The sequence below is a fragment of the Oncorhynchus gorbuscha genome, linkage group LG13 (assembly GCF_021184085.1).
Source record: "Oncorhynchus gorbuscha isolate QuinsamMale2020 ecotype Even-year linkage group LG13, OgorEven_v1.0, whole genome shotgun sequence".
Classification (NCBI taxonomy): Eukaryota; Metazoa; Chordata; class Actinopteri; order Salmoniformes; family Salmonidae; genus Oncorhynchus; species Oncorhynchus gorbuscha.
The window spans coordinates 9,640,600-9,889,250 of NC_060185.1; the positions used below are offsets into that span (position 1 = coordinate 9,640,600).

Genomic DNA, 248,651 nt, shown 5'->3' on the forward strand with positions numbered 1-248,651 from the left:
CATCCCTACTGCCTCTGATCTGACTGTCTCACTAAACAGAGAACATCCCTGGTCATCCCTACTGCCTCTGATCTGACTGTCTCACTAAACAGAGAACATCCCTGGTCATCCCTACTGCCTCTGATCTGACTGTCTCACTAAACAGAGAACATCCCTGGTCATCCCTACTGCCTCTGATCTGACTGTCTCACTAAACAGAGAACATCCCTGGTCATCCCTACTGCCTCTGATCTGACTGTCTCACTAAACAGAGAACATCCCTGGTCATCCCTGCTGCCTCAGATCTGACTCACTAAACACAAACACTTTATTTGTAAATGATGCCTAGGGGTTGGAGTGTGCCCCTGGCTTTGCGTACATTTTTAAAAAAACAAGAAAATGGTGCTGTCTAGTTTGTTTAACATAAGGAATTTGAAATGATTTGTACTTTTACTTTTGATATATATATATATTTTTACCTTTATTTAACTAGGCAAGTCAGTTAAGAACAAATCCTTATTTTCAATGATGGCCTAGGAACCTGGGAACAGTGGGTTAACTGCCTTTTCAGGGGCAGAACGACAGATTTGTACCTTGTCAGCTTGGGGGTTTGAACTTGCAACCTTCCGGTTACTAGTCCAGCGCTCAAACCACTAGGCTACGCTGCCTCCTCTACACTATAACCACAAGGCTACCCTGCCTCCTCTACACTCTAACCACAAGGCCACCCTGCCTCCTCTACACTCTAACCACAAGGCTACCCTGCCACCTCTACACTCTAACCACTAGGCCACCCTGCCACCTCTACACTCTAACCACTAGGCTACCCTGCCTCCTCTACACTCTAACCACTAGGCCACCCTGCCACCTCTACACTCTAACCACTAGGCTACCCTGCCTCCTCTACACTAACCACTAGGCTACCCTGCCACCTCTACACTAACCACTAGGCTATCCTGCCACCTCCACACTAACCACAAGGCTACCCTGCCTCCTCTACACTCTAACCACTAGGCCACCCTGCCGCCTCTACACTCTAACCACTAGGCCACCCTGCCGCCTCTACACTCTAACCACTAGGCCACCCTGCCGCCTCTACACTCTAACCACTAGGCCACCCTGCCGCCTCTACACTCTAACCACTAGGCCACCCTGCCGCCTCTACACTCTAACCACTAGGCCACCCTGCCGCCTCTACACTCTAACCACTAGGCCACCCTGCCGCCTCTACACTCTAACCACTAGGCCACCCTGCCGCCTCTACACTCTAACCACTAGGCCACCCTGCCGCCTCTACACTCTAACCACTAGGCCACCCTGCCGCCTCTACACTCTAACCACTAGGCCACCCTGCCGCCTCTACACTCTAACCACAAGGCCACCCTGCCTCCTCTACACTCTAACCACAAGGCTACCCTGCCGCCTCTACACTCTAACCACTAGGCCACCCTGCCGCCTCTACACTATAACCACAAGGCTACGCTGCCTCCTCTACACTCTAACCACAAGGCCACCCTGCCGCCTCTACACTCTAACCACTAGGCCACCCTGCCGCCTCTACACTCTAACCACTAGGCCACCCTGCCGCCTCTACACTCTAACCACTAGGCCACCCTGCCGCCTCTACACTCTAACCACTAGGCCACCCTGCCGCCTCTACACTCTAACCACTAGGCCACCCTGCCGCCTCTACACTCTAACCACTAGGCCACCCTGCCGCCTCTACAGTCTAACCACTAGGCTACCCTGCCGCCTCTACACTCTAACCACTAGGCTACCCTGCCGCCTCTACACTCTAACCACTAGGCTACCCTGCCGCCTCTACACTCTAACCACTAGGCTACCCTGCCGCCTCTACACTCTAACCACTAGGCTACCCTGCCGCCTCTACACTCTAACCACTAGGCTACCCTGCCGCCTCTACACTCTAACTACTAGGCTACCCTGCCCTTCCTTTTGATAATTAAGTACATTTAAAACCAAATACTTTTAGACTTCTAATCAAGTAATGTTTTACTGGGTGACTGTCACTTTTACTTGAGTCATTGAGACTGTTTCGCACAGACTGGAACATGTTCCGGGATTCTTCCACTGGCATTACACCACATCAGTCACTGGCTTTATCAATAAATGCAATGAGGATGTCGTCTCCAGTGACTGAACGTACATACCCCAACCAGAAGCCACGGGCAACATTCGCACTGAGCTAAAGGATAGAGCTGCCGCTTTCAATGAGCGGGACTCTAACCCAGAAGCTTAAAAGAAATCCTGCTATGCCCTCCGACGAACCATCAAACAGGCAAAGCGTCAATACAGGACTAAAGTATCAATACAGGACTAAGATTGAATCCTACTACACCGGTTCTGACGCTCGTCAGATGTGGCAGGGCTTGAAAACTATTACAGACTACAAAGGGAAGCACAGCTGAGAGCTGCCCAGCGACATGAGCCTACCAGACGAGCTAAACTACTTCTATGCTCGCTTCGTGGCAAGCAATACTGAGGCATGCATGAGAGCATCAACTGTTCCGGATGACTGTGAGTAAAGACCTTTAAACAGGTCAACATACACAAGGCTGCGGGGCCAGAAGGATTAACAGGACGTGTGCTCCGACCATGCGCTGACCAACTGGCAGGTGTCTTCACTGACATTTTCAAACCTCTCCCTGTCTGAGTCTGTAATACCAACGTGTCAAGCAGACCACCATGGTCCCTGTGCCCAAGCCATGACCCATGACCCATGACCCATGACCCATGGCACTCACGTCTGTAGCCATGAAGTTCTTTGAAAGGCTGATCATGGCTCACATCAAAACCATTATCCCAGAAACCTTAGACCCACTCCAATTTGCATATTACATTTAACATTTAAGTCATTTAGCAGACGCTCTTATCCAGAGCGACTTACAAATATCTGTGGATCTGTTGGTGCGGTATGCAAATTGCGCCCCCCCCAATTAAGGAGCTAACAACCACCTGTGACACACAACACTTAATGTCAATCACTAGCCATTTGTCTAACCACCAGTGTTCCCTCTAAACTGCATATAACCATATAATACATGTCAGCGGATTAACTTAAATCCAAAATTGGGTTAAAAATTGTGCTCGAATCAACGCAATATTAGCCACCGTCAGTGTACCATACCGAAAAACAAAAGGAACTATGCAAGATTTAGTATGCAAAACTAAATGTGCAAGATATTTCCTTGTAGGTAGAGCGCATTGGAGAAGGATTACATTGTATTGTCAGGCACAATTGATGCCACGTTCAAGACAACTGGGAACTCTGAAAAACACGAGGTCAAATCATGACGTCAGCGATCTTCAGGTCGGAAAGTTGGAGCTCAAAAGAGGCCAGAGTTGACAAATGTATTTTTTTCCCAGTCGGAGCTCGTTTTTTCTCCCAGAATTCCCAGTTGTTTTGACGCACTGAAGTCGAAAGTCGGAGTTCTGATTTCCCAGTTCTGAGTTCCCAGTTGTCTTGAACGCTACACAGACCAGTGCACCATAACCAATCAGAGCTGCAGAAAGCCCGTATGGCCTATATTGAAAACCACACATCTGCTGCAAACATCTGGAGGCTAAATGATAGAACAGCCATTTCCATATACAAATGTAATGGGATGCATTTCTCCTCCTTTTTGTTGTTGATGGTGGTAGGCTTCTCTGCCTACATTGTGATCAAATACCCACAGTAGCCTACTAGACCACTGTTAAAACTGTAACTTAAAGCAGATACAGTCTCAGTGTTCACAGTGAACACATGCCTGAAGTTACACACAATTTTCACAATGTTCATGTTTGCGCACAGCAGACCTGGAATGTGCTCAGTGCCTAACATTTATACCTACTCCATTATATCAGAGTTTATAAGCCTGGTCCTGTCCCTGTCCCTGTCCCTGCCCCCGGTCCCTGCCCCCGGTCCCGCACAGACAGACAGACAGACAGACAGACAGACAGACAGACAGACAGACAGACAGACAGACAGACAGACAGACAGACAGACAGACAGACAGACAGACAGACAGACAGACAGACAGACAGACAGACAGACAGACAGACAGACAGACAGACAGACAGACAGACAGACAGACAGACAGACAGACAGACAGACAGACAGACAGACAGACAGACAGACAGACAGACAGACAGACAGACAGACAGACAGACAGACAGACAGACAGACAGACAGACAGACAGACAGACAGACAGACAGACAGACAGACAGACAGACAGACAGACAGACAGACAGACAGACAGACAGACAGACAGACAGACAGACAGACACATTGAGTGCAGAGTGACCCAGCCTCCACCATGCTATTTCTCACAGTATTGTTCTTTCAGGCTGTCTCCTAAAAATCATTCACAGGGGGCTTCCTGGGGGAGGGGCTCAGACCAGCTGGACACACACACACACACACACACACACACACACACACACACACACACACACACACACACACACACACACACACACACACACACACACACACACACACACACACACACACACACACACACAGCACACACATAGTCCACACCACATTGAGTTCCAGAATGGTTACATCATTCACAGCCAGCTGCTCTAACGACCCATTGAGTTCCAGAATGGTTACTGGCCCAACGCTCTTCACCACTAAGGTTACTGGCCCAACGCTCTTAACCACTAAGGCTACTGGCCCAACGCTCTTAACCACTAAGGTTACTGGCCCAACGCTCTTAACCACTAAGGTTACTGGCCCAACGCTCTTAACCACTAAGGTTACTGGCCCAACGCTCTTAACCACTAAGGTTACTGGCCCAATGCTCTTAACCACTAAGGTTACTGGCCCAATGCTCTTAACCACTAAGGTTACTGGCCCAATGCTCTTAACCACTAAGGTTACTGGCCCAATGCTCTTAACCACTAAGGTTATTGGCCCAACGCTCTTAACCACTAAGGTTACTGGCCCAATGCTCTTAACCACTAAGGTTACTGGCCCAATGCTCTTAACCACTAAGGTTACTGGCCCAATGCTCTTAACCACTAAGGTTACTGGCCCAACGCTCTTAACCACTAAGGTTACTGGCCCAACGCTCTTAACCACTAGCCTACTCGGCACGTTACACCGGAAAATAAAACTAAGTCATGTGATATATCAGAAATTGTGTAATAGAATTATTGTCAAGCTAAAATATAGAAATATAATTATAAACAGTTTATATGGGTTTTATACCAATTCTCTGTATAAATATCCTCTAGAATGAATGTACACGTGAACAGAGTGTAAATGTCTTCATTTTTGTTTTCTTGGAAAGCTGTAACAGAATCCGCCTGGCGGGGGCGCTACAGGACGCTGTATCACTACGTTGTGTGTGGATTTATTTATTTCACATCTGGATCCATGCGGTCAGACTCTTACCAATCCACACCTTTTCCCCCTCGTGACAAATCCATATCTCCTCCAACTTGCGACTTCAGCCAATCAGACAATAGCCACGTGTCTCACCCTTTGTGCCGTGATTGGCTTGCCAGCCTGACCCATGATCTCCAAGGGAGTAAATATACCTCTGCGGTGTAGGGAAATCATGCACACTCTAGAATGCCCTTCAAGCCAATCAGAAACGAGTATTCAACAATGCCATGGTACAATTTGTTCTATTCCTTGCATTCCATAAACTGCATTTAAATGTCTGTACAACATAACCATCCTCATGCTCATCTTCGTCAGTGTGTGTAAATAAAGTCCCCTGTGTGTGTCAAGTCTCGGGTTGCTTAACTCCACTTTAACCAGGGTGAGGTAGTCATTGGGTCACAGGTCAGCAAATACGTAGAGCCCGGTCGCTCTCTTTCACGCTCCTTCGAGACGGATTGGTGACTTTGCTGACAACACTACAGTATGGTGGCCCGCAGAGACCACACAGTTCCTCACTGCCCACCTGAGGTCCAGGACGACTGCCGCAATAACCGAGAGTGCTTTTATATGATACAATATCAGTATTTGTTTCATTTACAACTTGTCCTATAATCAACTGATTTCAGCCAGTGTTTGGCTGTGGATTCACTACATGGTTTCCATGGAAACGTTGGCATGTTGGCAATAAATTTGAAATATTAATTGAATCATTCCTCTAAATCTTGCTGGCTAGCTAGCTAACAAACATACAGTGAAGATAAATTCTTCAAATTCAGCACTTTTACACAATGTCTTATCACAGCACTGGCAAACCATAGTTGACCAACTCCCCTGACCAAAATGGCCGACCTTCATCCCGGCATAAGAAGGTTCTTTACCATTCTAGCGTTCTAATTCCTAATTCTATGCTTGGTACATATAGAGAGACACTGTTAGCTCCCCAGACAGACAGACTCCCTGGCTCCAGTCTTACAACAGGGGCTTCTCTTTCTCTCACCTCTCTTTTTTAAATTCTATGGTCAAGCCATTGACGCTCCACTCCTCCTGGCTGCGTTCCCCTCCATTAGACAGAAACAAGGTGCGTTCCCCTCCATGCTCCATTAGACAGAAACAAGGTGCGTTCCCCTCCATGCTCCATTAGACAGAAACAAGGTGCGTTCCCCTCCATGCTCCATTAGACAGAAACAAGGTGCGTTCCCCTCCATGCTCCATTAGACAGAAACAAGGTGCGTTCCCCTCCATGCTCCATTAGACAGAAACAAGGTGCGTTCCCCTCCATGCTCCATTAGACAGAAACAAGGTGCGTTCCCCTCCGTTCCCCTCCATGCTCCATTAGACAGAAACAAGGTGCGTTCCCCTCCATGCTCCATTAGACAGAAACAAGGTGCGTTCCCCTCCATGCTCCATTAGACAGAAACAAGGTGCGTTCCCCTCCATGCTCCATTAGACAGAAACAAGGTGCGTTCCCCTCCAAACAGAAACAAGGTGTTCCCCTCCATGCTCCATTAGACAGAAACAAGGTGCGTTCCCCTCCATGCTCCATTAGACAGAAACAAGGTGCGTTCCATGCTCCATTCCATGCTCCATTAGACAGAAACAAGGTGCGTTCCCCTCCATGCTCCATTAGACAGAAACAAGGTGCGTTCCCCTCCATGCTCCATTAGACAGAAACAAGGTGCGTTCCCCTCCATGCTCCATTAGACAGAAACAAGGTGCGTTCCCCTCCATGCTCCATTAGACAGAAACAAGGTGCGTTCCCCTCCATGCTCCATTAGACAGAAACAAGGTGTGTTTCCCTCCATTAGACAGAAACAAGGTGCGTTCCCCTCCATGCTCCATTAGACAGAAACAAGGTGCGTTCCCCTCCATGCTCCATTAGACAGAAACAAGGTGCGTTTCCCCTCCATGCTCCATTAGACAGAAACAAGGTGTGTTCCTCCTCCATGCTCCATTAGACAGAAACAAGGTGTGTTTCCCTCCATGCTCCATTAGACAGAAACAAGGTGTGTTTCCCTCCATAGACAGAAACAAGGTGTGTTTCCCTCCATAGACAGAAACAAGATGTGTTTCCCTCCTCCATGCTCCATTAGACAGAAACAAGGTGAAACAATGTGTTTCCCCTCCATGCTCCATTAGACAGAAACAAGGTGTGTTTCCCCTCCATGCTCCATTAGACAGAAACAAGGTGCGTTCCCTCCATGCTCCATTAGACAGAAACAAGGTGCGTTCCCTCCATGCTCCATTAGACAGAAACAAGGTGTGTTTCCCTCCATTAGACAGAAACAAGCCCGTCTGGTGTTCAACCTTCCCAAGTTCTCTCACGACAGAAACAAGGTGTGCTCCTCCGTTCTCTCCACTGGCTTCCAGTTGACAGAAACTCGTTCCCCTCCATCCGCTACAAGACCATGGTGTGTTTCCCTCCTAGACAGAAACAAGGTGGTTTCCCTCCAGCTGTAGACAGAAACGTGCATTCCCCTCCATAGACCTCCAGGCTCTGATCAGGCCCTACACCCAAACAAGGGCACTGCGTTCATCCACCTCCATTGGCCTGCTCGCCTCCCTACCACTGACAGAAACAAGTACAGCTCCCCTCCATGCCCATTCAGAAACTGTTCGCTGCCCTCCCCCCATTAGACAGAACAAACTCCCTCATGATCCAGGACAGCGGAGTCAATCACCACCATTCCGGAGACACCTGAAACCCCACCTCTTTAAGGAATACCTAGGATTAGACAGAAAAGTAATCCCTCTCACCCCACCCCCTAAGTTTTAGATGCTCTATTGTTAAGTGACTGTCCCACTGGATGTCATAAGGTGAATGCACCAATTTGTAAGTCATGCTCCTAGACAGAAAAGGTGGATGCATAAGAGCGTCCTGCTCCATTAGACAGAAACAAATGACTTCCATGCTCCATTAGACAGAAACAAGGTGCGTTCCCCTCCATGCTCCATTAGACAGAAACAAGGTGCGTTCCCCTCCATGCTCCATTAGACAGAAACAAGGTGCGTTCCCCTCCATGCTCCATTAGACAGAAACAAGGTGCGTTCCCCTCCATGCTCCATTAGACAGAAACAAGGTGCGTTCCCCTCCATGCTCCATTAGACAGAAACAAGGTGCGTTCCCCTCCATGCTCCATTAGACAGAAACAAGGTGCGTTCCCCACCATAGACAGAAACAAGGTGCGTTTCCCTCCATAGACAGAAACAAGGTGTTTCCCTCCATTAGACAGAAACAAGGTGTTTCCCTCCATTAGACAGAAACAAGGTGTGTTTCCCTCCATTAGACAGAAACAAGGTGTGTTTCCCTCCATTAGACAGAAACAAGGTGTGTTTCCCTCCATAGACAGAAACAAGGTGTGTTTCCCTCCATAGACAGAAACAAGGTGTGTTTCCCTCCATAGACAGAAACAAGGTGTTTCCCTCCATAGACAGAAACAAGATGTTTCCCTCCATAGACAGAAACAAGATGTGTTTCCCTCCATTAGACAGAAACAAGGTGTGTTTCCCTCCATTAGACAGAAACAAGGTGCGTTCCCCTCCATAGATAGAAACAAGGTGTGTTTCCCTCCATTAGACAGAAACAAGGTGTTTCCCTCCATAGACAGAAACAAGGTGTGTTTCCCTCCATTAGACAGAAACAATGTGTGTTTCCCTCCATTAGACAGAAACAAGGTGCGTTCCCCTCCATAGACAGAAACAAGGTGCGTTCCCCTCCATAGACAGAAACAAGGTGCGTTCCCCTCCATAGACAGAAACAAGGTGCGTTCCCCTCCATAGATAGAAACAAGGTGTGTTTCCCTCCATAGACAGAAACAAGGTGTGTTCCCCACCATAGACAGAAACAAGGTGTGTTCCCCTCCATAGACAGAAACAAGGTGTGTTTCCCTCCATTAGACAGAAACAAGGTGTGTTTCCCTCCATTAGACAGAAACAAGGTGCGTTCCCCTCCATAGACAGAAACAAGGTGTGTTTCCCTCCATTAGACAGAAACAAGGTGTGTTTCCCTCCATTAGATGACTGTAAGTCGCTTTGGATAAAAGCGTCTGCTAAATGGCATATATTATTATTATTATTATTAGACAGAAACAAAGTGTGTTTCCCTCCATAGACAGAAACAAGGTGTGTTTCCCTCCATTAGACAGAAACAAGGTGTGTTTCCCTCCATTAGACAGAAACAAGGTGTGTTTCCCTCCATTAGACAGAAACAAGGTGTTTCCCTCCATTAGACAGAAACAAGATGTGTTTCCCTCCATAGACAGAAACAAGGTGTGTTTCCCTCCATTAGACAGAAACAAGGTGTGTTTCCCTCCATAGACAGAAACAAGGTGTGTTTCCCTCCATGCTCCATTAGACAGAAACAAGGTGTGTTTCCCTCCATAGACAGAAACAAGGAACAATTTACCAGACTACGCCATGGCTCGTCCTAATATTTCTAAATTTCATTCTTTAACTTTTTAGATTTGTGTGTTTTGTTGTGTATTGTGAGATATTACTGCACGGTTGGAGCTAGAAACACAAGCTTTTTGCTACATCCGTAATTACAAATTCTAAATAAGTGTATGTGACCAATCACAATTTGAAATTTGAACCCACATAGAGAGAGGAGAGAGGGAGAGGGAGTTGGATGGAGAGGGAGAGGGAGTTGGATGAAGAGGGAGAGGGAGGGGGAGAGGGAGTTGGATGAAGAGGGAGAGGGAGTTGGATGAAGAGGGAGAGGGAGGGGGAGAGGGAGTTGGATGAAGAGGGAGAGGGAGGGGGAGAGGGAGTTGGATGGAGAGGGAGTTGGGGAGTTGGATGGATGAAGAGGGAGAGGGAGGGGAGAGGGAGTTGGATGAAGAGGGAGAGGGAGGGGGAGAGGGAGTTGGATGAAGAGGGAGAGGAGAGGAGTTGGATGGAGAGGGAGTTGGGGAGTTGGATGAAGAGGGAGAGGGAGGGGGAGAGGGAGGGGGATGAAGAGGGAGTTGGATGAAGGGGGAGAGGGAGTTGGATGAAGAGGGAGAGGGAGAGGGGAGTTGGATGGAGAGGGAGAGGGAGGGGGAGAGGGAGTTGGATGAAGAGGGAGAGGGAGGGGGAGGGTTGGATGAAGGGGAGAGGGAGTTGGATGAAGAGGGAGAGGGAGGGGGAGAGGGAGTTGTATGAAGAGGGAGAGGGAGGGGGAGAGGGAGTTGGATGAAGAGGGAGAGGGAGGGGGAGAGGGAGTTGGATGGAGAGGGAGAGGGAGGGGGAGAGGGAGTTGGATGGAGAGGGAGAGGGAGGGGGAGAGGGAGTTGGATGGAGAGGGAGTTGGGGAGTTGGATGGAGAGGGAGAGGGAGGAGGGGGAGGGGAGTTGGATGGAGAGGGAGAGGGTGGGGGAGGGGGAGGGAGGGGGAATTGGGACTTCTGTTCTCCCTAGCGACTGAGAACAGAAAAGGGCCAATGAGCAGAGCTTACTCAGGCTCCCACAATCCCTGAGCACTCATGCGCCTCACTGGGGTTGACAACTACATATTTATTAAAGCAGTTAATGTGTGTGTGTGCGTATTTTAGTCAAATTACACCTGTTCTCTCACAGAGCCAGTGATTAATTTGATGATGTCAGTATGTCTGGGGACAGGAGCAGAGACAACACATAGTAGACAACATACTAAATCATCACAGACCAGGAGAGAAGGATGAATGTGCTGATCCAACTTCATCAACAGAGAGACATCAACAGAGAGACATCAACAGAGAGACATCAACAGAGAGACATCAACAGAGAGACATCAACAGAGAGACATCAACAGAGAGACATCAACAGAGAGACATCAACAGCACTAATATTCCCGTTCACTCCCACAATGACGAAAAAGCCGACAGTATCAATCAATGACATTTCACTGTGCTTTGTAGAAAAAGGAATTTGACACAATGTCCCTGACAGTTAATGTATTCATTTTGACACAGGGAGCTCTTCAATAAACACTGCAGGAGACTAAGAGTCTGACTGGAAATAAAATCTTTTTTTGTTTGTTGTCATGATGCCACGATCAGTGGATTAGTGCAGCAGCCTCTGTCAGCCTCTGTCAGCCTCTGTCAGCCTCTGTCAGCCTCTGCCTCTGTCAGCCTCTGTCAGCCTCTGTCAGCCTCTGTCAGCCTCTGTCTCCTCTGTCAGCCTCTGTCTCCTCTGTCAGCCTCTGTCTCCTCTGTCTCCTCTGAGACCCAGCCCCAGAGTCTCCTCTGTCTGCTCTGAGACCCAGCCCCAGAGTCTCCTCTGTCTGCTCTGAGACCCAGCCCCAGAGTCTCCTCTGTCTGCTCTGAGACCCAGCCCCAGAGTCTCCTCTGTCTGCTCTGAGACCCAGCCCCAGAGTCTCCTCTGTCTGCTCTGAGACCCAGCCCCAGAGTCTCCTCTGTCAGCCTCTGTCTGCCCAGAGTCTCCTCTGTCTGCTCTGAGACCCAGCCCCAGAGTCTCCTCTGTCAGCCTCTGTCTGCTCTGAGACCCAGCCCCAGAGTCTCCTCTGTCAGCCTCTGTCTGCTCTGAGACCCAGCCCCAGAGTCTCCTCTGTCAGCCTCTGTCTGCTCTGAGACCCAGCCCCAGAGTCTGCTCTGAGACCCAGCCCCAGAGTCTCCTCTGTCAGCCTCTGTCTGCTCTGAGACCCAGCCCCAGAGTCTGCTCTGAGACCCAGCCCCAGAGTCTCCTCTGTCAGCCTCTGTCTGCTCTGAGACCCAGCCCCAGAGTCTCCTCCTGGGGGAAGGAGGAGAGGTGGGGAGTCTCTGCCTCACCAAGGGGTGTAAGGGGGCCGGGTGAAGGGGAGGGGGGGGGGGGGGACAGGCTCAGAGCGGGAGGAGCGTTGGGGGGGGGGGGCTCTAAACATCTGATTGGCTGGACAGGCGGTCACATGTGTGGGTGACTCAGGCCAGTTGCTGTCAGAGCGAATCAGAGCGCATATTGGGGAGTGTTCAGCAGGAGCAACCTGACGGAGGTCTGTTTCCATGGCAACGACCGGGGGAACCAGGGGGCGAAGCGACTGCATGCTGGGAAAGAGAAATAGAGAGAGGCGGAGCTTGTTGTGGGGGAGAGGAGTTCCCTAGGAGATGAAGGGAATGAGGGAGGAGAGGTGGAGGGGAGGAGAGGTGGAGGTGTGGAGGGGTGTGGTGAATGGTGCCATTGAAAAATGTATGACCCCCTCACACACACTCTATATTAATGATGGGGGGGGGGGGGATCTTGATTCAAATTTTTCTGAGCTGACGTAGTTAGCAACACATAAGAGAACATCTTGAATGATGTTGAATCAGTGGATGAGATTTCCAAAGCTACTAAGAAGTGAATGATTCTGCTTCTGAATGGTTGGCTGGGAATGTTTCACATACAGGACTTCTGGCCTGGGGAGCAGGTTTGGGGTCAATTCCATTTCAATTCAGAAAGTGAGCCAAATTCCAATTTCACATTTTCCTCATTGAAAAGCAATAAAGATAATTGTAATTGGACTTTCAGTGTACTTCCTGAATTGCCTAGAATTGTAATTGAATGAACCCTGACCCCACAGGGCAGTCTTAAAACAGGGGTTTAAAGTAACTGTCCATTTGAAAATCTCACTTTTAAAAGTTCCTATTCTGTTAACTCATAAACCCAAATCATTTTGTTGACGCATCCTATACTTGTATTTGTAGCCAAAACATAAATTCAAAAACCCTTCCTCAAAGAGACTGTTTCAAACATGCTTGTTATTTCCTCATAGAGAATAACGTCGTCCTCCTGGGGAGAATGAGCTTGCTAATCAGCTGTCTACTTACATGAATACTAATGACCGGTATATGCCCACACCATTCTGTCGTTGGGGTACGCCCACACCATTCTGTCGTTGGGGTACGCCCACACCATTCCGTCGTTGGGGTACGCCCACACCATTCCGTCGTTGGGGTACACTGCCACCATTCCGTCGTTGGGGTACACTGCCACACCATTCTGTTGTTGGGGTACACTGCCACCATTCTGTCGTTGGGGTACACTGCCACCATTCTGTTGTTGGGGTACACTGCCACCATTCTGTTGTTGGGGTACACTGCCACCATTCTGTTGTTGGGGTACACTGCCACACCATTCTGTTGTTGGGGTACACTGCCACACCATTCTGTTGTTGGGGTACACTGCCCACCATTCTGTCGTTGGGGTACACTGCCACACCATTCTGTTGTTGGGGTACACTGCCACACCATTCTGTTGCCACCATTCTTGGGGTACACTGCCACCATTCTGTCCACTGCCACCATTCTGTTGTTGGGGTACACTGCCACCACGTTGGGGTACACTGCCACCATTCTGTTGTTGGGGTACACTGACCACACCATTCCACTGCCACACCATTCTGTTGTTGGGTACACCACACCATTCTGTTGTTGGGGTACCACACCATTCTGTTGTTGGGGTACACTGACCACACCATTCTGTTGTTGGGGTACACCACACCATTCTGTTGTTTGCGACCACACCATTCTGTTGTTACGACCACACCATTCTGTTGTTGGGGTACGACCACACCATGACCACACCATTCTGTTGTTGGGGTACGACCACACCATTCTGTTGTTGGGGTACGACCACACCATTCTGTTGTTGGGGTGTTGTTGGGGTACGACCACACCATTCTGTTGTTGGGGTACGACCACACCATTCTGTTGTTGGGGTACACTGCCACACCATTCTGTTGTTGGGGTACACTGCCACACCATTCTGTCGTTGGGGTACACTGCCACCATTCTGTCGTTGGGGTACACTGCCACCATTCTGTTGTTGGGGTACACTGCCACCATTCTGTTGTTGGGGTACACTGCCACCATTCTGTCGTTGGGGTACACTGCCACCATTCTGTCGTTGGGGTACACTGCCACCATTCTGTCGTTGGGGTACACTGCCACCATTCCGTCGTTGGGGTACACTGCCACCATTCCGTCGTTGGGGTACACTGCCACCATTCTGTCGTTGGGGTACACCCACACCATTCCATCGTTGGGGTACACTGCCACCATTCTGTTGTTGGGGTACACTGCCACCATTCCGTCGTTGGGGTACACTGCCACCATTCTGTTGTTGGGGTACACTGCCACCATTCCGTCGTTGGGGTACACTGCCACCATTCTGTTGTTGGGGTACGACCACACCATTCTGTTGTTGGGGTACGACCATACCATTTTTTACATTCAGCACCACTACATCATGGGAAATATATTATTTCTAACAAAGTTGAGAGCATAGTGACAGGGGAGGTTGAGAGCATAGAGACAGGGGAGGTTGAGAGCATAGAGACAGGGGAGGTTGAGAGCATAGAGACAGGGGAGGTTGAGAGCATAGAGACAGGGGAGGTTGAGAGCATAGAGACAGGGGAGGTTGAGAGCATAGAGACAGGGGAGGTTGAGAGCATAGAGACAGGGGAGGTTGAGAGCATAGAGACAGGGGAGGTTGAGCATGGGGACAGGGGAGGTTGAGAATGGAGACAGGGGAGGTTGAGAGCATAGAGACAGGGGAGGTTGAGCATAGAGACAGGGGAGGTTGAGCATAGAGACAGGGGAGGTTGAGCATGGAGACAGGGGAGGTTGAGCATAGAGACAGGGGAGGTTGAGCATGGGGACAGGGGAGGTTGAGAGCATAGAGACAGGGGAGGTTGAGAGCATAGAGACAGGGGAGGTTGAGAGCATAGAGACAGGGGAGGTTGAGAGCATAGAGACAGGGGAGGTTGAGAGCATAGAGACAGGGGAGGTTGAGAGCATAGAGACAGGGGAGGTTGAGAGCATAGAGACAGGGGAGGTTGAGAGCATAGAGACAGGGGAGGTTGAGAGCATAGAGACAGGGGAGGTTGAGAGCAGAGACAGGGGAGGTTGAGAGCAGAGACAGGGGAGGTTGAGAGCAGAGACAGGGGAGGTTGAGAGCAGAGACAGGGGAGGTTGAGAGCATAGAGACAGGGGAGGTTGAGAGCATAGAGACAGGGGATGTTGAGCATAGAGACAGGGGAGGTTGAGTATAGAGACAGGGGAGGTTGAGTATAGAGACAGGGGAGGTTGAGCATAGAGACAGGGAGGTTGAGCATAGAGACAGGGGAGGTTGAGCATAGAGACAGGGAGGTTGAGCATAGAGACAGGGAGGTTGAGCATAGAGACAGGGGAGGTTGAGCATAGAGACAGGGAGGTTGAGCATAGAGACAGGGGAGGTTGAGCATGGGGACAGGGGAAGTTGAGCATAGAGACAGGGGAGGTTGAGCATAGAGACAGGGGAGGTTGAGCATAGAGACAGGGGAGGTTGAGCATAGAGACAGGGGAGGTTGAGCATGGGGACAGGGGAAGTTGAGCATAGAGACAGGGGAGGTTGAGCATAGAGACAGGGGAGGTTGAGCATAGAGACAGGGGAGGTTGAGCATAGAGACAGGGGAGGCTGAGCATAGAGACAGGGGAGGTTGAGTATAGAGACAGACAGACAGACATAGCGCTACACACAGAGACAGACAGACAGACATAGCGCTACACACAGAGACAGACAGACAGACATAGCGCTACACACAGACAGACAGACAGACAGACAGACAGACAGACAGACATAGCGCTACACACAGACAGACAGACAGACAGACAGACAGACAGACAGACAGACAGACAGACAGACAGACAGACATAGCGCTACACACAGACAGACAGACAGACAGACAGACAGACATAGCGCTACACACAGACAGACAGACAGACAGACATAGCGCTACACACAGACAGACAGACAGACAGACATAGCGCTACACACAGACAGACAGACAGACAGACATAGCGCTACACACAGACAGACAGACAGACAGACATAGCGCTACACACAGACAGACAGACAGACAGACAGACAGACATAGCGCTACACACAGACAGACAGACAGACAGACAGACATAGCGCTACACACAGACAGACAGACAGACAGACAGACAGACAGACAGACAGACAGACAGACAGACAGACAGACAGACAGACAGACAGACAGACAGACAGACAGACAGACAGACAGACAGACAGACAGACAGACAGACAGACAGACAGACAGACAGACATAGCTCTACACACAGAGACAAACAGACAGGACAGATCCCTTTATCCAAATGCACACTGAAAAACCGCACACAAAGAGACAGACAGGACAGAATGATCCCTTTATCCACATACACACTGGACAACCACACAGACAGAATAAAAGAGAAATATACAAACAAACACAGACACACCTAAGGTGAGGATAAGAGGAGTGTCAGGATGAGGTCAGTAAAGAGAACACATTCTCTATCGCCCTCTGCTGACGACATGCTGTAGACAGACAGTCAACATGTAAGTGTCTGGATTTCAACTTGCTATTATTTTTTCACATTTATCATTGTGTTTTTGAGCTTAAGTAAGATGGCACCGACAGATTGCAGCTCTGCTTCTAGCTCTTAAGCAACTTGGCAGAATTTAGTTTTTCTGTGTGTTATTTCTTACATTATTAGCCAAGAATGGTTTTTGTGTTATTACATACAGCCATAAATAACTGTTGGATATCAGAGTGGCGGTACCTCACCAGCATTACGACCAGCATTACGACCAGCATTACGACCAGGAATACGACCAGCATTACGACCAGGAATACGACCAGCATTACGACCAGCATTTACGACCAGCATTACGACCAGCATTACGACCAGCATTACGACCAGGAATTACGACCAGGAATTACGACCAGCATTACGACCAGCATTACGACCAGCATTACAACCAGGAACACGACTTTCCTGGATTGGATCTTTTGTTTGTACCCTCCAGGGCAAATGAACTGGTCCCAGAGGCTCCAAGATGCCACCGGTGGAGAAAAGGTATTCGGAATGGTATACTTCTAGTTTGACTCAGGATGGTCCTTCCAAGTATATTACTCGTTAATGTCCAGTCTCTGGACAGTAAAGTAGACGAGCTCAGGGCGAGGATCTCGTTCCAGAAATACATCCGGGACTGTAACATACTCTGTTTCACGGAATAATGGCTCTCTTTGAATATACTGTCCCAGTCCATACAGCCAGCTGGGTTCTCAGAAGAAGGGCGTGGTGTTTGTTTCATGATTAACTACTCATGGTGTGATTGTGAAAAAATTTCAGAAACTCAAGTCCTTTTGTTCACCCAACTGACTGTATTACCTCTCCCAAGTGAATTGTCTTCGGTTATAGTCACATTCCCCCTCAAGCCGATACCCCGACGGCCATCAAGGAACTACATTGGACTTTATGTAAATTGTAAACCACACATCCATTTATTTATTGTAGCTGGAGATAAAAACAAATTTGAGGAAAAATGCTACTGAAGTTCTATCAACACATTGACTGTAGTACTCGCACTGGGAAAACACTCGACAACTGCTATTCTCTCTTCCGGGATGCCTACAAGGCCCTCCCCCGGCCTCCCTTCGGCAAATCAGATCACAACTCCCCTTTGCTCCTTCCTTCCTATAGGCAGAAACTCAAACAGGAAATACCCGTGCTAAGATCTATTCATCGCTGGTGTCTGACCAATCGGAATCCATGAAAGATTGTTTTGATCGTGCGGACTGGGATATGTTCCCGGGTAGCCTCAGAGAATATCATTGATGTATACACGGACACGGTGACTGAGTTCATCAGGAAGTGTATAGGGGATGTTGTTCCCACTGTGACGATTAAAACCTACCCAAACCAGAGACCGTGGACAGATGGCAGCACTCACACTAAACTGAAAGCGCCTACTAGCACCACATTTAACCTTGGCAAGATGACTGGGAATATGGTTGAATACAAACAGTGTAGTTATTCCCTCCGTAAGGCAATCAAACAGGAAATGACTCAGACACAATACGTATGTAGCAGGGTCTACAGACAATCACAGACGACAAAGGGAAACGCAGCCACGTCGCAGACACCGACGTCTTGCTCCCAGACCAGCTAAACACTTTCTTTGCTTTGAGGGTAACACAGTGCCATCGACGCGGCCCGTTCCCAAGGCTCTCGTTCTCCGTGGCCGACGTCAGTGAGAGAGTTAAGCGTTGCAAGGCTGCCGGGCAGAGCATGTGCAGACCAGCTGGCTGGAGTGTTTACAGACATATTCAATCTCTCCCTACCCAGTCTGCTGTCCCCACATGCTTCAAGATAGCCACCATTGTTCCTGTACCCAAGAAAGCACAGGTAACTGAACTAAATGACTATCGCCCCATAGCACTCATTTCTGTCATCATGAAGTGCTTTGAGAGGCTCGTTATCACCTCTACCTTACCTGACACCCTAGACCCTCCTCCATTTGCATATCGCCCCAATAGATACACAGACGATGAAATGGCCATTGGACAATAGGACCATGTGGAATATCTGAATAGGGCAAGAGGAATATCTATGTAAGAATGTTGTTCATTGAGTATAGCTCAGCCTTCAACATCATTCTACCCTCCAAGCTCATCATCAAGCTCAGGGCCCTGGGTCTGAACCCCGCTCTGTGCAATTGGGTCCTGGACTTCCTGACAGGCCGCCCCCATGTGGTGAAGGTTGGAAACACCACCTTCACTTCACTGATCCTCAACACAGGGGCCCCACAAGGGTGCGTGCTCAGCCCCCTCCTGTTCCCCCATGACTGCATGACCACGCACGCCTCCAACTCAATCATCAAGTTTGCAGATGACAACAGTGGTAGGCCTGATTACGAACAATGACGAGACTACAGGGAGGAGGTGAGGGCCCTGGCGGAGTGGTGCCAGGAAAATAACCTCTCCCTCAACGTCAATAAAAGGAGCTGATCATGGACTTCAGGATACAGCAGAGGGAGCACGCCCCTATCCACATCAACGGAACCGCAGTGGAGAAGGTGCAAAGCTTCAAGTTCTTCGGCGTACACATCATTGACAGTGTGGTGAAGAAGGCAAAACAGTGCCTATTCAACCTCAGGAGGCTAAAGAAATGTGGCTTGTCACCTAAAACCCTCACAAACTTCTACAGACGCACAACAGAGCATCCTGTCGGGCTGTATCCACCGCCTGGTACGGCAACAGCATCGCCCACAACCGCAGGGCTCTCCAGAAGGTGGTGTGGTCTAACGCATCACCGGGGGCACACTACATTTACTAAACGTGTATGTGACCAATAACATTTACTAAACGTGTATGTGACCAATACCATTTGCTAAACATGTATGTGACCAATAACATTTACTAAACATGTATGTGACCAATAACATTTGATTTGACCCATCCCAACTATGCATTATTGAGGAAGTGCCATTTGAGACGATTCCTCCGACGAAATTAAAACACACTCTTTAAGAACTATGCTGTTATTTCAGAGACGACGGAGGTGAATATTTATGGAGAGGTTGATGAGAGGAGGAAAACTGACTGACTGCAGAGAGCAAGCGGGAGCTCTGAATAGAGGATGCACTGATTAGATGGGAGTGGCAGGTGGGGTGAGGGGGAGGGATTAGCTGACAGGTAAATTGGGGAGGAAAAAGGTTAATTGAAGTCTCTGAAGATTGGATCAGGCCAGGGTGATTATGCTGACTGGAGGGTGGATGTGAGATGGTCTGGGGGAGGAAAAAGGTGAATTGAAGCCTCTGAAGATTGGATCAGGCCAGGGTGATTATGCTGACTGGAGGGTGGATGTGAGATGGTCTGGGGGAGGAAAAAGGTGAATTGAAGCCTCTGAAGATTGGATCAGGCCAGGGTGATTATGCTGACTGGAGGGTGGATGTGAGATGGACTGGGGGAGTAAGTGGTGGATGTGTGTGTGTGTGGTGGGTTTCCTGTGGTCAGAAAACCTCTTTAAAGTTGAATGATCCAGTAAGAGGTTTAGAGACGTGTGGAACTCTTTAAAGGGTCTTCCTCACATTAATAATTCAGTCTCACTCAGAAGCACAAGACCTGAGACCTCCCACAACCCCCACATACCGTAGACAAGAGACCTCTCATTCCAACACATCAAATTATTGGCACGTTTGAGTGGTAGGGCTCGAGCTACTGACTGGAGACCAACGTCGAAGAGTGAAGTTGGGGGAAGTGCCTCTGCGACAGACGGAAGTCCAACAGCAAGGCTCAGATCAACGTGGCGGCATTGCCATGGTTTTGTAAAACTGTTTCTTCACAACGTTGAAATAAACACGTCTGCTAGCCCCATACCCCGACACTCAGACTGAAACCATGTGTACAAACAATTAGTAAGAGAGAACACCTGAAAATCACATTTTATTTGTATGTATATATATATATATTCGCTGTATAGGTGACATGAATCGCTGTAAAGTTGGTTCCAGTTGGTCATTTCTTTGGACACGTTCGCGTGGGTCAAACAAAAACGCCTTAATGATTGGTTGACATTAGAGCGTCCCACAATGCAGGCGATGGCTGCAGGATGTATGTGGTCTAGAACAAAGTGCAGAAACATGCAATCGACTGCAGTCAAAACTTCATTACGTCACAATGATCAATGTCTAAATGATGTCACAATGATCAATGTCTAAATGATGTCACAATGATCAATGTCTAAATGATGTCACAATGATCAATGTCTAAATGACGTCACAATGATCAATGTCTAAATGACGTCACAATGATCAATGTCTAAATGACGTCACAATGATCAATGTCTAAATGATGTCACAATGACCAATGTCTAAACGATGTCACAATGATCAATGTCTAAACGATGTCACAATGATCAATGTCTAAACGATGTCACAATGATCAATGTCTAAAAGATGTCACAATGATCAATGTCTAAATGATGTCACAATGATCAATGTCTAAATGATGTCACAATGATCAATGTCTAAATGATGTCACAATGATCAATGTCTAAATGATGTCACAATGATCAATGTCTAAATTATGTCACAATGATCAATGTCTAAATTATGTCACAATGATTTTTACCCGATAATGCAACACACTTTTCAGACTTGACAAAAGTGATTCGCTCCAACGCGGATTACAAGTTGTAAACACAAGCATCTTTCTAGAACCTTGACTTTCTGACCTGAAGATCACTGAAGTCATGATTTGACCTCATAGCGCTTCCAGGACAACTGGGAACTCTTGAAAAATACGACATCTAATCATGACGTGATCTTCAGGTCAGAGATCTAGAATGAAAATTCCCCCGAGTTCCCAGTTATCTTGAATGCACTGCAATCAGAGATTTCCGAGTTCCCAGTTGTTTTGAAAACACCATTAGTACCTGTGATGCAATATGACAGAAAATAAATGTTTTATCCCATACTGTGACAACATTCACTTTATCATCGTCCACTGTAACATTAAGCATTAATGGTGACATTGAACATTCTGGCACCACTTATTGTGACATCACTCATTGTGACATCATTTTGACATCACTCACTGTGACATAATTTTGACATTGTGACATCATTTAGAAATGGATCATTGTGACGTCATTATGATTCACATTGTAACATCCACATACATTTATTATATTTCTATGACTCCCTGCATAAATAAAGGTGAATCATTCCACATATTGTGACATCTCTCATTGTGACCAAAACACACAGGTAAATGCATAGAGTTTATTTAGAATGATAGCGAATGGTGATGAAAGTGATATATGGTTTGCAGCTCAAGTTAGTACATGTCCTAATAGCAAGTGGAGGGAGGAGGTTGGAGTATAGGAATCTATTTCATCATAATAGTCAATCACACGAGACTCAGCAATCCTTCATTGTGAACTACTGTAACAGTAATCATGACCTGTGTGATGTCATCTGTCCAAATCCATCAATCTAGGAGCCAAAGACCCCTCAACACAACCACATCACCCCTATTCACCTGGCTGGAAACAATGTCCCTGCCTGGACACCCACCCTAAGAAAACAACAGCATGTCATGACACAGATACACTTCAACATAAGATACAAGTTAAACCATACTGCCAATCTAGTTCAATTCAGACATTTATAGCAATAAAAGGTGCTGTGATAATTCAGATTTATAGCAATTATAGGTGCTGTGATAATTCAGATTTATAGCAATGTGATAATTCAGATTTATAGCAATTACAGGTGCTGTGATAATTCAGATTTATAGCAATTACAGGTGCTGTGATAATTCAGATTTATAGCAATGTGATAATTCAGATTTATAGCAATTACAGGTGCTGTGATAATTCAGATTTATAGCAATGTGATAATTCAGATTTATAGCAATTACAGGTGCTGTGATAATTCAGATTTATAGCAATTACAGGTGCTGTGATAATTCAGATTTATAGCAATTACAGGTGCTGTGATAATTCAGATTTATAGCAATTACAGGTGCTGTGATAATTCAGATTTATAGCAATTACAGGTGCTGTGATAATTCAGATTTATAGCAATTACAGGTGCTGTGATAATTCAGATTTATAGCAATTACAGGTGCTGTGATAATTCAGATTTATAGCAATTACAGGTGCTGTGATAATTCTTCACATTTTACTGAACTATGTAATAATCTCAAAGAGGGAAATGTAAAAGCCAAAGATGGAACTTCATCTTTAAACATGATCTCTTAAATTGTATAGCAATTGTAATATTCAAATCCTTTCACAAATACACACGTACTTTCACAATATTCCTCAACACCCTAAAAACGACCCGAATCAAAGGACAACAAAACACCCCTCTTGTCAATCACTTCTTCATTCATCAAAATCATTAGTTTAATAATATCAGTATTGGAGACTACAGGCTAGGACAGACTATAGCAAAACTAAACATATTGATCCCTTTGGTACTAGGAAATGGTAAGATACTATCGTTAAGTTCAATTTAAACTTTAATCCATTTCTATCAAAAACAGATTCTCAACTTCTCTTAAAAATGATTGTCTTTAGTTAATTAACGTTATTCTTTAACATATCAATGTTAAGGTAGCAGAGGACTATCCAAGACCTTAGACTGATAGTTTACTCTTTAAATCAAAGTTTGACATTTTCACACAACATGGTCTAAGGTATGACAAAATGTCTGACAAAAATGGCTAAATTCTCTTTCATAAGCAGTTAGTTTCTATGCCTTGGGGAGAGAGCTGGGGAGAGAGAGAGCCTAAGGGGATTTTTCTGACAGCCCGACTAGCCAACATCTATAACTGACCTTTAGATTAACCCTAACCTTAACCAAACTCTTAACCTAATTGGAAAATTAAATATGAGTTTGCATGTCAGCCACCTCCCTTTAGTCTCCCCCCCCCCAAAGCAGAGAGAAAGCACACCCCACAGTGGGCTAAAGCATCTACTGGAGAAAATAAAGCTGCTATTCCAGTCTGCCCACGACCTGTTGACATCCCGGTTGACATCACAGGTTGTCCCCGTTCTCATGGAAACGATGCAGGTGATCTGAGTACCTGACAGACGGACAGAAGGGAGGGGATTGAAAGAAGAAGAGATGGATAGAATTAAAGGCAAGCCCAACCTGACACCACTGTTCTGCTAGCGGGGGGAGGAAGACAGAATGAAGTACTCACTTCTTAGCACAGAAGGCAGAGCAGTCTCGACCGATGCTCTCACTCCAGGCCGTCTTATACAGCACCTGAGAACACACACAAACACACGTTATGACATCAGCACCGACATCTGTGAACAGCCAGTGCGGTGGTGGGAGGTGAAAGGTTACATACCAGGAAGACCAGGCAATGCAGGAAGAGGGTGTAAAAGAAAGCAATGGTTCTGGCCATCTTGTTGGAGAGAATACCACGACCCTAAAACACACGGGTGAATTACTACCGTTTGTCACACACATGCACGTCAGTTGGCAACCCCCGTCCCTTATGGGATTAATTGACGCATAAACAAACATTAGAATAATTCACTGTGGTAATGAAATGATCATTCTTCTTCTGGTGTTCTCTGCATTGCACATCACATAAAGAGTAAACAAATGCCAGATAAAAACCTATACATAATAGTAAATAATATCCCTAGAGCAGTACACTAATATACATACAGCCCCTGTGTGTGTGTGACTCACCAGGCTGAGTGTAACCTTGTCCCAGGGGCTGAGGCTCAGGTATCTGCGCTGGCGTTCCTGGAAACACACATGAGTCTCAACAACACATACCAATACACATCAACACAGACTGACCAATACACATCAACACAGACTGACCAATACACATCAACACAGACTGACCAATACACATCAACACAGACTGACCAATACACATCAACACAGACTGACCAATACACATCAACACAGACTGACCAATACACATCAACACATACTGACCAATACACATCAACACATACTGACCAACACACATCAACACAGACTGACCAATACACATCAACACAGACTGACCAATACACATCAACACAGACTGACCAATATACTGACCAATACACATCAACACAGACTGACCAATACACATCACCACAGACTGACCAATACACATCACCACAGACTGACCAATACACATCACCACAGACTGACCAATACACATCAACACAGACTGACCAATACACATCAACACAGACTGACCAATACACATCAACACAGACTGACCAATACACATCAACACAGACTGACCAATACACATCAACACAGACTGACCAATACACATCAACACATACTGACCAATACACATCAACACATACTGACCAACACACATCAACACAGACTGACCAATACACATCAACACAGACTGACCAATACACATCAACACAGACTGACCAATATACTGACCAATACACATCAACACAGACTGACCAATACACATCACCACAGACTGACCAATACACATCACCACAGACTGACCAATACACATCACCACAGACTGACCAATACACATCAACACACACTGACCAATATACTGACCAATACACATCAACACAGACTGACCCTTACACATCACCACAGACTGACCAATACACATCACCACAGACTGACCAATACACATCACCACAGACTGACCAATACACATCACCACAGACTGACCAATACACATCAACACAGACTGACCAATACACATCACCACAGACTGACCAATACACATCAACACAGACTGACCAATACACATCAACACAGACTGACCAATACACATCAACACAGACTGACCAATACACATCAACACAGACTGACCAATACACATCAACACAGACTGACCAATATACTGACCAATACACATCAACACAGACTGACCAATACACATCAACACAGACTGACCAATACACATCAACACAGACTGACCAATACACATCAACACAGACTGACCAATATACTGACCAATACACATCAACACACACTGACCAATCTGCCTAAAGTGTGTGTGGTTGTCCTCACCCTCTTGCTGAAGGAGGCGAAGGGGTCCAGTCTCTCCTCATACTGGGAAGAGTAACGCACCGTAACCGTGTCATCACTGCCTCCAGCCTGTAGGGGGAGACAGACAGACAGGAAGTCAGTCCACCCTGCCAGGGTAGCTCTAGAGGAACCTACTCACCCTGCCAGGGTAGCTCTAGAGGAACCTACTCACCCTGCCAGGGTAGCTCTGGAGGAACTTGATCTTCTCGTAGAGTTTGATGTTGTCGGCACGCAGGCTGTCCAGCTCACTCTGCAGAGCCAGCATGGTCACCTGCACGGAACGACTCTCCTGGAGGACACAGAGAGAGGGAAGGGGGGTAAGAAAGAGGGTGGAAAAGTCTGTGTGTGTATGTGTGTATATATTAGAGGTCGACAGATTAATCTAAATGGCCGATTTCAAGTTTTCATAACAATCGGAAATGCAGATTTTACATTTTCTTTACCTTTATTTAACCAGGCAAGTCAGTTAAGAACACATTCTTATTTTCAATGACGGCCTGGGAACAGTGGGTTAACTGCCTGTTCAGGGGTAGAACGACAGATTTGTACCTTGTCAGCTCGGGGGATCCAATCTTGCAACCTTACAGTTAACTAGTCCAACGCTCTAACCACCTGCCTCTCATTGCACTCCACGAGGAGCCTGCCTGTTACGCGAATGCAGTAGAAGCCAAGGTAAGTTGCTAGCTAGCATTAAACTTATCTTATAAAAAAACAATCAATCATAATCACTAGTTAACTCCACATGGTTGATGATATTACTAGTTTATCTAGCGTGTCCTGCGTTGCATATAATCGATGAGGTGTGTATCGTTGCTCCAATGTGTACCTAACCATAAACATCAATGCCTTAAAATCAATACACAGAAGTATATATTTTTAAACCTGCATATTTAGCTTTAAGAAATCCAGGTTAGCAGGCAATATTAACCAGGTGAAATTGTGTCACTTCTCTTGCGTTCATTGCACACAGAGTCACGGTATATGCAACAGTTTGGGCCACCTGGCTCAAACTTCATTCAAACAGCACTTTTGTGCGTTTTGCCAGCAGCTCTTCGCTGTGCTTCAAGCATTGAGCTGTTTATGACTTCAAGCCTATCAACTCCCGAGATTAGCCTGGTGTAACCGATGTGAAATGGCTAGCTAGTTAGCGGGGTGGGCGCTAATAGAGTTTCAAACGTCACTCGCTCTGAGACTTGGAGTAGTTGTTCCCCTTGCTCTGCAAGGGCCGCGGCTTTTGTGGAGCGATGGGTAACGATGCTTCGAGGGTGGCTGTTGTCGATGTGTTCCTGGTTCGAGCCCAGGTAGGGGCGAGGAGAGGGATGGAAGCTATACTGTTACACTGGCAATACTAAAGTGCCTATAAGAATATCCAATAGTCAAAGGTTAATGAAATACAAATGGTATAGAGGGAAATAGTCCTATAATAACTACAACCTAAAACTTCTTACCTGGGAATATTGATAACTCATGTTAAAAGGAACCACCAGCTTTCAAATGTTCTCATGTTCTGAGCAAGGAACTTAAATGTTAGCTTTCTTACATGGCACTTTTACTTTATTCTCAAACACTTTGTTTTTGCATTATTTAAACCAAATTGAACATGTTTCATTATTTACTTGAGGCTAAATTGATTTTATTGATGTATTATATTAAGTTAAAATAAGTTAATTCAGTATTGTTGTAATTGTCATTGCAAATAAATAAATACATTTAAAAAAAAATAATAATAATATTTATTTATTAAATATATATATCTTATATATATTTATATAAATCAGCAGAATTATTCGGTATTGCCTTTTTTGGTCCTCCAAAAATCGCTATTGAAAAATCATAATCGGTCGACCTCTAGTGTGTGTGTGTATATATATATATATATATATATATATATATATATATATATATGAGTGGGACTCACAGCTTCCAGCTCCTGGTTGCGTGAGCGGAACCTCTCTCTCTGGCTGGAGATTATGGAGAGGAGAGAGTCCATCTGGCCTTGAGGCAGCTCCCCCTTGGGGGCCATACCTGGGAGGGGAGGATACCCAGCACCGTTAGACACACCCAGCACCACCCAGCACCGTTAGACACACCCAGCACCGTTATAGACACAACCAGCACCACCCAGCACCGTTAGACACACCCAGCACCACCCAGCACCGTTAGACACACCCAGCACCACCCAGCACCGTTAGACACACCCAGCACCGTTATAGACACAACCAGCACCACCCAGCACAGTTATAGACACACCCAGCACCACCCAGCACCGTTAGACACACCCAGCACCGTTATAGACACAACCAGCACCACCCAGCACCGTTATAGACACACCCAGCACCACCCAGCACCGTTAGACACACCCAGCACAGTTAGACACACCCAGCACCATTATAGACACACCCAGCACCACCCAGCACCGTTATAGACACACCCAGCACCGTTATAGACACACCCAGCACCGTTATACACACCCAGCACCGTTATACACACCCAGCACCGTTATACACACCCAGCACCGTTATACACACCGAGCACCGTTATAGACACACCCAGCACCACCCAGCACTGTTAGACACACCCAGCACCACCCAGCACCGTTATAGACACACCCAGCACCGTTATAGACACACCCAGCACCGTTATAGACACACCCAGCACCGTTATAGACACACCCAGCACCACCCAGCACCGTTATACACACCCAGCACCGTTATAGACACACCCAGCACCGTTATAGACACACCCAGCACCGTTATAGACACACCCAGCACCACCCAGCACCGTTATAGACCCGCCCAGCACCGTTATAGACCCGCCCAGCACCGTTATAGACCCGCCCAGCACCGTTATAGACACACCCAGCACCGTTATAGACACACCCAGCACCACCCAGCACCGTTATAGACACACCCAGCACCACCCAGCACCGTTATAGACACACCCAGCACCACCCAGCACCGTTATAGACCCGCCCAGCACCGTTATAGACACGCCCAGCACCGTTATAGACCCGCCCAGCACCGTTATAGACCCGCCCAGCACCGTTATAGACCCGCCCAGCACCGTTATAGACCCGCCCAGCACCGTTATAGACACACCCAGCACCGTTATAGACACACCCAGCACCGTTATAGACACACCCAGCACCGTTATAGACACACCCAGCACCGTTATAGACACACCCAGCACCGTTATAGACACACCCAGCACCACCCAGCACCGTTATACACACCCAGCACCGTTATAGACACACCCAGCACCGTTATAGACACACCCAGCACCGTTATAGACACACCCAGCACCACCCAGCACCGTTATAGACCCGCCCAGCACCGTTATAGACCCGCCCAGCACCGTTATAGACCCGCCCAGCACCGTTATAGACACACCCAGCACCGTTATAGACACACCCAGCACCACCCAGCACCGTTATAGACACACCCAGCACCACCCAGCACCGTTATAGACACACCCAGCACCACCCAGCACCGTTATAGACCCGCCCAGCACCGTTATAGACACGCCCAGCACCGTTATAGACCCGCCCAGCACCGTTATAGACCCGCCCAGCACCGTTATAGACCCGCCCAGCACCGTTATAGACCCGCCCAGCACCGTTATAGACACACCCAGCACCGTTATAGACACACCCAGCACCGTTATAGACACACCCAGCACCGTTATAGACCCACCCAGCACCGTTATAGACCCACCCAGCACCGTTATAGACCCACCCAGCACCGTTATAGACCCACCCAGCACCGTTATAGACCCACCCAGCACCGTTATAGACCCACCCAGCACCGTTATAGACCCACCCAGCACCGTTATAGACCCACCCAGCACCGTTATAGACCCACCCAGCACCGTTATAGACCCACCCAGCACCATTATAGACCCACCCAGCACCGTTATAGACCCACCCAGCACCGTTATAGACCCGCCCAGCACCACCCAGCACCGTTATAGACACACCCAGCACCTTTATAGACACACACAGCTCCTACGACATACCTGTAAACATGGCAGTGGCCTCTCTGATTGGCTCAGGGATGCTGTCAATCATGCTGGTCAGGTCAGACCCCTGGTGGAGAAAACATTAAATCAATCTTTATTTAAAGTGCATTTAAATACTTTACACTAATAAGAACAGATTAGACATGGAGTAATTTGGGGTTCAGGACCCGATTCGGACTTAAGTCAACTTCTCTCGTCTGAGAATAGGGACCTATGTGCATCCCAGTGATGGGGAGACTAACACCAGGCTCGTAGTGATGTCACAGGGTCAGGGTAGGTGAAAGGTCAGAGAGGTGAAAGACAAACCTCAGCATCAGGGCGTGACAGGGAGGACATGGTCTGGATGCTGCTCAGGTCGTGTTCCAGTTTGAGGATGAGCTCCTTCTGCTCGGCGCTGGTCCGGACTGCAGACGAGAACTCCAGCTGCAGGTCTGCGTAGCGTCCTGTGGAGGGAACACGTGGAGACAGAGGACAGCCGGTTAAACACACATCATTATAGATCATCAGTGCTTAGGCTTACAATACATTCAATGCATTCGCAGACACATATTTAATCTGTATGTTGTGGTCATATGTAGCTCCCCAGTCAGTCACTTAGCGGTTTTCAGACGGCAACAGCCGTGGGTCTCGATTACTCCACGAGACATTTTACCTAGGCTTCTGAAGAACACAGGACCAAACAGGTTCTGAAGGACACTTACCAAACAGGTTCTGAAGGACACTTACCAAACACGTTCTGAAGGACACTTACCAAACACGTTCTGAAGGACACTTACCAAACACGTTCTGAAGGACACTTACCAAACACGTTCTGAAGGACACTTACCAAACACGTTCTGAAGGACACTTACCAAAACACAGGATGGAACAGGTTCTTGTCTGAGTTCTGTCCTAACTGGCTTGTTTGTTGAAAGGACACTTTCAAAGTGAGGCTTCTGCCTAAAATGTCTCTGTCTCTGTGTGTGTGTGTCTGTCTCTCTGTGTGTGTGTCTGTCTCTCTTGCTCGCTCTCTGTTCTGTGTGAGTCTCTCCCTCTCTGTGTGCGATGTCATTAAAAAATATATTATTACATTTTTGAACCCTCAAAGTTCCAGAATGGGGTGAAAATGTCAGCCATATTGTTCAGGGAGAAATCCAAACCAGTCTGACTGGACCGAATGGTCCTAGAGGCATAATCCTGATTTAACGGTTACATTTTAGTCATTTAGCAGACGCTCTTATCCAGACCGACTTACAGGTTAAGTGCCTTACTCAAGGGCACATCGGCAGATTTCCCTTTTAGTCTGCTCGGGGATTCGAACCAGCGACCTTTCGGTTACTGGCCCAACTCTCTTAACCGCGAGGTTACCTACCGCGCCAGTTACAAGATGACCCGAGGGAAACCGGCAGAAACTTCAAACAAAGACAACACCATCTGTGTTTGTATAAAAGAGATTTACTTCAATTATGACACCTAGGGTGCATGTGAATAATCCTAATAACAACACTACATTGTTTATTACAGTGATATTGCTTCTCCATGTTGTGTAAGGGACTGTCTTACAGCGCTGAGAACAGACAACATGACAGAGAAATATTCAAGGAAACAAGCAAAACCCAAGGCAAGGTCAATGAAAGCAGGTTCAGAAAAATGTTTGGAGCAACCCAAGTGCTACCTAGGGAAACTAGGATCTCCTAGCCATCCTTTAACAACCATACAAAACACCAACCTGGTCTCAGAGCATTTCCTATTTTTCTCTATGTAAATCCGAGACACTCAAAATCTCGATGATATGTTCATTTGTGGATGTCCATCACCCATTTCGCATGATATGTGAATTACAATTCGTATTACATGTTACGAATTTGCAAAACGTACAATGTTACGAATGAACAAAACGCTAAAGTTGTCTGTGAGGAGATTCGAACATCGCAACCTTTAGGTAAGCTAGACGTTCGCGTTATATGCCCACCTGTAACATATTTTACTAAATGGAGTGTTTACTCACAGAATAATAGGAAATGCTCGAGACCGGGTTGAATACACTGAAACACAAACAAGTGACTGTGATAGGATGAGAAGACTTCAACAACAAATGGTTGCCGACTGAAAGTAACAAATTGTAACGCTTCACTCTGAACTGACAACAAACAAATGATTGATTCAAGCCACCTAAAGCATATTAAAGCTTTGTGAAGAGGTAAGGATGAACCTCCTCTCTTCATTTTGGTTTACAACTTTACTCTGATCTCAAGAGTGGGAAACGGTGTAGGGATAATTTGGGCTAGACGTTTCTCACCAAAAGTTCACTTCAACCAAAGTTTCATTTCATCTTAATGGCTGATATCATATTGATAAGAATATTAAATAGAAAGTGTCTTAGCTTGTGAATGATATGTGGATTTTGTGCAGTGAATGGACCAACCTTTTTGTTTGGTTGAGATTTTAACTTGGAGAAGAAAAAAAATATGCTTAATCTCTGTATACAACTGCTTTTTCATAAAGACCCATTAGTGTCTCTAGTTTCTGGTCAGAAATAATACCAAGAAACGTTCAAGCAGACATGGTAATCTCATTATGGGAATCCATTGTCCAAACCACAAGTAGCCAGCTAATGACTGGACAGCAGGACAACTCAAACAGGAAGTCAGTCCAGTGCAGGGTTGGGGGTCAAATCCATTTAAATTATAGTTTATTCAGGAAGCATACTGAAATTCCAATCATCTTCAATGCTTTTTAAAACATTTTTAAAATTGGGAACATTTAGAATTTGGTTTTACTTTCTGAATTGACAGGTATTTAAATGGACTTGACTCTAACCCTGGTCCAGTGCCTTTTACTAACTGGGCCATTCTACCCAGTCTCCTCATCCAGCTACCGACAGACCAGAGCCAGTAGAGACAGACAAGGTAGAAACAAACTTATTATGTTCATGTACTATATATATATATATATATATATATGAATGAGAGGTGTGAGTGTCAATAAACATCCTTAAATAGGAGAGTTCCATGAGGGGCATAGACAGGGGCCCGATAAACACAACATTCTCCAGTGTGCTGTGATGTGAGAAAGAGGAAGTGTGTATGTGTGTGTGTGTGTGTGTGTTGTGCTGTGTATACCAATGATTCTAAAAGTATTTTCCTTCTTACAAAAATCCACTTCAATAATATGTCTTTTAAAAAGTATTAGAAAACAGAGCATTGTTTTTCCTAGTCCTGATATGGAGCCCAGTGCTGCGGTCCAGACCGCCTCTACAACCACATACACTAACAACTACTACTTCAATAGAACGAACAATATCAACGTTTTACAACTTCAGGAGACACTAACATGATATACAGTCTGTTGCATCTGTACAGCGTTTTATACGACAGTGTATAGAATCATCTGAATTAGCTTTATAGAAAAATATCTGTGGATGGAAAATTCCTGAATTACCCCCCCCCCTCCTCCACCAAACAAAATAAATCCAATCAAATCAGACAATAACATCAAATTGTTCAGCTGTAAAAGACAGATTAGAATATTTATCACAAAACAACCGTTCCTCCTCTTCCCATCAGACACTGCAGGCTGAACCTCGTACAGTCTAATCTGAAAACTTGATTTAGGCTTCCAGAAAGTGACCATCCTCCTAGAGGAAACTGACTGTGTAAATAACCAACCCAAAAGACACATACAACCAAAACACACAGCAGATCCCCTTCTACACAGAATCTCTTGAATGCCACCAAAACTTGACCCTTTAAATTTTGACAGAAAAGATGTTGATAAACAAAAATAAGCTAAAAAAAGAATGACCAAAATACAAAGATGACAATCGATTGCAATATGTTCCTACAGTCTTCATGGAAAATGATTAGAGAGACCGGTCTATTGGCAGTGGCTGAGGAGAGAAACACAAGATAAATGCCTTTAACCTCTTAAGGTATAGGGGGCAGCATTTTCACTTTTGGATAAATAGCGTGCCCAATTTCATCTTCCTGCTACTCATCACCAGAATATAAGATATGCATATTATTAGTAGATTTGGATAGAAAACACTCTGAAGTTTCTAAAACTGTTTGAATCATGTCTGTGAGTATAACAGAACGTATGTAGCAGGCAAAACCCAGAGGACAAACGATCCAGATTTTTTAGCCTCCGACTGTACCCTCAGACTTGGTGCATTATATAGAGAACAAGCTGCCATTTGGAGAGAAGCTGTAGTTTCTGTAACGGCTGTCCGGCACTGGGAAGTGTGGCCCAGTCATACAGAGAGTGACGGTCAATCCCGACGACATCATACCGACAGGACATCTGACCTGACACGGACGGCACCCATTTGGTTTCCGTGACGATAGAAACCACTTATTAAATTAGGATTCCGTCAGATCAGAATAAACATCGATTCGAGATAGAAGTGGACTATGGTAAACTGCACCGACATTACAGGCAGTATGGACACCTGTCATGAAGCAGCTGTTATGCTACAATATCGTAATAGTACACTGTGCGTCTGAAATGGTGCTGTATTCAAACCATTTCTATGGTTCAGATTTATGGAGCCATCCGTGCTTGTGATATGAGCAAATATCATAAGAGTGAAAGGAGGATCTGAGAAGCACTGCTTCACAAGCCAACGAAAATGGACCTACGGCCTCCGAAATATAGTCTAATCTACATCCAGGTCAAAGGTCTCTTTAACTAAAAGCATCCGTTGAACAGCGGTCCATGGCTGATGACATCACTGCCCTGTGACTGGCTGCTGTCATGCACGGTCTCTGATGATCTCCCACTGTCTGTGTTGGAAGTGCTTAAGAGCATCAAAACACTCATGATAAAAGCAGTAGCGGTGGTTTAAGAGACAGTCCAAGCCAGGCAGGAGAAGACAACGTGTCTCTCATTAAGAGATCACAGCTGTTTTACAGCCTTCATCATAGAGAGAGTGAGAGAGAGAGGGGGAGAGATGGGGGAGAGAGAGAGGGGGAGAGATGGGAGGGGGAGAGATGGGAGGGGGAGAGATGGGAGGGAGGGGGAGAGATGGGAGGGAGGGGGAGAGATGGGAGGGATGGGGAGAGATGGAGAGAGAAGGGGGAGAGATGGAGATGGGGGAGAAATAGAGATAGATGGAGAGAGAGATGGAGAGAGAGGGGGAGAGATGGGGAGAGATGGAGAGAGAAGGGGAGAGATGGAGAGAGAAGGGGAGAGATGGGGAGAGATGGAGAGAGAAGGGGAGAGATGGAGAGAGAAGGGGTGAGATGGAGAGAGAAGGGGTGAGATGAGAGAGAAGGGGTGAGATGGAGAGAGAAGGGGTGAGATGGAGAGAGAAGGGGTGAGATGGAGAGAGAAGGGGTGAGATGGAGAGAGAAGGGGTGAGATGGAGAGAGAAGGGGTGAGATGGAGAGAGAAGGGGTGAGATGGAGAGAGAAGGGGTGAGATGGAGAGAGAAGGGGTGAGATGGAGAGAGAAGGGGTGAGATGGAGAGAGAAGGGGTGAGATGGAGAGAGAAGGGGTGAGATGGAGAGAGAAGGGGTGAGATGGAGAGAGAAGGGGTGAGATGGAGGGAGAGGGGGAGAGATGGAGAGGGGGAGAGATGGAGAGAGAAGGGGAGATGGAGAAATAGAGAGAGAGATGGAGAGAGAGGGGGAGGGGAGGGGGGAGATAGAGAGAGAGATGGAGAGAGATGAGAGGGAGGGGAGGGGGGAGATAGAGAGAGAGCACAGTAACCCTGATTCCTTTCTGAAATCCTGATTAATCAAGAAATATATATCGACTTAGAACTCTGGGAATGCTTTTGGTTTCTAACCAACGGTGAGAGGTGTGAAATGATGTCAAGAGATTGGCTAAGGAGACGCAGTATAATGAAGGGTTTTTGGTTTAGAACCAAGTCCCCTGGGTGCTGCTGGCTGTGTTGTCGCTAAGTGTTGTCGCTAAGGATTGTCGCCAGGCGTTGTAAGTCAAACACAGTATAAAGAAGCAGTGTCGTGCTGGGCTGCAGGTCATGAGTAAAGAGCCTGTGTTTGGTTTGGAACCACGTGTGAAAGGCGTACATTTCCCAGAGTTATTTGGAGTGCTGAGCTGAACAGGAGGGTTTTGCTTAGCAGCCTACAGTGAGTCTATGGATGGATCCGTTATGGCTGCTATGGATATGGGCCGTTTCTACCGATGCATAACAACCATATTACTATATCAGATCAATCAATAACTGTGTTATGATGGCTGCATAATGCTTTGGAGCTAGGCGAGGTCATACAGTCTGTAATGTATGGAGCAGACAACGTAAGGGACACGACTGTGGAAAAGAACACTTCCTTATTTCTTAAAATATATACTCTTTCAATCTCAATTCGGTTCAGAGATGATTCTCCCGGGCCGAGATCAGTCAACACTAGTTGTCATGAGTCTATTTCCTATCAACAGACACCATTTTGACAAAAGATACCCACTAACCGGAAAAGGAAACAGCAACAACAGGGTTCAGTGAATCTTCTAAAAGCCCCGACTTGTACATCAAGGACGCCTTGTATGACTGAGTTTATTGCACCGTGTTTTCAGACGGCACCGATGTAATGTGGCGCCTGTGAAATGAAGACAGCATGTTATTGCCCCAACGACACACTATCAGACATGAGCCATTGGGAGATATAGATACTCCGATCTAGGAGATAGTGCCAAGAGATACTCTCTCATCTAGGAGATAGTGTCAAGAGATACTCTCCGATCTAGGAAAGGGTTTCTTAAACTATAGGTGGGGACCCAAAGCGGGCACTGGGCAAGTGAGGTGGGTCCCGAATTATGAAAACACATCTATAAATCACATACCATGTCTTCTTAATTTGGGTCATTGTAGGATGATTTTGGTCACGGGAAGATGGTCAATTTCGCATTTGGGTCTTGAGCTGAAAAAGTGTGTAGAACCTCCTAATCTAATAGATGGTTCTTAGCGATATTCTGTGATTTTGGATATAATGCCAAGAGATAATGTAATCTTGTCTTGCAGATGTATCGATTGATTCAACACTAAAGAGCATAAGAGTCGTGAGGGAAAGAGTCAATGCCTGAGCGTGTACTGTAGATATCATATAATTGGTAGATGTCATGTAATTGGTACTGTAGATGTCATGTAATTGGTACTGTAGATGTCATGTAATTGGTACTGTAGATGTCATGTAATTGGTACTGTAGATGTCATGTAATTGGTAGATGTCATGTAATTGGTAGATATCATGTAATTGGTACTGTAGATGTCATGTAATTGGTACTGTAGATGTCATGTAATTGGTACTGTAGATGTCATGTAATTGGTACTGTAGATGTCATGTAATTGGTACTGTAGATATCATGTAATTGGTAGATATCATGTAATTGGTAGATGTCATGTAATTGGTAGATATCATGTAATTGGTACTGTAGATGTCATGTAATTGGTACTGTAGATGTCATGTAATTGGTACTGTAGATATCATGTAATTGGTAGATATCATGTAATTGGTACTGTAGATATCATATAATTGGTAGATGTCATGTAATTGGTACTGTAGATGTCATGTAATTGGTAGATATCATGTAATTGGTACTGTAGATATCATATAATTGGTAGATGTCATGTAATTGGTACTGTAGATGTCATGTAATTGGTAGATATCATGTAATTGGTACTGTAGATGTCATGTAATTGGTACTGTAGATATCATGTAATTGGTAGATATCATGTAATTGGTACTGTAGATATCATGTAATTGGTACTGTAGATATCATGTAATTGGTACTGTAGATATCATGTAATTGGTACTGTAGATATCATGTAATTGGTACTGTAGATATCATGTAATTGGTACTGTAGATATCATGTAATTGGTACTGTAGATATCATGTAATTGGTACTGTAGATATCATGTAATTGGTACTGTAGATATCATGTAATTGGTACTGTAGATATCATGTAATTGGTACTGTAGATATCATGTAATTGGTACTGTAGATATCATGTAATTGGTACTGTAGATATCATGTAATTGGTACTGTAGATATCATGTAATTGGTACTGTAGATATCATGTAATTGGTACTGTAGATATCATGTAATTGGTACTGTAGATATCATGTAATTGGTACTGTAGATATCATGTAATTGGTACTGTAGATATCATGTAATTGGTACTGTAGATATCATGTAATTGGTACTGTAGATATCATGTAATTGGTACTGTAGATATCATGTAATTGGTAGATATCATGTAATTGGTACTGTAGATATCATGTAATTGGTAGATATCATGTAATTGGTACTGTAGATGTCATGTAATTGGTACTGTAGATGTCATGTAATTGGTACTGTAGATATCATGTAATTGGTAGATATCATGTAATTGGTACTGTAGATATCATGTAATTGGTAGATATCATGTAATTGGTACTGTAGATATCATGTAATTGGTACTGTAGATATCATGTAATTGGTAGATATCATGTAATTGGTAGATATCATGTAATTGGTAGATATCATGTAATTGGTACTGTAGATGTCATGTAATTGGTACTGTAGATGTCATGTAATTGGTACTGTAGATGTCATGTAATTGGTACTGTAGATATCATGTAATTGGTAGATATCATGTAATTGGTACTGTAGATATCATGTAATTGGTACTGTAGATATCATGTAATTGGTACTGTAGATATCATGTAATTGGTACTGTAGATGTCATGTAATTGGTACTGTAGATGTCATGTAATTGGTACTGTAGATATCATGTAATTGGTACTGTAGATATCATGTAATTGGTACTGTAGATATCATGTAATTGGTAGATGTCACGTAAATGGTACTGTAGATATCATGTAATTGGTAGATATCATGTAATTGGTACTGTAGATGTCATGTAATTGATACTGTAGATGTCATGTAATTGGTACTGTAGATGTCATGTAATTGGTACTGTAGATATCATGTAATTGGTACTGTAGATATCATGTAATTGGTACTGTAGATATCATGTAATTGGTACTGTAGATATCATGTAATTGGTAGATGTCACGTAAATGGTACTGTAGATATCATGTAATTGGTACTGTAGATATCATGTAATTGGTAGATATCATATAATTGGTACTGTAGATGTCATGTAATTGGTACTGTAGATATCATGTAATTGGTAGATATCATGTAATTGGTACTGTAGATGTCATGTAATTGGTACTTGTAGATATCATGTAATTGGTAGATGTCACGTAAATGGTACTGTAGATATCATGTAATTGGTAGATATCATGTAATTGGTACTGTAGATATCATGTAATTGGTAGATATCATGTAATTGGTACTGTAGATATCATGTAATTGGTACTATAGATGTCATGTAATTGGTACTGTAGATGTCATGTAATTGGTACTGTAGATATCATGTAATTGGTACTGTAGATATCATGTAATTGGTACTGTAGATATCATGTAATTGGTACTGTAGATATCATGTAATTGGTAGATGTCACGTAAACGGTACTGTAGATATCATGTAATTGGTACTGTAGATATCATGTAATTGGTAGATGTCACGTAAATGGTACTGTAGATATCATGTAATTGGTACTGTGGATATCATGTAATTGGTAGATGTCATGTAATTGGTAGATGTCATGTAATTGGTAGATGTCATGTAATTGGTACTGTAGATGTCATGTAATTGGTACTGTAGATATCATGTAATTGGTAGATGTCATGTAAATGGTACTGTAGATGTCATGTAATTGGTACTGTAGATGTCATGTAATTGGTACTGTAGATGTCATGTAATTGGTACTGTAGATGTCATGTAATTGGTACGGTAGATGTCATGTAAATGGTACTGTAGATATCATGTAATTGGTACTGTAGATGTCATGTAATTGGTACTGTAGATATCATGTAATTGGTAGATGTCATGTAATTGGTACTGTAGATGTCATGTAATTGGTACTGTAGATGTCATGTAATTGGTACTGTAGATGTCATGTAATTGGTACTGTAGATGTCATGTAAATGGTACTGTAGATGTCATGTAAATGGTACTGTAGATGTCATGTAATTGGTACTGTAGATATCATGTAATTGGTAGATGTCATGTAAATGGTACTGTAGATGTCATGTAAATGGTACTGTAGATGTCATGTAGATGTCACGCAACGGAAAAGACACATCCAATAAACTTCACAATTCCTCAATATACAAACGTATGAGAACGAACTACATCTTGTAAATATTACACCCACGATACTGCCGGCAGTCTCAGCCCCGCCCCAAAGTCCGCGCCCTCATTATGCAATACAAACATCAAGTCAAATAATAAGCCGTTAAGATGATCGATACAGACGAATAAAAACCAAACTATATGATATGACCATACAAGGAGTCTACAGTAAAATAATATCACACTACTTCATGATGCTAATAATAATAATCCATTAAAACAGCTTATAGTGAATGGTGAGTGGCAGTTGTGCACTCTTAAGTGTGTGCAAGTACGAACGAGAAACGCCCCCCATTCAGAACATTAAAATAAAAAACACACACGACAGAGAGGCAGTGGGCTGACAGGCACTAAGAGAGGATGTTTATGGAGGGGTAAGGGAGGGACAGAGGGAGGGGTAAGGGAGAGAGGGTGGGAGAGGGAGGGACGGAGGGAGAGAGAGGGAGGGACGAGAGAGATGGGAGGGAGAGGGAGGGACGAGAGAGAGGGAGGGAGAGGGAGGGACGAGAGAGCCCCAAAGGGAGGGAGAGGGAGGGACGAGAGAGAGGGAGGGAGAGGGAGGGACGAGAGAGAGGGAGGGAGAGGGAGGGACGAGAGAGAGGGAGGGAGGGGTAAGGGAGGGAGAGAGGGGTAAGGGAGGGAGAGAGGGAGGGGTAAGGGAGGGAGGGGGGAGAGGGAGGGAGGGAGGGGTAAGGGAGGGAGAGAGGGAGGGGTAAGGGAGGGAGAGAAGGGAGGGAGAGGGAGGGGAGGGAGGGAAGGGAGGGGTAGAGGGAGGGAGGGAGGGAGAGGGGGGTAAGGGAGGGAGAGTGGGAGAGTTAAGGGAGGGAGAGAGGGGTAAGGGAGGGAGAGAAGGAGGGGTAAGGGAGGGAGAGAAGGAGGGGTAAAGGGAGGGACAAGAGATGGATGGAGGGGGGTAAGGAAGGGAGGGAAAGGGAGGGGTAAGGGAGGGAGAGAAGGAGGGGTAAGGGAGGGAGGGAGAGAAGGAGGGGTAGGGAGGGGGAGGGAGGGAGAGAAGGAGGGAGAGAGGGGAGGGAGAGAGAGAGAGGGAGGGGTAGGAGGAAGGGAGGAAAGGGAGGGGTAATGGGGAGGGAGAGAAGGAGGGGTAAGGGAGGGACGAGAGAGGGATGGAGGGGTAAGGAAGGGAGGGAAAGGGGGAGGGGGGGGGAGGGAGGGAGAGGAGGAGGGGTAAGGGAGGGAGAGAAGGAGGGGTAAGGGAGGGAGAGAAGGAGGGGTAAGGGAGGGAGAGAGGAGGAGGGGTAAGGGAGGGAGAGAAGGAGGGGTAGGAGGGGAGGGAGAGGAGGAGGGGTACGGGAGGGAGAGAAGGAGGGGTACGGGAGGGAGAGAAGGAGGGGTACGGGAGGGACGAGAGAGAGAGGGAGGGGTAAGGACGGGAGGGAAAGGGAGGGGTAAGGGAGGGAGAGAGGGGGTGAGGGAGAGAGTTTTCATAAAGGTCAAAACCACTAGGTGTACAGTACTAGCTACAGAATGTACAAACACAGCATACAGCTGCCGTACACTCATGACCCATAGCCTAGTGTGACACCGTGTGGAATGAAGGACAGGGGACTTGTAGCCTTGGAGAAGGATCTGGAGTAGGGTGTATGAAGTAGGGTGTGTGGTTAGGATGTGTGGAGCAGGGTGTATGAAGTAGGGTGTATGGAGTAGAGCAGAGTGTGTGGAGTAGAACAGGGTGTGTGGAGTAGAGCAGGGTGTGTGGAGTAGAGTAGGGTGTGTGGAGTAGAGTAGGGTGTATGAAGTAGGGTGTATGGAGTAGAGCAGGATGTGTGGAGTAGAGCAGGGTGTGTGGAGTAGAGTAGGGTGTGTAGAGTAGAGTAGGGTGTGTGGAGTAGAGTAGGGTGTGTGGAGTAGCGCAGGGTGTGTGGAGTAGAGTAGGGTGTGTGGAGTAGAGTAGGGTGTGTAGAGTAGAGCAGGGTGTATTAAGTAGGGTGTATGGAGTAGAGCAGGGTGTGTGGAGTAGAGCAGGGTGTGTGGAGTAGAGTAGGGTGTGTGGAGTAGAGCAGGGTGTGTGGAGTAGAGTAGGGTGTGTGGAGTAGAGCAAGGTGTGTGGAGTAGAGTAGGGTGTGTGGAGTAGAGCAAGGTGTGTAGAGTAGAGTAGGGTGTGTAGAGTAGAGTAGGGTGTGTAGAGTAGAGTAGGGTGTGTAGAGTAGAGCAGGGTGTGTGGAGTAGAGTAGGGTGTGTAGAGTAGAGTAGGGTGTGTAGAGTAGAGCAGGGTGTGTGGAGTAGAGTAGGGTGTGTGGAGTAGAGCAGGGTGTGTGGAGTAGAGTAGGGTGTGTAGAGTAGAGCAGGGTGTGTGGAGTAGAGTAGGGTGTGTAGAGTAGAGTAGGGTGTGTAGAGTAGAGTGTGTAGAGTAGAGTAGGGTGTGTAGAGTAGAGTAGGGTGTGAGGAGTAGAGCAGGGTGTGTGGAGTAGAGTAGGGTGTGTAGAGTAGAGTAGGGTGTGTAGAGTAGAGCAGGGTGTGTGGAGTAGAGCAGGGTGTGTAGAGTAGAGCAGGGTGTGTGGAGTAGAGTAGGGTGTGTGGAGTAGCGCAGGGTGTGTAGAGTAGAGCAGAGTGTGTAGAGTAGAGCAGGGTGTGTAGAGTAGGGTGTGTGTAGAGTAGAGTAGGGTGTGTGTGGAGTAGAGTATGGTGTGTAGAGTAGGGTGTGTAGAGTAGAGTAGGGTGTGTAGAGTAGAGTAGGGGGTGTAGAGTAGAGTAGGGGGTGTAGAGTAGAGTAGGGGTGTGTGGAGTAGAGTAGGGTGTGTAGAGTAGGGTGTGTGTGGAGTAGAGTAGGGTGTGTAGAGGGTGTGTAGAGTAGGGTGTGTAGAGTAGAGTAGGGTGTGTAGAGTAGAGTAGGGTGTGTGTAGAGTAGAGTAGGGTGTGTGTAGAGTAGAGTAGGGTGTGTAGAGTAGAGCAGGGTGTGTAGAGTAGAGCAGGGTGTGTAGAGTAGAGCAGGGTGTGTGTGGAGTAGAGTAGGGGGTGTGTGGAGTAGAGTAGGGTGTGTGGAGTAGGGTGTGTGTAGAGTTGAGTAGGGTGTGAGTAGAGTAGGGTGTGTAGAGTAGAGTAGGGTGTGTGGAGTAGAGTAGGGTGTGTAGAGCAGAGTAGGGTGTGTAGAGCAGAGTAGGGTGTGTAGAGTAGAGCAGGGTGTGTAGAGTAGAGCAGGGTGTGTAGAGTAGAGCAGGGTGTGTGGAGTGGAGCAGGGTGTGTAGAGTAGAGCAGGGTGTGTAGAGTAGAGCAGGGTGTGTGGAGTAGAGTAGGGTGTGTAGAGTAGGGTGTGTAGAGTAGGGTGTGTAGAGTAGGGTGTGTAGAGTAGGGTGTGTAGAGTAGGGTGTGTAGAGTAGGGTGTGTAGAGTAGGGTGTGTAGAGTAGGGTGTGTAGAGTAGGGTGTGTAGAGTAGGGTGTGTAGAGTAGGGTGTGTAGAGTAGAGTAGGGTGTGTGGAGTAGAGTAGGGTGTGTAGAGTAGGGTGTGTGGAGTAGAGTAGGGTGTGTGGAGTAGAGTAGGGTGTGTGGAGTAGAGTAGGGTGTGTAGAGTAGAGCAGGGTGTGTGGAGTAGAGCAGGGTGTGTGGAGTAGAGTAGGGTGTGTAGAGTAGAGTAGGGTGTGTAGAGTAGAGTAGGGTGTGTGGAGTAGAGTAGGGTGTGTAGAGTAGAGTAGGGTGTGTAGAGTAGAGTAGGGTGTGTGGAGTGGAGTAGGGTGTGTAGAGTGGGACTTTAGTATAAGCCACCTGCCTCTCTGCATGTAGACGAACACAGCATGTTGACGAACACAGCAGCCTGTGTTATTGACCAAACAGATGATAATGACATGTCTGTGTTGTTCTGTCCAATTTTCCTGATTTGGCCTGGAAATATGTTTTGTGATGAAAACATTGGCAGAGACACAACAGGTCAGAGCAGGTTGGTTATACAGTGAGGTGTACACTTACTAACCCAGAACAATGACAACATATATCACTACGTTAGCTCACTACGGCGTTTCATCATATAATCACGTTTCAACTGGGAGTTAACCAAGTTTCATTTTTTAAAGTTTCAAAATGGTAACTCTTCTCTTTTTTAGCTTTTGTAAAAACAATTCTCTAACTTGTACTCTCTAGAGTCAATAGACTGTGCAATCTCTTAGTGGCAACCAAATTGCTGTATAAAAAAAAAATCATCATTGGAGGACACTAGGGAACAAAAAAAGCTGGTTCCTCTTCCGTTGAGTGGTGCACGGGACATCCTGCCACTCAGCACCATCACATGGCTGCTAGCAGGACCACACAGGGTGTGGGTCCTTCTTCCCTCAGTAACTATGGAAACTTGGCCTTTTTAGGTTTGATTCTTCTCTTCAGCTGAATCATCTTGATCCTCAGCCACACACACACACAGACACACACAGACACACACAGACACACACTGGAGTAACAAGGTTAAAAAGCCACAGGAACCCTTAAAACAACACACATCAGTGGAGAGAGAACAAGGCAAAAGGTTTGAAACAGCCACTGGACAGTGTGGGGGAAAGAGGTGGCTGGGCTCACTACGTGAGGTCACTACGTGAGGTCACTACGTGAGGGGAGTTCTGTGGGACAGGACACCGAGTTGACAGGGGAAAAAAATGGATCTCTTCTAAATTAACACATTAAAGAATTTCTCCTCCTGTGAGTGCGTCCATCCATCCTTTAAAACAGCCCCAGCTCAGCCTGCCTTCCTGCCTGTCTGTGGTGCAAGCCCGCCAGTAACTGATGCTGTTTGGGGGTACAGCAGGCCCTGTGGCCAGCAGGACAACTAAGTGCTTTACTCAGTAACAAAACTAAACTCAGTATTGAGAGAGCCTAGGATTCAATCCTTTTTGTCTTCTCAGAGTTCATTATATCTTCTCCTACATCTTGGTTTGGGAACCACTTCTCTCCTTTCTCTCAGGAACGAGACTGTGTATAAAAATGGCCATTAAGCTTGGCTTTGGCTGTTGTCCTCTTCTGTCCAATCGGAGAAGACCAGGGTGAGGGTCAAAGGGCAGAGGTTGTGAGGTCATGAGAAGGGGCGTGAGGGGAGGGGGGTTCAGAACTCCCACTCAGATGGGTCTTCCTTGCCGGCAGCCTTCTCCAGTCTGTGGATGATATTGTTGAGGTTGGCAGCTTTCTTCTTGCGCAGGGTATTGTCCCTGGGGTTCCTAGCCGGGGTTGAGGTGTGACTGGCTGGGGCTGAGAGAGAGAGACCTGCCTCAGGGGGACCGAAGAGGCTGCTGCTGCTGGAGCCCGGCCCGGCCGAACCTGAGGTAGTGCAGTTTCTCGGGACAGGGGATCCACCTGACACCCCAGCTTCAACCCTGACCTCCATGTCCTGGTCCTCAGAGGCCTCTTTGTGCTCCTCTGGCCCTGTAGGCCTCCGGTGGCGACCCTCCACCGTGCCATCGGACTCTGTCCCGTCACAGCTGTCCCCCTCCCCTGCTTTAGCTGCTGCCGCTGACCCTGCAGCCTGAATCTCCTCTATGAAGAGCTCCCTGCGGATACGAGACCTGGGGAGGGATGGAGAACAGGGGGTTAAAGACTAGGTCTATGAAGAGCTATCTGCGGATACGAGACCTGGGGAGGGACGGAGAGCAGGTGGTTAACTTCTCTAGGGTAGGTGGCAGCATTTGAAAATTTTGGATGAAAAGCATGCCCAAATTAAACTGCCTTCTACTCGGGCCCAGAAGATAGGATATGCATATAATTAGTATAATTGGATAGAAAACACTAAAGTTTCCAAAACTGTTAAAATAATGTCTGTGAGTATAACAGAACTGATTTGGCAGGCGAAAACCTGAGGAAAATCCATTCAGGAAGTAGGATTTGTTTTGTTGTTGTAGTTTTCTATTCAATGCCATTACAGTATCCATTGATTTAGGACTCAGTTCCTGTGCCTTCCACTAGATGTCAACAGTCTTTTGAAATTGTTTCAGGCTTGTATTCTGAAAAATGAGGGATGAAGAGCAGTCTGAATGAGTGGACCCTGCCATGTCACAGAGCCTTTTCATTTAGCGCGACCGAATGCGCGCCTTTCTTGTTTACCTTTTATATTGAAGACGTTATTGTCCGGTTGAAATATTACAGATCATTTAGGCTAAAAACAACCTGAGGATTGAATATAAACATCGTTTGACATGTTTGTACGAACTTTACGGATACAAATTGGATTTTTTTTGTCTGCCTATTGTGACTGTGTTTGAGCCTGTGGATTACTGAAGAAAACACGCAAACAAAACAGAGGTTTTTGGATATAAAGAGATTCTTTATCGAACAAAAGGAACATTTATTGAATAAATGAATGTCTTCTGAGTGCAAACATATGAAGATCAAAGGTAAGGGATTCATTTTATCTCTATTTCTGACTTGTGTAACTCTTCTGCTTAGCTGGTTACTGTTTGTAATGATTTGTCTGCTGGGCTATGTTCTCAAATAATTGTATGGTATGCTTTCGCCATAAAGCGAAATCTGACACCGTGGTTGGATTCAGAAGAAGTTCATCTTTAAACCTATGTTTAATAGATTAATCTTTACTGACTTTTTATGATGAGTATTTCTTTATTTGAATATGGCGCTCTCCAATCTCACTGGATGTTGGCCAGGTGGGACGCTAGCGTCCCACATACCCTAGAGAGGTTAAAGACTAGGTCTATGAAGAGGGGAGGGACGGAAAGCAGATGGTTAAAGACTGACTCCTCAAACACAACTGGACATCATATGTCAACCAGAAGACCGTAAGTAGAAGAAGATTTGAACTAAACAGTCACCAACTCCATAGTGTGTAATATCACAGCACTGGGATTCACAGCAACAGAACAGACATGGTCTAATGAATTAGTTATAGCTCTGTTCCTATCCCACACAGGACTCTTAATTAACATACTTCACTGGTGCTATCAACTTCAAAAGAGTTAGAAGCACCACATGAAATTTAAGAGCACCAGAAAATAAGATGTATTAAATTGCGATGGAGCCAATATTGGGCCTAATTGAATTCTAGCTGCTTTTGAAGTACATGTTGTGTACCACAACCCAATATGTAACACCGTAAAGACATTGTTCTAGTTTATTATAAAAGCCGAAATGTTCATACGAATACCCGTCATTGAAATTACGTCATTTGTGGAATATCAGGTTTCTAGATTTGTAAAAAAAATGTAATTTCCATTTTTTATTTTATTTGAACCTTTATTTAAATAGGCAAGTCAGTTAAGAACAAATAATTATTTACAATGACTGCCTACCCCAAAACCCGGACGACACTGGGCCAATTGTGCGCCGCTCTATGGGACTCGCAATCAGGGCTGGTTGTGATATGTAATGTAAATCCAAGATGGCGTAGCAGTCGTACGAGTGTTTGTCTTGTCCCGTGTAAATAGTCGGATCTCCATTTTTCTCGTATATATTTCAATCTCACTTTCCACCTACGCTCTAAATATACTTTCCTGCAACCCGCCTCACCCAATGCGGTACAGATCTGCTATTTTTAAACTTCATAACTGGAACCTCCATTAGAAGCTAGCTAGCTAACTAGCTACTAGTCATTGTTAGCCGCGGCTAGCGGCCTTCACCTTTAGCTCGGACACCAGCCAGCTTTAGCTCGGTCAATACCTGCCAGTCTGCACAGCGCGATATCAACCCAGAGCATATCGGACTGCTTTTCTCCACCAGCAGCTAATTCGTGGGCTACAATTCCTCTTTGCCAATTGGCCTGGACCCTTTATTGTGGACACGGAGGCCCGCCGATCCATCGAGACTGGTCTGTGGACGTAATTGTCCGATGTGGTTTCAATAGGCTTTTCCATTGCGATGTCGCCGAAGACCCATATGCTAGCCCCGGCCCGTTTTCTGAACCCAGTGTCTCCCTCTCGTCTAACAAAGTTGCGACTTCCGAACGGCTTCCTGACTCACCTATTGCTGCTCATTGGACCCTATGATCATTTGGCTACACATGCCTCTCTCTAATGTCATTATGCCTTGGCAACCGCTTTGAATTCACTGTAGAGCCCCCGGTCCTGCTCAACATGCCTAAGATAGCTCTTTTATCACACCCCCCACACATGCGGAGACCTCACCTGGCTTAACTGGTGTCTCCAGAGATGCAAGCTTTTTCATTGTCACTCAAATGCCTAGGTTTACCTCCAGTGTACTCAAATCATACAATACCCTTGTCTGTACATTATGACCTGGATCTATTCTACCACACCCAGAAATCTGCTCCTTTTATTGTCTGTTCCCATTGCACTAGACAACCAGTTCTTTTAGCTGTACCCTTATAATACTCCTCCTCTGTTCCTCTGGCGATGCAGAGGTTAACTCAGGCACTGTAGCCCCCAGCATTACACCTATTCCCCAGGCACTCTCATTTGTTGACTTCTGTAACTGCAAAAGCCTTGGTTTCATGCATGTTGACATCAGAAGCCTCCTCCCTAAGTTTGTTTTATTCACTGCTTCAGCACACTCCGACAACCCTGATGTCCTAGCCGTGTATCCTGGTTTAGGAAGGCCACCAAAAATCCTGAAATTTCCATCCCCAACTACAACATTTCCGTCAAGATAGAACTGCCAAAGAGAGCAGAGTTGCTATCAAATGAAGAGAGGGCCTGCGGAGTTCTGTCATACTATCCAGGTCTGTGCCCAAACAGTTCGAGCTTCTACTTTTAAAAATCCACCTTTCCAGAAATAAGTCTCTCACTGTTGCCGCTTCTTATAGACCCCCTCAGCCCCCAGCTGTTCCCTGGACACCATATATGAATTGATTTCCCCCCATCTATCTTCAGAGTTCGTACTGTTAGGAGACCTAAACTGGGAAATGCTTAGCACCCCAGTCGTCCTACAATCTAAGATAGATGCCATCAATCTCACACAAATTATCAAGGAACCTACCAGGTACAATCCTAAAATTGTAAACATGGGCACCCTCATAGATTTAATCCTGACCAACTTGCCCTCTAAATACACCTCTGCTGTCTTCAACCAGAATATAAGCGATCACTGCCTCATTGCCTGCGTCTGTAATGTGTCCGAGGTAAAACGACCACCCCTCATCACTGTCAAACGCTCCCTAAAACACTTCTGTGAGCAGGTAGTTGCCTGGTAGTTCTTTAAAAGTGCTTTCCTCACCATCTTAAATAAGCATACCCCATTCAAAAAATGTAGAACTAAGAACAGATATAGCCCCTGGTTCACTCCAGACTTGACTATCCTTGACCAGCACAAAAACATCCTGTGGCGTACTGCATTAGCATCGAATAGCCCCCGCGATATGCAACTTTTCAGGGAAGTGTGGAACCAATATACACAGCCAGTTAGGAAAGCTAAGGCTAGCTTTTTCAAACAGAAGTTCGCATTCTGTAGCACTAATTCCCAAAAGTTTTTGGACACTAAAGTCCATGGAGAATAAGAGCACCTCCTCCCAGCTTCCCACTGCACTGAGACTAGGAAACACTGTCACCACCGATAAATCTACGATAATCGAGAATTTCAAATAACTTTTTTCCATGCTTTCCACCTGGCAACCCCTACCAACAGCTCTGCCCCCCCCCCCCCCCCTGCAGAAACATGCCCAAGCCCTCACCGCTTCTCCTTCACCCAAATCCAGAATTCTGCATCCCTACAAATCAGCTGGGCTAGAAAATCTGAACCCTCTCTTTCTAAAATTACCCGCCGAAATTGTTGCAACCCCTATTACCAGCCTGTTCAACCTCTCTTTCATATCGTCTGAGATCCCTAAAGATTGGAAAGCTGCTGCGGTCATCCCCCCTCTTCAAATGGGGTGACACTCTAGACCCAAACTGTTACAGACCTATATCCATCTTGCCCTGCCTCTCTAAAGTTAAACTGATCACCGACCATTTCAAATCCCACCGTACCTTCTCTGCTATGCAATCTGGTTTCTGAGCTGGTCACGGGTGCACCTCAGCCACGCTCAAGGTCCTAAACGATATCATAACTGCCATCGATAAAGGACAGTACTGTTCAGCCGTCTTCATTGACCTGGTCAAGAGTTGACTCTATCAATCACCTCATTCTTATCAGCAGACTCAACCACCTTGGTTTCTCGAATGACTGCCTCGCCTGGTTCACCAACTACTTCTCAGACAGAGTTCCATGTGTCAAATCGGAGGGTCTGTTGTCCGGACCACCTCTGGCAGTCTCTATGGGGATACCACAGGGTTCAATTCTTGGGCCGACTCTTTTCTCTGTATATATCAATGATATCGCTCTTGCTGCTGGTGATTCTCTGATACACCTCTATGCAGACGACACCATTCTGTATACATCTGGCCCTTCTTTGGACACTCTGCTATTAAACTTCTGAAGGAGCTTCAATGCCATACAACACTCCTTCCGTGTTCTCCAACTGCTCTTAAATGCAAGTAAAAATAAATGCATGCTCTAAAACCGATTGCTGCCCGCACCTGCCCGCCCGATCAGCATCCCTACTCTGGACGGTTCTGACTTAGAATATTTGGACAACTACAAATACCTAGGTGTCTGGCTAGACTGTAAACTCCACTTACAGACTCATATTAAGCATTTCCAATCCAAAATTAAATCTAGGATCGGCTTCCTATTTCACAACAAAGCCTCTTTTACTCATGCTGCCAAACATACCCTTGTAAAACTGACTATCCTACAAATCCTTGACTTCGGCGATGTCATTTACAAAATAGCCTCCAGCACTCTACTCCGGAAACTGGATGCAGTCTATCACCGTGCCATCCGTTTGGTCACCAAAGCCCCATATACTACCCACCACTGCACCTGTATGCTCTCGTTGGCTGGCCCTCGCTTCATATTCGTCACCAAACCCACTGGCTCCAGGTCATCTATAAGTCTTTGCTAGGTAAAGCGCTGCCTTATCTCAACTCACTGGTCACCATAGCAACACCCACCCATAGAACGCGCTCCAGCAGGTATATTTCACTGGTCATCCCCAAAGCCATCATCTACTTTGGCCGCCTTTCCTTCCAGTTCTCTACTGCCAATGACTGGAACGAATTGCAAAAATCACTGAAGCTGGAGTCTTATGTCTCCCTCACTAACTTTAAGCATCAGCTATCAGATCAGCTTACCGATCACTGTACCTGTACACAGCCCATCTGAAAATAGCACACACAACTACCTCATCCTCATATTTTTTCTTTCTCTTTTGCAACCCAGTATCTCTACTTGCACAACATTATCTGCACATCTATCATTCCAGTGTTTATGCTAAATTGTAATTATTTTGCCTCTATGGCCTATTTATTTCCTTACCTCCCTACTCTTCTACATTTACACACTGTACATATATTTTCCTACTGTGTTATTGACTGTATGTTTGTTTATGTGTAACTCTGTGTTGTTTTTGTCGCACTGCTTTGCTTCATCTTGGCCAGGTCGCAGTTGAAAATGAGAACTCATTCTCAGTTGCCCTACCTGGTTAACCTCTCTTGTGTAGGGGGTAGTATTTTCACCTCCGGATGAAAAGTGTGCCCAAAGTAAACTGCCTGTTACTCAGGCCCAGAAGCTAGGATATGCATATTAATGGCAGATTTGGATAGAAAACACACTAACGTTTCTAAAAATGTTCAAATAAGGCCTGAGTATAGCACCCTGATTTGGCAGGTGAAAACCTGAGGACAAACCATCCAGGGGAAAATAAATTGAAGTCATGGGATTGTCCAATGGTTTTCTATGGGACACCCTTATTATTAGGAACCTGGCTCCAGTTCCTTGGGCTTCCACTAGATGTCAACGGTCTTTAGAAATTGTTCGAGGTTTTTCTTTTGAGTAATGAAGAAGTAGCCCTATTCATTGTAAGTGTCACTCCAGGTGGACTCTACTGTTTTGGTGCACGTGAACAGGAGCGCACTCCACTTTGTTTTTTTTAGAAACCGTTTACTCAGTCTTAAATTGTATCGATTGTTTACGTTTTAGGGTACCTGAGGTTGGATTAGGAACGTTGTTTGAAATGTTTGGACCAAGTTTACAGGTAACAATTTACAGGTAAATTGACATTTTTTGGGACATAAAGAAGGACATTATCGAACAAAAGGACCATTTGTGATGTTTATGGGACATTTTGGAGTGCCAACAGAAGAAGATCTTCAAAAGGCACACGGGACAAACAACCCAAATGAGTTGTACTTTAGATCCCACACCCTAAGCTTAGCCTGATAGTGCAGTAACTGACCTGTAGTTGTGGAACCAGTTGATAACAGTGCTGGTCTTCAGGTGAAGCTGGGAGGCCAGCTCCTCAATGGTTTTGGGGGAGGGGTAGGGTTTCTCCTGGTAAGCCCTCTTCAGAGCCTCCTTCTCCTCGGGACCCAGAACCACTCGGATCTTCTTCTGGTACAGCTGAGGAGGCTGCTGGTGCTGGGGGCTGGCACTCTGGAGGAAGTCTGGCCCTGCCAGGCCACCGTCCACAGAATGGCCGTCACTCAGCGAACTGTGGCGCCTCTTCAGGTAGGCTGGGGAGAGACAGAAAAAGGATGAGATTTTGTTGTAGTTAAGCACACAGTGTACTAGTACCAACAACCACTAGGGGGCGGTAATGTCTAACTGTAGCAATACAAGGACAGAGTCAGCCTCTGAAAACACCACAGCCTTAATGTGAAAATGACAGCATGGATTTGACATTCTCTAATCTCCTACAGTACAGTACAGTACAGTACAGTACAGTACAGTACAGTACAGTACAGTACAGTACAGTACAGTACAGTACAGTACACACTGATCCAATAACAGAGAAGAGAAACCCAAATACAGCACAAGCCTACAAGGCCATGTACATGTGTCTAACTTCACCGTGATACACGACAGAGTCAACTCATGGTTTGTCTGCCTTTCCTCCTAGCTCTGCTATTGGTCAGGTCCACTCCCACAGCTCTATTCTGACCTCATCCTGCTGCCTGCACTCAGTGACCTCCAACATGTGGTTCAGCCTCTTAACTCCAGGCCTGCTGTGGGCATGCTCAATGGGACACTGACCACCTGCACAGAAACAGTTGGGGTAGCTAGGCCTGGTCACAGTAGCAGTAGCCTGGTCCCAGTAGCTAGGCCTGGTCCCAGTAGCAGTAGCCTGGTCCCAGTAGCAGTAGCCTGGTCCCAGTAGCAGTAGCCTGGTCCCAGTAGCAGTAGCCTGGTCCCAGTAGCAGTAGCCTGGTCCCAGTAGCAGTAGCCTGGTCCCAGTAGCAGTAGCCTGGTCCCAGTAGCAGTAGCCTGGTCCCAGTAGCAGTAGCCTGGTCCCAGTAGCAGTAGCCTGGTCCCAGTAGCAGTAGCCTGGTCCCAGGTCTATTAAAGAGTAGCCTGGTCCCATTGTAGCAAATCAGCCTGGTCCCAGGTCTGTACCCAGGCTATATTAAAGAGACCAGGAACAGAGACTGGTAGGCTATATTGAACAGACTGGTCCAGGCTATATTAAAGAGCAAATCAGACTGTTTCCCAGACTAATTAAAGAGACCAGGAACAGACTGGTACCCAGGCTATATTAAAGAGACTAGAAACAGACTGGTACCCAGGCTATATTAAAGAGACCAGGAACAGACTGGTACCCAGGCTATATTAAAGAGACCAGGAACAGACTGGTAGCTATATTAAAGAGACCAGGAACAGACTGGTACCCAGGCTATATAAAGAGACCAGGCTATATTAAAGAGACCAGGAACAGACTGGTACCCAGGCTATATTAAAGAGACCAGGAACAGACTGGTACCCAGGCTATATTAAAGAGACCAGGAACAGACTGGTACCCAGGCTATATTAAAGAGACCAGGAACAGACTGGTACCCAGACTGGTACCCAGGCTATATTAAAGAGACCAGGAACAGACTGGTACCCAGGCTATATTAAAGAGACCAGGAACAGACTGGTACCCAGGCTATATTAAAGAGACCAGGAACAGACTGGTACCCAGGCTATATTAAAGAGACCAGGAACAGACTGGTACCCAGGCTATATTAAAGAGACCAGGAACAGAGACCCAGCTATATTAAAGAACAGGAACAGACTGGTACCCAGGCTATATTAAAGAGACCAGGAACAGACTGGTACCCAGGCTATATTAAAGAGACCAGGAACAGACTGGTACCCAGGCTATATTAAAGAGACTAGGAACAGACTGGTACCCAGGCTAGGGAAGCCAGGCCTGCTGGCCACATAATGCCTTCTGAAAACAAACTGCTGGCGTCCATGACTTTCTAGCCATCTATCTTCAGTACAGCCGAGAGAGAAACAAAGCAGCGATGTCCTTCCTACTCTGATAGAAGTTAAGCTAAATCAAATCAATGCAAGAAAGATCATTAAAAGTTAAGACTCAGCGAGATGATGTAGCAAACTAATAGTACTGCAGATATTTAGATGAGCGTGATGAAAGACTGAGCTCACGCAGAGTATCCGGACGGGTGGTGTTTCACGTTGATACAATGTGGTGTCTATGGGGCCGAAGCAGCAGAGAAGTTTAGCCACGCGCTTCAACGCTCTTAGTTGACTTCATGCACGCAACGGCATCTCGCTGAGTCTACCTTTAAGTCTCACTAGGAAGAGAGAGACTGATGTGTACACCAGGAAGCAGTGGATGAAAGGAACCCAGGAAGTAGTGGATGAACGGAACCCAGGAAGTAGTGGATGAACGGAACCCAGGAAGTAGTGGATGAACGGAACTAGGAAGCGGTGGATGAACGGAACCAGGAAGCGGTGGATGAACGGAACCAGGAAGCAGTGGATGAACGGAACCAGGAAGCAGTGGATGAACGGAACCAGGAAGCAGTGGATGAACGGAACCAGGAAGCAGTGGATGAACGGAACCAGGAAGCAGTGGATGAACGGAACCAGGAAGCAGTGGATGAACGGAACCAGGAAGCGGTGGATGAACGGAACCAGGAAGCGGTGGATGAACGGAACCAGGAAGCAGTGGATGAACGGAACCAGGAAGCAGTGGATGAACGGAACCAGGAAGCAGTGGATGAATGGAACCCAGGAAGCAGTAGATGAATGGAACCCAGGAAGCAGTAGATGAATGGAACCCAGGAAGCAGTAGATGAATGGAACCCAGGAAGCAGTAGATGAATGGAACCCGGAAGCAGTAGATTAATGGAACCAGGAAGCAGTGGATGAATGGAAACCAGGAAGCAGTGGATGAATGGAACCAGGAAGCAGTGGATGAATGGAACCAGGAAGCAGTGGATGAATGGAACCAGGAAGCAGTGGATGAATGGAACCAGGAAGCAGTAGATGAATGGAACCAGGAAGCAGTAGATGAATGGAACCCAGGAAGCAGTGGATGAATGGAACCCAGGAAGTAGTGGATGAACAGAACCAGGAAGCAGTGGATGAATGGAACCAGGAAGCAGTGGATGAATGGCTCCGTGCAGTAAGGGACTCTGAGTGGCACAGAGGTCTAAGGCACTGCATCTCAGTGCTAAACGCGTCACTACAGACAGGTTCGAATCCAGGCTGCATCACAACCTGCTGTGATTGGGAATCCCATAGGGCGACGCACAATTGGCTCAGCGTCGTCCGGGTTTGGCCGGGGTTAGGCAGTCATTGTAAATTAGACTTTGTTCTTAACTGACTCGTCTAGTTAAATAAAATGTTACATTTTTAAAAAGGGGGGAGGAAAAATGATAGTAATCGCTGACTGCTGCGGTTTATAATTGATGAAGCACGTCCGTAGAGGGCCACCTGATGTCACATCCAATAGAGCTAATTATTATCCGTGAGAGAGACAGAATGCGGAGAGAGAGAGAGAGAGAGATCATTACCTTTCTTCTCCAGGCGTTTCATGTCCATCAGTTTCTCCACTTTGTGTGGGTCCTGCAGCCAGAACTGCATGCGGACGAATGGCTCACGTCCCTTCAGACTCAGCTTGTGCCAGGGCTTAGGCCGAGCCAACAGATCAGACACCGAGCCCTGGGTCAGACCCAGGATACTCTCCCCAAACAGACGCTGCCCTGGGGGGAGAGAGAGTAGAGAGAGAAGGGGTCAGGCTGGAGGACTGGAGAGCTTGTATGTGGAGATTAATCTAAAGTGAGATGGGGTGAAACTATAAGTGAACGACAGAGGAAAATATATATATATATATAAATAAATAAAAACAGGAAATAGGTGAGAGAATAAAGAAGGGAAGAGAGAGAGAAGAGGAAGGAGAAAACAGAGACTGAAGGTATCGTAAAAGTCTGAGTCTCACCAAGGTTGTTATCAGTCAGAACCTCCTTGACCTTCTTGGTGAGGACGTATGTGTCCAGCTCTGGAGACATGGCTATTGTCTCCTGGATGCTGAGGCCTGTGATGGGGCCAGGGAGTGGCAGGGGCGTACCGGGCTGGGACTCTCCCCCCGAGGGCTCACCAGATGGGGGATCCAGAGACGGGGCCTGGGGGGCCAGAGGGTCCCGGTCGCCCCCTAAACCATTGAGTGACTCCTCAGCAGAGCTCAGTGGTGACCCTGGAGGAGGGCTGCAGCTGGCTGATGTCTGGCTGGGAGTGCCATCTGCTGGGGCAGGGCTGCAGCTGGCTGAGGTCTGGCTGGGAGTGCCCTCTGCTGGGGCAGGGCTGCAGCTGGCTGAGGTCTGGCCCTCTGCTGGAGGAGAGAAAACACAAGGCAGGAGCAGACAGTACAGTAGGTCAGTACGGTATGCATGCCAGTAGATACCCATAGACTTCCAGTCATTGAGCTAAAACCCGTTAACATTGGTTTGCGAGATTACCTCATACTGGACACAGACAAACATGGTATACATATGAGTTCATCTGACTCTGGGAAGATCCCAAAGTATCCTTTTAATGAAATGTTTCTTAATCCTGGTCCTTGGGAACCAAAGGAGTGCACGTTTTTGCTCTAGCACTTTTTAATGACATGATGATGAGCTGAATAGTGGAATGAGGTGTAGTGCTAGGGCCCCCCTGTGAGTCCCCAGGACCGGGATTAATAAACACTGAGGGGACACACTGCAGTCAACAAGCCCAGTCAGAAGGAAGCCTCTAGGGCCCCCCTGTGAGTCCCCAGGACCGGGATTAATAAACACTGAGTGAGCACATTGCAGTCAACAAGCCCAGTCAGAAGGAAGCCTCTAGGGCCCGCCTGTGAGTCCCCAGGACTGGGGTTAATAAACACTGCAGTCAGAAGGAAACCTCTAGCCCCTCACTGCTGGCAGGTCTGAGAGAGAGACAACTCAATAGGGATTAACAGTATGGCTGAATCTCCTCTAAACTCATTGGAAGACCTTATCCAGTTCCTTCAGATCTGCAAACAAAAAGAGATGTATTCGTAGGGTCTCTTTTTCCCTCCCATAATGCCCTCTGTCCCCTCCCTGTCTCTGTCCTGTTTTGCAGAAGGCTGGAATAGAGCAGTCATGGAGAGCAGTCAGTGTGGGTTATGTCCTCCTTGTGCCTAGAGAGACCCTGCTGCCAAAACAGAGGCCTGACAACAGGGCTGGGGAGGGAGGGAAGGGGCGAGAGAGGAGGAGGGGTGAGAAAATGGTAGCAACCCCCCAGCTATCAACAGGGCTGGGGTGGAAAGGGAGAGAGAGGGAGGGGGGGAGGGGAGAAGGGGTAACATAATGGTACTGTAGCAACCCCCTACCTATCAACAGGGCTGGGGTGGAAAGGGAGAGAGAGGGAGGGGGGAGGGGAGAAGGGGTAACATAATGGTACTGTAGCAACTCCCCAGCTATCAACAGAGCTGGGGTGGAAAGGGAGAGAGAGGGAGGGAGGGAAGGGGTGACACGAGCGCGACGCAAGTGTTGCAAAATAAATGTAGAAATCTATGTTATTCAATACTTGCACCCACACTGCTCACGCGCGCCAACAAGCGTCTGCCTTGCGAAGGGCTAAAATAGAAATCAGTTATATTTCTGATGCAGATCGCGCTGCAAGTCCTGCCTCTCCCATCTCCTCATTGGTTTATAGAAGCAGGTACCCACGTGCCATTTCATTGGTTATACCCACGTGCCATCTCATTGGTTATACCCACGTGCCATCTCATTGGTTATACCCACGTGCCATCTCATTGGTTATACCCACGTGCCATCTCATTGGTTATACCCACGTAGGTGACTGAATGACAAACAAGGTCGGTGGTGGTAATGCACCTAATTTATGAAAGTTGCCAATCGCATTATAATGTCAAGAGAAGAAAAGGCCTGGAAGGAAGCGAGATGACTTGACATGATTCGGTTGACCGTTTTTTTTGTGTGGATTAATTGGCGGATTAGAGGACCTTGTCCATTTCAGGTCAAATAACAACTCAATGTTTATATCACAGGACAAATTAGCAAGCAACAGCAAGCTAGCTAAATAGGACAAATTAGCTAGCAAGTGCACGCTAACTAGCTAAATTGCCATAAATGTTTAATGCTTTTCGACCTGTCTCCAAATTAATACAATTGGTTCAGAGTTTGTTTTGATATTTTAACTTGTTTGGTGTTTGGTGTAGGGGGACAAAATAAATGTAAATACGATGGCGCACGCGCGCAGCCGGTTTGGGTTCCATGTTAGGTAGTCTCCGTATAGGTTATTCCCTCCATCGCAACACTGCTGCCCAGATGAAGAGCTTGTGATCTCCATGCAGCACCACAGCACCATGCGCCTTCAGAAAATAACCCCTCAGCCTCAGAAGATGCCTTTCTGGAGGGATTCAGCCATAGAGTCATTATACCCTAATGTCGGACCATTTACCTACAGTGGCTTGTGAAAGTATTCACCCCCTTGGCATTTTCCCTATTTTATTGCCTTACAACCTGGAATTAAAATGGATTTTTGTATCATTTGATTTACACAACATGCCTACCACTTTTCACCCCCCAAAGTCAAGACTTTGTAGAGCCACCTTTTGCAGCAATTACAGCTGCAAGTCTCTTGGGGTATGTCTCTATAAGCTTAGCACATCTAGCTACTGGGATTTTTGCCCATTCTTCAAGGCAAAACTGCTCCAGCTCCTTCAAGTTGGATGGGTTCCGCTGATGTACAACAATATTTTAAGTCATACCACAGATTCTCAATTGGATTGAGGTCTGGGCTTTGACTAGGCCATTCCAAGACATTTAAATGTTTCTCCCTTTGGGATAGGGGGCAGTATTTTCACGTCTGGATGAAAAGCGTTCCCAAAGTAAACCAAAGTAAACTGCCTGCTCATAAACTCAGGCCCAGAAGCTAGGATATGCATATTATTAGTATTACATTTGGATAGAAAACACTCTGAAATTTCTAAAACGGTTTGAATGATGTCTGTGAGTATAACAGAACTTATTTGGCAGGCGAAACCCAGAGGAAAAACCATCCAGGATTTTTTTTGTTGAGGTCACTCTTTTCAAAGAGGTTTCAATGGGAATCTAGAATTCTAAGGCACTTGCTTGCAGTTCCTATCACTTCCACTAGATGTCAACAGTCTTTAGAAATTGGTTGATGTTTTTCCTTTGAGAAATTAAGAAGTAGCCCTGTTCAGAACGAGGGTTGAGTGAAGTGTGCTGTTTATTAGAGGCGCGTGACCTGAAAGCACGCTCCACTTTGTTTTCCTCCGGTATTGAACACAGTTTATCCCGTCTTAAATTAGATTGATTACCGAAAGTTGTACTAGGAAAGTTGTTTGAAATGTTTGGACAAAGATTACAGGTAACTTGAGATATTTTGTAGTCATGTTGCGCGAGTTGGAACTGGTGTTTTTCTGGATCAAACGCGCCAAATAAATGGTCATTTTGGAAATATAATTATGGAATTAATCGGGGAAAAAGGACCATTTGTGATGTTTATGGGACATATTGGAGTGGCAACAGAAGAAGCTCATCAAAGGTAAGGCATGAATTTTATCTTTATTTCTGAGTTTCGTGTTGCGCCAGGCGGGTTGAAATATGATCGTCTGTGTTTGTTTGATGGAGTGCTATCCTCAGATAATAGCATGGTTTGCTTTCGCCGTAAATCCTTTTTGAAATCTTGACACGTTGGCTGAATTAACAACAAGTGTAGCTTTAATTTGGTGTATTGCATGTGTAATTTCATGAAAGTTGAATAAATATAGTAATTTAATTTGAATTTGGCGCTCTGCCATTTCACCGGATGTTGGTCAGGTGGGACGGTAGCGTCCCATCTAGCCTACAGAGGTTAAACCACCTGAGTGTTGCTTTAGCATTGTCCTGCTGGAAGGTGAACCTCTGTCCCAGTCTCAAATCTCTGGAAAACTGAAACAGGTTTCCATCAAGAATTTCCCTGTATTTAGCGCCATCCATCATACCTTAAATTCTGACCAGTTTCCCAGTCCCTCCCGATGAAAAACATCCCCACAGCATGATGCTGGATGGTATTCTCGGGGTGATGAGATGTGTTGGGTTTGCGCCAGGCATAGCATTTTCCTTGAATGCCAAAAAGCCCAGAGTACCTTCTTCAGGGTTCTCTTTGGTCTCTTTGTTGCCTCACTGATTAATGCCCTCCTTGCCTGGTCTGTGAGTTTTGGTGGGCGGCCCTCTCTTGGCAGGTTTGTTGTGGTGCCATATTCTTTCCATTTTTTAATAATGGATTTAATGGTGCTCCATGGGATGTTCAAAGTTACTGATAATATTTTTTATAACCCAACACTGATCTGTAATTCTCTACAACTTTGTCCCTGTCCTGTTTGGAGAGCTCCTTGGTCTTCATGGTGCCCTTTGCTTAGTTTTGTTGCAGACTCTGGGGCCTTTCAGAACAGGTGTATTTATACTGAGATCATGTGACACTTAGATTGCACACAGGTAATTGGTTGCACCAGATCTTATTTAGGTACTTCATAGCAAAGTGGGGTAAATACATAAGCACTGACCCAAGGTCTGTTCTGTGTGCAACCTTGTAAGTATTTAGTTCAGGTTTGTACTTGGGGAAGCTGATCCAAGATCTATTCGAAGAACCTCCCTAAAGTCTAGAACCACAGACCGATAGGACAACCGCCAACACAAAACACTGCAAGTTCTTTAAAAAAAATCGTTACTGTCATTTTATTTTTTATAATTTGAAAAATTCTAATTCTTTTTGTAAATGATTGTAAAGCCCAATATGGATTTATTTTGAATTGCTTTGAATCTTTTGAAATGAATTTATCTTATTAACACTTTGTTCTCGCTAGCTAATTGTGTAGGTAGCTATCAAGTAAACGCAATGAGCAACCAATTTTCTGTTTTAGATTTTTTTGAAACAAGTAAACAGGAAAAACGGCAAGGAGGATGAATACTTTTACAAGGCACTGTACTAGCCAAATAATAAGCAGAGCATACATGATGCGTGTATCTTGTCATTCCAACATCTTTCAACATTTAATTCATCCTTCATTCAGTTCAGTCAGTCACGATGTCATTTGTCTGAGTTGGAATAGGAACTAAATCACAGAGAATAAGAACAGGAGGTATCATCTATTTGTTTATTGAAATGATCAAAAATTCTCTCAAGCTATTATTGGCAGCTCACTCACTCCATAGCAGTGCTCCTCACCCAGGGTGTGTGTGTGGAGCTGCATATGAGCCAGCAGTGTGATTCTGTTCATTTATAGCTCTGCAGTTGACTAAGTTGAGGTGGGCCTAATTGAGAGATGATCGTCAGCCAGTTGTTAGTCAATACACACACACACACCATTACCTTGGTTGTGAGCAGGCTTGATGTGTGTGTTCTGGCTCAGGTCACCGTTCAGCCACAGCTGCATACGCAGGCCTCTGGAGGTCATCTTGCTCCAAGGGTTCTGCCGAGACCCCACGCTGTCACACATACTTCCCAGGGAAAGAGCCTAACACACACACACACACACACACACACACACACACACACACACACACACACACACACACACACACACACACACACACACACACACACACACACACACACACACACACACACACACACACACACACACACACACACAAACATCAGTCACTCATACACGTTATGGAATGGCTAAACAGATACAGAGACAAGCACACACACATTAACTAGGTTACGTATACAATGAATTGTGTTGAGTTCAAAGCGGAGTGATTACTTTAGAGCTGGGTTGATTATAAATGAGGTATGTGAGACACTAACAGACAGAATGAGAGTCTGGATGGCTGTGATAAATGTGGAGAGACTCCACCCCCCCCCCAGTGTAGTGAGTCACAGTGTTCTCACCAAGAGCTTGTGTGTTTATTCGGACTGTGGTACTCACCTCTTTAGAGTCCTCCTGGGTGTGGTTCTCCTCTCCCCCCAGTGTGAGTGTATCTCTGCGGGGGTCTGGGTTCATGTTGCTCCACCATTGTTCCCTCCGGTGCCCCCCTCCAGGCCGGACAGACCCCTCAGAGCTCCGACCCAGCCTGGGCACCCCATCAGCCAGGCGGTCTGGCACTGACACTCCCCTGTCCTCCCTCTTCACACAGGAGCTGAAGTCCAGGACTGTTGAGGGCGAGGAGGGGGAGACTGGGAGGGCGGTGGGGGTGTTCTTCAGGGAGAGAGCCAGAGGGGTGTAGGCAGGGAAGGAGGCAGCCAGATGGGAGACCAGTAAGTCCCTCTGGGAGTGACAGGATGAAGTGGAGGAAGAAGAGGAGGCTTTGAGGCTGGGTTCCACAGCAGCCCGTTGGGCCTCCATCTCTCTTCGAGCTTCTTCTAGGATGGAGCGGATGGCCTCGTCCGACCCACCGCCTCCTCCTCCTCTCAGCCCTCCACCAGGAGAAGGATCATGGGAGAAGTCTGCTGGGGGGGAGAAAGGAGATAACGGATATCAGAGACTCTCTCTCTCTCTCAATTCTGAGTAAGTTAATTGTCTAAGAAGATAGTATTCTCCAGTGATGTATTTGAATAAGAAACACCACTATACAGTGCTTTCGGGAAAGTTCAGACCCCTTCAATTTTTATGTTACAACCTTATTCTAAAATCTATGAAATCGTCCCCCCCCCCCCATCAATCTATGCACAATACCACAATAATGACAAAGCAGATAACAGGTTTTTAGACATTTTTGCAAATGTATACAAAATAATATATATACAACTGAAATATGACATTTACATAAGTATTCAGACCCTTTACTCAGTACTTTGTTGAAGCACCTTTGGCAGCGATTACAGCCTCCATTCTTTTGGGTATGACCCTACAAGCTTGGCACACCTCTGCAGATCCTCTCAAGCTCTGTCAGGTTGGATGAGGAGCGTTGCTGCACAGCTATTTTCAGGTCTCTCCAGAGATGTTCGATCAGGTTCAAGTCCGGGCTCTGGCTGGGACACTCAAGGACATTCAGAGACTTGTCCAAAAGTCACTCCTGGGTTGTCTTGGCTGTGTGCTTAGGGTCATTGTCCTGTTGGAAGGTGAACCTTCTCCCTAGTGGGAGGTCCTGAGAGCTCTGGGGCAGCTTTCCATCAAGGATCTCTCTGTACTTTACTCCGTTCATCTTTCCCTCGATCCTGACTAGTCTCCCAGTCTCTGCCGCTGAAAAACATCCCCACAGCTTGATGCTGCCAGCACCATGCTTCACTGTGGAGGTGGTGTTCTCGGGGTGATGAGAGGTGTTGTGTTTGCCCCAGACATAGCATTTTCCTTGATGGCCAAAAAGCCCAGAGTACCTTCCATATGTTTGGGGAGTCTCCCACATGCCTTTTGGCGAACACCAAACGTGTTACCCTCTTTATTTCTTTTAAGCAATGGCTTTTTTGTTGTCCACTCTTCTATAAAGCCCAGCAGGGATGGTTCCAGGTTTCCTCCAGACGTGACACTTGGTATTCAGGCCAAATAGTTCAATCTTGGTTTCATCAGACCAGAGAATCTCATTTCTCACAGTCAGAGTCCTTTAGGTGCCTTTTGGCAAACTCCAAGCAGGTTGTTGTGCTTTTTACTGAGGAGTTGCTGCCGTCTGGCCACTCTACCATAAAGCCCTGATTGGTGGAGTGCTGTAGAGATGGTTGTCCTTCTGGAAGGTTCTCCCATCTCAACAGAGGAACTCTGGAGCTCTGTCAGAGTGACCATCAGGTTTTTGTTCACCTCCCTGACCAAGGCCCTTCTCCCCTGATTGCTCAGTTTGGCCAAGCGGCCAGCTCTAGGAAGAGTCTTGGTGGTTCAAAACTTCTTCCATATAAGAGTGATGGAGGCCACTGTGTACTTGGGGACCTTCAATGCTGCAGACATGTTTTGGTTCCCTTCCCCAGATCTGTGCCTCAACACAATCCTGTCTCAGAGCTCTACTGACAATTCCTTTGTCCTCATGGCTTGGTTTCTGTTCAGATATGCACTGTCAACTGTGGAGCCTTGTATAGACAGGTGTGTGCCTTTCCAGATCATGTCCAATCAAATGAATTTACCACAGGTGGACTCCAAGTTGTAGAAACATCTCAAGGACGATCAATGGAGACAGGATGCAGCTGAGCTCAATTTTGATTTTCATAGCAAAGGTTCTGAATGCTTATGAAAACGATGTATTTTTGTTTTTAATACATTTGCAAAAATCAATAAAAAACAGTTTATGCTTTGTCATTATGGGGAATTGTGTGTAGTTTGATGAAAAAAAGAGAACATTTTAGAACAAGGCTGTAACAACAAAATAGGAAAAAGGGAAGGGGTCTGAATACTTTGAGAATGCACTGGACAATTTACCGTCCTCCTATTCCACCAGTCATCTAGGGACAACTGTCCTCCTATTCCACCAGTCATCATCTAGGAACAACTGTCCTCCTATTCCACCAGTCATCATCTAGGAACAACTGTCCTCCTATTCCACCAGTCATCATCTAGGAACAACTGTCCTCCTATTCCACCAGTCATCATCTAGGAACAACTGTCCTCCTATTCCACCAGTAATCATCTAGGAACAACTGTCCTCCTATTCCACCAGTCATCATCTAGGAACAACTGTCCTCCTATTCCACCAGTCATCATCTAGGAACAACTGTCCTCCTATTCCACCAGTCATCATCTAGGGACAACCGTCCTCCTATTCCACCAGTCATCATCTAGGGACAACCGTCCTCCTATTCCACCAGTCATTCATCTAGGGACAACCGTCCTCCTATTCCACCAGTCATCTAGGGACAACTGTCCTCCTATTCCACCAGTCATCTAGGGACAACTGTCCTCCTATTCCACCAGTCATCATCTAGGGACAACCGTCCTCCTATTCCACCAGTCATCATCTAGGGACAACCGTCCTCCTATTCCACCAGTCATTCATCTAGGGACAACCGTCCTCCTATTCCACCAGTCATCATCTAGGGACAACCGTCCTCCTATTCCACCAGTCATCATCTAGGGACAACTGTCCTCCTATTCCACCAGTCATCATCTAGGGACAACCGTCCTCCTATTCCACCAGTAATCATCTAGGGACAACCATCCTCCTATTCCACCAGTCATCATCTAGGGACAACTGTCCTCCTATTCCACCAGTCATCATCTAGGGACAACCGTCCTCCTATTCCACCAGTCATCATCTAGGAACAACTGTCCTCCTATTCCACCAATCATCTAGGGACAACCGTCCTCCTATTCCACCAGTCATCATCTAGGAACAACTGTCCTCCTATTCAACCAGTCATCTAGGGACAACCGTCCTCCTATTCCACAAGAGTGGGCACAACTGTCATCTTATTCCATCAGTCATCTAGGGACAACTGTCCTCCTATTCCACCAGTCATCTAGGGACAACTGTCCTCCTATTCCACAAGAGTGGGGACAACTGTCATGTTATTCCATCAGTCATCTAGGGACAAGCGGCATCATATTTGACCAAGGTGCAGAGAGGATGACACTCACCAGATTTCTGCACATGCAGCTCTCTCTTGGCCTGCTCCAGGATAGACTTGATGGCGTCGTCTGAACCACACTCTGGAGTACGGATGCGTGTGGTGATGTTACCTGGACAGGGGGAGAGAGGGGGGAGGGAGGGGGATTAGACACACCACCAATTAAAAGTTCACTTCAAACAGGTACAGTTTACAAAGATACAGTAGTATAGCTAATCTACAAAGACACTGCAGACAGACAACAGTTACAGCAGTTACTTCAAGTAGGTAGTATGTAGAGTAGTTACTGTAGGTAGAGTAGGTAGAGTAAGTACAGTAAGTAGAGTAGTTACTGTATGTGGAGTAGTTACTATAGGTAGAGTAGTTACTATAGGTAGAGTAGGTAGAGTTGGTAGAGTAGTTACTGTAGGTAGAGTAGTTACTATAGGTAGATTAGTTACAGTAGGTAGAGTGGTTACTATAGGTAGAATAGTTACTATAGGTAGAATAGTTACAGTAGGTAGAGTAGTTACTATAGGTAGAGTAGTTACAGTAGTTACTATAGGTAGAGTAGTTACAGTAGTTACTATAGGTAGAGTAGGTAGAGTAGTTACTATAGGTAGAGTAGTTACTATAGGTAGAGTAGTTACTATAGGTAGAGTAGGTAGAGTAGTTACTATAGGTAGAGTAGTTACTAAAGGTAGAGTAGTTACTATAGGTAGAGTAGTTACAGTAGTTACTATAGGTAGAGTAGGTAGAGTAGTTACTAAAGGTAGAGTAGTTACTATAGGTAGAGTAGGTAGAGTAGTTACAGTAGTTAGTCGGTACAGTAGGTAGTCGGTACAGTAGGTATTCGCTCTGGATAAGAGCGTCTGCTAAATGACTTAAATGTAAATGTAGTCGGTACAGTAGTTTGTCGGTATTGTAGGTACAGTAGTTAGTAAGTACACTAGGTCCAGTAGTTAGTAGGTACACTAGGTCCAGGTAGTAGGCACTGGAGTAGTTAGTAGGTACGTCTAGGTAAATGAGTTAAATGTACAAGGTCCAGTAGTTAGTAGGTACACAGATCCAGTTTGTAGGTACACTAGGTCCAGTAGTTAGTAGGTACACTAGGTACAGTAGTTAGTAGGTACACTAGGTCCAGTAGTTAGTAGGTACACTAGGTACAGTAGTTAGTAGGTACACTAGGTACAGTAGTTAGTAAGTACACTAGGTACAGTAGTTAGTAGGTACACTAGGTACAGTAGTTAGTAGGTACACTAGGTACAGTAGTTAGTAGGTACACTAGGTACAGTAGTTAGTAGGTACACTAGGTCCAGTAGTTAGTAGGTACACTAGGTACAGTAGTTAGTAAGTACACTACTAGGTACAGTCCAGTTAGTAAGTACACTAGGTACAGTAGTTAGTAAGTACACTAGGTACAGTAGTTAGTAGGTACACTAGGTACAGTAGTTAGTAGGTACACTAGGTACAGTAGTTAGTAGTAGTTAGTAGGTACACTAGGTACAGTAGTTAGGTACACTAGGTCCAGTAGTAGGTACACTAGGTACAGTAGTTAGTAGGTACACTAGGTACAGTAGTTAGTAGGTACACTAGGTACAGTAGTTAGTAAGTACACTAGGTACAGTAGTTAGTAAGTACACTAGGTACAGTAGTTAGTAAGTACACTAGGTACAGTAGTTAGTAAGTACACTAGGTACAGTAGTTAGTAAGTACACTAGGTACAGTAGTTAGTAAGTACACTAGGTACAGTAGTTAGTAGGTACACTAGGTCCAGTAGTTAGTAAGTACACTAGGTCCAGTAGTTAGTAAGTACACTAGGTCCAGTAGTTAGTAAGTACACTAGGTCCAGTAGTTAGTAAGTACACTAGGTCCAGTAGTTAGTAAGTACACTAGGTCCAGTAGTTAGTAGGTACACTAGGTCCAGTAGTTAGTAGGTACACTAGGTCCAGTAGTTAGTAAGTACACTAGGTCCAGTAGTTAGTAGGTACACTAGGTCCAGTAGTTAGTAGGTACACTAGGTGCAGTAGTTAGTAAGTACACTAGGTCCAGTAGTTAGTAAGTACACTAGGTACACAACTGAGAAGCTTCAATCAGCACTGTGACTGACAAGAGGCAGGCAGACGGACACAGACAGACAGGGGTCACTCTACAGGGAATAGGGAATAGGCCTGCTGGCTACGGGGCAACAACGAGGCAAAGAGAGGGGTAACTGGGAAGTGTCAACCGGAACAGTGGGTTGATGTGGAAATAACGACACCATTTTTTGGGGGTTTAATCGTGCCGAAAGCCGTGCTCAAACCACCATGGTTAAAATACAAAGGAAGGTTACGGTCGGGGCGTGAGAGTAACTCACGTACTTCCCCTTTGACATTGAGACGCTGTCTTTAATCGTTTTTGTTCACGTCACCACTAGGACTGACAGCCAAACAGACACATTGTATTCACTGGTTAGCAGCCCTCCCCACTGAAGCCTACTGTCAGCTCATTAACTCTAAATGATAGACTGTGGGACAGCCTTGAGAGCGGCTTCTGTGTGACTGTTTCAGCATCCTTTAACGCCTCACACACTACTCTGCTTTTACACTTCCAGGCCAGTGTGAGCCAGTGTGAGCCAGTGTGAGCCTGTATGAGCCAGTGTGAGCCAGTGTGAGCCAGTGTGAGCCTGTATGAGCCAGTGTGAGCCAGTGTGAGCCAGTATGAGCCAGTGTGAGCCAGTGTGAGCCAGCGCGAGCCAGCGTGAGCCAGCGTGAGCCAGCGCGAGCCAGTGTGAGCCAGTGTGAGCCAGCGCGACCCAGCGTGAGCCAGCGTGAGCCTGTATGAGCAAGTATGAGCCTGTATGAGCCAGTGTGAGTGTGGAGAGGGAGGTGGGGAACGGGGTTACGAGTATGACAGTTACATGCACAACACAGGCACACCTCATCCAACACTACAAGGACAGAAATAGAAGTGTGTGTGTGTGTGGACAGACCTGTCCGCGAGGCTTGGTCAGAGCTGGCTCTCTGCATCGGTACGTCCTGTAATGCGTGGCTAAGGGGCTGGCCTGGACTCTCTGTCAAAAACAACAACAACAACAACAACATGTTGCTCCAACTTTACGTCAACTTCCTGCTTCCATGTGTGCACCTGTATTTCATACGTCAACTTCCTGCTTCCATGTGTGCACCTGCATTTCATACGTCAACTTCCTGCTTCCATGTGTGCACCTGTATTTCATACGCCAACTTCCTGCTTCCATGTGTGCACCTGTATTTCATACATCAACTTCCTGCTTCCATGTGTGCACCTGTATTTCATACATCAACTTCCTGCTTCCATGTGTGCACCTGTATTTCATACATCAACTTCCTGCTTCCATGTGTGCACCTGTATTTCATACGCCAACTTCCTGCTTCCACGTGTGCACCTGCATTTCATACGCCAACTTCCTGCTTCCATGTGTGCACCTGCATTTCATATCTCTGTTGTGTGTCAATAAAACAAAATGACAATACACACAGCTACTGAACTGTACGACAGGGTGAAACATAGGACAAGTGGTTACATCTCAAAGTCAACAAGGACATTCAACTTGAGGACTGACAGCTTAAACACAGGGTTAAGATAGTTAAACCCAGGTCCGACTGTCCACTCACTCCCTGACAACACAGAGCAGAGGTAAAAAAAAAAAAATGCTTGGATGCGGAAAGAAAAGCAGCCAGGGCCCCGATCGAACGTGACTGTGGAAAACCGTAGCCCTGTCCTCCTCTTAGTCAATACTACAGGGCCCCGATCGAACGTGACTGTGGAAAACCGTAGCCCTGTCCTCCTCTTAGTCAATACTACAGGGCCCCGATCGAACGTGACTGTGGAAAACCGTAGCCCTGTCCTCCTCTTAGTCAATAAAACGTGACTGTGGAAAACCGTAGCCCTGTCCTCCTCTTAGTCAATACTACAGGGCCCCGATCGAACGTGACTGTGGAAAACCGTAGCCCTGTCCTCCTCTTAGTCAATACTACAGGGCCCCGATCGAACGTGACTGTGGAAAACCGTAGCCCTGTCCTCCTCTTAGTCAATACTACAGGGCCCCGATCGAACGTGACTGTGGAAAACCGTAGCCCTGTCCTCCTCTTAGTCAATACTACAGGGCCCCGATCGAACGTGACTGTGGAAAACCGTAGCCCTGTCCTCCTCTTAGTCAAATACAGGGCCCCGATCGAACGTGACTGTGGAAAACCGTAGCCCTGTCCTCCTCTTAGTCAATACTACAGGGCCCCGATCGAACGTGACTGTGGAAAACCGTAGCCCTGTCCTCCTCTTAGTCAATACTACAGGGCCCCGATCGAACGTGACTGTGGAAAACCGTAGCCCTGTCCTCCTCTTAGTCAATACTACAGGGCCCCGATCGAACGTGACTGTGGAAAACCGTAGCCCTGTCCTCCTCTTAGTCAATACTACAGGGCCCCGATCGAACGTGACTGTGGAAAACCGTAGCCCTGTCCTCCTCTTAGTCAATACTACAGGGCCCCGATCGAACGTGACTGTGGAAAACCGTAGCCCTGTCCTCCTCTTAGTCAATACTACAGGGCCCCGATCAACGTGACTGGAAAACCAGCCCCTTAGTCAATACTACAGGGCCCGATCGAACGTGACTGTGGAAAACCGTAGCCCTGTCCTCCTCTTAGTCAATACTACAGGGCCTCGATCGAACGTGACTGTGGAAAACCGTAGCCCTGTCCTCCTCTTAGTCAATACTACAGGGCCCCGATCGAACGTGACTGTGGAAAACCGTAGCCCTGTCCTCCTCTTAGTCAATACTATGGACGTGTCAAAGGCTTCAGTATTGATCATGGATGGTGAAGGGAGGCTTTAGAGGCCTATCTGGTTGACTAAAGCAACAGACCCTTACTGATGGAACAACTGGTGGCTGGTATTAACAGAGGAACAACTGGTGGCTGGTATTAACAGAGGAATAGTTTGCGAACAGGCAGCTCGACAGACAGGCAGCTAGACAGGCACACAGACAGCAGGCAGACAGACAGACAGGCAGACAGACAGGCAGACAGGAAGGAAGACAGGCAGGAAGACAGGCAGGAAGACAGACAGGAAGACAGACAGGAAGACAGGCAGGAAGACAGGCAGGCCTCTCACCTCTCTGTCGTCCCTGGATGCTGCGTAGTGCCAAGATGTTCTGCTCGTCAGACAGGAACTGCCTCATCTTGTGGAAGGGCTCTTTGCCCCGGATGGTCAGCTTGCTCCAGGGTTTGGGCCGAGCCAGGATCTCACTGACCGAGCCTTGGGACAGGCCCAGTACATAGTGGCCAAACACCCGCTGGCCAATGTTGTGTTTAATCAGCTGCTCCTTGATCTGTCGGGCGATCTCTGAGGTGTCCATGTCCTCCCAATCAGACACACTGCCCCCAGTCCCCTCAGACTGGCTGGGAGAGGGGGACAGGGCGCCGCCACTACCATTCACCTCTGGGCCTGCAGGAGACTGTAGGGGGCTGGCCGAGAGCGGGACAGGGCTAGAGCCAGAGCCGGAGGTGGAGGTAGAGGTGTAGTGGACAGGGGCAAACAGTAGAGCTGCTCCCTGAGTGGACTCCTGCAGGGCTTTGGAGTAGAACGTCTGCATGAGCTGGCGCTGCAGGAGGGAGTTGAGGGACATCTTGCCCCCCACCAGTGGGAAAGGGGGGCTGTAGAAGTCCTGGCCGATGCCCGTGGGGGTGAAGGGGTGTGTCCCGTTGGTGATCGAGGTGTTAAGGGGGTCAGTTGGGGTTCGGGGCTGGGGGGAGGGAGGGAGAAGAGGAGGAGGCAGGGAGGGGGTACTGGGCGTGGTGGTCTCCTCCACGGACGCCTCTTTCCCCTTCCGCCCGGCTGACCCTACAAGAAAGGTCAAACACAAGGCATTATGGGGGAGTCAACAAAAAAGGGGGCGAAAAAAACAAACCCAAAAAAAGTTGTTTATTTTTAAGGTCAAAGTTTATTTTTTATGTAAATAGATTCTCTTCTTCTCTCCTTTTTGATAAACCCCCGGACAAAATGCCCAAGCATTTGTGATTTGTACCTTTCTTGTAAGAGACAGCCTGGGAAGAAAAAAGAAAGCACTTAAACCAGTCAAAATGGTTGCTGCCCAGCTTCGACTCTGGCAGGCAGGTTGGGGTTTAGTCAGCAGGCCTGAGTCTGGCAGGCAGGGAGGGGTCTAGTCAGCAGGCCTGAGTCTGGCAGGGAGGGAGAGGTCCAGTCAGCAGGCCTGAGTCTGGCAGGGAGGGAGAGGTCCAGTCAGCAGGCCTGAGTCTGGCAGGCAGGTTGGGGTTTAGTCAGCAGGCCTGAGTCTGGCAGGCAGGGAGGGGTCTAGTCAGCAGGCCTGAGTCTGGCAGGGAGGGAGGGGTCTAGTCAGCAGGCCTGAGTCTGGCAGGGAGGGAGAGGTCCAGTCAGCAGGCCTGAGTCTGGCAGGGAGGGAGGGGTCCAGTCAGCAGGCCTGAGTCTGGCAGGGAGGGAGAGGTCCAGTCAGCAGGCCTGAGTCTGGCAGGCAGAACTTGATTGACTTTTTATGAATCCTTAGTTCAGTCTTTAAGCTCCAGAAAAAAAGGCCAGAATGTGAGTAACACTTGATGTTGTAGTCTTTCTGTACACTTAGTCAATTCCATTCCAGATACTTTTGTTTGTTGAGATACTGAGCAAATAAATAAAACGTTCTTGATAAAAACGGCCGGTCACTTCTAGAAATATCCAGTGGAAAAAAAGGTCATGCAAAATGTTTGTCAAGTACTCGGGTTTCCTGAAACTGAGCTTGTTACCAGGTATAGAGACTGTGAAGCACTCGGGTTTCCTGAAACTGAGCTTGTTACCAGGTATAGAGACTGTGAAGCACTCGGGTTTCCTGAAACTGAGCTTGTTACCCGGTGTAGACTGTGAAGTACTCGGGTTTCCTGAAACTGAGCTTGTTACCAGGTATAGAGACTGTGAAGCACTCGGGTTTCCTGAAACTGAGCTTGTTACCAGGTATAGAGACTGTGAAGCACTCGGGTTTCCTGAAACTGAGCTTGTTCCCAGGTGTAGAGACTGTCAAGCACTCGGGCTTCCTGAAACTGAGCTTTTTACCAGGTGTAGAGACTGTCAATCACTCGAGCTTCCTGAAACTGAGCTTGTTAACCGGTGTAGAGACTGTCAAGCACTTGGGCTTCCTGAAACTGAGCTTGTTCCCAGGTGTAGAGACTGTCAAGCACTCGGGCTTCCTGAAACTGAGCTTGTTGCCAGGTGTAGAGACTGTCAATCACTCGAGCTTCCTGAAACTGAGCTTGTTAACCGGTGTAGAGACTGTCAAGCACTCGGGCTTCCTGAAACTGAGCTTGTTGCCAGGTGATTTGTACAGGAACTTCTCATTATATAAACTGAGCTTGTTGCCAGGTGATTTGTACAGGAACTTCTCATTATCACAAAAGCTGATGTTTTCTAATCTCTGGTATGCAAGATGTTGTGCCGCTAACTTTAACACGAGAAGATAAATCAGTGAACATCCCCTCTACCTGAACATGGAATAATCATAATTAATCACACACATTTGAACATGAACCCTCCAGTATCTGGGGTGGCAGGAAGTGGTTAGAGCGTTGGGCCAGTAACCGAATCCCTGAGCCGACAAGGTAAAAATCTTTCGTTCTGGCCCTGAACAAGGCAATTAAACCCCTGTTCCCTGGTAGGCCGTCCCCTGATAGGCCTAACCTGAATAGAGCGGCACATATTTTGATTCAAAAACCAGGATCAAGCCATTGGTTGGGCAGTTGTAACCCTTGATAATGTATTGTCCCCCTTTGGTTAACACCGATGATATTTGAAACACACCAAGACAGACAGAGTAATATAGAGAGGGCTAGTGCTGAGGGAGAGGCACCGCAGCCTAATTTTCAGAGCTCACACACACACACTGAAACGCCTCACACACACACACTGAAACGCCTCACACACACACACTGAAACGCCTCACACACACACACTGAAACGCCTCACACACACACACTGAAACGCCTCACACACACACACTGAAACGCCTCTCACACACACACACTGAAACGCCTCTCACACACACACACTGAAACGCCTCTCACACACACACACTGAAACGCCTCTCACACACACTGTAACACCTCAACACCTCACACACACCTCAACACCTCACACACACCTCAACACCTCACACACCCCTCAACACCTCACACACCCCTCAACACCTCACACACGCCCTCAACACCTCACACACACCTCACACACCCCTCAACACCTCACACACCCCTCAACACCTCACACACACACACTGAAACGCCTCACACACACTGAAACGCCTCTCACACACACTGAAACGCCTCACACACACTGAAACACCTCACACACACTGAAACACCTCAACACCTCACACACACATCTCACACACCTCAACACCTCTCAACACCTCAACACCTCTCACACACCTCAACACCTCTCACACACCTCAACACCTCTCACACACCTCAACACCTCTCACACACCTCAACACCTCTCACACACCTCAACACCTCTCACACACCTCAACACCTCTCACACACCTCAACACCTCTCACACACCTCAACACCTCTCACACACCTCAACACCTCTCACACACCTCAACACCTCTCACACACCTCAACACCTCTCACACACCTCAACACCTCTCACACACACTGAAACATGTGGGAATGTCTATGAAACGTAGACAATTCACGAGCTCCAGTCTTTATTCAATTCATACTGGTTGGTTTCTTGCCTTTTTAATTTTCTAGTGATGCTTTATTAGAGCATTCAGACAGAATAAATCATGATCTCAAAAGAACGTCAGTTTGAGTGTTGAGTGATTAAATAAGTGTTTTAATGACACTTAAAAGAAGAATATTCCAGACAAGAACTGGTTCCATCCACTACCCACCTGATTCTGGTCCCGTCTGGTGACAGTCCAACCCAACTCCAGGACAAAGGTCAAACACTCATCCCCCAGTGCAACCTAGCAACCCCACATATCCTATTTATCTGTGTTGCCTAAACAGAACTTTCCGGAGTCCTTCTAGTCCAGTGCTTGACTAGGGTCTAGCTCAAGGGAACCGAGTCCCAGAACCTCACATTTTCTATCCTCGAGTTCTGGCACCTCTTATAGAATATCACTTTTAAATTCCTGCAGAGTTCCAGCACCTTAACACAAATAACACCGGTACCCATTTCAGTCCAAGTCAAGCACTGGTCTAGACACAATGCAGTGTGTGTTGGTAACCACCCTAACCCCCAGGCACTAACCCCCAGGCCCTAACCCCCAGGCCCTAACCCCCATGGCAAACTGACTCACCGCTCAGCTCTGTGTTGGCGATGCGCAGAGAGGAACTCTCAGACTGCAGACTACGGTTCTTCTCCAACAACAACACTTCTAGGGGTTTAGACATGTCCTGCAAAAGAGAAAGAAAGAGAGCGAGAAGGGGGGAGAAGGAGAGAGAGAGAGAGAGAGAGAGAGAGAGAAGGGGGAGAAGAGAGAGAGAGAGAGAGAGAGAGAAGGAGGAGAGAAGGGGAGAGAGGAGAGAGAGAGAAGGGGGAGAAGGAGAGAGAGAGAGAGAGAGAGGGGGAGAAGAGAGAGAGAGAGAGAGAGAAGGGGGAGAAGGAGAGAGAGAGAGAGAGAAGGGGGAGAAGGAGAGAGAGAGAGAGAGAGAGAAGGGGGAGAAGGAGAGAGAGAGAGAGAGAGAGAGAAGGGAGAGAGAGAGAGAGAGAGAGAGAAGGGGGAGAGAGAGAGAAGGGGGAGAAGGAGAGAGAGAAGGGGGAGAAAGAGAGAGAGAGAGAGAGAGAGAGAAGGGGGAGAAGGAGAGAGAGAGAGAGAGAGAGAGAGAGAGAGAGAGAGAGGGGGAGAAGAGAGAGAGAGAGAGAGAGAGAGAGAGAAGGGGGGAGAAGGAGAGAGAGAGAGAGAGAAGGGGGAGAGAAGGAGAGAGAGAGAGAGAGAAGGGGGAGAAGAGAGAGAGAGGGGGAGAGGGGAGAAGGAGAGAGAGAGAGAGAGAGAGAAGGGGGAGAAGGAGAGAGAGAGAGAGAGAGAGAAGGAGAGAGAAGGAGAGAAGGAGAGAGAGAGAGAGAAGGGGGGAGAAGGAGAGAGAGAAGGGGGAGAAGGAGAGAGAGAGAGAGAGAGAGAGAGAGAGAGAGAGAGGGAGAAGAGAGAGAGAGAGAGAGAAGGGGGAGAAGGAGAGAGAGAGAGAGAGAAGAGAGAGAGAGAGAGCGAGAAGAGGGGGAGAAAGGAGAGAGAGAGAGAGCGAGAAGGGGGGGGGAGAAGGAGAGAGAGAGAGAGCGAGAAGGGGGAGAAGAGAGAGAGAGAGAGAGAGAGAAGGAGGGAGAAGGAGAGAAAGAGAGAGCGAGAAGGAGGGAGAAGGGAGAGAAAGAGAGAGCGAGAAGGAGGGAGAAGGAGAGAGAGAGAGAGAGCGAGAAGGGGGAGAAGGAGAGAGAGAGAGAGCGAGAAGAAGGGGGGGGGAGAAGGAGAGAGAGAGAGAGCGAGAAGGGGGAGAAGGAGAGAAAGAGAGCGAGAAGGGGGAGAAGGAGAGAAAGAGAGCGAGAAGGGGGAGAAGGAGAGAAAGAGAGAGAGAAGGGGGGGAGAAGGAGAGAAGGAGGAGAGAAAGAGGGGAGAAGGAGAGATAGAGAGTGAGGAAAATAGAGAGATAGAGAGCACAAGAGAGAGATCCAGAAAGAGGGGGGTATAGAGAGAGAGAGAGGAGAGAGAGAGAGAAGAGAGAGGTGAGATAAAGGAGAACAGTAAAACACATCAGCAGTATTTACAGAAGTCTGTCTGTCTGTCGCTATGCAAAAGTAGAGGAGTTTTCCCTGTACCTGCACTGAGCTGTCAGTTGGGCCAAACTCCATAGACTTGAGGATGCTGTGGAGAGAGAGAGATGAATGAAATGATCAAATATACAGACAACAAATTCCAATTGGCTATACTAAAACTCTTTAACATCATACTTAGCTCTGGCATATTCCCCAATATTTGGAACCAAGGACTGATCACCCCAATCCACAAAAGTGGAGACAAATTTGACCCCAATATCTACCGTGGAATATGTGTCAACAGTAACCTTGGGAAAATCCTCTGCATTATTATTAACAGCAGACTCGTACATTTCCTCAATGAAAACAATGTACTGAGCAAATGTCAAATTGGCTTTTTACCAAATTACCGTACAACAGACCATGTATTCACCCTGCACACCCTAATTGACAACCAAACAAACCAAAACAAAGGCAAAGTCTTCTCATGCTTTGTTGATTTCAAAAAAGCCTTCGAATCAATTTGGAATGAGGACCTGCTATACAAACTGATGGAAAGTGGTGTTGAGGGTAAAACATACGACATTATAAAATCCATGTACACAAACAACAAGTGTGCGGTTAAAATTGGCAAAAAACACACACCTTTCTTCACACAGGGTCGTGGGGTTAGACAGGGATGCAGCTTAAGCCCCACCCTCTTCAACATATATATCAACAAATTGGCGCGGGCTCTAGAACAGTCTACAGCACCCGGCCTCCCCCTGCTAGAATCCGAAGTCAAATGTCTGCTGTTTGCTGATGATCTGGTGCTTCTGTCACCAACCAAGGAGGTTCCAAAAAAAAAAAAAAAAAGTTGCCAGGACCACAAATACAAATTCCACCTAGACACCGTTGCCCTAGAGCACACAAGAAACTATACCTACCTCGGCCGAAACATCAGCACCACAGAGGTAACTTCCACAGAGCTTCCACTATGCCATAAAAAGGAACATAAAATTCAACATTCTAAAATAGGAGAGATTATTTCACAAAAAAGAAGAGTTGGCGTAAGGAAAAGTAGCAAAGGCCTTTCTCATGAGCAGGGAGGGAGTGACAGAGAGGAGCAGCTAATGGATTTACTAATGGAGAGATCATTTCAAATGCACGTCCGCCATCGGTTGAACAACGCGAGAGGTGGAGTCAGCTAGCCTGTGTTGCTGTCTGGGAAGGTGGAGTCAGCTAGCCTGTGTTGCTGTCTGGGGAGGTGGAGTCAGCTAGCCTGTGTTGCTGTCTGGGGAGGTGGAGTCAGCTAGCCTGTGTTGCTGTCTGGGGAGGTGGAGTCAGCTAGCCTGTGTTGCTGTCTGGGGAGGTGGAGTCAGCTAGCCTGTGTTGCTGTCTGGGGAGGTGGAGTCAGCTAGCCTGTGTTGCTGTCTGGGGAGGTGGAGTCAGCTAGCCTGTGTTGCTGTCTGGGGAGGTGGAGTCAGCTAGCCTGTGTTGCTGTCTGGGGAGGTGGAGTCAGCTAGCCTGTGCTGCTGTCTGGGGAGGTGGAGTCAGCTAGCGCGTGCTGCTGTCTGGGGAGGTGGAGTCAGCTAGCGCGTGCTGCTGTCTGGGGAGGTGGAGTCAGCTAGCGCGTGCTGCTGTCTGGGGAGGTGGAGTCAGCTAGCGCGTGCTGCTGTCTGGGGAGGTGGAGTCAGCTAGCGCGTGCTGCTGTCTGGGAATCACTGGCCTAGAAGAGCAGGGTGGAAGTGAAAGTCTGTCAAGGTGACATCATTTGATGCAGCTACGCAACATTTTGACAGGTGTTTTCGACCGTTTCCATGGTGGATTGACTAGAAAACATAGAAAACAACTGTATTGTCCCATTGATCAGAACAGAAATGTGTCTTCTGTCTTTGTTAAAAACCCCCAGACACACGTTGAGAACCACAAGGTTAGCAGCAACGCAGCGACCACCCCCGGAGGGAGAGCAAATTGTGGGGTGTTAAGTGCCGCCCAACGGCACAACATGGTAGATGGGATCAGAGGACCAATCAAACATCAATGATTCCAGAGGGGTTCTACTAAGATTTATGGAATTGTTTTGTGTATTTTAACCCCCTTTTTTCTCCCCAATTTCGTGGTGTCCAATTGGTAGTTACAGTCTTGTCTCATCGCTGCAACTCCCGTACGGACTCAGGAGAGGCGCGATGAGCCATGGATATCCCTGCCGGCCAAACCCTCCCCTAACCCGGACGACGCTGGGCCAAATTGTGCTCCGCCCCATGGGTCTCCCGGTCGCGGCCGGCTGCGACAGAGCCTGGTCTCGAACACAGAATTTCTAGTGGCACTGCATTAGACCACTGCGCCACTCAGGAGGCCCTTTATGGAATTGTTTTAAGGATGGTCATAACATTTTAGGTATCGAACAAAAAATAAAAATAAATAATAAAATGAAATATTGAATTTGGCCTGCCTTCTATTAGCCGGTATAAACACATTGAATAACAGATTAATTCTTGGAAAAACTGAGTAAAAATGGTGGTTTGTTTTGAAGTGTCTGTCCTGTCTGAGTGATAAGATAAATCAGGAAATATAAAAAACATGTTTAAAACCCTTTTTTCAGGCACTAAACTACTTCCATACATGTTTTACATCGGTGCCGGGCTACAGAGTCTTGTGGGCGTCCTAGAGCAAACATCGACTCCAGGGGGTTTAATAACGCTAGACCATGTGTTTGTGGGACATCGACTCCAGGGGGTTTAATAACACTAGACCATGTGTTTGTGGGACATCGACTCCAGGGGGTTTAATAACACTAGACCATGTGTTTGTGGGACACCGACTCCAGGGGGTTTAATAACACTAGACCATGTGTTTGTGGGACATCGACTCCAGGGGGTTTAATAACACTAGACCATGTGTTTGTGGGACATAACACTAGACCATGTGTTTGTGGGACATCGACTCCAGGGGTTTAATAACACTAGACCATGTGTTTGTGGGACATCAACTCCAGGGGTTTAATAACACTAGACCATGTGTTTGTGGGACACCGACTCCAGGGGGTTTAATAACACTAGACCATGTGTTTGTGGGACACCGACTCCAGGGGGTTTAATAACACTAGACCATGTGTTTGTGGGACATCGACTCCAGGGGGTTTAATAACACTAGACCATGTGTTGGTGGGACTTCGACTCCAGGGGGTTTAATAACACTAGACCATGTGTTTGTGGGACATCGACTCCAGGGGGTTTAATAACACTAGACCATGTGTTTGTGGGACACCGACTCCAGGGGGTTTAATAACACTAGACCATGTGTTTGTGGGACACCGACTCCAGGGGTTTAATAACGTTTAATAATGCCCATTTCAAGAGTACCTTTCTATAAAATAATTCTAAGTTATCTGGCTGCTAACTCATTGATCCAGTTTTACCCTTCAGGTTGATTATGTGCAGGAGTAACTACTAACAAAGATCCATTAAAACACACTGGGAACCATGTTAATAAACACTCAACACTGACTTATAGATCGAGGGGAAGAGGACATGCTGCCCTTCCGATGCTGTTAGAGGACCTCAGAGGCAAGGACACACACACACACACACACACACACACACACACACACACACACACACACACACACACACACACACACACACACACACACACACACACACACACACACACACACACACGGGCTACTGAGGACATCAATCACTAACTGAATGAGTACATTTTTCCCAGTATTTGGTGTAAGAACAGAGTACAACACACACACACACACTCACCTCAGCTCTTTCTTCACCTCTTCATAGTCAGCATGTTCCTGTAGCTTTTCCTCCAGTTGCTATAGAGAAGAGGGATGGAAAGAGAGCAGAGCGGGGTAGGAGAGGGGATGAGAGCAGATGAGAGCAGAGCGAGGGATGAGAGGGGATGAGAGCAGAGCGAGGGAGGAGAGCAGAGCGAGGGAGGGATGAGAGCAGAGCGAGGGAGGAGAGCAGAGCAGAGCGAGGGAGGAGAGCAGAGCGAGGGAGGAGAGCAGAGCGAGGGAGGAGAGCAGAGCGAGGGAGGAGAGGGGATGAGAGCAGAGCGAGGGAGGAGTGGGGATGAGAGCAGAGCGGGGGAGGAGAGGGGATGAGAGCAGAGCGAGGGAGGAAGGCAGAAGAGAGCAGAGCAAGGGAGGAGCGGGGATGAGAGCAGAGCGAGGGAGGAAGGCGGAGGAGAGCAGAGCGAGGGAGGAGGTTAAATTAATGATGAATGAGAAGGACGGAAACTCCCAGACAGTATAATGACAATCAACTTGTACATACACCTGAGGTTGTGAGAGTGTGTGTGTGTGTGTGTGTGTGTGTGTGTGTGTGTGTGTGTGTGTGTGTGTGTGTGTGTGTGTGTGTGTGTGTGTGTGTGTGTGTGTGTGTGTGTGTGTGTGTGTGTGTGTGTGTGTGTGTGTGTGTGTGTGTGTGTGTGTGTGTGTGTGTGTGTGAGCATGTGTGTGAATGTGTGTGTGTGAGCAGGCGTGTGTGTGTGTGAGTTTGTGAGAGTTGTGTGTGTGAGGGGTGTGAGAGTTGTGTGTGTGAGGGTGTGAGAGGGGGTGTGAGAGGTCGTGAGAGGTGTGTGTGTGTGTGTGTGTGTGTGAGGTGTGTGAGAGGTGTGTGTGTGAGAGTAGTGTGTGAGAGGTGTGTGTGTGAGAGTAGTGTGTGAGAGGTATGTGTGTGTGTGAGGTTGTGAGAGGTATGTGTGTGTGTGAGGTTGTGAGAGGTGTGTGTGTGAGGTTGTGAGAGGTGTGTGTGTGAGGTTGTGAGAGGTGTGTGTGTGAGGTTGTGAGAGGTGTGTGTGTGAGGTTGTGAGAGGTGTGTGTGTGTGAGGCTGTGAGAGGTGTGTGTGTGTGAGGCTGTGAGAGGTGTGTGTGTGAGACTGTGAGAGGTGTGTGTGTGAGGTTGTGAGAGGTGTGCGTGAGAGGTGTGTGAGATTGTGAGAGGTGTGTGAGGGTTGTGAGAGGTGTGTGAGGGTTGTGAGAGGTGTGTGAGGGTTGTGAGAGGTGTGTGAGGGTTGTGAGAGGTGTGCGAGGTTGTGAGAGGTGTGTGTGTGAGATTGTGAGAGGTGTGTGTGTGAGGCTGTGAGAGGTGTGTGTGTGAGGTTGTGAGAGATGTGTGTGAGAGGTATGTGAGATTGTGAGAGGTGTGCGTGTGAGGTTGTGAGAGGTGTGCGTGTGAGGTTGTGAGAGGTGTGTGTGTGAGGTTGTGAGAGGTGTGTGTGTGAGGTTGTTAGAGGTGTGTGTGTGTGAGGTTGTGAGAGGTGTGTGTGTGTGAGGTTGTGAGAGGTGTGTGTGTGTGTGAGGTTGTGAGAGGTGTGTGTGTGTGTGAGGTTGTGAGAGGTGTGTGTGTGTGAGGTTGTGAGAGATGTGTGTGTGTGAGGTTGTGAGAGATGTGTGTCTGTGTGAGGTTGTGAGAGATGTGTGTGTGTGTGAGGTTGTGAGTAGCTCAGTTGGTAGAGCATGGCGCTTGTAATGCCAGGGTAGTGGGTTCGATCCCCGGGACCACCCATACGTAGAATGTATGCACACATGACTGTAAGTCGCTTTGGATAAAAGCGTCTGCTAAATGGCATATATTATTATTATTATATAGGTGTGTGTGTGTGAGGTTGTGAGAGGTGTGTGCGTGTGTGAGGTTGTGAGAGGTGTGTGCGTGTGAGGTTGTGAGAGGTGTGTGCGTGTGAGGTTGTGAGAGGTGTGTGCGTGTGAGGTTGTGAGAGGTGTGTGCGTGTGAGGTTGTGAGAGGTGTGTGCGTGTGAGGTTGTGAGAGGTGTGTGCGTGTGAGGTTGTGAGAGGTGTGTGCGTGTGAGGTTGTGAGAGATGTGTGCGTGTGAGGTTGTGAGAGGTGTGTGCGTGTGAGGTTGTGAGAGGTGTGTGCGTGTGAGGTTGTGAGAGGTGTGTGCGTGTGAGGTTGTGAGAGGTGTGTGCGTGTGAGGTTGTGAGAGGTGTGTGCGTGTGAGGTTGTGAGAGGTGTGTGCGTGTGAGGTTGTGAGAGGTGTGTGCGTGTGAGGTTGTGAGAGGTGTGTCCGTGTGAGGTTGTGAGAGGTGTGTCCGTGTGAGGTTGTGAGAGGTGTGTGCGTGTGAGGTTGTGAGAGGTGTGTGCGTGTGAGGTTGTGAGAGGTGTGTGCGTGTGAGGTTGTGAGAGGTGTGTGCGTGTGAGGTTGTGAGAGGTGTGTGTGTGTGTGTGAGGTTGTGAGAGGTGTGTGTGTGTGTGTGAGGTTGTGAGAGGTGTGTGCGTGTGAGGTTGTGAGAGGTGTGTGCGTGTGAGGTTGTGAGAGGTGTGTGCGTGTGAGGTTGTGAGAGGTGTGTGCGTGTGAGGTTGTGAGAGGTGTGTGCGTGTGAGGTTGTGAGAGGTGTGTGCGTGTGAGGTTGTGAGAGAGGTGTGTGCGTGTGAGGTTGTGAGAGGTGTGTGCGTGTGAGGTTGTGAGAGGTGTGTGCGTGTGAGGTTGTGAGAGGTGTGTGTGTGTGAGGTTGTGAGAGGTGTGTGTGAGGTTGTGAGAGGTGTGTGTGTGTGTGTGAGGTTGTGAGAGTGTGTGTGTGTGTGTGTGAGGTTGTGAGTGTGTGTGTGTGTGTGTGTGAGGTTGTGAGTGTGTGTGTGTGTGTGAGGTTGTGAGAGGTGTGTGTGTGTGTGTGTGTGAGGTTGTGAGAGGTGTGTGTGTGTGTGTGTGTGAGGTTGTGAGAGGTGTGTGTGTGTGAGGTTGTGAGAGATGTGTGTGTGTATAGCCTACATTGAGGCTGGTCGTCTTGGTGCTGAGCTGTAGTTGCAGCTGTGTGATCTGTGTGCTGGAACTCTCTCTGAGTTTAGACAGGCTGGCCTGCAGTCTCTGAACATCTTCCACCAGCTGAACCATCTCCCTGTCCTTGGCCCCCAGCTCTGCCTCCAGACTGGAGCGGGACAGGGCCTCCACCGCCTGGTCCTATAGGTCAACACATACATCAATCTACCAATCAGAACAGCCTGGTCCTATAGGTCAACACATACATCAATACAGCAATCTACCAATCAGAACAGTCTGGTCCTATAGGTCAACACATACATCAATACATCAATCTACCAATCAGAACAGTCTGATCCTATAGGTCAACACATACATCAATACATCAATCTACCAATCAGAACAGTCTGATCCTATAGGTCAACACATACATCAATAGCAATCAACCAACCAATACATCAATAGGTCAATCCGCCAATCAGAACAGTCTGATCCTATAGGTCAACACATACACATCAATACAGCAATCTACCAATCAGAACAGTCTGATCCTATAGGTCAACACATACATCAATACAGCAATCTACCAATCAGAACAGTCTGGTCCTATAGAACAATGTACCGTGTCTGGGGTGGGCTGAATGTGGGTGGTCAGCTGCAGGGATTGGTTAGAAGAGGTCAGCTGCTCCCTCAGAGCTTCCGCCTCCCTCTGTGCTGCCTCGGCTCTCTGAGAGAGAGAGAAAACGAGAGAGCAAGGGTATGAGAGAGAGTGTCAGAAAGAGAGTGCGCGCCAAAGAGGGAGAGAGAGAGCACGAGAGCGAGAGACCACGAGAGAGAGAAAGAGAAAGAGAGCACGAGAGAGCGGGAGAGCACAAGAGAGAGGGAGAGCACGAGAGAGAGCACAAGAGAAAGCACGAGAGAGAAGGAGAGAAAGCACGAGAGAGAAGGAGAGAGCCCGAGAGAGAGAGCGCCCACGAGAGAGAGAGAGCGCCCACGAGAGAGAGAGAGAGCGCCCACGAGAGAGAGAGAGAGCGCCCACGAGAGAGAGAGAGAGAGCGCCCACGAGAGAGAGAGCGCCCACGAGAGAGAGAGAGAGAGCGCCCACGAGAGAGAGAGAGAGCGCGCCCACGAGAGAGAGAGAGAGAGAGCGCGCCACGAGAGAGAGAGAGAGAGAGCGCCCACGAGAGAGAGAGAGAGCCCACGAGAGAGAGAGAGAGCGCCCACGAGAGAGAGAGAGAGCGCCCACGAGAGAGAGAGAGAGAGAGAGCGCCCACGAGAGAGAGAGAGAGAGAGAGCGCCCACGAGAGAGAGAGAGAGAGAGAGCGCCCACGAGAGAGAGAGAGAGAGAGCGCCCACGAGAGAGAGAGAGAGCGCCACAAGAGACGAGAGAGAGAGAGCCCAGAGAGAGAGCCCACAAGAGAGAGAGCGCCCACGAGAGAGAGAGAGCGCCCACGAGAGAGAGAGAGAGAGAGAGAGAGAGCGCCCACGAGAGAGAGAGAGAGCGCCCACGAGAGAGAGAGAGAGAGAGAGAGAGCGCCCACGAGAGAGAGAGAGAGCGCCCGAGAGAGAGAGAGAGAGCGCCCACGAGAGAGAGAGAGAGAGAGAGAGAGCGCCCAGAGAGAGAGAGAGAGAGAGAGCCCACGAGAGAGAGAGAGAGAGAGAGCGCCCACGAGAGAGAGAGAGAGAGAGAGCGCCCACGAGAGAGAGAGAGAGAGAGAGAGAGCGCCCACGAGAGAGAGAGAGAGAGAGCGCCCACGAGAGAGAGAGAGAGAGAGCGCCCACGAGAGAGAGAGAGAGAGAGCCCACGAGAGAGAGAGAGAGAGAGCGCCCACGAGAGAGAGAGAGAGAGAGCGCCCACGAGAGAGAGAGAGAGAGAGAGCGCCCACGAGAGAGAGAGAGAGAGAGCGCCCACGAGAGAGAGAGAGAGAGAGAGAGCGCCCACGAGAGAGAGAGAGAGAGAGAGAGCGCCCACGAGAGAGAGAGCGCCCACGAGAGAGAGAGCGCCCACGAGAGAGAGAGCGAGAGAGAGAGAGCGCCACGAGAGAGAGAGAGAGAGAGAGAGAGAGCGCCCACGAGAGAGAGAGCGCCCACGAGAGAGAGAGCGCCCACGAGAGAGAGAGCGCCCACGAGAGAGAGAGCGCCCACGAGAGAGAGAGCGCCCACGAGAGAGAGAGAGAGAGAACGAGAGAGAGAGAGAGAGAGAACGAGAGAGAGAGAGAGAGCGAGAGAACGAGAGAACGAGAGAGAGAGAGAGCGAGAGAACGAGAGAGAGAGAGAGAGCGAGAGAACGAGAGAGAGAGAGAGAGCGAGAGAACGAGAGAGAGAGAGAGAGAGCGAGAGAACGAGAGAGAGAGAGAGAGCGAGAGAACGAGAGAGAGAGAGAGAGCGAGAGAACGAGAGAGAGAGAGAGAGCGAGAGAACGAGAGAGAGAGAGAGAGCGAGAGAACGAGAGAGAGAGAGAGAGCGAGAGAACGCCCACGAGAGAGAGAGCGAGAGAACGAGAGAGAGCGAGCGAGAGAACGCCCACGAGAGAGCGAGCGAGAGAACGCCCACGAGAGAGAGAGCGAGAGAACGAGAGCGAGCGAGAGAACGAGAGCGAGCGAGAGAGAGAGCGAGCGAGAGAAAGAGAGCGAGCGAGCGAGCGAAGAGAGCGAGCGAGAGAGAGAGAGCGCCGAGCGAGCGAGAGAGAGAGAGAGAACGCCGAGCGAGAGAGAGAGAGAGCGAGCGAGAGAGAGAGCGCCCAGCGAGAGAAAGAGAGCGAGAGAGAGAGAGAAGCGAGAGAAAGAGAGCGAGCGAGAGAAAGAGAGCGAGCGAGAGAAAGAGAGAGCGAGCGAGAGAAAGAGAGCGAGCGAGAGAAAGAGAGCGAGCGAGAGAAGAGAGAGAGCGAGAGAAAGAGAGCGAGCGAGAGAAAGAGAGCGAGCGAGAGAAAGAGAGCAAGCGAGAGAAAGAGAGCGAGCGAGAGAAAGAGAGCGAGCGAGAGAAAGAGAGCGAGCGAGAGAAAGAGAGCGAGCGAGAGAAAGAGAGCGAGCGAGAGAAAGAGAGCGAGCGAGAGAAAGAGAGCGAGCGAGAGAAAGAGAGCGAGCGAGAGAAAGAGCGAGCGAGCGAAAGAGAGAGAGCGAGCGAGAGAAAGAGAGCGAGCGAGCGAAAGAGAGAGAGCGAGCGAAAGAGAGAGAGCGAGCGAAAGAGAGAGCGAGAAAGAGAGAGCGAGAAAGAGCGAGCGAGAAAGAGAGAGCGAGAAAGAGAGAGCGAGAAAGAGAGAGCGAGAAAGAGAGAGCGAGAAAGAGAGAGCGAGAAAGAGAGAGCGAGAAAGAGAGAGCGAGAAAGAGAGAGCGAGAAAGAGAGAGCGAGAAAGAGAGAGCGAGAAAGAGAGAGCGAGAAAGAGAGAGCGAGAAAGAGAGAGCGAGAAAGAGAGAGCGAGAAAGAGAGAGCGAGAAAGAGAGAGCGAGAAAGAGAGAGCGAAAGAAAGAGAGAGCGAGAAAGAGAGAGCGAGAAAGAAAGAGAGCGAGAAAGAGAGAGCGAGAAAGAGAGAGCGAGAAAGAGAGAGCGAGAAAGAGAGAGCGAGAAAGAGAGAGCGAGAAAGAGAGAGCGAGAAAGAGAGAGCGAGAAAGAGAGAGCGAGAAAGAGAGAGCGAGAAAGAGAGAGCGAGAAAGAGAGAGCGAGAAAGAGAAAGAGAGAGCGAGAAAGAGAGAGCGAGAAAGAGAGAGCGAGAAAGAGAGAGCGAGAAAGAGAGAGCGAGAAAGAGAGAGCGAGAAAGAGAGAGCGAGAAAGAGAGAGCGAGAAAGAGAGAGCGAGAAAGAGAGAGCGAGAAAGAGAGAGCGAGAAAAAAAGACAGAGTTGGAATGTCTGTCTTAACACAGCCTAAGTGGGTGATCGTACTGAGAGACTGCAGAGCACAGCTTTAAATCAACTGACAGAACTACAGGCTGAAGTGACAAATCTCCATGGAGAAACACCATGTCTCCTCTATACCCGTTTTGATGTTTCCTGTCAACACCGCGCATATAAAATGACGGTGTGTGTGTGTGTGTGTGAGAGAGAGAGAGCTGAAAGGCATGATGTCATCCTCTTTGACATTGTGTGTGCCGTGCGGGAGATGAGAAAGCTGAGCTCAAGGCTAACATTAGCATTAGGTGGCTAGCTATGCCTTCCCAGACATCCCCAAGTCATCTCAACAATAAATGTTAACATTACTGACATTCCCACAGCCCCCCTAACAATCTATTATCATGATCAGGGTGTTTAGACTACAGAGGTCTCTGAGCCGAGGGGTAGTTAGATTCATATCATAACAACCCCCCAGCGTAATTAGATTCATATTTAGAACTCATAACATTCCCCCCGTAATTAGATTCATATTTAGAACCCCCCCCCCAGCGTAATTAGATTCATATTTAGAACTCATAACATTCCCCCCCCCCAGCGTAATTAGATTCATATTTAGAACTCATAACATTCCCCCCAGCGTAATTAGATTCATATTTAGAACTCATAACATTCCCCCCCAACGTAATTAGATTCATATTTAGAACTCATAACATTCCCCCAACGTAATTAGATTCATATTTAGAACTCATAACATTTCATATTTAGAACTCATAACCCCCCAACGTAATTAGATTCATATTTAGAACTCATAACATTCCCCCCAGCGTAATTAGATTCATATTTAGAACTCATAACATTCCCCCCCAGCGTAATTAGATTCATATTTAGAACTCATTAACATTAACCCCCCAACGTAATTAGATTCATATTTAGATAACATTCCCCCAACGTAATTAATTCAATTTAGAACTCATAACCCCCCTCAACGTAATTAGATTCATATTTAGAAGTAACAACCCAGTAATTAGATTCATATTTAGAACTCATAACATTCCCCCCAGCGTAATTAGATTCATATTTAGAACTCATAACATTCCCCCCAACGTAATTAGATTCATATTTAAAACTCATAATATTCCCCCAACGTAATTAGATTCATATTTAGAACTCATAACAATCCCCCCCCCCAGCGTAATTAGATTCATATTTAGTAACAACCCAGTTGGGGGGCTAGTAATAACCCAGTTGGGGGGGGGGCTGGTAATAACACCGTTGGGGGGGGCGGTAATAACCCAGTTGGGGGGGGGGGTAATAACCCGGTTGGGGGGGCTGGTAATAACCCGGTTGGGGGGCCGGTAATAACCCAGTGGGGGGGGGGGCTAGTAATGACCCAGTGGGGGTTATTTATTAATTTAACCAGGTAAGCCAGTTAAGATCAAGTTCTCATCTTCAACTGTGACCTGGCCAAGATAAAGCAAAGGAGTGCGACACAAACACAGAGATACACACGGAATAAACAAAACATACAGTCAATAACACAATAGAAAAAAACACAATAGAAAAAAACACAATAGGAAAAAAAAGTAACCGGAAACATAGAAATAGATCATGGTTCCATTAGCCAATAACGACCAAGGCCCTAAAGGGATGCAGACTAACCTGATTGGCTCTCTCCAGATCTGTCATCACCATTTCAATCTCATCGGCCCTAAGGAGGAAGAAGAAGAAGAGGAGGTGTTGCTAAGGAAACACACAGAACAGTGATCACCACAACATGAACACACACATCCCTACACCCACTAACACACCCGGAGGTTCCCAAAGCTTGAAAATACATTGGTGTTGCATGTTCCACAATTTAAAACACACCCTTGCATGGACACAAGGCTCGCACAGCAGTCCCTGTTAAAACCCTCTCTATTTCACCTTCATCCTTTGATTGTGAATTCAATAACCTCTGCAGTTTATGTGTGTGTGTGTGTGTGTGTGTCTAAACCCGGCTCACACTAAAACATTACACTAATTGATCTCGGATTCTTACCACTCACTAATCTGATAGCTATGGTAGCTAATCTGATAGCTATGGTAGCTAATCTGATAGCTATGGTAGCTAATCTGATAGATATGGTAGCTAATCTGATAGCTATGGTAGCTAATCTGATAGATATGGTAGCTAATCTGATAGATATGGTAGCTAATCTGATAGCTATGGTAGCTAATCTGATAGATATGGTAGCTAATCTGATAGATATGGTAGCTAATCTGATAGCTATGGTAGCTAATCTGATAGCTATGGTAGCTAATCTGATAGATATGGTAGCTAATCTGATAGCTATGGTAGCTAATCTGATAGCTATGGTAGCTAATCTGATAGCTATGGTAGCTATGGTAGCTAATCTGCTAGATATGGTAGCTAATCTGCTAGATATGGTAGCTAATCTGCTAGATATGGTAGCTAATCTGCTAGATATGGTAGCTAATCTGATAGCTATGGTAGCTAATCTGATAGCTATGGTAGCTAATCTGATAGCTATGGTAGCTAATCTGATAGCTATGGTAGCTAATCTGATAGCTATGGTAGCTAATCTGATAGCTATGGTAGCTAATCTGATAGCTATGGTAGCTAATCTGATAGCTATGGTAGCTAATCTGATAGCTATGGTAGCTAATCTGATAGATATGGTAGCTAATCTGATAGCTATGGTAGCTAATCTGATAGATATGGTAGCTAATCTGATAGCTATGGTAGCTAATCTGATAGCTATGGTAGCTAATCTGATAGATATGGTAGCTAATCTGATAGATATGGTAGCTAATCTGATAGCTATGGTAGCTAATCTGATAGCTATGGTAGCTAATCTGATAGCTATGGTAGCTATGGTAGCTAATCTGCTAGATATGGTAGCTAATCTGCTAGATATGGTAGCTAATCTGCTAGATATGGTAGCTAATCTGATAGCTATGGTAGCTAATCTGATAGCTATGGTAGCTAATCTGATAGCTATGGTAGCTAATCTGATAGCTATGGTAGCTAATCTGCTAGATATGGTAGCTAATCTGATAGCTATGGTAGCTATGGTAGCTAATCTGCTAGATATGGTAGCTAATCTGCTAGATATGGTAGCTAATCTGGTAGCTATGGTAGCTATGGTAGCTAATCTGCTAGATATGGTAGCTAATGGCAGGAAAGGGAAGCTAATCTGATAGCTATGGTAGCTAATCTGATAGATATGGTAGCTAATCTGATAGCTATGGTAGCTACTCTGATAGCTATGGTAGCTAATCTGATAGATATGGTAGCTAATCTGATAGCTATGGTAGCTAATCTGATAGATATGGTATCTAATCTGATAGCTATGGTAGCTAATGGCAGGAAAGGGAAGCTAACCCGGGTCGCTGGCGTAACTTCCCTAAGCATCACGCCGATAAGGTTGACGGACTTGGTGGGGACTCTTAAACATGGCTCATCGAGCGGGTCACTACAATATGATCCTGTTCCCACAGCATAGTGTAGCCCAATGCTCATCTGCTAGGGGCGTGCGTCATCTCTCTCCTGCTAGGTCAAAGTTCAACAAGGAGGATTCCTCTTTCATTAACCTTTGGTGTAAGGACGGGTGCCTGACACAGTCACAACGGAGCCTGCACGCCAAATGACTCGGCATATAAAATCCTTAATTACATTAACACCCTAACATTTAATTACAGGTGATTATGCATTACGTGCCTAATTACCTTAATTTAGGCTATCTGTAATTCTGCGTCTATGTAAGAGTGTTTTTCAATAACCATTATAAAAATCGGGAACACACTGTCAGTAAGTGTGTATGTATGTGTGTGTGTCTGTGTGTCATAGCTTACTATTGTCTGATCTGAATAGAGCTTAGCAAACACACAGCTGGGTTGTGGTCACCATGACGCTGGAGGCAAGACAGCAGAATGAATGGACCATGGGGGCTATTCCCTCTCTAATGGTTAAAAGCATCTATCCATTTAGGTAAAGCCATGCTGTGTGTGTGTGTGTGGTGCCTCACCAGAGCGATCGTGTAAAACCTCCCATAAGGACAGAAACACACACACGACAGGATGCGTTCCTGTTACCTATCCAACCAAGCACACAATACAGCACATCTGGAAATGTGATCACTTAAATCAAAGTAGAGCTACAGATCTGGACAGCGTCAACACACACACACACACACACAATACAGCACATCTGGAAATGTGATCACTTAAATCAAAGTAGAGCTACAGATCTGGACAGCGTCAACACACACACACACACACACACACACACACACACACACACACACACACACACACACACACACACACACACACACACACACACACACACACACACACACACACACACACACACAGATTTCTTTACATACTTATCAGATAAGCTACTACTTCTATACAGATATAGGCGTACAGAAGTTGGCTAATTCGCACATTTTCGATCAGAATGTTATAAAGTATTATACTAACTCCGGGTAGGTCTAAAGCAGTCAGCCTCCAGATCAACTGTCCCGAGGCCGTTGCCGCGCCAGCGCGCCATGCCTTCATTGGCCTGCACTAGCAGAGCCTAATAATAGCAACACCACAACAAACCTTTACAAAAATGATTTATTAACTTTATCAGGGTAATATCAAAAGTCAGTCAATGCTTAAAGGGGAAATATAAACAAGTTGGTCGTGTTTGGTTTCTCCTTGTCGTGGTCTGAATGTGAGTAGCATAGCAGGCCAAGCGGTCATTCTATTATAACATTATGTTCTGCCCCTGAACAGGCAGTTAACCCACTGTTCCTAGGCTGTCATTGAAAATAAGAATTTGTTCTTTAACTGACTTGCCTGGTTAAATAAAGGTATATAAAAAAAGAATGAACCGGAACAAGGAGGTGTGTGTGTGTGTAATCATTTATTTGAATGGTACATCTCTAGTCTATTGATTCACTGGGGAAATAAAGATGTAGCCTAGGTCACAATACAGGTGAATGAATATTCAAGAGGAGTGTGTACCATGCACGTTGGGCTATTGAGCTTGATTGGGTTGATTTCACGAGGCTGTAGATGAAAAGCAAATCTGTTTCCCTTCCGATTGGGACTCATTGTACTGATCAACAGCTTTTACATAGAACAAACAATCTCTCATTTTATAGAGGTGTGTGCTGTCTCTTTAAAACCGATGAGTACATTCTCACACACACACTCTGAGGCTCGAGCAAAGACGACCATGACTGGGAGAGACGAGTGGCAGGGGAGATGAAGTTAATTAATTACATTTTTGGTAAAAATCTACTTTGAAATCAGCAATATTTTGCGTTACGGTTAGCATGTTATCACAAACTAGGTCCTAGGGTAGTGAATAGATTTTAGCTTCAGGTATAAGCTAACAAGGAAAGTTAGTCTACAACACAACAAAGTGTAGTAATGGACATTGTTTTGCGAACAGTAATTAACAGTTTAAATTTCAACATGCCATGTTGCATTATTTAAGTGGTGAAGCAGCCCAGACTCCCAGTGAAGCAGCCCAGACTCCCAGTGAAGCAGCCCAGACTCCCAGTGAAGCAGCCCAGACTCCCAGTGAAGCAGCCCAGACTCCCAGTGAAGCAGCCCAGACTCCCAGTGAAGCAGCCCAGACTCCCAGTGAAGCAGCCCAGACTCCCGGTGAAGCAGCCCAGACTCCCAGTGAAGCAGCCCAGACAGTGAAGCAGCCCAGTGAAGCAGCCCAGACTCCCAGTGAAGCAGCCCAGACTCCCAGTGAAGCAGCCCAGACTCCCAGTGAAGCCCAGACTCCCAGTGAAGCAGCCCAGACTCCCAGTGAAGCAGCCCAGACTCCCAGTGAAGCAGCCCAGACTCCCAGTGAAGCAGCCCAGACTCCCAGTGAAGCAGCCCAGACTCCCAGTGAGCAGTGAAGCAGCCCAGACTCCCAGTGAAGCAGCCCAGACTCCCAGTGAAGCAGCCCAGACTCCCAGTGAAGCAGCCCAGACTCCCAGTGAAGCAGCCCAGACTCCCAGTGAGCCCAGCCCAGACTCCCAGTGAAGCAGCCCAGACTCCCAGTGAAGCAGCCCAGACTCCCAGTGAAGCAGCCCAGACTCCCAGTGAAGCAGCCCAGACTCCCAGTGAAGCAGCCCAGACTCCCAGTGAAGCAGCCCAGACTCCCAGTGAAGCAGCCCAGACTCCCAGTGAAGCAGCCCAGACTCCCAGTGAAGCAGCCCAGACTCCCAGTGAAGCAGCCCAGACTCCCAGTGAAGCAGCCCAGACTCCCAGTGAAGCAGCCCAGACTCCCAGTGAAGCAGCCCAGACTCCCAGTGAGCAGTGAAGCAGCCCAGACTCCCAGTGAAGCAGCCCAGACTCCCAGTGAAGCAGCCCAGACTCCCAGTGAAGCAGCCCAGACTCCCAGTGAAGCAGCCCAGACTCCCCCAGTGAAGCAGCCCAGACTCCCAGTGAAGCAGCCCAGACTCCCAGTGAAGCAGCCCAGACTCCCAGTGAAGCAGCCCAGACTCCCAGTGAAGCAGCCCAGACTCCCAGTGAAGCAGCCCAGACTCCCAGTGAAGCAGCCCAGACTCCCAGTGAAGCAGCCCAGACTCCCAGTGAAGCAGCCCAGACTCCCAGTGAAGCAGCCCAGACTCCCAGTGAAGCAGCCCAGACTCCCAGTGAAGCAGCCCAGACTCCCAGTGAAGCAGCCCAGACTCCCAGTGAAGCAGCCCAGACTCCCAGTGAAGCAGCCCAGACTCCCAGTGAAGCAGCCCAGACTCCCAGTGAAGCAGCCCAGACTCCCAGTGAAGCAGCCCAGAAGCAGCCCAGACTCCCAGTGAAGCAGCCCAGACTCCCAGTGAAGCAGCCCAGACTCCCAGTGAAGCAGCCCAGACTCCCAGTGAAGCAGCCCAGACTCCCAGTGAAGCAGCCCAGACTCCCAGTGAAGCAGCCCAGACTCCCAGTGAAGCAGCCCAGACTCCCAGTGAAGCAGCCCAGACTCCCAGTATCAATTTAAACAAATTCTAGTACTGAACCCTTTTTCATGTTCTGGTATTGAAAGTGTGTTGACGTTTTGGTATACAGTGCATGGAGAGAGCTGAGGTGGTGGTAACCAACCAGGGAGAGATGGAGAGAGCTGAGGAGGTGGTAACCAACCAGGGAGAGATGGAGAGAGCTGAGGTGGTGGTAACCAGGGAGCGATGGAGAGAGCTGAGGTGGTGGTAACCAACCAGGGAGAGATGGAGAGAGCTGAGGTGGTGGTAACCAACCAGAGGTGGTGGTAACCAACCAGGGAGAGATGGAGAGAGCTGAGGTGGTGGTAACCAACCAGGGAGAGATGGAGAGGTGGGGAGCGATGGAGAGAGCTGTGGTGGTAACCAACCAGGGAGAGATGGAGAGAGCTGAGGTGGTGGTAACCAACCAGGGAGAGATGGAGAGAGTAACCAACCAGGGAGAGATGGAGAGAGCTGAGGTGGTGGTAACCAGGGAGTGATGGAGAGAGCTGAGGTGGTGGTAACCAACCAGGGAGAGATGGAGAGAGCTGAGGTGGTGGTAACCAGGGAGAGATGGAGAGAGCTGAGGTGGTGGTAACCAGGGAGTGATGGAGAGAGCTGAGGTGGTGGTAACCAACCAGGGAGAGATGGAGAGAGCTGAGGTGGTGGTAACCAACCAGGGAGAGATGGAGAGAGCTGAGGTGGTGGTAACCAACCAGGGAGAGATGGAGAGAGCTGAGGTGGTGGTAACCAACCAGGGAGAGATGGAGAGAGCTGAGGTGGTGGTAACCAACCAGGGAGAGATGGAGAGAGCTGAGGTGGTGGTAACCAACCAGGGAGAGATGGAGAGAGCTGAGGTGGTGGTAACCAACCAGGGAGAGATGGAGAGAGCTGAGGTGGTGGTAACCAACCAGGGAGAGATGGAGAGAGCTGAGGAGGTGGTAACCAGGGAGCGATGGAGAGAGCTGAGGAGGTGGTAACCAGGGAGCGATGGAGAGAGCTGAGGAGGTGGTAACCAGGGAGCGATGGAGAGAGCTGAGGAGGTGGTAACCAGGGAGCGATGGAGAGAGCTGAGGAGGTGGTAACCAGGGAGCGATGGAGAGAGCTGAGGTGGTGGTAACCAACCAGGGAGAGATGGAGAGAGCTGAGGTGGTGGTAACCAACCAGGGAGAGATGGAGAGAGCTGAGGTGGTGGTAACCAGGGAGAGATGGAGAGAGCTGAGGTGGTGGTAACCAACCAGGGAGAGATGGAGAGAGCTGAGGTGGTGGTAACCAGGGAGTGATGGAGAGAGCTGAGGTGGTGGTAACCAGGGAGAGATGGAGAGAGCTGAGGTGGTGGTAACCAGGGAGTGATGGAGAGAGCTGAGGTGGTGGTAACCAACCAGGGAGAGATGGAGAGAGCTGAGGTGGTAACCTGAGGTGGTGGTAACCAGGGAGATGGAGAGAGCTGGATGGAGAGAGCTGAGGTGGTGGTGGAGAGAACCAGGGAGAGGATGGATGGAGAGCTGAGGAGGTGGTAACCAGGGAGCGATGGAGAGAGCTGAGGAGGTGGTAACCAGGGAGCGATGGAGAGAGCTGAGGTGGTAACCAGGGAGTGATGGAGAGAGCTGAGGTGGTAACCAGGGAGCGATGGAGAGAGCTGAGGTGGAGCTGAGGTGGTAACCCGATGGGGAGCTGAGGTGGTGGTACCCAGGGAGCGATGGAGAGAGCTGAGGTCGTGGTAACCAGGGAGTGATGGAGAGAGCTGAGGTGGTAACCAGGGAGCGATGGAGAGAGCTGAGGTCGTGGTAACCAGGGAGTGATGGAGAGAGCTGAGGTGGTAACCAGGGAGCGATGGAGAGAGCTGAGGTGGTAACCAGGGAGCGATGGAGAGAGCTGAGGTGGTAACCAGGGAGCGATGGAGAGAGCTGAGGTGGTAACCAGGGAGTGATGGAGAGAGCTGAGGTCGTGGTAACCAGGGAGCGATGGAGAGAGCTGAGGTCGTGGTAACCAGGGAGCGATGGAGAGAGCTGAGGTCGTGGTAACCAGGGAGTGATGGAGAGAGCTGAGGTGGTAACCAGGGAGCGATGGAGCTGAACTCAGACAGTGTGTGTGTTCTTTGAAAGCCTTCTCCCTGAGCCTCTTAACCTTCACCATCTCCCATAATCCTCCAGCACTCCTCTGATCGTCGGTTGGGCGGCACACAGACCAAGCACGGAATTAGGAAAATATTCACTAAAATCCCCCATAAAGTTATTTATATTCCTGTCATTGAAGATCAGTCTGACATGCTATTCCCGTACAGTGTGTGTCATTGACTTGTCCCTATATGACACAGCAGTGTAGTATCATATAGAGAACATAAGGGTGGTACTGGAGGTAAAGAGGCGTTTTGGTGAGGAGCCAAATCTGTGTGATACATCATCTTATTCAGTACAAAATCAGGCCAGATTAAATCAGGCACGCAAAGCAAGATGATTAACCCCCCCCCCCCCCCCCTCGGCTGGCAGATAACATGCTGGAGCTCAAGAATACATACAGGTCCTCTCTGCAGCTCCGTTGGTAAAAGCATGGCTCTTGAAACGCCAGGGTAGTGGGTTCGATTCCGGGGACCACCCGTATGTAAATAATGGAGTCGCTTGGGATAAAAAGCTTCTGCTTAACGGAATATATTAAATACTGAGCGTACAAAAGAAGAACACCTGCTCTTTCCATGACAGACTGACCAGGTGAGATCTATGATCCCTTATTGATGTCACTTGTTAAATCGACTTGTAGGTCGTGTAGGTGAAGGGGAGGCGACGAGTTAAAGCAGGATTTTTAAGCCTTGAGACAATTGAGACATGGATTGTGTTTGTGTGCCATTCAGAGGGGGAATGAACAAGACAAAAATATATAAGTGCCTTTGAACAGGGTTTGGTTTTAGGTACCAGGCGCTCTGGTTTGAGTCCTCAGACCAGAAATACAGGCATAGTTTAGAGACAAAACAGAGTTCTCCCAGGGGCCCCCAGAGCTAGCTGTACCACTAGAGATTCTGGGTTCGAGTCCAGGCTCTGTCCGCAGTCGGCCGCGACCGGCAGACCCATGGGGCGGAGCACAACTGGCGTGGGGAACCACCCATATGAAAACGTAAACATCCCATGATTGGCTATTGTCTCCACGGGGTTACAGTGGGTTCGCTGGAGAGGGAGGAGCCCAGACAGACGTCATGTTAAAAAAAAAACATAACGGATGACTCTTTTCTCCCAGCATTCCACAGGGACACGAGAACCAATCAGCATACTAGAAAATCAGGGGGGAGACAGTGGCTATTGAACATGTCTATTGAAAAGTGTCCATTGAGAGCATGCTAGTCACTGAGTAACAGTAAACCAATTACACAAATACAGTAGCACAACAGTCAGTAGCTCCAGACCCTGGGTGACAGGGGGAGCCCCCAGTGCATCAGGCCAGGAGACAGAACCTCTCTCTGGGGTTGGGTAGAGTCTGGTTCCCCTGGTGTCTCAGAACTGGGTGGTCAGCCCTGAAATAACCCTGAGCAAGAGCCTCAAGGACACACCACATTCTACTCTGACAGAAACATCTGATGACAGCCCAGACACACGGCCCACGCAGACGGCCCAGACACACGGCCCAGACAGACACACGGCCCACGCAGACACACGGCCCACGCAGACACACGGCCCACGCAGACACACGGCCCACGCAGACACACGGCCCAGACACACAGACACACGGCCCAGACACACAGACACACGGCCCAGACACACAGACACACGGCCCAGACACACACCCAGACACACAGGCAGAAGGCCCAGACACACGGCCCAGACACACAGACACACGGCCCAGACACACGGCCCAGACACACACGCAGACGGCCCAGACACACACGCAGACGGCCCAGACACACACGCAGACGGCCCAGACACACAGGCAGACGGCCCAGACACACAGGCAGACGGCCCAGACACACAGGCAGACGGCCCAGACACACAGGCAGACGGCCCAGACACACAGGCAGACGGCCCAGACAGGCAGACGGCCCAGGCAGACGGCCCAGACACACAGGCAGACGGCCCAGACACACAGGCAGACGGCCCAGACACACAGGCAGACGGCCCAGACACACAGGCAGACGGCCCAGACACACAGGCAGACGGCCCAGAAACACAGACAGACGGCCCAGAAACACAGACAGACGACCCAGACACACAGGCAGACGGCCCAGACAGACGGCCCAGACACACAGACAGACGACCCAGACACACAGACAGACGGCCCAGACACACAGACAGACGGCCCAGACACACAGGCAGACGACCCAGACCCACAGACACACGGCCCAGACAGACACGCAGACGGCCCAGACACACACGCAGACGGCCCAGACACACGGGCAGACGGACACTAGGGCATATAGTCATTCAGAGGCCAACAAACACATCTTTATAAGCGACTGTATCACAGCTCCCCAGTGTCCCTCACTAAGACTAAAGGGCGTACAGACAGAACCCCGTCCAGTGGTATATTTGGTGATTTGGAAAGTATAAATAACAATATAATCTCTCAGTATTTACAGTGTATTGCTAAAGCCTGGATTTAGACTGGCTGTTATTGAGCAGCAAAGAGAAAGTCCAACTCTGGGATTTCCTCTGGATGGAGAGGATCACAGGATCACAGGATTATATCAGAGGACTATGAGAGAGCTGTAGTGACTGGAAATTAACCACAGGAGTATGTGGTGGGATGAAGAAAACGTGGAGGAAACACACAGAGGTCAGCTGAAACTCACTTGGCTGTGCAGTCCTCGTCATACTTAGTCTTCAGATCAAAGAGCTCTGCCTGAGTTGTTTCAAGAGCTGAAAACAGCCAAGAAACAACAGCTGTTAGTGAGGCCAACGGTGTGTGTGTGTGTGTGTGTGTGTGTGTGTGTGTGTGTGTGTGTGTGTGTGTGTGTGTGTGTGTGTGTGTGTGTGTGTGTGTGTGTGTGTGTGTGTGTGTGTGTGTGTGTGTGTGTGTGTGTGTGTGTGTGTGTGTGTGTGTGTGTGTGAGACAGATACAGGACAGGTGGTGAATGGACGGGTAGATACCTGTCTGTAAGGCCTGGGCCTTGTGGTCAGCCTCAACCAGCTTAGAGGACATGGAGTTCTGGCTCTCCTGGAGCGTTCTGGAAACAGAGAGATGGAGGGATGTGGAGAGACAGAGAGAGATGGAGGGATGGAGGGACAGAGAGAGATGGAGGGATGGGAGAGACAGAGATGGAGGGATGGGGAGGGATGGGGATGGGAGAGACAGAGAGAGGGATGGAGGGATGGGAGAGACAGAGATGGAGGGATGGGGAGAGAGAGAGAGAGATGGAGGGATGGAGGGATGGAGGGACAGAGAGACATGGAGGGATGGGGAGGGACAGAGACATGGAGGGATGGGGGAGAGACATGGAGGGAGAGACATGGAGGGATGGGAGAGACAGAGATGGAGGGATGGGAGAGAGACATGGAGGGATGGGAGAGAGAGAGACATGGAGGGATGGGGAGAGAGAGAGATGGAGGGATGGAGGGAGAGAGAGATGGAGGGATGGAGGGACAGAGAGAGATGGAGGGATGGGAGAGAGAGAGATGGAGGGATGGGAGAGACAGAGATGGAGGGATGGGAGAGACAGATGGGAGAGGATGGAGGGATGGGAGAGACAGAGATGGAGGGATGGGAGAGAGAGAGATGGAGGGATGGGAGAGACAGAGATGGAGGGATGGGAGAGACAGATGGAGGGATGGGAGAGAGAGAGATGGAGGGATGGGAGAGACAGAGATGGAGGGATGGGAGAGAGAGAGATGGAGGGATGGGAGAGAAAGAGATGGAGACATGGTGGGATGGGAGAGAGAGACATGGTGGGATGGGAGAGAGAGACATGGTGGGATGGGAGAGAGAGACATGGAGGGATGGGAGAGAGAGACATGGAGGGATGGGAGAGAGAGACATGGAGGGATGGGAGAGACAGAGAGAGATGGAGGGATGGAGGGACAGAGAGAGATGGAGGGATGGAGGGACAGAGAGAGATGGAGGGATGGAGGGACAGAGAGAGATGGAGGGATGGGAGGGACAGAGAGAGATGGAGGGATGGGAGAGACAGAGATGGAGGGATGGGAGAGACAGAGATGGAGGGATGGGAGAGACAGAGATGGAGGGATGGGAGAGACAGAGATGGAGGGATGGGAGAGAGAGAGATGGAGGGATGGGAGAGAGAGAGAGAGAGATGGGAGAGAGAGAGAGAGAGATGGGAGAGAGAGAGATGGAGGGATGGGAGAGAGAGAGATGGAGGGATGGGAGAGAGAGACATGGAGGGATGGGAGAGAGAGACATGGAGGGATGGGAGAGAGAGACATGGAGGGATGGGAGAGACAGAGAGACATGGAGGATGGGAGAGACAGAGAGACATGGAGGAATGGGAGAGACAGAGAGACATGGAGGAATGGGAGAGACAGAGAGACATGGAGGAATGGGAGAGACAGAGAGACATGGAGGAATGGGAGAGACAGAGAGACATGAAGGAAAGGGAGAGACAGAGACATGGAGGAATGGGAGAGACAGAGAGACATGGAGGAATGGGAGAGACAGAGAGACATGGAGGAATGGGAGAGACAGAGAGACATGGAGGAATGGGAGAGAGAGAGAGATGGAGGAATGGGAGACCGAGAGAGTTGGAGGAATGGGAGAGTCAGAGAGAGTTGGAGGAATGGGAGAGACAGAGTCATCAACCATGAGTTACTGAACGCCATTTAGAATAAGACATTAGGTCAGAGAGTGAGAGTTACATCAGCCCAGACTCCCTTACAGTTTAATTCTATAATACCAAACAAGTCTACTGTCAAAACTCCCTATTTTCTCACCATTTCTCATCCAGTTTCCTAGTAGATACTGTAACTCTCCTCTCTATATTCCTAGTAGATACTGTAACTCTCCTCTCTATATTCCTAGTAGATACTGTAACTCTCCTCTCTATATTCCTAGTAGATACTGTAACTCTCCTCTCTATATTCCTAGTAGATACTGTAACTCTCCTCTCTATATTCCTAGTAGATACTGTAACCCTCTCTATATTCCTAGTAGATACTGTAACCCTCCTCTCTATATTCCTAGTAGATACTGTAACTCTCCTCTCCTCTCTATATTCCTAGTAGATACTGTAACTCTCCTCTCTATATTCCTAGTAGATACTGTAACTCTCCTCTCCTCTCTATATTCCTAGTAGATACTATAACCCTCCTCTCCTCTCTATATTCCCAGTAGATACTGTAACTCTCCTCTCTATATTCCTAGTAGATACTGTAACTCTCCTCTCTATATTTCTAGTAGATACTGTATCTCTCCTCTCTATATTCCTAGTAGATACTGTACCTCTCCTCTCCTCTCTATATTCCTAGTAGATACTGTACCTCTCCTCTCTATATTCCTAGTAGATACTGTAACTCTCCTCTATATTCCTAGTAGATACTGTAACCCTCCTCTCCTCTCTATATTCCTAGTAGATACTTTAACTCTCCTCTCCTCTCTATATTCCTAGTAGATACTGTACCTCTCCTCCTCTCTATATTCCTAGTAGATACTGTAACTCTCCTCTATATTCCTAGTAGATACTGTAACTCTCCTCTCTATATTCCTAGTAGATACTGTAACTCTCCTCTCTATATTCCTAGTAGATACTGTAACTCTCCTCTCTATATTCCTAGTAGATACTGTAACTCTCCTCTATATTCCTAGTAGATACTGTAACTCTCCTCTCTATATTCCTAGTAGATACTGTAACTCTCCTCTCTATATTCCTAGTAGATACTGTAACCCTCCTCTCCTCTCTATATTCCTAGTAGATACTGTAACCCTCCTCTCCTCTCTATATTCCTAGTAGATACTGTAACCCTCCTCTCCTCTCTATATTCCTAGTAGATACTGTAACCCTCCTCTCCTCTCTATATTCCTAGTAGATACTGTAACCCTCCTCTCCTCTCTATATTCCTAGTAGATACTGTAACCTCCTCTCCTCTCTATATTCCTAGTAGATACTGTAACCCTCCTCTCCTCTCTATATTCCTAGTAGATACTGTAACCCTCCTCTCCTCTCTATATTCCTAGTAGATACTGTAACCCTCCTCTCTATATTCCTAGTAGATACTGTAACCCTCCTATCCTCTCTATATTCCTAGTAGATACTGTAACTCCTCTCTATATTCCTAGTAGATACTGTAACTCTCCTCTCTATATTCCTAGTAGATACTGTAACCCTCCTCTCTATATTCCTAGTAGATACTGTAACCCTCCTCTCCTCTCTATATTCCTAGTAGATACTGTACCTCTCCTCCTCTCTATATTCCTAGTAGATACTGTAACTCTCCTCTCTATATTCGTAGTAGATACCGTAACTCTCCTCTCTATATTCCTAGTAGATACTGTAACTCTCCTCTCTATATTCCTAGTAGATACTGTAACCCTCCTCTCCTCTCTATATTCCTAGTAGATACTGTACCTCTCCTCCTCTCTATATTCCTAGTAGATACTGTAACTCTCCTCTCTATATTCCTAGTAGATACTGTAACTCCTCTCTATATTCCTAGTAGATACTGTAACTCTCCTCTCCTCTCTATATTCCTAGTAGATACTGTAACCCTCCTCTCCTCTCTATATTCCTAGTAGATACTGTAACCCTCCTCTCCTCTCTATATTCCTAGTAGATACTGTAACCCTCCTATCCTCTCTATATTCCTAGTAGATACTGTAACTCCTCTCTATATTCCTAGTAGATACTGTAACTCCCCTCTCTATATTCCTAGTAGATACTGTAACCCTCTCTATATTCCTAGTAGATACTGTAACCCTCCTCTCTATATTCCTAGTAGATACTGTAACCCTCCTCTCCTCTCTATATTCCTAGTAGATACTGTACCTCTCCTCCTCTCTATATTCCTAGTAGATACCGTAACTCTCCTCTCTATATTCCTAGTAGATACCGTAACTCTCCTCTCTATATTCCTAGTAGATACTGTAACCCTCCTCTCTATATTCCTAGTAGATACTGTAACCCTCCTCTCCTCTCTATATTCCTAGTAGATACTGTAACCCTCCTCTCCTCTCTATATTCCTAGTAGATACTGTACCTCTCCTCCTCTCTATATTCCTAGTAGATACTGTAACTCTCCTCTCTATATTCCTATTAGATACTGTAACTCTCCTCTCTATATTCCTAGTAGATACTGTAACTCTCCTCTCTATATTCCTAGTAGATACTGTAACTCTCCTCTCTATATTCCTAGTAGATACTGTAACCCTCCTCTCTATATTCCTAGTAGATACTGTAACCCTCCTCTCTATATTCCTAGTAGATACTGTAACCCTCCTCTCCTCTCTATATTCCTAGTAGATAATGTACCTCTCCTCCTCTCTATATTCCTAGTAGATACCGTAACTCACCTCTCCTTCTCTGCATAGTCATTGTGGAGCTGGACCTGTTTCTCCTGGACCAGGTTCTCAGCCTGGTTCTTCAGGGACTGCTCATAGTCCCGGATCTTCTCCTTCAGGGTTTTAATAGTCACCTCTAGACCAGGTGAGAGAAGACATCATGAGATAGGGGGGGGGGGCTGTGCTGAGGGATGTCTGGCTGGCTGTGAGAGGAAACCACACAGAGAGGAAACCACACAGAGAGGAAACCACACAGAGAGAGGAAACCACACAGAGAGGAAACCACACAGAGAGGAAACCACACAGAGAGGAAACCACACAGAGAGGAAACCACACAGAGAGGAAACCAGACAGAGAGGAAACCACACAGAGAGGAAACCAGACAGAGAGAGGAAACCAGACAGAGAGGAAACCACACAGAGAGGAAACCAGACAGAGAGAGGAAACCAGACAGAGAGAAGAAACCACAGAGAGAGGAAACCACAGAGAGAGGAAACCAGAGAGAGGAAACCACAGAGAGAGGAAACCACAGAGAGAGGAAACCACAGAGAGAGGAAACCACAGAGAGAGGAAACCAGACAGAGAGAGGAAACCAGACAGAGAGAGGAAACCAGACAGAGAGAGGAAACCAGACAGAGAGAGGAAACCAGACAGAGAGGAAACCACACAGAGAGGAAACCACACAGAGAGGAAACCACACAGAGAGGAAACCACACAGAGAGGAAACCACAGAGAGAGGAAACCACAGAGAGAGGAAACCACAGAGAGAGGAAACCACAGAGAGAGGAAACCACAGAGAGCAAAAGTGGTGTAATAGGTGGATGTCTGAGAGGGCAGGGAAGTGAGAGGAAGTGAGATAAAGATTGAGAGCACTGCTGATTGTTGGATTTGATTGAGAGTTCTCAGCACTGTGCACGAGTGAGTGATTTAAACCCCATTCTCCCTGTTCTGACACACAATCAATAGCGGACAGTTCTTTCAGAGCCCTCTTACCCGGCCACTGTTTAACACCTTAAACATTTTGGTTGCTGGGATCAATGTCAACTGCTGAGGGTTTCTCTGTCTGTGTGTGTGAGGAGGGGACGGGGGGTTCTCTGTCTCTGTGCGTGTGAGGGAGGGGGGTTCTCTGTCTCTGTGTGTGTGAGGGGGGGGTCTATTCAGTCTGAAAGGATAAAGGATTAGGAAGTGGAATAATCAATAGCGGAATAGAACGCTGCTGCTATCGAGGTGTTCCAATTAACTGTCTCACCCTCCATCTCCCTCCCGACACCCCTCCATCTCCCTCCCTCCCTCCCGACACCCCTCCATCTCCCTCCCTCCCTCCCGACACCCCTCCATCTCCCTCCCTCCCTCCCTCCCGACACCCCTCCATCTCCCTCCCTCCCTCCCTCCCGACACCCCTCCATCTCCCTCCCTCCCTCCCTCCCGACACCCCTCCATCTCCCTCCCTCCCTCCCTCCCGACACCCCTCCATCTCCCCCTCCCTCCCTCCCGACACCCCTCCATCTCCCTCCCTCCCTCCCCCCTCTCCTCTTCAGCCCTCCCTCCTCTTCAGCCCTCTCCTCTTCAGCCCTCTCCTCTTCAGCCCTCTCCTCTTCAGCCCTCTCCTCTTCAGCCCTCTCCTCTTCAGCCCTCTCCTCTTCAGCCCTCTCCTCTTCAGCCCTCTCCTCTTCAGCCCTCTCCTCTTCAGCCCTCTCCTCTTCAGCCCTCTCCTCTTCAGCCCTCTCCTCTTCAGCCCTCTCCTCTTCAGCCCCTCCTCTTCAGCCCCCCTCTCCCCTCCCCACCCCCACCCCACCCTCTCCACCCCCACCCCACCCTCTCCACCCCCACCCCTCAGCATTTCTAAATATTCCACTGTGTCTGGCACACCTCTTTCCTTCCTCCTTCTCCCTCCGTTGTATCGGTTTGTGAGTGAGTGACTCACCCTGGTTCTTGACCTCGGCAAACTCTTTGTTGTAGTCCTCTAGAGTCTCTCTGAGTTTGAGGTTCTCTGTCTCGATGTCGTGCATCCGCTGGAGCTTCAGCTGGAGCTGCTGACCCAACTCCAGCACAGGGACGGGGTCTGAGAAAACACACACACTATGTTATACACACACAGGGAGCTAGCTAGTGTGGGAAGTGGTCCTGTTGAGAAACAGCCGTTAGGATTAGCTACAGTCATCCACCCTACTCTACACAGCTCAGAGAGACAGAGAGACAGAGGTCTCCCACGCCAATAAAGCCCTTTTGAATTGAGAGCGCGACAGAGAGGAAGCATTTCGTACGACAAATGACACGGTGATTCCCCATGTGCCACTAGTTTAAGTCAGAGTTGAGTTGCGGATCAGTGTTGTCTGTTGCTCTGATAAAGTGGGGCTTGTCTGTCAGTCTGATTCTCACCGGTGGGGGACGGGTGGTTCCGGTTCCGGTTGGAGCGAGTGGTCGCATCTGCACGTCGCTCCAACGGGTAGTATAACTTTTATAACTTTTTCATTATATTTCATTATATCACAACGGTTTGATTTGTCTTATCTTAGCAATTTCTTCTCAGCTAGCTACATAGCCGTCTTTGTATCAAAGATAATTGCGTAATTATCGTAGGTCCTAACGTAGTCTTCACTAGCCAGCTAGCTAACGTCCATTGATTAGCTGCACTGGAGAAACTGTTACACTCAACTGAACGACTTGATCAGTGTAGTGTTAGCTAGCTACATAGCTGTCTTTGCTGTCTTCGTATCATCGTATCATCGTATCCAAGATAATTGTGTTGTTTAGGTTTAGAGTGTGTAGTCTTAGAGTGATTATCTTAATTTACCGAGGTTAGCTAGCCAGCTATTTGTCGTCCTTAACGTAGGTGACTCTGCTAGCTAGCCAACAGCTAGCCAACGCTAGCCAACGTCTTCTGTATAGAACTCAACTACCCGGTCGCATTCACAGGTTGTATCACATTTTCACTTCATTTTCATTACAGTACAACGGTTTGATTTGTTTGATCGTAGCTAGCTACTTAGCTAGCTACATAGCCGTCTTTGTATCAAAGATAATTGTGTAGTCTAGAGCGATTTTCTAGGTTCGCTAGCCATCTATTGTCGTTCTTTTAACGCAACGTAACGTAAACAACACTGCTAGCTAGCCTGCTAGCCCCGAATAGCAACACTGCAGAAACCATTACACTCAACGGAACGACTTGATTAGTGTAGTGTCAACAACGCACCCACTGCCAGCTGGCCTACTTCAGCAGTACTGTATCATTTTAATCATTTTAGTCAATAAGATTCTTGCTACGTAGCTTAACTTTCTGAACATTCGAGACGTGTAGTCCACTTGTCATTCCAATCTCCTTTGCATTAGCGTAGCCTCTTCTGTAGCCTGTCAACTATGTGTCGGTTTATCCCTGTTCTCTCCTCTCTGCACAGACCATACAAACGCTCCTCACCGCGTGGCCGCGGCCACCCTACTCTGGTGGTCCCAGCGCGCACGACCCACGTGGAGTTCCAGGTCTCCGGTAGCCTCTGGAACTGCCAATCTGCGGTCAACAAGGCAGAGTTCATCTCAGCCCATGCCTCCCTCCAGTCCTCGACTTCTTGGCCCTGACGGAAACATGGATCACCACAGACAACACTGCTACTCCTACTGCTCTCTCTTCGTCCGCCCACGTGTTCTCGCACACCCCGAGAGCGTCTGGTCAGCGGGGTGGTGGCACCGGGATCCTCATCTCTCCCAAGTGGTCATTCTCTCTTTCTCCCCTTACCCACCTGTCTATCGCCTCCTTTGAATTCCATGCTGTCACAGTTACTAGCCCTTTCAAGCTTAACATCCTTATCATTTATCGCCCTCCAGGTTCCCTCGGAGAGTTCATCAATGAGCTTGATGCCTTGATAAGCTCCTTTCCTGAGGACGGCTCACCTCTCACAGTTCTGGGCGACTTTAACCTCCCCACGTCTACCTTTGACTCTTTCCTCTCTGCCTCCTTCTTTCCACTCCTCTCCTCTTTTGACCTCACCCTCTCACCTTCCCCCTACTCACAAGGCAGGCAATACGCTCGACCTCATCTTTACTAGATGCTGTTCTTCCACTAACCTCATTGCAACTCCCCTCCAAGTCTCCGACCACTGCCTTGTATCCTTTTCCCTCTCGCTCTCATCCAACACCTCCCACACTGCCCCTACTCGGATGGTATCGCGCCGTCCCAACCTTCGCTCTCTCTCCCCCGCTACTCTCTCCTCTTCCATCCTATCATCTCTTCCCTCCGCACAAACCTTCTCCCACCTATCTCCTGACTCTGCCTCCTCAACCCTCCTCTCCTCCCTCTCTGCATCCCTTGACTCTCTATGTCCCCTATCCTCCAGGCCGGCTCGGTCCTCCCTCCCGCTCCGTGGCTCGATGACTCATTGCGAGCTCACAGAACAGGGCTCCGGGCAGCCGAGCGGAAATGGAGGAAAACTCGCCTCCCTGCGGACCTGGCATCCTTTCACTCCCTCCTCTCTACATTTTCCTCCTCTATCTCTGCTGCTAAAGCCACTTTCTACCACGCTAAATTCCAAGCTTCTGCTTCCAACCCTAGGAAGCTCTTTGCCACCTTCTCCTCCCTCCTGAATCCTCCGCCCCCTCCCCCCCCCTCCTCCCTCTCTGCAGATGACTTCGTCAACCATTTTGAAAAGAAGGTCGACGACATCCGATCCTCGTTTGCTAAGTCAAACGACACCGCTGGTTCTGCTCACACTGCCCTACCCTGTGCTCTGACCTCTTTCTCCCCTCTCTCTCCAGATGAAATCTCGCGTCTTGTGACGGCCGGCCGCCCAACAACCTGCCCGCTCGACCCTATCCCCTCCTCTCTTCTCCAGACCATTTCCGGAGACCTTCTCCTTACCTCACCTCGCTCATCAACTCATCCCTGACCGTTGGCTACGTCCCTTCCGTCTTCAAGAGAGCGAGAGTTGCACCCTTCTGAAAAACCTACACTCGATCCCTCCGATGTCAACAATTACAGACCAGTATCCCTTCTTTCTTTTCTCTCCAAAACTCTTGAACGTGCCGTCCTTGGCCAGCTCTCCCGCTATCTCTCTCTGAATGACCTTCTTGATCCAAATCAGTCAGGTTTCAAGACTAGTCACTCAACTGAGACTGCTCTCCTCTGTATCACGGAGGCGCTCCGCACTGCTAAAGCTAACTCTCTCTCCTCTGCTCTCATCCTTCTAGATCTATCGGCTGCCTTCGATACTGTGAACCATCAGATCCTCCTCTCCACCCTCTCCGAGTTGGGCAGCGCGGCCCACGGATTGCGTCCTACCTGTGGCTCCTACCAGGTGGCGTGGCGAGAATCTGTCTCCTCACCACGCGCTCTCACCACTGGTGTCCCCCAGGGCTCTGTTCTTGGCCCTCTCCTATTCTCGCTATACACCAAGTCACTTGGCTCTGTCATAACCTCACATGGTCTCTCTTATCATTGCTATGCAGGACACACAATTAATCTTCTCCTTTCCTCCTTCTGATGACCAGGTGGTATCGCATCTCTGCATGTCTGGCAGACATATCAGTGTGGATGACGGATCACCACCTCAAGCTGAACCTCGGCAAGACGGAGCTGCTCTTCCTCCCGGGGAAGGACTGCCCGTTCCATGATCTCGCCATCACGGTTGACAACTCCATTGTGTCCTCCTCCCAGAGCGCCAAGAACCTTGGCGTGATCCTGGACAACACCCTGTCGTTCTCAACTAACATCAAGGCGGTGGCCCGTTCCTGTAGGTTCATGCTCTACAACATCCGCAGAGTACGACCCTGCCTCACACAGGAAGCGGCGCAGGTCCTAATCCAGGCACTTGTCATCTCCCGTCTGGATTACTGCAACTCGCTGTTGGCTGGGCTCCCTGCCTGTGCCATTAAACCCCTTCAACTCATCCAGAACGCCGCAGCCCGTCTGGTGTTCAACCTTCCCAAGTTCTCTCACGTCACCCCGCTCCTCCGTTCTCTCCACTGGCTTCCAGTTGGCTCGCATCCGCTACAAGACCATGGTGCTTGCCTACGGAGCTGTGAGGGGAACGGCACCTCAGTACCTCCAGGCTCTGATCAGGCCCTACACCCAAACAAGGGCACTGCGTTCATCCACCTCTGGCCTGCTCGCCTCCCTACCACTGAGGAAGTACAGCTCCCGCTCAGCCCAGTCAAAACTGTTCGCTGCCCTGGCCCCCAATGGTGGAACAAACTCCCTCACGACGCCAGGACAGCGGAGTCAATCACCACCTTCCGGAGACACCTGAAACCCCACCTCTTTAAGGAATACCTAGGATAGGTTAAGTAATCCCTCTCACCCCACCCCCCCTAAGTTTTAGATGCACTATTGTAAGTGACTGTCCCACTGGATGTCATAAGGTGATTGCACCAATTTGTAAGTCGCTCTGGATAAGAGCGTCTCCTAAATGACTTAAATGTAATGTAATGTAATGGGTGGGGGGCGGGTGGGGTGGCGGGTGATTGACAGGCGTAAAGTAGGACGTGACGGGAGAGTGATGCTCATCATCATCCCCGCAAAATGAGCAGTGTATGTGTGTAACGCAGTGTATGTGTGTAACGTAGTGTGTGTGTGTGTGTGTGTGTGTGTGTGTGTGTGTGTGTGTGTGTGTGTGTGTGTGTGTGTGTGTGTGTGTGTGTGTGTGTGTGTGTGTGTAGGGTTCTGTAAATGTCCAGGCCTCAACACACAACACCCACTCCAACAAGCTATCCAGGCTGTATCACAACCAGGCGTGACTGGGAGTCCCATAGGGCAGCGCACATTTGGCCCGGCGTCATCGGGGTTTAGCCGGTATAGACCGTCATTGTAAATTTAAAAAATGTGTTCTTAACGACCTGAGTGGATGAAGGCCGGGTACTACACACAACCCTCTCCTCTCTTACCTGGGACATTATCTCCTCTCCTCTCTTACCTGGGACATTATCTCCTCTCCTCTCTTACCTGGGACATCTATCTCCATCTCTTACCTGGAACATCTATCAATCTCTTGTAGACGTTCAAGAATGAACCTTCTGCTTCTTTACTTCTTTTGCTCAAGGCATCGATCTGAAAGGAGGAGAGGATTAGAAGATGAGAGGAGACGATGAGAGGAGAGAGAAGAGGATGAGAGGAGAGAAGAGACGATGAGAGGAGACGATGAGAGGAGGGAGAAGAGGATGGGAGAGAGAAGAGACGATGAGAGGAGAAAAGAGGAACAATTTAATCAAAACACACAGATGGACAAACTGACAGCTAATAGCACTGCTTCGTTTTGGTGTGTTCCATGTTTGCATGTCTAGGTAGCCAAGTGGTTAGAGGAGGCAGGTAGCCTAGTGGTTAAAGGCAGGTAGCCTAGTGGTTAGAGGAGGCAGGCAGGTAGCCTAGTGGTTAGAGGAGGCAGGCAGGTAGCCTAGTGGTTAGAGGAGGCAGGCAGGTAGCCTAGTGGTTAGAGGAGGCAGGCAGGTAGCCTAGTGGTTAGAGGAGGCAGGCAGGTAGCCTAGTGGTTAGAGGAGGCAGGTAGGTAGCCTAGTGGTTAGAGGAGGCAGGTAGGTAGCCTAGTGGTTAGAGGAGGCAGGTAGGTAGCCTAGTGGTTAGAGGAGGCAGGTAGGTAGCCTAGTGGTTAGAGGAGGCAGGTAGGTAGCCAAGTGGTTAGAGGAGGCAGGTAGCCTAGTGGTTAGAGGAGGCAGGTGGGTAGCCTAGTGGTTAGAGGAGGCAGGTAGGTAGCCTAGTGGTTAGAGGAGGCAGGTAGGTAGCCTAGTGGTTAGAGGAGGCAGGTAGGTATCCAAAGTGGTTAGAGGAGGCAGGTGGGTAGCCAAGTGGTTAGAGGAGGCAGGCGGGTAGCCTAGTGGTTAGAGGAGGTAGGCGGGTAGCCTAGTGGTTAGAGGAGGCAGGCGGGTAGCCTAGTGGTTAGAGGAGGCAGGCGGGTAGCCTAGTGGTTAGAGGAGGCAGGTGGGTAGCCTAGTGGTTAGAGGGGGCAGGTGGGTAGCCTAGTGGTTAGAGGAGGCAGGTAAGTAGCCTAGTGGTTAGAGGAGGCAGGTGGGTAGCCTAGTGGTTAGAGGAGGCAGGTAGGTAGCCTAGTGGTTAGAGGAGGTAGGTGGGTAGCCTAGTGGTTAGAGGAGGCAGGTGGGTAGCCTAGTGGTTAGAGGAGGCAGGTGGGTAGCCTAGTGGTTAGAGGAGGCAGGTGGGTAGCCTAGTGGTTAGAGGAGGCAGGTGGGTAGCCTAGTGGTTAGAGGAGGCAGGTGGGTAGCCTAGTGGTTAGAGGAGGCAGGTGGGTAGCCTAGTGGTTAGAGGAGGCAGGTAGGTAGCCTAGTGGTTAGAGGAGGCAGGTAGGTAGCCTAGTGGTTAGAGGAGGCAGGTAGGTAGCCTAGTGGTTAGAGGAGGCAGGCAGGTAGCCTAGTGGTTAGAGGAGGCAGGCAGGTAGCCTAGTGGTTAGAGGAGGCAGGCAGGTAGCCTAGGGGTTAGAGGAGGCAGGCAGGTAGCCTAGTGGTTAGAGGAGGCAGGCAGGTAGCCTAGTGGTTAGAGGAGGCAGGTAGGTAGCCTAGTGGTTAGAGGAGGCAGGTAGGTAGCCTATTGGTTAGAGGAGGCAGGTAGGTAGCCTAGTGGTTAGAGGAGGCAGGTAGGTAGCCTAGTGGTTAGAGGAGGCAGGTAGGTAGCCTAGTGGTTAGAGGAGGCAGGTAGGTAGCCTAGTGGTTAGAGGAGGCAGGTAGGTAGCCTAGTGGTTAGAGGAGGCAGGCAGGTAGCCTAGTGGTTAGAGGAGGCAGGCAGGTAGCCTAGTGGTTAGAGGAGGCAGGCAGGTAGCCTAGTGGTTAGAGGAGGCAGGCAGGTAGCCTAATGGTTAGAGGAGGCAGGTAGCCTAGTGGTTAGAGGAGGCAGGTAGCCTAGTGGTTAGATGAGGCAGGTAGCCTAGTGGTTAGAGGCAGGTAGCCTAGTGGTTAGAGGCAGGTAGCCTAGTGGTTAAAGGCAGGTAGCCTAGTGGTTAAAGGCAGGTAGCCTAGTGGTTAGAGGCAGGTAGCCTAGTGGTTAGAGGAGGCAGGTAGGTAGCCTAGTGGTTAGAGGAGGCAGGTAGCCTAGTGGTTAGAGGAGGCAGGTAGCCTAGTGGTTAGAGGAGGCAGGTAGCCTAGTGGTTAGAGGAGGCAGGTAGCCTAGTGGTTAGAGGAGGCAGGTAGCCTAGTGGTTAAAGGCAGGTAGGCCAGTGGTTAGAGGAGGCAGGTAGCCTAGTGGTTAGAGGAGGCAGGTAGCCTAGTGGTTAGAGGAGGCAGGTAGGCCAGTGGTTAGAGGAGGCAGGTAGCCTAGTGGTTAGAGCGTTGGACTAGTAACTGAAAGGTTGCTAGACCAAATCCCCAAGCTGACAAGGTTGAAATCTGTCATTCAGCCCCTGAACAAGGCAGTTAACCCACTGTTCCCCGGTAGGCTGTCATTGTAAATAAGAATCGAAACGCTAATCCTCGGTCACCTTTTTAAAATTATTATTATTTTTGATATGCTTATGGTTAAGATTAAGGTTAAAACATTGATGCTGTTGAACTCTAATAACTAGTAGTTGTTTCTACTTCACACACTGTTGAGATGTTAATCTGATGACTGAAGCCATTCTGTTGTCTGTCTGTCTGTCTGGCCCTGCCATGTAAAACGTGACCATGTCTGTCTGTCTGTCTGGCCCTGCCATGTAAAACGTGACCATGTCTGTCTGTCTGGCCCTGCCATGTAAAACGTGACCATGTCTGTCTGTCTGGCCCTGCCATGTAAAACGTGACCATGTCTGTCTGTCTGTCTGGCCCTGCCATGTAAAACGTGACCATGTCTGTCTGTCTGGCCCTGCCATGTAAAACGTGACCATGTCTGTCTGTCTGGCCCTGCCATGTAAAACGTGACCATGTCTGTCTGTCTGGCCCTGCCATGTAAAACGTGACCATGTCTGTCTGTCTGGCCCTGCCATGTAAAACGTGACCATGTCTGTCTGTCTGGCCCTGCCATGTAAAACGTGACCATGTCTGTCTGTCTGGCCCTGCCATGTAAAACGTGACCATGTCTGTCTGTCTGTCTGGCCCTGCCATGTAAAACGTGACCATGTCTGTCTGTCTGTCTGGCCCTGCCATGTAAAACGTGACCATGTCTGTCTGTCTGTCTGGCCCTGCCATGTAAAACGTGACCATGTCTGTCTGTCTGTCTGGCCCTGCCATGTAAAACGTGACCATGTCTGTCTGTCTGTCTGGCCCTGCCATGTAAAACGTGACCATGTCTGTCTGTCTGTCTGGCCCTGCCATGTAAAACGTGACCATGTCTGTCTGTCTGTCTGGCCCTGCCATGTAAAACGTGACCATGTCTGTCTGTCTGGCCCTGCCATGTAAAACGTGACCATGTCTGTCTGTCTGTCTGGCCCTGCCATGTAAAACGTGACCATGTCTGTCTGTCTGTCTGGCCCTGCCATGTAAAACGTGACCATGTCTGTCTGTCTGTCTGGCCCTGTCATGTAAAAACGTGACCATGTCTGTCTGTCTGGCCCTGCCATGTAAAAAACGTGACCATGTCTGTCTGTCTGGCCCTGCCATGTAAAACGTGACCATGTCTGTCTGTCTGGCCCTGCCATGTAAAACGTGACCATGTCTGTCTGTCTGTCTGGCCCTGCCATGTAAAACGTGACCATGTCTGTCTGTCTGTCTGGCCCTGCCATGTAAAACGTGACCATGTCTGTCTGTCTGGCCCTGCCATGTAAAACGTGACCATGTCTGTCTGTCTGTCTGGCCCTGCCATGTAAAACGTGACCATGTCTGTCTGTCTGGCCCTGCCATGTAAAACGTGACCATGTCTGTCTGTCTGGCCCTGCCATGTAAAACGTGACCATGTCTGTCTGTCTGGCCCTGCCATGTAAAACGTGACCATGTCTGTCTGTCTGGCCCTGCCATGTAAAACGTGACCATGTCTGTCTGTCTGGCCCTGCCATGTAAAACGTGACCATGTCTGTCTGTCTGTCTGGCCCTGTCATGTAAAACGTGACCATGTCTGTCTGTCTGGCCCTGCCATGTAAAACGTGACCATGTCTGTCTGTCTGGCCCTGCCATGTAAAACGTGACCATGTCTGTCTGTCTGGCCCTGCCATGTAAAACGTGACCATGTCTGTCTGTCTGGCCCTGCCATGTAAAACGTGACCATGTCTGTCTGTCTGGCCCTGCCATGTAAAACGTGACCATGTCTGTCTGTCTGGCCCTACCATGTAAAACGTGACCATGTCTGTCTGTCTGGCCCTGCCATGTAAAACGTGACCACAATGGCCTCAGTTAACAGCTGCCCTCAGCCATGGCCACACACACACACACACACACACACACACACACACACACACACACACACACACACACACACACACACACACACACACACACACACACACACACACACACACACACACACACACACACACACACACACACACACACACCAGGGTTTCCGTTGGCTGGTACATGCAGTATTTAGGCAAAACATTTCAACAAAAGCTGATCAATACAATTCTTCCCAGTCTGAGTATCTCTGGTGGACCACACCAGTCTGAGTATCTCTGGTGGACCACACCAGTCTGAGTATCTCTGGTGGACCACACCAGTCTGTGAGTATCTCTGGTGGACCACACCAGTCTGTGAGTATCTCTGGTGGACCACACCAGTCTGTGTGTATCTCTGGTGGACCACACCAGTCTGTGTGTATCTCTGGTGGACCACACCAGTCTGTGAGTATCTCTGGTGGACCACACCAGTCTGTGAGTATCTCTGGTGGACCACACCAGTCTGTGAGTATGTCTGGTGGACCACACCAGTCTGTGAGTATCTCTGGTGGACCACACCAGTCTGTGTGTATCTCTGGTGGACCACACCAGTCTGTGAGTATCTCTGGTGGACCACACCAGTCTGTGAGTATCCCTGGTGGACCACACCAGTCTGTGAGTATCTCTGGTGGACCACACCAGTCTGTGAGTATCTCTGGTGGACCACACCAGTCTGTGTGCTACATCGTCAAAAGTCAAGGTGTCCGATTACCTTTTCGAATGTACAAATAAACAAACTTAAATATCACATTTACATAGGTATTCAGAACCTTTACTCAGTCCTTTGTTGAAGCACCTTTGCCAGCAATTACAGCCACAATTCTTTTGGGTATGACACTACAAGCTTTGCAGACCTATATTTGGAGAGTTTCTCCCATTCTTCTCTGCAGATCCTCTCAAGCTCTGTTAGGTTGGATAGGGAGCGTCGCTGCACAGATATTTTCAGGTCTCTCCAGAGATGTTCAATCGTGTTCAAGTCCTGTCTCTGGCTGGGCCACTCAAGGACATTGAGGCTTTTTGTGACCAAGCTTAAACTTCCTGACTGATGTCTTGAGATGTTGCTTCAATATATCCACATACTTTTCTTTCTTCATGATGCCATTTATTTTGTGAAGTGCACCAGTCCCTCCTGCAGCAAAGCACCCCCATAACATGATGCTGCCAACCCCGTGCTTCACGGTTGGGATGGTGTTCTTCAGCTTGCAAGCCTCCCCCTTTATCCTCCAAAACATAACGACGGTCATAACGGTCATTATGGCCATTTTTGTTTCATCAGACCAGAAGACATTTCCCCAAAAAGTACGATCTTTGTCCCCATGTGCAGTTGCAAGCCGTAGTCTGGCATTTTTATGGCGGTTTCGAAGCAGTGGCTTCTTCCTTGCTGAGCGGCCTTTCAGATTATGATGATATAAGACTCGTTTTACTGTGGATATAGATACCTTTGTACCGGTTTCCTCCAGCATCTTCACAAGGTCCTTTGCTGTTGTTCTGGGATTGATTTGCACTTTTTGCACCAAAATACATTCATCTCTAGGAGACAAAACGCGTCTCCTTCCTGAGTGGTATGACGGCTGCGCGGTCCCATGGTGTTTATTCTTGTCTGTACAGACGAACGTGGTACCTTCAGGCGTTTGTAAATTGCTCTCAAGGATGGACCAGACTTGTGGAGGTCTACAATTTTTTTCTGAGGTCTTGGCTGATTTCTTTTGATTTCCCCATGATGTCAAGCAAAGAGGCACTGAGTTTGAAGGTAGGCCTTGAAATATATCCACAGGTACACCTCCAATTGACTCAAATTATGTCAATTAGCCTATCAGAAGCTTCTAAAGTAATGACATAATTTTCTGGAATTTTCCAAGCTGTTTAAAGGCACAGTCAACTTAGTGTATGTAAACTTCTGACCCACTGGAATTGTGATACAGTGAATTATAAGTGAAATAATCTGTCTGTAAATAACTGTTGGCAAGATTACTTGTGTTATGCACGAAGTAAATGTCCTATCAGACTTCCCAAAAATATAGTTTGTTAACAAGAAATTTGTGGAGTGGTTGAAAAACGAGTTTTAATGACTCCAACCTAAGTGCATGTAAACTTCCGACTTCAACTGTATAAATAAAATAAAAATGAAATCTCACATTCACATAATTAGTCAGCACCTTTTCGCAGCGATTACATCCTTGAGTCTTCTTGGGTATGACATTACAAGCTTGGCACATCTGTATTTGGGGAGTTTCTCCCATTCTTCTCTGCAGATCCTCTCAAGCTCTGTCAGGTTGGATGAGGAGTGTCGCTGCACAGCTATTTTCAGGTCTCACCATAGATGTTCGATCTGGTTCAAGTCCGGGCTCTGGCTGGGCCACTTAAGGACATTCAGAGACTTGTTCCCGAAGCAACTCCTTCATTGTCTTGGCTTTGTGCTTAGGGTCGTTGTCCTGTTTTAAGGTGAACCTTCACTCCAGTCTGAGGTCCTGAGATCAACAATCTCCCTATACTTTGCCCTGCTCATCTTTCCCTCGATCCTGAGTAGTCTCCCCGCCTCTGAAAAACAACACCACAGCATGATGCTGCCACCACCATGCTTCACCGTAGGGATGGTGCCAGGTTTCCTCCAGACAGGAAACTTCAGTCTATATTGGTTTCATCAGACCAGAGAATCTTGTTTCATCAGGTCTGAGAGTCTTTAGGAGACATTTGGTAAACTCCAAGCGGACTGTCATGTGACTTTTACTGAGGAGTGGCTTCCGTCTAGTCACTATACCGTCTAGCCACTAAGGCCTGATTGGTGGAGTGCTGCAGAGATGGTTGTCCTTCTGGAAGGTTCTCCCATCTCCACAGAGGAACTCTGGAGCTCTGTCAGTAACCATCGGGTTCTTGGTGACCTCCCTGACCAAGGCCCTTTGCCCGGGCGGCCAGCTCTTGGAAGAGTCTCGGTGGTTCCAAACTTCTATTTTTGGTATTTTTTGGTACCCTTCCATTTTTTGGTACCCTTCCCCAGATCTGTGCCTCAACACAATCCGGCTTGTTTTTTGCTCTGATATGCACTGTGGGATCTTATATAGACAGGTGTGTGCCCATCCAAACCATGTCCAATCAAATGAATTTACCACAGGTGGACTCCCAGTCAACATCTCAAGGATGATCAATGGAAACAGAATTAACATGAGCTCAATTTCTAGTCTCATAGCAAAGGGTCTGAAGCAGAGTGGGTTAGGATAATGAAGTCAGGGGGTTAGGATAATGAAGTCAGAGGGTTAGGATAATGAAGTCAGAGGGTTAGGATAATGAAGTCGGGGGGTTAGGATAATGTCAGTTTGATTCTCATCATGACCCAGAGAAATCCACTTTTCAATGACAAATCAAGACAGAGGGAAGTATCAGGTTTGGTTTCAGTTACCAAACATACAATATTGCACAAATCTCCTGTCTTGGTCACAGTACTAGAATACAGGGTTGACCACACACAGTGAAGTAGGAATCCAACGCCACAGACAGGGAAGGTTAATCAACAACACGGCTACAGACCACTGGACAACAGGGTTGACCAGGTCTATAGACCACTGGACAACAGGGTTGACCAGGTCTATAGACCACTGGACAACAGGGTTGACCAAGTCTATAGACCACTGGACAACAGGGTTGACCAAGTCTATAGACCACTGGACAACAGGGTTGACCAGGTCTATAGACCACTGGACAACAGGGTTGACCAAGTCTATAGACCACTGGATAACAGGGTTGACAACAACAGGTCTATAGATCACTGGATAACAGGGTTGACCACAACAGGTCTATAGATCACTGGATAACAGGGTTGACCACAACAGGTCTATAGACCACTGGATAACAGGGTTGACCACAACAGGTCTATAGACCACTGGATAACAGGGTTGACCAGGTCTATAGACCACTGGATAACAGGGTTGACCAGGTCTATAGACCACTGGATAACAGGGTTGACCAGGTCTATAGACCACTGGATAACAGGGTTGACCAGGTCTATAGACCACTGGATAACAGGGTTGACCAGGTCTATAGACCACTGGATAACAGGGTTGACCAGGTCTATAGACCACTGGATAACAGGGTTGACCATGTCTATAGACCACTGGATAACAGGGTTGACAACAACAGGTCTATAGACCACTGGATAACAGGGTTGACAACAACAGGTCTATAGACCACTGGATAACAGGGTTGACAACAACAGGTCTATAGACCACTGGATAACAGGGTTGACAACAACAGGTCTATAGACCACTGGATAACAGGGTTGACCAGGTCTATAGACCACTGGACAACAGGGTTGACCAGGTCTATAGACCACTGGACAACAGGGTTGACCAGGTCTATAGACCACTGGACAACAGGGTTGACCAGGTCTATAGACCACTGGACAACAGGGTTGACCAGATCTGTTGACCAGGTCTATAGACCACTGGATAACAGGGTTGACAACAGGTCTATAGACCACTGGACAACAGGGTTGACCAGGTCTATAGACCACTGGACAACAGGGTTGACCAGGTCTATAGACCACTGGACAACAGGGTTGACCAGGTCTATAGACCACTGGACAACAGGGTTGACCAGGTCTATAGACCACTGGATAACAGGGTTGACCAGGTCTATAGACCACTGGATAACAGGGTTGACCAGATCTGTTGACCAGGTCTATAGACCACTGGATAACAGGGTTGACAACAGGTCTATAGACCACTGGACAACAGGGTTGACCAGGTCTATAGACCACTGGACAACAGGGTTGACCAGGTCTATAGACCACTGGACAACAGGGTTGACCAGGTCTATAGACCACTGGACAGGGTTGGGTTGACCAGGTCTATAGACCACTGGACAACAGGGTTGACCAGGTCTATAGACCACTGGATAACAGGGTTGACCAGATCTGTTGACCAGGTCTATAGACCACTGGATAACAGGGTTGACCAAGTCTATAGACCACTGGATAACAGGGTTGACCAGGTCTATAAATCACTGGACAACAGGGTTGATCAGGTCTATAGATCACTGGACAACAGGGTTGATCAGGTCTGTTGACCAGGTCTATAGACCACTGGATAACAGGGTTGACCAGGTCTGCTGACCAGGTCTATAGACCACTGGATAATAGGGTTGACCACACCAAGTCCAAAACACCCATCACAGGGTTGAAACATGAGGAATTACAACACCATATTAATACCAGTACACATGTCTATGTAGCAGGTTCATTTGACAGGGGAAGGGCACAATGATTAGGCCTAACAATCAGAATACAAGTCGCCAAGGCTGGTGCTCAAACGTGGGTGCGAGCGCTCGGTAAGTACAGTGGAAAATAGCTTACAAGTTGAATAACACCCATACCGCTGCACCACGTCAATACTCACCACCAGACTGTGAAGCCCCTGAAATAACAGCACGTTAAAATAATAACTGGCCGCTGTGCTGAGAAAGAAGAACCACAACCCAATGTTACACTGGAATATTCTCTGGCCTGCAGCAAGGCAGCCTTGGCACGGTGTGTGTGTGTGTGTGTGTGTGTGTGTGTGTGTGTGTGTGTGTGTGTGTGTGTGTGTGTGTGTGTGTGTGTGTGTGTGTGTGTGTGTGTGTGTGTGTGTGTGTGTGTGTGTGTGTGTGTGTGTGTGTGTGTGTGTGTGTGTGTGTGTGTGTGTGTGTGTGTGTGTGTGTGTGTGTGTGTGTGTGTGTGTGTGTGTGTGTGTGTGTGTGTGTGTTTCACCTTTATTTAACCAGGTAGGCAAGTTGAGAACAAGTTCTCATTTACAATTGCGACCTGCCCAAGATAAAGCAAAGCAGTTTGACAGATGCAACGACACAGAGTTACACATGGAGTAAAACAAACATACAGTCAATAATACAGTATAAATGAGGTGAGAAGGGAGGTAAAGGCAAAAAAGGCCATGGTGGCAAAGTAAATACAATATAGCAAGTAAAACGCTGGAATGGTAGTTTTGCAATGGAAGAATGTGCAAAGTAGAAATAAAAATAATGGGGTGCAAAGGAGCAAAATAAATTAATTAATTAAATACAGTTGGGAAAGAGGTAGTTGTTTGGGCTAAATTATAGGTGGGCTATGTACAGGTGCAGTAATCTGTGAGCTGCTCTGACAGTTGGTGCTTAAAGCTCGTGAGGGTGTGTGTGTGTCGGGCTCATGAAGGTGAAAAATCATTGGGTAAAACTAGAATGTCCACTCACTCCATCCCCCATAACACCCAGGTTTTTACAACAGCAACCTCCACACACACCCTTTGGACACCCAAATATGAGAGGTCAAATAGTAGGCATAATTGACTCCAAGGGGAATAACCAAGGAAAGTCTTAGAACACAAAACACACAGAAAGAGAAAACACCTTGATATGGGAAGTATTGATTAACCCATCAATGACAGAGTTCTCACTGGAAACAAAATGAGTAATTTATTAGAAACCTCAAATGAATAGCAACATCACCATAGAAACATGCAACCATGCAGAATGACAGGAATTAAGATTAGTGGGCTGTGATTGGCTGATGCCAGGGTTTTTGTTGTGTCTCTTTTCACAGGAAGCAATTTAAACATGGCCATGGGCACAGAGATAGAGAGAGAGACACACAGAGAGACAGAGAGAGGGACACAGAGAGAGAGACAGAAACACAGAGACAGAGAGAGAGAGAGACAGAAACACAGAGACAGAGACAGAGACAGAGACAGAGAGAGAGAGAGAGAGAGAGAGAGAGAGAGAGAGAGAGAGAGAGAGAGAGAGAGAGAGAGAGAGAGACAGAGAGAGACACAGAGAGAGACACAGAGAGAGACACAGAGAGAGACACAGAGAGAGACACAGAGAGAGACACAGAGAGAGAGACACAGAGAGAGACACAGAGAGAGAGACACAGAGAGAGAGACACAGAGAGAGAGACACAGAGAGAGAGACACAGAGAGAGAGAGAGAGAGAGAGAGAGAGAGACACAGAGAGAGAGACAGAGAGAGAGACAGAGAGAGAGACACAGAGAGAGAGACACAGAGAGAGAGACAGAGAGAGAGAGAGAGAGAGAGACAGAGAGACAGAGAGAGAGAGAGACAGAGAGAGAGAGAGACAGAGAGACAGAGAGACAGAGAGACACAGAGACACAGAGACACAGAGACACAGAGACACAGAGACACAGAGACACAGAGACACAGAGACAGAGAGAGACAGAGAGACAGAGAGACAGAGAGACAGAGAGACAGAGAGACAGAGAGACAGAGAGACAGAGAGACAGAGAGACAGAGAGACAGAGAGACAGAGAGACAGAGAGACAGAGAGACAGAGAGACAGAGAGACAGAGAGACAGAGAGACAGTTACACCAGCCTCATCTCGGGAGTTGATAGGCTTGAAGTCATAAACAGCTCAATGCTTGAAGCACAGCGAAGAGCTGCTGGCAAAACGCACAAAAGTGCTGTTTGAATGAATGCTTACGAGCCTGCTGCTGCCTACCACCGCTCAGTCAGACTGCTCTATCAAATCATAGACTTAATTATAACATAACACACAGAAATACGAACCTTCGGTCATGAATATGTTCAAATCCGGAAACTATCATCTCGAAAACAAAACGTTTATTCTTTCAGTAAAATACAGAACCGTTCCGTATTTTATCTATCAGGTGGCAACCCGAAGTCTAAATATTCCTGTTACATTGCACAAACTTCAATGTTATGTCATAACTACGCAAACTTCTGGCAAATGAGTTCGCAACGAGCCAGGCAGCCCAAACTGTTGCATATTCCCTGACTCTGCGTGCAATGAATGCAAGAGAAGTGACACAATTTCACCTGGTTAATATTGCCTGCTAACCTGGATTTATTTTAGCTAAATATGCAGGTTTAAAAATATATACTTCTGTGTATTGATTTTAAGAAAGTCATTTATGTTTATGGTTAGGTAGTCGTGCAACGATTGTGCTATTTTTGCAAATGCGCTTTTGTTAAATCATCCCGTTTGGCGAAGTTGACTGTCTTTCTTAGGAAGAAATAGTCTTCACACAGTTCGCAACGAGCCAGGTGGCCCAAACTGCTGCATATACCCAGACTCTGTTGCAAGAACAGTGACACAATATCACTAGTTAAAATAAATTAATGTTATCAGGCAATATTAACTAAATATGCAGGTTTAAAAATATATACTTGTGTATTGATTTTAATAAAGGCATTGATGTTTATGGTTAGGTACACGTACACAGTACATCAGCAATACATCTATGTCCACTGTACTGCAATACAAGATACAATACTGCAATACAAGAACTCACACATTTAGTACATTTGCAATGTACATTTATGTACTGCAATACAAGATGCTACTCACACAGTACATTTTTATTTTATTTTTAACTTTTTTTAACTAGGCAAGTCAGTTAAGAACAAATTCTTATTTTCAATGACGGCCTGGGAACAGTGGGTTAACTGCCTGTTCAGGGGCAGAACGACAGATTTTCACCTTGTCAGCTCGGGGGTTTGAACTTGCAACCTTCCGGTTACTAGTCCAACGCTCTAAACACTAGGCTACCCTGCCGCCACAATACAAGATGCTACTCACACAGTACATCTATGTACTGCAATACAAGATGCTACTCACACAGTACATCTATGTACTGCAATACAAGATGCTACTCACACAGTCCATCTATGTACTGCAATACAAGATGCAACTCACACAGTACATTTATGTACTGCAATACAAGATGCTACTCACACAGTCCATATATGTACTGCAATACAGTATGTATACATATATATATACATGTATGTATTACAAGAAGAGACAGAAGTCTTACCTCCCCCTGGAAACTCTTGAGCAGGGGAGCCACCTGTTTTCTTACATCCTGAAAGACATAGAAGAAACCTTTTAGAATGGATCGTATCCCAGAGTCACGGAGTACACTGATAAACACACAGTACTAATCCATACTGTTCACATCATATAGCTTAACCCACACTTGGCATGAGCCTGTTTGACCACATCAACCCGGTCCATAGCACATTTTTCACATTGAAAGCAACCTCTCCCCCCCACAGTCCCATTGCATGACATTAGAGCATGAGTCAGTGATTTCTGATTAGATACCTAGTGAAGTGTGTATCTCCGAGAACATGCAAATTCACACAATGTCAGTTAGCTAGACTAAAGCCCTGTAGAGATGCAGTGGAGCATGCATTACACCACAGTACACGACACCACAGTACACGACACCACAGTACACGACACCACAGTACCACAGTACACGACACCACAGTACCACAGCACACGACACCACACGACACCACAGCACACAACACGACACCACACTACACCACAGCACACAACAGTACACCACAGTACACTACAGCACAGTACACCACAGCACAGCACACTACACCACAGTACACCACAGTACACGACAGCACAGTACACCACAGCACAGCACACTACACCACAGTACACGACACCACAGCACACTACACCACAGTACACTACAGTACACTACAGCACACTACACCACACCACAGTACACGACACCACAGTACACCACACCACAGCACACTACACCACAGCACACCACAGCACAGTACACTACACCACACTACACCACAGCACACTACACCACAGCACACTACACCACAGCACACTACACCACAGCACACCACAGCACAGTACACCACAGTAGACACACCACACTACACCACACCACAGTACACTACACCACAGCACACTACACCACACTACACCACAGCACACTACACCACAGCACACTACAATACACTACACCACAGCACACTGCAGCACACCACAATACACTACACCACACCAGACTACAGTACACTACAATACACCACAGCACACTACACCACAGCACACCACAATACACTACACCACACCACACCACAGTACACTACACCACAGCACACTACACCACAGCACACTACAATACACTACACCACACCAGACTACAGTACACCACAGCACACTAAACTACACTACAGTACAGTACACTGCAATACACCACAGCACACTAAACTACAGTACAGTACACTACAGCACACTAAACTACACTACAGTACAGCACAATAAACTATCCTGTACAGATGGCTCTACCTGTAAGGCTCCTGGCTAAAGATAGATACACTTTAGATCAGGAACACATGATGATACTAACTACCACAGTGGTGTGTGTGTGTGTGTGTGTGTGTGTGTGTGTGTGTGTGTGTGTGTGTGTGTGTGTGTGTGTGTGTGTGTGTGTGTGTGTGTGTGTGTGTGTGTGTGTGTGTGTGTGTGTGTGTGTGTGTGTGTGTGTGTGTGTGTGTACACTTATTTGACTGCCCCTGATTAGGTCAGGGCCTACAATCTTATTCATTGATGATCTAAAAGTCAAAACGGATTCTAGATCAGCAATTCAACTTGGAGATGTTTTGTGGGTAACGGGCCCTAGATAGTCACCCCTGTCCTGCTTCCCCCAGCCACACCTCCAGTTCTGTGAAGGACTCTGAGCAGCTTGAGTTTCCACTAAATGTCATGTTTTGTCATTTATTATCTTGTCTTGTCCCTGTGCTTCCCATTCTATTCGTTTCCCTCTGCTGGTCTTATTAGGTTCTTTCCCTCTTTCTATCCCTCTCTCTCCCCCTCCCTCTCTCACTCTCTCGCTCTCTCTTCTCTCTATCGTTCCGTTCCTGCTCCCAGCTGTTCCTATTCCCCTAATCATCATTTAGTCTTCCCACACCTGTTCCCAATCCTTTTCCCTGATTAGAGTCCCTATTTCACTCCTTGTTTCCCGTACCTGCCCTGTCGGATCCTCATTTATAATTCACCGTGCTGTGTCTATGTTTTGCCCTGTCGTGTCGTGTTTCCCTCAGATGCTGCGTGGTGAGCAGGTGTCTGAGTCTGCTAGGTTCAAGTGCCTTCCCGAGGCAACCTGCAGTTCTCGATCAAGTCTCCAGTCCGTTCTCGTCTTTACGTGTAGTATTATGCTTTTTGTTTTGTAAAGTTTATTCTGGATTAAATACTCTGTTTTCGCCAAGTCGCTTTTGGGTCCTCATTCACCTGCATGACAGAAGGATCCGACCAAGGAATGGACCCAGCGACTACAGACGCTCGTAACACTGCCGTCGAGATCCAAGGAGCCATGCTCGGCAGACACGAGCAGGAATTGTCTGCTGCTCGCCATGCCGTGGAGAGCCTGGCCGCTCAGGTTTCCGACCTCTCTGGACAGTTCCAGAGTCTTCGTCTCGTGCCACCTGTTACTTCCTGGCCTGCCGAGCCTCCAGAACCTAGGGTTAATAACCCACCTTGCTACTCCGGGCAGCCCACTGAGTGCCGCTCCTTTCTCACCCAGTGTGAGATTGTGTTCTCTCTCCAACCCAACACATACTCTAGAGAGAGAGCTCGGGTTGCATTTCACTCCTTACTGGCCGGGCCCGAGAGTGGGGCACAGCTATCTGGGAGGCAAGGGCTGATTGTTCTAACAATTACCAGAACTTTAAAGAGGAGATGATTCGGGTTTTTGACCGTTCAGTTTTTGGTGGGGAGGCTTCTAGGGTCCTGGCTTCCCTATGCCAAGGTGATCGATCCATAACGGATTACTCTATAGAGTTTCGTACTCTTGCTGCCTCTAGTGACTGGAACGAGCCGGCGCTGCTCGCTCGTTTTCTGGAGGGACTCCACACAGTGGTCAAAGATGAGATTCTCTCTCGGGAGGTTCCTTCCAGTGTGGACTCTGATTGCTCTCGCCATCCGCATAGAACGACGGGTAGATCTTCGTCACCAGGCTCGTGGAAGAGAGCTCGCATCAACGGTGTTTCCCTGCTCCGCATCGCAACCATCTCCCTCCTCTGGCTCTGAGACTGAGCCCATGCAGCTGGGAGGGATTCGCATCTCGACTAAGGAGAGGGAACGGAGGATCACCAACCGCCTGTGCCTCTATTGCGGATTTGATGGACATTTTGTTAATTCATGTCCAGTAAGAGGCCAGAGCCCATCAGTAAGCGGAGGGCTACTGGTGAGCGCTACTACTCAGGTCTCTTCATCTAGATCTTGTACTACTATGTCGGTCCATCTACGCTGGACCGGTTCGGGTGCTACATGCAGTGCCTTGATTGACTCTGGGGCTGAGGGTTGTTTCATGGACGAAGCATGGGTTCGGAAACATAACATTCCTTTCAGACAGTTAGACAAGCCTACGCCCATGTTTGCCTTAGATGGTAGTCATCTTCCCAGTATCAGATTTGAGACACTACCTTTAACTCTCACAGTATCTGGTAACCACAGTGAGACTATTTCTTTTTTGATTTTTCGTTCACCTTTCACACCTGTTGTTTTGGGTCATCCCTGGCTAGTATGTCATAATCCTTCTATTAATTGGTCTTGTAATTCTATCCTATCCTGGAACGTATCTTGTCATGTGAAGTGCTTAAGGTCTGCCATCCCTCCCATTTCTTCTGTCCCCACTTCTCAGGAGGAACCTGGCGATTTGACAGGAGTGCCGGAGGAATATCATGATCTGCGCACGGTCTTCAGTCGGTCCCGAGCCAACTCCCTTCCTCCTCACCGGTCGTATGATTGTAGTATTGATCTCCTTCCGGGGACCCCTCCTCCTCGGGGTAGACTATACTCTCTGTCGGCTCCCGAACGTAAGGCTCTCGAGGATTATTTATCTGTGTCTCTTGACGCCGGTACCATAGTGCCTTCTTCCTCTCCGGCCGGGGCGGGGTTCTTTTTGTTAAGAAGAAGGACGGTACTCTGCGCCCCTGCGTGGATTATCGAGGGCTGAATGACATAACGGTTAAGAATCGTTATCCGCTTCCCCTTATGTCATCAGCCTTCGAGATTCTGCAGGGAGCCAGGTGCTTTACTAAGTTGGACCTTCGTAACGCTTACCATCTCGTGCGCATCAGAGAGGGGGACGAGTGGAAAACGGCGTTTAACACTCCGTTAGGGCATTTTGAGTACCGGGTTCTGCCGTTTGGTCTCGCCAATGCGCCAGCTGTTTTTCAGGCATTAGTTAATGATGTTCTGAGAGACATGCTGAACATCTTTGTTTTTGTCTATCTTGACGATATCCTGATTTTTTCACCGTCACTCGAGATTCATGTTCAGCACGTTCGACGTGTTCTACAGCGCCTTTTAGAGAATTGTCTCTACGTAAAGGCTGAGAAGTGCTCTTTTCATGTCTCCTCCGTTACTTTTCTCGGTTCCGTTATTTCCGCTGAAGGCATTCAGATGGATTCCGCTAAGGTCCAAGCTGTCAGTGATTGGCCCGTTCCAAGGTCACGTGTCGAGTTGCAGCGCTTTTTAGGTTTCGCTAATTTCTATCGGCGTTTCATTCGTAATTTCGGTCAAGTTGCTGCCCCTCTCACAGCTCTTACTTCTGTCAAGACGTGTTTTAAGTGGTCCGGTTCCGCCCAGGGAGCTTTTGATCTTCTAAAAGAACGTTTTACGTCCGCTCCTATCCTCGTTACTCCTGACGTCACTAGACAATTCATTGTCGAGGTTGACGCTTCAGAGGTAGGCGTGGGAGCCATTCTATCCCAGCGCTTCCAGTCTGACGATAAGGTTCATCCTTGCGCTTATTTTTCTCATCGCCTGTCGCCATCTGAGCGCAACTATGATGTGGGTAACCGTGAACTGCTCGCCATCCGCTTAGCCCTAGGCGAATGGCGACAGTGGTTGGAGGGGGCGACCGTTCCTTTTGTCGTTTGGACAGACCATAAGAACCTTGAGTACATCCGTTCTGCCAAACGACTTAATGCCCGTCAAGCTCGTTGGGCGTTGTTTTTCGCTCGTTTCGAGTTTGTGATTTCTTACCGTCCGGGTAGCAAGAACACCAAGCCTGATGCCTTATCCCGTCTGTTTAGTTCTTCTGTGGCATCTACTGATCCCGAGGGGATTCTTCCTTATGGGCGTGTTGTCGGGTTGACAGTCTGGGGAATTGAAAGACAGGTTAAGCAAGCACTCACGCACACTGCGTCGCCGCGCGCTTGTCCTAGTAACCTCCTTTTCGTTCCTGTTTCCACTCGTCTGGCTGTTCTTCAGTGGGCTCACTCTGCCAAGTTAGCTGGTCATCCCGGTGTTCGAGGCACTCTTGCGTCTATTCGCCAGCGTTTTTGGTGGCCGACTCAGGAGCGTGACACGCGCCGTTTCGTGGCTGCTTGTTCGGACTGCGCGCAGACTAAGTCGGGTAACTCTCCTCCTGCCGGTCGTCTCAGACCGCTCCCCATTCCTTCTCGACCATGGTCTCACATCGCCCTAGACTTCATTACCGGTCTGCCTTTGTCTGCGGGGAAGACTGTGATTCTTACGGTTGTCGATAGGTTCTCTAAGGCGGCACATTTCATTCCCCTCGCTAAACTTCCTTCCGCTAAGGAGACGGCACAAATCATTATCGAGAATGTGTTCAGAATTCATGGCCTCCCGTTAGACGCCGTTTCAGACAGAGGCCCGCAATTCACGTCACAGTTTTGGAGGGAGTTCTGTCGTTTGATTGGTGCGTCCGTCAGTCTCTCTTCCGGGTTTCATCCCCAGTCTAACGGTCAAGCAGAGAGGGCCAATCAGACGATTGGTCGCATACTACGCAGCCTTTCTTTCAGAAACCCTGCGTCTTGGGCAGAACAGCTCCCTGGGCAGAATACGCTCACAACTCGCTTCCTTCGTCTGCTACCGGGTTATCTCCGTTTCAGAGTAGTCTGGGTTATCAGCCTCCTCTATTCTCTTCCCAGCTTGCAGAGTCCAGCGTTCCCTCCGCTCAAGCGTTTGTCCAACGTTGTGAGCGCACCTGGAGGAGGGTGAGGTCTGCACTTTGCCGCTACAGGGCACAGACTGTGAGAGCCGCCAATAAACGCAGGATTAAGAGTCCTAGGTATTGTTGCGGCCAGAGAGTGTGGCTTTCCACTCGCAACCTTCCTCTTACGACAGCTTCTCGTAAGTTGACTCCGCGGTTCATTGGTCCGTTCCGTGTCTCCCAGGTCGTCAATCCTGTCGCTGTGCGACTGCTTCTTCCGCGACATCTTCGTCGCGTCCATCCTGTCTTCCATGTCTCCTGTGTTAAGCCCTTTCTTCGCACCCCGTTCGTCTTCCCTCCCCCCCTCCCGTCCTTGTCGAGAGCGCACCTATTTACAAGGTACATAAGATCATGGACATGCGTTCTCGGGACGGGGTCACCAATACTTAGTGGATTGGGAGGGTTACGGTCCTGAGGAGAGGAGTTGGGTTCCGTCTCGGGACGTGCTGGACCGTTCACTCATTGATGATTTCCTCCGTTGCCGCCAGGATTCCTCCTCGAGTGCGCCAGGAGGCGCTCGGTGAGTGGGGGTACTGTCATGTTTTGTCATTTATTATCTTGTCTTGTCCCTGTGCTTCCCATTCTATTCGTTTCCCTCTGCTGGTCTTATTAGGTTCTTTCCCTCTTTCTATCCCTCTCTCTCCCCCTCCCTCTCTCACTCTCTCGCTCTCTCTTCTCTCTATCGTTCCGTTCCTGCTCCCAGCTGTTCCTATTCCCCTAATCATCATTTAGTCTTCCCACACCTGTTCCCGATCCTTTTCCCTGATTAGAGTCCCTATTTCACTCCTTGTTTCCCGTACCTGCCCTGTCGGATCCTCATTTATAATTCACCGTGCTGTGTCTATGTTTTGCCCTGTCGTGTCGTGTTTCCCTCAGATGCTGCGTGGTGAGCAGGTGTCTGAGTCTGCTAGGTTCAAGTGCCTTCCCGAGGCAACCTGCAGTTCTCGATCAAGTCTCCAGTCCGTTCTCGTCTTTACGTGTAGTATTATGCTTTTTGTTTTGTAAAGTTTATTCTGGATTAAATACTCTGTTTTCGCCAAGTCGCTTTTGGGTCCTCATTCACCTGCATGACACTAAACCCATTTTCTTTAAAAATGTTTTCTTTAAAATCAGCCCGTTTCTAATTTGTCTGAACAGACCAATTAGTTATTTACAACTAGCAGGAAGCATGTTGTAGGTTTACTCAACCTCCCTACCACTGAGGAAGTACAGCTCCCGCTCAGCCCAGTCAAAACTGTTCGCTGCTCTGGCCCCCCAATGGTGGAACAAACTCCCTCACGACGCCAGGACAGCGGAGTCAATTACCACCTTCCGGAGACACCTGAAACCCCACCTCTTTAAGGAATACCTAGGATAGGATAAGTAATCCCTCTCACCCCCCCCCCTTTAAGATTTAGATGCACTATTGTTAAGTGACTGTCCCACTCGATGTCATAAGGTGAATGCAATTTGTAAGTCGCTCTGGATAAGAGCGTCTGCTAAATGACTTAAATGTAATGTAAATGTTAAATGAAAGACCTCATGTGCATCACTATAGACTGTTTATCATGCACGTGTGCATCACTATAGACTGTTTATCATGCACGTGTGTGTATATGCCAGAGCCTCCGTGTTCAACAGCTCCTCCGTCAACAGGGCCGACACAGTAAGATGGACGGCTGGGATATGCATCCCGCCTCCCTTAGTCGTCTGGAATATCCCCTCGCTGGTCAGTCTGGTTATCCGTCGGTCTCTTTGGCTGGGAGGACGACGAAGTGGTCCCTACCGACACTCATCGAAGGTCCGTTTTAAGTCTTTCTACCCTGTAGTCAAGGTTAGGATTTTTGGAGAGGGTTAACTGCTTCCTGGAGCGTCTCGGCTCACTCCCTTAAAATAAGTATATTCAATATCAGCCACAGAACACTACAACTGGGCCATGGATACGACGTCATCATTGCTTCGACTGCATTGTGGCATTATGGTGTCAGGCTCTCAGTAAAAGACGAAGACGAAAACTCGAATGTATTATTCACACATTAGATGAATTATAACACACTGCATCCTGTCTTCCTGAATCAACATTACCAGTAACACTCAGTCCATGAAGAGTACAGCTCAGTAAAGTACTGAGGTGGTCTCCTGATGGCTGAATAATGAAGCAGACAGACTCATCTGGACGATATCCAACCTGGTCTGATGTGGGCGAGTCCAACCTGGTCTGATGTGGACGAGTCCAACCTGGTCTGATGTGGACAAGTCCAACCTGGTCTGATGTGGACAAGTCCAACCTGGTCTGATGTGGACAAGTCCAACCTGGTCTGATGTGGACAAGTCCAACCTGGTCTGATGTGGACGATATCCAACCTGGTCTGATGTGGACGATATCCAACCTGGTCTGATGTGGACGATATCCAACCTGGTCTGATGTGGACGATATCCAACCTGGTCTGATGTGGACAAGTCCAACCTGGTCTGATGTGGACAAGTCCAACCTGGTCCGATGTGGACAAGTCCAACCTGGTCCGATGTGGACAAGTCCAACCTGGTCCGATGTGGACGAGTCCAACCTGGTCTGATGTGGACGAGTCCAACCTGGTCTGATGTGGACGAGTCCAACCTGGTCTGATGTGGACGAGTCCAACCTGGTCTGATGTGGACGAGTCCAACCTGGTCTGATGTGGACGAGTCCAACCTGGTCTGATGTGGACGAGTCCAACCTGGTCTGATGTGGACGAGTCCAACCTGGTCTGATGTGGACGAGTCCAACCTGGTCTGATGTGGACGAGTCCAACCTGGTCTGATGTGGACGAGTCTAATTTAGTCTGAAGTCATCTGATCTCTAGGCTCTTTAGGCTGGCTATTCAAAGCTGGTCCATGGTAGGATCCTTTGTAGCTCAAGTTGGCTGGATGTCCTTGGACCATTCTTGATACCAGTGGCAGTCGGTACCATTTAAGATGAGGGAGGATGATTTCAAAACAAAAATATATATATATATATATATATTATGAGCATGGCCTATATTACAAAATATTGGATGACTGTCATTCATATTCCTTTTACCCAGCTCAATGTAACATCGATAGGTTTAGGCAACTACATGATACTTGATTGTTTCTTGTACCCATCACGAGGTTGCTACAACCTACAGTGGCCTATGAATGAAAGTTTGCAACGTAGGTGCACAGTTCGAGAGAACCACACAGTACAGTGTACAGTCAGAAAGCAGTATAGCAGTTACACTGACGGGCCCAGTGGCAATGAATTAATAAGACCAATAGCTTACCTTGACTTGGAAGAGTTCCAGTGTTGGGTATCCATAGCCAGCTAGCTAACATAACATCCCTCTCTGTTGGGTAGCCATAGCCAGCTAGCTAACACAACATCCCTCTCTGTTGGGTAGCCATAGCCAGCTAGCTAACACAACATCCCTCTCTGTTGGGTAGCCATAGCCAGCTAGCTAACACAACATCCCTCTCTGTTGGGTAGCCATAGCCAGCTAGCTAACATAACATCCCTCTCTGTTGGGTAGCCATAGCCAGCTAGCTAACACAACATCCCTCTCTGTTGGGTAGCCATAGCCAGCTAGCTAACACAACATCCCTCTCTGTTGGGTAGCCATAGCCAGCTAGCTAACACAACATCCCTCTCTGTTGGGTAGCCATAGCCAGCTAGCTAACATATCATCCCCCTCTGTTGGATAGCCATAGCCAGCTAGCTAACACAACATCCCTCTCTGTTGGGTAGCCATAGCCAGCTAGCTAACACAACATCCCTCTCTGTTGGGTAGCCATAGCCAGCTAGCTAACATATCATCCATCTCTGTTGGGTAGCCATAGCCAGCTAGCTAACATATCATCCCTCTCTGTTGGGTAGCCATAGCCAGCTAGCTAACACAACATCTCTCTCTGTTGGGTAGCCATAGCCAGCTAGCTAACACAACATCCCTCTCTGTTGGGTAGCCATAGCCAGCTAGCTAACATATCATCCATCTCTGTTGGGTAGCCATAGCCAGCTAGCTAACATATCATCCCTCTCTGTTGGGTAGCCATAGCCAGCTAGCTAACATAACATCCCCCTCTGTTGGGTAGCCATAGCCAGCTAGCTAACACAACATCCCTCTCTGTTGGGTGCCATAGCCAGCTCACTAACATAACATCCCCCTCTGTTTTAGCCGGGTGTTGAAGTAGGCCAAATTATTTAGTTGCATTCACTAGCTAAGTGAATGTGAAATTTAAAAAAAAAACGAATAGAGCACTCTCTCTCTCTTCTCCTTCAAAACTGTTCAACAAATGTCTTTCTCTCTTTGAGTCAACCACTCACCTCATGTTATGCCCTGCAGTGCTAGCTAGCTGTAGCTGATGCTTTCAGTACTAGATTCATTCTCTGATCCTTTGATTGGGTGGACTACATGTCAGTTCATGCGGCAAGAGATGTGATAGGTTGGAGGACGTCCTCCAGAAGTTGTCATATTTACTGTATAAGTCTATGAAAGGGGGTGAGAACCATGAACCTTCTAGGTTTTGTATTGAAGTCAATGTACCCAGAGGAGGACAGAAACTAGCTGTCCTCAGGCTACACCATGGTGCTATTAAAGCTACTATAGACCTTCATTACAAAACAGTGTGTTTTAATCAACTATTTTGTGACATGTGAATATATTTAGTTTTTATCTAAAAATTATGACTTTAATGTTTCACAATTTTTATGAAATTCACTGAAATTCACTGAGGATGGTCCTCCTCATACACACGGGAAACTGTTGAGCGTGAAACACTCAGCAGCATTGCAGTTCTTGACACTCACACCAGTGCGCCTGTCACTTCCTACCCTACCCCGTTCAAAAGGCACTTAAATATTTTGTCTTGCCCATTCACCCTCTGAACAGCACAATCCATGTGTAATTGTGTCAAGGCTTAAAAATCCTTCTTTAACTTGTCTCCTACCCTTCATCTACACTAATTGAAGTGGATTTAACAACTGACATCAATAAGAGATCATAGATCTCACCTGGATTCACCTGGTCAGTCTATGTCATGGAAAGAGCAGGTGGTTCTAATGTTTTGTATCACTGGGATATTTGTAAGCCTGGCTGGTGTTCCGTATTTTACTATATACCAGTATTGATACAAGGACCGGTTTGGGTTTTTACTTTACCTTCTATAACGGTATTTGAATGTTTAGTTTGTTAATTAAAATGTGATACGCTGTGTATAACATCCGTTTTATAGTTCACATCCCCCACTTGAGTCATCCCTCTCGCTCTCCCCACGCCGCTTTCCACACAGACTCAAGGAGTGCATTTGTTGTTACTCCACCAGGAGATGCTTGCCTTCAGTCTGCATGGTCAGCACATGAAACAATGTTGTTTTCACTTTGCTTCTTAATGTAAATCCACAAGTGTTCTACAATTTCACTATTAGTTTGTTTCTTACATCTGCAAACAGATACTTTGCTAAATCCTGTTAGACGCTAATGCTAATTACTAAGTTAGCACATTTTGTACTGAATCAGATCAAGCGTAGCTAGCTAGCTACACAGCCTGATACCAGTGATGGTGGAGGTCTAAATCAGCAGGTTGTTTGTACAACGGTATCTTCTAAATCAAAGAGGAACAGGCAGAGACTGAATTTGTTGGCTACATGTTGAAACATGCCAAAGATTATAGGCTCTCCTAGGAAACACTGACCAACACTTTGGTTCCTACCCTGCCACAATAACTCCTCCCTGGCATTTTCATTTGTTGTCATGTCAAACACTGTATTCAAAGTGCCCACTACTATATTCTAACTATGGAATTAGAATAAACATTCTATTTCCGTGATTCCAAACGTTCACCCAAGTGTTTTGCTTTAAATCACAAGTCAAATTGGTATTACAACAGTTTGTTAAAAATAAGGCCTAAATTGTTTAACAGCCATACATGGCAGTGTGGAATTATCTCAACTGAGTGCAAGAAATTGCAGGAAATGATTTTGGTTGAATATAAAACAAATAAGAATGAAGTAAGACCCATTGAAATCACTTGCCACCCCATGGTCACGTACTGCTCATAAAGCTAATTTTGAACATGTATTATTCAAAAACATAAAATAGCATCAATATTGAAAAATACCGTGATACTATATTATGGCCATATTACCCAGCCCTAGTTATTTGAGAGGACTTCAGAGCCCCCTCATCTCCTCTCTGGGAGGATCGTGTCACTTTCCTACCAGGGTCAGATTCCTCTCCCTTCCTCCGGCCCCCACCGCCTACGTACCACAGACCACACAGATGCCCAAAGAACACGGGCTTGTTACTGTGATGAATACATGCGTGCGCGTGTCTGTCTGACTGTCTCCCTGCGTTTTTATGCTTGTAGCTATTGTGTGGTCCCCCTGTCTATTTCTGACCTGAATCAGTGTGTCCTGGGTGTTCCTGTGCTCCTTTGTTCTGTGTGTGTGTGTGTGTGTGTGTGTGTGTGTGTGTGTGTGTGTGTGTGTGTGTGTGTGTGTGTGTGTGTGTGTGTGTGTGTGTGTGTGTGTGTGTGTGTGTGTGTGTGTGTGTGTGTGTGTGTGTGTGTGTGTGTGTGTGTGTGTGTGTGTGTGTGTGTGACATAAGTTAATAGGAAGGAGGGGACATGAGGTGGGAGGGAGGGGGGGGGGGTAAAGAGACACCGGTCTCTCCAATCCTCACAGACACAGCCCCATCCTATCCTGGCCTATAGAAATATATAGTCCTACATCATTCTCGTCATTATAAATTCTTCATTAGTGTGACACTCCCAATAACAACAACCATCCTTTGTTTCCAGTCTGTGTTTGATCAGTTACGTTGCCTTGGAAACACACACACACAGAGACAATTCCCAGGGGCGTCGCCGAGAGAAACGAGACTAACATAATTCCCTCATGATTCCACACAGCAGGACTGTCACATAAACACATTCAACATGGAAACAAATAGGTCATAGGTCATAGAATCCAGACGACTGAGGGAACTTTCTGTTCGGTCTCTTCCCCTCGTTTGGAAAAAGGAAGCACTATTTTGGGAACTTTTGCAAGTCTATATTTTCCCCCGTCGCCCACGGCAATATTCACATTAAAAGCATGTCCAACGGGGCGATGTTGAAAGCAGCAAGAGAACAAAGAAGCAACTGATGAGTATCGTTTTAGCAACATTAAAGGCTATTTAAAAATACACCCCACAACCATTTTCACATTTTTTATAGCCACTGCACTAAATAAAACCTAATAAAAAACATGTCTACTCCAGGAATAGTGTGCCAATCAGAGCTACAGGGGGCCTATATGCAAATAAGCCATTTGTCACACGGGCCACCCATCATTCACTTTGAGTACCTAGGATAGGATAAGTAATCCTTCTCACCCCCCCCTTTAAGATTTAGATGCACTATTGTAAAGTGACTGTTCCACTGGATGTCATAAGGTGAATGCACCAATTTGTAAGTCGCTCTGGATAAGAGCGTCTGCTAAATGACTTAAATGTAATGTTGAACTGGACTGTGTTTACAGGCAGTAGGGCCTGCCATCATTCACTTTGAACTGGACTGTGTTTACAATTAATTTAGGATTTTAATGAGAAAGTGCTTGATGTGAAGTTAAACAAAGACAAAAACAGAAGGAGTTTGGATGGGCGATGAGCATTCTAACCCTTCCATCCATATAGGAATTAAATGACTCGGCAACTACATAAGTTGAACGAATTGTGCTGAGAGAAATTTGATTCTAAAATAAGCCAGAACATAGTGCTCTGTGTCAGTGATCAGCCTAGCTGTATGAGAACATAGTGCTCTGTGTCAGTGGTCAGTGATCAGCCTAGCTGTATGAGAACATAGTGCTCTGTGTCAGTGACCAGCCTAGCTGTATGAGAACATAGTGCTCTGTGTCAGTGGTCAGTGACCAGCCTAGCTGTATGAGAACATAGTGCTCTGTGTCAGTGGTCAGTGGTCAGCCTAGCTGTATGAGAACATAGTGCTCTGTGTCAGTGGTCAGTGGTCAGCCTAGCTGTATGAGAACATAGTGCTCTGTGTCAGTGGTCAGTGGTCAGCCTAGCTGTATGAGAACATAGTGCTCTGTGTCAGTGGTCAGTGGTCAGCCTAGCTGTATGAGAACATAGTGCTCTGTGTCAGTGGTCAGTGATCAGCCTAGCTGTATGAGAACATAGTGCTCTGTGTCAGTGATCAGCCTAGCTGTATGAGAACATAGTGCTCTGTGTCAGTGGTCAGTGGTCAGCCTAGCTGTATGAGAACATAGTGCTCTGTGTCAGTGATCAGCCTAGCTGTATGAGAACATGCTGCTCTGTGTCAGTGATCAGCCTAGCTGTATGAGAACATAGTGCTCTGTGTCAGTGATCAGCCTAGCTGTATGAGAACATAGTGCTCTGTGTCAGTGGTCAGTGGTCAGCCTAGCTGTATGAGAACATAGTGCTCTGTGTCAGTGGTCAGTGGTCAGCCTAGCTGTATGAGAACATAGTGCTCTGTCAGTGGTCAGTGATCAGCCTAGCTGTATGAGAACATAGTGCTCTGTGTCAGTGGTCAGTGGTCAGCCTAGCTGTATGAGAACATAGTGCTCTGTGTCAGTGGTCAGCCTAGCTGTATGAGAACATAGTGCTCTGTCAGTGGTCAGTGATCAGCCTAGCTGTATGAGAACATAGTGCTCTGTGTCAGTGACCAGCCTAGCTGTATGAGAACATAGTGCTCTGTGTCAGTGGTCAGCCTAGCTGTATGAGAACATAGTGCTCTGTGTCAGTGACCAGCCTAGCTATATGAGAACATAGTGCTCTGTGTCAGTGACCAGCCTAGCTATATGAGAACATAGTGCTCTGTGTCAGTGGTCAGCCTAGCTGTATGAGGACATGCTGCTTTCTATATTCACGGTGACCTTTCAAAATGGTTGAATCCTTCTAAACTGTAATGTGATTTGTGGATTCAAATAAAGCATTTAAAATGTGTGTCACCTCCGGCGTGTTCTTCTTGAAGTCGCGGCTCTGGTCGATGAGTTTCTTCCTGGACTGTTCGCTCTCATCCTGTCTGTTGGCGAGCTGTGTGGCGGTGGCGTCGAGTTCTCTCTGAAACACACGCACACACATTTTGTTAGAGACATAGGATAAGGGCTTGATTTAAGATTGGGAAGTAGAATAACACTGAAGAGCAGACCACCCATCCCCTCGGATGAAGAGGCGCCCCCCCACCCACCCATCCCCTCGGATGAAGAGCCCCCCCCCATCCCCTCGGCTGAAGAGCAGACCACCAATCCCCTCGGATGAAGAGCAGATCACCCATCCCCTCGGGTGAAGGGCCCCCCACCCCACCCATCCCCTCGGATGAAGAGCCCCACCACCCATCCCCTCGGATGAAGAGCCCCCCACCCATCCCCTCGGGTGAAGAGCCCCCCACCCATCCCCTCGGGTGAAGAGCCCCCCACCCATCCCCTCGGATGAAGAGCCCCCCACCCATCCCCTCGGATGAAGAGCCCCCCACCCATCCCCTCGGATGAAGAGCCCCCACCCATCCCCTCGGGTGAACTCTGCTGGCACAGCATCATTGACATGGGAACACAACTTTATGACATTAAATGCCACTAGTCTATGCCTCAATGTTAGAGCAGCCTTTTCCAGACCCCCAACCACCCCCCAGCGGTCTTGAGAGGAGCCCTCTTCCCCAGCGGTCTTGAGAGGAGCCCTCTTCCCCCAGCGGTCTTGAGAGGAGCCCTCTTCCCCAGCGGTCTTGAGAGGAGCCCTCTTCCCCCAGCGGTCTTGAGAGGAGCCCTCTTCCCCCAGCGGTCTTGAGAGGAGCCCTCTTCCCCCAGCGGTCTTGAGAGGAGACCTCTTCCCCCAGCGGTCTTGAGAGGAGCCCTCTTCCCCCAGCGGTCTTGAGAGGAGCCCTCTCCCCCAGCGGTCTTGAGAGGAGCCCTCTCCCCCAGCGGTCTACTTACTACAAGTTCAGATAGCTGGCCACTAGACTATTCGGTAGGTGAAAACTGAATCAGAAAAGGTACATAGTGAGCACTACGTCATCAATGATTTGAATTCACAAGTCAGTCTGGTGGAAACACCACTGCTGGGAAAATGCTCATTTTCTTTATACGCCATTTTAATGGAAAACCTAGCTACTAAGCAGAAACACATCTAGTTACTGAGCACTCGGCTACAATTCTAACTGTGGGACAAATGCACACGAATAAAGACAGACAGGTCTGTAGTACACTGCTAAAAAAATAAAGGGAACACTAAAATAACACATCCTTGATCTGAATGAATGAACTATTCTTATTAAATACTTTTTTCTTTACATAGTTGAATGTGCTGACAACAAAATCACACAAAAATTATCAAGGGAAATCAAATTTATCAACCCATGGAGGTCTGGATTTGGAGTCGCACTCAAATTTAAAGTGGAAAACCACACTACAGGCTGATCCAACTTTGATGTCATGTCCTTAAAACAAGTCAAAATGAGGCTCAGTAGTGTGTGTGGCCTCCACATGCCTGTATGACCTCCCTACAATGCCTGGGCATGCTCCTGATGAGGTGGCGGATGGTCTCCTGAGGGATCTCCTCCCAGACCTGGACTAAACATCCGCCATCTCCTGGACAGTCTGTGGTGCAACGTGGCGTTGGTGGATGGAGCAAGACATGATGTCCCAGATGTGCTCAATTGGATTCAAGTCTGGGGAACGGGCGGGCCAGTCCATAGCCTCAATGCCTTCCTCTTGCAGGAACTGCTGACACACTCCAGCCACATGAGGTCCAGCATCGTCTTGCATGAGGAGGAACCCAGGGCCAACCGCACCAGCATATGGTCTCACAAGGGGTCTGAGGATCTCATCTCGGTACCTAATGGCAGTCAGGCTACCTCTGGCGAGCACATGGAGGGCTGTGCGGCCCCCCAATTAAATGCCACCCCACACCATGACTGACCCACCGCCAAACCGGTCATGCTGGAGGATGTTGCAGGCAGCAGAACGTTCTCCATGGCGTCTCCAGACTCTGTCACATGTGCTCAGTGTGAACCTGCTTTCATCTGTGAAGAGCACAGGGCTCCAGTGGCGAATTTGCCAATCTTGGTGTTTTCTGGCAAATGCCACACGTCTTGTACGGTGTTGGGCTGTAAGCACAACCCCCACCTGTGGACGTCGGGCCCTCATACCACCCTCATGGAGTCTGTTTCTGACTGTTTGAGCAGACACATGCACATTTGTGGCCTGCTGGAGGTCATTTTGCAGGGCTCTGGCAGTGCTCCTCCTGCTCCTCCTTGCGCAAAGGCGGAGGTAGCGGTCCTGCTGCTGGGTTCTTGCCCTCCTACGGGCTCCTCCACATCTCCTGATTTACTGGCCTGTCTCCTGGTAGCGCCTCCATGCTCTGGACACTACACTGACAGACACAGCAAACCTTCTTGCCACATCTCGCATTGATGTGCCATCCTGGATGAGCTGCACTACCTGAGCCACTTGTGTGAGTTGTAGACTCAGTCTCATGCTACCACTAGAGTGAAAGCACCGCCAGCATTCAAAAGTGACGAAAACATCAGCCAGGAAGCATAGGAACTGAGAAGTGGTCTGTGGTCTCCACCTGCAGAACCACTCATTTATTGGGGGTATCTTGCTAAATGCCTATAATTTCCTCCTGTTGTCTATTCCATTTGCACAACAGCATGTGAAATTTATTGTCAATCAGTGTTGCTTCCTAAGTGGACAGTTTGATTTCACAGAAGTGTGATTGACTTGGAGTTACATTGTGTTGATTAAGTGTTCCCTTTATTTTTTTGAGCAGTGTATTTTCTCCTCCTCTCCTCCTCCTCCCCCTCTCCTCCTCCCCTCTTCTCCCCTGTCCTCCTCACCTTTCCTCTCCTCCCCTGTCCTCCTCACCTCCCCTCTCCTCATTCCCTCCCCTCTCCTCCTTCTCCTCCCCTCCTCCTTCCCTCCCTCCCCTCTCCTCCTCCTCCTCCTCCCCTCTCATCCTCCCCTCCTCTTCTCATCCCCCTCCTCTTCTCATCCCCCCTTCTCCTCCCCTCCTTCTCTTCTCCTCTCCTCCCCTCCTTCTCTTCCTCTCTTCTCCTCTCCTCTCCTCCCCTCCCTTCTCCTCCCTTCTCCTCCCTTCTCCTCCCCTCCTCCCTTCTCCTCCCTTCTCCTCCCTTCTCCTCCCTTCTCCTCCCCTCCTCCCCTCTCCTCTCCCTCGCTGTCTTCTTCTCCTGCCCCCTCTCCTCCTTCTCACCCAGGAGAGTGATTATGCTGCTGGTCATTATGCTAACTAAAACACATAACTAATGACTTAAATATTAAGTGATTTCTTCTAGATATATTACCATAGGGGCCCATGGAGGCCAATCTACAGCATCCCTGGACACACAAAAACCCACACACCAAATTTCGGTCTAAACTCCTGCAATGGGAATACCAGCATAGATTTTTCCATCAAGCTAAATGATTAATCCCAACCACCCATCCCAGTGGGTGTAACGCCAGACCGATCTCAGTCCAGATCCCAGTGGGTGTAAAGCCAGACAGATCTCAGTCCAGATCCCAGTGGGTGTAAAGCCAGACAGATCTCATTCCAGATCCCAGTGGGTGTAAAGCCAGACAGATCTCATTCCAGATCCCAGTGGGTGTAAAGCCAGACAGATCTCAGTCCAGATCCCAGTGGGTGTAAAGCCAGACAGATCTCAGTCCAGATCCCAGTGGGTGTAAAGCCAGACAGATCTCAGTCCAGATCCCAGTGGGTGTAAAGCCAGACAGATCTCGGTCCAGATCCCAGTGGGTGTAACGCCAGACAGATCTCGGTCCAGATCCCAGTGGGTGTAACGCCAGACAGATCTCAGTCCAGATCCCAGTGGGTGTAACGCCAGACAGATCTCAGTCCAGATCCCAGTGGGTGTAAAGCCAGACAGATCTCAGTCCAGATCCCAGTGGGTGTAAAGCCAGACAGATCTCAGTCCAGATCCCAGTGGGTGTAAAGCCAGACAGATCTCAGTCCAGATCCCAGTGGGTGTAAAGCCAGACAGATCTCAGTCCAGATCCCAGTGGGTGTAAAGCCAGACAGATCTCAGTCCATGCTCTGGAGCCTGGTGTTGTTGCCAACGAGCGTTCAGACTGTCGGGACCAGGTTTCAGCTGATGCCAAACGCCGACATCCTTCGTCCCATAGATGGTCTGCCTGTAAAAGCACCACCTGAACTGGACACAGCTAGACAAACTAATATCTTTGAGAAGCTCAGGAAGATTTTGCGATGAAGAGGCTATGACCTGCATCAAAGTCAAGGGCGGGACAGAAACAGGCCCTCTGAATGTAGATTCCCTTGTAAGTGCGCGGTTCGGACAGACCAGTCATCAGCACTATCTGTAGTGCCTCTATTCAAATGACTCTCTACTAACACACGTTTCTGCCAAAATCATTTGAATCCTACTGCTCAGCCACTTTACTGTATGGATATAACTACCTCATCTATCACTGATATCGTTATTGATATTGTTCTTACTGTATCTATATTGGCACTATTTATTTCTGATATTACTACCATGCAAGTAACCATTCGGCTGTACCGTACAAACCTTCTGTAGAGACCCATCCATTCAGCAAGACTTACCAAAATATTGATATATAAAATGAATTTTGGTATGTGTGGTCGTAACATGATTTTGTGACATACCACAACAAAGTCATGTGATCGTATCAAGTGATCACCGCATAAATGTATGGCGCATGCAGCTGTTTATGTACTGTACATGTGCACCTCCCACGGGTGGCGACTCGGGTGGCGACTCGGGTGGCGACTCGGGTGGCGACTCGGGTGGCGACTCGGGTGGCGACTCGGGTGGCGACTCGGGTGGCGACTCGGGTGGCGACTCGGGTGGCGACTCGGGTGGCGACTCGGGTGGCGACTCGGGTGGCGACTCGGGTGGCGACTCGGGTGGCGACTCGGGTGGCGACTCGGGTGGCGACTCGGGTGGCGACTCGGGTGGCGACTCGGGTGGCGACTCGGGTGGCGACTCGGGTTGCATGGCCTTAACTTACGCATGGAATACTATGTGTTTTAATCGTACCTTTATTTAACCAGGCTAGTCAGTTAAGAACTTATTCTTCTTTTCAATGACGGCCTAGGAACAGTGGGTTAACTGCCTGTTCAGGGGCAGAACGACAGATTTGTACCTTGTCAACTGGGGGATTGGAACTTGCAACCTTTTGATTACTAGTCCAACCACTAGGCTACCCTGCCGCCCTGTGTGTATAACAGTATATAAAGTATGCTAATATACTGGTGTGAAGGCATTTCAGTGGTGTAAAGAACTTACTTTAAATACTTTAAAAAGTACAAAAGTATTTGGGGGGGGAAGGGTGGAATCTGTACTTTCCTACTTATATTTTTGGCTACTTTTACTACAATATGAAAGAAAATAATGTACTTTATATTCCATACATTTCCCCCGACACCCAAAAGTACTCGTTACATTTTGACAGGACAGTGGTCCAATTCACACACTTATCAAGAGAACATCCCTGGTCATCCCTACTGCCTCTGATCTGACTGTCTCACTAAACAGAGAACATCCCTGGTCATCCCTACTGCCTCTGATCTGACTGTCTCACTAAACAGAGAACATCCCGGGTCATCCCTACTGCCTCTGATCTGGCAGACTCACTAAACAGAGAACATCCCTGGTCATCCCTACTGCCTCTGATCTGGCGGATTCACTAGACAAAGGCTTCATTTGTAAATGTTGTGCTGGATTGTGCCCCTGGATATACGTCAATACATTTTTTTAAACTTGTGCAGTCTGGTTAATTATAAGGAATTTGAAATGATTTATACTTTTACTCAAGTATGACAATTTGGTACTTTTTCCCCATCAATTGATGTGGCTATAATCACAGCCGTATATATCCCCCCCAAGCAGACACATCGATGGCTCTGAACGAACTTTATTTAACTCTTTGCAAACTGGAAACAATTTATCCGGAGGCTGCATTCATTGTAGCTGGGGATTTTAACAAAGCTAATCTGAAAACAAGATCCCTAAATTTTATAAGCATATCGATTGCGCAACCAGGGGTGGTAAAACCTTGGATCATTGTTACTCTAACTTCCGCGACGCATATAAGGCCCTGCCCCGCCCCCCTTTCGGAAAAGCTGACCACGACTCCATTTTGCTGATCCCTGCCTACAGGCAGAAACTAAAACAAGACGCTCCCACGCTGAGGTCTGTCCAACGCTGGTCAGACCAAGCTGACTCCACACTCCAAGACTGCTTCCATCACGTGGACTGGGACATGTTTCGTATTGCGTCAGATGAAAATATTGACGAATACGCTGATTCGGTGTGCGAGTTCATTAGAACGTGCGTCGAAGATGTTGTTCCCATAGCAACGACAAAAACATTCCCAAACCAGAAACCGTGGATTGATGGCAGCATTCGCGTGAAACTGAAAGCGCGAACCACTGCTTTTAATCAGGGCAAGGTGTCTGGTAACATGACTGAATATAAACAATGCAGCTATTCCCTCCGCAAGGCTATTAAACAAGCTAAGCGTCAGTACAAAGACAAAGTGGAATCTCAATTCAATGGCTCAGACACAAGAGGCATGTGGCAGGGTCTACAGTCAATCACGGACTACAAGAAGAAACCCAGCCCAGTCACGGACCAGGATGTCTTGCTCCCAGGCAGACTAAATAACTTTTTTGCCCGCTTTGAGGACAATACAGTGCCACTGACACGGCCTGCAACGAAAACATGCAGTCTCTCCTTCACTGCAGCCGAGGTGAGTAAGACATTTAAACGTGTTAACCCTCGCAAGGCTGCAGGCCCAGACGGCATCCCCAGCCGCGCCCTCAGAGCATGCGCAGACCAGCTGGCCGGTGTGTTTACGGACATAATCAATCCCTATACCAGTCTGCTGTTCCCACATGCTTCAAGAGGGCCACCATTGTTCCTGTTCCCAAGAAAGCTAAGGTAACTGAGCTAAACGACTACCGCCCCGTAGCACTCACTTCTGTCATCATGAAGTGCTTTGAGAGACTAGTCAAGGACCATATCACCTCCACCCTATCTGACACCCTAGACCCACTCCAATTTGCTTACCGCCCAAATAGGTCCACAGACGATGCAATCTCAACCACACTGCACACTGCCCTAACCCACCTGGACAAGAGGAATACCTATGTGAGAATGCTGTTCATCGACTACAGCTCGGCATTCAACACCATAGTACCCTCCAAGCTCGTCATCAAGCTCGAGACCCTGGGCCTCGACCCCGCCCTGTGCAACTGGGTACTGGACTTCCTGACGGGCCGCCCCCAGGTGGTGAGGGTAGACAACAACATCTCCTCCCCGCTGATCCTCAACACGTGGGCCCCACAAGGGTGCGTTCTGAGCCCTCTCCTGTACTCCCTGTTCACCCACGACTGCGTGGCCACGCACGCCTCCAACTCAATCATCAAGTTTGCGGACGACATAACAGTGGTAGGCTTGATTACCAACAACGACGAGACGGCCTACAGGGAGGAGGTGAGGGCCCTCGAAGTGTGGTGTCAGGAAAATAACCTCACACTCAACGTCAACAAAACTAAGGAGATGATTGTGGACTTCAGGAAACAGCAGAGGGAACACCCCCCTATCCACATCGATGGAACAGTAGTGGAGAGGGTAGCAAGTTTTAAGTTCCTCTGCAAACACATCACAGACAAACTGAATTGGTCCACTCACACTGACAGCGTCATGAAGAAGGCGCAGCAGCGCCTCTTCAACCTCAGGAGGCTGAAGAAATTCGGCTTGTCACCAAAAGCACTCACAAACTTCTACAGATGCACAATCGAGAGCATCTTGGCGGGCTGTATCACCGCCTGGTACGGCAACTGCTCCGCCCTCAACCGTAAGGCTCTCCAGAGGGTAGTGAGGTCTGCACAACGCATCACCGGGGGCAAACTACCTGCCCTCCAGGACACCTACACCACCCGATGTTACAGGAAGGCCATAAAGATCATCAAGGACATCAACCACCCGAACCACTGCCTGTTCACCCCGCTATCATCCAGAAGGCGAGGTCAGTACAGGTGCATCAAAGCTGGGACCGAGAGACTGAAAAACAGCTTCTATCTCAAGGCCGTCAGACTGTTAAACAGCCACCACTAACATTGAGTGGCTGCTGCCAACACACTGTCATTGACACTGACCCAGCTCCAGCCACTTTAATAATGGGAATTGATGGGAAATGATGTAAATATAATCACTAGCCACTTTAAACAATGCTACCTTATATAATGTTACTTACCCTACATTATTCATCTCATATGCATATGTATATACTGTACTCTACATCATCGACTGCATCCTTATGTAATACATGTATCACTAGCCACTTTAACTATGCCACTTTGTTTACTTTGTCTACATACCATCTACTATATGCTGCTCTGTACCATCACTCATTCATATATCCTTATGTACATATTCCTTATCCCCTTACACTGTGTATAAGACAGTAGTTTTGGAATTGTTAGTTAGATTACTTGTTGGTTATCACTGCATTGTCGGAACTAGAAGCACAAGCATTTCGCTACACTCGCATTAACATCTGCTAACCATGTGTATGTGACAAATAAAATTTGATTTGATTTGATTTGGCTGGTGGTTATAGCATTTCGTTCACATGACCCATCAATTTAGTCAAGTGTGTCTGGGTAAATTACTATCACTTTAAGTCTTTACTACACTACTCACTGTTTACTACATAACCTCACATGTCAATCCTGAAAGAGATGGGCGGGGCTGGTTTAAGAGGGTGAAAACGATGCTGAATGGGTGTACACAAAGAAGACCTCTCCAGTAGGTACCAAAACATTCAAAGGCCCTTTTCTCAAAAGTGAGGTTACAAGTTGATCAACTTTCAAAAGCAGAATTACTTTCCCATTGTTCCTCAACTGTAGTGAGTGATATACCATGTTGTAGCTCTGAGTCTCTACTTTTATCTAATGGAGAAAAAAACACCATTTCAAATTTTGCTAAATAAGACCAATTTGAGCCGGTCAGTCACATATAAATGTGTCTGACTACCCAGCTTGGCCAGGCTCGTCTGGCTCGGTCTCAGAGTAGTAGGGCTTGTCTAGGTTAATTTGGGTCGGCCACAAACGCTGCTGGAACAGATTACCAATGTTCCCCAGAGAAACGGCAGCCACACCACAGCCAAACACTACCAGACATAGGCTATAGCTTAATGGCAGGGACAGATATAGCCTAGACAAGAGGGAGAAGGAGGGGCAGATGGACAGAGGTTGAAAGAAGGAAAAGGAGGGTGTGAGGCTGCCATGTTGGAGAGCACCAGGAGGAATCCTGCACAGAATCTAAAGATCTTTTCAAATGTCTGCTTTCTTTCGCCAAGGTGAGAGAAAAGAGAGGAAACCCACACACTGGTTATTGACAGTATCACTGCTCTGGCTGGTATCACTGCTCTTGCGGTTATGTGATACCAGTGATACCAGCCAGAGCAGTGATACCAGTGATACCAGCCAGAGCAGTGATACCAGTGATACCAGCCAGAGCAGCGATACCAGCCAGAGCAGTGATACCAGTGATACCAGCCAGAGCAGCGATACCAGTGATACCAGCCAGAGCAGCAGTGATACCAGCCAGAGCAGCGATACCAGCCAGAGCAGCGATACCAGTGATACCAGCCAGAGCAGCGATACCAGTGATACCAGCCAGAGCAGTGATACCAGCCAGAGCAGCGATACCAGCCAGACCAGCCAGAGCAGTGATACCAGCCAGAGCAGCGATACCAGCGATACCAGCCAGAGCAGCGATACCAGCCAGAGCAGCGATACCAGCCAGAGCAGCGATACCAGCCAGAGCAGCGATACCAGCCAGAGCAGTGATACAAGTGATACCAGTGATACCAGCGATACCAGTGATACCAGCCAGAGCAGCGATACCAGTGATACCAGCCAGAGCAGCGATACCAGTGATACCAGCCAGAGCAGCGATACCAGTGATACCAGCCAGAGCAGCGATACCAGTGATACCAGCCAGAGCAGCGATACCAGTGATACCAACCAGACCAGCGATACCAGTGATACCAGCCAGAGCAGCGATACCAGTGATACCAGCCAGAGCAGCGATACCAGTGATACCAACCAGACCAGCGATACCAGTGATACCAGCCAGAGCAGCGATACCAGTGATACCAGCCAGAGCAGCGATACCAGTGATACCAGCCAGAGCAGCGATACCAGTGATACCAGCCAGAGCAGCGATACCAGCGATACCAGCCAGAGCAGCGATACCAGCGATACCAGCCAGAGCAGCGATACCAGCCAGAGCAGCGATACCAGCCAGAGCAGTGATACAAGTGATACCAGCCAGCGCAGTGATACCAGCCAGACCAGCGATACCAGCCAGAGCAGTGATACCAGTGATACCAGCCAGAGCAGCCAGAGCAGCGATACCAGCCAGAGCAGCGATACCAGCCAGAGCAGTGATACCAGTGATACCAGCCAGAGCAGCCAGAGCAGCGATACCAGCCAGAGCAGCCATACCAACCAGAGCAGCGATACCAGTGATACCAGCCAGAGCAGCGATACCAGCCAGAGCAGCGATACCAGTGATACCAGCCAGAGCAGTGATACCAGTGATACCAGCCAGAGCAGCGATACCAGCCAGAGCAGCGATACCAGTGATACCAGCCAGAGCAGTGATACCAGTGATACCAGCCAGAGCAGCGATACCAGCCAGAGCAGCGATACCAGTCAGAGCAGCGATACCAGTCAGAGTAGCGATACCAGCCAGAGCAGTGATACCAGCCAGAGCAGTGATACCAGCCAGAGCAGTGATACCAGCCAGAGCAGTGATACCAGTGATACCAGCCAGAGCAGCGATACCAGCCAGAGCAGTGATACAAGTGATACCAGCCAGAGCAGCGATACCAGCCAGAGCAGTGATACAAGTGATACCAGTCAGAGCAGCGATACCAGCCAGAGCAGTGTGTGAGTTTCCTCTTTTTTCTCTCATCTTATTTCAAATGACACCGTGCACCTGCAACAAAGATAGCTCAGATGTGCGAGGGCTTTTTGAAACATGTTTCCCCAAGGTCTCATTGTTATGCATAGTACCAGTTCTACCAGGAATCTCCTTTTGGATCACCACTTCCCTGTACAGCCTATAGGCTACTGCCTTCCCTCCTCCTCAAGCGCAAACACATCGTGTTCACATGCATTAATCATTCAAGACTGTATAAATATGGATTCAAGCAAGGCGGAGAAGACAAGCTGCTTATTATTTCAAGTGACCATTAAAATGGAATCTGATTATCCACTGGCAACCCCCCCACCACCACACACACACACGGGTTGGGGGGGGGTAATTCAACTCACGGTGCAGCCCAAGCCTATTACAGAATAAAATTAGAATACAGAACTGGTGTGTGTACTGTGTTAGAATAGAGGGACTTTTAGAAGGGTGGTTGTAGAGCAAAACATTTTCAAATACACCTGAGATGCTGTGACCCTCACCCCAAGCAAGAGAGCTATACTCAGGTCACGTTGTGTTTGTAATGGAAGGTTATATGCTAGGGATGTAGCGATTCACTGGTTACGCATCGGTAACCGGCGCTAACGTTTAACTGTTAGGGATGATGCAAATTTTCGCAGCTTTTTGTTAAAAATCGCGCAACATTTCAACGTCCTGCTACTCATGCCAGGAATATAGTATATGCATATGATAAGTATGTGTGTATAGAAAACACTCTGAAGTCTCTAAAACTGGTTAAATCATGTCTGTGGCTATAACAGAACGTGTTTAGGAGTAAAAATCCCAAGGAAAACTGTTCACCAAAAACACAAAAAAAATATTAATCCGCCAGTCTATGTATTGTCTATGGCGATAGAAAATAGATGAAGTCACGTTTACAATGCCTACAGCTTCCACACGATGTCGCCTGTACTGGCATTTCATTGCATGTTTATCCTTGGTGGGATGACGTATATGCACTTCCTGTCTTGGGGTACACCGAGGAAGTTATGAAAGTGAAAAAAATGGACGATGATTTCAAGACTTGCTGCTATCGAATACAGATCGCCCCGTGATCAATTTTATCGATTATTAACGTTTATTAATACCTGAAGTTGGTTTACAAAAGTAGTTTGAAGTGATTTGTAAAAGTTTATAGGCAAAAAGTTAATTTTAAAAAATGACGTTGCATCATGTAAAGGTGAATTTTCCTGGATCAGACGGCCTTCATAAATGGACATTTTGGGTATACAATGACGGATTTAATAGGGAAAAAGACCCAATTGTGATGTTTATGGGACATATAGGAGTGCCAACAGAGAAGCTCGTCAAAGGTAAAGAATGTTTTATATTTTATTTCTGCGTTTTGTGTAGCGCCGGCTACCGCTAATTCTTTTGTTTAAGTCTCGTTCAGGTATTTCGGGGGGTGCATGCTATCAGATAATAGCTTCTCATGCTTTCGCCGAAAAGCATTTGACAAATCTGACATGTTGGCTAGATTCACAACGAGTGTAGCTTTAATTGAGTACCTTGCATGTGTGTTTTAATGAAAGTTTTATCGAGTACTACAGTTGGCGCTCTGAAATTTCCGCTGATTTTGGTCCCTGTACAGGGACCGCAGCCGTAAAAGGGTATTAATTAAGATGCAAGTGCATCGGTCCACGGGAGCCCAAAGCGATCTAAATGAAGGTATGAAAACCGATTCAAAAGTTACGAATCACCGATTCACTAAAATGCCTTTACTCATAAATTGCTTTCTGTCTTATCTCAAAAATGAGACTCGTTTCTGTTCTAGGGAAACTAGGTGTACGTCGCGAGTCACTCATTCCCAGGAGAGGGATGTAAACATTTATTTCTTATCAAAATGTATTTGTGTCAGAAATGCCTTCTGGAACATGTGAACTTTCAGGTGCATTAATAACAAACTTGTATACCATCTCTAAATATAAATAAAATTATATTAAAATTGCGAGCCTAGTTGGTTTAGCCATGGAAAAAGACAGGAACTTTCCAGCTAACCATGATTGGCTGCGATAATGGGTGGGCTGGATATACCGAGAGATGAGATCAGATTGGTCTGTCATGTAGCATGTTTCTGTCTATAACATGAGCTGCTCAGTAGGTCAAATCAATGCAAATGTATTTATAAAGCCCTCTTACATCAGCTGATATCTCAAAGTGCTGTACAGAAACCCAGCCTAAAACCCCCAAACAGCAAGCGATGGTGTAGAAGCACAGTAGCTCCCTAGAAAGGCCAAAACCTAGGAAGAAATCTAGAGAGGAACCAGGCTATGAGGGGTGGCCAGTCCTCTTCTGGCTGTGCCAGGTGGTGTTTATAAAGAACATGGCCAAGATGTTCAAATGTTCATAGGTGACCAGAAGGGTCAAATAATAATTGGTGTAAGTCATTCTTTCTAGTGCAGATTTTAAAAAATATATATATGTATATATCATAAAGAACTGCAAAAGTGTTGCTAATGCTCTCCACTATCTGGAAGACCGAGGGTTTTGAAATCAGTGGAATGTCCGGTGGGACCAGAGTATGATCGCTAAGGAGATGGAGAAAATTTGGGCTTTCGATTGCAAATATGCGGAGGGAAGTCGAAAAGAGAACCTGTCTTCGGATTACATCTTGCAACTAAGGGCAACCATGGTATCCATGACAGAGAGGGAGAAGCGTTCATCCATGTATCCAGCTAAGAGAGTCTAGCTAGCTACATTTTTAGATATGAAACTTTTCAAATTTTGTAAGAAAGTAGTTTTCATTGTAAGTTAAAACGTACGGTTAGCTCGCTAGCTAACGTTAAGTGTATGATCTGTGTAGTAATATTATTTGTATCTCAGAGTCATTTGCATTGCTAGTTATAGCCTAATGTTAGCTAGCTAGCTAACATTGAAACCTAGTTGGTTTGCGTTATCTACCTTCAGATTCATGCAGGGTGGTAACGTTATGATTGGGGATTATAGTCCATTGTTTTGCTAGCTAAGTCTAAACAAAAAGACTCCACGATGCAACTAAACATTTCGCTGTGCCGTTTACAACTTCTGTATCCTGTGCATGTCACAAATAAACTTTGATTTTATTTGATAGTGTGTTTACCAGAGATAATGTGAACAACAACAAGATCTGCACCAAAGTCAAATGAGGACGTTAAGCCAACGAGTCCAAGTTTTAAAATTCTCCAGCAGAAGCCCTGCTTTTATTTCGACACGCAACCGTAAGCTATTTTCTGTAACATGAAATAATTATCTTGTTTAGCTAAAGTGAAGACTTTGTCCGCTCTATGATATGGTCATTATTTGAAATGGCTTGCAAGCTAACTTAACATTAGCTAGCTAGCTAACAAGCTAGAAATGAACTAAATCATTGTTTAGAAAGTTGCTTTTAGTTGCCTGGCTAGCTAGATTTACATTTACTAAATACATTTTTTAAATGGATGGGTTTATTGGTGTTATAATTTTTTTTTTAAACACACCAGTTATGCTATTTTGGACCACCAGGCTGCTGATGTCATGCAGCCTGTCGTTTTTGTGTTTATACCTTTTCAAAACGACAAGTTCGACGTCGGACGATATTAGAATGTTCACGATGTCACTGCGACAACTATCTACAGACGTAGTATAAACCAGTCTTTAGTCTTGAAATGTGTGGCTGTTTAGTATGGCTACTGTAACCGTACTCCCTCTGTTTAGCACATGGCCTCATGTGAAACCTTAAAGAGATGGGCGGGGCTAAGACTTACGCTGGTGTTAAGGATTCTGAATGGGTGTAGATAAATAAGAACTCACCAGTAGGTGTACCAAATCATTCAACGGGCCATTTTCTCAAAAATGGGGTTACAAATTTCAAAGCAGAATGACTTTCTCATTGCTTCTCAGCTGTAGTGTATGATACGCCATTTTCTAGCCTTGAATCTCTACTTTTATCAAATGTTTTAAAAAATAATAATAATAATAAATGTTGCTACATGAGACCGAATGGGGTCGGTCGGTCACAAATAATTGACGCGTTCTCTCCTTCAGCCTATCCAACTTCTATGCATGTAACTGGGGATAATATTAATCAGATAAATGTGGTCACCATGCGGGAGACGGCTGCTGGCACAAACAAGAGGTAGTAGTAGGCTTACCCATAAACTTTTGTTATAGACAAAATACTTATTTTCCACCATAATTTGCTAATAAATTCATTAAAAATCCTACAATGTGATTTCCTGGATTTTTCCCCCTCATTTTGTCTGTCATAGTTGAAGTGCACCTCTCATAGTTGAAGCACAGGCCTCTCATCTTTTTAAGTGGGAGAACTTGCACAATTGGTGGCTGACTAAATACTTTTTTGCCCCACTGTAGAGAGTGACAGTGCTGTGCTGGCTAGCCTGTCTAGGAGGCTGTAGTTCCTCTGTGATAGAGAGAAGCTGTGGTTTGATGGGTCTGTTTATAAACAGAGATCCAAATCTGACAGCAAAGGAGCAGCCGTCAGAGCTCACCTCACACAACCCGACGAGTAAACACAGGACTGAACCCAGACATCAGATTTCAGGCTGTGTGAATTAAAACACAGGACCAAAGGAACAATCAGTCAAATGAAATGCATTATGCCCTAATCTATGAATTTCACATGACTGGGAATACAGATATGCATCTGTTGGTCACAGATACCTTAAATAAAAGGTAGGGGCGTGGATCAGAAAACCAGTCAGTATCTGGTGTGACCACCATTTTTCTCATGCAGCACAACAGATCTCCATCACAGAGTTGATAAGGCTGTTGATTGTATCATGTGGGATGTAGTTCTACTCTTCTTCAATGGCTGTGTGAAGTTGCTGGGTTATGGCAGGGAACTGGAACACGCGGTCGTACACGTCGATCCAGAGCATCCCAAACATGCTCAACGTGTGAGATGTCTGGTGAGAATACAGGCCATGGAAGAACAGACATTTTGTGTACCGATCTTTGCGACATGGGGCTGTGCATTATCATGCTGAAACATGAGGTGATGGTGTCGGATAAATGGCACGACAATGAGACGCAGGATCACGTCACAGTTTCTCTGTGTATTCAAATTGACATCAATAAAATGCATTTGTGTTCATTGTCCGTAGTTTATGTCTGCCCATACTATAACCCCACCACCACGGAGCACTCTGTTCACAACGTTAACATCAGCAAACAGCTCGCCCACACGACGCCATACATGCGGTCTGCCATCTGTCCGGTACAGTTGAAACCGGGATTCCTCCATGAAGAGCACACTTCTCCAGCGTGTCAGTGGACATCGACGGGGAGCATTTACCCACTGAAGTTGGTTACGACGCCAAACTGCAGTCAGGTCAAGACCCTGGTGAAGCCGATGAGCACGCAGAGGCGTTTCACCGAGATGGTTTCTGACAGTTTATGCAGAAATTCTTTGGTGGTGTAAACCCCCAGTTTCATCAGCTGTCCGTGTGGCTGATCTCAGACGATCCCGCAGGTGAAGAAGCCTGATGTGGAGGTCCTGGGCTGGCGCGGTTACAAGTTGTCTGTGGTTGTGAGGCCGGTTGGAAGTACTGCCAAATTCTCTAAAACAATGTTGGAGGTAGACAAATTGAATATTAAATTATCTGGCAAAAGCTCTGGTGGACATTCCTGCAGCCCGCATGCAAATTGCATGCTCCCTGAAAACTTGAGACATCTGTGGCATTGTGTTGTCTGACAAAACAGCACATTTTAGAGTGGCCTTTTATTGTCCACAGCACAAGTTGCACCTGTGTAATGATGCTGTTTAATCAGCATCTTGATATGCCACACCTGTCAGGTGGATGGATTATCTTGGTAAAGGAAAAATGCTCTAACAGGGATGTAAACAAATTTGTGCAGAACATTTGAGAGAAATAAGCTTTTCTGTACATATTGAATATTTCTTGAAGAGACTGTTTTTCAGTAAAGAACCCTTTGCAAGGGGTAATTGACACGGAGGGTGACGTTAGCCGTGTTTCCATTAACTTGTCCAGTAATATTTTTTTGTCGGCATTTAGAAAGTTTGAATAGTTTGCCTGTTACGTTGCGTTTCCATTCACCTATCCTGGGTGTCAATAAAAAAACCACTGATGTGATGACATCACACCAAAAAAAACAGAACAAAAACTAGTGGTTGAAGTGTTTCCATTACACATTTAGACAAATTACGAAATTAGCGACAGCCCGTATGTCCTCCCACCAACCTTTTTAATGTTTCAGGCAGCCCGTATGTCCTCCCACCAACCTGTTTGTTTCATTCAGGCAGCCCGTATGTCCTCCCACCAACCTGTTTAATGTTTCAGGCAGCCCGTATGTCCTCCCACCTACCTGTTTAATGTTTCAGGGAGCCCGTATGTCCTCCCACCTACCTGTTTAATGTTTCAGGCAGCCCGTATGTCCTCCCACCTACCTGTTTAATGTTTCAGGCAGCCCGTATGTCCTCCCACCTACCTGTTTAATGTTTCAGGCAGCCCGTATGTCCTCCCACCTGTCTGTTTAATGTTTCAGGAAAGCCAGCATGGAAAGAATACAGTAACTGACTGATAATTCTGATCTGCCAACATATTGGGGCGGCAGGTAGCCTAGTGGTTAGAGGGGGCAAGTAGCCTAGTGGTTAGAGGAGGCAGGTAGCCTAGTGGTTAGAGGAGGCAGGTAGCCTAGTGGTTAGAGGAGGCAGGTAGCCTAGTGGTTAGAGGAGGCAGGTAGCCTAGTGGTTAGAGGAGGCAGGTAGCCTAGTGGTTAGAGGAGGCAGGTAGCCTAGTGGTTAGAGGAGGCAGGTAGCCTAGTGGTTAGAGGAGGCAGGTAGCCTAGTGGTTAGAGGAGGCAGGTAGCCTAGTGGTTAGAAGAGGCAGGTAGCCTAGTGGTTAGAGGCAGGTAGCCTAGTGGTCAGAGGAGGCAGGTAGCCTAGTGGTTAGAGGCAGGTAGCCTAGTGGTCAGAGGCAGGTAGCCTAGTGGTCAGAGGCAGGTAGCCTAGTGATTAGAGGAGGCAGGTAGCCTAGTGGTTAGAGGAGGCAGGTAGCCTAGTGGTTAGAGGAGGCAGGTAGCCTAGTGGTTAGAGGAGGCAGGTAGCCTAGTGGTTAAGAGCATTGAACTAGTAAGCGAAAGGTTGCTAGATCGAATCCCCGAGCTGACAGGGTACAAATCTGTCGTTCTGCCCCTGAACAGGCAGTTAACCAACTGTTCCTAGAACACCATTGAAAATAAGAATTTGTTCTTCAATGACTTGCCTAATTAAGGTTAAATAAAGAAATAAACATATTGCCAGGGTCCGTGCCTTGGTGAAATGTACACTCCTGCAGATCTTGAAAGTCAGGACAATCCCTGTCCTGCAAAGACATTCTGTTTTTTAATAGTTGGAAAAAATATATTTTTTCAAGCAGTAGGCATTTAGAATCAAAATGTAGAGCGGATCATTACATGTCCCACACGTACCTTAAAAATGATTCGGCAATTATAATTTATTCGAAAAACACATTCTATCATTCGTAGCAATAAAAAAAGTTTGACAAAAGAAAAATCCAACCCCTATTGAATGATACAAACTTTAACGATATTTTACAAAATGTCTCATTTCTGCCATGTCCATTACACATTGAATAAACCTGGGTCAATGGAAACCTGCCTACTGACAGTGAGGGTTCGTTGGGTTGGCCTCCTCCTGGACTTCCTTGCAAGACTTTGAGAATTAAGTGGTTGGGGAGCAGAGGTAAAATACTTCATTTCACTGTGCTCATGTTTGAGACCAGAGATAGTTTAAATGAGTGCAATTCATTACTTCAGGTAACATGCAATGAGTTTAATTTCTGAGACCTATCTAAACCATTTCTGTGCTATTAGTGTGTTGATACAGATACATTGAAAATATGAATCCTCTTAGCTGAGACTGGCTCACAGGACAATAAATGATATGGGCCAATAGCAGGAAATGAGTAGGATGGTTTTAGTATGGTGGAAGTGTAAAACTGTTGTGGGTCATAGGGGGTGAGGGGAGGCTGGAGAGGGGCGTAGAGGGAAACAGACAGGGGTAATTCATCCTCCCAAGGGCCAGATTCTTCATCCCTGCTTTTACCGAGCGGAACGGCGAGGATATTGAGATGGGATCAGAGGGTAGTGGGATGTTTCAGCAAAGATAAAGACCACATTACAAAACACAGACGCTTCCTCTCTCTACCAGGAAAACAGAGAGAGCACAGAGAGAGATAAAGAACTATTGAGCCTCTCATCTCTGAATTAATTCCTCCATCCTGCCGAAAAGCCATTCTGTGTCACAGAGGGGATTAGGGACAAGAACAGAGATATGGGGCTAAAAAATGGAAACTGGGTGCAGGGAGAGGGCGCTATGGGGATTAGTCACCTCCAGATGAGGAGCAGGGAGAGGGCGCTATGGGGATTAGTCACCTCCAGATGAGGAGCAGGGAGAGGGCACTATGGGGATTAGTCACCTCCAGATGAGGAGCAGGGAGAGGGCACTATGGGGATTAGTCACCTCCAGATGAGGAGCAGGGAGAGGGCACTATGGGGATTAGTCACCTCCAGATGAGGAGCAGGGAGAGGGCACTATGGGGATTAGTCACCTCCAGATGAGGAGCAGGGAGAGGGCACTATGGGGATTAGTCACCTCCAGATGAGGAGCAGGGAGAGGGCACTATGGGGATTAGTCACCTCCAGATGAGGAGCAGGGAGAGGGCACTATGGGGATTAGTCACCTCCAGATGAGGAGCAGGGAGAGGGCACTATGGGGATTAGTCACCTCCAGATGAGGAGCAGGGAGAGGGCACAGATATATGGGGATTAGTCACCTATGGGGATTAGTCCAGATGAGGAGCAGGGAGAGGGCACTATGGGGATTAGTCACCTCCAGATGAGGAGCAGGGAGAGGGCACTATGGGGATTAGTCACCTCCAGATGAGGAGCAGGGAGAGGGCGCTATGGGGATTAGTCACCTCCAGATGAGGAGCAGGGAGAGGGCACTATGGGGATTAGTCACCTCTAGATGAGGAGCAGGGAGAGGGCGCTATGGGGATTAGTCATCCAGAGATGAGGAGCAGGGAGAGGGCGCTATGGGGATTAGTCATCCAGAGATGAGGAGCAGGGCACACTGGGATCAAGTTGACCCTAAAGTGTAAATCTGGACCCTCTGTAGTTCTGACAGTCTATTAATGCTCTATCCCCAATTATAACGTTTATGGCTGGGATGGATTAGAGCAAAACACAAGCCCACCTCAGACGAGAGAATATCAAGCTAAACACAGGCTACACCATGGAGGTGGAGTCAAGTCACACAAAGATCAAATAGACGAAGTTTATTTACAGACGATGGGATATGGGTGTTCTCATAAAGGGACCACGTGGCTGTCTCACCCTTCTCAGTGGGACTAACCTTACAATTACACACTGAATGCAACGCGATGGTTGAGTTCCTGCCCCGACTACAGTGATGACACAGGGCAGATGTTACAATGCCTGGATAGGTATTTAACATATCAGCCAGCGTCTAAAATTAACACCAGCAACATGCCAAATGCGCGTAGATTTTGTCATTGACGGTTAAGAATGTCTAATTCTCCAGCCACGTCGGCGAGTGGTCACACTCTGGGCTCTACAGTGCGAGCATTTCATAAAAAATAAGACCCAAGTCAAGTATGGGCACAAGTGCAAGTTGTGATTTATAGCCAAATAAATGATGCAGTAGCTGTTTTTTCTGCTGTTTTGTTTCATATCTGGTAACGCACAAAGAAAGCTCAACTCTAACTTCAAAGCTATCCCACCTCACGCAGCAAGACTGCCTGTCTAGGGGGCCGTGAGCACTGAGTGAAGTGGTGAAAGATTTATTTTTAGAAGCAATTTGCACAGGCATAAAAGTTGGTCTAATTTACTCGACAGACTACTAAAAAGTGAGACTTTGTTCTCGTGTTTCTTGGCTACATTGTTTTATTCACGAATGAAGTTGTTTTCCAATGTGAGTTTGCTTCCACTACTCGCAAAAAGATAACTTTGCTGTCTACAAGTCAGATTCTTTACTAGTCGGTCGCCCTGTTACCAAGGTAACATTAAAGGGGCAGCTGAACATTTCACTCTTTTTTTATCTTTAAAAAATAAACTTATTTCAGCTTTATTTAACCAGGTAAGCCAGTTGAGAACAAGTTCTCATTTACAACTGCAACCTGGCCAAGATAAAGTAAAGCAGTGTGACAAAAACAACAAGAGTTACACATGGAATAAACAAACGTAGTCAATAACACAATAGAAAAGGCCTACTACGTGCAGTATGTGCAAATGTAGTTCTCTGAAGACAAAGTCACAGAATATAGCATTTAATTGAGCATTATACCACATTACTTCTTATTAGTAATACATTTCTTGTTTTAGATATTACTAAGCATGCCATTCTTTTGTTTTTTTGTGTGTCAATAAGGCCAAAAATATATATTGGCTGTTTAAAACTGAGTGGCTGGTAATTATTATTTTGTGGATCTACCTGCCACATTAGCTGATATACTAAAAAATGCATTTTAGGCCCTGATATCAGCTAATCACATCATAGGACATAGACAAGGCATGCAACCATTGGTTGATTCAATGCAAGCCGGCTCATCTAGTCGGGCAGGAACCAACACCCCCTGCTGTGTGACTCACATAATACTGCTCATCTCACTGTGACAGACCCAGAGACAGATCGGCCGACCCAGAGACAGACCGGCCGACCCAGAGACAGACCGGCCGACCCAGAGACAGACCGGCCGACCCAGAGACAGACAGGATTGGTTTTAATTCAGTCAGCATGGGATTGGTTTTAATTCAGTCAGCATGGGATTGGTTTTAATTCAGTCAGCATGGGATTGGTTTTAATTCAGTCAGCATGGGATTGGTTTTAATTCAGTCAGCATGGGATTGGTTTTAATTCAGTCAGCATGGGATTGGTTTTAATTCAGTCAGCATGGGATTGGTTTTAATTCAGTCAGCATGGGATTGGTTTTACTTCAGTCAGCATGGGATTGGTTTTAATTCAGTCCGCATGGGATTGGTTTTAAATCAGTCAGCATGGGATTGGTTTTAAATCAGTCAGCATGGGATTGGTTTTAAATCAGTCAGCATGGGATTGGTTTTAAATCAGTCAGCATTGGATTGGTTTTAAATCAGTTAGCATTGGATTCTGTTTTCTGTCATGTTAGAAATATGCTGAAATTAGTCTAAAATGGTGACACACGTTTCTATTAATTTGAAGATCTATATATTTCTTGTGGGCATTCCTCCAGTCTGGATTTGAAATAGTTTAACGCAGCCAGACAGTCGATGCTACTGTTTGTCTTATTTCTGAGTTTACACAGTGTTTTATTGACTGCTATTACCATTTCCATAGTGATACTGTCTGTTTTACTGCCGTTTCACAAAAGGATCTGAGAGTGAAACACTAAACACACCAACTCTCACAGACACACATACAGGTCTACAGTAGGACTAGGTTCCAGAGAGAGACAGACACATACAGGTCTACAGTAGGACTAGGTTCCAGAGAGAGACAGACACACATACAGGTCTACAGTAGGACTAGGTTCCAGAGAGAGACAGACACATACAGGTCTACAGTAGGACTAGGTTCCAGAGAGAGACAGACACACATACAGGTCTACAGTAGGACTAGGTTCCAGAGAGAGACAGACACACATACAGGCCTACAGTAGGACTAGGTTCCAGAGAGAGACAGACACACATACAGGTCTACAGTAGGACTAGGTTTCATAGAGAGACAGACACACATACAGGTCTACAGTAGGACTAGGTTCCAGAGAAAGACAACAGACACACATACAGGTCTACAGTAGGACTAGGTTCCAGAGAGAGACAACAGACACACATACAGGTCTACAGTAGGACTAGGTTCCAGAGAGAGACAACAGACACACATACAGGCCTACAGTAGGACTAGGTTCCAGAGAGAGACAACAGACACACATACAGGCCTACAGTAGGACTAGGTTCCAGAGAGAGACAACAGACACACATACAGGCCTACAGTAGGACTAGGTTCCACAGAGAGACAGACAGACAGACACAAAGACCTCTCAATTCACCTTTCAATCAGTTTGTGGATCCTCGGTCTCTCTCTCTCATACATAAAAACATAATTCTGACTGGCCTCCTCCCAGCATCTGGAGTGAATCAGTGAGGACCCTCTTAATAACAACACGAGGCTAAACTCAGCCTCAGCCCACAATCCACTGGGCTGCTTGGCCCTCCTTCCCTCCACAATACATAGGCTTACCCTGCTTCCCTTCTAAAGGGCATTCAACCAATGATGCTACCGTGAATGGAGACAATTCACACACACACACACACACACACACACACACACACACACACACACACACACACACACACACACACACACACACACACACACACGTGGACTGAAGCGAACCCATAAAAACACATTCAATCAGCAAGACCCTGGTATGAAAAGACTGGAGACGAGACTCTCCACATACAAGACATGTTCCTTGCTCAAGTGTTAGAAATATTTTAAAATCACACACACAAAGCTGAATGTTAATCTGCACGTAGCATCTAGTCAGTCACTTATCCCTGATATTCTCAGTGGTGAAAACGTCTGCTAAACCAATCAAATGTAAAAATAAAATACATATATATTTTTACAATAAGAATTATTATTTACTACTACTCCTACTGCTACTACTACTACTACTACTGCTACTACTACCGCTACCACTACCGCTACCACTACTACAGGATCTCACCACTCTACACTAGCCTGTTATTACAGGATCTCACCACTCTACACTAGCCTGTTATTACAGGATCTCACCACTCTACACTAGCCTGTTATTACAGGATCTCACCACTCTACACTAGCCTGTTATTACAGGATCTCACCACTCTACACTAGCCTGTTATTACAGGATCTCACCACTCTACACTAGCCTGTTATTACAGGATCTCACCACTCCACACTAGCCTGTTATTACAGGATCTCACCACTCCACACTAGCCTGTTATTACAGGATCTCACCACTCTACACTAGCCTGTTAATACAGGATCTCACCACTCTACACTAGCCTGTTATTACAGGATATCAAGTTCAAAGCCAAAATCAATGAGACTGGGTAGCAGGGCCCAGATAGCAGGGCCATCATCTGTTTGCTCTATAAAAAAAAATAAGGTCAGACTAGCAACACACGGGGTCAATGTGTCAAACGACCTCGGAGACCAGTTCAAGTGTAACAGCTGCAGAGTTCAAAAGGTCAAGGCACAGTCCGGGGCAAAAAGATTAGTAAAAAAAACAACCTTGGAAATTGAACGAGGTAGATTACCATTAGACAACCGGCGAGCAAAGCCAGTTCACAGCACACAAGATTAGGCCGAAGCAGACTGTCCTTTTGTTTGGCTTCATCTGTGTGCTATGCATTAAGTGAGTGCAACAGAGGTTTAGGCCCCTTTAAACTGACTGCCTGTTGACTTTGCATGGACAGCATTCTAAAAGTGATTAGTCCAAAACAGGAAGTTAATAGTGTCAGGGGAAGCGCTTCAAAAACGATGATTAATATCTCCCTCCCTAACAGGAATTTCAAGTCGTTCTTCTTGCACAGCCATGACAGGGTCAGGTTTGGATGTTGTAAACTAACTGTCGAATGGACAAACGCATATCAGTATACAACCATAGGTACACCATAGGTACACCATACACACACACCAGGAGTCACGTTAACGCAGAATTCAGTATTTTACTGTGTTTTGTAAACGCTGATCTAAAAAAAAAAAACATCTTATTGTAATGTCTGCTTATTGTAATGTCTGCTTATTGCAATGTCTGCTTATTGCAATGTCTGCTTATTGCAATGTCTGCTTATTGTAATGTCTGCTTATTGTAATGTCTGCTTATTGTAATGTCTGCTTATTGCAATGTCTGCTTATTGCAATGTCTGCTTATTGCAATGTCTGCTTATTGCAATGTCTGCTTATTGCAATGTCTGCTTATTGCAATGTCTGCTTATTGCAATGTCTGCTTATTGTAATGTCTGCTTATTGTAATGTCTGCTTATTGTAATGTCTGCTTATTGTAATGTCTGCTTATTGTAATGTCTGCTCGGCGTCAGACATGTTGTGCTTCAGTCGCACTTCTCCACTCAGATGAGATTTCCCAAACATTCTATCAGCAGATGGCACTCTGGCTGATGTCTAGCTACTTTTCTCCGGTAAAAAAGCTAGACTAATTTAGAGCAAAACATTAGGTAATAAAGATTTGAAATAGAATGGCAATGCATAGTTTAATTTTTTTTGTTTTAAACTTGCTATTTCATTATAAGCTATATAAAACACAGCTGAAATGGTTTAAAAACCAGAGCGTGCACACACACACACACACACACACCTGTGTATACAGCCAGATGAATCATCATAATTGGAGCAGGTTTTCTGCTGAGGCCAGTGGTCTGTGTGTTATTTTTAGAGGCCTGGCAGCGGCAGCCCGCAACCCTCCCCGGGGGCTGGCCAGCCCGCAACCCTCCCCGGGGGCTGGCCAGCCCGCAACCCTCCCCGGGGGCTGGCCAGCCCGCAACCCTCCCCGGGGGCTGGCCAGCCCGCAACCCTCCCCGGGGGCTGGCCAGCCCGCAACCCTCCCCGGGGGCTGGCCAGCCCGCAACCCTCCCCGGGGGCTGGCCAGCCCGTAACCCTCCCCGGGGGCTGGCCAGCCCGCAACCCTCCCCGGGGGGGCTGGCCAGCCCGCAACCCTCCCCGGGGCTGGCCAGCCCGGGGGCTGGCCAGCCCGCAACCCTCCCCGGGGGCTGGCCAGCCCGTAACCCTCCCCGGGGGCTGGCCAGCCCGTAACCCTCCCCGGGGGCTAGCCAGCCCGTAACCCTCCCCGGGGGCTAGCCAGCCCATAACCCTCCCCGGGGGCTAGCAGCGGCTGCCTCGAGCACCGGTTGTTTACCGTTGACAAAATGGAGCTGAGCCAAAACCAACAGAAAGGCGGAGAAAATATAACACTTCCAGGAGTCTAAAACCAAAACACAAACAGCGGGAAAATATCCTCCTGTAAAAATAGGAACCTAAAATGGTCCTGGTAAAATACTACGTGAGGAGAAACACACCTGGTGGCGCCCAGCCTTCTCTAGTCGAACATAACATTCAACTAAGAGACCTAAATGATGACCTCACGGAACCTGTGAAACATTTACAGCCCCTGTGGACTGGACACACAGGAAACAGACTGGCCCCTTCATTAGGATAGGGCTTAGCTCATGGTCCTGCTGAACACAGACTGGCCCCTTCATTAGGACAGGGCTTAGCTCATGGTCCTGCTGAATACAGACTGGCCCCTTCATTAGGACAGGGCTTAGCTCATGGTCCTGCTGAACACATTACTGGCCCCTTCATTAGGACAGGGCTTAGCTCATGGTCCTGCTGAACACATTACTGGCCCCTTCATTAGGACAGGGCTTAGCTCATGGTTCTGCTGAACACATTACTGGCCCCTTCATTAGGACAGGGCTTAGCTCATGGTCCTGCTGAACACATTACTGGCCCCTTCATTAGGACAGGGCTTGGCTCATGGTTCTGCTGAACACATTACTGGCCCCTTCATTAGGACAGGGCTTAGCTCATGGTCCTGCTGAACACATTACTGGCCCCTTCATTAGGACAGGGCTTGGCTCATGGTTCTGCTGAACACATTACTGGCCCCTTCATTAGGACAGGGCTTAGCTCATGGTCCTGCTGAATACAGACTGGCCCCTTCATTAGGACAGGGCGATACAGTACGAAGGGGAGGAGCGATACAGTACGAAGGGGAGGAGCGATACAGTACGAAGGGGAGGAGCGATACAGTACGAAGGGGAGGAGCGATACAGTACGAAGGGGAGGAGCGATACAGTACGAAGGGGAGGAGCGATACAGTACGAAGGGGAGGAGCGATACAGTACGAAGGGGAGGAGCGATACAGTACGAAGGGGAGGAGCGATACAGTACGAAGGGGAGGAGCGATACAGTACGAAGGGGAGGAGCGATACAGTACGAAGGGGAGGAGCGATACAGTACGAAGGGGAGGAGCGATACAGTACGAAGGGGAGGAGCGATACAGTACGAAGGGGAGGAGCGATACAGTACGAAGGGGGGAGCGATAAGCTGAGAGAGGTGTGATGTGTTTAAATGCCAGTTATGGATCCAGTCTCAAGCCCTGATGGAAACAAATCACAGTGGTGTTAACTATTAACAGAATGCTGTATCTCAATTCAATCCCTGGATGTACAACCAAGCACCGATAGCACAATTCAATACCTGTCGTCAATAATGCCAGAGAGAAACCCAAGTCTTCTGGGGTCATCTATAGATGCTGTCTGAGGACTAAACCTTTAGCCTAATTTAGATCTGTGGGTCAGCGTAGGCTACGAGACAGATTGAATAAGGGGGGGGGGCTCAGGGGTGATTTATGTCCCCTTCCATTGTCCAGACATAGCATAGTGCCGTCCGCAAGCCAGCCACTGGGTCCAGGCATAGTGCTGTCAGCCAGGCAGCCAGTTACTGGGTCCAGACATAGTGCTGTCAGCCAGCCAGCCAGTTACTGGGTCCAGGCATAGTGCTGTCAGCCAGCCAGCCAGTTACTGGGTCCAGACATAGTGCTGTCAGCAGCCAGTTACTGGGTCCAGACATAGTGCTGTCAGCCAGCCAGTTACTGGGTCCAGACATAGTGCTGTCAGCCAGCCAGTTACTGGGTCCAGGCATAGTGCTGTCAGCCAGCCAGTTACTGGGTCCAGGCATAGTGCTGTCAGCCAGCCAGTTACTGGGTCCAGGCATAGTGCTGTCAGCCAGCCAGCCAGTCAGTTACTGGGTCCAGACATAGTGCTGTCAGCCAGCCAGTTACTGGGTCCAGGCATAGTGCTGTCAGCCAGCCAGTTACTGGGTCCAGGCATAGTGCTGTCAGCCAGCCAGCCAGTCAGTTACTGGGTCCAGACATAGTGCTGTCAGCCAGCCAGTTACTGGGTCCAGGCATAGTGCTGTCAGCCAGCCAGTTACTGGGTCCAGGCATAGTGCTGTCAGCCAGCCAGCCAGTCAGTTACTGGGTCCAGACATAGTGCTGTCAGCCAGCCAGCCAGCCAGTTACTGGGTCCAGGCATAGTGCCGTCAGCCAGCCAGCCAGCCAGTCAGTTACTGGGTCCAGGCATAGTGCCGTCAGCCAGCCAGCCAGCCAGCCAGTCAGCCAGTCAGTTACTGGTTCCAGACATAGTGCCGTCAGCCAGCCAGCCAGCCAGTCAGTTACTGGTTCCAGACATAGTGCTGTCAGCCAGCCAGCCAGCCAGTTACTGGGTCCAGGCATAGTGCCGTCAGCCAGCCAGCCAGCCAGTCAGTTACTGGGTCCAGGCATAGTGCCGTCAGCCAGCCAGCCAGCCAGCCAGCCAGCCAGCCAGCCAGCCAGCCAGCCAGTCAGTTACTGGTTCCAGACATAGTGCTGTCAGCCAGCCAGTTACTGGGTCCAGGCATAGTGCCGTCAGCCAGCCAGCCAGTTACTGGGTCCAGGCATAGTGCCGTCAGCCAGCCAGCCAGTTACTGGGTACAGGCATAGTGCCGTCAGCCAGCCAGCCAGTTACTGGGTACAGGCATAGTGCCGTCAGCCAGCCAGCCAGCCAGTTACTGGGTCCAGGCATAGTGCTGTCAGCCAGCCAGCCAGCCAGCCAGTTACTGGGTCCAGGCATAGTGCTGTCAGCCAGCCAGTTACTGGGTCCAGGCATAGTGCAGTCAGCCAGCCAGCCAGCCAGTTACTGGGTCCAGGCATAGTGCCGTCAGCCAGCCAGGGAGTCAGTGGGTTAGATAGGGGGTCTGGGCAGTGTGGGGTGATGCTCACACTAGAAACAAGACGAGGGGTATATATTGCAGCTTGAGTTTCTGCACTGAGGATAGCTCTATATTTAGCTGGATGATGAAGTCGGCATGGCAACACACAGCAAAGCCAACTAACTCCTAAACATATTCAGTTCTATATGGAACACAACAAAACACCCCAAAGATAACACAGGGCTGACGACAAATTGTTCAATCTTGTATGAGATGTGTGTACGTAAAACACAGATCAAACTCAATAAACAGACCAACAAAGGAACGGATGTGAAGACAGACAGTAGCCGTGGCAGGTTAGGTCACTGGGCAGAGCGCGATACTAACGGCATAGTCTCCTCTAAACTCGGTGTAGCAACAGAGAAGTAAATTTATCCACATCAGCTCATCAGTCAGAGTCCAGACCTCCACCTCATAAATTAACACCGATACTCCTGCAGACAACACCAGACAAGCCGCTGAGAGATTTAAACCACTCATGTTGGATGTTGCTCCTAAATGATCTGCTTCCCGTCACCTAATCGAACTTTAGACGGATTGATCAGATCACCACAGCGAACATGGATGCATGGCCTTCCTACACCTACCTCTGTACACTAGGGATATACGATCAGCTACACCTATACTAAATTCCCTTCACTTGAAACTCATTCCCAGAAGGCTGGGATCGACCTGCACCTGAATCAGGTTTGAATTAACACTACATATGAATTAAGCACATTTTATGAGTTGGACACTTTAAGGAAATGATTGGATGTTGGGTATATTTGAGGCATCTCAGGTAGGAATAAAAATCCATGTTGTCCGGCAGCACTGACAACGCCAGGAAAAAGATGAAACCTTATAAAGAAACTGAACCCAGCTGTAAATGATTAGGGACGGTAAAACTTTCTCCATCTGGATTCATAGTCACCATGTCATCAACTATGATCCATTCTCCAGTGAGATCCCGCCATTCTCCAGTAAATCTCACCCGTATGAACCTTGCCGTGCGTTCCAGGCGTCTTTTCACGGTCTATGGCTCAAGGAAATGGTGATCTGAGCTATCTGATTGGCCAGCGGGCCCCGCCAGATAGGCAGAGTTCTACCTTCAGACATTCTTAACGGACTTGTCTCGTTAAATAAAGGTTAAATAAATACAAAGTGAAATGGTTCAAAATGGGAGCACTTTATAGGCATAGTGCAGTCAGCCAGCCAGCCAGCCAGTTACTGGGTCCCCTTCCAACTTTGCCTTCCCGGTGCTACTGAATCAAAATGGGAGCACTTTGCCTTCCCGGTGCTGCTGAATCAAAATGGGAGCACTTTGCCTTCCCGGTGCTACTGAATCAAAATGGGAGCACTTTGCCTTCCCGGTGCTACTGAATCAAAATGGGAGCACTTTGCCTTCCCGGTGCTACTGAATCAAAATGGGAGCACTTTGCCTTCCCGGTGCTACTGAATCAAAATGGGAGCACTTTGCCTTCCCGGTGCTACTGAATCAAAATGGGAGCACTTTGCTTTCCCGGTGCTACTGAATCAAAATGGGAGCACTTTGCCTTCCCGGTGCTACTGAATCAAAATGGGAGCACTTTGCTTTCCCGGTGCTACTGAATCAAAATGCACCTATCGCCAACAGCCTGAAACAGAACCAAAAAAAAAACGCAAGGCTTTATCGTTGTTTTTTACAGTATTGTTTGGTGGTCGACTAGGAACACTTTGGAGATGGACCAGTGGATCGTGAACGACCGGCAGGTGATCACTGCTCTAGCCCTAACCTGGGGAGACAGAATAACAGCTCAAAGCACTTTGTCCAGTAGTGGTTTCTCATTGAGGGAATAAAACAGTTCAAATAGGCCTTTAAATGGCCTTGAACAAGCAGTCTGGTATTGAAGTCCTAAACACATGCAAACTGCTATGGATGTCTGTTCTGATGCCGTTACAGGATTTTCATGACCACAAACAAAAAGACAACCAATGTAATGCAGCAGGATCCACCCCTGTAAGCATCCGGTTCTGGACAGAGAGGGAGGGAGCTGCCTAACGAGATTGGAAACAACTGACAAGCCTGAGTACAGACAGACCCGAGATGATCAGAGATTCTCCTTGGAAGGCAGTCCTCTAGGAGCCGACAGCACAGTGGGAGGGGGGAGTAAATAAGACAGCATCAATAATAGACAGTGAATGTTCTGAGCTCACAGCCCTGGCTGGTTCCTATCCTCCAGACAGACCTGCTGGCCTCCGCTCCACACGCACACAGATTCACTGTCCTGACTAATCGGTTCTGATAGGCCTTTGCCATAATTACCCAGGGCCTCAATCGCAAACTTATGCGATGCATATTTCATGTCCAGGCTGTACAGTAGACTGCACTGGCAGTCAATTGAGGAAAAGCCAAATCCCAGACAAATTTACACACTCCACTTCAAAGAGGGAGAAAATACATTTTAAAAGGTAGAGAGAGCACGCACGTTACTGAAATATTTTCTGTGATCTCTAGATGAATCACAGGCAACAGTAGAAGGAATCAAATACATTTGGTTTTATGGAGATGAGCCTTGATTTATAGAGCATGAGTGCATCTCAGTCTGCATATGGCCAAGCACAAATGTAGACTAGAGCCCTATTGAAGGTGTATTTCTATTCACAATTGTTGTTTCCCCTACAAAAAAATGGCTTTTTTTATTATCTTCTTCCAACTTTGGCACATTCCCACCTATTTCATAACCTCCCTGACAACTAATGAAATGTTATTCCACAAATACAACGTAACGTTCAATTGTTGGGAAGAGTCAAAATGTGTCACGTGTCTGGCATAGCGAGATAACATTTCCAACACTGTTTTTTGTGTTCGTTTAAAATAAACAATTATATATATAAATATATATATAAAAACATAAACCCGTTAAATTAGAAAAAGAGATTAATCCGAGTTTACCAAACTGCTGTCTATGTGGAACTGTTACCACGTACACGACAACTTCTGGGAGTCGACGACACACAAAAACACACACAAATTAGCTTTATCTCAGGTTAGCAACTAGCTAATTCTCTTAGGTGAACTACCTCTCCCTAAAATACAGCGAATGCTGTTCAAATCGATTGTGGGCTTGAAAGTTACCGTCCAAAATAACAAACAAAAATAAACTTGTATAAACGTTTGGGTCTGATTTTGACGAAATGGATAGCTGTCATCACATCGCCAGCATCGACGTAGGATCACTTCATTTCCAACCTCCTCTCCTCCGAAAAAATAAATAAATCAGGAAACGCAAAAGGTCCTGACCAAGGTAACAGTAGTTGGCCCACACTACTGCACGCAAACAACAACAACAAAAAGTTGACAAGGAGACATATGTGTATTTCTGATTGGATATTGTGGTCTGCTCAGCATCCTGAATGATGTATTTATGTAATAACGACGTTACCCCGCGGCATCGCCAGGGCGCCAGACGATCGATGGGAATTTAACAAAGACGATCAATTTCCGATCAGCTAGAAAGCCACTTTCATCAATGCGAAAATAGGTCGCTCTCTCTCTCTCTCTCTCTCTCTCTCTTACAAGCGGGATCAAAATACCGACAGAAAAGCCAGTCGAACACAAAAAAAAACATATCGTCCACGTAGCGAAAGATTTGAAATGGTACGAAACAACTCAAAAGGAGATTTTTAAAAAAGACTGACCTGCAGTTGTTGTAAATCAAAACGCTTCCAATATTGAAACATTGATCCCGCATTGGCCGCCATCTTGAGACATATTGAGACGGAATGAGAAGCTGATAGAGAGAGAGCGCGAGGGTTGGAGTTCAGGGGAAAGGAAGGGGGAGGAGCGCGGAAAACACGGAACGGATCTCTCGAATTAAGGCCCTTTTGATGGAACAGTGGCGCGGAATGGACTTTATTGGACGGGAACATACTGTATTCAATAGTGCCACGGAGTAAGGTTATTGAACGAGAGATGGCAAGTGTCTATAGGGTAAAATGTGGACTGGATTTCTACATGGGCTTGTGAAATCAAGCTCTTTTGTTGGTTAATTAAAGGGCGCTTTTCGTGGTCATTCTGACGTCTGCATTGGCCGCGCAGCGTTTATGGTGATATGGGCTCTGCAGAAGTCAAAGCATTCATACTTCTTGTGCTTCGCGTAGCAAGTATAGATGTTGTGCAGAGCTGTGGTGAAGGAAGTTGTCCAGGAAGTGAGTTTGTGTTTATACAGAAACTCCCGCCCTCTCTTACTGTCAACCAATCATGTCAGAAATTTGCGTCACGCCATCCATACGTCGTCTCCGAACAAATTTTCGGATTAAAACAACAACAACAACAAACACATTTTCGGATCAAGCATAAATTGGGTGTTAGGCTGTGCACTTCCAATGCTTATCAATAATATTAGCAGTGATGGAAAACAATACCCAATTGTTATTGTAAAAGTAAAGTTAATAGAAAATGTCTCAAGTAATAGTGAAAGTCTTCCAGATCAGAGGCAGTAGGGATGACCAGGGATGTTATCTTGATAAGTGCGTAATTTGGACCATTTTCTGTCCTGCTAAGCATTCAAAATGTAACGAGTACTTTTGGGTGTCAGGGAAAATGTATGGATTAAATTATTTTATATTATTTTCTATAGGAATGTAGTAAAGTAAAATTTGTCAAAAATAAATAAAAAAAAGTACAGATACCCCAAATAACTACTTTAAAGTATTTTTACTAAAGTAATTTACATGACTGAATATAGGTAATAGTAACACACGAAATTAGGACACAATCGCAGTTGTAAAAATTCACAATGTAAGCATTGCATTGTTGACAACGTGTTCCATTGTTTTGTATTCTTTTGACTTTTTATCAACCAGCGACCTGATTGCATTTTCCAATTGAGTTATTTGTATCGTGGCCACCAGACTGACCACCCTTTAGGCTGATGGGATTTTAATGGCCCCTTTGTGAGCCTGGCTTTTATGCTGTCAAATTAGATTTAATTTTGTGTTCTAATCATGAACATTTTATTCTTTCACAGCCAGTCAATTTCAAGCCCCGAATTCTAAAAATAGAACCATGGATTTGCAGCAGAGCCAATATAATGTTACCCTTTTAATTACATCTGGAGTTAACTTTTATTGATTCATTACTTTTTGTCATGAATTACCGCAGTTAAAACAATTATTTTTAGGGTAGTTCAGGGCTGGTATGTCATTTCATACTAGATTTCAAGCACAACTGAAGGCAATAAACAACTTTCAGTATCTGATTGAAAAACGGCCTATGTGGCATCGATATGAGTCAGAAACATTTATTCGAGTGTCAAAATTGACTACAAAGTGTAAATAGTTTCTTGTAAAAACAGAGTTTTTCTAAGTCAGTTCATCATGACTTACTTGAGGGTTGGGTTTTGATTTCGACAATGTTCACTTGCACACTAACGCTGAATACACAGTTCCACTGAGCCAGACAAACCTGCCCAGCAGCTCAAAGGATTGGACTTTGTTTACATAAAACAACAAGATAGCATTTTTTTATTAGTTGAGAAATACTGCACCGAACACCCTCGTTAGATGTTACATTGCTCAACTAAAACCTTCACAGCAACAACAAACAAAAAACATTACAGATTTCTTGAGATATTTTCAGATAAATTCAGAAAATTTTGGAGGAAGTAATACTAGTTTTGATCCTATGGTGTCTCATGGGGTACAAACATCAGTAACTGCCACTTCGAACCACACCCCCAAGGCAGATTTTTTTATTTTTTTATTTTATGAGCAAAATCAGTGTGTTCAATCACTGTCATAATTCAGACAGAAGAGCCGGTTGGTTAATGACCTCCCTTCCTTATATGGTGTTGTTCTTATTCTGTCTGCCGACTTAACTCAATATTGTGTTTTTAGCTCAGACAGTAATAAGCTGCGAGACTTGGGTGGGGTGAGATCCTCCCAAATCCATCTAGAAAGACACGTTTTGAGAGAACACCTACAGGCTCACAGCAGGCCCGTTCATTAAGCAGAAGCCTATGGTGGAAGATTGAGGAGGGCGGAATTTTCTGAGCTTAACTGGCCAAGACGCACCTCCAACAACGATACCTAAAAACAAACTTAATTCTGCACCGAAACAATGGCAATTTCTTTCAACCAGTGACATTCCCAGCATGCCTCTCCAGGGTACTGTTGGAGAGATGCATCGCTGTGGCGCACCACCAACATTCCATCAAAAAATTATAATCTAACATAAATCATGTAGAAGATCTAGGATACGGTAGAAAGAGTATGTGACCTTTTCTGTAGCCTACAGGCTGGAGATAAAATGTATGACAACGTAATGAGACGGACACTGTTTTACATCATGCAGGTTTCTCTGATCAAATAGTAGCCTAACCTAATCAATCAAATAAAATATTCCCACATGTTAACAAACAACATATCCTAAAAACAGTACAGGTCAAAGTGAAGTCCTTCTGTAGCTCAGTTGGGTAGAGCATGGCGCTTGTAACGCCAGGCTAGTGGGTTCGATCCCCGGGATAATAATAATATTATATTATTATTATTATAAATGGACAATATGGAATGAACGATAACAACTCTTGTCCAGGAGTTTCACCCCATTGTCATGATCAATGGTTTCAATCTTGTATTCGTCCATTTATGACTAGCTGATCATAGCGAAAAATAAGATACTCCTGGATTTTCCCGCTGTGTAAACACATTGCCAAATAGGTAACTCCTGAGAAAGTTGGGTAGCCGATATTCAGAGCTTAAACAGCCAAATTGATTAGTCACGGGAATCAGGACTAATAAAGCCAATTGCAACGGCCTGTTTTGCAAACGGTGGGCCTAACACATAGATAGGCATTCAAAAAATTCCATTGAGGCCGACATGGCTAGGCTACACCCCAGTAAGCATGAACCGACGTCTTTTAGATGTCTTTTTTGGTCATGTCCGGACGTAGTTTTTTGGTGTTTTACAAACGGTAGTCTTACCACATACAGTACCTTGCAAAAGTATTCATCCCCCTTGGTGTTTTAACTATTTTGTTGCATTACAACCTCTAATTTAAATTGATTTTTATTTGGATTTCATGTAATGGACATACACAAAATAGTCCAAATTGGTGAAGTGAAATGTAAAAAATTACTTGTTTAAAAAAAAATCTTAAAAAACTGCAAAGTGGTGCGTGGATATGTCTTCACACCCTTTAATACGAAGCCCCTAAATAAGATCTGGTGCAACCAATTACCTTCAGATGTCACACAATTTGTTAAATAAAGTCCACCTGTGTGCAATCTAAGTGTCACATGATCTGTCACATGATCTCAGTATATATACACCTGTTCTGAAAGGCCCCAGAGTCTGCAACACCACCGAGCAAGCGGCACCACCGAGCAAGCGGCACCATGAAGACCAAGCTCTCCAAACAGGAAAGTTTTGGAGAAGTACAGATCAGGGTTGGGTTATAAAAAAATAGCAGAAACTTTGAATATCCCACGGAGCACCTTTAAATCCACTATTAAAAAATGGAAAAAATGTGGGACCACAACAAACCAGGCAAGGAGGGCATTAAATCAGAGAGGCAACAAAGTGACCAAAGATAACCCTGAAGGAGCTGCAAAGCTCCAGAGTGGAAATTGGAGTATCTGTCCATAGGACCACTTTAATTAAGCCGTACACTCCACAGAGCTTGGCTTTATGGAAGAGTGGCCAGAAAAAAGCCATTGCTTAAAGAAAAAAATAAGCACGCACATTTGGTGTTCGCCAAAAGCCATGTGGGAGACTCCCCAAACATATGGAAAAAGGTACTCTGGTCAGATGAGACTAAAATGTTGCTTTTTGGCCATCAAAGAAAACAGTGTGTCTGGTGCAAACCCAACACCTCTCATCATCACCCGAGAACACCGTCTCGGGGGGGGGGGTGGCAGCATCATGCTGTTGGGATGTTTTTCAGCGGCAGGGACTGGGAAACTGGTCAGAATTGAAGGAATGATGGATGGTGCTAAATGCAGGGAAATGTTTGAGGGAAACCTGTTTCAGTCTTCCAGAGATTTGAGACTGGGACGGAGGTTCACCTTCCAGCAGGACAATTGCACTAAGCATACTGCTAAAGCAACATTCAAGTGGTTTAAGGGGAAACATTTAAATGTCTTGGAATGGCCTAGTCAAAGTCCAGACCTCAATCTAATTGAGAATCTGTGGTATGACTTAAAATTGCTGGACATCAGCGGAACCCATCCAACTTGAATGAGCTGGAGCAGTTTTGCCTTGAAGAATGGGCAAAAATCCCAGTGGCTAGATGTGCTAAGCTTATAGAGACATATCCAAGAGACTTGCAGCTGTAATTGCTGCAAAAGGTGGCTCTACAAAGTATTGACTTTGGGGGGGGGTGAATAATTATGCACATTCAAGTTTTCTGTTTTTGTGTCTTATCTCTTGTTTGTTTAACAAGAAAAAATATTTTTCATCTTCAAAGTGGTAGGCATGTTGTGTAAATCAAATGATACAAACCCCCCCAAAAAATCTATTTTAATTCCAGGTTGTAAGGCAAAAAAAATCCAAGGGGGTCAAATACTTTCGGAAGCCACTGTAGATGGGCAACACTGTAGGTTACAATAGGTTACACTGTAGGTCAATTTCAGACAACACTGTAGGCTCCCCCTCAGGATGCACAGACTGACGGCTACGCTTTTTGGAGGTGTTTTTTGGGGGTGTGGTCCAGACCGGCCTTAATTTTCAACGTCCACGGACATTGGTTTTTGGTCCAATCCGGACCAAATCTGAACCAATCATAGACGTCTATGACTAGCCCTGTACAGGCTTATAGATCGTGTAGTCAGAGTGGTCTGATCTAGTCATGATAAAATGAGAAGCAAGGCAAAAGCCAAGAAGATTGTATTTTTTTAGCCTTAAAGATATGCTTGATCTGCTGATGCACCATTTTAAATTGTACTTTGAGCAATCTGTTTATTTTATGTTCATCTGGTCTGAATTCAAAGGCTGAAAATGGTTAGATATTACTGCCCTGCTGGAGCTAGAAACACAAGCATTTCGCTACACCCACAATAACAAAGGCTGAAAATGGTTAGATATTACTGCCCTGCTGGAGCTAGAAACACAAGCATTTCGCTACACCCACAATAACAAAGGCTGAAAATGGTTAGATATTACTGCCCTGCTGGAGCTAGAAACACAAGCATTTCGCTACACCCACAATAACAAAGGCTGAAAATGGTTAGATATTACTGCCCTGCTGGAGCTAGAAACACAAGCATTTCGCTACACCCACAATAACATTTGCATGTGACCAATACGATTTGATTTGGAGAAATGTAACCACTCTCAAATGAATACACAGACCTATGGATGTAAGGGCCGCACATCCATGATATAAAATGATCGTTCTAACCATGTTGTGTGGCTATACAGTGTTTGTTTACGTTTACATTGTTTACAAACATTGGAGTTAAAACAAGCTTTTATTTTGGGATTTTGACGAGGTACGACACTTAGAATAAGTTCATTAGGCATTTCCACGATTAAATTTACATATTTATTTTGACATTTTATTAATTTAGCAGACGTTCTTGTCCAGAGTGACTTACAGTTAGTGCATTCATCTTGAGATAGTTAGTTGAGATCCACAAATCACAGTCATAGTCAGTAGGATGTATGGAAAAGAAAAGCGAGAGTGTTATTTGTGCACTGGGGGATTTAACCACAATACTTTGTGAAGAGGGAGGTTTTCAGACGGGCAAGGACTCTGCTGTCCTATCATCAGGGGGAAGCTCGTTCCACCATTTGGGTGGCAGGAAAGATACACTGAACAAAAATATAAACGCAACATGTAAAGTGTTGGTCCCGTGTTTCATGAGTTGAAATAAAAGATCCCAGAAATGTTACGTACGTACAAAAAGCTGATAACGCACAGCCCCATGTCACAAGGATCTGTACACAATTCCTGGAAGCTGAAAATCTCCCAGTTCTTCCATTGCTTGCATACTCACCAGACATGTCACCGATTGAGCATGTTCGGGATGCTCTGGATCGACGTGTACAACAGAGTGTTTCAGTTCCCGCCAATATCCAGCAACACAACCACTGAATAGGAGTGGGAGAACATTCCACAGTCCTCAATACACAGCCTGATCAACTCTATCCGAAGGAGATATCCAGCAACACAACCACTGAATAGGAGTGGGAGAACATTCCACAGTCCTCAATACACAGCCTGATCAACTATATCCGAAGGAGATGGTCCTGACCAACAGATGCATATCTGTATTCCCACTCATGTGAAATCCATATATCAGAGCCTAATTCATTATTTTAATTGACGGATTTCATTATATGAACTGTAACTCAGTAAAGTCTTTGAAATTGTTGCATGTTGCGTTTATATTTTTGCACAGTGTATATTCTTCTTTTTCAAAAATCAATGGGTTCATATTTATAAGTCCAGAAATGGGTGTACCAACTACAGATTGTCCCTTTGAAACATCCATCTCTCCTTTCCAGAGTGTGCTGTTGAAACTAACAGATCTGCTGTCTCTCACCTCCACTCCCTTGAGCTGTCTCACTTTCTCAGTTTGTCTTGCTTTTCTCTGCTCGTTAACTGAGCCTTTGAGTGCTGATGCTCTTAGCGGCCCCATCCGTGGCTGTGCTGTGGGGGAGAGGCAGAGATGGATGTGTGGCCCTTGGGGGCTTGGGGCTGAGAGCACCACTAATCATGTCAGACAGCCAGTGGAGGCTGGACAAGATCATCATTGCCCGGCAGTGCAGTGAATCGCTGGAACGGCACTTTCACACAACCTTTGATCCCAGGGATCACCTCTGATGTCAAGGTCAGGGGTCAGCGAGGGCCTCAGTGCTCAGAGCCCAGAAGTTTCCAGCCGCCTCTGCATTCTCTCTCTGCAACCCCCCCCTCTTTCTCTCTCTCTCTCTTTCTCTCTCTCTCTCTCTCTCTCTCTCTCTCTCTCTCTCTCTCTCTCTCTCTCTCTCTCTCTCTCTCTCTCTCTCTCTCTCTCTCTCTCTCTCTCTCTCTCTCTCTAGCTCTCCTCATTCTCCATCACTCTTTTTCTCTTTATCTCTTTCTCTCTCTCTCCCTGTTTCTCTCTTTCTCTGGGCCTAACTGGACAGAATTGAGGCATCCTATCCCCTGAGAGAGAGTTTGAATTGAGACATCCTATCCCCTGAGAGAGAAAGAATTGAGGCATCCTATCCACTGGGAAAGAGAGAAAGAATTGAGTCATCCTATCCTCTGGGAAAGAGAGAAAGAATTGAGGCATCCTGTCCCCTAAGAGAGAAAGAATTGAGGAATCCTATCCACTGGGAAAGAGAGAAAGAATTGAGGCATCCTATCCACTGGGAAAGAGAGAAAGAATTGAGGCATCCTATCCCCTGGGAAAGAGAGAAAGAATTGAGTCATCCTATCCCCTGGGAAAGAGAGAAAGAATTGAGGCATCCTGTCCCCTAAGAGAGAAAGAATTGAGGAATCCTATCCCCTGAGAGAGAAAGATTGAGGCATCCTATCCCCTAAGAGAGAAAGAATTGAGGCATCCTATCCCCTGGGAAAGAGAGAAAGAATTGAGGCATCCTATCCCCTAAGAGAGAAAGAATTGAGGCATCCTATCCCCTGAGAGAAAGAATTGAGGAATCCTATTCCCTGGGAAAGAGAGAAAGAATTGACACATCCTATCCCCTGGGAAAGAGAGAAAGAATTGAGACATCCTATCCCCTGGGAAAGAGAGAAAGAATTGAGTCATCCTATCCTCTGAGAGAGAAAGAATTGAGGCATCCTATCCCCTGAGAGAGAGTTTGAATTGAGACATCCTATTCCCTGGGAAAGAGAGAAAGAATTGAGACATCCTATCCCCTGGGAAAGAGAGAAAGAATTGAGTCATCCTATCCTCTGAGAGAGAAAGAATTGAGGCATCCTATCCCCTGAGAGAGAGTTTGAATTGAGACATCTTATCCCCAGGGAGAAAAAAGAGAAAAGAATAGAAAGAGGAAATCGATATAGATGAAGAGCCTGGGGCCCATCCAGAGGAGTGTGTCACCCCAGGGAGAGAAGGCCTAAAAACACACACACACACACACACAGGTATTGACATGAAGTGGCTCCGGTTTTCTTGATAGCGATGGAAGGCTTACGAGTGTTTAAACAATCCATCTTTCCTACAACGGCTAAAGATTTAACATGTGTTTCCCAAAACACCACGCAGAATGAACGGTCATTAAGTGAGTCATTGGAGCCATGTGTGTCCATGCTGATAGGATCCAGTGAAAGGGAGCGCTGCTTTTGGATCAGCTTTCTCCATTCAAATCTTACCTTAACATTAGAATGATTTCACAATACTGACCACGGATCAGCTCCGATTACCACCAAATATTGAGGTGGTTTATTCTAATGCTTACCCAAATGGGGGAGGGTCATGCTTTTTCAAGTTCAATCAAGGGGAGGGTTTAGTATATAGGGCAGCAGCGTAGCCTAGTGGTTAGAGCGTTGGACTAGGAACCAGAAGGTTGTGAGTTCAAAACCCCGAGCTGACAAGGTACAAATCTGTCGTTCTACCCCTGAACAGGCATTTAACCCACTGTTCCCAGGCCGTCATTGAAAATAAGAATGTGTTCTTAACTGACTTGCCTGGTTAAATAAAGGTTAAAATACATACATACATATATATATATTTTTTTTAAATCTATTTTTAAAATCTAGTCCAGGGGAGAGTCATGTAATTTGTAATTGATTAAATGTCTATGTTTCTTAGTGTTTTAGAATGAGTTGCTTATTAGACTATGCATCAATGTGAACACGATGCCGCCCCTCATCTCTCATTCTCTGCTGCTTGTGCAATATCAAGTGGCCTATAGGCTATTTTGTGTGTTCTCAATCAAATGATCCATAGGCTATATGTTGCAAAGTGCATGCTTCTCGGAGAAGCACAGAGCACAGTTAGATTTCTAAGAGAGCAGCTGGGATGGGCATAAATAAAACTAGGCTGCATTACACACTGAGCCCTGGTCTTCTCTGCGCTTGCTGACCAAAACCTTTTTCTTGTTGTTGTTGTGATGTCTAACCAATAACCTTTGTCCAGCGGGAGAGTCATAGAAGTCTTCAGAAAATGATTTGGATTTGGCCTAGTTTCCAAAAAAATGCTATATCTTGCATTACTAGGCTATAGCCTATCTTCTGTCCAACTGCTTTTCAACGCTAGGTGCATGCTCTTCAACGCTAGGTGCATGCTCTTCAACGCTAGGTGCATGCTCTTCAACGCTAGGTGCATGCTCTTCAACGCTAGGTGCATGCTCTTCAACGCTAGGTGCATGCTCTTCAACCGACTGCTGCCCGCACCCTCCCGCCTGACTAGCATCACTACTCTGGATGGTTCTGACTTAGAATATGTGGACAACTACAAATACCTAGGTGTCTGGTTAGACTGTAAACTCTCCTTCCAGACTCACATTAAGCATCTCCAATCCAAAATTAAATATAGGATCGGCTTCATATTTCTCAACAAAGCCTCCTTCACTCATGCTGCCAAACATACCCTCGTAAAACGGACTGTTCTACCAATCCTTCACTTCGGTGATGTCATTTACAAAATAGCCTCCAACTACTCAGCAAACTGGATGTAGTCTATCACAGTGCCATCCGTTTTGTCACCAAAGCCCCATAAAGACCCACCGCTGTGACCTGTATGCTCTCGTTTCATGTATGCCCTCACTACATATCCGTCCACAAACCCACTGGTTCCAGGTCATCTATAAGTCTTTGCTAGGTAAAGCCCCGCCTTATCTCAGCTCACTGGTCACCATAGCAACACCCCACCCGTAGCACACGCTCCAGCAAGTATATTTCACTGGTCATCCCCAAAGCCAATTCTTCCTTTGGCCGCCTTTCCTTCCAGTTCTCTGCTGCCAATGACGGGAACGAATTGCAAAAATCACTGAAGCTGGAGACTCATATCTCCCTCACTAACTTTAAGCATCAGCTGTCAGAGCAGCTTACCGATCACTGTACCTGTACACAGGCAATCTGTAAATAGCCCACCCAACTACCTCATCCCCATATTGTTATTTATCCTCTTGCTCTTTTGCACCCCAGTATCTCTACTTGCACATCCTCATCTGCACATCTTTCACTTCACTGTTATGGCTAAATTGTAATTATTTAGCCTCTAGGGCCTATTTATTGTCTTACCTCCCTACTCTTCTACATTTGCACACACTGTACATACATTTTTCTATTGTGTTATTGACTGTACGTTTGTTTATGTGTAACTCTGTGTTGTTTTTGTTGCATTGCTTTGCTTTATATTGGCCAGGTCGCAGTTGTAAATGAGAACTTGTTCTCAACTGGCCTACCTGGTTAAATAAAGGTGTTCTCACCTGGCCTACCTGGTTAAATAGGTTAACTAAAAATAAATAAAACATTTGAGAAGGAGGACCAGAGGTCAACTTTGATAGCTACTACTATAATAGATTTGAATAAAAACAATGTTTCTTGGGTGACAAGTAGCCTAGTGGTTCAGAGTGTTGGGCCAGTAACCGAAAGGTCACTGTTTTGAATCCCCAAGCCGACTGTTGATGTGCCATTGAGCAAAGCACTTAATTAAGGATTGTAGGCATATTCAAGTAGGAATAATTGATTTCAATGTCTTCATTTTAATTAGACTTTACTAACAACATTTTGCGTTGCAGCCTATTTCTTCCTATTTAAGAAACAAGAAGAAGGCCTACCTGTTTGACAGACAACATTAGGCTATAGGCTGCTATTTACATATTTAACTGCCTGTTCAGGGGCAGAATGACAGATTTGTACCTTGTCAGCTCAGGGATTTGAACTTGCAACCTTCCGATTACTAGTCCAACAATCTAATCACTAGGTTACCGTGCCGCCTCTACACTCTAACCACTAGGCTACCGTGCCGCCTCTACACTCTAACCACTAGGCTACCCTGCCGCCTCTACACTCTAACCACTAGGCTACCCTGCCGCCTCTACACTCTAACCACTAGGCTACCGTGCCGCCTCTACACTCTAACCACTAGGCTACCCTGCCGCCTCTACACTCTAACCACTAGGCTACCGTGCCGCCTCTACACTCTAACCACTAGGCTACCCTGCCGCCCCTACACTCTAACCACTAGGCTACCCTACCACCTCTACACTCTAACCACTAGGCTACCCTGCCGCCTCCACACTCTAACCACTAGGCTACCCTGCCACCTCTACACTCTAACCACTAGGCTACCCTGCCGCCTCTACACTCTAACCACTAGGCTACCCTGCCGCCTCTACACTCTAACCACTAGGCTACCCTGCCGCCCCTACACTCTAACCACTAGGCTACCGTGCCGCCTCTACACTCTAACCACTAGGCTACCCTTCCACCTCTACACTCTAACCACTAGGCTACCCTGCCGCCCCTACACTCTAACCACTAGGCTACCCTGCCGCCTCCACACTCTAACCACTAGGCTACCCTGCCACCTCTACACTCTAACCACTAGGCTACCCTGCCGCCTCTACACTCTAACCACTAGGCTACCCTGCCGCCTCTACACTCTAACCACTAGGCTACCCTGCCGCCCATACACTCTAACTACTAGGCTACCGTGCCGCCTCTACACTCTAACCACTAGACTACCCTGCCACCTCTACACTCTAACCACTAGGCTACCCTGCCGCCCCTACACTCTAACCACTAGGCTACCCTGCCACCTCTACACTCTAACCACTAGGCTACCCTGCCACCTCTACACTCTAACCACTAGGCTACCCTGCCGCCCCTACACTCTAACCACTAGGCTACCGTGCCGCCTCTACACTCTAACCACTAGGCTACCCTGCCACCTCTACACTCTAACCACTAGGCTACCCTGCCGCCCCTACACTCTAACCACTAGGCTACCCTGCCGCCCCTACACTCTAACCACTAGGCTACCCTGCCGCCCCTACACTCTAACCACTAGGCTACCCTGCCTCCTCTACACTCTAACCACTAGGCTACCCTGCCGCCTCTACACTCTAACCACTAGGCTACCCTGCCACCTCTACACTCTGTCTGCGTCAATATGCCTACTGTCTGGCGTGGGAACTTTGGAATGTAACATGCTTAGATTCCTAATGACGGCTCAGAAGAAATGATTTCCTGAACAGGGACAGTTTCGTTGCGAACAAGACACACTGATTTGGCCTTGGAGAACTATGATAAGATGAACACAGACTAATCTCTCTCTGTCTATTCTTAGCCTGTAATTTGCGTGGTATTAAAAAAATATTCTGCTGATATGTACAATGACGTAGAATTACATGACGTCTCTGCAAAAGGCATTCTGCGAATACGATGATAGATTCATGCAATGATTTTACTATAAAAGGAGATATTTCCAACCTTCCTCTTGTCCATGGTGGTCTGTGAACCCGCGACCTTCTGGCCCGCAGTCCTGTGCGCTATGAAAATGTATGCATTGCCATGTAATACTCAAGGAAAAGATATATGTATATACATAGGCTCTGGTGAACGGTAATGAGGTTGTATGTCATTTATGCTTTCCTTGTTATTTTGGGTATAGGGGAGGGTCACTGGTTTTCCCCCCAGGTGTTCAGGGAGGGTTTAGGTCAACTATATTTTGCTGAAGGGAGGGCCATCCATTTTCATTTCAGAGAGGTCCGATTTTCTCCGTGTAACCCATAATGTTCACTCCCTTACCATGTTGTCACGCCCTGACCTTAGAGAGCCTTTTCATTCTCTATTTTGGTTAGGTCAGGGTGTGACTAGGGTGGGTCCTCTAGTTTGTGTATGTCTATGTTGGCCTGGTATGGTTCCCAATCAGAGGCAGCTGTCTATTGTTGTCTCTGATTGGGGATCATATTTAGGTAGCCTTTTTTCCACCTGTTGTGTGTGGGATCTTGATTTTGCGTAGTTGCTTTTTAGCCCTCCAAAGATGCACGTTTCAGTGGTTACACTTTCTTGTTTTGTTGCTGGTTATCATGAAATAAAACGATTAACCTACTGCATCTTGGTCCGACCATTCTTACAACGACAAGCGTTACACATGTGATTCTATGTTGAGCAGCGAACTTCTGTGTGTAAACAAACAACGTGCATGTCGACCACACCGGTCACACCGCGTGTGCGAGCGTTGCAAAATAAATGTACACATACATGTTATTCAATCATTGCACCCACACTGCTCTCCCCGCATCAAGGGGCTTCAACATAGCCCGATGTTAAAATAGAACTTGGTTCTATTTGTGACGCTTCACGCGCTGCAAGTCCCGCCTCTCCCATCTCCTCATTGGTTTTTAGAAGTATATACAGTGGGGAGAACAAGTATTTGATACACTGGCGATTTTGCAGGTTTTTAGTCATAGGTACACTTCAACTGTGAGAGACGGAATCTAAAACAAAAATCCAGAAAACCGGGCCTCCTGGGTGGCGCAGTGGTTAAGGGCGCTGTACTGCAGCGCCAGCTGTGCCACCAGAGACTCTCTCTCTCTCTCTCTCTCTCTCTCTCTCTCTCTCTCTCTCTCTCTCTATCAATCTCTCTCACTTCCTCTGCATATTTCCTGTCATTTTATTAATTAAGACCTCATTTTAAGAACACAGTGCATGGGATTACATTTTAATTATGAATTATGTCTTTTAAAATAAGTACCCTGACAGGGACATTGATACTGGAATATGGTTTGGTTGTAATATAAAGAAGCTCTTATTCAGCTTAAATGTTTTTTTTTTGCATGTTTGTGTCCTATCTATTTGAGTGTATGGTCGGTCCTCTGTTCCTAAATACCTGGAAAATACCTAAAAGCAATTGATGAGGCCTTGACGTACATGACAGCAATACTGGGTGAAGGGAGCCCCCTTGTGGACTGTATGGGAATTAGAACCGGAAGAGGAAAATAGACTTATCTTGCCATAACAGGTTGAATAGATTTTTAGGTCAATTGCCTATAGAGAGACGTCTTTTTGTGGGCTGTTACTCCTCCATGGTTCGTTGGACAAAGTCTATGGGGAAATGAATGGAGTTTTCGAGGGTTTTTGGACCGACTGTTTGCTCATTGCTGTTGCTCTAAGATGGCAACTGGACGCAAATGCGCTTGTGCCAATTGAATCTCAACAAGGAAACAGTCGTTGGTGGAATGTGGTTAATGTTTATTGAAAAAGTAGTGGATTTCAGCAAACAAAGAAAAGGCACGCAACTACAAAGGACAAACATACAAAAATGGGGCGATTTCTAATTCACTTTTCTTTTTTTTAAAGTATTGACTTTTGGCGAGTGAATAGTAGTCGGAACAAGATTCCACAAAGTCTTGTCTAAGCACCACTCAGTTGGTTCATCAGAAACTTCCTTCACCATGGAGAGGAGTTGGCAGTAGATTATAGACCTAACACAGCTAAGATAATTACCGATTAACAGATTTAAACACATGCAGGTTACTGCATCTTACCCTCATGGATCATAAATTAAATTAGATAACAGAATTGGAAGTATCTGTGATATTTTTCCCTACATTATATTTATGTTGTTACTCACAACATCGCTTTGTGTCCCTCGTCCATTGGTTCAAGAGGTCTGCATTCTAACTGTGTTATCATTGGTTCAAGAGGTCTGCATTCTAACTGTGTTATCATTGGTTCAAGAGGTCTGCATTCTAACTGTGTTATCATTGGTTCAAGAGGTCTGCATTCTAACTGTGTTATCATTGGTTCAAGAGGTCTGCATTCTAACTGTGTTATCATTGGTTCAAGAGGTCTGCATTCTAACTGTGTTATCATTGGTTCAAGAGGTCTGCATTCTAACTGTGTTATCATTGGTTCAAGAGGTCTGCATTCTAACTGTGTTATCATTGGTTCAAGCCAGTGAGGTATATCATTAAGTTCAGGCACTGCTGCATTCTAACTGGTTATCATTGGTTAACATCCCTCAACCCGATTGGGACAGAGGTCTGCATTCTAACTTGTGCCATCCTGAAAGAGCCTCTCAGAGTGACAAAGACCCCATTCACCGGTTAACATTGAGTTCAAGACGTCTGCCACATCAAGTATTATCATTGGTTCAAGATGGTGTTTAGGCCTATCTGTTTCAAGAGGTCTGCATTCATTAACAACACAGCTCATTCTAAATGTTATCATTGGTTCAACATATGATTCAAGTCTGGTGGTGGATGTCCTAATCTCGCCTGACAGAGTAGAGACAAAGAGACTGTAGGCCGAACTGAAATGTTTTCCTGAGACTGGGCCGACTGGTTTTTTCCCCCTCATAGCACAGGGAGGTAGCAGGTGTGAGGAAGGAGGACCTTAACTTTTGTCCTTGTCATCCTAGCCCAGGTGAAAGAGATCATTATTCTGAGTTCAACGGAGAGGAGAATGTGACAGGGCAGTGGACGTTAACGTTCTAGAACTTCTGGAGTCAATGACAAAGGGTGCATGATTAAGTTAATGGATATAAGGACTGGAAGTTTCATGGAGCTAACTCAGTGGGCAACTCAGTGGATAACAGGGGGTCGTTCTACCTTTCACAGACCCGGCAAACTGTGTTATCATTGGTTCAAGAGCAGTCTGTGTCGTTATCATTGGTTCAAAACATTTCGAGTGGCTGTTCTGAGAACATCCTGCTCGTGGGTGTGTTTCACCGCTTTCGTCTGTGGACTCTTTCTCCTCCTCGGAGTGTGTTTTCTCAATCTCTTTGACCCACGACTCCAACCCTTCCCTCTCACTGGAGTGGAGCCCAGAGATGTCACCCTTCTGTTGTGGACGCACCCCTTCGGCCGTTACCGCAGACTGCCGGACTGTGAGGCGCGCTTTGGGATCCGTGGGTGCGTACTGACCGACGACCGACGCATGTACCCTGGGGCTGACGCCATCATCATGCACCACCGTGAGATAGTGACCAACGCCACGACGCTCCCGTCTGACCCACGACCCCGTGGCCAGAAGTGGATCTGGATGAATTTTGAGTCCCCGTCTCACACTCGAGGCCTGTGGCAGTTCGAGGGCTTGTTCAACCTCACCATGACCTACCGTGCAGATTCAGACATCTTCCTCCCCTACGGCTATCTGGTGACCCGCCTTCACCCTCACGCCAACGCCGCCCACACACGCCCCCGACGGCCCCACCTACTGGCCTGGGTCATCAGTAACTGGTCGGAGTCGCAGGCCAGGGCGTGGCGTTCTAGAACCTGGAGTCGGCTGGTTAACTACGTTGACGTGGATGTGTTGGGCGTGCAGGCGTGCCACTGCCAGAGGACAGCACTGTGGTGCGCACGGTGGCGTTATCCCTGTTTTATCTGGCGTTGGAGAACTCCCAGCACCCCGACTACATCACCGAGAAGCTGTGGAACTCCTTACTGGCCGGGCCGTTCCTGTAGTTCTCGGGCCGCCGCATGCACCACCGGAAAACCAACGCCAACGCTTCCTCCCCCATGATGCCTTCATTCATGTGGACGACTTCTCCTCTCCCCGCCTGCTCGCCCAATACCTGATGCTGCTGCGCCGGAGCCCCACCCTCCTGCAGAGACACCTGGCTTGGAGGAGGAGCTACAGCGTGCACCTGACCGCTTTCTGGGCGGAGCATTACTGCACAGCATGTCGCATCGTGCGGAACCACAGTCTCCGGACTGACACCATCACCAACCTTCAGCGCTGGTTTGAGTCCTGACCTCAGTGTGGAACCACAGACTCCAGACCGACACCATCACCAACCTTCAGCGCTGGTTTGAGTCCTGACCTCAGTGTGGAACCACAGACTCCAGACCGACACCATCACCAACCTTCAGCGCTGGTTTGAGTCCTGACCTCAGTGTGGAACCACAGACTCCGGACCGACACCATCACCAACCTTCAGCGCTGGTTTGAGTCCTGACCTCAGTGTGGAACCACAGACTCCGGACCGACACCATCACCAACCTTCAGCGCTGGTTTGAGTCCTGACCTCAGTGTGGAACCACAGACTCCGGACCGACACCATCACCAACTTTCAGCGCTGGTTTGAGTCCTGACCTCAGTGTGGAACCACAGACTCCGGACCGACACCATCACCAACCTTCAGCGCTGGTTTGAGTCCTGACCTCAGTGTGGAACCACAGACTCCGGACTGACACCATCACCAACCTTCAGCGCTGGTTTGAGTCCTGACCTCAGTGTGGAACGACAGACTCCGGACCGACACCATCACCAACCCTCAGCGCTAGTTTGAGTCCTGACCTCAGTGTGGATTCACAGACTCCGGACTGACACCATCACCAACCTTCAGCGCTGGTTTGAGTCCTGACCTCAGTGTGGATTCACAGACTCCGGACTGACACCATCACCAACCTTCAGCGCTGGTTTGAGTCCTGACCTCAGTGTGGATTCACAGACTCCGGACTGACACCATCACCAACCTTCAGCGCTGGTTTGAGTCCTGACATCTGACTCCTTTTTGACCTTCCAATATGTGGTGACTACTATGAACATGATTGGTCAGATATCTAGCCACAACCCAGTCTGTAGCAGGGAATCTATAGGAACTATCTTCAACACAACACTTCATATTTATTGAACTGTGATTCTCTTGTCTGTTATTTTTGTTGTTGTTATTAGTCAGGGTTCAGTAGTGTTATGAAGTGAGTTAGACTGTATAAGAAACATAGATGTGTGGATTGTTAAGACGGGCTGCTTATGGAGGCCTTAAACAACCTTAGACTTAAGGACGGGACAGTGGGATGGGTTCAGCATCATGGCCATGTTAACCCCAGTAGCCTTGATACTGACATTACCAGGTGACCAGCTGCTACTTATCCAACACCACTAGACATGGGCAATGTCAACCCCAGGATAAACTACAACACCGACCCCCGGGGCTCCTGTTCCACCTCCAAAGACACCCCCACACACACCCACACCCACACACACACACACACACACACACACACACACACACACACACACACACACACACACACACACACACACACACACACACACACACACACACACACACACAGAGCTCCCTCCACCTCTATGATCCCTCTCATATACATTGTACAGGCTATATTTACATCAAATGCCCATGTCTTTCTTACCTTACTTGTCTGATTGGTTCAGTTGTTTCAGTCCAAGGTGTTTCACACTTTTCCATGTTTTTTTTGTCCCACTACATGTGAACATTCTAATGTATGTTTGCAATTGCAACAAATTAAACTTGAACTTGACCTGCTTAAGCAAGTTTTGCCTCCAAAGTAGTCACTCTTACATAGTCACTCTTACACAGTCACTCTTACACAGTCACTCTTACACAGTCACTCTTACATAGTCACTCTTACATAGTGCCACGCATAATCAATTTGGTGTCGCTTTGTCTTCAAACATAGACCGAACCCATTATTGGACTTTATTTAAAGGCCTATCCCATTGCTGGACTTTATTTAAAGGCCTATCCCATTGTTGGTATTTATTTAAAGGCCTATCCCATTGCTGGACTTTATTTAAAGGCCTATCCCATTGTTGGCATTTATTTAAAGGCCTATCCCTTGTTGCCATTTATTTAAAGGCCTATCCCTTGTTGGTATTTATTTAAAGGCCTATCCCTTGTTGGTATTTATTTAAACGCCTATCCCTTGTTGGTATTTATTTAAAGGCCTATCCCTTGTTGGTATTTATTTAAAGGTCCATTTATTTAAAGGCCTATGTTTGGTCTGCAGTTGAGTGAGGCTAGTTCCTGCTGTGTCCCATGGTCTGGACTGTACATCTCTGGCTCTGGTGGTCCATTGTGTGTGGATACGTCTCTTAATTTCTGAACATGTCTAATTTACATTTACATTTAAGTCATTTAGCAGACGCTCTTATCCAGAGCAACTTACAAATTGGTGCATTCACCTTATGACATCCAGTGGAACAGCCACTTTACAATAGTGCATCTAAATCTTTTAAAGGGGGGGGTGAGAAGGATTACTTTATCCTATCCTAGGTATTCCTTAAAGAGGTGGGGTTTCAGGTGTCTCCGGAAGGTGGTGATTGACTCCGCTGTGCTGGCGTCGTGAGGGAGTTTGTTCCACTATTGGGGGGACAGGGCAGCGAACAGTTTTGACTGGGCTGAGCGGGAACTGTACTTCCTCAGTGGTAGGGAGGCGAGCAGGCCAGAGGTGGATGAACGCAGTGCCCTTGTTTGGGTGTAGGGCCTGATCAGAGCCTGGAGGTCCTGAGGTGCCGTTCCCCTCACAGCTCCGTAGGCAAGCACCATGGTCTTGTAGCGGATGCGAGTTTCAACTGGAAGCAAGGGAGAGAGCGGAGGAGCGGGGTGACGTGAGAGAACTTGGGAAGGTTGAACACCAGACGGGCTGCGGCGTTCTGGATGAGTTGTAGGGGTTTAATGGCACAGGCAGGGAGCCCAGCCAACAGCGAGTTGCAGTAATCCAGACGGGAGATGACAAGTGCCTGGATTAGGACCTGCGCCGCTTCCTGTGTGAGGCAGGGTCGTACTCTGCAGATGTTGTAGAGCATGAACCTACAGGAACGGGCCACCGCCTTGATGTTAGTTGAGAACGACAGGGTGTTGTCCAGGATCACGCCAAGGTTCTTAGCGCTCTGGGAGGAGGACACAATGGAGTTGTCAACCGTGATGGCGAGATCATGGAACGGGCAGTCCTTCCCCGGGAGGAAGAGCAGCTCCGTCTTGCCGAGGTTCAGCTTGAGGTGGTGATCCGTCATCCACACTGATATGTCTGCCAGACATGCAGAGATGTGATTCGCCACCTGGTCATCAGAAGGGGGAAAGGAGAAGATTAATTGTGTGTCGTCTGCATAGCAATGATAGGAGAGACCATGTGAGGTTATGACAGTGCCAAGTGACTTGGTGTATAGCGAGAATAGGAGAGGGCCTAGAACAGAGCCCTGGGGGACACCAGTGGTGAGAGCGCGTGGTGAGGAGACAGATTCTCGCCACGCCACCTGGTAGGAGCGACCTGTCAGGTAGGACGCAATCCAAGCGTGGGCCGCGCCGGAGATGCCCAACTCGGAGAGGGTGGAGAGGAGGATCTGATGGTTCACAGCATCGAAGGCAGCCGATAGGTCTAGAAGGATGAGAGCAGAGGAGAGAGAGTTAGCTTTAGCAGTGCGGAGCGCCTCCGTGATACAGAGAAGAGCAGTCTCAGTTGAATGACTAGTCTTGAAACCTGACTGATTTGGATCAAGAAGGTCATTCTGAGAGAGATAGCGGGAGAGCTGGCCAAGGACGGCACGTTCAAGAGTTTTGGAGAGAAAAGAAAGAAGGGATACTGGTCTGTAGTTGTTGACATCGAAGGTATCGAGTGTAGGTTTTTTCACAAGGGGTGCAACTCTCGCTGTCTTAAAGACGGAAGGGACATAGCCAGCGGTCAGGGATGAGTTGATGAGCGAGGTGAGGTAAGGGAGAAGGTCTCCGGAAATGGTCTGGAGAAGAGAGGAGGGGATAGGGTCAAGCGGGCAGGTTGTTGGGTGGCCGGCCGTCACAAAACGCGAGATTTCATCTGGAGAGAGAGGGGAGAAAGAGGTCAGAGCACAGGGTAGGGCAGTGTGAGCAGAACCAGCGGTGCCGTTTGACTTAGCAAACGAGGATCGGATGTCGTCGACCTTCTTTTCAAAATGGTTGACGAAGTCATCTGCAGAGAGGGAGGAGGGGGGGAGGGGGAGGAGGATTCAGGAGGGAGGAGAAGGTGGCAAAGAGCTTCCTAGGGTTAGAGGCAGATGCTTGGAATTTAGAGTGGTAGAAAGTGGCTTTAGCAGCAGAGACAGAGGAGGAAAATGTAGAGAGGAGGGAGTGAAAGGATGCCAGGTCCGCAGGGAGGCGAGTTTTCCTCCATTTCCGCTCGGCTGCCCGGAGCCCTGTTCTGTGAGCTCGTAATGTGTCGTCGAGCCACGGAGCGGGAGGGGAGGACCGAGCCGGCCTGGAGGATAGGGGACATAGAGAGTCAAAGGATGCAGAAAGGGGGAGAGGAGGGTTGAGGAGGCAGAATCAGGAGATAGGTTGGAGAAGGTTTGAGCAGAGGGAAGAGATGATAGGATGGAAGAGGAGAGAGTAGCGGGGGAGAGAGAGCGAAGGTTGGGACGGCGCGATACCATCCGAGTAGGGGCAGTGTGGGAAGTGTTGGATGAGAGCGAGAGGGAAAAGGATACAAGGTAGTGGTCGGAGACTTGGAGGGGAGTTGCAATGAGGTTAGTGGAAGAACAGCATCTAGTAAAGATGAGGTCGAGCGTATTGCCTGCCTTGTGAGTAAGGGGGGAAGGTGAGAGGGTGAGGTCAAAAGAGGAGAGGAGTGGAAAGAAGGAGGCAGAGAGGAATGAGTCAACGGTAGACGTGGGGAGGTTAAAGTCACCCAGAACTGTGAGAGGTGAGCCGTCCTCAGGAAAGGAGCTTATCAAGGCATCAAGCTCATTGATGAACTCTCCGAGGGAACCTGGAGGGCGATAAATGATAAGGATGTTAAGCTTGAAAGGGCTGGTAACTGTGACAGCATGGAATTCAAAGGAGGCGATAGACAGATGGGTAAGGGGAGAAAGAGAGAATGACCACTTGGGAGAGATGAGGATCCCGGTGCCACCACCCCGCTGACCAGAAGCTCTCGGGGTGTGCGAGAACACGTGGGCGGACGAAGAGAGAGCAGTAGGAGTAGCAGTGTTATCTGTGGTGGTCCATGTTTCCGTCAGTGCCAAGAAGTCGAGGGACTGGAGGGAGGCATAGGCTGAGATGAACTCTGCCTTGTTGGCCGCAGATCGGCAGTTCCAGAGGCTACCGGAGACCTGGAACTCCACGTGGGTCGTGCGCGCTGGGACCACCAGATTAGGGTGGCCGCGGCCACGCGGTGTGGAGCGTTTGTATGGTCTGTGCAGAGAGGAGAGAACAGGGATAGACAGACACATAGTTGACAGGCTACAGAAGAGGCTACGCTAATGCAAAGGAGATTGGAATGACAAGTGGACTACACATCTCGAATGTTCAGAAAGTTAAGCTTACGTAGCAAGAATCTTATTGACTAAAATGATTAAAATTATACAGTACTGCTGAAGTAGGCTAGCTAGCAGTGGCTGCGTTGTTGACTTTGTAGGCTAGCTGGCAGTGGCTGCGTTGTTGACACTACACTAATCAAGTCGTTCCGTTGAGTGTAATAGTTTCTACAGTGCTGCTATTCGGGGGCTAGCTGGCTAGCTAGCAGTGTTGATTACGTTACGTTGCGTTAAAAGAACGACAATAGCTGGCTAGCTAACCTAGAAAGTCGCTCTAGACTACACAATTATCTTTGATACAAAGACGGCTATGTAGCTAGCTATGTAGCTAGCTACGATCAAACAAATCAAACCGTTGTACTGTGATGAAATGAAATGAAAATGTGATACTACCTGTGGAGCGAAGCGGAATGCGACCGGGTTGTTGAGTGCGGAAGTTCTATTTGGTAGACGTTGGCTAGCTGTTGGCTAGCTAGCAGTGTCTCCTACGTTAAGGACGACAACTAGCTGGCTAGCTAACCTCGGTGAATTAAGATAATCACTCTAAGACTACACACTCTAAACTACACAATTATCTTGGATACGAAGACAGCAAAGACAACTATGTAGCTAGCTAACACTACACTAATCAAGTCGTTCAGTTGAGTGTAATAGTTTCTACAGTGCTGCTATTCGGTAGACGGTGGACGTTTGCTAGCTGGCTAGCTGCTGGGCAGATAGCAGTGTAGACTACGTTAGACCGACGAAATACGATAATTACGCAATTATCTTTGATACAAAGACGGCTATGTAGCTAGCTAAGAAGAAATTGCTAAGATTAGACAAATCAAACCGTTGTACTATAATGAAATGTAATGAAATGTAATGAAAAGTTATACTACCTGCGGACCGAAGTGCGGAAGTGACCGCTCGCTCCAACCCGGAAGTTTAGATCTTATGTTTCTTAAGGAGGCTACGAAGAAGCAGGAAGCCAGCGTCAATGTGTTCAGCATGTTTCAGCAGAGACATAGTGAAAAACAGTGTGAGAGAGGGTCTACTGGTCTTTTGCTATGTAACAATTGCTAGCATAGGCCTACTGGTATTTTTGTTATGTAACAATTGCTAGCATAGGCCTACTGGTATTTTTGTTATGTAACAATTGCTAGCATAGGCCTACTGGTCTTTTGCTATGTAACAATTGCTAGCATAGGCCTACTGGTATTTTGTTATGTAACAATTGCTAGCATAGACCTACTGGTCTTTTATTATGTAACAATTGCTAGCATAGGCCTACTGGTCTTTTGTTATGTAACAATTGCTAGCATAGACCTACTGGTCTTTTGTTATGTAACAATTGCTAGCATAGGCCTACTGGTCTTTTGGTCTTTTGGACCTACTGGTCTTTTGTGTAACAATTGCTAGCATAGACCTACTGGTCTTTTGTTATGTAACAATTGCTAGCATAGGCCTACTGGTCTTTTGTAATAACAAGGGGAGTCTGGGAGCCTCAATAAATATTGTATTTGTAGTTGAACAAGTCCTTGCATGTATAGATGTTGTTTTACCTGACTTGAACACTGGTGACTTGACTCAACATGACTTGCTCTTAGAATGCACGATTTGGGACTTGACTCGAGTCTTGACCGGTTCTACTTGGGACTCGACACGGACCTTGTGACTTGAGACTTGCTTGTGACTCGAATAATAGTGACTTGGTCCCACCTCTGTCGCTTGATCCTCTGACTGGATGGTATACCAGCCTTTTCTCACTGCTCATTTCAGCCACCTCTGTCGTCTGATCCTCTGACTGGATGGTATACCAGCCTTTTCTCACTGCTCATTTCAGCCACCTCTGTCGTCTGATCCTCTGCCTGGATGGTAATATCAGCCTTTTCTCACTGCTCATTTCAGCCACCTCTGTCGTCTGATCCTCTGCCTGGATGGTAATATCAGCCTTTTCTCACTGCTCATTTCAGCCACCTCTGTCGTCTGATCCTCTGACTGGATGGTAATACCAGCCTTTTCTCACTGCTCATTTCAGCCACCTCTGTCGTCTGATCCTCTGACTGGATGGTATACCAGCCTTTTCTCACTGCTCATTTCAGCCACCTCTGTCGTCTGATCCTCTGCCTGGATGGTAATATCAGCCTTTTCTCACTGCTCATGGTTTCCCATGGCAGCGGGCGGGGAGCAGTAATCTGAGGGCTGTTTTCCCATGGCAGCGGGCGGGGAGCAGTAATCTGAGAGCTGGTTTCCCATCGCAGCGGGCGGGGAGCAGTAATCTGAGGGCTGGTTTGGGGTTTCAGGATGGGTTTCTGTACAGCACCTTGTGACATCAGCTGATTTAGAAAAGGGCTTTATAAATACATTTGATTGATCAAAGTGGTTAACACAATAACTGTGAAATTGATGATTTTAAGCACCATATTGACTTAGTGAACAACAACACAATACACAAAACTCTTGTGATCTCTCTAGTTGTCTCCCTCTCTCTTTCTTTAGTTATCTCCCTCTCTCCTTCTTTAGTTATCTCCCTCTCTCCTTCTTTAGTTATCTCCCCCTCTCTTTTAGTTATCTCCCTCTCTCCTTTAGTTATCTGCCTCTCTCCTTCTTTAGTTATCTCCCCCTCTCTTTTAGTTATATCCCCCTCTCCTTCTTTAGTTATCTCCCTCTCTCCTTCTTTAGTTATCTCCATCTCTCCTTTTTTAGTTATCCCCCTCTCCTTTAGTTTCTCCCCTCTCCTTCTTTAGTTATCTCCCTCTCTCCTTCTTTAGTTATCTCCATCTCTCCTTTAGTTATCTCCCTTTCTCCTTCTTTAGTTATCTCCCTCTCTCCTTCTTTGGTTATCTCCCCTCTCATTCTTTAGTTATCTCCCTCTCTCCTTCTTTAGTTATCTCCATCTCTCTTTTTTTAGTTATCCCCCTCTCCTTTAGTTTCTCCCCTCTCCTTCTTTAGTTATCTCCCTCTCTTCTTCTTTAGTTATCTCCCTCTCTCCTTCTTTAGTTATCTCCCCCTCTCTTTTAGTTATCTCCTTCTCTCCTTCCTTAGTTATCTCCCCCTCTCCGTTAGTTATCTCCCTCTATCCTACTTTAGTTATCTCCCTCTCTCCTTCTGTAGTTATCTCCCTCTCTCCTTCTTTAGTTATCACCCTCTCTCCTTCTTTAGTTATCTCCCTCTCTCCTTCTGTAGTTATCTCCCCCTCTCCTTTAATTATCTCCCTATCTCCTTCTTTAGTTATCTCCCCCTCTCCTTTAGTTATCTCCATCTCTCATTATTTAGTTATCTCCCTCTCTCCTTTAGTTATCTCCCTCTCTCCTTCTTTAGTTATCACCCTCTCTCCTTCTTTAGTTATCTCCCTCTCCTTCTTTAGTTATCTCCCCCTCTCCTTTAGTTATCTCCCTCTCTCATTCTTTAGTTATCTCCCTCTCTCCTTTAGTTATCTCCCTCTCTCCTTCTTTAGTTATCTCCCCTCTCCTTCTTTAGTTATCTCCATCTCTCCTTCTTTAGTTATCTCCATCTCTCTTTTTTTTGTTATCCCCTCTCCTTTAGTTTCTCCCCTCTCCTTCTTTAGTTATCTCCTTCTCTCCTTCCTTAGTTATCTCCCTCTCTCCTTCTTTAGTTATCTCCATCTCTCTTTTTTTGTTATCCCCTCTCCTTTAGTTTCTCCCTCTCTCCTTCTTTAGTTATCTCCTTCTCTCCTTCCTTAGTTATCTCCCCCTCTCCGTTAGTTATCTCCCTCTCTCTTTTAGTTATCTCCTTCTCTCCTTCCTTAGTTATCTCCCCCTCTCCGTTAGTTATCTCCCTCTCTCCTACTTTAGTTATCTCCCTCTCTCCTTCTGTAGTTATCTCCCCCTCTCCTTTAGTTATCTCCCTCTCTCCTTCTTTAGTTATCTCACCCTCTCCTTTAGTTATCTCCCTCTCTCATTCTTTAGTTATCTCCCTCTCTCCTTTAGTTATCTCCCTCTCTCCTTCCTTAGTTATCACCCTCTCTCATTCTTTAGTTATCTCCCTCTCTCCTATGGTCCTTCTGTAGCTCAGTTGGTAGAGCATGGCGCTTGTAACGCCAGGGTAGTGGGTTCGATCCCCGGGACCACCCATCTTTAGTTATCTATGCACACATATCTGTCTCTCGCTTTGGTTAAGCGTCCGCTAAATGGCATATATTAGTTATCTCCCTTTCTCCTTCTTTAGTTATCTCCCTCTCTCCTTCTTTAGTTATCTCCCCCTCTCCTTTAGTTATCTCCCTCTCTCCTTCTTTAGTTATCTCCCTCTCTCCTTCTTTAGTTATCTCCCCCTCTCTTTTAGTTATCTCCTTCTCTCCTTCCTTAGTTATCTCCCCCTCTCCTTTAGTTATCTCCCCCTCTCCTTCTTTAGTTATCTCCCCCTCTCCTTTAGTTATCTCCCTCTCTCATTCTTTAGTTATCTCCCTCTCTCCTTTAGTTATCTCCCTCTCTCCTTCCTTAGTTGTCACCCTCTCTCCTTCTTTAGTTATCTCCCTCTCCTTCTTTAGTTATCTCCATCTCTCCTTCTTTAGTTATCTCCATCTCTCTTTTTTTGTTATCCCCTCTCCTTTAGTTTCTCCCTCTCCTTCTTTAGTTATCTCCTTCTCTCCTTCCTTAGTTATCTCCCTCTCTCCTTCTTTAGTTATCTCCATCTCTCTTTTTTGTTATCCCCTCTCCTTTAGTTTCTCCCTCTCTCCTTCTTTAGTTATCTCCTTCTCTCCTTCCTTAGTTATCCCCCTCTCCGTTAGTTATCTCCCTCTCTCTTTTAGTTATCTCCTTCTCTCCTTCCTTAGTTATCTCCCCCTCTCCGTTAGTTATCTCCCTCTCTCCTACTTTAGTTATCTCCCTCTCTCCTTCTTAGTTATCTCCCTTTCTCCTCCTTTAGTTATCTCCCTCTCTCCTTCTTTAGTTATCTCACCCTCTCCTTTAGTTATCTCCCCTCTCATTCTTTAGTTATCTCCCTCTCTCCTTTAGTTATCTCCCTCTCTCCTTCCTTAGTTATCACCCTCTCTCATTCTTTAGTTATCTCCCTCTCTCCTCTTTGTTCCTTCTGTAGCTCAGTTTTAGTTATCATGGCGCTTGTCTCCCTTTGGGTTCGATCCCCGGGACCACCCTTCTTTAGTTATGTATCACACATGACTGTAGTCGCTCTCCTTTAGTTATCTCCGCTAAATGGCATATTTAGTTATCTCCTTTCTCCTTCTTTAGTTATCTCCCTCTCTCCTTCTTTAGTTATCTCCCCCTCTCCTTTAGTTATCTCCCTCTCTCCTTCTTTAGTTATCTCCCTCTCTCCTTCTTTAGTTATCTCCCCCTCTCTTTTAGTTATCTCCTTCTCTCCTTCCTTAGTTATCTCCCCCTCTCCTTTAGTTATCTCCCCCTCTCCTTCTTTAGTTATCTCCCCCTCTCCTTTAGTTATCTCCCTCTCTCATTCTTTAGTTATCTCCCTCTCTCCTTTAGTTATCTCCCTCTCTCCTTCCTTAGTTGTCACCCTCTCTCCTTCTTTAGTTATCTCCCTCTCCTTCTTTAGTTATCTCCCCCTCTCCTTTAGTTATCTCCCTCTCTCATTCTTTAGTTATCTCCCTCTCTCCTTTAGTTATCTCCCTTTCTCCTTCTTTAGTTATCTCCCTCTCTCCTTCTTTAGTTATCTCCCTCTCCTTCTTTAGTTATCTCCCCCTCTCCTTTAGTTATCTCCCCCTCTCCGTTAGTTATCTCCCTCCCTCCTTTAGTTATCTCCCTTTCTCCTTCTTTAGTTATCTCCCTCTCTCCTTCTTTAGTTATCTCCCCCTCTCCTTCTTTAGTTATCTCCCTCTCTCCTTCTTTAGTTATAACCATCTCTCTTTTTTAGTTATCCCCTCTCCTTCTTTAGTTATCTCCCTCTCTCCTTCTTTAGTTATCTCCCTCTCTCCTTCTTTAGTTATCTCCTTCTCTCCTTCCTTAGTTATCTCCCCCTCTCCGTTAGTTATCTCCCTCTCTCCTTTAGTTATCTCTCTCTCTCCTTCTTTAGTTATCTGCCCCTCTCCTTCTTTAGTTATCTCCCTCTCTCCTTCTTTAGTTATCTCCATCTCTCTTTTTTTTAGTTATCCCCCTCTCCTTTAGTTTCTCCCCTCTCCTTCTTTAGTTATCTCCTTCTCTCCTTCCTTAGTTATCTCCCTCTCTCCTACTTTAGTTATCTCCCTCTCTCCTTCTTTAGTTATCTCCCTCTCTCCTTCTTTAGTTATCTCCCTCTCTCCTTCTGTAGTTATCTCCGCCTCTACTTTAGTTATCTCCCTCTCTCCTTCTTTAGTTATCTCCCCCTCTCCATTAGTTATCTCCCTCTCTCCTTCTTTAGTTATCTCCATCTCTCTTTTTTTTAGTTATCCCCCTCTCCTTTAGTTTCTCCCCTCTCCTTCTTTAGTTATCTCCTTCTCTCCTTCCTTAGTTATCTCCCTCTCTCCTATTTTAGTTATCTCCCTCTCTCCTTCTTTAGTTATCTCCCTCTCTCCTTCTTTAGTTATCACCCTCTCTCCTTCTTTAGTTATCTCCCTCTCTCCTTCTGTAGTTATCTCCGCCTCTACTTTAGTTATCTCCCTCTCTCCTTCTTTAGTTATCTCCCCCTCTCTTTTTTTTAGTTATCCCCCTCTCCTTTAGTTTCTCCCCTCTCCTTCTTTAGTTATCTCCCTATCTCCTTCTTTAGTTATCTCCCTCTCTCCTTCTTTAGTTATCTCCCCCTCTCCGTTAGTTATCTCCCTCTCTCCTACTTTAGTTATCTCCCTCTCTCCTTCTGTAGTTATCTCCCTCTCTCCTTCTTTAGTTATCACCCTCTCTCCTTCTTTAGTTATCTCCCCCTCTCTTTTAGTTATTTCCTTCTCTCCTTCCTTAGTTATCTCCCCCTCTCCGTTAGTTATCTCCCTCTCTCCTACTTTAGTTATCTCCCTCTCTCCTTCTGTAGTTATCTCCCTCTCTCCTTCTGTAGTTATCTCCCTCTCTCCTTCTTTAGTTATCACCCTCTCTCCTTCTTTAGTTATCTCCCTCTCTCCTTCTGTAGTTATCTCCCCCTCTCCTTTAGTTATCTCCCTCTCTCCTTCTTTAGTTATCTCCCCCTCTCCTTTAGTTATCTCCCTCTCTCCTTCTTTAGTTATCATCCTCTCTCCTTCTTTAGTAATCTCCCTCTCTCCTTCTGTAGTTATCTCCCCCTCTCCTTTAGATATCTCCCTCTCAAATTCTTTAGTTATCTCCCTCTCTCCTTCTGTAGTTATCTCCCCCCTCCTTTAGTTATCTCCCTCTCTCATTCTTTAGTTATCTCCCCCTCTCCTTCTTTAGTTATTTCCCCCTCTCATTCTTTAGTTATCTCCCTCTCTCAGTCTTTAGTTATCTCCCTCTCTCCTTCTGTAGTTATCTCCCCCTCTCCTTTAGTTATCTCCCTCTCTCATTCTTTAGTTATCTCCCTCTCTTCTTTAGTTATCTCCCCCTCTCCTTCTTTAGTTATTTCCCTCTCTCCTTCTTTAGTTGTCTCCCTCTTTCCTTCTCGCCTTCATTTACTCTGTTGAACACACATACACAAAATGAGAGAGCTGGTTTCCCATGGCTGCGGGCAGGGAGCAGAAATCTGAGGGCTGGTTTCCCATGGGAGCGGGCGGGGAGCAGTAATCTGAGAGCTGGTTTCCCATGGCAGCGGGCGGGGAGCAGTAATCTGAGAGCTGGTTTCCCATGGCAGCGGACGGGGAGCAGTAATCTGAGAGCTGGTTTCCCATGGCAGCGGGCGGGGAGCAGTAATCTGAGAGATGGTTTCCCATGGCAGCGTGCGGGGAGCAGTAATCTGAGAGCTGGTTTCCCATGGCAGAGGGCGGGGAGCAGTAATCTGAGAGCTGGTTTCCCATGGCAGAGGGCGGGGAGCAGTAATTTGAGAGCTGGTTTCCCATGGCAGCGGGCGGGGAGCAGTAATCTGAGAGCTGGTTTCTCCCATGGCAGCGGGCTCCCTCTCCTCTTTAGTTAGCAGTGATCTGAGAGCTGGTTTCCCATGGCAGCGGGCGGGGAGCAGTGATCTGAGAGCTGGTTTCCCATGGCAGCGGGCGGGGAGCAGTAATCTGAGAGCTGGTTTCCCATGGCAGCGGGCGGGGAGCAGTGATCTGAGAGCTGGTTTCCCATGGCAGCGGGCGGGGAGCAGTAATCTGAGAGCTGGTTTCCCATGGCAGCGGGCGGGGAGCAGTAATCTGAGAGCTGATTTCCCATGGCAGCGGGCGGGGAACAGTGATCTGAGAGCTGGTTTCCCATGGCAGCGGACGGGAGCAGTGATCTGGGAGGTGGTTTCCCATGGCTTTTAGTTAGCAGTGATCTGAGAGCTGGTTTCCCATGGCAGCGGACGGGGAGCAGTGATCTGGGAGGTGGTTTCCCATGGCAGCGGGCGGGTAGCAGTAATCTGAGAGCTGGTTTCCCATGGTAGTTATCGGGGAGCAGTAATCTGAGAGCTGGTTTCCCATGGCAGCGGGCGGGGAGCAGTGATCTGAGAGCTGGTTTCCCATGGCAGCGGGCGGGAGCAGTGATCTGAGAGCTGGTTTCCCATGGCAGCGGGCGGGGAGCAGTTATCTGAGAGCTGATTTCCCATGGCTTCTTTAGTTATCAGTGATCTGAGAGCTGGTTTCCCATCCAGCGGACGGGGAGCAGTGATCTGGGAGGTGGTTTCCCATGGCTCGGGCTTTAGCAGTGATCTGAGAGCTGGTTTCCCATCTCCGGGGAGCAGTGATCTGGGAGGTGGTTTCCCATGGCAGCGGGCGGGGAGCAGTAATCTGAGAGCTGGTTTCCCATGGCAGCGGGCTGGGGAGCAGTAATCAAAATGAGAGAGCTGGTTTCCCATGGCAGCGGGCAGGGAGCAGTGATCTGAGAGCTGGTTTCCCATGGAGCGGGCGGGGAGCAGTGATCTGAGAGCTGGTTTCCCATGGCAGCGGGCGGGGAGTAGTGATCTGGGAGGTGGTTTCCCATGGCAGCGGGCGGGGAGCAGTAATCTGAGAGCTGGTTTCCCATGGCAGCGGGCGGGGAGCAGTAATCTGAGAGCTGGTTTCCCATGGCAGCGGGCAGGAGCAGTAATCTGAGAGCTGGTTTCCCATGGCAGCGGACGGGGAGCAGTGATCTGAGAGCTGGTTTCCCATGGCAGCGGGCGGGGAGCAGTGATCTGGGAGGTGGTTTCCCATGGCAGCGGGCGGGGAGCAGTAATCTGAGAGCTGGTTTCCCATGGCAGCGGGCGGGGAGCAGTGATCTGAGAGCTGGTTTCCCATGGCAGCGGGCGGGGAGCAGTGATCTGAGAGCTGGTTTCCCATGGCAGCGGGCGGGGAGCAGTGATCTGGGAGCTGGTTTCCCATGGCAGCGGGCGGGGAGCAGTGATCTGAGAGCTGGTTTCCCATGGCAGCGGGCGGGGAGCAGTGATCTGGGAGCTGGTTTCCCATGGCAGCGGGCGGGGAGCAGTGATCTGAGAGCTGGTTTCCCATGGCAGCGGGCGGGGAGCAGTAATCTGAGAGCTGGTTTCCCATGGCAGCGGGCGGGGAGCAGTTATCTGAGAGCTGGTTTCCCATGGCAGCGGGCGGGGAGCAGTAATCTGAGGGCTGGTTTCCCATGGCAGCGGGCGGGGAGCAGTAATCTGAGGGCTGGTTTCCCATGGCAGCGGGCGGGGAGCAGTAATCTGAGGGCTGGTTTCCCATGGCTGTATCCCACTGCCCCATGGACCTCCACTCTGGACCTATGATGGATCCTGTGATTGCAATAATCCATCTTGCTGTCAGATGAAAAGAAAGCGAAAATCACACACAGTCTCCCTCCCTCCCTCCCATGTGTCCACCAAACAAGCTACCATGTTGTGTACTGAGCCAACACATGGACCACAGGCCCACTGTGTGTGTGTGTGTGTGTGTGTGTGTGTGTGTGTGTGTGTGTGTGTGTGTGTGTGTGTGTGTGTGTGTGTGTGTGTGTGTGTGTGTGTGTGTGTGTGTGTGTGTGTGTGTGTGTGTGTGTGTGTGTGTGTGTGTGTGTGTGTGTGTGTGTGTGTGTGTGCAGTGCATTATCAGTCACTAAGGTATACACAGGGAGATCTGTGAGATCTCATGAATGATTAAATGGACTGCAGCATTTCCCCAGTGGCCTGACTGCTAGTCTCATATCAACATTCACTAGAGAGGAACAACAAGAGAGATAGATCGGACATGAAAGAATAATAAATACATAGCCATACACTGACAGAGATGATCAACACATAGTCCCAGTGTCATACACTGACAGAGATGATCAACACATAGTCCCAGTGTCATACACTGACAGAGATGATCAACACATAGTCCCAGTGTCATACACTGACAGAGATGATCAACACATAGTCCTAGTGTCATACACTGACAGAGATGATCAACACATAGTCCCAGTGTCATACACTGACAGAGATGATCAACACATAGTCCCAGTGTCATACACTGACAGAGATGATCAACACATAGTCCCAGTGTCATACACTGACAGAGATGATCAACACATAGTCCCCCAGTGTCATACAGTGCCATACACTGACTGACAGAGATGATCAACACATAGTCCCAGTGTCATACACTGACAGAGATGATCAACACATAGTCCCACTGACAGAGATGATCAACACATAGTCCCAGTGCCATACACTGACAGAGATGATCAACACATAGCCCCAGTGCCATACACTGACAGAGATGATCAACACATAGTCCCAGTGTCATACACTGACAGAGATGATCAACACATAGTCCCAGTGTCATACACTGACAGAGATGATCAACACATAGTCCCAGTGACAGAGATGTCATAGTCCCAGTGACAGAGATGATCAACACATAGTCCCAGTGTCATACACTGACAGAGATGATCAACACATAGTCCCAGTGTCATACACTGACAGAGATGATCAACACATAGTCCCAGATGTCATACACTGACAGAGATGATCAACACATAGTCCCAGTGTCATACACTGACAGAGATGATCAACACATAGTCCCAGTGTCATACACTGACAGAGATGATCAACACATAGTCCCACTGACAGAGATGATCAACACATAGTCCCAGTGCCATACACTGACAGAGATGATCAACACATAGCCCCAGTGCCATACACTGACAGAGATGATCAACACATAGTCCCAGTGTCATACACTGACAGAGATGATCAACACATAGTCCCAGTGCCATACACTGACAGAGATGATCAACACATAGTCCCAGTGTCATACACTGACAGAGATGATCAACACACAGTCCCACTGACAGAGATGATCAACACATAGTCCCAGTGTCATACACTGACAGAGATGATCAACACATAGTCCCACTGACAGAGATGATCAACACATAGTCCCAGTGTCATACACTGACAGAGATGATCAACACATAGTCCCACTGACAGAGATGATCAACACATAGTCCCAGTGCCATACACTGACAGAGATGATCAACACATAGTCCCAGTGTCATACACTGACCCCACGTCTACCTTTGACTCTTTCCTCTCTGCCTCCTTCTTTCCACTCCTCTCCTCTTTTGACCTCACCCTCTCACCTTCCCCCCCTACTCACAAGGCAGGCAATACGCTCGACCTCATCTTTACTAGATGCTGTTCTTCCACTAACCTCATTGCAACTCCCCTCCAAGTCTCCGACCACTGCCTTGTATCCTTTTCCCTCTCGCTCTCATCCAACACCTCCCACACTGCCCCTACTTGGATGGTATCGCGCCGTCCCAACCTTCGCTCTCTCTCCCCCGCTACTCTCTCCTCTTCCATCCTATCATCTCTTCCCTCCACTCAAACCTTCTCCCACCTATCTCCTGATTCTGCCTCCTCAACCCTCCTCTCCTCCCTCTCTGCATCCCTTGACTCTCTATGTCCCCTATCCTCCAGGCCGGCTCGGTCCTCCCCTCCCGCTCCGTGGCTCGATGACTCATTGCGAGCTCACAGAACAGGGCTCCGGGCAGCCGAGCGGAAATGGAGGAAAACTCGCCTCCCTGCGGACCTGGCATCCTTTCACTCCCTCCTCTCTACATTTTCCTCCTCTGTCTCTGCTGCTAAAGCCACTTTCTACCACTCTAAATTCCAAGCATCTGCCTCTAACCCTAGGAAGCTCTTTGCCACCTTCTCCTCCCTCCTGAATCCTCCTCCCCCCTCCTCCCTCTCTGCAGATGACTTCGTCAACCATTTTGAAAAGAAGGTCGACGACATCCGATCCTCGTTTGCTAAGTCAAACGACACCGCTGGTTCTGCTCACACTGCCCTACCCTGTGCTCTGACCTCTTTCTCCCCTCTCTCTCCAGATGAAATCTCGCGTCTTGTGACGGCCGGCCGCCCAACAACCTGCCCGCTTGACCCTATCCCCTCCTCTCTTCTCCAGACCATTTCCGGAGACCTTCTCCCTTACCTCACCTCGCTCATCAACTCATCCCTGACCGCTGGCTACGTCCCTTCCGTCTTCAAGAGAGCGAGAGTTGCACCCCTTCTGAAAAAACCTACACTCGATCCCTCCGATGTCAACAATTACAGACCAGTATCCCTTCTTTCTTTTCTCTCCAAAACTCTTGAACGTGCCGTCCTTGGCGAGCTCTCCCGCTATCTCTCTCTGAATGACCTTCTTGATCCAAATCAGTCAGGTTTCAAGACTAGTCATTCAACTGAGACTGCTCTCCTCTGTATCACGGAGGCGCTCCGCACTGCTAAAGCTAACTCTCTCTCCTCTGCTCTCATCCTTCTAGATCTATCGGCTGCCTTCGATACTGTGAACCATCAGATCCTCCTCTCCACCCTCTCCGAGTTGGGCATCTCCGGCGCGGCCCACGCTTGGATTGCGTCCTACCTGACAGGTCGCTCCTACCAGGTGACGTGGCGAGAATCTGTCTCCTCACCACGCGCTCTCACCACTGGTGTCCCCCAGGGCTCTGTTCTTGGCCCTCTCCTATTCTCGCTATACACCAAGTCACTTGGCTCTGTCATAACCTCACATGGTCTCTCTTATCATTGCTATGCAGACGACACACAATTAATCTTCTCCTTTCCCCCTTCTGATGACCAGGTGGCGAATCGCATCTCTGCATGTCTGGCAGACATATCAGTGTGGATGACGGATCACCACCTCAAGCTGAACCTCGGCAAGACGGAGCTGCTCTTCCTCCCGGGGAAGGACTGCCCGTTCCATGATCTCGCCATCACGGTTGACAACTCCATTGTGTCCTCCTCCCAGAGCGCCAAGAACCTTGGCGTGATCCTGGACAACACCCTGTCGTTCTCAACCAACATCAAGGCGGTGGCCCGTTCCTGTAGGTTCATGCTCTACAACATCCGCAGAGTACGACCCTGCCTCACACAGGAAGCGGCGCAGGTCCTAATCCAGGCACTTGTCATCTCCCGTCTGGATTACTGCAACTCGCTGTTGGCTGGGCTCCCTGCCTGTGCCATTAAACCCCTTCAACTCATCCAGAACGCCGCAGCCCGTCTGGTGTTCAACCTTCCCAAGTTCTCTCACGTCACCCCGCTCCTCCGTTCTCTCCACTGGCTTCCAGTTGAAGCTCGCATCCGCTACAAGACCATGGTGCTTGCCTACGGAGCTGTGAGGGGAACGGCACCTCAGTACCTCCAGGCTCTGATCAGGCCCTACACCCAAACAAGGGCACTGCGTTCATCCACCTCTGGCCTGCTCGCCTCCCTACCACTGAGGAAGTACAGCTCCCGCTCAGCCCAGTCAAAACTGTTCGCTGCCCTGGCCCCCAATGGTGGAACAAACTCCCTCACGACGCCAGGACAGCGGAGTCAATCACCACCTTCCGGAGACACCTGAAACCCCACCTCTTTAAGGAATACCTAGGATAGGATAAGTAATCCCTCTCACCCCCCCCTTAAGTTTTAGATGCACTATTGTAAAGTGACTGTTCCACTGGATGTCATAAGGTGAATGCACCAATTTGTAAGTCGCTCTGGATAAGAGCGTCTGCTAAATGACTTAAATGTAATGTAAATGTCTGACAGAGATGATCAACACATAGTCCCAGTGCCATACACTGACAGATGATCAACACATAGTCCCAGTGTCATACACTGACAGAGATGATCAACACACAGTCCCACTGACAGAGATGATCAACACATAGTCACACTGACAGAGATGATCAACACATAGTCCCAGTGTCATACACTGACAGAGATGATCAACACATAGTCCCAGTGTCATACACTGACAGAGATGATCAACACATTAGTCCCACTGACAGAGATGATCAACACATAGTCCCAGTGTCATACACTGACAGAGATGATCAACACATAGTCCCAGTGCCATACACTGACAGAGATGATCAACACATTAGTCCCAGTGCCATACACTGACAGAGATGATCAACACACAGTCCCACTGACAGAGATGATCAACACATAGTCCCACTGACAGAGATGATCAACACATAGTCCCAATGACAGAGATGATCAACACATAGTCCCAGTGACAGAGATGATCAACACATAGTCCCAGTGTCATACACTGACAGAGATGATCAACACATAGTCCCAGTGCCATACACTGACAGAGATGATCAACACACAGTCCCAGTGTCATACACTGACAGAGATGATCAACACATAGTCCCAGTGCCATACACTGACAGAGATGATCAACACACAGTCCCACTGACAGAGATGATCAACACATAGTCCCACTGACAGAGATGATCAACACACAGTCCCACTGACAGAGATGATCAACACATAGTCCCACTGACAGAGATGATCAACACATAGTCCCACTGACAAAGATGATCAACACATAGTCCCACTGACAGAGATGATCAACACATAGTCCCAGTGTCATACACTGACAGAGATGATCAACACATAGTCCCAGTGCCATACACTGACAGAGATGATCAACACATAGTCCCAGTGCCATACACTGACAGAGATGATCAACACACAGTCCCAGTGTCATAAACTGACAGAGATGATCAACACATAGTCCCAGTGCCATACACTGACAGAGATGATCAACACATAGTCCCAGTGACAGAGATGATCAACACACAGTCCCACTGACAGAGATGATCAACACATAGTCCCAGTGACAGAGATGATCAACACATAGTCCCAGTGACAGAGATGATCAACACATAGTCCCAGTGTCATACACTGACAGAGATGATCAACACATAGTCCCAGTGCCATACACTGACAGAGATGATCAACACATTAGGCCAACAGTTGCAAACGAGAGTTTCTATTGGACAAATTCTGGTATATTCATCCCTGTTTGCTTCCATTTAAGAAACCCGGGCGACACTAGGCCAATTGTGCGTTGCCCCACGGACCTCCCAGTTGCGGCCGGTTACGACACCCAGAGTCTCTGGTGGCACAGCTGGCGCTGCAGCACAGCGCCCTTAACCATTGCGCCACCCGGGTGCCCCAAGAAATGTTTTTCAACAGAATTTGCATTGATCATACGCAAACAAAGTTAACTTTCATAGCTACCACATAAAAACAGCATAATCACTTTGATCGTTGTATATATATAAAAAAAATCAACCTTTCCAAGCCAGATACACAACCCGGCCCGCCACAGGAATCTCTGGTGCACGATGAGACAAGGATATCCCTACCGGCCAAGCCCTCCCTAACCCAGATGACACTAGGCCAATTGTGCGTCGCCCCACTGGCCTCCCGGTCGGTTACGACAGATTCTGGGCGCAAACCCAGAGTCTCTGGTGGCGCAGCTGGCGCTGCCATACAGTGCCCTTAACCACTGCGCCACCCGAGAGGCTAGTCCAGAATGTTTTTTTGTGTTATTATATACAGCTGGAAATAACTGTTGGCCATCAGAGCGGAGGTAACTCACCAGCATTATGACCAGGAATACGACTTTCCCCAATTGGATCCTTTGTTTGTACCCCCCAGGGCAAATGAACTTATCCCAGGGGCTGCTCCAAGTATTCGGAGTGGACTTCTAGTCTGACTCAGGTGACGTGCACACCATCCACCGCTTCCGAGTATATTACTCGCTAATGTTCACTTTCTGGACAAGGACGCCAGAGGACAAAAATCCGTTAACCACCTAACTGAGGATCTCAATTTAACCTTGCGCAATACCCTAGATGCAGTTGCACCCCTAAAAACTAAAAAAATGTCTCATAAGAAACTAGCTCCCTGGTACACAGAAAATACCCGAGCTCTGAAGCAAGCTTCCAGAAAATTGGAACGGAAATGGCGCCACACCAAACTGGAAGTCTTCCGACTAGCTTGGAAGGACGGTACCGTGCAGTACCAAAGAGCCCTTACTGCTGCTCGATCATCCTATTTTTCTAACTTAATTGAGGAAAATAAGAACAATTCGAAATTCCTTTTTGATACTGTGGCAAAGCTAACTAAAAAGCAGCATTCCCCAAGAGAGGATGACTTTCACTTTAGCAGTGATAAATTCATGAACTTCTTTGAGGAAAAGATTATGATTATTAGAAAGCAAATTACGGAATCCTCTTTAAACCTGCGTATTCCTCCAAACCTCAGTTGTCCTGAGTCTGCACAACTCTGCCAGGACCTAGGATCAAGAGAGACGCTCAAGTGTTTTAGTACTATATCTCTTGACACAATGATGAAAATAATCATGGTCTCTAAACCTTCAAGCTGTATACTGGACCCTATTCCAACTAAACTACTGAAAGAGCTGCTTCCTGTGCTTGGCCCTCCTATGTTGAACATAATAAACGGCTCTCTATCCACTGAATGTGTACCAAACTCACTAAAAGTGGCAGTAATAAAGCCTCTCTTGAAAAAGCCAAACCTTGACCCAGAAAATATAAAAAACTATCGGCCTATATCGAATCTTCCATTCCTTTCAAAAATTTTAGAGAAGGCTGTTGCGCAGCAACTCACTGCCTTCCTGAAGACAAACAATGCATATGAAATGCTTCTGTCTGGTTTTAGACCCCATCATAGCACTGAGATGGCACTTGTGAAGGTGGTAAATGACATTTTAATGGCATCGGACTGAGGCTCTGCATCTGTCCTCGTGCTCCTAGACCTTAGTGCTGCTTTTGATACCATCGATCACCACATTCTTTTGGAGAGATTGGAAACCCAAATTGGTCTACACGGACATGTTCTGGCCTGGTTTAGATCTTATCTGTCGGAAAGATATCAGTTTGTCTCTGTGAATGGTTTGTCCTCTGACAAATCAACTGTAAATTTCGGTGTTCCTCAAGGTTCTGTTTTAGGACCACTATTGTTTTCACTATATATTTTACCTCTTGGGGATGTTATTCGAAAACATAATGTAAACTTTCACTGCTATGCGGATGACACACAGCTGTACATTTCAATGAAACATGGTGAAGCCCCAAAATTGCCCTCGCTAGAAGCATGTGTTTCAGACATAAGGAAGTGGATGGCTGCAAACTTTCTACTATTAAACTCGGACAAAACAGAGATGCTTGTTCTAGGTCCCAAGAAACAAAGAGATCTTCTGTTGAATCTGACAATTAATCTTAATGGTTGTACAGTCGTCTCAAATAAAACTGTGAAGGACCTCGGCGTTACTCTGGACCCTGATCTCTCTTTTGAAGAACATATCAAGACCATTTCGAGGACAGCTTTTTTCCATCTACGTAACATTGCAAAAATCAGAAACTTTCTGTCCAAAAATGATGCAGAAAAATTAATCCATGCTTTTGTCACTTCTAGGTTAGACTACTGCAATGCTCTATTTTCCGGCTACCCGGATAAAGCACTAAATAAACTTCAGTTAGTGCTAAATACGGCTGCTAGAATCCTGACTAACACCAAAAAATTTGATCATATTACTCCAGTGCTAGCCTCTCTACACTTGCTTCCTGTCAAAGCAAGAGCTGATTTCAAGGTTTTACTGCTAACCTACAAAGAATTACATGGGCTTGCTCCTACCTACCTCTCTGATTTGGTCCTGCCGTACATACCTACACGTACGCTACGGTCACAAGACGCAGGCCTCCTAATTGTCCCTAGAATTTCTAAGCAAACAGCTGGAGGCAGGGCTTTCTCCTATAGAGCTCCATTTTTATGGAACGGTCTGCCTACCCATGTCAGAGACGCAAACTCGGTCTCAACCTTTAAGTCTTTACTGAAGACTCATCTCTTCAGTGGGTCATATGATTGAGTGTAGTCTGGCCCAGGAGTGGGAAGGTGAACGGAAAGGCTCTGGAGCAACGAACCGCCCTTGCTGTCTCTGCCTGGCCGGTTCCCCTATTTCCACTGGGATTCTCTGCCTCTAACCCTGTTACGGGGGCTGAGTCACTGGCTTGCTGGGGCTCTCTCCTGCCGTCCCTGGAGGGGGTGCGTCACCTGGGTGGGTTGATTCACTGTTGTGGTCAGCCTGTCTGGGTTGGCGCCCCCCCCCCCCTGGGGTTGTGCCGTGGCGGAGATCTTTGTGGGCTATACTCGGCCTTGTCTCAGGATGGTAAGTTGGTGGTTGAAGATATCCCTCTAGTGGTGTGGGGGCTGTGCTTTGGCAAAGTGGGTGGGGTTATATCCTTCCTGTTTGGCCCTGTCCAGGGCTGTCATCGGATGGGGCCACAGTGTCTCCTGACCCCTCCTGTCTCAGCTTCCAGTATTTATGCTGCAGTAGTTTGTGTCGGGGGGCTAGGGTCAGTTTGTTATATCTGGAGTACTTCTCCTGTCCTATCCGGTGTCCTGTGTGAATCTAAGTGTGCGTTCTCTAATTCTCTCTCTCTTTCTCTCTTTCTTTCTCTCTCTCGGAGGACCTGAGCCCTAGGACCATGCCTCAGGACTACCTGACATGATGATTGCTTGCTGTCCCCAGTCCACCTGGCCGTGCTGCTGCTCCAGTTTCAACTGTTCTGCCTGTGATTATTATTATTTGACCATGCTGTTCATTTATGAACATTTGAAAATCTTGGCCATGTTCTGTTATAATCTCCACCCGGCACAGCCAGGAGAGGACTGGCCACCCCACATAGCCTGGTTCCTCTCTAGGTTTCTTCCTAGGTTTTGGCCTTTCCAAGGAGTTTTTCCTAGCCACCGTGCTTCTACACCTGCATTGCTTGCTGTTTGGGGTTTTAGGCTGGGTTTCTGTACAGCACTTTGAGATATCAGCTGATGTACAAAGGGCTATATAAATAAATGTGATTTGATTTGGATAGCCATAGTATGTCTTTGTACGGTTAACCTAATGTTTAGCTGTTTATGACCCAGTAGCCAGCTCAGTTAACTCAAACTTCTCTGTTTGAGTCGGGTGTTGGAGTAGGCTAAACTAGCTAGCTGCATTTGCTAGCTAAAAAAATACAACCAAATATAGCTAACTCTCTCTCTCTCTCTCTCGCTTCTCCATCATTTTTGAAGAAATGTATTTGTTCAAAACTGTTTCACTATTGTCTTTCTCTATCTTTGAGTCAATTACTCAACACATTTTATGCCCTGCAGTGCAAGCAAGCTGTAGCTTATGCTTTCAGTACTAGATTCATTCTCTGATCCTTTGATTGGGTGGACAACATGTCAGTTCAATCTGCAAGAGCTCTGATGGGTTGGAGGACGTCCTCTGGAAGTTGTCATATTTACTTTGTAGGTCTATGGAAGGGGGTGAGAACCATGAGCCTCCTAGGTTTTGTATTGAAGTCAATCTACCCAGAGGAGGACAGAAGATAGCTGTCCTCCAGCTACACCATGGTGCTACCCTACAGAGTGCTGTTGAGGCAACTGAAGACCTTCATTACAAAACAGTGTGTTTTAATCAAGTATTTGGTGACATTAATGTATTTTGTATAGTTTTATCTAAAAAGGATACCTTTTTAAATGTTTAACTATTTAAAAACCAATGACATTTACCAAGGAGTAGTATGTCTTTGTACGGTTAACCTAATGTTTAGCTGTTTATAACCCAGTAGACAGCTCAGTTAACCTAATGTTTATAACCCAGTAGACAGCTCAGTTAACCTAATGTTTCACTATTTATAACCCAGTAGACAGCTCAGTTAACCTAATGTTTCACTGTTTATAACCCAGTAGACAGCTCAGTTAACCTAATGTTTAAGACCCAGTAGACAGCTCAGTTAACCTAATGTTTCGCAGTTTATAACCCAGTAGACAGCTCAGTTAACCTAATGTTTATAACCCAGTAGACGGCTCAGTTAACCTAATGTTTATAACCCAGTAGACAGCTCAGTTAACCTAATGTTTATAGCCCAGTAGACAGCTCAGTTAACCTAATGTTTCACTGTTTATAACCCAGTAGACAGCTCAGTTAACCTAATGTTTAAGACCCAGTAGACAGCTCAGTTAACCTAATGTTTCACTGTTTATAACCCAGTAGACAGCTCAGTTAACCTAATGTTTAAGACCCAGTAGACAGCTCAGTTAACCTAATGTTTCGCTGTTTATAACCCAGTAGACAGCTCAGTTAACCTAATGTTTATAACCCAGTAGACAGCTCAGTTAACCTAATGTTTATAACCCAGTAGACAGCTCAGTTAACCTAATGTTTAAGACCCAGTAGACAGCTCAGTTAACCTAATGTTTCACTGTTTATAACCCAGTAGACAGCTCAGTTAACCTAATGTTTAAGACCCAGTAGACAGCTCAGTTAACCTAATGTTTAGCTGTTTATAACCCAGTAGACAGCTCAGTTAACCTAATGTTTAAGACCCAGTAGACAGCTCAGTTAACCTAATGTTTATAACCCAGTAGACAGCTCAGTTAACCTAATGTTTAAGACCCAGTAGACAGCTCAGTTAACCTAATGTTTCACTGTTTATAACCCAGTAGACAGCTCAGTTAACCTAATGTTTAAGACCCAGTAGACAGCTCAGTTAACCTAATGTTTCGCTGTTTATAACCCAGTAGACAGCTCAGTTAACCTAATGTTTAAGACCCAGTAGACAGCTCAGTTAACCTAATGTTTATAACCCAGTAGACAGCTCAGTTAACCTAATGTTTATAACCCAGTAGACAGCTCAGTTAACCTAATGTTTAGCTGTTTATAACCCAGTAGACAGCTCAGTTAACCTAATGTTTATAACCCAGTAGACAGCTCAGTTAACATAATGTTTATAACCCAGTACACAGCTCAGTTAACCTAATGTTTAGCTGTTTATAACCCAGTAGACAGCTCAGTTAACCTAATGTTTATAACCCAGTAGACAGCTCAGTTAACCTAATGTTTAGCTGTTTATAACCCAGTAGACAGCTCAGTTAACATAATGTTTATAACCCAGTACACAGCTCAGTTAACCTAATGTTTAGCTGTTTATAACCCAGTAGACAGCTCAGTTAACCTAATGTTTATAACCCAGTAGACAGCTCAGTTAACCTAATGTTTAGCTGTTTATAACCCAGTAGAAAGCTCAGTTAACCTAATGGTTAAGACCCAGTAGGCAGCTCAGTTAACTTACTGTTTAGCTGTTCATGGACAGCTCAAATTCAGCTCAAAATTCAGCATAAAACCCCAAAGAGCCAGCAATGCAGAGGCAGAAGCACAGTGGCTAGGACAAACTCCTTGGAAGACAGCTTCCCCTAGAGGTAGTATTGGGACTAACAGAGTAGAGATGTGTGTGTTCGTACTCCTCTTTGCAGGTCAACCAGATGCTCCAAAACTTTCACCTGGGTGTGGCCGGTGACCTTGACTACAAGAACCTGTGTTACATCATCACCCACAGAGAGGACAAGGAGAATAAGAGGGCGCACGTAGAGATAGAGGACTAGATGGATATGACCTTTTTTAACATTGGCATTTCCATTGAGGGATTCCACCAAGACGAGTCGTCTATCTATCTCTATAGCGGGGTGCTGTCAGGGAAAGGAGCAAGAAGTTGAATGGAGGAGGGAAGGGATGAAGGGGGATTTTGTAAATAGCCTATAACCAGATAACGACACCACTAGTCACCCTAGGCAGACGGGTTGCCTCCTACATTGACAAAGTTCCGACATACCCTCGGTCTGGGATTTCCTAGACTACTGTACTACTACAACAGAGCTAGTGACTAGGGGGTTATGACAACAGTGACTAGGGGTTTATAACAACAGTGACTAGGGGTTTATAACAACAGTGACTATGGGGTTATAACAACAGTGACTAGGGGTTATAACAACAGTGACTAGGGGGTATAACAACAGTGACTAGGGGGTTATAACAACAGTGACTAGGGGGTTATAACAACAGTGACCAGGGGTTTATAACAACAGTGACTAGGGGTTATAACAAAAGTGACTAGGGGGTTATAACAACAGTGACTAGGGGGTTATAACAACAGTGACTAGGGGGTTATAACAACAGTGACTAGGGGGTTATAACAACAGGTAGTGGCTAGGGGGTTATAACAACATTGACTAGGGGTTATAACAACAAGTAGTGGCTAGGGGGTTATAACAACATTGACTAGGGGTTATAACAACAGGTAGTGACTAGGGGGTTATAACAACAGTGACTAGGGGGTTATAACAACAGGTAGTGACTAGGGGGTTATAACAACAGTGACTAGGGGGTTATAACAACAGGTAGTGACTAGGGGTCATAACAACAGGTAGTGACTAGGGGTTTATAACAACAGGTAGTGACTAGGGGTTTATAACAACAGGTAGTGACTAGGGGGTTATAACAACATTGACTAGGGGGTTATAACAACATTGACTAGGGGGTTATAACAACAGTGACTAGGGGGTTATAACAACAGGTAGTGACTAGGGGTTTATAACAACAGGTAGTGACTAGGGGTTTATAACAACAGGTAGTGACTAGGGGTCATAACAACAGGTAGTGACTAGGGGTCATAACAACAGGTAGTGACTAGGGGTTTATAACAACAGGTAGTGACTAGGGGTCATAACAACAGGTAGTGACTAGGGGGTTATAACAACAGGTAGTGACTAGGGGTTTATAACAACAGGTAGTGACTAGGGGTTTATAACAACAGGTAGTGACTAGGGGGTTATAACAACATTGACTAGGGGGTTATACCAACAGGTAGTGACTAGAGGTTTATAACAACAGTGACTAGGGGGTTATAACAACAGTGACTAGGGGTTTATAACAACAGGTAGTGGCTAGGGGGTTATAACAACAGGTAGTGACTAGGGGTTTATAAGAACAGGTAGTGGCTAGGGGGTTATAACAACAGGTAGTGGTTAGGGGGTTATAACAACATTGACTAGGGGTTATAACAACAGGTAGTGGCTAGGGGGTTATAACAACATTGACTAGGGGTTATAACAACAAGTAGTGGCTAGGGGGTTATAACAACATTGACTAGGGGTTATAACAACAGGTAGTGACTAGGGGGTTATAACAACAGGTAGTGACTAGGGGGTTATAACAACAGGTAGTGACTAGGGGTTATAACAACATTGACTAGGGGTTATAACAACAGGTAGTGACTAGGGGTTATAACAACAGGTAGTGGCTAGGGGTTATAACAACAGGTAGTGACTAGGGGTTATAACAACAGGTAGTGACTAGGGGGTTATAACAACAGGTAGTGACTAGGGGGTTATAACAACAGGTAGTGACTAGGGGTTTATAACAACAGGTAGTGACTAGGGGTTTATAACAACAGGTAGTGACTAGGGGTTTATAACAACAGGTAGTGACTAGGGGGTTATAACAACAGGTAGTGGCTAGGGGGTTATAACAACAGGTAGTGACTAGGGGGTTATAACAACAGGTAGTGTCTAGGGGGTTATAACAACATTGACTAGGGGAAAATAACAACAGGGGGTTTAGAACCGATGTCTAAAATGTAAGGGGTTCTGAAATGTCCAGCAAAGTTACCAATAGTGTTGTGTGTGAATTGTGTTGTGTGTGAATTGCTAGAACAGTGACTAGGGGTGTTGAAATAGATTTTATGATGATAAGACATTGATTATCACAACACAATTATGGAAAGTAATGTTCTGCATTGATGTCACCAGACTCTCTATGTTAACTAAGGGATCAGAACTGTATACCAGACAGTAAGTAGCTCCATATGTGTGAACTGTGTGAATGGGTTTAATTGAGAGATAGATACAGTACACATCCACTGAGTGCAATGGCTTACAGACAGTACAATCACAACCATAGCCCTCACATAGCCCTCACATAGTCCTCACATAGCCCTCACATAGTCCTCACATAGCCCTCACATAGCCCTCACATAGTCCTCACATAGCCTTCACATAGTCCTCACATAGCCTTCACATAGCCCTCACATAGCCCTCACATAGCCCTCACATAGCCCTCACAGAGCCCTCACAGAGCCCTCTCACAGCCATCACATAGCCTTCATATAACCCTCACATAGCCCTCACAGAGCCCTCACACAGCCATCACATAGCCTTCACATAACCCTCACACAGCCCTCACAGAGCCCTCACATAGTCCTCACATAGCCATCACATAGCCCTCACATAGCCCTCACATAGCCCTCACATAGCCCTCACATAGTCCTCACATAGCCCTCACATAGCCTCACATAGCCCTCACATAGCCCTCACATAGTCCTCACATAGCCCTCACATAGTCCTCACATAGCCCTCACATAGCCCTGACATAGCCCTCACATAGCCCTCACATAGTCATCACATAGCCGTCACATAGCCTTCACAGAACCATCACATAGCCCTCACATAGCCCTCACAGAGCCATCACATAGCCCTCACATAGCCATCACATAGCCATCACATAGTCCTCACATAGCCATCACACAGGCCTCACATAGCCCTCACATAGCCCTCACATAGCCCTCACATAGCCATCACACAGCCCTCACAATCAAATTTAAAAGAGAATGACACATGAATTAACACAGTAACAGCAAGAGAACACGTCACAATAAAATGGCACGTTGCCTTTTTCCATCTACTAAATCACACTTAAAGGTTGCAACCGGAGGGTGCTCCAGAATCCCTGGCATTCAATACATCATACATGTTAGGTATTACACTGAAAGAGGTGTGCAGTAAAAGGAGTACGTCAACATACACTGTGCTATATAAGAACTGGAAAATACACTCTTAAATGAGACCATATAAGGTGAATGACCAATAACAGAGACACACTTATTTCTAGCCAATAACAGAAACATGACATGCCAAGAGAGACAGAACAGGACAGAGCAGAGCAGACCAGAACCCAGCCACAGCAGCAGGACATCTAACATCACCTCAGAGTTTGAGCCAGGTGGTTTCAGCCGAGCCAAAATACAATTTTTTTCATTTTTTACTTATTTTCGTTTTATGCACCAGAAGTTATTAGTTTCATTCCACTTATTTTTAATAATGTAAGCAGGAAGGTTGTCCAAAATCCTGTAGAACAGCACAGAACATGGTCTGGTTTCAGCCCTCAGAACAGAACATGGTCTGGTTTCAGCTCTCAGAACAGAACATGTTCTGGTTTCAGCCCTCAGAACAGAACATGGTCTGGTTTCAGCCCTCAGAACAGAACATGGTCTGGTTTCAGCTCTCAGAACAGAACATGTTCTGGTTTCAGCTCTCAGAACATGGTCTGGTTTCAGCCCTCAGAACAGAACATGGTCTGGTTTCAGCTCTCAGAACATGATCTGGTTTCAGCCCCCAGAACAGAACATGGTCTGGTTTCAGCTCTCAGAACAGAACATGGTCTGGTTTCAGCTCTCAGAACAGAACATGTTCTGGTTTCAGCTCTCAGAACAGAACATGTTCTGGTTTCAGCTCTCAGCACAGAACATGTTCTGGTTTCAGCTCTCAGAACAGAACATGATCTGGTTTCAGCTCTCAGAACAGAACATGGTCTGGTTTCAGCTCTCAGAACAGAACATGTTCTGGTTTCAGCTCTCAGAACAGAACATGTTCTGGTTTCAGCTCTCAGCACAGAACATGTTCTGGTTTCAGCTCTCAGCACAGAACATGTTCTGGTTTCAGCTCAGAACAGAACATGTTCTGGTTTCAGCTCTAAGAACAGCATGTTATTTAAAATGTGTACAAATACTACACAGAAGAGAGAATATATATGAGTATATTTCTGAAAATATATCCATTCATGCATTATGTAAATTAATACTTTCTGCAGGCTTTTTGATACTACACCTTTTCTATCAGACACACACACACACACACACACACACACACACACACACACACACACACACACACACACACACACACACACACACACACACACACACACACACACACACACACACACACACACACACACACACACACACACACACACACACACACACACACACACACACACACACACACACTAAACACTAAACACTAAACACTCATTGGTGTCTTAAAAAATACATGGTCTCCGTCTGGCCACCAGAGTGCTTCCTTGAGGATGGACGGGAGGAGAGTTGGAGGGGCTGGAGTCGCCTGGTCTTGATGGTGGACTCGGCCAGTCTGGTCTTGATGGTGGACTCGGCCAGTCTGGTCTTGATGGCGGGGAAGGAAAAGGAGTCTGGTAGACCTTCCAGTCCAGAGCCTGACTCCACTGGACTCTCTGCATACAGAAAAGGACAATGGTAGAAACCATGAGAACAAACATTAAGAGTCTCACTTTCTGAGTCTCACTCTATTCTCTGGACCCAAGTAATACTATTGTGGAAATCACGTGTTCCAGAATCAGAAACTCCTCCCACTTTACCGTGGATGCCAATCATGTGTTCCAGAATCAGAAACCCCTCCCCTTTTACCGTGGATGCCAATCATGTGTTCCAGAATCAGAAACCCCTCCCCCTTTACCGTGGATGCCAATCATGTGTTCCAGAATCAGAAACCCCTCCCCCTTTACCGTGGATGCCAATCATGTGTTCCAGCATCAGAAACCCCTCCCCCTTTACCGTGGATGCCAATCATGTGTTCCAGAATCAGAAACCCCTCCCCCTTTACCGTGGATGCCAATCATGTGTTCCAGAATCAGAACTCTCTCTGCCAGGATCTTGAGAGCTTCCCTCAGCTGCTGCAATCCTTCAGCTTCCCCCTGAGAGACAGACATATACAGACATACTCCTTCAGCTTCCCCCTGAGAGACAGACATATACAGACATACTCCTTCAGCTTCCACCTGAGAGACAGACAGATAGACACTACTTCAGCGCCCCCCTGAGAGACAGACATATACAGACATACTCCTTCAGCTTCCCCCTGAGAGACAGACAGATACAGACACTTCTTCAGCTTCCCCCTGAGAGACAGACAGATACAGACACTACTTCAGCGCCCCCTGAGAGACAGACAGATACAGACATACTCCTTCAGCTTACCCCTGAGAGACAGACAGAAACAGACATACTCCTTCAGCTTCTCCCTGAGAGACAGACAGATACAGACATACTCCTTCAGCACCCCCCTGAGAGACAGACATATACAGACATACTCCTTCAGCTTCCCCCTGAGAGACAGACAGATACAGACATACTCCTTCAGCTTCCCCCTGAGAGACAGACATATACAGACATACTCCTTCAGCTTCCCCCTGAAAGACAGACAGATACAGACATACTCCTTCAGCGCTCCCCTGAGAGACAGACATATACAGACATACTCCTTCAGCTTCCCCCTGAGAGACAGACAGATACAGACACTTCTTCAGCTTCCCCCTGAGAGACAGACAGATACAGACACTACTTCAGCGCCCCCTGAGAGACAGACAGATACAGACATACTCCTTCAGCTTACCCCTGAGAGACAGACAGAAACAGACATACTCCTTCAGCTTCCCCCTGAGAGACAGACAGATACAGACATACTCCTTCAGCACCCCCCTGAGAGACAGACATATACAGACATACTCCTTCAGCTTCCCCCTGAGAGACAGACAGATACAGACATACTCCTTCAGCTTCCCCCTGAGAGACAGACATATACAGACATACTCCTTCAGCTTCCCCCTGAAAGACAGACAGATACAGACATACTCCTTCAGCTTCCCCCTGAGAGACAGACAGATACAGACATACTCCTTCAGCTTCCCCCTGAGAGACAGACAGATACAGACATACTCCTTCAGCTTCCACCTGAGAGACAGACAGATACAGACACTACTTCAGCGCCCCCCTGAGAGACAGACAGATACAGACATACTCCTTTAGCTTCCCCCTGAGAGTGAGACAGATACAGACATACTCCTTCAGCTTCCCCCTGAGAGACAGACAGATACAGACACTCCTTCAGCTTCCCTCTGAGAGACAGACAGATACAGACACTACTTCAGTGCCCCCCTGAGAGACAGACAGATACAGACATACTCCTTCAGCTTCCCCCTGAGAGACAGACATTTAGAGACATACTCCTTCAGCTTCCCCCTGAGAGACAGACAGATACAGACATACTCCTTCAGCTTCCACCTGAGAGACAGACAGATACAGACACTACTTCAGCGCCCCCCTGAGAGACAGACAGATACAGACATACTCCTTCAGCTTCCCCCTGAGAGACAGACATATACAGACATACTCCTTCAGCTTCCCCCTGAGAGACAGACAGATACAGACATACTCCTTCTGCGCCCCCCTGAGAGACAGACAGATACAGACATACTTCTTCAGCTTCCCTCTGAGAGACAGACAGATACAGACATACTCCTTCAGCTACCCCCTGAGAGACAGACAGATACAGACACTCCTTCAGCTTCCCCCTGAGAGACAGACAGATACAGACATACTCCTTCAGCTTCCCCCTGAGAGACAGACAGATACAGACATACTCCTTCAGCTTCCCCCTGAGAGACAGACAGATACAGACATACTCCTTCAGCTTCCACCTGAGAGACAGACAGATACAGACACTACTTCAGCGCCCCCCTGAGAGACAGACAGATACAGACATACTCCTTTAGCTTCCCCCTGAGAGTGAGACAGATACAGACATACTCCTTCAGCTTCCCCCTGAGAGACAGACAGATACAGACACTCCTTCAGCTTCCCTCTGAGAGACAGACAGATACAGACACTACTTCAGCGCCCCCCTGAGAGACAGACAGATACAGACATACTCCTTCAGCTTCCCCCTGAGAGACAGACAGATACAGACATACTCCTTCAGCTTCCCCCTGAGAGACAGACAGATACAGACATACTCCTTCAGCTTCCCCCTGAGAGACAGACAGATACAGACATACTCCTTCAGCGCCCCCCTGAGAGACAGACAGATACAGACATACTCCTTCAGCTTCCCCCTGAGAGACAGACAGATACAGAAATACTCCTTCAGCTTCCCCCTGAGAGACAGACAGATACAGACACTTCTTCAGCTTCCCCCTGAGAGACAGACAGATACAGACACTCCTTCAGCTTCCCCCTGAGAGACAGACAGATACAGAAATACTCCTTCAGCTTCCCCCTGAGAGACAGACAGATACAGACACTTCTTCAGCTTCCCCCTGAGAGACAGACAGATACAGACACTCCTTCAGCTTCCCCCTGAGAGACAGACAGATACAGAAATACTCCTTCAGCTTCCCCCTGAGAGACAGACAGATACAGACACTTCTTCAGCTTCCCCCTGAGAGACAGACAGATACAGACACTTCTTCAGCTTCCCCCTGAGAGACAGACAGATACAGACACTCCTTCAGCTTCCCCCTGAGAGACAGACAGATACAGACACTCCTTCAGCGCCCCCCTGAGAGACAGACAAAATCAAATGTATTTGTCACATACACATGGTTAGCAGATGTTAATGCGAGTGTAGCGAAATGCTTGACAGATACAGACAGACATGCATTCAGAAACACACTCACCTCCACGGGCAAAAAGAGCCATGAATACTCAGGGAAGCAGCATATTAAAATCTACTGAGGTCCAATACTGTGCATACCTCAGGCAAACCCTCTCCTGGCTCCCCCTTCTGCCCAGACTGCCCCTGTAAACACAGCCACACAATACATGATCAACACAGAGGCAACATACACAGACTACCTAGAATACACAGAATGTCTGAGTGTGTGTGAAATACTATGTGCAAGACTAGGAGGTCAAATACATGTGTGTGTGTGTTGCGTGCACCACGTGCTGTACTCACAGGCTGGCCGTGCTCCCCTGGCAATCCTGAAGGGCCCTAAGTATATATATATATATATATATATATATATATATATAGATAGATAGATAGATAGATAGAGAGAGAGATAGATAGAGAGAGAGAGAGAGAGAGAGAGAGAGAGAGAGAGAGAGAGAGAGAGAGAGAGAGAGAGAGAGAGAGAGAGAGAGAGAGAGAGAGAGAGAGAGAGAGAGAGAGAGAGAGAGAGAGAGAGAGAGAGAGAGAGAGAGAGACCAGGCCCTGATTAAAAATAGTGCACTCTGTAGGGGACAGGGTTCCATTTGGGAGGATACCTGAGTAATTGAGGTCTTTGAAGAGTGCCAGTCTACCTCCTGATCAAACAGATGTCTTGTGCACAATGGAACAAAGACACTGTTGAAATAAACCCTCTGACCCTTTCATAGCGAATGAATTACAAAGCAGTCCAGTGTTTTCTTATGAGAACATTAGGCGTAACATTTTGCCTCACCCTCTCCCCTGCGTCTCCTTTCGGACCGGGATTCCCAGCCTTGCCTTGGGGACCTCCCTCTGCCTGCAACGCACCAACAGGGCGACATTTCAGACACCTCCCTCACATAGCCAGGCTCACACTGCCCTGACCTTGACCATAGTAACATCTCTGCTATGTAATGTTGACCTTGACCATAGTAACATCTCTGCTATGTAATGTTGACCGTCCCCATAGTAACACCTCTGCTATGTAATGTTGACCTGACCGTGACCATAGTAACATCTCTGCTATGTAATGTTGACCGTCCCCATAGTAACATCTCAGCTATGTAATGTTGACCTGACCGTGACCATAGTAACATCTCAGCTATGTAATGTTGACCGTGACCATAGTAACATCTCTGCTATGTAATGTTGACCTGACCGTGACCATAGTAACATCTCTGCTATGTAATGTTGACTGTGACCATAGTAACATCTCTGCTATGTAATGTTGACCGTGACCATAGTAACATCTCTGCTATGTAATGTTGACCGTCCCCATAGTAACATCTCTGCTATGTAATGTTGACCTGACCGTGACCATAGTAACATCTCTGCTATGTAATGTTGACCTGACCGTGACCATAGTAACATCTCTGCTATGTAATGTTGACCGTGACCATAGTAACATCTCTGCTATGTAATGTTGACCTTGACCATAGTAACATCTCTGCTATGTAATGTTGACCTTGACCATAGTAACATCTCTGCTATGTAATGTTGACCGTCCCCATAGTAACATCTCTGCTATGTAATGTTGACCGTGACCATAGTAACATCTCTGCTATGTAATGTTGACCTGACCGTGACCATAGTAACACCTCTGCTATGTAATGTTGACTGTGACCATAGTAACATCTCTGCTATGTAATGTTGACCGTCCCCATAGTAACATCTCTGCTATGTAATGTTGACCTGACCGTGACCATAGTAACATCTCTGCTATGTAATGTTGACCTTGACCATAGTAACATCTCTGCTATGTAATGTTGACCGTCCCCATAGTAACATCTCTGCTATGTAATGTTGACCTGACCGTGACCATAGTAACATCTCTGCTATGTAATGTTGACCTTGACCATAGTAACATCTCTGCTATGTAATGTTGACCGTGACCATAGTAACATCTCTGCTATGTAATGTTGACCTGACCGTGACCATAGTAACATCTCTGCTATGTAATGTTGACCTGACTGTGACCATAGTAACATCTCTGCTATGTAATGTTGACCTTGACCATAGTAACATCTCTGCTATGTAATGTTGACCTGACTGTGACCATAGTAACATCTCTGCTATGTAATGTTGACCTGACTGTGACCATAGTAACATCTCTGCTATGTAATGTTGACTGTGACCATAGTAACATCTCTGCTATGTAATGTTGACTGTCCCCATAGTAACATCTCTGCTATGTAATGTTGACTGTGACCATAGTAACATCTCTGCTATGTAAATGTTGTAACATCTCTGCTATGTAATGTTGACCGTCCCCATAGTAACATCTCTGCTATGTAATGTTGACCTGACTGTGACCATAGTAACATCTCTGCTATGTAATGTTGACCTGACTGTGACCATAGTAACATCTCTGCTATGTAATGTTGACCTGACTGTGACCATAGTAACATCTCTGCTATGTAATGTTGACCTGACTGTGACCATAGTAACATCTCTACTATGTAATGTTGACCTTGACCATAGTAACATCTCTGCTATGTAATGTTGACCTGACTGTGACCATAGTAACATCTCAGCTATGTAATGTTGACCTGACTGTGACCATAGTAACATCTCTGCTATGTAATGTTGACTGTGACCATAGTAACATCTCTGCTATGTAATGTTGACCTGACTGTGACCATAGTAACATCTCTACTATGTAATGTTGACCTGACTGTGACCATAGTAACATCTCTGCTATGTAATGTTGACTGTGACCATAGTAACATCTCTGCTATGTAATGTTGACTGTGACCATAGTAACATCTCTGCTATGTAATGTTGACTGTGACCATAGTAACATCTCTACTATGTAATGTTGACCTTGACCATAGTAACATCTCTGCTATGTAATGTTGACTGTGACCATAGTAACATCTCTACTATGTAATGTTGACCTGACTGTGACCATAGTAACATCTCTGCTATGTAATGTTGACCTATGTAATGTTGACCTGACTGTGACCATAGTAACATCTCTGCTATGTAATGTTGACTGTGACCATAGTAACATCTCTGCTATGTAATGTTGACCGTCCCCATAGTAACACCTCTGCTATGTAATGTTGACCTGACCGTGACCATAGTAACATCTCTGCTATGTAATGTTGACTGTGACCATAGTAACATCTCTGCTATGTAATGTTGACCGTCCCCATAGTAACATCTCAGCTATGTAATGTTGACCTGACCGTGACCATAGTAACATCTCTGCTATGTAATTTTGACTGTGACCATAGTAACATCTCTGCTATGTAATGTTGACCGTCCCCATAGTAACATCTCTGCTATGTAATGTTGACCTGACCGTGACCATAGTAACATCTCTGCTATGTAATGTTGACCGTCCCCATAGTAACATCTCTGACCATAGTAATGTTGACCGTCCCCATAGTAACATCTCTGCTATGTAATGTTGACCTGACCTTGACCATAGTAACATCTCTGCTATGTAATGTTGACCTGACCGTGACCATAGTAACATCTCTGCTATGTAATGTTGACTGTGACCATAGTAACATCTCTGCTATGTAATGTTGACCTGACTGTGACCATAGTAACATCTCTACTATGTAATGTTGACCGTCCCCATAGTAACATCTCTACTATGTAATGTTGACCTGACCGTGACCATAGTAACATCTCTGCTATGTAATGTTGACCGTCCCCATAGTAACATCTCTACTATGTAATGTTGACCTGACCGTGACCATAGTAACATCTCTGCTATGTAATGTTGACCGTCCCCATAGTAACATCTCTGCTATGTAATGTTGACCTGACCGTGACCATAGTAACATCTCTGCTATGTAATGTTGACCTGTTAGTAACACCTCTGCTATGTAATGTTGACTGTGACCATAGTAACATCTCTGCTATGTAATGTTGACCTTGACCATAGTAACATCTCTACTATGTAATGTTGACCTTGACCATAGTAACATCTGCTATGTAATGTTGACCTGACCGTGACAATAGTAACATCTCTGCTATGTAATGTTGACCGTGACCATAGTAACATCTCTACTATGTAATGTTGACCTTGACCATAGTAACATCTCTGCTATGTAATGTTGACCTGACCGTGTCCATAGTAACATCTCTGTTATGTAATGTTGACCGTCCCCATAGTAACATCTCTACTATGTAATGTTGTGACCATAGTAACATCTCTGCTATGTAATGTTGACCGTCCCCATAGTAACATCTCTGCTATGTAATGTTGACCTGACCGTGTCCATAGTAACATCTCTGCTATGTAATGTTGACCTGACCGTGACCATAGTAACACCTCTGCTATGTAATGTTGACTGTGACCATAGTAACATCTCTGCTATGTAATGTTGACCTGACCGTGACCATAGTAACATCTCTGCTATGTAATGTTGACCTTGACCATAGTAACATCTCTGCTATGTAATGTTGACTGTGACCATAGTAACATCTCTGCTATGTAATGTTGACCTTGACCATAGTAACATCTCTACTATGTAATGTTGACCTTGACCATAGTAACATCTCTGCTATGTAATGTTGACCTGACCGTGACAATAGTAACATCTCTGCTATGTAATGTTGACCGTGACCATAGTAACATCTCTACTATGTAATGTTGACCTTGACCATAGTAACATCTCTGCTATGTAATGTTGACCTGACCGTGTCCATAGTAACATCTCTGTTATGTAATGTTGACTGTGACCATAGTAACATCTCTGCTATGTAATGTTGACCTTGACCATAGTAACATCTCTGCTATGTAATGTTGACCTTGACCATAGTAACATCTCTGCTATGTAATGTTTCCCCATAGTAACACCTATGTAATGTTGACCTGACTGTGACCATAGTAACATCTCTGCTATGTAATGTTGACTGTGACCATAGTAACATCTCTGCTATGTAATGTTGACCGTCCCCATAGTAACATCTCTGCTATGTAATGTTGACTGTGACCATAGTAACATCTCTGCTATGTAATGTTGACTGTGACCATAGTAACATCTCTGCTATGTAATGTTGACTGTGACCATAGTAACATCTCTGCTATGTAATGTTGACTGTGACCATAGTAACATCTCTGCTATGTAATGTTGACCTGACTGTGACCATAGTAACATCTCTACTATGTAATGTTGACCTGACTGTGACCATAGTAACATCTCTGCTATGTAATGTTGACTGTGACCATAGTAACATCTCTGCTATGTAATGTTGACTGTGACCATAGTAACATCTCTGCTATGTAATGTTGACTGTGACCATAGTAACATCTCTACTATGTAATGTTGACCTGACTGTGACCATAGTAACATCTCTGCTATGTAATGTTGACTGTGACCATAGTAACATCTCTGCTATGTAATGTTGACTGTGACCATAGTAACATCTCTACTATGTAATGTTGACCTGACTGTGACCATAGTAACATCTCTGCTATGTAATGTTGACTGTGACCATAGTAACATCTCTGCTATGTAATGTTGACCTGACTGTGACCATAGTAACATCTCTGCTATGTAATGTTGACCGTCCCCATAGTAACACCTCTGCTATGTAATGTTGACCTGACCGTGACCATAGTAACATCTCTGCTATGTAATGTTGACTGTGACCATAGTAACATCTCTGCTATGTAATGTTGACCGTCCCCATAGTAACATCTCAGCTATGTAATGTTGACCTGACCGTGACCATAGTAACATCTCTGCTATGTAATTTTGACTGTGACCATAGTAACATCTCTGCTATGTAATGTTGACCGTCCCCATAGTAACATCTCTGCTATGTAATGTTGACCTGACCGTGACCATAGTAACATCTCTGCTATGTAATGTTGACCGTCCCCATAGTAACATCTCTGCTATGTAATGTTGACCTGACCGTGACCATAGTAACATCTCTACTATGTAATGTTGACCGTCCCCATAGTAACATCTCTGCTATGTAATGTTGACCTGACCTTGACCATAGTAACATCTCTGCTATGTAATGTTGACCTGACCGTGACCATAGTAACATCTCTGCTATGTAATGTTGACTGTGACCATAGTAACATCTCTGCTATGTAATGTTGACCTGACTGTGACCATAGTAACATCTCTACTATGTAATGTTGACCGTCCCCATAGTAACATCTCTACTATGTAATGTTGACCTGACCGTGACCATAGTAACATCTCTGCTATGTAATGTTGACCGTCCCCATAGTAACATCTCTACTATGTAATGTTGACCTGACCGTGACCATAGTAACATCTCTGCTATGTAATGTTGACCGTCCCCATAGTAACATCTCTGCTATGTAATGTTGACCTGACCGTGACCATAGTAACATCTCTGCTATGTAATGTTGACCTGACCGTGACCATAGTAACACCTCTGCTATGTAATGTTGACTGTGACCATAGTAACATCTCTGCTATGTAATGTTGACCTGACCGTGACCATAGTAACATCTCTGCTATGTAATGTTGACTGTGACCATAGTAACATCTCTGCTATGTAATGTTGACCTTGACCATAGTAACATCTCTACTATGTAATGTTGACCTTGACCATAGTAACATCTCTGCTATGTAATGTTGACCTGACCGTGACAATAGTAACATCTCTGCTATGTAATGTTGACCGTGACCATAGTAACATCTCTACTATGTAATGTTGACCTTGACCATAGTAACATCTCTGCTATGTAATGTTGACCTGACCATGTCCATAGTAACATCTCTGTTATGTAATGTTGACCGTCCCCATAGTAACATCTCTACTATGTAATGTTGACCTGACCGTGACCATAGTAACATCTCTGCTATGTAATGTTGACCGTCCCCATAGTAACATCTCTGCTATGTAATGTTGACCTGACCGTGTCCATAGTAACATCTCTGCTATGTAATGTTGACCTGACCGTGACCATAGTAACACCTCTGCTATGTAATGTTGACTGTGACCATAGTAACATCTCTGCTATGTAATGTTGACCTGACCATAGTAACATCTCTGCTATGTAATGTTGACCTTGACCATAGTAACATCTCTGCTATGTAATGTTGACTGTGACCATAGTAACATCTCTGCTATGTAATGTTGACCTTGACCATAGTAACATCTCTACTATGTAATGTTGACCTTGACCATAGTAACATCTCTGCTATGTAATGTTGACCTGACCGTGACAATAGTAACATCTCTGCTATGTAATGTTGACCGTGACCATAGTAACATCTCTACTATGTAATGTTGACCTTGACCATAGTAACATCTCTGCTATGTAATGTTGACCTGACCGTGTCCATAGTAACATCTCTGTTATGTAATGTTGACTGTGACCATAGTAACATCTCTGCTATGTAATGTTGACCTTGACCATAGTAACATCTCTGCTATGTAATGTTGACCTTGACCATAGTAACATCTCTGCTATGTAATGTTGACCGTCCCCATAGTAACATCTCCGCTATGTAATGTTGACCTGACCGTGACCATAGTAACATCTCTGCTATGTAATGTTGACCTTGACCATAGTAACATCTCTGCTATGTAATGTTGACCTGACCGTGTCCATAGTAACATCTGTTATGTAATGTTGACCTTGACCATAGTAACATCTCTGCTATGTAATGTTGACCTTGACCATAGTAACATCTCTGCTATGTAATGTTGACTGTGACCATAGTAACATCTCTGCTATGTAATGTTGACCTTGACCATAGTAACATCTCTGCTATGTAATGTTGACCTTGACCATAGTAACATCTCTGCTATGTAATGTTGACCTGACCGTGACCATAGTAACATCTCTGCTATGTAATGTTGACCTGACCGTGTCCATAGTAACACCTCTGCTATGTAATGTTGACCTTCCCCATAGTAACATCTCTGCTATGTAATGTTGACCGTCCCCATAGTAACATCTCTGCTATGTAATGTTGACCTTGACCATAGTAACATCTCAGCTATGTAATGTTGACCTGACCGTGACCATAGTAACATCTCTGCTATGTAATGTTGACCGTCCCCATAGTAACATCTCTGCTATGTAATGTTGACCGTCCCCATAGTAACATCTGCTATGTAATGTTGACCGTCCCCATAGTAACATCTCTGACATTATACCAGACTATTTGGTACTCACGTCTCGCCCTGGAACTCCTGCTGGTCCGATTGGTCCAGGGGGACCTGTGATGTCACAGAAACAGTTCCAGAACATATTCATGTCCATACTACCTGTAGTTCTGTCCTGATTCTTGGAGAAAAATACCAGCGACACACACACACACACACACACACACACACACACACACACACACACACACACACACACACACACACACACACACACACACACACACACACACACACACACACACACACACACACACACACACACACACACACACACACACACACACACACACACACAAATACACACAGAACTGAAGTGGTACCTGGAGGTCCTAGGGGGCCAGGAGGGAGGGCCAGCTACCAACTCAGGAAGAGTTGTAGTAAGACGGGTCTCCTCTGATTAAAACACAAACAAACAAACAAAAAATACATTTAATTACTGTCGTTGTACCAATGCCGTAAAATACTAAATGGTGTTTCATTAAGGCTTGTAGGACCTCTGACCCAACACTTCACCCTTGGTTTGTCATCAAACATGTGTGTGTGTGTGTGTTTCATCATACAGTCTGAATATTGTAAGGAACTCCTTATGCGAAGACTACAGCTGGTCTTTTACGGATCACCGTCTGTTAGAGATCTGGGTTCAGGATAGGGTTAGTCCGTCTCTGAGCTCAGAGTACTGGATCAGAGCCTAGACATGTCGGCTGTCAACATTCTGTATTGGTGACTGTTGTTAGGGTAAACTGCTAGGGTAAAATAACTTTTATCAAATGAGATGTGCATTTATATGAATACATGCACCTGTCTAGGTTGTGTCGGTCCTTGTGTGAATACATGCACCTGTCTAGGTGGAGGCATAGAGGGTCTAGTGGAAGCATAGAGGGTCTAGTGGAAGCATAGAGGGTCTAGTGGAAGCATAGAGGGTCTAGTGGAAGCATAGAGGGTCTAGTGGAAGCATAGAGGGTCTAGTGGAAGCATAGAGGGTCTAGTGGAAGCATAGAGGGTCTGGTGGAAGCATAGAGGGTCTAGTGGAAGCATAGAGGGTCTAGTGGAGGCATAGAGGGTCTAGTGGAGGCATAGAGGATCTAGTGGAAGCATAGAGGGTCTGGTGGAAGCATAGAGGGTCTGGTGGAAGCATAGAGGGTCTAGTGGAAGCATAGAGGGTCTGGTGGAAGCATAGAGGGTCTGGTGGAAGCATAGAGGGTCTGGTGGACGCATAGAGGGTGTAGTGGAAGTATAGAGGGTCTAGTGGTAGCATAGAGGGTCTAGTGGAAGAATAGAGGGTCTGGTGGAAGCATAGAGGGTCTGGTGGAAGCATAGAGGGTCTGGTGGAAGCATAGAGGATCTAGTGGAAGCAGCTCAGTTGGTAGAGCATGGCGCTTGTAACGCCAGGGTAGTGGGTTCGATCCCCGGGACCACCCATACGTAGAATGTATGCACACATGACTGTAAGTCGCTTTGGATAAAAGCGTCTGCTAAATGGCATATATTATTATATTATATATTATATTATATTATAGAGGGTCTAGTGGAGGCATAGAGGGTCTAGTGGAAGCATAGAGGGTCTAGTGGAAGCATAAAGGATCTAGTGGAAGCATAGAGGGTCTAGTGGAGGCATAGAGGGTCTAGTGGAAGCATAGAGGGTCTAGTGGAGGCATAGAGGGTCTAGTGGAAGCATAGAGGGTCTAGTTGAGGCATAGAGGGTCTGGTGGAAGCATAGAGGGTCTAGTGGAAGCATAGAGGCTCTAGTGGAAGTATAGAGGGTCTAGTGGAAGTATAGAGGGTCTAGTGGAGGCATAGAGGGTCTAGTGGAGGCATAGAGGGTCTAGTGGAAGCATAGAGGGTCTGGTGGAAGTATATAGGGTTTGGTGGAAGCATAGAGGGTCTAGTGGAGGCATAGAGGGTCTAGTGGAAGCATAGAGGGTCGAGGGTCTAGTGGCAAGTGGAAGCATAGAGGGTCTAGTGGAAGCATAGAGGGTCTAGTGGAAGCATAGAGGGTCTGGTGGAAGCATAGAGGGTCTAGTGGAAGCATAGAGGGTCTAGTGGAGGCATAGAGGGTCTAGTGGAGGCATAGAGGGTCTAGTGGAAGCATAGAGGATCTAGTGGAAGCATAGAGGGTCTAGTGGAGGCATAGAGGGTCTAGTGGAAGCATAGAGAATAGAGGGTCTAGTTGAGGCATAGAGGGTCTGGTGGAAGCATAGAGGGTCTAGTGGAAGCATATAGGCTCTAGTGGAAGTATAGAGGGTCTAGTGGAGGCATAGAGGGTCTAGTGGAGGCATAGAGGGTCTAGTGGAGGCATAGAGGCTCTTGTGGAAGTATAGAGGGTCTGTTGGAAGCATAGAGGGTCTAGTGGAAGCATAGAGGGTCTAGTGGAGGCATAGAGGGTCTAGTGGAAGCATAGAGGGTCTAGTGGAAGCATAGAGGGTCTGGTGGAAGCATAGAGGGTCTAGTGGAAGTATAGAGGGTCTAGTGGAAGCATAGGGGGTCTAGTGGAAGCATAGCGGGTCTGGTGGAGGCATAGAGGGTCTAGTGGAAGCATAGAGGGTCTAGTGGAAGCATAGAGGGTCTGGTGGAAGCATAGAGGGTCTGGTGGAAGCATAGAGGGTCTAGTGGAAGTATAGAGGGTCTAGTGGAAGCATAGAGGATCTAGTGGAAGTATAGAGGGTCTAGTGGAGGCATAGAGGGTCTAGTGGAGGCATAGAGGGTCTAGTGGAAGCATAGAGGGTCTGGTGGAAGTATATAGGGTTTGGTGGAAGCATAGAGGGTCTAGTGGAGGCATAGAGGGTCTAGTGGAAGCATAGAGGGTCTAGTGGAAGCATATAGGTCTAGTGGAAGCATAGAGGGTCTAGTGGAAGCATAGCGGGTCTGGTGGAAGCATAGAGGATCTAGTGGAAGCATAGAGGGTCTAGTGGAGGCATAGAGGGTCTAGTGGAGGCATAGAGGGTCTAGTGGAAGCATAGAGAATCTAGTGGAGGCATAGAGGGTCTAGTGGAAGCATAGAGGGTCTAGTTGAGGCATAGAGGGTCTAGTTGAGGCATAGAGGGTCTGGTGGAAGCATAGAGGGTCTAGTGGAAGCATATAGGCTCTAGTGGAAGTATAGAGGGTCTAGTGGAGGCATAGAGGGTCTAGTGGAGGCATAGAGGGTCTAGTGGAGGCATAGAGGCTCTTGTGGAAGTATAAAGGGTCTGTTGGAAGCATAGAGGGTCTAGTGGAAGTATAGAGGGTCTAGTGGAGGCATAGAGGGTCTAGTGGAAGCATAGAGGGTCTAGTGGAAGCATAGAGGGTCTGGTGGAGGCATAGAGGGTCTAGTGGAGGCATAGAGGGTCTAGTGGAAGCATAGAGGGTCTGGTGGAAGTATATAGGGTTTGGTGGAAGCATAGAGGGTCTAGTGGAGGCATAGAGGGTCTAGTGGAAGCATAGAGGGTCGAGTGGAAGCATAGAGGGTCTAGTGGAAGCATAGAGGGTCTAGTGGAAGCATAGCGGGTCTGGTGGAAGCATAGAGGATCTAGTGGAAGCATAGAGGGTCTAGTGGAGGCATAGAGGGTCTAGTGGAGGCATAGAGGGTCTAGTGGAAGCATAGAGGATCTAGTGGAAGCATAGAGGGTCTAGTGGAGGCATAGAGGGTCTAGTGGAAGCATAGAGGGTCTAGTTGAGGCATAGAGGGTCTGGTGGAAGCATAGAGGGTCTAGTGGAAGCATATAGGCTCTAGTGGAAGTATAGAGGGTCTAGTGGAGGCATAGAGGGTCTAGTGGAGGCATATAGGGTCTAGTGGAGGCATAGAGGCTCTTGTGGAAGTATAGAGGGTCTGTTGGAAGCATAGAGGGTCTAGTGGAAGTATAGAGGGTCTAGTGGAGGCATAGAGGGTCTAGTGGAAGCATAGAGGGTCTAGTGGAAGCATAGAGGGTCTAGTGGAAGCATAGAGGGTCTAGTGGAAGCATAGAGGGTCTAGTGGAAGTATAGAGGGTCTAGTGGAAGTATAGAGGGTATAGTGGAAGCATAGAGGGTCTAGTTGAGGCATAGAGGGTCTAGTTGAGGCATAGAGGGTCTAGTGGAAACAGTAGCGATGCGTGGCTACCCCCCCCCCTCTGCTTAGTCTAATACAGCGACAACTAAAATATATCAAAATAACGATTCAGTCCAATCAACATAAGCTACATATGATGTGGATGTGCATGGTTCTGATTTCTCCGTGTGTGTGTGTGTGTGTGTGTGTGTGTGTGTGTGTGTGTGTGTGTGTGTGTGTGTGTGTGTGTGTGTGTGTGTGTGTGTGTGTGTGTGTGTGTGTGTGTGTGTGTGTGTGTGTGTGTGTGTGTGTGTGTGTGTATGCATGCACATTGATGCAAGTAGAAAAACATGTTGACTCACTCTACTTGTAGAGAAACAACTCCTCTCTTTCATATTGATGAAATAGTCTCTCACTCTGTCATACAGTACAGGCTTTTTTGTTGTTGTCCCAGGCTACTTGGCTAAAATGATTACTCGCTAGTCTAACTTCCATTCATGGGCAACGTTAGCTAGTTAACATTAGCCTTCTACATCTCGCTACCGTACATATTGAACTTCCATCCTCTCAGGCCGGGGACACAACAAGGTATGAATTAATGATTGGATCTAAATCGCCGTTGTAATCATTGGCCAGTATGGAGAATTAAGTAAAACCACAAGTCCAAATCCCTAGCTACATCCATGGCTAATTTAGGAAAGGGACAATTTTAGCTACAGACACAGAGGCAAAAGATAGATTATAAATGTTTATTTGAAAAAAAAAATGGTGAGGGGGGGGGGACTGGCTTCCCTTGGTGTACATGAATACACACCATTGAGTGGAAGCATCCCTCTGGAGCTAATGACAGCTGCTCATGCAGTCTCCCTCCATTCCTTCTCTACAAGGGCCTGGGATTTGGCTCCTGGCTGGGCCTGCATTTTCAATTGCAGACTGCTGTGCTGACAGCTTACAAATGAGCTGTGATTTACAGCCAGCTGGCTCCAGCAGCCAACACAGCCAACAGCCTCTCTTCTCCTCTGCTCTCCACAGACCCAGATCTAGAGCCAGACCCACTCTGAGTCAGACCCACTCTGAGCCAGACCCACTTTGAGCCAGACTACTAATAAGCAGCTCAGTGCCATCACTATCTACTTAAGTTGCAAAGTCAGAAGCCCAGCCTAGACAAAGGATATGATTGTGGACTACAGAGTAAAGATGACCGAGCACGCCCACATTCTCATTGACAGGGCTGCAGTGGAGTAGGTTGAGAGCTCCAAGTTCCTTGGTGTCCACATCACCAACAAACTAACATAGTCCAAGCACACCAAGACATTCGTGAAGAGGGCACGACAAACTCTATTCCCCCTCAGGAGACTGAAAAGGTTTGGCATGGGTCCTCAGATCCTCAAAAGGTTCTACAGCTGCACCATCGAGAGCATCACTGCCTGGAATGGCAACTGCTCAGACCCCGACTACAAGGCACTACAGAGGGTAGTGTGAACAGCCCAGTACATCACTGGGGCCAAGCTTCCCGTCATCCAGGACCTCTATACCAGGCAATTTCATCTACAAGCCTCTGCTAGGTAAAGCCCCGCCTTATCTCAGCTCACTGGTCACCATAGCAGCACCCACCCGTAGCACGCGCTCCAGCAGGTATATCTCTCTGGTCACCCCCAAAGCCAATTCTTCCTTTGGTCGCCTCTCCAGTTCTCTGCTGCCAATGACTGGAACAAACTGAAAAAATCTCAGAAGCTGGAGACTCTCACCTCCCTCACTAGCTTTAAACACCAGCTGTCAGAGCAGCTCACAGATCACTGCACCTGTACATAGCTCATCTGTAAATAGCCCATCCAATCTACCTCATCCCCATACTGTATTTATTTATCTTGCTCCTTTGCACCCCAATATCTCAACTTGCACATTCATCTTCTGCACATCCTACCATTCCAGTGTTTAATTGCTATATTGTAATTCCTTCGCCACCATGGCCTATTCATTGCCTTACCTCTCTTATCCTACCTCATTTGCACTCACTGTATATAGATTTTCCTACTGTATTATTGATTGTATGTTTGTTGTGTAACTCTGTGTTGTTGTTTGTGTTGAACTGCATTGCTTTATCCTGGCCAGGTTGAAGTTGTAAATGAGAACTTGTTCTCAACTAGCCTACCTGGTTAAATAAAGGTGTTCTCAACTAGTCTACCTGGTTAAATAAAGGTGTTCTCAACTAGCCTACCTGGTTAAATAAAGGTGTTCTCAACTAGCCTACCTGGTTAAATAAAGGTGTTCTCAACATTTACATTTACATTTACATTTAAGTCATTTAGCAGACGCTCTTCTCCAGAGCGACTTACAAATTGGTGCATTCACCTTATGACATCCAGTGGAACAGTCACTTTACAATAGTGCATCTAAATCTTAAAGGGGGGTGAGAGGGAATACTTATCCTATCCTAGGTATTCCTTAAAGAGGTGGGGTTTCAGGTGTCTCCGGAAGGTGGTGATTGACTCCACTGTCCTGGCGTCGTGAGGGAGTTTGTTCCACTATTGGGGGGACAGGGCAGCGAACAGTTTTGACTGGGCTGAGCGGGAACTGTACTTCCTCAGTGGTAGGGAGGCGAGCAGGCCAGAGGTGGATGAACGCAGTGCCCTTGTTTGGGTGTAGGGCCTGATCAGAGCCTGGAGGTACTGAGGTGCCGTTCCCCTCACAGCTCCGTAGGCAAGCAGCATGGTCTTGTAGCGGATGCGAGCTTCAACTGGAAGCCAGTGGAGAGAACGGAGGAGCGGGGTGACGTGAGAGAACTTGGGAAGGTTGAACACCAGACGGGCTGCGGCGTTCTGGATGAGTTGAAGGGGTTTAATGGCACAGGCAGGGAGCCCAGCCAACAGCGAGTTGCAGTAGTCCAGACGGGAGATGACAAGTGCCTGGATTAGGACCTGTGCCGCTTCCTGTGTGAGGCAGGGTCGTACTCTGCGGATGTTGTAGAGCATGAACCTACAGGAACGGGCCACCGCCTTGATGTTGGTTGAGAACAACAGGGTGTTGTCCAGGATCACACCAAGGTTCTTAGCGCTCTGGGAGGAGGACACAATGGAGTTGTCAACCGTGATGGCGAGATCATGGAACGGGCAGTCCTTCCCCGGGAGGAAGAGCAGCTCCGTCTTGCCGAGGTTCAGCTTGAGGTGGTGATCCGTCATCCACACTGATATGTCTGCCAGACATGCAGAGATGCGATTCGCCACCTGGTCATCAGAAGGGGGAAAGGAGAAGATTAGTTGTGTGTCATCTGCATAGCAATGATACGAGAGACCATGTGAGGTTATGACAGAGCCAAGTGACTTGGTGTATAGCGAGAATAGGAGAGGGCCTAGAACAGAGCCCTGGGGAACACCAGTGGTGAGAGCGCGTGGTGAGGAGACAGATTCTCGCCACGCCACCTGGTAGGAGCGACCTGTCAGGTAGGACGCAATCCAAGCGTGGGCCGCGCCGGAGATGCCCAACTCGGAGATGGTGGAGAGGAGGATCTGATGGTTCACAGTATCGAAGGCAGCCGATAGATCTAGAAGGATGAGAGCAGAGGAGAGAGAGTTAGCTTTAGCAGTGCGGAGCGCCTCCGTGATACAGAGGAGAGCAGTCTCAGTTGAATGACTAGTCTTGAAACCTGACTGATTTGGATCAAGAAGGTCATTCAGAGAGAGATAGCGGGAGAGCTGGCCAAATGACGGCACGTTCAAGAGTTTTGGAGAGAAAAGAAAGAAGGGATACTGGTCTGTAATTGTTGACATCGGAGGGATCGAGTGTAGGTTTTTTCAGAAGGGGTGCAACTCTCGCTCTCTTGATGACGGAAGGGACGTAGCCAGCGGTCAGGGATGAGTTGATGAGCGAGGTGAGGTAAGGGAGAAGGTCTCCGGAAATGGTCTGGAGAAGAGGGGAGGGGATAGGGTCAAGCGGGCAGGTTGTTGGGCGGCCGGCCGTCACAAGACGCAAGATTTCATCTGGAGAGAGAGGGGAGAAAGAGGTCAGAGCACAGGGTAGGGCAATGTGAGCAGAACCAGCGGTGTCGTTTGATTTAGCAAACGAGGATCGGATGTCGTCGACCTTCTTTTCAAAATGGTTGACGAAGTCATCTGCAGAGAGGGAGGAGGGGGGGATTCAGGAGGGAGGAGAAGGTGGCAAAGAGCTTCCTAGGGTTAGAGGCAGATGCTTGGAATTTAGAGTGGTAGAAAGTGGCTTTAGCAGCAGAGACAGCGGAGGAAAATGTAGAGAGGAGGGAGTGAAAGGATGCCAGGTCCGCAGGGAGGCGAGTTTTCCTCCATTTCCGCTCGGCTGCCCGGAGCCCTGTTCTGTGAGCTCGCAATGAGTCATCGAGCCACGGAGCGGGAGGGGAGGACCGAGCCGGCCTGGAGGATAGGGGACATAGAGAGTCAAAGGATGCAGAGAGGGAGGAGAGGAGGGTTGAGGAGGCAGAATCAGGAGATAGGTTGGAGAAGGTTTGAGCAGAGGGAAGAGATGATAGGATGGAAGAGGAGAGAGTAGCGGGGAGAGAGAGCGAAGGTTGGGACGGCGCGATACCATCCGAGTAGGGGCAGTGTGGGAGGTGTTGGATGAGAGCGAGAGGGAAAAGGATACAAGGTAGTGGTCGGAGACTTGGAGGGGAGTTGCAATGAGGTTAGTGGAAGAACAGCATCTAGTAAAGATGAGGTCGAGCGTATTGCCTGCCTTGTGAGTAGGGGGGAAGGTGAGAGGGTGAGGTCAAAAGAGGAGAGGAGTGGAAAGAAGGAGGCAGAGAGGAATGAGTCAAAGGTAGACGTGGGGAGGTTAAAGTCGCCCAGAACTGTGAGAGGTGAGCCGTCCTCAGGAAAGGAGCTTATCAAGGCATCAAGCTCATTGATGAACTCTCCGAGGGAACCTGGAGGGCGATAAATGATAAGGATGTTAAGCTTGAAAGGGCTGGTAACTGTGACAGCATGGAATTCAAAGGAGGCGATAGACAGATGGGTAAGGGGAGAAAGAGAGAATGACCACTTGGGAGAGATGAGGATCCCGGTGCCACCACCCCGCTGACCAGAAGCTCTCGGGGTGTGCGAGAACACGTGGGCGGACGAAGAGAGAGCAGTAGGAGTAGCAGTGTTGTCTGTGGTGATCCATGTTTCCGTTAGTGCCAAGAAGTCGAGGGACTGGAGGGAGGCATAGGCTGAGATGAACTCTGCCTTGTTGACCGCAGATCGGCAGTTCCAGAGGCTACCGGAGACCTGGAACTCCACGTGGGTCGTGCGCGCTGGGACCACCAGATTAGGGTGGCCGCGGCCACGCGGTGTGGAGCGTTTGTATGGTCTGTGCAGAGAGGAGAGAACAGGGATAAACAGACACATAGTTGACAGGCTACAGAAGAGGCTACGCTAATGCAAAGGAGATTGGAATGACAAGTGGACTACACGTCTCGAATGTTCAGAAAGTTAAGCTTACGTAGCAAGAATCTTATTGACTAAAATGATTAAAAATGATACAGTACTGCTGAAGTAGGCTAGCTGGCAGTGGGTGCGTTGTTGACACTACACTAATCAAGTCGTTCCGTTGAGTGTAATAGTTTCTACAGTGCTGCTATTCGGGGGCTAGCTGGCTAGCTAGTAGTGTTGTTAACTAGCCTACCTGGCGAAATAAAGGTGTTCTCAACTAGCCTACCTGGCGAAATAAAGGTGTTCTCAACTATCCTACCTGGTTAAATAAAGGTGTTCTCAACTAGCCTACCTGGTTAAATAAAGGTGTTCTCAACTAGCCTACCTGGCTAAATAAAGGTGTTCTCAACTAGCCTACCTGGCTAAATAAAGGTGTTCTCGACTAGCCTACCTGGTTAAAGAAAGGTGTTCTCAACTAGCCTACCTGGCTAAATAAAGGTGTTCTCAACTAGCCTACCTGGTTAAATAACGGTGTTCTCAACTAGCCTACCTGGTTAAATAAAGGTGTTCTCAACTAGCCTACCTGGTAAATAAAGGTGTTCTCAAAACCTGGTGTGTTCTCAACTAGCCTACCTGGCTAAATAAAGGTGTTCTCAACTAGCCTACCTGGCTAAATAAAGGTGTTCTCAACTAGCCTACCTGGTTAAATAAAGGTGTTCTCAACTAGTCTACCTGGTTAAATAAAGGTGTTCTCAACTAGCCTACCTGGTTAAATAAAGGTGTTCTCAACTAGCCTACCTGGTTAAATCAACTAAAGGTGTTCTCAACTAGCCTACCTGGTTAAATAAAGGTGTTCTCAACTAGCCTACCTGGTTAAATAAAGGTGTTCTCAACTAGCCTACCTGGTTAAATAAAGGTGTTCTCAACTAGCCTACCCTGGTTCTAAATAAATAAAGGTGTTCTCAACTAGCCTACCTGGTTAAATAAAGGTGTTCTCAACTGGCTAAATAAAGGTGTTCTCAACTAGCCTACCTGGTAAATAAAAACTAACCTGGTTAAATAAAGGTGTTCTCAACTAGCCTACCTGGTTAAATAAAGGTGTTCTCAACTAGCCTACCTGGCTAAATAAAGGTGTTCTCAACTAGCCTACCTGGCTAAATAAAGGTGCCTAGCCTACCTGGTTAAAGAAAGGTGTTCTCAACTAGCCTACCTGGCTAAATAAAGGTGTTCTCAACTAGCCTACCTGGTTAAATAACGGTGTTCTCAACTAGCCTACCTGGTTAAATAAAGGTGTTCTCAACTAGCCTACCTGGCTAAATAAAGGTGTTCTCAACTAGCCTACCTGGCTAAATAAAGGTGTTCTCAACTAGCCTACCTGGTTAAATAAAGGTGTTCTCAACTAGTCTACCTGGTTAAATAAAGGTGTTCTCAACTAGCCTACCTGGTTAAATAAAGGTGTTCTCAACTAGCCTACCTGGTTAAATAAAGGTGTTCTCAACTAGCCTACCTGGTTAAATAAAGGTGTTCTCAACTAGCCTACCTGGTTAAATAAAGGTGTTCTCAACTAGCCTACCTGGTTAAATAAAGGTGTTCTCAACTAGCCTACCTGGTTAAATAAAGGTGTTCTCAACTAGCCTACCTGGCTAAATAAAGGTGTTCTCAACTAGCCTACCTGGTTAAATAAAGGTGTTCTCAACTAGCCTACCTGGTTAAATAAAAGTGTTCTCAACTAGCCTACCTGGCTAAATAAAGGTGTTCTCAACTAGCCTACCTGGCTAAATAAAGGTGTTCTCAACTAGCCTACCTGGTTAAATAAAGGTGAAATAAACAATAAAGAAAGAGGAAGGCTCTAAAAATTGTCAAAGGCTCCAGCCACTCAAGACTGTTCTCTGCTACTGCACGGAAAGCGGTACCGGAGCACCAAGTCTAGGTCCAAGAGGCTTCTAAACAGCTTCTACCTCCAAGCCATAAGACTCCTGAACACCTAATCTAATGGCCACCCAGTCTATTTGTGTTCCCCCCTCTTTTACACCACTGCTACTCTCTGTTATCATCTCTGCATAGTCACTTTAATAACTCTACCTATATGTACATATTACCTCAACTAACCGGTGCCCCCGCACATTGACTCTGTACCGGTACCCCCCTGTATTTAGTCTTGCTGTTGTTATTTTACTGCTGCTCTCTTATTTTACCTGTTACATTTATTTCTTATTCTTATCCTTTCAAGAAAATCTGCATTGTTGGGTAGGGGCTCGTTGTAGCGCTCGTCGAAATGGGGAGATCAAGGCGCAGCGTAGTTTGGGTTCATCATAATTTATTTAAATGTGAGCCAGCAACAAAACAATAAAGAGAAACAAACAAACGAACGTACAGCCTTGTAGGGCTCAAAAGCAACACTACTGTCACGCCCTGGCCTTAGTATTCTGTGTTTTCTTTATTATGTTGGTTAGGCCAGGGTGTGACATGGGTGATTTATGTGTCTTGTTTTGTCTAGGGGTTTTGTTGTCTATGGGGTTGTGTCGTCTATGGGGTTGTGTTCAGTTGAGTGTTCTAGGTAAGTCTATGGTTGCCTGGAGTGGTTCTAAATCAGAGGCAGGTGTTTATCATTGTCTCTGATTGGGAACCATATTTAGGCAGCCATATTCTTTAGGTCTCTTGTGGGTGATTGTTCCTGTCTCTGTGTTTTGTACCAGTTAGGACTGTTTCGGTTTCGCCACTTTTTCTTATTTTGTATAGTGTTCACGGTTTCATCTTTCATTAAAGATGTTTATAAATAACCACGCTGCATTTTGGTCCTCCTCTCCTTCCCAGGAAGAAAGCCAATACAAAAACAAGATCCCACAAACAACAGGTGGGAAAAGGCTGCCTAAATATGATCCCCAATCATAGACAACGATAAACAGCAGCCTCTGATTGGGAACCATACCAGGCCAACATAGAAACATAGAAATACAAAAACTAGACAGGGAAAAGATCAACTAGAACACCCCCCAGTCACTGTAAGGTCTACAACTGTTGTGTTCGGCGCATGTGACTAATAAAATTAGATTTGATTTACTTCTACATTTTCTCTGATATTTGACTTGAAACTTAACCCTAACCTTAATCCTAACCGTAACATACATTTAAACTTCACCCTAACCTTAACCACACTGCTAACCGTATGCCTTACCCTAATCTTAACCTTTTGATTTTGCAGCATGGCCAAACACTGGTAACCCCTGAGCCTCAGCCTGTGAGCCTCTACTGCCCTCTGGTGGTAAATTATAGCACATTAACCTGTGTTTGTCTTGTCCGGACCATTCTAGTCACCAACACTATCTCATCCATGGAAAACAGTGTTATTAATTAATCATAGAATATATCAGTTTGAATTCTAGAATTCTAGAATATGTATTTGTTTGTGAAATTGAGTTGAATTGCAGTGGCCAGGGGGGATAGAGACTTATGGTAGCTGTTAGCATCTGCAGTGGCCAGTGGAGATAAAGACCTATGGTAGCTGTTAGCATCTGCAGTGGCCAGGGGGGGATAAAGACCCATGCTAGCTGTTAGCATCTGCAGTGGCCAGGGGGGATAAAGACCCATGGTAGCTGTTAGCATCTGCAGTGGACAGTGGAGATAAAGACTTATGGTAGCTGTTAGCATCTGCAGTGGACAGTGGAGATAAAGACCCATGCTAGCTGTTAGCATCTGCAGTGGCCAGGGGGATAAAGACCCATGGTAGCTGTTAGCATCTGCAGTGGACAGTGGAGATAAAGACCCATGGTAGCTGTTAGCATCTGCAGTGGCCAGGTGGGATAGAGACTTATGGTAGCTGATAGCATCTGCAGTGGCCAGTGGAGATAAAGACCCATGGTAGCTGTTAGCATCTGCAGTGGCCAATGGAGCTAAAGACCCATGGTAGCTGTTAGCATCTGCAGTGGCCAGCGGAGATAAAGACCCATGGTAGCTGTTAGCATCTGCAGTGGCCAATGGAGCTAAAGACCCATGATAGCTGTTAGGATCTGCAGTGGCCAGGGGGGATAAAGACCCATGATAGCTGTTAGCATCTGCAGTGGACAGTGGAGATAAAGACCCATGCTAGCTGTTAGCATCTGCAGTGGACAGTGGAGATAAAGACCCATGCTAGCTGTTAGCATCTGCAGTGTGAATGTGAACACATGGAAACAATCAACTTCATTCAAACCTGTTTTTCCTGTTGTAGTAATTCTAACATTTTGATCCTGGTAAATAGTAACCTGATGCCCTTTTAAATGACATGAACTACTAATGTAAAGCCTTTACTACAGGCTATGAAGCAAACAATGCTATGTTGTAACTAATTGTTTCTCCTTCATGGATATGAACACATTCAGTAACAGAGCTTGCATTGCCACTTTGTGCCCCTGTCTTCACATTGTTCTGCATTCATTTGTCCTTGGCCAGTGTTCCAATCATTGCTGACAGGAAGAGCTCTTAGAAACAATACCATCTACAGAGGCTGAGATGGTAATGAGGGTGGTTGGGGGGGGGGGGTCCACTCACCCTGGTCGTCGAACCCAAACATGTCACCTCTCGGCCGGGTAGAGGAGGAGGTTGGCCCTGGAGGGCCTGGATGTCCGATCTCTCCTGGTCTTCCTCTCTCTCCCATTGGCCCTGGGAATCAGAGGGGGCATATCTTCTCACAACAATAGGCACATATTACGTCAGGTGGCGTCACTCCTACGCGATCCTTGCAGGCAGAATCGTCTGACGTAAGACAATCCACAACATATTGGAAAAACAGAATGAATCTCATACAATCCCATCAGTTACATGGGGAATATCAGGATGGATCACCTGTGGGGCCCGTCTGTCCTGGAACCCCTGCCTCGCCAGCTGGGCCTGGAATTCCTGGTGATCCGATTGGCCCTGGTGGTCCTCTTCCTCCTATTGACCAGAACCAGAACCATGTGTTTAACATGTTGAGAGGAAACCTCCCCAGGTGATATATGGCTGTATGTGTGTGTGTGTGTGTGTGTGTGTGTGTGTGTGTGTGTGAGACAATGTATAGGGGTGGGGTTGGGGGTGTTACTGGCTGTAGTATAGAGGGCGTATAGGGGTGGGTTTGGTGTGTTACCTGGTTATAGGTAAGATGGAGGGCGTATAGGGGTGGGGGTTGGTGTGTTACCTGGTTATAGGTAAGATGGAGGGTGTATAGGGGTGGGGAATGGTGTGTTATAGGTAGGATGGGTTTGGTGTGTTACCCTGGTTATAGGGGTGGGGGGGTGCAAGATGGAGGGCGTATAGGGGTGGGGGGTTGGTGTGTTACCTGGTTATAGGTAAGATGGAGGGTGTATAGGGGTGGGGAATGGTGTGTTACCTGGGTGCAGGTAGGATGGAGGGCATATAGGGGTAGTGTTGGTGTTGGAGGGGTGTGGGTGTTACCTGGGTTCAGGTAGAATGGAGGGCATATAGGGGTAGTGTTGGTGTTGGAGGGGTGGGGGTGTTACCTGGGTGCAGGTAAGATGGAGGGCATATAGGGGTAGTGTTGGTGTTGGGGGGGGGGGTGTTAGAATGGACCTAGGGGTGTGTTGGTAAGGGGTGGGGGTTACCTGGGCAGGTATATGGGCATATAGGGGTAGTGTTGGTGTTGGAGGGGTAGGGGGTGTTACCTGGGTGCAGGTAAGATGGAGGGTAGTGTTGGTGTGTGGGGGGTGGGGGTGTTACCTGGGTGCAGGTAAGATGGAGGGCCGGTGGGGGTGGGGGTGTTACCTGGGTGCAGGTAAGATGGAGGGCCATGGGTGGGGTAGTGTTGGTGTGGGGGGGGGGGGGGTGTTACCTGGGTGCAGGTAAGATGGAGGGCCGGTGGGGGTGGGGGTGTTACCTGGGATGGAGGTTAAGATGGAGGTAAGATGGAGGGCCGGTGGGGGGGGGGGTGTTACCTGGGTGCAGGTAAGATGGAGGGCCGGTGGGGGTGGGGGTGTTACCTGGGTGCAGGTAAGATGGAGGGCCGGTGGGGGTGGGGGTGTTACCTGGGTGCAGGTAAGATGGAGGGCCGGTGGGGGTGGGGGGTGTTACCTGGGTGCAGGTAAGATGGAGGGGGGGGTGGGGGTGTTACCTGGGTGCAGGTAAGATGGAGTTACCTGGGTGCAGGTAAGGGGTGGGGGTGTTACCTGGGTGCAGGTAAGATGGAGGGCCGGTGGGGGTGGGGGTGTTACCTGGTAAGATGCAGCAGGTAAGATGGAGGGCCGGTGGGGGTGGGGGTGTTACCTGGGTGCAGGTAAGATGGAGGGCCGGTGGGGGTGGGGGTGTTACCTGGGTGCAGGTAAGATGGAGGGCCGGTGGGGTGGGGGTGTTACCTGGGTGCAGGTAAGATGGAGGGCCGGTGGGGGTGGGGGTGTTACCTGGGTGCAGGTAAGATGGAGGGCCGGTGGGGGTGGGGGGTGTTACCTGGGTGCAGGTAAGATGGAGGGCAGTTGGGGGGGGTGGGGGTGTTACCTGGGTGCAGGTAAGATGGAGGGCCGGTGGGGGTGGGGGTGTTACCTGGGTGCAGGTAAGATGGAGGGCCGGTGGGGGTGGGGGTGTTACCTGGGTGCAGGTAAGATGGAGGGCCGGGGGGTGGGGGTGTTACCTGGGTGCAGGTAAGATGGAGGGCAGGTAAGATGGTGGGGGTGTTACCTGGGTGCAGGTAAGATGGAGGGCCGGGTGGGGTGGGGGGTTACCTGGGTGCAGGTAAGATGGAGGGCCGGGGGGGGGGGTGTTACCTGGGTGCAGGTAAGATGGAGGGCCGGTGGGGGTGGGGGTGTTACCTGGGTGCAGGTAAGATGGAGGGCCGGTGGGGGTGGGGGTGTTACCTGGGTGCAGGTAAGATGGAGGGCCGGTGGGGGTGGGGGTGTTACCTGGGTGCAGGTAAGATGGAGGGCCGGTGGGGGTGGGGGTGTTACCTGGGTGCAGGTAAGATGGAGGGCTGGGTGCAGGGTGGGGGTGGGGGTGTTACCTGGGTGCAGGTAAGATGGAGGGCCGGTGGGGGTGGGGGGTGTTACCTGGGTGCAGGTAAATGGATGGAGGGTGGGGGTGTTACCTGGGTGCAGGTAAGATGGGGGGGTGGGGGTGTTACCTGGGTGCAGGTAAGATGGAGGGCCGGTGGGGGGTGGGGGTGTTACCTGGGTGCAGGTAAGATGGAGGGCCGTTGGGGGTGGGGTGGGGGTGTTACCTGGGTGCAGGTAAGATGGAGGGCCGGTAGGGGTGTACCTGGGTGCAGGTAAGATGGAGGGCCTGGGTGGGGGGTGTTACCTGCAGGTAAGATGGAGGGCCGGTGGGGGTGGGGGTGTTACCTGGGTGCAGGTAAGATGGGAGGGCCGGTGGACGTTGTCACTGGGTCCTCTGTTGGTGTTACGGTGATGGGTGCAGCTTAATCTGGAATTACAAAGACCCAGGGTCAGATTAAAAAGGATTTATTTAATGTGGTTCTCCGTAGCTCAGTTAGTAGAACATGCCTCTTGCCAGGATTGTGGGTTCGATTCCCAGGACCACCCGTATGTGAAATGTAAGCACGCATGACTGGACGTTGCTTTGGATAAAAGTGTCTGCTGAATGGCATTATGGATATGTTATTATATTATTAGATATACTGATGTGACAGGTAACATCCATCTTCCTGTGACTCCTTTCCTCCTGTCCTTCATTCTTACCTTGGATTCGATGAAGTTCAGCCGGTTGCTTATGTCAGTGCAGTTCATACACTCTGCAACGAGAGAGAGAGGAGAGATGAGAGACAAGAGAGAGAGAGGAGAGATGAGAGACAAGAGAGAGAGGAGAGATGAGAGAGATAGGAGAGATGAGAGACAAGAGAGAGAGAGAGGAGAGATAAGAGAGAGAGGAGAGATGAGAGACAAGAGTGTTACCTGGGAGAGATGAGAGATGGAGAGTGAGAGAGGAGAGAGAGGGTGAGGTAAGATGGAGGAAAAGGAGAGAGGAGAGATGAGAGATAAGAGAGTGAGGAGAGAGAGTCCTGAGAGACAAGAGAGAGAGGAGAGATGAGAGACAAGAGAGAGATGAGAGACCTCTAGCAGAGGAGAATCTGAGAGAAAGAGAGGGAGAGAGATGAGAGATTTAAGAGAGAGAGGAGAGATGAGAGATGCCTCTTGCCAGGATTGTGGGTTCGATTCCCAGGAGACCAAGATGAGAGAAATGAGAGAGACTGAGAGTTGCTTTGGAGATAAGTGTCTGAGAGGATTATGAGAGACAAGAGATTATTAGAGATAAGAGAGAGATGTGAGAGACAAGACAGAGGAGAGATGAGAGATAAGAGAGAGAGGAGAGATAAGAGAGAGAGGAGAGATGAGAGACAAGAGAGAGAGGAGAGATGAGAGTTCAAAGAGAGAGAGGAGAGATGAGAGATAAGAGAGAGTGAGAGAGAGACAA

General features: G+C 47.2%; 3 protein-coding genes across 8 annotated transcripts in view; 1 reads left to right on the forward strand and 2 right to left on the reverse strand.

Moving 5' to 3' along the window:
- Window positions 1–21,908: 21,908 nt before the first annotated feature.
- On the reverse strand, window positions 21,909–170,932 carry cux1b (cut-like homeobox 1b). 6 transcript variants are annotated; one of them, XM_046293672.1, is made up of 23 exons: window positions 170,803–170,932; window positions 138,272–138,382; window positions 123,361–123,408; window positions 110,220–110,298; window positions 105,190–105,327; window positions 103,278–103,401; window positions 98,912–98,988; window positions 98,614–98,680; window positions 88,525–88,573; window positions 83,663–83,767; window positions 83,053–83,241; window positions 80,079–80,137; window positions 76,387–76,432; window positions 74,879–74,975; window positions 30,011–30,147; window positions 29,702–29,771; window positions 27,606–27,712; window positions 25,860–25,976; window positions 25,670–25,756; window positions 24,359–24,415; window positions 24,009–24,089; window positions 23,856–23,920; window positions 21,909–23,735 (listed from the first exon to the last, which is right to left on the reverse strand). In XM_046293672.1, exons 1-23 carry the CDS (start codon window positions 170,863–170,865, stop codon window positions 23,687–23,689), a joined length of 2,022 nt encoding a protein of 673 aa, XP_046149628.1. In that variant the 5' UTR covers window positions 170,866–170,932; the 3' UTR covers window positions 21,909–23,686. The 6 variants fall into 6 exon arrangements, with proteins under 6 accessions (XP_046149628.1, XP_046149624.1, XP_046149625.1 ...); XM_046293668.1 differs by lacking the exons at window positions 21,909–23,735; window positions 23,856–23,920; window positions 24,009–24,089; ... (4 more) ...; window positions 29,702–29,771; window positions 30,011–30,147 and adding exons at window positions 43,470–45,385; window positions 52,057–52,333; window positions 55,625–55,813; ... (4 more) ...; window positions 68,524–68,604; window positions 70,683–71,411; XM_046293669.1 differs by lacking the exons at window positions 21,909–23,735; window positions 23,856–23,920; window positions 24,009–24,089; ... (4 more) ...; window positions 29,702–29,771; window positions 30,011–30,147 and adding exons at window positions 43,470–45,385; window positions 52,057–52,333; window positions 55,625–55,813; ... (4 more) ...; window positions 68,524–68,604; window positions 70,683–71,411.
- Window positions 170,933–184,209: 13,277 nt separating this feature from the next.
- LOC123993840 (alpha-(1,3)-fucosyltransferase 4-like) lies at window positions 184,210–187,764 on the forward strand. The gene is given in 4 exon segments (XM_046296305.1): window positions 184,210–184,258; window positions 186,829–187,326; window positions 187,329–187,460; window positions 187,463–187,764. Coding segments are annotated over 4 exon segments (981 nt in total).
- A 29,099-nt stretch (window positions 187,765–216,863) lies between these two features.
- Window positions 216,864–248,651, reverse strand: part of LOC123993841 (collagen alpha-1(XXVI) chain-like) — a 65,562-nt gene continuing 33,774 nt past the window's right edge. Inside the window, exons 4-15 of the mRNA XM_046296306.1 lie at window positions 247,919–247,971; window positions 247,624–247,643; window positions 247,441–247,478; window positions 245,085–245,174; window positions 244,791–244,901; window positions 231,206–231,278; window positions 230,893–230,992; window positions 223,510–223,572; window positions 223,023–223,058; window positions 222,819–222,863; window positions 219,891–219,981; window positions 216,864–219,501 (exon numbers count right to left, since the gene is read on the reverse strand). Coding sequence (XP_046152262.1) covers window positions 219,281–219,501; window positions 219,891–219,981; window positions 222,819–222,863; window positions 223,023–223,058; window positions 223,510–223,572; window positions 230,893–230,992; window positions 231,206–231,278; window positions 244,791–244,901; window positions 245,085–245,174; window positions 247,441–247,478; window positions 247,624–247,643; window positions 247,919–247,971 — 941 coding nt within the window. The 3' untranslated portion in view covers window positions 216,864–219,280. The remainder of the gene's footprint in view (window positions 219,502–219,890; window positions 219,982–222,818; window positions 222,864–223,022; window positions 223,059–223,509; window positions 223,573–230,892; window positions 230,993–231,205; window positions 231,279–244,790; window positions 244,902–245,084; window positions 245,175–247,440; window positions 247,479–247,623; window positions 247,644–247,918; window positions 247,972–248,651) is intronic.

Coding starts and splice junctions, on each gene's coding strand:
- cux1b (XM_046293667.1), bottom strand. CDS start 170,865: ATGGCGGCCAATGCGGGATCAATGTTTCAATATTGGAAGCGTTTTGAT. Junction 68,605..70,682: donor CATCCAGGGACGACAGAGAG/GTGAGAGGCCTG, acceptor TGTTTTTGACAG/AGAGTCCAGGCCAGCCCCTT. Junction 65,686..68,523: donor TGACCAAGCCTCGCGGACAG/GTCTGTCCACAC, acceptor CCCCCTGTCCAG/GTAACATCACCACACGCATC.